General features: G+C 32.2%; 11 protein-coding genes, 3 long non-coding RNA genes and 1 pseudogene across 20 annotated transcripts; 13 read left to right on the top strand and 2 right to left on the bottom strand.

Annotated features, from left to right (window-relative positions):
* The first annotated feature begins 5,660 nt into the window (after positions 1-5,660).
* LOC134711883 (calmodulin-A-like) lies at positions 5,661-15,347 on the top strand. 3 transcript variants are annotated; one of them, XM_063572840.1, is made up of 6 exons: positions 5,661-5,786; positions 8,282-8,333; positions 9,004-9,028; positions 11,602-11,745; positions 13,576-13,830; positions 15,069-15,347. In XM_063572840.1, exons 2-6 carry the CDS (start codon positions 8,331-8,333, stop codon positions 15,161-15,163), a joined length of 522 nt encoding a protein of 173 aa, XP_063428910.1. In that variant the 5' UTR covers positions 5,661-5,786; positions 8,282-8,330; the 3' UTR covers positions 15,164-15,347. The 3 variants fall into 3 exon arrangements, with proteins under 3 accessions (XP_063428910.1, XP_063428909.1, XP_063428908.1); XM_063572839.1 differs by lacking the exon at positions 5,661-5,786 and adding an exon at positions 7,703-7,863; XM_063572838.1 differs by lacking the exon at positions 5,661-5,786 and adding an exon at positions 8,009-8,154.
* A 5,858-nt stretch (positions 15,348-21,205) lies between these two features.
* On the top strand, positions 21,206-28,688 carry LOC134711880 (calmodulin-beta-like). The gene is made up of 5 exons (XM_063572835.1): positions 21,206-21,333; positions 23,988-24,015; positions 24,224-24,367; positions 26,199-26,441; positions 28,484-28,688. Exons 1-5 carry the CDS (start codon positions 21,331-21,333, stop codon positions 28,516-28,518), a joined length of 453 nt encoding a protein of 150 aa, XP_063428905.1. The 5' UTR covers positions 21,206-21,330; the 3' UTR covers positions 28,519-28,688.
* A 6,360-nt stretch (positions 28,689-35,048) lies between these two features.
* On the top strand, positions 35,049-38,256 carry LOC134711879 (calmodulin-like). The gene is made up of 5 exons (XM_063572834.1): positions 35,049-35,213; positions 36,400-36,433; positions 36,679-36,822; positions 37,574-37,816; positions 38,112-38,256. Exons 1-5 carry the CDS (start codon positions 35,211-35,213, stop codon positions 38,171-38,173), a joined length of 486 nt encoding a protein of 161 aa, XP_063428904.1. The 5' UTR covers positions 35,049-35,210; the 3' UTR covers positions 38,174-38,256.
* Positions 38,257-41,310: 3,054 nt separating this feature from the next.
* On the top strand, positions 41,311-58,309 carry LOC134711882 (calmodulin-like). Its single transcript, XM_063572837.1, has 9 exons — positions 41,311-41,328; positions 41,629-41,662; positions 42,137-42,280; positions 44,520-44,576; positions 49,051-49,058; positions 55,732-55,762; positions 56,645-56,788; positions 57,302-57,544; positions 58,198-58,309. The coding sequence occupies exons 1-9, from the start codon at positions 41,326-41,328 to the stop codon at positions 58,224-58,226; spliced, it is 693 nt and encodes a 230-aa protein (XP_063428907.1). The 5' UTR covers positions 41,311-41,325; the 3' UTR covers positions 58,227-58,309.
* On the top strand, positions 44,555-45,352 carry LOC134711881 (calmodulin-like). The gene is made up of 2 exons (XM_063572836.1): positions 44,555-44,765; positions 45,251-45,352. Exons 1-2 carry the CDS (start codon positions 44,555-44,557, stop codon positions 45,277-45,279), a joined length of 240 nt encoding a protein of 79 aa, XP_063428906.1. The 3' UTR covers positions 45,280-45,352.
* An 11,020-nt stretch (positions 58,310-69,329) lies between the features above and the next one.
* LOC134709560 (uncharacterized) lies at positions 69,330-76,495 on the bottom strand. Its single transcript, XR_010105983.1, has 3 exons — positions 76,400-76,495; positions 74,201-74,399; positions 69,330-69,408 (listed from the first exon to the last, which is right to left on the bottom strand). It is a non-coding gene; the product is annotated as an uncharacterized LOC134709560 (long non-coding RNA).
* A 10,371-nt stretch (positions 76,496-86,866) lies between these two features.
* LOC134711877 (uncharacterized) lies at positions 86,867-92,047 on the top strand. Its single transcript, XR_010106245.1, has 3 exons — positions 86,867-86,945; positions 89,846-89,933; positions 91,293-92,047. It is a non-coding gene; the product is annotated as an uncharacterized LOC134711877 (long non-coding RNA).
* Positions 92,048-93,424: 1,377 nt separating this feature from the next.
* Positions 93,425-139,478, top strand: LOC134710890 (uncharacterized). The gene is made up of 11 exons (XM_063571299.1): positions 93,425-93,464; positions 94,917-95,060; positions 96,898-97,140; positions 98,925-98,949; positions 119,700-119,812; positions 123,035-123,277; positions 124,274-124,292; positions 135,586-135,638; positions 136,246-136,389; positions 137,250-137,492; positions 138,399-139,478. Exons 1-11 carry the CDS (start codon positions 93,425-93,427, stop codon positions 138,425-138,427), a joined length of 1,296 nt encoding a protein of 431 aa, XP_063427369.1. The 3' UTR covers positions 138,428-139,478.
* Positions 139,479-150,234: 10,756 nt separating this feature from the next.
* LOC134711876 (calmodulin-like) lies at positions 150,235-173,776 on the top strand. The gene is made up of 5 exons (XM_063572832.1): positions 150,235-150,299; positions 161,802-161,832; positions 164,298-164,440; positions 165,409-165,651; positions 173,439-173,776. The coding sequence occupies exons 3-5, from the start codon at positions 164,371-164,373 to the stop codon at positions 173,468-173,470; spliced, it is 345 nt and encodes a 114-aa protein (XP_063428902.1). The 5' UTR covers positions 150,235-150,299; positions 161,802-161,832; positions 164,298-164,370; the 3' UTR covers positions 173,471-173,776.
* An 11,724-nt stretch (positions 173,777-185,500) lies between these two features.
* LOC134711878 (uncharacterized) lies at positions 185,501-188,421 on the top strand. Its single transcript, XR_010106246.1, has 3 exons — positions 185,501-185,539; positions 186,188-186,288; positions 187,658-188,421. It is a non-coding gene; the product is annotated as an uncharacterized LOC134711878 (long non-coding RNA).
* Positions 188,422-190,843: 2,422 nt separating this feature from the next.
* On the bottom strand, positions 190,844-196,578 carry LOC134711872 (neo-calmodulin-like). Its single transcript, XM_063572829.1, has 5 exons — positions 196,526-196,578; positions 193,656-193,686; positions 192,683-192,826; positions 191,925-192,170; positions 190,844-191,096 (listed from the first exon to the last, which is right to left on the bottom strand). The coding sequence occupies exons 1-5, from the start codon at positions 196,526-196,528 to the stop codon at positions 191,065-191,067; spliced, it is 456 nt and encodes a 151-aa protein (XP_063428899.1). The 5' UTR covers positions 196,529-196,578; the 3' UTR covers positions 190,844-191,064.
* On the top strand, positions 196,474-206,661 carry LOC134711870 (calmodulin-like). 4 transcript variants are annotated; one of them, XM_063572824.1, is made up of 6 exons: positions 196,474-196,608; positions 197,160-197,256; positions 202,796-202,826; positions 203,080-203,232; positions 204,655-204,897; positions 206,460-206,661. In XM_063572824.1, exons 2-6 carry the CDS (start codon positions 197,182-197,184, stop codon positions 206,486-206,488), a joined length of 531 nt encoding a protein of 176 aa, XP_063428894.1. In that variant the 5' UTR covers positions 196,474-196,608; positions 197,160-197,181; the 3' UTR covers positions 206,489-206,661. The 4 variants fall into 4 exon arrangements, with proteins under 4 accessions (XP_063428894.1, XP_063428895.1, XP_063428893.1 ...); XM_063572823.1 differs by having other exon boundaries at positions 196,517-196,619; XM_063572825.1 differs by lacking the exon at positions 197,160-197,256 and having other exon boundaries at positions 196,479-196,608.
* Positions 206,662-214,862: 8,201 nt separating this feature from the next.
* On the top strand, positions 214,863-250,556 carry LOC134710889 (uncharacterized; annotated as a pseudogene).
* Positions 236,320-241,982, top strand: LOC134711871 (calmodulin-like). 2 transcript variants are annotated; one of them, XM_063572828.1, is made up of 5 exons: positions 236,320-236,430; positions 238,973-239,000; positions 239,853-239,996; positions 240,877-241,119; positions 241,781-241,982. In XM_063572828.1, exons 1-5 carry the CDS (start codon positions 236,428-236,430, stop codon positions 241,807-241,809), a joined length of 447 nt encoding a protein of 148 aa, XP_063428898.1. In that variant the 5' UTR covers positions 236,320-236,427; the 3' UTR covers positions 241,810-241,982. The 2 variants fall into 2 exon arrangements, with proteins under 2 accessions (XP_063428898.1, XP_063428897.1); XM_063572827.1 differs by lacking the exon at positions 236,320-236,430 and adding an exon at positions 237,719-237,800.
* A 2,925-nt stretch (positions 250,557-253,481) lies between the features above and the next one.
* Positions 253,482-262,522, top strand: LOC134711874 (neo-calmodulin-like). The gene is made up of 5 exons (XM_063572830.1): positions 253,482-253,702; positions 257,832-257,868; positions 259,797-259,940; positions 260,702-260,944; positions 261,904-262,522. The coding sequence occupies exons 1-5, from the start codon at positions 253,700-253,702 to the stop codon at positions 261,927-261,929; spliced, it is 453 nt and encodes a 150-aa protein (XP_063428900.1). The 5' UTR covers positions 253,482-253,699; the 3' UTR covers positions 261,930-262,522.
* The last annotated feature ends 3,186 nt before the right edge of the window (positions 262,523-265,708 follow it).

The raw sequence follows: 265,708 nt of genomic DNA, 5'->3' as shown, positions 1-265,708 counted from the left end.
ATATTTAAAAACAACCAAAAATAATCTACACTTGTACATATATTTATATTTATAAGTTATATTCTTATAAATTGGATCTTTTAAATGTAAAAACACATGAAAAATCTGCATACTTGCATCAAATTTTGCTAATTTGATAGAAAATATGGACCTTAGATTCTCTGTTTTTTACAATCCAAGATGGCGAAAGACACCCATACCACCTTAAGTGTTTAAAAAGTGTCCAAAACTTTTCGGCAGATGAACCTGAAATTTGAGGCCAAAATCGGCCGTTACCAAACCTACTCCTTTATTTTTAAAAAGTTTACGATGCTATGAAGAATTTAACTTCTATATGTATTTGGAAGAGCTGTTTCTCAAAGACTCATAAGAGTTACACGCAATACAGATTGTTAATACAAACAGGTTTAAGCCAAAGAATTAACATCACAAACGATGCATATGACAAACACTATATGATGTCTTCATATGATGAGGACACAATCTTTCAATCAAATTAATCTTGTTGATTTATGTTTAATTGTTATTTTGCTTAGTTTCTTTTGTAACCTATTCTGACATCGGACTCGAACTTCTCTAAAACTGAGAGTTGCTGTGTGTTTATTTATTCTTCATTGGCATAAGGTATAGGAGAAGACTTAGTGTCCACAAAACATCGTTTACCTCGCCGCATTTATGCGCCTGTCAAAAGTCAGGAGCCTTTGGCCTTTTTTTGTCTTGAGTGGTTGTTTTTTTTAAATTTAAAATTAGTTCATTTTATTTATATATTTTGGAGTTTGGTGTAACATCCGATTTCATTGAATTAATACACATTTTGTTGAGGGGCCAGTATTAAGCCCGCCTGCAGGTGTGGGATTTTAAAGCTGTGTCGAAGACCCATTGTTGGCCTTTGGTTGTTTTGTACTCTTAGGTCGGATTGTTGTCTCTTTTGACACATTCCCAATTGACATTCTCAATTCACTAGAAAAAAATCAATACACTATGCACTTTTTAATGATTAAAATGTTTCTATCGTTGAATTCATGAGAAATTAATAAAATACAACAGAATATACATTAGACTGGACTTGAAGACTGCAAGACAACTCGTTGGTTACGCGTCGGCAGGTAAGAAAAAAATCACTATCAATACTATTCTAAATAAACTGAAGATTCAATTCAAAATCGCAAGAAAGCAAAAGTTTAAAAGTTGACTTCTGTATTAAATGTTCAATGCTTGAGATTGTATTTAAATTACAGCTTTACCATTATCAAGAATGTTGGTATGTATCAGGATATAGCTTTAGTATTAAGTCCATGCAGTGGTGCAATAGTTTTGAAAAAGAAAAACCAATGACATGTTTATAATATATTAAATGAATATTTGAAAAAACAAGTACAACATATAATGTTATATTCATTGATTTGCATTCTTTGAAGTAAAAGAATAATAGCCACTCCGTTTTAAAATGATTTTATTTTGGAATTAATATGATAGATGTAAAAACGATTTCAAGGGTACATGGGCGTCGATTGTTCTTTTGGTGTATATTCTTTTATATCTATATGGCCATACGATAATTTATAAGAATGGTCACATTAACCCGTTTTCACTTAATGATATTGTAACTTATTAACACAATGTGCTTTTGGACTGCTGTACTCCCAAAAGCTTACCATATCAAACGAATGGATAACAGCTGTCATATTCCTGACATTGTACAGGCATTTTTATGTAGAAAACGGTGGATTGGACCTGGTTTTATAGCTAGCTAAACCTCTTTTTGTATGACAGGCGCATCGAATTCAATTTAGTTTAAACATATTTTATTTACTCAAAGTAAAATGGATTGGACACAAGTAAGCCATACTTATGAAGTCCGCTCCGAATGACAATAATTTACAATACAATATTAATATGAGCATGCAATATCAAAATAAACAATATTTTACGAGTCTATCAATTGAGAAAAAAAATTGAAACAGAAGTAGATGTAAACATTGAAAACGTTGATGATGATGATGATGATGATGACGTGAATTTACCGTAAATACATTTTCTACATAACAAGAAGTCTTGATAAATTCGAATGCGTGTTTGAATATATTCACATTTTGTTCATACGAGAGATTCGGATTACCAGATGTAAGTAACTTAACATTTAATATAAGGTCATCAGGAAGCCATCTTAGATTATTCATCAGAATTTCTCTCTGGTGTATATATAAAGAGCAGTCGAAAAGGAAATGGTGTACAGTCTCAATGTTACATCCACAAAAGCAAGATGGATCAGCAATTATATTGACTCTAAACAAGTCATAGTTCAAGAAAGATGAGTAGCATCTGAATTGTGTTAAAATAATATTTAGTTTCCTCGGTCCATATAGAAAGTGCTTTGGTATATCTTTATTTGTGGTATTTAACCTTTTTAATTGGATTTTAAACTTTGCTATAGAGTCTGATTTTCGAAGGGACAAATCGGTATGATTCCATAGGTTAATAGTTGATGGTATAAAAGATTCTTTAGTAAGAGATAATCTACAAAAAGGAACAATGATGTCATTGCCATTTCTCAAGGGATATGTAGTTGTGCTCTGTACACTAGGTGGAACAAGTTTGCATAGATAATCCGGAGCTTGGTTATGTTGAATGTTATTAAACATTTGTAATTTTCGTCTTTTCCTCCTGTCAGCTAAAGTTTCCCATCCAATTTCCTCATACAAAATTTCAGATTTTGTAAATATAGGCAAACCAGTAACTATTCTAGCAGCTTCTAGCTGCAAACTTTCAAGTTTATTAACATATCCTATCCCGCAATTATCCCAAACTTCAGTTGCATATTCAAAAATTGGTCTTATAAATACTAAATAGAGTTTTTCTAAGTTTTTCTTACATAGCTGATACTTGAGTTTTCTCAGGATATTTAGATGTTTCGTAACACTGATAATCAGATTGTCTATATGACTGTTCCACCGAGCATCAGAGCAAAACGTTACCCCAAGGTGTTTGTGACATTTTGTTATAGGGATTTCTTTATCATTTAAGCAGAATTTTAAAACGGGTGCATCTTTATTTGAAAAAATCATTATTTCTGTTTTGTCTGGATTAAAAGACATGAGCCACCTCCGTGACCACTCGTTTAGCTCTTCGAGGTCACGATCAATAACAGTTTTTATTTGCTCTTGGTCGTTCCCCGAGTAATTAAACGCAGTGTCATCCGCATAGAGTCTAGTTAGAGATGTGAGTTTCTCTGCAATGTCATTTATATATATTATGAATAATAAGGGACCAAGTACTGAGCCTTGAGGTACTCCAGCTGAAAGACTGCAAAATGATGATGATGATGTATTAATCACAACTTTTTGTTGCCTATCACAAAGATAACTCTCAAACCAGTTAAGTAGATTACCATGTATTCCGTAAAAATTCGAATTCAATTATATTGACAAATATGCGTGTACAAAACAAACAGACATAATAGATTAAAATGTCAAAAATAGTGAGGTGACCTTCTGCCGTTGGTTTTTCTATGGTCGGGTTGCTGTCTCTTTGATACATTCCCCATTTCCATTCTCAATTTTATTTCTCAGAAATTCTCCATGTTACAAGGCTGAAATAAAGATTTGTTTTGTCATGTGCTATGTACTCACCAAGCCGATGCAGAACGTGCAATCCAGCATGAAGTGGTAAGTGTGTTTTGAAAGATATTTGATCGCTTGTAATTTCTTAAATTAATTTTTTTTAACAATCAATATAACTTACTAGGGAACATATGTTCTCCAAGATACGTGTTACCCTTTAGGAAACGAGAATTATCGTAGCACAACGGACTTGAGTGCTCTAATATATCATTTAAGCACGTTAATCGTTATATTCAGTTACTTATTATGTTGCTTTTGCACGTTACAAAACCGTGTATAACAGGAGCCTGATATAGTCTTGTCATTTATGTAAACACTCCATTGTCAACACTCCATTGTCATCAAGAATTCTTCAATTTTCGGCACTTGAGTTTACATGGCCATCAATAAGTCTATACAGTATGTTTATATCCAAAAAGGCAAACATGGGGAAGTTTAGTTATAACTGAAATTGCATTTTTCAAAGTCTTGATTTATTTCGATCGACCCACTTTTCAGAGCGTTGCTATACTATTAATTTTTATCCTGTAATTGGGTGTCTAGATATCACTATGCTGTATAAAGCTCCGCCCACTTCCGGGACTTCGTTTGTGTATTGCTTTTGACGAGTGTGGTATAAACCAGCGTGACTTCAGAATGTGCAGTCGCATACCAATGACGTATTGTTTGACCTTATGCTCATTCACGACTTTTTTTATACGTTCTGTTTGTTTTCAACTTTTCTTTAGAGCAATAAGAACTATACCAATTTTCTGACAACAGGCAAACATGAATTGCAGTATTTTCTACGACGACAATCATCGATTGTTTACATGTTTAACAAAATCAACCATGTCAATTTTAGCATGCATGTTAAGTTAATGTTAAGTTCAGTTCAATATTCTGAAGCGTAGGACAACTCGTACACTTCTGTTTTAAATTGGGCAATGTTTTGTTATTTGTTTTGACTGTTGAAATTATTTGTTATGTTGAAAAAAAATTATTCACCATGAGCGATGTATTATTGTTGACTATTCGAGAGTCCTTTTTTTTGCGAACCCGTCTTCAGCTGAATGTGTGAATTTAATATTACTTCGCGGGCCTCAAAGGATTTTAAATCGAAAATGAATGCAATAAAGACACTTAACAGTTATTGTCTATGTAATTATTTTTCATCTTGGATATGTATGATATATTTTCTATTTAACATGGAGCAAACAACGATCAATCATTTAAAAGTTTTCGGGGTTGTATTCGGCATTTTACTACGAAAAATATAATAATTCATTAACCCTTTATTTATTTGCTACATAACCTTGTATCTCCTCTTTAGTCAAAAGTCTACTTTTTCACAATTTTTGTTTCTGTGCTTCTTTTTATGGAAGACCTTAAGTGGTTTCACTTACTTAAACATTATTTTATATTCGTATCTCAACTTGGCACATAGTTACAACTACTGCAAATCTATCAGTGTAAGGGTTGTTCTTATTGTCAAAATGTTCGGTCTGGTGCCAGCAGTAAAACATCAATAACGTGTAGATAAGTTCTCTTACGTTTTATCCGGTCGAGAATTGAGCCTATAAAGATTATTTCTTCACGTGAAGTCAGTGTAAAACATTACAACAAAAGAAAGTTAAATCAATATGGAATGAAGCATAAAATCAGTTATAAACGGACGTTGCTTTTGTGTCTAAAATGATATTTTGAGTTTAAAGTCTGCATTATTATCAATACACTATTGATCATGTGCTTGCATATAATATATATCATGTCCTGCTCACATTTTCCAATACATATGTATATAATATATAGACATATCAGTTTATTGTATAATTTGAATTGTACTTCAATTATTCAGTACTAAGTCAATCCTGGGTGTAATAACAACCCGTAGAATATAAGATTCCATTCAAAATAAGGACAATTGCTTCAGCTGGAAAAGATAGATTATGTCTCCCGTTTCCATAGTCATGAAAATACAATACCCAATCTACATTCGGTTAATTGCTTTACCTGAGAAAATATAACATAGAAACTAAAGTAACTATTTATTGTATGTAGGAAATCGTACTCGCTTTCTTTGATATTTTATTCAGTTTCGTTGTAGATCGAGAAGTTAAAGAATAACAGTATATAACCGAATCGATATTTTTCTATCTGCACGCAAGAAACTCACAAGCTAAACAGGTATGTTTTAATAGACGTGATGCATATACTTCATTTAATTTAGGAAGGTCGGTAGGGGGCTGGAAAAATTAAAAATGACGAAAAGAGGAGATAGATTTGTTTATTTTATAACGTATTTAAAAAGCTCATTTTGAATTTGTTTATAGTACACTCAGAATGTGTCCGCCAGCTCTCAGAATCATCGGGAAAACTCATCCGAATTGAATTTTAATTTTATCTCATCTTGCGTAGAACCCGCCGTTCAAGACAGATCCAACGAATACAACTTGTACAATAAGGGTTCTTAATCGAGTGTCTAGCACTTTCCATGAACCTAGAGACTGATGAGTTACACACATGACGATTTCAGACAGTCCTATCAAATTAGCCCTTTTGTAAATTGTAAACAAAACAAAGCACAATTACACAGATCGGAGGAGGCATGTTAAGTACAGTTCTGAGAGTTATCAAGTTATTTAAAGTTAGTTCAAAGTCAATAGCATGGCAATATTAGTATTTATAAACTCTAGACTATGCTTGTGGTTTTGTCGTAAATAAACTTTATTGCTGGCCTTTGGTCTATGGTCGGGTTGTTGTCGCTTTGACACATTCCCCATTTCCTTTCTCAATTTTATTTAGTTGGTTTGTGTTGTTTAATTTTTAGTTGTCTTGTTCTATGTTGTGTCTTGTGTACTATTATTTGTCTGTTTGTCTTTTTCTTTTTAGCCATGGCATTGTTAGTTTATTTTCGATCTATGAATTTGATTGTCCCTCTGGTATCTTTATGTTTTATTTTTTGTTTTAATTACAGCATATGTCAGTATCAAAAATATTTATGTAATAAGCCATTCCAGGGCAAAATAACTTGTATTTATAGGTGCAGAGGCGGATCAAGCCATTTTTAAAAGGGGGTTTCACAACCATAGATAAAATGGGGGTCAACTATATACATGTCCTCATTCAAATTCATTGATCGTCAAAATAGATAGAGTTCCAACCCCCGGAACCCCCTCTCCCTGAGGTATATCTTTGCGAAATGCCTCTTCCACATGTTTATTAGTTTATAAATACTACGTGATATTTTGAATATGAAATATTTGCAGATATACTGCATTGGTCGAATAACTTCAGGGAGGAGCGTGAATTCCTATGCAAGACCTTCATAAATAATCTTTGAACTTGGCTGACAATTATTGATGTTTGTATGTTGTCCTCTTTCATTGGCCTTCTTTCGATGAAAAAACACAAAAAGTGCTCAAATGGCGAATATGTTTGTCCATGTGGAATATATTTATTTATGATATCGACTAGCAAGTCCAGTCCAATTGGGGACATTAAATACATTGAAGAAAGAGTGTCAATCAATATGTACGTCAAGGAACCCATTCACCATAATGCATGTTGCAAAGCAACTGTATTGCCACTATCTAAACATAATGGTGTGATCAGTGATAGTCAGACTTTCCCCGCACAATTTTAAACAAGTCACCCCACTTTGCAGAAACCTACATACATGATAGTACGTATACAGTATTCTAAATGTTAATAGATCTCGTCCTAAATATAAGCATGAAATATTTGTTGCTAGTCGTTAAAGAAGCAATACTCAAATAATTATCTTTCGATAGATTTAGATTTTAACAAAAAAATCAACTCCTACAAATGTACCTATCAATAAAAGTAAAGACATTTTTTTAATCTATTATGTATCCCTCTTATGCACTTTTTCCTTTTCCTTCCACGGTAGTTTTTTTTGTTGTTGTCGCATTTGAGAATTGCACAAGTGAAACTGTAGGCTGCCGTTCCTAACTAGTTTTGAAAAGATAACTACGGGACTTAGAAAAGAAGTGGTATCAAAAGGGGACAATCAAAAACCACAGATTAAGAAACAAAAACAACACCATGGTAACAAGAAAAAGTTGTTCATACAAAAAATAAACCATCAAACACCACACAGAATACTAGAGATGAATTCAGCATAAACTGGGGATTAATACCGGGGCACATGTGAGTAACGGTGAACGCTGATGATATTCAGAGAAGGTCGACGAATCGTGTGTAAATTATAAGACATAATTTATCATCGACCGTTCTAAAGGTAAATGTTTTATGATGGGCCCATTTAAAAAAAGTACACTAAAGTATAATTAAGTCTACAATTATATATTACACGAATATTTGTATATTTAAAAATCACAAATATTGTCACAAGTAGAAAGTCAGAATTATTATGATAAATAGCAACAGTTGTTAAGATGATTGTTAGAATATTCAAATTCTTTTTTTTTTAATTATCATTTTAAATGCCGAACTAGAGAAAGTTTTGACATGAGTTTATACTTAAGTGATTAAAGTTTAGCAATCGATGACACGGGTATCATAATATAAGGTAGGATTTATAACACTAAATAATTTGTTTTTCTTAGAAAACATAATTCGATCCAATAATAATTACAATGATGCTGATATAATCTATTGTGAATGTTAAAACCAGTACATATAATTGTATTTTACAGACTAAGAGCATAATTTGGGACGTTAAAACTGCAAACACAATCATCGAAAATGGTAAGTGTTGTTTTTAGATTGTATTGAAGTTGTATGCGACTTGTAAGTATTGATTGAGATAATTTCAAAATAATGTTAGCAAGACATATGAATTAAATGACTTTCCTAGGCTTCTGGTTTGGTGTTTTTGTTGCTGATATTTTTGTGAAAAGATTTTTGTTTAGATATTCCATTGCATCGTCTGACTTTATCTAACCAAATCATCTTAATCGAAATTTAGTTTTAGCACAAGCAATGTAAAACATACAAATGTATTTGGTGTAAATCAAAGAGATATAAAAAGCTGTGGTATGAGTTACAATGAGACAACTCTCCATCCAAGTCGCAATTTGTAAAAAAAAACACCACACAATTAAAGGTCAAAGAACGGCCTTCAACACAGAGTATTGGCTCACACAGCAAGCTATACAAGTTCCGAAAAAATTACTAGTATAAAACCATTAAAAACTTGCAAATGAACGCTGATTATAAACCGTTTATGCAATGATCACATGCATGTATGTTGGTTTAAATTATATACAAGTTTTCTTTATTTCTTAAACAATTTGTCAAAACTCATACGAGTCCTAGTATTGTGTTATTCTTTTGGTGTTATTGACGTTTATCAAAATTAATGTTTCTTTTTATATTCATTATAAATATAATTTAAATCAACCTTCGTATATTGTAGGCAATGACTGAGGATCAGTTAAAGGGTAAGATACGTGTATTACGTTTAGAATCAAGGATAAGTGAAAAAGCGACTGGATAAGTATATATTTTGACCTTTTATGATATAAAAAAAGCCCACTTATCCCTTGAGTTAACAATGTAATGTAAGTACAAATATTTCTCTTTCAGATACATTATTAAATCAAAAATGGGTTTAATTTTTCAACCCAATCATATTTTACTATTCATTATTCATGAATGCTAGTTTGGGTTTCGACATCACAAAGCCATAGAATAAAATTGAGAATAGAAATGGGGAATGTGTCAAAGAGACAACAAACCGACCATAGAAAAACAACAGCAGAAGGTCACCAATAAGTCTTCAATGTAGCGACAAATTCCCTCACCCAGAGGCGTCCTTTAACTGGCCCCTAAACAAATATATTTTAAGTTCTGTAACTTTACAAATTAAACTGATTGTATTTCAAGTTCTGTAATTTTTAACGAAATCAATGAAAAAAGAACGATAAATTAGTCATGGTTTGTGACATTTACATACATGTATGCTTCTTAAGAAGTTATTATTTTCAATTGGCAACTTTTAAGATCGCTTGCCACAATAATTGTCAAAAAGAGGAAGTAACATCTCATTTTGCGTAAAGCAACAAACAATTATATAGAAGCATAATATCGAAGAACCCACTCTCTTTAATCTTATGTTATATTCACAAAAGACAATTATTGTTCCACTTTTTTCGAAATCATTAAGAAAAATATTTAATAAATGTAAGTTAAAACGTAGTCGATTCTGTGAGAACAATGCTATATTATTTGTCTCTTTCTGTTGCAATACATTTTCAAGTTTGTTAGCCATATGCATTTAAACATGCCGTCTTACCGTTGACTATGACAAACAGATTCAATGATTGATAGATGGATGAAAATGCTTATATTTCGTCAAATCAACATGCATATATATGTTAATTGGACTTTGATACTATATATGCCCTTGAATTTTTACTAGATAACATTTTTGTTCGCTTTGGGGATTCCGTATATCGTCAGATTATCGGAATTCCAATGGGGACTAACTGTGCACCACTTATTGCGGACCTCTTTTTGTATTGTTATGAGTTACAATTTATGACAAAAATAAGCAAAGACCCATCAAAACAACATCTGATAAACAAATTTAATAATACTTTTAGATATTTGGATGATATTTTGGCTCTCAATAATGACGACTTCAGTTTGTATATTAATGAAATTTATCCTGCTGAACTTACTTTAAATAAAGCTAATACTAACAATGACCACTGCCCTTTCCTCGATCTTGATATCTATATCACTAACGGAAAGCTGAATACTAAAATTTATGATAAAAGGGATGATTTTTCATTTCCTATTGTTAATTATCCGTTTTTAGATGGTGACGTTCCCTTGTCACCATCTTACGGTGTTTATATATCTCAACTTGTACGATTCGGTCGTCACGGAATGTAACAATGTTTTAGATTTTAACGAGAGAAATTTATGTATTACTGATAAATTATTACACCAGGGTTTTCGATATCACAAACTAGTCAAAACATTTACTAAATTTTATCATCGGTATAAATACATCATTCGTAAATAGAGTTCAACATGCAGACTTTTTATACGTTCAGGTATTTCATATCCAATTTTTTATGGAAATATTCTGTATAAAGCACAAAGGTGTCAGTATTCACCTCAGAAACTTACAAAACCTTTGAATAGACTTATTAAGAAGGGATATAATTACGATACTGTTGTCAAGTCATTAAAGATTGCATATTTTGGCGTTAATATTGAGTCACTGATAAGGTCTTTGCGTCGGAACTAAACACATTTATTCTAAAAACAGTTGTTGGCATGACACGGGTTATGTTCTTCTCATATATGTTATGATGGTATGATACTAAACCCCTAACGGGAAGGATTGTGCCTGATGTTCATATGATGAAATCATAATCTTGAGATCTCACAAACATGTTTAACCCCGCCGCATTTTTGCGCCTGTCCCAAGTCAGGAGCCTCTGGCCTTTGTTAGTCTTGTATTATTTTAATTTTAGTTTCTTGTGTACAATTTGGAAATTAGTATGGCGTTCATTTTCACTGAACTAGTATATATTTGTTTAGGGCCAGCTGAAGGACCCCTCCGGGTGCGGGAATTTCTCGCTACATTGAAGACCTGTTGGTGACCTTCTGCTCTTGTTTTTTATTTGGTCGGGTTGTTGTCTCTTTGACACATTCCCCATTTCCATTCTCAATTTTATATGCATTCAATTGTGTTTCTGAAATAACAAATGAGTGTAAGATATAGTATACACTTAAACTTCTGTACACTGTATCAGATGTTTTATCCAAATCTCAATGAATTTAAGTGATCGGAGCAAACTATAAAACATTCCCGTGAAAGTATTTAAAATAGAGAAGACACAGAGGACAATCAAAAACTATAAGTTTAATAAGACGGATAAAAAATGACCAAGATAAACATGTTTAACAAAATAAGTAATGTATACCTTTACATATTCACTGATACATTGATTCTATATGTGTCCTTTCTTTTATGGTAAAATATTTTTTGAAACAGAATTAGAAGAGACTTTCTTAATTTTTGACAAAACTGGTGACCAGAAACTTGATGTTGAAGAAGCAGGAAGAATGTGGAGATCAACAGGATTAAATCCGACCAAATCGGAAATACAAGAGATGTTCGACGAAATTGACCAGGATGGTAAGTTGAAAATTATAAAACAATCTTCTGAGTCGTATTTGACCTTTGCTTTGTAGACCAATGTAACTTTTTTGGATGTGCATGTATTTCTGTTAAAAGACAGGAAACAAAATTTTGTTAAACTAAAACCGTACATGGTTCAGACTAAATAGCACATTCACATAATTCTTACAAAATCAAGAGGTCAACACACTGTCTTCACCAAAAGACAAGCGGATATACAAAATGTCCAGTTCAATTTCACATGAATTCATATAATTCGTAAAAAAAATAATAAACATAAAGAGGGTTAGCGCTATAAAACCAGGTTTAATCCACCATTTTCTACATTTGAAAATGCCTGCACCAAGTCAGGAATGTGACAGTTCTTGTCCATTCGTTTTTGATGCGTTTTGTTATTTGATTTTGCCATGTGAATATGCACTTTCCGAATTGATTTTCCTCTGAGTTCAGTATTTTTGTGATTTAATTCTTATCAAAGATCTGTCATATAAAACTGATTCCATGAAAGACAAAATAATAATTGTGGTATGTTAATATATAAAGTAAACTCTCAAAAATACTGAAATCAGAGGAAAATTCAAAACGGAAATACCCTGATCAAATGTCAGAATCAAATGTTCAAACACATCAAACAAATGGATAACAACTGTCAAATTCAAAATTTGGTACAGACATGTGCATTTTCTTATGCAGAAAATGGTGGCTTGAACCTGGTTTTATAGCTAGCCGAACCTCTCGCTTGTATTTTTTATATAAAAATAATTAATTCCGGAAAACAACTGGAGTGGTATTTAAGTATCTAAATCTACGTTTTTTTGCCTGTCAAGTCAAGTTTACACAGAATCACTGAACAACATAGTTTTATAAAAAATGTAATTGTGTGAACGTGAAAATAAGTTTGCTGATAGTAGTTGACTGGTAAAGTCTGATTATAAACGGCCTGCGTACACAGTTAATACGTTAAACGTTTACAACCAGTTAGTCGTCCGCAATAAGTATTTGAAAGGGAAAATTGATGATCAATGGATTTGAAAACAAATAACACGGCTTGAAGCTTTCTTATATGATGCTTGGTACAAATTTTAGGAACTTCTTATTCGTAAATTATTTGAAAATTGCCTCAAAAAGTATACTTGCATTGCCAGTATGTGTAAGTTTATATAAATGTAAACAAGAAATTAATGAACAATGGATGTAAATGCACCAGGCGATAAAGCACACGAAAACAAAAGCTGAGTATCAAATTGTAGAGACCTGTAATGTGTAGCAACAGCGAAAAATGCGACAAAAAAGTCATGCGGATGACACATTGAAAAACAGATAGAGGTGTTGTTGTATACCATCCTCCCTTGATGTTACTGTATAACAACACAGAAGTTGTATAAATTCCCATCTGAACGAGAACGCGAAAAACAACAACAAAAGCATTTTCTATGCAAGTATCACCCGATATAACATCAAAAAGTTTTATCCGATTGTAAAGTGACACTGTTGATTCATTAATTTTCGTGGGTAAAAACTGTCGTGTATAAAGGAAACTTGGTATTTCCGTGGATATTTGATTTCGTGGTTTTACTCTTGTTTGCATACAGGCCAATACAAAACTTGTACTTTGTTGGACATTTTTAAGTTTGTGGTTCACCTGTAACCATGAAATCAACGAAAATGTGCAGCCAACTAAATATAATGAATCCTCATTATATAAAATCAATAAAGAAATTATAAAAACATAAGCCAATGTTGATATACGCATCTACCATTGTTTGTTAACACTAAAATCATGCCTTTGCTTCTAACAAAGTTTTTATAACTGTATTATATGTATAGGTCGTGGAACGATAGACTGCGAAGAATTTATAAAATGGATGGAAAAAAATGGAAACAGGAATTTTGTTGATAACTTGGAGGAAGAAATGAGAGAAGCATTCAGAGTATTTGATAAAAATGGTGACGGTTTTCTAGATAAGAAAGAATTCAAACGTATCATGACTGAACTTGGAGACGAACCCTTGACCTCTGAAGAATTAGAAAATCTGATGGGAAAATACGACGAAGATGGGGACGAAAAAATAAGCTATGAAGGTAAACGATATAAATAATATGTTATTACAAGTTTCCTGGTCAAAACACAAATATATCAAATATAGACTCTTTGTGTAAAGCAATACATTTGAATGTTTAACACCTATGTTAACATCAGATCAGTGTGGTTATTCGGTCTGACAATGCTTTCGCATTATACTTAGTGATGCACACATTTTCATACCATCTCAAAGCCATGAACTTTTCTAAATATATGCAAAACCTTTATTCTAATAATTTAAAGAAGCTAATTTATGTGTTAATATGGTCGACTTACTCAGACACATACTGAATCAGGTCTTGAAGATCCTTTTTGTAAATGTTGTGTGTTTAAGGCAAACTTAAGATATAAATCAATTATATGCACGTGAAAATACCATTACCATTATTACTTATTTATTCCAATGAAAGGAAATAAAACTTGCATCCATATAGAATATTCCAACTAATCTTACAGAGCTAATTCGCCTGTGTAGGAAGTCTTACTCTGACGTTAGTGGTATCCATGGCACTATCTAATTAGTTATCAAAAGTACCAGGATTATAATTTTATACGCCAGACGCGCGTTTTGTCTACATAAGACTCATCAGTGACGCTCAGATCAAAATAGTTAAAAAGCCAAATAAAAACAAAGTTGAAGAGCATTGAGGACCCGAAATTCCAAAAAGTTGTGTCAAATATGGCTAAGGTAATCTACTCCTGGGGTAAGAAAATCCGTAGTTTTTCGAAAAATTTAAAGTTTTGTAAACAGAAAATTTATAAAAATGACCATATAATTTATATTCATGTCAACACCGAAGTGCTGACTACTGGGCTGGTGATACCCTCGGGGGTATTTTAAGCTTATAAATGGAAGTACATGTAGGGTCTATATCAATAATAAGTGTATGCATCATACAACCGCATTTCCTTCAATGCATGAAGTTCTTTAAAGATAAGCAAAAGCATACATCTATGAGGACTGAATTTAGTTAAAGGCCAAATTTAGTAGTGATATTGACCATCGTGCACTTATATTTTTATAATATAAGAAAAATGATATGTGGTATGATTGACAATAACACAACTATCCACCAAAGTCCAAATGATGGTTATGATTTATGCTATATTTCATTTAAGTGTAATAAGTGCAATTTATACTATATGTACTCAAAGTTAATTTTGTTGAAGTATTGTTTTTACTTACACAAACATATAAAATTCCAGGTTCTACATTTACCACCTCTTCTTTTTGCAGAATTCATACCAGGTTTTGTGAAAATGGCGCGAAACAGAGATGCATTTGAAGAACAAGAAGATGACGAACAAACAAACAATGAAAATGAATATTAAACAACACAATGACGAACAAACAAACAATGGAAATTAATACTAAACAGCATAATTCATTACGAACAAACACAATGAAAATGAATACTAAACGGCACTATTCATTATAGACTGACTTGTTAACATTTGTACATTTTATCCTTTTTTGTGCAATATATTCTCATAAAGCTTTTCTATTATCAATTTACACAGTTTGTATGCTCTTACCTCACTTTTTTTTTAGCATAAACATTGTAAGCTGCTGTATAATGGTAATAGTTGAATGTTTATACAATTACGGTTTTTGGTTGGGTTAATGTGTGGTTTTATATATGTGAGTGAACTGTAAGTGTTGATCTCCAACAATTGCAGTTCGTTCAATATTCCGGTAAATGGCAATATGTTGTTTTTTTCGAAGCAAACTGTTTAACTGGTCACGATTTTTTTTACCAGCTGCTGTAGAAAACCACAGTCAATTCATTTAAGTGAAAGGGGAGAAATTAGAAGCAATTTGCAAATCGGTCATAATTTTTAATAAACTGAAATATTTGGAGAGCAAAATTTAAAGTTCAGTCACAGTATTTTGAGAAAAAAAACATGATATTCACTGAGCCCAATCATTCGAGTTAGTATCAGGTTTTTGAAAGTCAACTAAAAAGGGGAAAGATTAACACAAACACTTGTTGCATGTTTCTGGATCTTATTTGGGAATGTGAGTATATATTGTAATTTGTATTAAGGAGGGACGAAAGATACCAGAGGGGCAGTCAAACTCATAAATAGAAAATAAACAGAAAATGCCATAATAATTCATAGTATAAAACTGTTTGCACTAAAAGTCAATTAAACCACTCACATGTTTGCCGAAACAAAAGACAATGATTGCTTTATTCAATATTCGAGAGAAAAAGTATGGTAACATACTGGTAAAGTAATTGTTTATTATTAAATACGTTTTTCTTCGAATAAGGAATAAAACAGTTATTGGCTATATATATTAGTAAATATGTGGTTTAATTGAGTTTCATAAAAAAAATATATTGGTCTTCAATATAACTATACAGCGTAAATATAACACGGAAGTTCTAAAAGCAGCCATTTCAATTCTTTCACTGTAACAATCACACCAGTATGCTCAAAAAGAATCATAGCATTGCCTCACATCTGATAAAGTTTTGTTGTAACTAATTACAGGTTCATTGATGTATTGGTTAACTGAATTGCACAAAACACCCCCTAATACATGTATCGTTTTATCGCGGCCTATAATCAGTGCTCTACAAGTACAATCTGTGTTTTAACTACAGGTCACCAACTGTTATCAAATAAATTATAATTATCTTTTGTAATAAAGCAGAAAAAAATGGTCGAATATCAAAATGTCTAAAATGTTTTGGAAAAAAATACGTGCTCTGATGGTCATATTGATTGGTTGGCGGTTTTTACGTTTCGATTCTTTATAGCAGTACACTTCCACACACTTTTATCAAACAAAAGTATTTTCTATTTTATTAGAAGGGCATAAGCTGTCAAATTCATGTTCAGCGATATGACACAAATGCTAATATTTGATTAATAAAACACTTTAATGTATATTCAAATTATAAAAAATATGAAATTAACAATTTACAATGCATGGGCTCGAAAATATATATCAGACCTTCATGTGTAATTAAATCCAGACGCCACCTTACTAACACTCGATGAGACGTCTGCAGACTGAGTTTTTTTTTTGTGGATCAAATCAGGCAATCAAACGGGTAATCTATGTTTCATACTATTCCTTTTAAAAACTGGACAAACTTATTTCCTGTTTTATCACCAACCCAGTAGTCAATTCTTCGGAGTTGACATGAATATCAATAATGTGGTCATTTTTATAAATGTCCTGTTTACAAAAGTTAGAATTTTTCGAAAACTTAGGGTTTTCTTATCCCAGGCATAGAATACCTTAGCCGTATTTGGCACAACTTTTAGAAATTTTGGGTCCTCAATATGCTTTTCTTCAATTTTGTACTTGTTTGGCTTTATAAATATTTTGATATGAGCGTCACTGATGAGTCTTATGTAGACGAAACGCGCGTCTGGCGTACTTAATTATAATCCTGGTACTTTTGATAACTATTTACACCACTGGGTCGAGGCCACCGCTGGTGGATGTTTCGTTCCCGAGGGTATCACCAGCCCAGTAGTCAACACTTCGGTGTTGACATGAATATCAATAATGTGGTAAATTTTATAAATTACAAAAGTTTTCAAAAACTAATGGAATTTTTGGTCCTCAATGCTCTTCTTCAATTTTGTGCTTGTTTGGCTTTAAAAATATTTTGATATGAGCGTCACTGATGAGTCTTATGCAGACGATACGCGCGTCTGGCGTACTAAATTATAATCCTGGTACCTCATCTCTAGCTTAGAGGTTAAATTGAAGGTCACATGAAAACGGATCAAATGAGGTCGAATTATTCACTTGCATGTAAACAATTTTAATCAGTGATGTTTCTTATTCTATTTTGACAGAATTGAACCAGACTGGCTTCTAAAGCCGAACTATTATTGCACTATTTTACTTTCAATAATGATTGAACCAAACATATGTATTTTATATCTCGTAGCTAATGCCCTTAGCTGATCGTATGAACAATCTCAGTGCAAATATATTTGCTACAACTTGTATAGCTTCTATATTGAAAAGGGTAAATATGCTAGTAATACCTACTGGAAGTGTGATGAAATATGGCTGTATGTTTTCTCCCAGTGTCAAGATCTATGTACGTTATGTCAGTACAGATTATTGACAGGTTGCAGGTATTTATATGGCCACTGATTGCACCCCTTTGATATCAAACTTGTTCATATACTGTAACATCAATAGTTATATGCCCATATCAGTAAAGTCCCTTGATTCCGTTAAATTACTTATATAATAATGCAATTAAACAAGTTCATAAAAAATAAGAGAGTAACAATCAAAAATTGAAAATCTAGGGGAAGAATCACAAACTGTCCATCAGATACTATAGATTAGGCAAAATGGTCCAAACAAAAAACCGGAGTGAAAGGTTCGCCAGTGACTCGTGTTAAGTTGCTTTTTTTCAAAATTCGTATCAGGTTATATCTCAAAAAGAGGCAAATGATACCAAACGGCAATCAAAGCATATAATAGGTACATGTATCAAGCTTTAAAGTACCAGGCTTATAATTTGATACGTCGGATGCGTGTTTCGACCACATAAAACTCATCAGTGACGCTCAGATCAAAAAAGTTAGAAAGTCAAACAAGTACAAAGTTAAAGAGCGTTGATGACCTAAAGTTCAAAAATGTTGTGCTAAATACTGCTCTGTTATATATGGCTTAGATAAGAAAATCCATAGTATTTCGAATACTAGCTATATAGTAATTCATACTTTTGCAAACAATAAATCTATAGAAATGACAATATAATTGGTACTCGTGTCAACATCGAAGTGCTGACTACTGGGCAGGTGATAGTAGTACCCTCTGGACGAAACGTTCATCAGCTGTGGCACTAACCCATAGGTGTGAATAGTTATAAGGCTTATTTTTTAATACTTCACACACGCATTTCGTCTACATAAGTCTCATCAGTGACGCTCAGATCAAAATTGTTCGAAAGCCAAATTAGTACCAAGTTGAAGAGCATTGATGACCCAAAATTCCAAAATACTATTCCAAAAACAGCTTAGGTTATATATGACTGGGATAAGAAATTCCTTAGTAATTTGAATAATTCATACTTTTGCGAACAGTAAATCAAGCGACCTACATTTGCGCGGATTTAAAATGACACGCGTTACATTTGCGTGGCGAAATGGTATTACGTTTGTGCGAATTTACCTGTAGTTTACCTGAGGTTTTTTATCTGTAATTTGGCTTTCGATTATTGTTTTGAACATAAATTGCCGATCATACCACATCTTGTTACTTCATATATTGATACATTATATAAGACAAGTCTTCAGTTATCCATATTAACATAAAAAAGCACTACATTTATGTAAAAGAAAAGGTTTGAATAAAATACAGCGACTATCATGAAAAAAGAACATTCAAAGTATATAGGCATGAATAAAATGCAGTATACGTGCGGATGGTATCTATACGGGAATTAATTATCTATCGATCAGTCCTCGTCTGGTACTTGTATTCTAGCGATTTGAGATAGCATTGATGGGAAATTTCACCAGTTTGAAATTTCAAAAATTGTTGAACGGTAAAAAATCAAAGTCGATGTGCAGACAACTGGGCTGGTGATACCCTCTGGGACGAAACGTCCACCAGCAGTGGCATCAACCCAGAGGTGTGAATATTTATCAAAGGTACAAGGCTTATAATTTAATACACCAGACGTTGTACGATATTGACAACGTCATGGTAAAAATTAGCGACTACGAAAAGACGAACATTTTGAAAAAAAAACTAGAGTTAAACTGAGCATCGCGACCCCACAAAAAAGTTTGGGAAATCTCTGGTGGTCCTGTTAGGTAGTAAAATCCTGTCCAAAATAAAGGCACTCGTCACGTTACTTATGGTCAGTACAATCCATTAAAATAAATGTACGATCGAGGAAAATGGGGCAGACATGTGACAATGACAAGACACAGCGCAAACCCTATAACACCACCAACTTGGATATATATGAGGCTTTTCTACCTCAGGAATAGATTACCTTACCTGTATTTGGCAAAACGTTTAGGAATTTTTGGTATTCAATGCTCTTCAACTTCGTGCTTTATTTGGCCCTTAAAATGTTTTTCATTCGAGCGTCACTGCTGAGTCTTTTAGTAGACAAAACGCGCGTCTGGCGTATATATGAAATTTTAATCCTGCTATCTAAGATGAGTTTACGCATCAATGTAATTTTTAATATAACGGAATTTGTCGAGAATGTCATCAAAGTGAGAGGGTTAGCGCTATAAAACCAGGTTTAATCCACCATTTTCTACATTTGAAAATGCCTGTACCAAGTCAGGAATATGACAGTTCTTGTCCATTCGTTTTTGATGCGTTTTGTTATTTGATTTTCCCATGTGATTATGGACTTTCCGAATTGATTTTCCTCTAAGTTCAGTATTTTTTGTGATTTTACTTTTTATATTGGCAAAGACAAGGAGAGAACAGATACCATGGAAGAGATCGAAAATCATCGAACGTCGAAAAAAAAACACCTTGACAACATCAATTAAAAAGTGAAAGATGAAGAAAGAAAAATATTAATAACAGGAACCAAACCAAAAACCAGTGGAAAAACACAGAAATTGAAACTGAAACACTTCAATATAAAATTAAATTTCATTATAAAATTCGCCACTCATTACAGCACAGGTTTCTTACGACGACGTCACACTAATGCATATGAAAACAAACAAATAAAATTTGGCAATCATAGCTCAAAATTACACGGTTGTAAAATAGGAACATGTAATTATGATAATCGAATGCCTTTTTGTAATTTTATAATGTTGTAAAAGTGTTGATCGTGCGCATTTTTTGAAATTATACAAATTGTATTTCGGTCAACTCTTTTACACCACAATAAAATTATAAAAAGAAGCATTCAATTCTTAAATGCATATATGTTATATCTATTGAATCAGGTAAGAATTTGACATGCATTAAACCTGAGAGTTTAATAATGATATATCACTCAAAACTGATAAAAACTAGTTATCTATTAAGTTTTAGGGTGTATATATGTGTGTTCGAATTGAGATATTCTATTAATTCATTATTGTTAAATCGATTTGTCGTTCTTTAGAGGGTTTTAAATTTTCAACGTTATTGCAGTTAAATGTAAACAGCGGCGTAAGAATGGTTATTGAAATTCGATCACCACTAATTGTCTAGCAATCATAGCTAGATAATTTTATCAAACATTTAAATAACTGGACCGAATAAAGGTACACAAATTGGGGAAAACACTTATATTATTATTTTAGATTTTTTTACTAGAATTTCTGCTAAATATATTGTACTAAAATAAAATAATATTAATTGTCTGAAATTATTTAAACAATTTTTTGCTGAGAAAAAAAGAAATAATATTTCATAAATGGTTGTACATTGAATATGCAAACGTACAGTGCCTCGTCCAATGGTATTTGAATGTTTAAACGTTGTTTTTGACTACAAAACGGAAGTAGAATTTTTTGGAGTTTAGGTTATCAACATGGTAAGTGTCAATTTACTAAAAATATGTCGATATGCAACGAAAATGGGTAATAACAAGTAAGACAGTTACTGAACATGAAATCGTTAAATGATTTTTTTTTCACTAAAATAGGACACTTAAATTTATTTTGTGTGCAACTTCGTGAAATCTCTACATGTTGAATCTCATTCATTTCAGATTTGTACTGCAAACATTCCGAGAGGTTCGATTTCTTTCCATGAGATTGTATTTCCTCATTCCAATAGAATTTATTTCTTTGAAACATCAAGTGTTAAAGCCTTACGAGTCTAAAGACGAAAGCCAGATTTTATGTAGATTAAAGTTAGATTCCTTTGACCTTGCTGTATCAAAACAATTTTCATCCCATATAGCAAATCTCTCTTTCTCTTATACCCCTAAACAGGGGACATTTCTATCTCGTACTAAATCATAGTTATTTTACAAAACCTCTGTTTATATTTCAATTATTTCATTGTATTACAGAATATCATCTAAAAAAGTAAAAACAAAGGCATCACAAAATATGAAACAGAGTTATGAATAACCATAAATAAAAAATTACAAACATTCAGTTTACAATGGATATAAAAATTATGTTTTAAATATTGAACACTCAACAGAAAGTTCTTTGACACTGTATAAACAGTTTATCTGAATTTTTGCGCTCATTCTCCACTCATGGCTGATATTTTATTATATCTACAAGTAGTAAGCTGATATGTATGAAATGTAGTCTGGAGGAACGGGACATAATTGTAATGCATTGAATTACAAACATTTATTACATAAATAATCAATTTCAAGAGTCATATAGGAGTTATATACGTATAAATGTATACTCTTCTATATAGTATGAAATAAACAGATAAAGATAAACACCGCCTCTATTCCAACCTTTGTAACACCAAGTGGGGACATATGCAGTAATTTAATTGTCATTGTTTTGTTTTTACTGATGTTTGTATATATATGAATTCTGGGATAATTTGAGAGTTGTTTCGTCACTACGAATCTATTCTACATCGTACCACTTGCCGAAATAGACAGACCTATGCCCCCTTTAATTTGTATCGGCTAGAATTCTAATAATTAATATCAATGAAAATGCTTTAACATATTTAACGATTTTTTTTGTAAGGGGCTTACATTTAAAATGCTTTCTGCCATTGAAATTGATTTCTATTATTTTACGATGTATGTATTGTTTATTATATATAAAAGATATCTGTGATTTTAAATATCAATTTTCTCTGTAACTATGACATGTTATTTTATGACTATAAATTTAATTCAAAATAGATAATTTACAAAACGTTTGCTTAATTCTTAACGTCTTTTAGTTATATGTGACAGTCAGTGTCGTTGTTTTGCTTTCTCATTAGCGTTTAACCAACATAAATCTTTATTCATTTAAAATAGTCATATTTTGTAGAACTCAAAGACATAAATGAAAAAAGAGAGTCAAATTAGTGTTCATATGTTTTAAATATCCGATATTGTATATGGTTGTTATAACAAATGGACTTAAAAAGGTTGCCTTCCATTATCATATTTGGCGATTATTGCTTTTCTTTGGCAGTCTCTGTTTAAAAGTTTTCAAACCATTTTGGTCACACTTACAATAATTGAAATTAAATATTTGTTGTTTTCTGACAAGAGCGATGCATTCGATAGAGTTTGACACTAAGGTCTTATTCATGAATTGTAATTTTATAAAAAGCAGGTATATCTAGTTTAGTATTGAAATGGTTTCAAATTGTTTATTTGAATGTGCGTACTATATGCATACCCAGTGTTTTATTGTGGGTTCTCAAATATTTTGTTTTTTTATAAATTACATTATGATGGTACTTCTTGGTACTTAGCTGTATAATGCCTTAGTTAAGATATGTAATTATAATCAATGATATGCTTGTTAATTTTAATGTCTACGAAGTAGGAAACTATGCTTTATCGCACACCACCTTTACATAGATGGATGACTAGACACAAGTTCGAACGACATGAAGATGACAGTCACTGCATCTGTGTTGTCATTTAACTGGCAATGGATTTTGTCAAAGCCTTTTTGAAAACATTTTTATTGCAACAATGATACAATTGAACAAATTACTTTAAGGATGTTAGCTATTCTGTTTTAAAATAACAAGCTTTAAAAAAAAATTATAGTATATAAATGAAGGAACTAAAAATCAGAAAAAAAACCTTAGGATTCGTGAGCTTGTTTTCAAGGTATAAGCTATTAAAAATTTGGCGGGAAATGATTCACTCTAGATTTTTCATATATTTAACACTGGCAATTATTTTTGTTTAAAACACCAATGAAAAAAATATTAAACAATGATTTTATAAGATTTTCAAACATGGCTTTTTAAATTATATGTAATAAAATTATGAAAATTAGGGTCTAGTGGGAAAAACATCTTAATGGCACTACACGAATAGAAGAAAAATTCAAAACCAAGAGGATCTTACATTATATATTACATATTGCGACTGTCTTTAAACATTTAACAAACACATGTATAACATAAACAAGGTACAGTACTGTTCTCTTGCAAGATCTTCCTCAAATTTGCACATTCTTAATTTCTATGATAATAACAATGACTAAAATTTCATTTGCATTTATATCCGAATTTGCTATATTTCAGGCCAACCTTTCGGAGGAAACTATTGCAGGTAAAATCAATTATTGATAAGCATTTAATTAACAATACTATCTTATATAACTTTGATTTAATATTTGTTCAGTACTTATAGAAATGAAATCATATTGAAATGAAAAGAATGAATGAATGAACTAATAAAAAAATACAGTATCATAAATCTTTAACACATATAATATCATACAAATATTGTTTTTTATTGGTAAAAACTTATTTTGTAGAATTTAAAGAAGCTTTTGGTTTGTTTGACAAAGACAAAAATGGCCAGATTACGAGTGCGGAGCTAGGAACAGTAATGAGATCTTTAGGGCAAAATCCAACAAATGCTGATATTACAGAAATGATACAAGAAGTAGATAGTGACGGTAAAATTCGCAACAAATATAATAATACTGTTCAATATTATATGGTTCCATACAAGTACACTGTGCAATGTGCTATAGTCCAATACAAGTACACTGTGCAATGTGCTATTATAGTCCAATACATGTACACTGTGTAATGTTCTATAGCCCCGAACAAATATACTGTGCAATGTGCTATAGTCCAATACAAGTACACGGGGCAATGTACTATATATATATTTAGTCCCATACAAGTACATAGTGTAAGGTGTTTAAGTCCAATACAAGTACACGGTGTAATGTGCTATATAGTCCCATACAACAACACGGTGAATGTGCTAAAGTCCAATACAAGTACACTGTGTAATGTGCTATATAGTCTCATACAAGTACACTGTGTAATGTTCTATAGTCCCGAACAAATATCCTGTGTAATGTTCTATAGTCCCGAACAAATATCCTGTGTAATGTTCTATAGTCACGAACAAATATCCTGTGTAATGTTCTATAGTCCCGAACAAATAGCCTGTGTAATGTTCTATAGTCCCGAACAAATATACTGTGTAATGTTCTATAGTCCCAAACAATAAAACTGTTCAATAGCCATTACAAGCTTTCTGTGTAATAATGCATAGTCCCAAACAAGTAGACTGTGTAATGGTTTATAAAAGTCCCAAACACGTATTATACTGTTTTCTATAAGGAACTATGCTTCATTTGTTTTATGTGTTACGACACAAGTCTATTTGTGGTTATATATTTTATATGTCTAAATTATAACTGCAACCGAATCTTTTGGCTACTCTAGTTTTTTTCCAGACGACGGCATCTTATTATTTACACTTGCAGTTAGCGCTACAAATTAAAACAGGGTCCTCTTACGTTGTGCAATTTCCCAAACAGTTCTTTTTAATCTTAGACTGTCATCAAAGTGAGAGGTTTAGCGCTATAAAACCAGGTTTAATCCATCATTTTCTACATTTAAAATGCCTGTTCCAAGTCAGGAATATGACAGTTCTTGTCCATTCGTTTTTTATGTGTTTTGTTATTTGATTTTGCCATGTGATTATGGATTTTCCATTTAGATTTTCCTCTAAGTTCATTTTTTTGTAAATTTACTTTTTATAATTAAGATATAAAATAACAAATTATACTAGTATGGAATGTTGACAGGTATTAAACAAATTCATAACCACTAATATATAAGTATACCGTAATACTAGTACGATATTACAAGAAACAACTTCATAAAAACTCTAATAACAAAATACCATGGTGCTATGCAAATTATACTGCTACAGAAAACACCAAATTGGAATAACGACAAATTGACACAGTCAGTGTTATCACAATAACTCCAATAATGATAAATCGATACATTGTTTTACAGATAACACCAATAGTGATAAATCGATAAAGTGTTATCACGATAACACCAATAGTGATAAATTGATAAAGTGTTATCACGGTAACACCAATAGTGATAAATCGATACAGTGTTATCGGATAACACCAATAGTGATAATTCGATAGTGTTTTCAAGATAACACCAATAGTGATCAATCGATACAGTGTTATCAAGATAACACCAATATTGATCAATCGATACAATGTTATCAAAATAATACAAATAATAATAAATCGATACAGTGTACACCAATACTGATAAATCTATACCGGGTTATTATAATACGGATACCACTTATAATGATAAATATATATTGTGTTTATATATATAATATAAAGATACCACCACAATAACATTATTTGTTTTTACAAGACTGCATTTGAACAAGTGTTAAAATAATCAGATCTATGATAAACTGAATAAAATCGATAATGTTTCATGCAGGTAGTGGAACAATTAATTTTGACGAGTTTAAAAAAATGATGGGAAAAAAGATGGAGAATAGTGATCCAGTAGAAGATCTCAGAGAAGCTTTTAAAATTTTTGACAAAAACAATGATGGCAAAATAGATCCTAATGAGCTTAAAAAGGTGATGGTCAATATTGGTGAAAAATTGACAGATGAAGAAGCTAATGAGATGATTAAAGAGGCAGATGTGGACGGAGATGGAAAGGTCAATTATGAAGGTTGGTATAACAATTGGTACTTAGGGTGCAATCAACAGTTTTTTTCTATGACGTCACATTTTTAGGGACCATGCATAAGTGACCCTTAGTGGTGGACTGATTAATAAAGATACTTGTATAAAACTTGATATCACTGGAATCAGAATGTTCTCTAGTTTATAATGAAATAAAAATAATGTGTACTTTTAATATATTAAAAACATTCCATCCAATGAACATGGGGGAAAAAAGCTCTAATTTTGACAGAAAAAAATTGAAACCAGGTCATGTGCACAGACATGAAGACATGATCCATGCACATTTTTCATAATCAAAACTGTATGAAATTTGTAGGTTTTTACCTGGCCTTTCAAAAAAATCTTGTTTCAGGGTACGGTTTCCTGCTCCGAAAAGAGCTACAGTGGCTGCAAATAAGTTTTCAATTTTCACTGCCAAAAAAACAGGATGTTTACAAAGTTGTCTCCCCTCAAAACATGTAAAGTTAATTTAATTTTTAAAAATATTTCAATCATTCAACCTGTTTCAATTGAAAGCTAATTAACTATTTTTTACAATCAAACACAAAAAACATGATACTTTTGCACCAATTGAGTTAATAAACAGGGGTTTCCCTCCATGGTTATTTTTAGTCAGGGAATAACCCCTAGTTTTTTATACGAAACTGTTTATAGCACCCTTATACAGATTTGATGCTTTATAGATATAAGAAGATGTGGTGTGAGGTGCCAATGAGACAACTCTCCATCCAAATAACAATTTATAAAAGTAAACCATTATAGGTCAATGTACGGCCTTCAACAGGGAGCCTTTGGTCACACCGAACAACAAGCTATAAAGGGCCCCAAAATTACTAGGGTATTGCCTTAAACAAAAAATGTCTATCTGAATTTTTGATTCTATTAATTGAAAAAAAACCATCAACGCCGACTGTCGATGAATGTGCCATATTATCAGTGCACATAACACTTACCTAAAAACTTATCGATACAAATAAAGGTGAATAAATGTACTGTATACAATCTTACATGGTTTCCTGTACATGTATCTAGTTAACAATAACATTGATATCGCTAGATGTCTGCCACAGTATAGTAGATTCTAGCTCTCAGTCATGTTCAAACAATATATTATTTAACATGTATAACTTTAGAGAGCATATGGCACAATTGCCATGTAGACAACTGTCTAATTTAGACCAAATGGTGTAGATGTTAGCAACTATCGGTCACCATAAGGCCTTCGACAATGAGATAAATAAGATACCGTATAGTCCGTATATTTAGCTCTGACATGAAAATTGTGAAAATGTGCAAACAAACTGACAAATAGCGGCATTAGTTAAGACGCAAATGAGGCAACAATCAACGTCGGAAAATTGTCTTATTGACAATCACACCAAATTTTCGTATTTATATATAATATAAAATTGATTCATCAGATCGATACGAATCATTACCTTAAAAGATGCTTCGTAAGATGAAACTGAGAATGTGGGTTGTGATTTTTTTTTTAAGATATTGTACTCCGTTGCATAATGCTCATTAAAAAACTGTTGCTTACCAAATATACCTTCGTGACTACATTACCGACAGGATTAATAGAAGACATTGTGTAATATTAAATGAGACAGCAACCCAACGACAAATATAATCAACGGACATCTAGGATATCACGGTTGGTTATCTCAACTATATTCAAACAAAGATCAGAATAAAGAAAATATTTTACCACATAATTTAAGAGTAATGTGTTGTGAAGGCAAATTGTTATCAAACTATTGACAGGTAATGCCTAAATGGCCTGGATTATGTCTAATTATGATACAAATTCTCAGAAAAAAATCATTATAGAACTATTATAGACAAAATGAGAACAAAATCAACTAATCTAAAAACATTTGCTTAAAAGTCAAAGTGAGACTTTTGTAAACGAAACGCGTGTCTGGCGTAAATACGAATTTTAATCCTGGTATCTTTCCTACTCAAAATTTGCTTTCATATATATTTCAATATAAATTAAATGATGTTTTTTTTAATTTTCAGAGTTTGTTACGATGATGACAAAAAAGGATAAATAGTTGTGTGTACAGACAATGATAGTGACATAGTACATTCACGTTTTGCTGCTACAAGTAAAACGTTTCCTGTAGTTGTATTTACTAAATGCTGATAGATTCTAAATGGAAAACCAAGAAAACTGTTAATTAGATAGCATTAAATAAAATTGATTTTATTACTCAAAAAGACATTACACTCCCTCCCTATCTTTGATTTGCAAAAAAAAAATACAATGTTCTTGTAGGAGCATGAATATTCCAATTTTCAGTCGTAAATATTCGCTTTTAATGTATCAGTATGAGAAAGAACAGCCAAACACTAATAGAGACAACCGAAACAAAATCAACAAACCATGAGAGAAACAACCAGTCAAAGATAACATTATACTGGATACAAAGAGATTTGCCTCGCCTGAAAAGTAGAAAATCAAAAATTTAACATGCATTTACATTTTTCTTAGTTTCTTTTGTTACCTTCATGTACATCAGACTCGGTCTTCTATCAAACTGAGTTTTACTCTGCGTATTGGTTTGTGGTAGTTAATTCTACATTGAGGAAAGGTCGAGATCTCACAAAACATGTTTAACCTATCAACATTTTGGCACCTGTTCAAAGTCAGAAGCCTATGATCTTTGTTAGGATTTTTTTTTAATTTTAGTTTATATATTTTGGAGTTTATAATGACGTACATTTTCACTGAACTACATGTAGTACATATTTTTGTTTATCCAAACTCCGGTTGCGGGATTTTTTCGCTGTGTTAAACATTTGTGGCCTCCGGCTGTTTGGTCGGGCTGTTTCCTCTGTGACACATTTCCTATTTCCATTCTCACTGATCTCATTATGCAGAATTATGAAAGTCAATGAATTCTGCATGAAGGTGAAGGTTAAATGATTTCCATAGGAATAGGATATGCTAATGTTAATGCAAGTGAATACCAAATATGACTTCTCAAATTTACATAACCACAAACAGAAACAAATTGTTAACGCTGCTGCCGTGGTCAAAAATCGTATAAGCATTTAGGCTCCATCAAGACGGGATAAAACATATTTAAACAAAGTAAAATTAAAAAAAAATGAAATGCAGCAAAAAGCAGAAACAAATAAAAAAAAAACACAAAAAAAAATAAGATGAAAAACACGCATTGTATCACAATGTGACAGCCTGCTATAATAATAATAGATACATGTATATTGGAGAGGCCAGCAAGTTAGTAATATACAGAAATATTATGAATCATAAAGTTGGTGTTTTGTCTGTAAATCTGCACCACATTTGGTGGAAGTGAATACTCAATAATAAATAATTTATAAGTGTCAAGCAGTGTGTCAACAAAATATACATAAATTGGACCTTATATAAACGACAAATTTTGTCTGTAAATTTCCAGCTATATTTTTTGGGGTTGTTTTTTGTCTATATCGATTTATTTGGAGGCTTTCGGAAACTCTCGGCCTAAGGCATTATATGGTGCAGATTATTTTTGTTTCGAGCGATATGATGCGATGAGATCAATTTACTGCTATTTCGTGCGTATAAAAGTTTTATTAGTTACTGCTCGTCTTATTCTACACACTCTTGTACATGTTTAGAGCACAAATGATGCACAGTGTCCTTATATCTCAATTACAATTCAGTGTTTCACATTCTTGGGGTTTCTTTAAAAGCATCATAACTAAAAAGTTCGTGTTTTGTAAAAATTGTTCGGTTTTAAAACAAAAATGAGAATAAGAAGACATTCTTGGGGCGTAAAAATTGAATGTTTCTAGTTTTAACTGTAATACAGAAGGAACTTAGCATATGTTCCTAATAAGTCGTAATGTATACTGAGTGCCAATGAAAACGCAACAGTTGGTTTTTCAAAAATAAAATTTATATTAGAAATGATAATCTTTCAAAATAAATTGTTCTTGAAAATTAACAATTCTAACAATAGATCGATATCAAACAAAAATGTCTCATTGTCATCTTTCAGACGCTATAGGTAAACGAAACATCCAATGTCGAATCATCAATTCACAGTCCTAACAAAACATGTTACAACCCCGTTGTGCAGCGCAATCTCGACAGCGCCGTGGAACATAATCATCCCGGACGTTTAATGTGATCTCGAGGAATGTTGTTCCACTTGTCCCGCATATCAAACTCAATCTGACCTTTATGATATTGGTGGTGGTTTTCATTGTCTAAATCATGTCCAATCTGATGCAAAGTTTGCTCGATCGGACCAAAATCGGGCGAAACACGTGACTTTTGGCCAAGATGGATGCCAAATGTCTATGTAACCACCACTGACGGTTTTTTGTACACAATGAATGATTTTTGGTCTACATAATTCGATATTTACGCCTTACGGCCGTTTAGATGTCACTAAAAAATACTTTGGTGCTCTTTAACAACTTCTGCGCAAATGGTGCTTTACTGAAATTGCACCAAAGGATCTACTTTGACCACCATTGAACTCCCATCAGTGTCAATATCGAATATGTTTAAGACCAAATGTATCGGTCTGGCTAAGCGTTTCTTGCTTTCTGTTCCCCGGGATGTCGCTTATCATTAAATGATCCATTTTGGTTGAATTTGTGGATGATTTGGGTTATTGTAGAGGCTACCACTTCAGCATTCTCGTAAATGTATGCAGTGAAAGGCTAGATTTGATCATGCCCAAAACTGCATGTTGCTGGTTGTCAGAAAGTCCTGGCATTTACTCAAATGTTTATTGCAGTTTCCTTACAATAAGGGCGGGAAAATTCATGACATTAGCCAAGCTTTAAATGACAAAATCGTGAAAATGGTGCGTATGTTGAAAAGCGGTGAACTCGGTTAATGTCCGTTTAAAATAACCCTTACTTCGCATTTGTTCCAAAAATCACTCAACCGTAAAGTTGTCGTCAGTTGTCTTAAAAGTCATTTTAAACCAACTATACAAAGTTCTTACATAAATAAAATAAAAATTAAAAGATTTTTTTTAAAAACAAAAGTGTTGCGTTTTCATTGGCACTCAGTATATTTGTATGAAAAGTAGCTTTAGTCTAAATTTTGAATTAAATGCATTGTAAAGCTATTTTGAACATTTTTAACACAAAATAATGAAGGATTGATAAAACATTTATATAACAAAACCTTACAAACCTTCTATGATTGCGTATATATAAGTTCAATCACCCGTATTTCACGTCTTATAAGATATGAAACCTATTTGTTATTATTTTTGGTCATATTGAATTCACCCGAGAAAAATATACATGGTCACGCAAGAAAGATCAAATCACTCGGGAAAAAAACTAGATCCCTGACGGACACGCTAATACCTACTGTGTGTATTTAAACATTTCGCTCTCCAGGAACTTTTTAGGAACGATATTCATTGAAATAATTTTGTTAAATGACCCCCCTAAATTAGTATGATTAAGGACATATTTTTAGTTCATCTTTGTTTAAAAAAAATGTCATTGAGTCACTCTTTTGGTTACACGCTATTCTTCCGACAGCTCATTAGTCCGACAGCCCATTTGTCCGACAACCCATTAGTCCGACAACCCGATAGTCCGACAACCCATTGCTCCGACAGCCCAATACTCCGACAACCCATAAGTCCGACACTTATCAAGTCAAGTATCAGGTAAAATAAATGTGTGTCTATAGATATAGGAAGATGCGGTGCGATTGCCAATGAGACAACTCTCCATCCAAATAACAATTTAAAAAAGTAAACCATTATAGGTCAATGTACGGCCTTCAACACGGAGCCTTGGCTCACATCGAACACCGAACTGTCTGTATTATTACGTTTATGTAATAACATATTTTTAGAAAAAAAACTCCGTATATATTACATAAGACTACGGTAGTTCGAATACTTTCTAAATGTTCAACTCAACTCAAAATCTGTATATAGAATAGAACAGAAAAGAATATTTCATTTTCCAAAAAACAGGGTCTATAAAGAGCATATAAATCAAGACCAACCAGTAATGGTGCGAGCTACTGATGATACCCACGCCGTTAAATAGAAAGTTGTTGAGTCTGAAATTGCATCACACGATAAAGCCGACTTCAATAAACTCTGAAACCAAATTTCAGAAATCCTTATAATGTTGTTTATGAAAAAGATGCAACGAAAATATTCACGGGACGGACGGACGAACTAACGGACGGATGGACGGTCAGACAGAGGTATCATGCTTGGGTCAACATTAAGACATTACACTACTTATATATATATTAGTTATCTTTATTTCACCATAAGCCTCAGTCACAATCGGAGCCAAAACAAAATAGGAAAAAATAGAACTAACACATTGATATCAAACAACAGTCAGTATCAAGACATGTACGACATGCATAATTCAAATGAACCAACAATAAAATCATCATTTTCCCATAGTAGTAAAGTTTTCTTGTGTTAACATCGAAGATTAATGAGTCATGTTTATCTAACTTTATCTTACTTTTTAAAGTTCTGACAAGTGCTAGAAATTAATATGCTGAAAGAGTTCATCAATTTTTATGAAGGGAGCATTCGATTGAAAAATGACGCCCATCCTCAACTTTATCAGCTGATTAATACGCGTTTTTTTTAGTATCTGGCATTTTCAATTCCTAATGTAATGGGGTCTTAATTAACATTTGAACTACCTCTCTGAAAATCAATTATATCTAAATATTGTTCTTCTTGAAACAACCTTTAAATGAAAAATAAGTGTCAAATATGCCACAAAACACATAATGTATTATGTTTTTACATTTAGATAATTTAACAAAGACACAAGCGTGACAAAAATGTCACACATTGTCTGAGAATTTTTGCTAGTTGTTATTGGCTTCTATACTGCACTCGTTCTACTTAAGCATTCACATTGCGTTGACTGTATGTTTCTTTGTCAAATACAGTCACTGACCCAATATCACTTTTCCTCATAGATATTTAAATAGAAGTTGCCGAAATGTTCATGTCCGTCATATTTGTTTTTCGTAATAAGTTTTGTTATAAATCATAAGTCCTGCACCTCCCCCAACCATTATAAATAAGGCATATTTTTCTAGATTTTAAAATAAGCTCGGGATATAAAATTAGTATCCCTACACATATATTGAGTGTCTGATCTATCGCTATTGGAAGTGACTTGTAGTTGTCTCCGTATTCCGTGGATTTACTTTCCCGAACATGATACCATATTCATAATTGGAATTGCTAATCTTTTCTGAGCACAAATTTCGTCCTATTTGTCATCTTATTTTTAGGATCTGGGTATGTATTTGATTCTGTTTTTTTTTCTCATTTTGCTTGGTGCCACATTAGTCCCTTATTTCGACGAAAAAATCAATTTAAATAAAACTCAGATGAGTGACACAAGGGGTAGCAAGTCTTGCGTCCAAAGAGGGCAACTACGACATATTTATTAATGTGGTGAAACTTCACTCACCTGATACGTGAAAGGGAGAAACCGAAGATATAGTGAAAGGTAGATCAAGACACAAAAAAAACCCCAAGAGAACTAGAAGAGCACAGCCTTACAGTTGACACACAAACGACGAAATATGAACAAATAAAATATTATACCCAGACACGTAAAACGAAAGAGGGTATAAGTTTAGGACTGAGCAGTTGCAATTAGCATGTGTACCAACTCCAATATAATGAGACAAATATCCCGCATGGAAAGAACAATAGAAATCAAAACAGACAACCCCAAATATTAAAGAGAACAAAGTTGGTCTTTTTAAAGAAAATTAACCAATACATACAAGACAGATGCATTGTCGTAATGATGGGCTGTCGAAGTAATGGGTTGTCGGAATAGTGGGCTGTCGGAGTAATGGGCTGTCGGAATAATAGGCTGTCGGAGTAATGGGCTGTCGGAATAATGGTTGTCGGACTAATGGGATTTCACCACTCTTTTATATCCATTTCAAAATATACATAAAGAAAGAAAATGATGACGTATTCAAACGTCAAATGCAGCAAGTATTTCTAAATATCACAAGCGTGTCATATATTTACAACTTTAATCTGTACTTTAAACGCTTTCAAAGGCAAACTGATTTAAATTTATTGCATTTACTCTACATTTTTATAAAACAAACAACTACTCAGTGAAACAGGTGAGGCTCCATAGTAATGTAACCTCCTTTATCAGTCATAGGTATATTATATGCATAATTTTCGTTAATCCATTAATTGATGGAAATACGGAATTTCGATTGGTCAGTAGTCAAAAGAGTGCATCCTTTTTTCACATTGTGTGTATGAGATATATAAAGGTAAAACATGGACCGTGTCATAACTACATGTAAAAAAAATGAAAGGCGCTAAAGTATACAATTGAAGGTTCTTCTCAAAGATTTTCTAGTTTTAAACAAAGTACATGATCAAGCCATACATTCGTTTTAAATACTAACAGAAAACAACCCAGTTTTCACCCTCTTAGATACAATAAATTTCGATATCGGTTGATAAGACTGAATCCCACATTCCCACACATGTATTTATGATTTCGTCACTTCGTAAACAAATTCGGTTAATAGCAACGACCAAATCAACAATGATCTATACATGTTTAAATGCACACCAGTGACTTCTCCCAAACTAATCTGTCCCTGTATATTGTTTCGTGTGTGTGGAATTGTACTTATTTGAGTAATAAGGTTACTTGTTCATTTTAAATTTTAAGTACATTAGTATTGAAATTGATACAACTTTAAAACATGGTAAGTGGTTTAATTATTAAAATTCATAATATATTCAACATAAAACTACATACGAGATAAACATTAAATCTATAAAACGTTGATATTTTGTTGTAAATTATTCAAACTTCTGACCAGAGACATCTTTTGCTATTATATGTTCTTACATTTAATTTTCTTAAACTAATCGTTTTTCTTACGTATCTTTCTTCTTTTCTCATGTTTTATGTAACCTGAAATATCAGTGTTCTGGCATCTTACAACAACAACTAAATATGTCTTAATTTTTAGTTTGATTCAAACTTTCCTTTACATGCAACACCAGCTGTATATGTATGTAAGTTGGATTAAAAAAGTAGAAAGACCAAAATCTGTTAGGTCCTCATTCTTCACAAGTATAAAAAATAACTTATTATAAGAGAAACTCTTTTCAAATCTTATTTCATCATATCAGTATGATCAAACTTAGTTTGTACTCTCAGCAGGCGACATAGGTTTACCAATGTTCATGTATCGTAACTCAATTGAACAGAGAAAAAATATAAATTGCAACCATAAAAAAAACGAGGGAATCGTATGATCCTAACTTTGTTGGAGCATTTTTTTTAAGGACATTTTTATAATGTGAAAATTTACGACCGAAAAGTTATTAATACAGAAATGTAAACGCTATCCGATGAAACAGAAGGTGAGTAACTGCTGACAAATGGGAAGTTGACAATTGGGAAATTAAAATCAGCACGTTTGTCATATAATCTAGTTTGAAGACACTCCATGTCATATATCAGTGTCAGGGTCGAGGAAAAGATCAATTTACGAAGCAGTCCGTTTACTTTCTGAAGATTTTTATCTGAAACTCACTGGAATAGATGGCATGTAACCACTCATTGGAATGTGGAATATTAAGTGACAACAATAATACTAAAAGATATAACACGCTGGCTATCTGTTTAGAAAAGCGTCTAAGCGACCGTAAACAGAATATATGATTGAAACCATACAGATGTCCAACTATTCATTACAAATGCGCTGTGATACATATGGCAAATAAAGCAAAATATATCTTCTTTCTTTATATAAAAACGAAGAAACTCCTACCTCAAAGAACTTCCCGTCGGACATTGAAAATTCATCATACATGTATACGTATTTCAGATAAACCATACATGTAAATAATATTCAGCCGATGTACCTTTCTTTTTTGTAGGCGGAACATGGCTTGACGGAAGACCAATGTGAACGTAAGTTATCTCTTCATGTTCTTTTCTCGATAATTTTAAACACGTAATGATAATGGCATATGTAGTCCAATAAAGGAGTAGGGGCATTAAGGCCTAGTTTTGGGCCCATGAAAATAAAATGTTTGATAACCATTTCAAATTGGCACATAATGTTTAGAAATGCATTACATTTGTCTGCATTAATGTGTAGAATAATAACATAGTGAAATAGTATTCTTGGATTGAATTGGAATATACTTTTGTAGATATTACCGGTGTGTTCAATTGGTTTGATAAAAATGGCGATGGAAAGATCGACGCAAAAGAATTGGGATTGGCTCTTCGATTAGAAGGATTAAATCCAACAGATAAAGAGATAGCAGAAATGATTCAAAAAGTAGATGTTGATGGTAAGACTGAGACCAAAAAAATATAACTTGAATAAAAAACTGTTACTAAAACCTATAGGTTGCACTTTGTAAATACAGCTGTTTCTCAAAACACGCCTCTTTTTGGGCGATCTTGAATATTCATAGAAAATTAAGTTTGTTTACATACTGGTTCCCAGTTATGCTCTCTGTGTTCCATCTCACAGAGACATAGCAAGGGCATTTTGATCATTGTTCATGATTCCTAAATTCTTCACAAAGACATGAGTACCCAAATGTGGTTTCTTTCATGTCGACCGACCAACTAGTATGGCCGGCATATTGAGAATGAAATTTAAATAGTATATTCTCGAAATGTGTACACAGGAAAATCAAATTATTTCAATGGTTTCAATAAATTGCCCATTGATATAAATTTTGTAAATTCTCCATTTCACAGCACCACGATGCACCGATTAGTTTCTGTTTGCTTCAAACGTCCAGTTGAAGATATTTCTTTCACATTCAATTCGAATTATTGATGATGGCATCTATTAGTTCAATTACAAATTTCAATTTGCCGCAACCAGAACCAGGCAGACAAAAATACAAAGCATTATATATATGTGTCATACTAAATGTTGAGATCCTGATGCAGTTTGGTATAATACAGGTATACAAAAAATATAAAAAAAAACATATATATATACGTAGCAAAAGTAAAAAAGGAATTAGCAAATATTTTTCTTTTATAATTGCACATTGTGTGAGACGAGACCAATTTCTATTGTAGATGACGGAAAGATAAACCACAAAGAATTCATGAAAATGATGAAAGAAGAGGTTTTAAATACAGACGAGAAATCAGAGCTTCAAGAGGCATTCCGAGTATTTGATAAAAATGGTGATGGTCGAATATGTGCATCAGAACTAACCGAAGCCCTTACTTCCATAGGTGAAAAGTTATCACGTGAGGATATCAGTGAATTGCTGAAGAGAGCTGACATAGATAAAAACGGAACTATTTGTTATAATGGTATGTTCACCTATGAAAGGCATCAATTTATAACTTGACAATCGGTATAGTAATTTGTTGCAGCCATTTTGCATTGCCCTAGTTGTGTTTTATTTTGCGGAATATGTTATCGATTCCAGACTTCGAATTTAACGAAACTGAAATTTCTTCACGTTTGCATTTTAATAATTCAGTTTTCTTAAGTGTCATTAAGTTTTTACATTGCATTTGCATTTGAATAATCTTGCACTGATCTATAGGACTTTATGATATTATTATTCTTAATATGTAATTTAAACATTTTTATGTTTTTCAGAGTTTGTTGTTTTAATGACGGATATGAATCCAGGAGTCAAATCATCAACCAAAGCAAGCTAATACGTTGCTGTTTCAACAATTTAGTGACTTTTGAATAATTAATTCATTATATATATATAATATGAAATAAAGATTATACTATTTTTTATATATTTTACTTGAAAGTTGTGTGCAACAATTGTGTAAGCAATAAATACACATAATTCAAATATCTGGTGGTCGTTTAAATGTGTTACTTGTTTACTTTCTGTTAATGTGACTTGGATGGAGAGTTGTCTTATCGACACTCATACCATATCTTCTTATATCTATGTATAATCAGAAAAGATGCCAAGGTACCAAACGTAGAAACAAAACTCATAAGTCAAACGCCAAATAAGGCAAAATCATGGTAAAGAACGAAAAATTAACAGGTCTGCTACACACAAGCTAAAAATATATAGAGCAACACGAGTCTCACCAAGAAAGGATGATTTCATTCATTTGTTTGAATAGCATGCTCGCTCGTCTTGATTGTTCTTATTCTTAAAATTTGAGGAACGCTATGAAAAATAGATCCATTATTTCAGATATCTTTATAACAGCATGCATGTCTTCTCGAGTACATGAGAAAGTACATACAGAATGCTATCCATTTCATATTTAAACTAAATCTTCCAACTTAGCATCTTGAGAGCTATCCAACCATACTGGATGTTTTACATATTGGAGTTATGAAAAAATTCTTTCAAATAAAAAAAATATATATCTTATCAAAATTTTCGAGAATCTATTAAAATAGATTCAGAAATTACAGAAACATTGAAAATTAGAAATAGAAAAAATATCTCCTGTCCGAAAACTTGATTATTAATTCCATATTGATGCCACACATGCACTTGTCTGAAAAATATTCTCTTAATGTTTACTTATATTAGGCATAGAGGAAAAGTTTATGTTTTTTAAAGCATTAGGCATGCTTGAATCGTTACCAAAAAGGCAAAACGTTCTTTACAAATTATGCATTTTAGGTAGATCGATAAGTATATATTTTTTCAGATAGAATTTTCTTATATACTTTGCCAAAATGAAGATTTTACTATGGGGTTTTATTCAAAATATAATAAAAAGTATTGGCCACCTTACAATTTTTCAAGCTATGAGTCGTTGAAAATTGCCTTAATTTGGTTGGATTGTCCATGGAAAAACATAATTTTGTGCATACAATTTTTTCTATGAGATAGAATTTTGAAATAAATTGTGAGAATATTGGTCTTTTAAATATGTTTTAAGAAAACCAAAAGAAAAAATGGTGTTACAACTTGCTTTCTTGCTACAAGTAAAGAAAAAAAAAAATCCCTATCAGTCCAGTATATTTTTTTTAACCAAAACAGTTATCCCCCTTTCTATGGCTTATTTGAAAAAAAAAAAAAAATTGATATTTAAAATTTGTTTAAATATTTTTTAATATACAATAAATAAGTTTTCTTTAACTAAAGAAACAGAGTAACCATAAAATTGCAAATCTGTCTCCAAATTTGCAGATTAAACAAAACTTGTTCGAGGGACTGTATTTAACTGTCATTCAAACAATTTTTATTACATCATGTCGGGACCAATTCAAGCTATCTATGCAGTATGGCTTTTGCTCACAGTCGAAGGTCATACAGTGAGTGACCCATGATTGATTATAACTTCCTTCAAGGTCGTTAAAAAATTCCATTTGTTGTCCTCAAATATAAACGAGTAAAAGACAGTTTACAAATACATTTTCAAATTAGAAATATTTCAGTTGTAAACTGCAATTGAAAATAGGGAAACCTTATATGATCAAATGAATAATAAGAACAAGTATGTATTTATTTGTAAGCAGCTGCTGCTCTTTTATCAATATCTTGACATTAAAGTAATCATGACAGTAATGGCACAGATGAATGTTTTATAAATGATTGAAACATCCGAAGGAAAGATTACTGCAATGGACACAAGACAGAAGTTAGCAACCATGTGTCACTGTATGGCCTTCAATTGTGAGCAAAAACCATACTGCATAGAAAGCTTGAAATGCAAGTTGAGGCACATTTGTGTATAAGTTCTTTTATTGTTTCAGCATAATTTCAAATAAGTTACGTATGATGACGATTGTTGTTTAGAACGTTTTTTCAATTATGCTCCGCGAAAAGATATAAGGTGCATTTAGTCATAATTATTCTTTAGTCCATCCGTTTTTGTGTCCCAAACAAAGAGAAGAATCCAATTTCAAACGATGAGGTAAACTTTTAAGGTCACGTTGCTTAAAAAAGACTAAAATTGAAGAAAAAAAAAATGTATGAAGTCTACCAAGACGAAGCCATGGCTTCTTTTGATAGCTGCAACTAGTATAACATTCTTTAAATTTTGGCTTTCAGACGAGATCACGAAATATGACCTATGGTTTTCTTGAGAATTTTGCTTCAGCATAATGATGAAAAAAACTATCAATGAAATTACATTTTGTATGTTTCTCTTCGAATAAACTGATAATTCGAACACTTGGACACCTTTAAGACAAATTTTGAATTAATGTGATTCCTTTTGTATTTCCAGATCAGTAAAATAATGCTTTTGGAAGATATTTTATCTTGAGTATGCGGAATTTTCAAACAAAAGTCACTGAGAAAAAGTGCGCGTATGTGTGTGAAATGGATTGATTGGTCGATTGCTGGTTGCTTAAGTCCAGTATGTGAAATGGAAAATGGACATTAATATATCAGAGACTGACTTGATCAATCATGTAGTTCTGGCCTGTGTGACATTATTTTAATGTTTTGGAACATGTGAAAAGTTAGCATCGTACAGACATTTTAACTGATTGTTATCATTCAGTTCTATGCATCTTGTACTTAAATCGTGAGAATATTTTCATCAATTAGATATAAACATTTATTATCCGAAGATTAAGTGTGATCCTATTAGTTTATAATGAAAATTGAAATAGATGTGTGTACTGCCAACACGCCATGGAGATATGTCGCAATGCAGGTAACATTTTAATGCCGCATTGAAGGTTATCCAAACCGTACATTCCAATGTTAAAAAAAGGGTATCCACGAGGGAACGATCGGCATAAACAATATTTTCAATTGCGGATTGTGCTAGTAATATTTTTCACACCTTTACATGTCCCCTCGGTATTAAGTTAATTTATATGTCGGACTACTGTCATAAGGACATAATCAAAGGTTGACTCCGAAATGGTAAGTCTTCGATTTTTTTGTTCTTTCATTCGATTCTGAATCAGATATATTACGTTTTTTTTTTATATAAACAAATATGGTTTCAGATATTAATTACTATGATTATGATCAATTATAAACATTATATAATTATGATTATTATTACAATTTGCAATTGAATTTAAAATGTAATGTTTTTCTATGGTCTTTATTTCTTAAAATAAAATCATAATTTCGTTTTTTTAATATTTTTTAACTTGATTTTTTTATATAAAATTTTTGAAGATAAAACGTGTATGCATTCACCCAATTCTATTATAGGCAGACTGTAACTTAACAGAAGAACAGATTGCAGGTAAAACATTTTGAAAATATTGATCCCTATGTATTAATTTTGTTTAATATTGATAGAATAAAATTCAAAATATGGACCCTCGTGGCATGTGGATAGAGGATAGGTCATGAAAGAAACAATAAACCTGAAATCATAATCATGAATTTAGGAGAAACTTGGAAAAAACTCGTACAATGTACTATGTCTAAACGATTGATTGATTGAATGTTGGTTGCTGAACGTCCAGTGGCTAATAGTTCATGCATTTTAGGACGATCATGTCTGAACGATAGATAGTAATTAATTTGTCTATATAGGTGCAAAAGAGCACATATTTCAGGAAGGACACAAAATAAATACATATCTATACATTCATAGAAATACTTTGATATTGAAACGACAATGTGTCTGAAATGTCTGAATTATTCATGTAAGTCTTAAAATGTTTTTTGAGACTTTTAAGTATCCTTTTTGGTATACAAACTTTTTTAACAGAATTTCAGGAAGCGTTTACGCTTTTTGACAAGGATGGAGATGGAACTATAACAACCAAAGAATTGGGAACAGTTATGAGATCTCTCGGACAAAATCCCACGGAGGCAGAGCTTCATGACATGATTAACGAGGTGGATGCCGACGGTAAGTACATATGCATACGGAACCATTTTTGCATTTTGAACCTACAATTTTTAACTTACAATTAATTCTTACAATACAATTAACATACAACAAGAACGGTTTGTCTAGAAAACATATGATATATTAACCACTTTTACGTGACTAGCAAATAAAAAAAGAAGATATGGTATGTTTGCCAATGAGACAACTATCCACAAAAATATAAAATGACACAGACATTAACAACTATCCACAAAAATATAAAATGACACAGACATTAACAACTATAGGTCACTGTACGACCTTCATCAATGACCAAAGCCCATACCACATAGTCAGCTATAAAAACTAAAAGACTGCTTATTTAATGGCAGATTATTAATTGTTTCTGTTAGATTTATCAGTCACAAGTTTAAGAGAACTCTAGCTTTAGAGTTTAACATATGGTAGCGAAATTAATCGATCGTTAGATTGCCTTCTAAGTGTTTTATTGCCATTTTTATCGTTGTGTTGTTGTCTCATTTCAGTTAAACCCATATCTCCTTTAGTTGATTCAAAAGTTCTAAAAATGAATAGAAAAGAATGGAGTCACCATCTTATTTTCTAGCTTCAAAATTAAATAGTTAAATGGTCGTTCTTTAAAGAAAAGTTTTTGTTGTGAATTTTATTTGGTGAATTTTAAAATCTCTATTTATTTGAAAAAGTAAACTAAGGTCAGATTCAGTTGGGTTGTTCTCTCTTATGCTATCATGTGGAATTTTATTGCCCATAATAAGAACAGATAACGGGACTTGAAAAAAATCTTGTGTATCAACTCATTGATCAAATTCGCAACAAGAAGACGCAGGAACAAAGGAACAGCGCTGTATCTGCTGTTCTACATCCCAAAGTCTATATATGATGCCAATGCTCATCGACATGCAACCAAAACTATCACATCACTGTAAGTTCAAGACCTAGCATCTGCTTACCCTGAGCACCTAAGATCACCCCTAGTTTTTGGTGGGGTTCGTTTTGCTTATTCCTTAGTTTTCTATGTTGTGTCATGTGTACTATTGTTTGTCGGTTTGGATTATTTTTCATTTTTAGCCATGGCGTTGTCAGTTTATTTTCGATTTATGAGTTTGACTGTCCCTCTGGTATCTTTCGTTCGTCTCTTTTCAAGACATACCACACTTTTGATTTAGCTTATTTCCTACTTTTCGCTAATTTTGGTTCACGCTACATCTCCTCCACTAGAACATGAATCTGATTTCAATTCCGCAAAAACAGCAAAACTACACATTACTGAATGTATCCAAACTTATTTATTTTAAACTGACTTCTTGAAGAAACTTCTAAGGACGAATGTTAAGAAGTTATAATTATCCTTTAACTTCACGTTATAAATAATTGATTCAGTTTAAGAATTATGAACTTGTTATATTATAAGCTCGTGTGTGTTCCTCCAACTTGGATGTTGAAGAAGCAGATAACTTTGGTCTAGATATTTGATAAATTGTGAAAATTTTGAGAGTTGTATATTATTCATGTAAAAGACTTCTGATATAAACATAGAAACTTTTGTGTTCTATTATGAATCCAGATGTAATTCCACAAAAACACTCAGATAAAGTAATTGTATAATAAAAAGTGTTACTATTATGAATTTACCTGTTTTGATATGTAAGAAAGCAAGTTCGGTGACCCCATTTTTTCTTTTTCTTATCTGAAAGCATGTTATAAGAGCAATCTTCTCACATTTTATCATAAAGTTCTTATAGTACGTTTTCTTTTTATCACAGAATATTGGATTGTCCATGCATAATCTATAGAAAATTTGACAAATTTGCACAACCTGTAGTGTGAAAAAAGTCCGGTGACCCATGATACTTTAGTATATTTTTGAAAAAAGCATGATAAAAACTTCATTTTGACAAGTTATTAAAAAATTCTATCAATTTTAATTTAAATACTCCGAAGCCACCTTAACGTCTACATGTATATAGACACCCGTCTATTGTTTTTCTACTTGAGGTTGCTGTCTCATTTGTGTCTTTTGTCTTTTCAAGTACTTCTTTCATCAAAAGTCTCGTACAGTCAAGTTAAAAGTTCCTGATTGAAGTAAAAATTAAAAGGAAGAGTTATGACTCTTTCAATACATTTAAATAAAAGGTAACATACTTGAAGTTATTTTTCACACAGAAAGAATCACTTGATGATATCTTCACTCAAAAAACATGCGGAATCTATTAACCGATTTTCGTTCTTAATTTTTTAGGAAATGGAACCATAGATTTCCCAGAATTCTTAACAATGATGGCGAAAAAGATGCAAGGTAGTGGAGATGACCAAGAGGAATTACGGGAAGCATTCCGAGTGTTTGATAAAGATGGAAATGGTTTTATTAGTGCAGCTGAACTAAGACATGTTATGACAAATCTAGGAGAAAAACTTACGGACGGAGAAGTTGACGAAATGATACGGGAAGCTGATACAGATGGCGACGGTCAAGTCAATTATTCAGGTAAATATTTGTATGCCATCTTAAATTTGTTGCACAAAATTTTAATCTCAAATATTGAAGAAGAAAAAAGGAATATTAATGTTAAAATGTATATCAGCGAAAAGCAAAATATTCAATTGCGCAGGAATTTTAACAAAAAATTCCACATATCTATTTTGGCTGTTTTATGTCAACTATTTTGTATTCTATAATTTTTATAGATATAAAAAGATGTGATATGCGTGTCAATGAGACAATTCTCCATCTAAGTCACGATTTGTTAAAGTCATCAATTATTGGTCAAAGTATATATATGTACACGGCTTAAAGTTTCAGCCCGTTATAATTGTTGGATATAAACCAATAAAAATGTACATCTTATTCAGCTATATGTATAAGATGAATGTTAGGGTTTTCAATTCCCTTTTAGTCTACTCAAACATGCTTATCTGTGTTTTTTTGTGCTGTTTTATTTTGTTATGCATAACGTTTTTTTTCTTTTGTAGAGTTTGTGAAGATGATGACCCACAAGTAAATTATTATGTATACCATTACCTCATTTAATTGCAATAAAATAATAATTTTAAATAAAAATATATAACGCCAACATAAAAACTTTTGTGGTGTTCATTAGTTGTTTTTGGTACCGATACCTTTTTAAAATGAGTACATCCGAGAGTGTAAGCAGTGCTGAATAGTGAATAGGGACGTACATGTATGACTGGATGTTCAGAAAATAAAACTCTTCAGTTGTCAAAATTGGAACCTTGAATCCGAAACCTCGTACAAGAAGAGTGCCCTGTTTTCTGACCGTTATACATTCCGTGTAGGTCCGTAGATGATCTTTTGAAAGATTTCGTTTTCCAGTGGCTTTTAGATTCTTTTTCTTACTCAAGGTCGGCAAGTTAGGAGATCCTATACCTATTGTTTATCGTGAATTTGTTCTCGTCCCTATAGCTAGACATGCATCGTCCCTTTAGTTTCGAGAGAATTAGCATAATTGGAAAGAGGCAAAACATACAGGCTACGGTTTCACAGTTGATATCGGAGATTTTCGTTATGTCTACAATCCCCTTTCCTTTCATGAATATATTTTTTATGTGACCTACCGGGTTTGTTATAACATGAGCAACGACAGGTGCCACATGTGGAGCAGAATCTGCTTACTCTTCCGGAGCACCGGAAATCAACCCCAGTTTTTGTCGGGGTTCGTGTAGCTTATTCTGTAGTTTCCTATGTTGTGTCATGTGCACTATTGTTTGTCTGTTTGTCTGTTTGTCTTTTTCGTTTTAATCCATGGCGTTGTCAGTTTAGATCTATTTTCGATTTATGAGTTTGGCTGTCCCTCTGTTGCTGTTAATATCTTTGTCCATGTGATATACCATAATCTTATACAAACTGCTGTATTATTTTGCCTTACAATGAAAGCGTTGCATTTTTATAGAATTTTCATTATTCTTATTATGTAAAGTGCAAAATGTTGCTCTATGGATAGTTGATTCTTCTTGATTCTTCAAACGCTATTTTGAAAAAGTACTAAAACTAGAAGTACACTAGCCTATGAGGTATTTACATGTTTTAAGATTGAATTGTTTTATGACTGAAAATGTAAAAATGTCTCTTAAGAAGTGGCGTAAGTATACATTAAGAGATATATGAAATGATTACAAAAAATATTTTATGACTTTATCATTTTTACTGAAAAATATGTCGAATAAACAAAGCGAATTTTATCAAAACTGTAAACATAATTATGTATATAGTAGATTTAATAGATTTAATATATATATATGAATTTTGCGTTGATAAACTAAATATTATATCTTTTGATTGAATGTATATAAAGAAGTACTTATGAATATTATTAAACACGAACTATTCGGGTGATTTAATTTTGCCGCAATGCGACATATTACTAAGGAAAATATCACCCACTAAGATTTCTTACACATATCCGAATACATATTGCGGATGGACATGTTCAAACAAACTTTCCTTCATCGAATTTATTTTGTAAAAACAGTAGTACTGTTACACCACTGGTCCATGTTAGTGGCAGGTTTGGGCGCCTGCTAACATGACTAACCCTGCAACATAATGTATGTGCCTGTCTCAAGACAGGAGTCTATATCAGTGAGTGTAGTTTGTTGCTGTGTTACATGTTTGTTTTTCGTTCATTATTCTGTACTTTTGTACTTCAATGAGGCTCTTAGTTTTCGTGTTTGAATAGCATTACATTTGTCATTTCGGGGTCTTCTATTGCCGACTGGTTTTGGCTTAGCTCATTGTTGAAGGCACATAGTTGTTAATTTCTGTCTCATTCGGTCTCTTTTGAAGAATTGTCTCATTTGCTATCATACCCAACTTCTTTTCCTATTCAAAGAATTAAACACGTTTGGAGAATATCTGTGGAATGAATTGTTTACAGAGAACACCACTTAAACACAAGTCCATGCTTTGCATTCCCCAAACATATGCTTTCAAAAGAAAAGGAACAGTACGGATATACAACACAAAACACTACCAGCAGAATGATGATGGTAAAATTGACAGCGAATTCAATCTAATAAATAATCGGGTTTAGAAGTGAACAGGATGGCTTATTCGAACTATAATAATAACTGGAAAACAAGTCATGATAGTAAAATTGACAGTAAATTCAATCTGAAAAACAGTCAGGTTAAGTAGTGAACAGGGTGGCTTATTCGAACTAGGATGAATACTGGAAAACATGATAGTAAAATTGACAGTGAATTCAATCTAAGAAACAATCAGGTTTAGTAGTGAATAGGGTGGCTTATTCGAACTGTAATAATTACTGGAAAACATAACTACGCTCCATAACCATTTCGTTCTAAGATGTAGGACTGTTTTATAATATGTCTTCTCACATCTACCTTTGTGATATCATACAATGTAAAACATTTAATCTATAAGATTAGGTTATATTATTATTTCTAGATGTTTATATAAAATCTATGTAAATAATCAAAGTCTAAATCCAATCAATATATCCTGTAGCTTTTTCTTTTAAATTTACATGTTATTGTATGTCAAGAAGAATATTACTTGACCTTGTTATAAGAGAATTTACTACAATTACTATGTTATAGTAAGAAGTAAGGGAAATTCAATTAACATTCTTCCCTATAAGATGGGACATTTTTTTCTGAACAATATAGATTTTGGAGGATGCAAAGGTCTACAGTAACACTGTAGACACACGACATATATCTGAAAGTTGAAGCATTACAAGCGCTTAAATCGTTTGTTTCAATTTTCATTTCGGAGGTACATGCTTCAAATTTCTATTCAACTTGAAGTTTAAAAAAAAATATCAGTTTAAGAGATCTTATTCTGTTTTTGCTTAAACTGTTAATTTGATAATGTATGCCAACAGTACTATATGTATCATTTATATATCAAGTACAATTACCAAAGCACGTCTAGTTATTGACCAGACCGTGTTCTTTGTCCATTACAAACAAAACCCAGTGATAGACAAAGTGCATTGTACATCGATATCACAGAGAACTATTTTCTTTTACTGTGAAAAAAATAGCTGTTACAAATAAAAGTCTCCGATTCGAATTAAGGACCGTTTTGGGTAGTTTGGTGATTTTTTTGGTAATTTGCTAGTTTGTTGATATTGTTTTTATTTAACGTATTTTCTTTTGTTATGAGTTCTTGCTTGCTATATAAGTTTTACATTTTAATGGAAAATATACAATACACATAATTACACTCACATTCATATTTTTATTATACATATTAAGAATTTCTTTTAGAGCCAGTTTGTATTTAGGGTTCGTTGGATACGAACTATTTACCTTGTAAGTGAATATGCATAAACAAAAATAAATACTTTTAAAAATAAATTTAAACAACCTTACAAAGATTGTCCGGGTGATTTAATTTTGTCGCAATGCGACATATCTCTAAGGATGATATGTGTGTTGATAAGGTTCTTCAGGGGTATATTTATAAAACTGAAATATTAGCATGTATATCTCTTATGGAAAAGAAGAGGGTTCAAAATATGTTTCGCTAAATTTAAAAAAAGTATTTCGTCGAAATATTGTTGATTAAAATAAATCTGGTTCATGTATATATTGAAAAAAAAAGTTTTTTTTTATTTTAATGATTAAAAAATTGTGCAAAGGAAACAAAAAACTAAAAAGAAGAATCGGTCGGTGACTGAACAAAATCTCAATGTTTCTTTGAAGACAAGGGGTTTCTGGAAGAAAGTTCGAAGTCCATTTAGCTAAACAAGTAACCTTTATTGTTTAGAGGGGAGTCCATTTAGATAAACAAGTAACCATTATTGTTTAGAGGAAAGTCCATTAAAGCTAAACAAGTAAACTTTATTGTTTAGGGATCAGCTTAAGCCTGTACCCGGATGCGGGATTATTTAAGTTGTTTGAAGACGGTGGTATTGGACTGTTTCGGCTTTTTGGTCAGGTTGTTCTCTCTGCGGCATATTTTCCGTTTCCATGCTCTATTCTAATTTCAGAGACCAAGATATAAATCCGATCATTTACAAACAAACATGTCAGACTACATGATACGACGAAATGTCTTATTTGTTTAATCATTATAACGATACTTCTTTCACAGTAGTTATGGTTCATCAAATCTAGCGCAGAACTCCATCTTCAAACAAATGAAACCGGAAGAGAAAATCCAATTTTCATTTAGCTGCTTTTCAATGTTGCCGATCGAAGTGCTTAAAATTATCTGCACCACGATCTTCTTTTTCTGCCAGTTATGGTGTCCTTTATCTAAAGAATGCATGAATTAATAATTTTCAAGCTTCAAACTTTTTCTCTGACTGCTGATGACGTCTTTTCACTAAATCTATTTGGTGTTAGATGTGTTCTGATTGATATTTTAGTCTAAGATGCAAGATTTTTTTATTAGTTGCTATTGGCTTTGAACAAGTTTTTTTAATATCTGCGCGCACTCACAGATCTGTACTTAGTGTCTTTTGTTGTGAGGATGTTTAAATACCCTGCCTTATCCTATCTATGTTTTTCTTCTTATTAGCATCGATCTGATGTGTTAGCCCTTTTTTACTGATTTTTATAGTTTTTTTTCTAGTGTTGTACTGTTACATCATTTAAGGAATAACAGTACTGTAGTTGAAGAGTTGCCACCGTCAATTGTAGATTTGACGGTCGCAAATGCAGTTTTACTGGCGACGCGGAGCGGAGACAGTAAAACAGAGATTTGCGACCGTCAAATCAAAATTGACGGTGGCAACTCTTCAACTACAGTACTGTTATTCCGATTCTAATGCATTACAAAAAGAAAAAATACGATAAAACTTGAAAAAATGTCTAAATTTGTCAAATAAAAAAAGATCCGCGAAACTTCATGAATAATTTTGGCACAAAGACGTCATGGCTAAACGTGACGTCATACAACGAAAACTTACAAACTGGAGGTTATTTCGTTACCTGTACGCTTCAAATTTGGATAAAATTACATTAAAACGGCAAATTCGAGGTAGGTGTTGTTTTATTTTTGATTATATAGTAGTGATCGAACATTTGTTGATTCATCAATTCAAAATGGCGGGTCTCTCCTTAGTTACGCCTGGTCAACTGTGGATTTGACGGCAACTGTTAGCCTATGAAAAAAATTGTTACATCCGAATTGCATTAGAATGACCCTTATTATGTTAATGGTTTGGTACCAACAAACAAGTTGAACCTTGCGACTTGTGCCTGTCCGACACTCTGTATGTGCCTGTCCCAAGAGAGGCGAAAGCTGCCAGAAGGACATCCAAACTCATAAGTCGAAAATAAACTGACAACGCCATGAGTAAAAAAGAGAATTTTTACAACAGACACACAATAGTACACAAAACACAACATACTAAAAAACTAAAGACTGAGCAACACGAACCCAACATAAAACCGAGAGTGATCTGAGATGCTCCAGAAGGGTAAGTAAATCCTGCTCAACATGTGGCACATGTCGTCTTGCTCATGTTAGTACACTTCCAGTAATGAATCTAATTCAGCAGGTCACATTTGTGAAAAAGGGAAAGGAATTGTAGTTACGACATTAGGAACAAACCCGCTATCATCTGTGAAACGGATATTCCAGAACGGTTAACCAACTCTTGATGGCGGCCGTAACAAAAATAAAATAGTTGCCAAGGAAAAGGGCATGTAATACATTGGTTTGTCGTTCGGTGGCGGAGACAATGTCAGAAATACCGAGAACAAATTGGCAATAAATATAATATGCAAGTTCTACAAAGAGAATATATTGAGTGGTATGACGACAGTTTCGAATGCCATTGGAAAACGAAGGCACGATAGATAGTGAAGAAATCTATATTTTCATCTGACAAACTACGGACCCCTCAAGAAGTTATAGTATGGGTCCTCTAATGTAAAATGATTTAGGCGCTATCGATACACGAGATAAACGACATGATGCCTCTATTCTGACCGGAAGTGGCTGCGTATTTTACATCGTACATAGTCAAACAGCAACTGAATGTGATATCCAATGACAAAAATACCCATCTACAGATACCTGACGCACGAACAAGACTGAATAGCATAGCTAAAAAGTTATAAAGCCAAACAACATTAAGGTAAAATATGTTCCTGTTACATCAATTATGAATGATTCATTGCTAGTAAATCGATGTTCGTTATCCATCTTGCTATGGACTAGTCTAAACGGATTATACTAGTAGATGTTTTTTAAATAACACTTTAATAGTGTGAGTAAATTTTCATGAAGCCACACACTACCGGGTACTTCACTATCTATATGAACAGAGCTCAAACATCAGTACTGCAATCAAACTTAACTGGTTTGAACAAGTAAATAAATTTGTATCCCCCCTTTTCAATAGTTGTGTTTGTGATTAGTTTCGATCTGAAAGCTCAAGCCCTTTTGCGCCGTTTTTTTTCACGGTTTGGTTCTTATGTTGTGCTGTTAAACCAATGCCATCTGTATCATATTGGGGATACACTATGAAGTCTGCATGGTGATTTGTAGTGTATTTCATCTGTATCAAATTGACTTTTGGGGGATACACTATAAAAACTGCATGGTGATTTGTAGTGTATTTCATCTGCATCATATTGCCTTTTGGGGGATACACTAAGAAGTCTGCATGGTGATTTGTAGTGTATTTCATCTGTATCATTTTGACTATTGGGGGATACTTATGAAGTCTGCATGGTGATTTGTAGTGTATTTCATCTGTATCATATTGCCTATTTGGGGATACACTATGTAGTCTGCATGGTGATTTGAAGTAGTTTTCATCTGTATCATTTTGCCTATTGGGGATGCAATATGAATTCTGCATGGTGATTTTAATGGCATTTCATCTGTATCAATTTGTATATTGGTGATGCAATATGAAGTCTGCAAGGTGATTTGTAGTGTATTTCATCTGTATCATACTGCCTATTGGGGGATATACGATGAATTCTGCATGGGGATTTGTAGTGTATTTCATCTGTATCATTTTGCCTATTGGGGGAAACACTTTGAAGTCTTCAATGTGATTAGTAGTGTATTTCATCTGTATCATACTGCCTATTGGGGGATATACGATGAATTCTGCATGGGGATTTGTAGTGTATTTCATCTGTATCATTTTGCCTATTGGGGGAAACACTTTGAAGTCTTCAATGTGATTAGTAGTGTATTTCATCTGTATCATACTGCCTATTGAGGGATACACTATGAAGTCTGCATAGTGATTTGTAGTGTATTTCATCTGTATCATTTTGCCGATTAGGGGATTCAATATGAAGTCTGCATGGTGATTTGTAGTGTATTTAATCTGTATCAAATTGCCTATTAAGGGATACAATATGAAGTCTGCATGGTGATTTGTAGTGTATTTAATCTGTATCATATTGCCTATTGGGAGGATACAATATGAAGTCTGCATGGTGATTAGTAGTGTATTTCATCAGTATCATTGTGTCTATTGGGGGATAGGTGTTCCATTGCAAGTACATTTGCATCTGCTTATTTATATTGAAACAAAAATTAGAATAAAAAAAAGATAGTCATTTCAGATAATAAACGGGTCTATTATAAAGCTTGATATACACATGATATACTTCTATTATCGATTGGATGTATTTATTTATTTATGTTATAATTTAAATCTGTCAAAATGTAGGCGTATCTGATGAAAGTAACCACCAGAATACGAGTCGTGAGCACTTAAGTATGAACAAAAGAATCATACTTTATATTTGTAATGCGTTTCTTTTTTCTTTTTAGTTTCTCTAAACCCATATTCTTTAAATATTTCCAAAAAACACCATATCATAAAGGTTTAATTTATGATCATTTTTTTATTCAGTTCTGGTTCACAATTCACCTATGTTTAAATTGTATAACGTTACCTTACCCTTTTCAATAACTGAACGAGATAAATTATGCTTTGAGTGTTTAAATTTCCATAAACACACCTCCTACAATTTACACAGTTAAACACTTAAAAGAGAGATTGATAAAGGTTCAAACATTGGAGCACGTCACCGAAGTAAGGACACAGATTTTACACTCACACAAAATGGTATGATTACTTTAGATTTTTATCTTGTTACAACAGTTTTATTTTATTTCTGCTTCACTTTAATGTTAAAATAGTACATTTCATATATAAATTTACATCTAATGTTATTTTGGTCTCTTGTTGAGAGATGTCCCATAAGCAATCGTACCAAATCTTCATATTGTATATTTACTTTAAATAGTGGTGACTGTGTTAAAAATAGAATTAATGATATCTGTTTACATGCGTTTAAAAGCAGCTAATTCATTGCAAACAGGGATGTTATGAGTTTTTAAGGATCTTTTAACAAAATTTATTAAGGTTAATTATCATTTATATTTTGAGATATGCCCTACATTCCTTTTACTTATATCTATGGTCTTACGATTGGTTAAATAACTAAATAAGGATATATATCCCCTTAATTTACCGGTGAAGTTTCTTTATTTTTAAAACGTTTTTAACAGTTTGCCAAAGTCATTTTTCTCGGTATTACGGAGGGATTGTTTTCCAATTCAATCTTCTGGAAACATAACTCAATACAAAACTACCGCATGAAAACAATTTCTTTATTAGAACGTAACTGATCGTTTGACTATAGTTACACTTCCTCTTTCATACTATTTACTATATACCAAAGGGCATGTGCAACGGTTATTGTTTTAGTGTACGGGGGTATGTGGTAATTATTTGTCGGGGTGAAATGGTGTATATACAAGAATGCAATCAAAACTATAAGTCGAAAAGAGACAGAAAAAACAATAACATGAGATAAACAGTCCAGAAGCTGAGGTCTCTGGTCGTTTATATAAAGGAACCCCTGTTACCATGCACCATAAACCAAAATATTAAGAATGGGCAACTGTTTTTCTCCATTAGTGACACTTGTCGTCTTACTACTGTTTAAATCTATTGATAAAATGTATCATCACGCTGAAGTGGACTAATACTGTCTCTTAGTAACCCCTATGCATTGTATACATTGAAATATATATCGTCGCAATATAGGCTTAAACATATGATTTCCTTACTCATAACTAGATTTGTCCTCTCTTCATTAGAATTCATGCAGTGGAAAGTATAGGGAATGAATAGAAAAGTATTGAGTTTTTGGTCAATTGTCAATGTCTAAGGTCGCTGGTACTACAATTAATTTAAATGATTTCTAGTGATACATGTAATTTGAGTTCACTTGGTTGGTTTGAAAGGAAACTTATACATGTGAACTAAAAAAGGAAAGGAAATACTCTTATTGGTCAATAGGTATATGGCCAAGGCCAGTAGGTTAAAGGCCAATGAGACAGTAGATCAAAATAGATGTACTTGGTTTATGGTATGAGATTCTTTAAGAACATTGTTTCAACTATGGCATATAGTTGTCAAATGCATGTTTATTGAGCATGTGCTTCAGACATGTTCTATCTAGAATGACGGATAGCCAAAAAATACTAAGAGCCTAGGAAGTTTCTGTATAAATCTCTTAAGATACTACGTTTTTTTTTTAAATTGTCAGCAATATATAATAGTCTACGAACAATAAGGCATGACACTTAATATAGCTCCTCCCTATTAATATTCGATGTGGGTAGCATCTGTTGACAGTGTTTACTTCTTTAGTTATCTTTGCATGGTTTAAAGGCAATTCGTCAGATTTAAAACAAAATGTTTTGAATTTCAAAATATCATAATTATATTATATTTATTTTAAAGAACGACGATGCCTTGTATATGTCACAAATCTTTTGAATCAATACAATGAATGCATTCTTGAAAGACATAAATAGCTATATTTTCAAATGCAAAAAAATAAACTATTAAAGTATATATATAGAATAGAATATACTTTAATAGTTTATTTTTTTGCATTTGAAAATATAGCTATTTATGTCTTTCAAGAATGCATTTATTGTATATATATAGTAAGAGATTGACAGTGATTTAATAAAAAGTTTTATATTTTGCTCCGTTGATCTGATAAATTTGACATTTAGTCGATATTGAAATTGATGTGAGATAGGTTTATCTTTTCAAATTCAAGTATTAAAATACTTTTTTTTACATGTTTGTTCATGTCATATCTTGAAATATTTTTTTTTTGTGTTTATAAAAAATCATTTATAATTATGTGCATCACATGACCAATATAAAGAAGAGAGTGAAATATGAAAGGACTAAAAGTAAATAACTTACGTGGCAATTTTGTGATATTAAAAACAAATTATTTCGCTATAATGTATAATTACCATTCACTTTATGAAAATAAGAAGATGTGGTATAAATGGCAAAGACACAACTTTCTACCAGGGGACCAAATGGCATAGTTTGCAACTATGGTTCACTTTTAACAATAATTTATAGTAATAAATAATTACAGTTTAGTGATAATTAATAACCATTCTCACAAACAATAAATTATGTAATATGTATTTGTAGGCTGACCAACTAACAGAAGAACAAATTGCAGGTATGAAAATTCATTTCTTTATGATATTTGAAATTTAACATCTACAGTCTATGCTTTAAAGTTTCATCTTCATAAAAAAATACTGCTAATAATTATACATGTACAATCGACTATTCAAGTGATACTAACTGTACGCCTCTTTGATCTAATTGTTCTTCAACTCATTTGAAGCACTAGGTTTCTTAAGTCTCTTATATATAAGTCGAGAAAAGAAAACATGTAGAAACATTATTTTATATCACTTGTCACTCAGCTTTAGACAAATGCGCATGTACAACTCAAAACTAAGATACAATGAAAACGCGATACATGTAATTTGATTTTTCAGTCGGCAGCTTCCTAATTTTTAGAAGTAACATCCCAAAAATGGTTAACGTATATCAAGTGAAACATTATAATATACATGATTTCATTTTGACAAGTTTACCAACAGAGGTATACACTTAACTCAAAAACTTCTTCAGCAGGATAAGCAATTAAACAAATGACTTAAATTGTCATTTTACAAGTTTTCCAGGAGCTAAGTAAATTGTGTGACATAAACTCTTCATTATATATGAATAATAGCATGAATGTAAACATACAATTTGGAAAAGTATCCCAAAAGAATTGTATATAATCCTACCTGTCAACGGTGCTTATATTCATAATATGTAAATGGTCTATCTGTTATTTTGTTTAGTTTTTTTAGTGGTTTGCATGTGTTGTTGTATGCACATTGATAATTTTTTTAACCTTTAACAAACATTATATAAGTACGTTGTGTGATTTATGAAAAATGTATCATATTTTCCGTTTTAATCTAAATTGTGTATAACCTCTTTAATATGTTTCTCTCATTATTGATATTATTACTGTATGCATGCACCTTTTATTTAACAGAATTCAAAGAGGCTTTCAGTCTGTTCGACAAAGATGGTGACGGTACCATTACCACAAAAGAACTTGGAACTGTCATGAGATCTTTGGGGCAAAATCCTACTGAAGCTGAACTACAGGACATGATCAACGAAGTTGACGCTGATGGTAAGTTTACCTGCATATGAAAAGACGATACATGTTTCTCTCCCCTAAACATTAAGTTCCATTACAATTGACCATGGTTGTGTTGTTTGTCGTTCTTTGACATATGTTTTAGATCGTCACATTTTGTTATCTTCTTACTCTTAGTCACAGTGACAAATGTCAACATTTGCAATAACAACACATTTCTTATATATAAATGAGTTTAGAGACGCATAGAATTAATTTAGTTATATGATATAATTCGCTTTGCAAACTACCTTGCTATTACTCGGATTTCTTTGTACAATGGACAATGGTAGGTTACTAGTATTTTCAGATTTTATCCAAGTTACATACATGTACATGTTTGTGCAGCTTTGAGAAGGTTTCGAACACATTCAAGACAATTGATGCATATTTATGTTGGTCTTTCGCAAGGTACTTGTGTGTTCAGAGTACTTTTCACATTGTGTTACAACCAACAACACACAAACCAACACTTTCTCATTCCTTTTTTTTCATTTTGTTTTCAAGGTAATGGCACGATAGATTTCCCAGAATTCCTTACTATGATGGCCCGAAAAATGAAAGACTCAGATTCCGAGGAAGAAATCAGAGAAGCCTTCAGAGTATTTGATAAGGACGGCAATGGTTTTATAAGTGCAGCTGAACTTCGCCATGTGATGACAAATCTCGGAGAAAAATTAACAGACGAAGAAGTAGACGAGATGATACGAGAGGCTGACATAGACGGCGATGGACAAGTTAATTATGACGGTACGTTTTATTTTTCAATGTAGGTGTCTGTTTTCGATTTAGATCATATCAGGCAGTTTTCAGACAAACCAACTTAAATGATTTTCTTAGTTTTAAAAACTGATTAGTCCACAAAAAGAATATATTCACAGGATTAAAGTTGATGCACTTATTCATTACTTTCCCTGTGCGATTATCTACATCACGTATATCGCCATGAACACAAAATAAATTAAACTTAAATGATGTTATAGCAACATTTTTAAGTAATCGGTGGCTTTTCTATAAATATTGTTTGTGAAAGAGTTTCCAAAGATGAAGCGTAATGCATGTACATATATACACTTCTGAAAAAAAAGACTCCACACAATTATTGTTATCATTTTTAGGTACATATAAACAAAGTTGAATATATAACAGTGAAAGTGTGCAGTGCACTGTAACGTAAAATAGTCATTCAATATTTATGCATAAGACATTTGAATATGTCCATTTACTAAATGTCTTTTTTATTTAACATTGCGCCCTATCAAGGATAAAACAACATGTATAGCTTTATGTTTCAAAACAATAACCGACATTAAAAAGAAATTGTTGAACCAAAATGAATGTCAATATTTCATATGATGTATATTCATACGTATACTATAACTATTCTTTTTCCTTTTTTGTAGAATTTGTGAAAATGATGACGTCGAAATGAAGGAAATTAGCCATGAAGAGACATACAAACAATAAACAAATTTTAAATAATATATTTATCGAAAAAAACAGCATGTGTTCAAATTTTGTAACTTGAGAAATATGGATATTCCTTTTAATTCTAATTTTCAGTAGTCATTAAGAAATGATTATTTAAAATTTGAATTTGATACAATGATCACCACAACAAGAAACCATACAGAAATACTATCAATAAGATAATATGCCAGCAAAATTAATATTTCTTTTTTTCAGTTTCATGTAATTGCATACACGACTACTGTCGTTTGTAATATATAAAATGTTTATATGAGTGTTTAGGCACTCATATGTATATCGTAGCCGTCATTTTCACTAGTAAAGGAAGCCGGGGTGGTCGAAGAAACTACTGACTTTGAGAAGTATAACTGGCAATCCAAGTTAATTTTAAAAGATAGGAGTCGAACGCACCAGTCATGTAAGACAGTTGAGCACAACTGGTGTCTATTGTATACAGTTTATGTGAAGTTTTGGCAGTTCTGTTTATACCCTTTTGGTTATGTTTACTTTGTACGTTGTACATGCTTGGTTTCTATACATTTTTTTTCTCTTCTGTTCCTGAGTATCTTCCTAAATTCCTAACAATACAAAGGAATAAGCAATCATGTGGCATCATCAGGGAGTCGCCTTACTTCCCCCTTTACCATACAGTTTGATATGTTATAAGGTTGAAGAGCGTGAGCTTGGCAGTTGTGATGGATAATATCGTTAACCTGCACATATAATGAGAATGAAAATGGGTATTGTGTCATAGATACAAAAACCCGACCAAATAGCAGAAAACAGCCGAAGACCACCAATGGGTCTTCAGCAAAGCGGGAAAATCCTACAGCCGAAGGCGGACTTCAGCTGACCCTTTAACAAATATGTGTACTATAGTCCACCGACCGTGCAAAACTGTATAGCCAGTCAAGGTCGTTAAAAACTCCCAATCAACACTAAAAGTGACATCATACTAGACACCAGAAAATATAAATGAACTAAATTTTAAAAAACATACGAGCCTACCAAGGCCAGAAGTTCCTGACTTGAAAGTATGCCTTATTAGTTTGAAAACGTCGACTACATGATGTGGGATAAATTGTGTGTTATACAATAGAAATTACAAAAAGTGTCTTCTTTTCGGAATGATACCGTTATCGTGGGGCGTCGTTATCACGTGGTCTCAAATCCAAGTGTAAATGTAAAATAGACAAATGTCGTAGATGTTGGAAACCAAAGGTCACAAAACGGCCTTCAAAATTGGGCTTATGAAAAGGAAAAAGGTCCTTGCAAAGGTTAATCAATTTAAAGGATATGTTCAACGGCATGATTTGCGTACGAAAACAAAAAAATGGTTATGGTATCTAGCAACAAACAACCATTAAACTTGAAGCTCCTGACATAGATAATGCACATACACACTTCGGTGGGTTAAAATTAGGGATGGCAACGAGTACTCGAGTACTCGGGTACTCGCTCGGAAGGCCGAGTACTCGAGTACAGTTTTGGTACTCGGATACTCGTTTGCCTGTTATACATTTTGAGATATTTTAACTTAAAATGATTGCATACACAAAACTAGCACCTACCCTTGGATAGTACTTTCAAATAAGCAACATAAGAACGAATCAAAACCTGTTGAAGAGTACTCACAGTTACTAAACATCAGTTACAAGGCAATAACAACTAAATTAACAAATCATGTATTGAAGACAAAGTATCAGTCAGTACGCATCCAATGGGTTTAGTGTGAAGACTTCATAAGCAGTCGAGGAAAACGACCTTGCACAATGCGAAAAAAAATCTTCGACCGGATGACGAACCGTATGTTTTAATATTATCTGAACAACAAAACATGTATTTAAGTTAATCTGTATTCTTGTTACAGTAACACGCCATAAATATAAGGCCGTGCATTTTCTCGTTTGACTTATTTTACATTGTCTTATCGGGGCCTTTTATAGCTGACTATGCGGTATGGACTTTGCTCATTGTTGAAGGCCGTACGGTGACCTGTAGTTGTTAATGTCTGTGTCATTTTGGTTTCATGTGGACAGTTGTCTCAGTGGCAATCATACCACATCTTCTTTTGTATTACAATGTGAGCATCAATAAAACAATTATTATTATAATTTCATCCATTAAATTTATATTTTTTTAGAATATAAAATTATCATGTAATCGGTTAATCTTACATGGATCGTATCTAAACCTATGGGTCAAACACCAAATCACCATAAAAAAAAATATGATATCCCTTTAGTAATAAAAATTTTCTACATATACAACTTAATTTAAGATCTAAATCGTCGTATCTTTGAAAAACAAATGTACTGTAACAGGTTTTGAGGGAGTGGTCACGTTTCTCCAACATTTAGTAATTAGACTAAAATAACATTAGGGATTATAGGGTCCTCTTAAGGACTGGATCTTGATATCTACCTGTAATTCACCTGTTCTTAACCAAAATATTGTTAAAAAGGTATATATTTGTTAAAGACATATATATTTTTTAATAGTCTCCCAAAATTGTAAAAGTCGATATAATCTTACGCAGTGATAAAAAAAATTTATTTTATAAAAAAAAAGATGTGCACGGTACGATAGACAATCAGACAACTCTCTACAAGAGACCAAATGACATTGAAGTTACAATTATACATAAAAAAGAAGATGTGGTATGATTGCCAATGAGAAAACTATTCACAAGAGACCAACTGACACAGATATTAACAAAGAAAGGTCACCGTACGGCCTTCAACGCTGAGCAAAGTTATATCGCATAGTCAGCTATAAAAGGACCCGAGAAGCTTGAGACAAATGTTTAACAACTCAAACGAGAAAACTAACGGCCTAATTTATGTACAATATAATGAACCGAAAAACGAATATATTACACAGGCTCCAACACTCCCCCTTATCTTGAGACATTGGTGCCACTGAACAATAAAAGAACTGTACAAAAACATAAATAAGCAACAAATAATTTAAGACTAAATTATCAATCACTACACATCCAGTATAATACCGTACGGCCGAAAGCATTTTTTTTGCTTTTTTTATATATAATTTTGTCTATTTTTCATAGTAATGTATTATAGATTACAATGTTTCGATCTGAATAAAAATTAACATTTTGTATTTTGAGAGCTATTACGAATTTATATATCTCGAGTCATTAAGCCAGTTCCCACAGTTAAACACTATATAGATCACGACGCGACGTGATGTACCCGATTTGTACCAGCTCTGTTTTCGTGGAAAAAGTGGACAGATATTCGACTGACTCTTTCATCTTTTAAGACAGCATACCATGAAAACTGGCTTCGACTCTTGTGATATACAGAGAGAACGACTAAGTAGATATGGTTCTTCGCACTAGAAGACAATAGCTTTCGATGACTTTTTACATAAATAAAACTTGGCTGTTTTGCATTGATTTAGATTTTAACATTTACATTTTACACAAATACAAAAATATATAAAGTAATAAAATAAATTACTAAAATGAGGTACAGTCAATGAACATTTCGATTTTTCATGTTACTTTTAATAAAAAAAAATCTTTTAAAAATAATAATTTCCATATTATTTCTTAATATTTTTTTATGAAATTTTCAGTTTGATAAAGAATTCACTTGTCTATATAATGATTTTTTTGTTGAATAACCTTTTTAATTTTGTAAATCAAATACGGGTGAAAATAATTAAGTAACAGTTTTGTACGGAAGCCGATAAGGGCCATTCAAAAAAAAAAATTTATGTCGTAATTACGACATAGCATGTCGTAATTTCGACATAACATGTCGTTATTACGACATCGCTATGTTGTAATTTCGACATAACATGTCGTTATAACGACATCGCTATGTCGTAATTTCGACATATCATGTCGTAATAACGACATCACTATGTCGTTATAACGACATCGCTATGTCGTAATAACGACATCGCTATATATAAAAGAATATGTATTATGATTGCCAAGAGACTAAAGGACACAGATATTAACAACTATACGTCATCATAATGCCCCCAATAATTAGAAAAAGCCCCCGCATAGTCAGCTATAAAAGAGGGAGGAAAGATACCAGAGGGAGAGTCCCCGAAATGTTATGTTGCAGACAGTGTTATTATTCAATTATTAGCTCCCTTGGTAAAACTCCAAATTTCATATTTAATGCAATTTATTGTTAAATAATTTACATGAAGCTTAATAAGTATATATTTGTTAATTGCATATCTTTTGCTATTTGAATTCATTGGTTAAAGATATTTATTTATATTGTAAAGTTAAATATTTGCATCGTCGCAAAATCTTTGGATACCTTCTTTGAATACCTTCAGTGAGAAACTTATATATTTTTATAAAAAACAGTTATAGTTAATAAATTAACGATAATCAAATGGATGTACAGATATAATAGATAGATAATATTATGTGAATGTACGAGCCTAATTTGCCAGCTAAGCATCCCATTTCCCTCAAAATAAGCGTAAACTACATGACTTCTAATAAGGGTGAAATAAATTATCAATTGCTCTAATGCTGCTTTCAAACGTTCGGCACGAAATTCCTACAACACGTTACGCTTAAAGAGGGTCTTTGACTTCGATTAATTTTTGCAAGTTTTATTCGGTTTTTTATATTGTTGGTTGATTCTGGTTCTGTTCGTTTTGTGATGCCATTTTATCAAAAAACTACCTCGAGTTGTGAATATAATAATGTTTACCCTTTAAGTTATTTCAACTTAAAATACAGTACTGTCGCAAGTAATGTAGGAAGGAAAGATGGGACGGAAGTAAATGTATACGGTTTTCATTTTTTTTTATCATAGGATGTTTAACTTTCAAGTTAAATATCATCTGTCATTGTAAAATTTCTATATCTTAATTCATCCCCAATACAAATATATCTGACACTCTGCAAGTAAATCGAACATTTTTACCCTTGGTTAAATTTGAATAGAATTTTATTTTCCCTGACACATAAGTTGTCGAAATACACCCCTTCAATTACTTGAACCTTGGCTTGAGAATTATTTCCCAAGTCATCTTCAGATATATACATTTTAAATATAATCCCTTTTCTTTTTAATTCGATGAAACGGTTTTCGTTGCTGTTTGGGATTCGTCTTTCAATTACCTCCATTTCATGCACGAGTTTATATTGACGAAAAGTTCCGGCTTCGCTAGTACAGGAATTACTTTCATCACGAAATAGCAGGACAAATCGTGAAGTAAAACATTCCGTGAACTGGTATTTAGTGTTTTGATATTGGTGATTGCACCTCACTGAAGTGACGACTTTAAATGATCTATTTCGGAGTACTTCCGTAACATAAATTTCATTTTTTTTTTTATAAAATGGGATTTTCCCCCCATTTCCAAATTCTTTTAAATAAAGCGTTGAAAGCTATACAATTAATAAAAATTGCAAAATTTAAACTGTGTCGAACCCCGGGCGGAGTCTTTAGCAACATGCACTATTTTTTTTTCCGGCAGCAATCATTAACATCTTTCTCCAAATTTCATAACACGATTTGTTTTAATTATCATAAACATTTAATTGAAACTTTAGTACATTTAACGTCGGAAATTAGCGTCTTTAGGATTTTAGACGTTTTCAGACGTTTGGAAAAAATGGCTACCGTTTTGTAATGTATTGAAGCATTTTATTCCTTTAAGACCCAAATAGGTTGTTAATAAGGAAAGAATCATGGCATTTTTTACTCTTCGTATATCTAATTTTTGTTTTGATCAATTATGAAAAAATACGCCTTAACTGCTTTGAAAAATGAAATATCAACTTAAACAAAATGGCTACCGTTTGAAAAACGACTGTGTAGAGACGATTTTATTGAATCAGCAATATTTGAACTCACATGAGGCAAATATTTGTACTTTTGTTAGATATTATTATTGTCTTACTATTTTTATTCATTTTCTTCTATAATATGCATTCGAGTCAAAGGAAATTTGGTAAAATAACGGCTTTAACGCCACAAAGAACCGACACATTTCGTTGTTCCTGTCAAGAATCAAGAAGATCAGAGAATAAGAAATAGGATCACTATACATAAGAGTTAAAACAGTTTTTCATAAATGTAACGTTGGATTGGGGACATCTAATTGAGACTGTACAGCCCTAGCACTATGGGCCATGTTATTCTAAATTGGTATCTATAACATATATAAGTTTCTCACTGAAGATATCCAAAGAAGGAAACCAAAGATTTTGCGACGATGCAAATATTAAACTTTACAATATAAATAAATGTCTTTAACCAATGAATTCAAATAGCAAAAGCTATGCAATAAACAAATATATACTTATTAAGCTTCATGTAAATTATTTAACAATAAATTGCATTAAATATGAAATTTGGAGTTTTACCAAGGGAGCTAATAATTGAATAATAACACTGTCTGCCACACAGCATTTCGGGGACTCTCCCTCTGGTAGCTTTCTTCCTTCTTTTATAGCTGACCCTGCGGGGGCTTTTCTAATTATCGGGGACATTATGATGACGTATAATTGTTAATTTCTTTGTCATTTAGTCTCTTGCCAATCATAATACATATTCTTTTAAATATAGCCATGTCGTTATTACGACATAGCTATGTCGTTACAACGACATACTGATGTCGTAATTATGACATGATATGTCGAAATTACGACATAGCGATGTCGTTATAACGACATGTTATGTCGAAATTACGACATAGCGATGTCGTAATAACGACATGTTATGTCGAAATTACGACATGCTATGTCGTAATAACGACATATTTTTTTTTTTGAATGGCCCTTATCGGCTTCCGTAGTTTTGGGTTATACTCGACCAAAAATATATGGTTTGTTACTTTTTTGATAGAATTTTTTTTTAACAATATCCCTTTTTACAATATTTTAGTTAAGACCTGATAAAGGTGAATTACTGTAACAGATAATTATCACGATGCCCGTCCTTATGAGGACCCCCTAATCCCTAATGTTGTTTTAGTCTAATTATCAAATGTTGGAGAAACGTGACTAAACCGTTTTGAGTAATGTGTGGTAACGACATCCCTGATGACTTTCTATAATCTTACAGTGATACAAAATTATAACGTTGAACCTTTCATTACCATAACAGATATGTGAAAAACGAACGACTGTCGAGTTGGGGTATCTTAACTCTTTACAGTAAGATGGACCCAAATGAACAAGGAAAGAAGAAAAACAATGTTTGATATAAGGTTCACATTTGAAACCAAAATTGATATCTGAATCTAGGATTGGACAATTATTTCTGTTTTACGCGATATCATAAAAGTCAACGTTGCAAATAAAATCAAGTTCTAATTAGTTCAGCGGCATCCCGTTCAATTGAACTGCGGTAATTCTTTGCAAAATGTTACCTTTTTATGACCTTTTTTTATTGCAATATAGCTCGATCTTCAACTGTTCTGGTTATTATACATCCTTTGCTTTTAAATATTTGGCTTTGAGCGTTCCTGTTGGAGGTAGACTCAAAAAGAGCTTCGGACGCATGACATTTATAACGTGTTGTTTTCATTTTCTATGATGACGGTGGGAGTTTTTAATGACCTTGACTGGCTATACAGCCCTCGCACTGTCGGAAGTTTAAACAACACCCTATGTTGTTCATCTAATTTAAAGTTTAAAGTTGGAAACTATGAAATCTAACAAACTTTTTTTTTTTCACGTGCATCATTTATCATCATCAGTTCTTTAGTATTCATCTGTGTTGAAATTTACAATCTTAACATTCGTTTATATAATCTCTCTGTTTAATATAATGTAATTGTTCTTGGCAAAAGGAGGGGGAACAAAAAAAAATGTTTTGGCCGACTGAGTTCTGTCCATCCTTTTTTTTTTACCAATATCTTTTATCAAAATTTTAAAGTTTGTCCAGACTTGAAAATTAATGTCATTTGTTCAATTTAAATTGTTGTCTGTAATAAATACGGTGATAACAGCACAATTTTATTTCAAATTATCACCGTTTATGAATGTAATTTCATGGCTGATTTAATATACTCAAATTCTTTTGTGAATAATTAAAAGAACTTGTGTCAATAAAAACTGGCTCAAGTAACTAACCCCAACAACAACTTTTGGTTTTAAAATACACATAAATTGAATTTAGGTCGTTATCATCAGACGATTTTAAAATGGTAGGTGATTTCTCGATTTATTTTTCAAGATACTGATCTAATCACGAAGATACAAACATTTTATGTTGATTTTATTCTGTTCTTTTTTATAAATTAATTCATAAATACTCATTTCAATTACTAATATTACAGTTGTTAAGTACAATAAGAGTGAATGTGTTTATTCATGTTTTAGAATGCCGACAGGGGTTTTTATATTTATAACTCATTCGCTACTTATAACATAACATAAACAGTAGCATTTATTTGTATTTTATATATATATGAGAGTTATTAGAGTTTTTATGACAGGTAGCATAAAATGTTAAATGCAGTCTGAAATATAACGTTATTAATAGCATAAGATAATGAGGAAGAAATAAGCAGAAATCACACCGGTTTTTCGTGGGGTCCGTCTTGTTATCAAACTCCGGACAGGGATCGTTTCCGTTCCGGAACTTTTTTCCCTTACTCCATATTCGGGCCCGTATGCGGATCGGAACTGGAACTGCCGGGGAGTTTGTCTTGTTATATGTCTTCACGGCGTTGTACTTTGTTGTGTTTTGTAGACGTCATTTTTCGTTTTATTCCATAACGTTTTCAACCTTTTTTTTTACTGTTCGTCCCCTTGGTATATTCGGCCTTATTTAGGTACTTTGTTTATGCTTTCAGTAGTTATGATCATCACTTGTTTGGTATATCATGTATACCTCTTGGTTCTAACTTTATTGAATAAAAAAAAGAACTTAATCTATTCACATGTTCAACTTGATGTGCTTTTTCAAATTTCAAACTTTGTCAGTGGTTTTATTTTCTATATCTTGATTTTTTTGTTGTCATTATTGATTTCTATTGTTGATGAAAGATTTTTGTTAGACTGGTAGTGATATATACAGCATATCAGATTGTATATCGGGACATCTGTGTATTGGTGAAGACTTATATTGACCTGTAGGATATAATTTATTTTATTTATTGTGTCTGTTTAATTAACGCATCAATGTAAATAAAACGGAATTTGATGAGACTGTTATTAAAGTGAGAGGGTTAGCGCTATAGAACCAGATTTAATCCACCATTTTCTACATTTGAAAATGCCTGTACCAAGTCAGGAATATGACAGTTCTTGTCCATTCGTTTTTATTATTTGATTTTGCCATGTGATTATGGACTTTCCGAACTGATTTTCCTCTAAGTTCAGTATTTTTGTGATTTTACTTTTTGCAACATTGACCTAGATGTTGACTTCCGACTGGGCATATGACATTGACACATATTGTGTTCTTTTAACTACCAGTATTTGCTAGTCGAGAGTAAAAGTAACAAGGTTGAGGTATGAAAAAGCCAGATCAATCACCACAGATTCCTGTTATTGTTCCTAGTCAATACTTTCGTCAGTAGTTGTCTTAAGCTATACCTGAATGTTTTTAGATATTTGAAGAATAGGTTTTTGATGGCATTGTTTGTAATAGATTCTGATTCATTTTCTCACATTTTTGATGACTCGGAACAGATTAGAAATGGATATATGTATATAAACACCTCTATTTTTGACTATATCACCAATTAAACCCATAGATGTCTTTGTATTATTTGTGTTGTTGGTGTATAGCGAACCTTTTAGAAAGGTATTATTGTGTATACAGTATTCCCATTTAACACAATACGCCTATGGGAACGATATACGATACAAATGGGGAAGTGGCCATGTAAAACCATTTAGATATTGTTTTAATAAGTATTTAAAAGTCTTTTCTATGTCATCGTCCATGATTACTTTCGTCCAGGTATCATAAAGACAGAATATATATATAGGTTGAAAATTAAATATTGTGTATTTTAGATTTATTCATATTTAAATGTACAAACACTGGACACTTTTAATTTGCAAAACACTCATTTGCAAATCCGCCGCCGCCTCAAACAAAAGCTACAATATCATGTATATAACCAAAATGTGCGGAATTACATGGGATTCAATAATTTCTTTGGTTTTCTACTGTTTCTTTCATATTTATTTTGCAATTTAAATTATAAAAACATGGGATTTTCAATATCCCATGGGACAAGGCAAAATCCCATGGGATTGACCATTATCCCATGGGATTTAACCAAAATCCCATGGGATTTTTTTTGGTCCCATGGGATAATTGTAGTCCCATGGGATATTTATTGTCCCATGGGACAAAAAAAATCCCATGGGATTTTTATTATCCCATGGGATTTTTAATATCCCATGGGACAAATTAAAATCCTATGGGATTCTAATTGTAAATATATAGATATAAATATACAGTAATGTGTATGTTACAATGTATTCTATTTGGTAGTAAATTATTATAATATGAGGCAGGCATAACCTGTGAATGAGGGCGAAGGCTGAATGTATATTTTTTTTACTTCAAACATGTTAATAAAGGATACGGAAATACCGTAACGTTTCCGATTTTGGTTCTGTTGTTAGGGATTTAGCTGTGACGTTCTTTAAGTTATGACGTCTATGAATCTTTTTAATTGAATATCTTTTTTTCTTGGGAAATGTTAATTTAGCATATTGTTCTATAACTGTTCAAAACTAAACTTTTAAACAACAAAGCAGATAATGTAAGTATCAATATATGTTTATTCATGAATTACAGAATACTTTCTTGAAACACAATTATTTACCATTTGAAATCAATAAAACCTCTATTGTTAGGCTTAACATACTATTTGCTATTTAAGTAAATCTATTTTTTTTCACAATATCCCTCAACACAAAACATTAATAGTTTCTTATCATCCAGCATTGTTTGGTGGTATAGTCCACTTTTTGGTCATTCAGCACAGAACTTTTGTTATTATTGTGGTTTCAATATTTTTTTGTATTTAAAAGAACTTCAAATCATTGCCTGAGTGATGAAAATAATAACTGATCCAACTTTTGTCTTTGAATTTATTCTGGTCTTGTTTCTATAGATGTTTTCTCCATTTATTCTAGGTGGTGAATTTCAATCCTTCTGAAAAAGAACCAATAAAATCTAAAGTAATGTATTATACAAAATTGTTTGCATACATGTAGCAATAATATGATTTTCAATAAAAATAGCTATGCGGTATGGATTTTACTGATTGTTAAAGGTTGTCCAGTGTCACCAGTTGCTAACGGCCTACATCCTTTGGTCTCTGATGGAGGGTTGTCAAATTAGCAATATACCACATCTTCCTATTCTAATACCATATAACAATCAATTACAGTGAGTTGCCTATAGGTGTTACTGTAAAAGTTTACCTATAGCTCAACCTGTTTTTAAAATTGTCAACACAATAGGGACATTTAAATTGACCAGTTGGTATTGTTAGATTTAAATCTACCTTGATGCTACCTGTAAAGATTTTTATTCACCTAACCCAAAGTTTCAGCATGCTTTTTTCCTGAACTTTTTCTTACCTAGGATTGTTCTATTAAAAAATTGATAGGGAAGAAAATAGTTTTTGGTTTTAATTGTTTTAAATCCCTGATATTTATGATTTATCAAATTTTTACCTAAAATTCTAAATCACTAAAAGATTAAATTAAATATGTATTACTATGTTTGAAAATTTAAACTTTATTTACACACTAAATGCTTCTTTAAAATTCTAACCCTTATACATAGTATTGTCCAGCTGCCAGTGAAACAAGAAATAGCTGTTCAGGTGTTTACAGTTTAAATTTTCAGAGGGATATGTTGTTCATTTCTTCACATGACCCTTCAATATTCTCATTTTGGATTATTATTTGCAATGTTTGAAATCTTTTGGTGTCATTGTGCATACAATATTGGATTTATTTCATTTGAATTCACTTCTTAGATTTTTTATGGCAATTTGGCTTCTTAAAATGTGATGTGTTTTTTTCAAGATGTTATTGTCATGAAGGACATCAAGGAGGAAATAATTCATTCAAACTGTTTTGTGGGGCTTACATATATTGTTGTACATGTAAAATTAGAAAATAATTTTGGAGTATACCTTGCTGTGTTTTTTCTTTGAAATCTATTATAATATCAGTGGGACTTTTGTGCATAAAATTCTGTGTTCAATCAAGGAAATTCAAATTTTCATACGATGGGATTTAGTTATGTTAAAGATTAAACAAATTCAAAACTGGAATTCAAATAAGAGATATAGTACGAGTTCATCCAACATGTTTCTGTGGCTTTAAACGTGATTTTAAAAACATTCATTATTAGTTTTGGGATCTATTACAAACTTAAGATGATTTACCATTTAAATGGGATCTTGGAAATGAAATAAAATGTTGAAAATAATGCAGAGGATATAGTCTAATCTAGTGATAAAGTGAAAAATGAAAGTAAAATATAATATTCCTAACGTGAGGAAATGTTTTAAGTGATTCATGTGAAATTGGAAATAGTAATTATAAAATTTTGGATCAAATATTGTTTGATTTGGAAATTTATCATAGGAAAAGAAATAAAATGTTTACTGTGGATATAGTAAAATCAAGTGATATATAGTAAAAATATAAATAAAATATTACAAAATATTTGTAAAGTGAGGATATCTATTTGGAATATAGTAATGGAATTGATAACAAAATAACAAGATTCTGCACCTGTTAAATTAGGTTGTATATCATGGGAAGTTAATCAGAATTTATACTATGGATTTAGAAAAAAATCTAGTGAAGTAGTGAAAAATGAATAAAATTGGGAATTATTTAAAATCTTTGGAATTCTGAATGAGATTTCAAATATATGTGTTAAAAAATAAATAAAATTGTTTATTCAAATATGATTTTGATGTTTCATAAAGTGAGTGAAATATTACGACTGGATTATTTAGGGTATAAACACTGCAAGTAGTGGCTATACAAACATTAAGATGAAATGTAGTGCATTTAAGGCCATGCAATTTTAAACAAACTGCAAGAAAATATCATATATGATATAGTCATTCTTGTTTGGCTTGATCACTCCTAATATTTTGAATGACAGTAAAATAAAAATCTCTCAATAGAATAATCCTAGGTAAGAAAAAGTTCAGGAAAAAAGCATGCTGAAGCATGCTGAAACTTTGGGTTTGGTGAATAATTTCTTTTACAGGTAGCATCAAGGTAGATTTAAATCTAACAATACCAACTGGTCAATTTAAATGTCCCTATTGTGTTGACAATTTTAAAAACAGGTTGAGCTATAGGTAAACTTTTACAGTAACACCTATAGGCAACTCACTGTAATTTGTTCTTCTTTATAACATTTGGGTATTTTCCCAAGTTATATACATAATATATATACTGTAAATTCGGAATTAATGCGAGTTTTTTTTATTGCGAAAAATGCAACAGAGTTGTAAACACAATAATTTAAACTCGCATTATGAAATATTTTATATATATTAAACAGGATTTTTCTCAAAATCATAAAATTTAAAATCGCATTTCAGTCTAAAATGACAGAATCGAAATAATAAATGCACGCAATAAATTATGAATTTACAGTATAAAGATCAATGTTAAAACTTTAAACAACTATAATAACATTCCATTATTCATAAGAATTTGCAATATATTATACAAAATACAGACAACAGAAACAATATTTCTTTCAGCTTTTGAAGTCCTGACAGATTTCAATTTGTGTTTTATTTCAATGAAAAAATACCTTGAACTCTTTGAACATATTCGAAATTATAGCATTGATACAAAAAAAATATGTATGTTTCATCCTTATTTTTTGTGTCGTTGGCTTGCTGTCTCATTTTAATATACATTTATACATACATCAATAATCTTCTTCTTTATTAAAAGTAACAAGAGGCTCTCAAGAGCCTGAATCGCTCACCTTAATTCTTTTGGTTAAATCTCTCATCAATGATTATTTTGGCTTTTCAATTTATTTAAATGTTCTTTGGATCGTCCTATTTTCTTCAAAAGCCAAAAAAAATAATCATTTTCTCCTATTTTCTATTTTAGCCATAGGAGCTATGTTTCTTGACATACAAGGAAATAAAATATAAAATTTATACTAGATACTCTGAAACTCATTTAGCCTAAGTTTGGCTGAAATTGATACAGCAGTTTCAAAGGAGAAGATTTTTTAAAGTGAGTCAACATGATGAACAAATTGTGAAAAAAGTCTTTAAAAGGCAATAACTCCTTAAGGGATCAATTGACAATTTTGGTCAAATTGACTTATTTGAAGATCTTACTTTGCTGAACATTATTGCTGTTTACAGTTTATCTCTATCTATAATAATATTCAAGATAATAAACAAAAACAGCAAAATTTCCTTAAAATAATCAATTCAGGGGCAGCAACCCAACAACAGGTTGTCTGATTCATCTGAAAATTTCAGGGCAGATAGATCTTGACCTGATAAACTATGATACCCATGTCAGATTTGCTCTAAATGCTTTGGTTTTTGAGTTATAAGCCAAAAACTGCATTTGACCCCTATGTTCTATTTTTAGCAATGGCGACCATGTTTGTTGATAGATCAAAACTTCGGATACAATTAATAAACTAGATACCCTAAGGAACATTCAGTTAAAGTTTGGAAGTATTTGGCCCAGTAGTTTCAGAGGAGAAGATTTTTGTAAAAGATTACTAAGATTTACGACAAATGGTTAAAAATTGACTATAAAGGGCAATAACTCCTAAAGGGGTCAACTGACCATTTCGGTCATGTTGATTTATTTGTAAATCTTACTTTGCTGAACATTATTGCTGTTTACAGTTTATCTCTATTTATAATAATATTCAAAATAATAACCAAAAACAGCAAAATTTCCTTTAAATTACCAATTCAGGGGCAGCAACCCAACAACGGGTTGTCTGATTCATCTGAAAATTTCAGGGCAGATAGATCTTGACCTGATAAACAATATTACTTATGTCAGATTTGCTCTAAATGCTTTGGTTTTTGAGTTATAAGCCAAAAACTGCATTTGACCCCTATGTTCTATTTTTAGCAATGGCAACCATGTTTGTTGATAGATCAAAACTTTGGATACAATTTATAAACTAGATACCCTAAGGAACATTCAATTAAAGTTTGGAAGTATTTGGCCCAGTAGTTTCAGAGGAGAAGATTCTTGAAATAGTTTACGACGACAGACGACGACGGACGACGACAGACGACGACAGACGACGGACGCCAAGTGATGGCATAAGCTCACTTGGCCCTTCGGGCCAGGTGAGCTAAAAATGGGATATTTTTGATTTTGATATCCCAAAACATTATAGTTCTATCAAATAACTTATTTCCAAAAACACCAATGTGTTTGATATTAATTTTAAGACATGTATAAATGTTCCAGACCATATCAGTATTTGGATCTTACGTTTACGGTCCAGAACTTACAGTCCCACCATATGTGTACAGTCAGACCATTTAAGTATACTTGTACTGTCTGGTACCAGCTCGACCAAACCTGTGTTTTTATTTTAACTGCAATTAAACTATTTGTATTAATCTATTAAAGATTTCAGTTATGTTGATCTGTACTGTACATTTGTTTCTAATAAACTTGACCAACTTCTTAAAATTGGGCAGACTGTATGCGTACAGTCCAAATACTTGTATGTTCTGGAACATAAACATGATTAGCAAGCATTTGGCAGGATGTCATGCTAAAATCTCATTAATATAAGTACTAAATTTTGAGTATATACATGTAAATCCACAAGTTACTTACTGAAATTCATGGCGAACACTCACCAAAATCTTAAAGAGGATACAATTTAGAGGAAAGACTGGACAGATGAATGCACTAACACTATCAAAACAGAGCATTAAACTTACCTAAAAACAAGATGTTTTACATTTATCCAGGAGCAGGATAATTGAAAAGTTGTTTTTTTCTTTCTCTGCCGTCCATCATATAACCTTTGAATTTATTCATGCAAAATATGAAAATCTGCAAAGGTAAGACCTTGAACCTCAGCTTATCCACATTTTGAATTTTGAACTGCATACTTGTCCTTTTCATCTTGCTGACAACCTAAACATAAAAAAATGATAAAAACATAATTCTAGATTGACTTTGTTTTTATTTTTGTTGGTACAAACAATTTTCTCAACTTTAAAACGAAAACATCATCACCAAAAAGGAGGTCATACTAACCTCCGAAATATTTAAACTATCCGAAATTATTACTTGATTGAAGATCTTGTCGTAAATTAATGGCATAGATACTCTTATTTTTGAAAACTTGATGTCTATTGCATACTTATATTCCTTTGTACGAGAGTATGCATATTTAGATGGACTCCATGGACTTAAATGTTAAATAAGCATGATTAATTTAACAGTTTTTCAGCTCTATTTGTACATTTTGAGAGAATCTTGCAATACTGTATATTCTGATATTCAGAACTTATTGTGAGGTTTTTATTAATACAACTGAAAGCTGTATCTCATTTTCATTTCTGATACATATTTATGAGCTGAAGACCAGTGCCGAAATTTTCTCACTGCATTGAAGACCCATAGGTGACCTTCGGCCGTTGTCTGCTCTTTGATTGGGTTGTTGTCTCTGACAAATTCCCAGTTTCCACTTCGCATTTTATAACATGTATGCTGATTTTTCTTAAATTACAATATTCAATCATGCAATTTTGTCCATTATTTAAAATACGGTAAGCAAAAATAAATGCACAAAAAATTTAAAATTGTTATACATGTATAATGATATATATGTAAAAGGCTTTTTTTTTAATTCAAAACAGTTGCCTACACTGTCAACATGACTGTTAATTTCCTTGTTTGAATTCATATTTTTAAAGCCTTTATAGCTAGCCAGATGGTATGCCGGGGCGGATCCCGCCATTTTAAAAAGCGGGGGTTCCCAACCCAAGACAAAGGGAATGGTCCTATATTCATTTGATTTATTTTATTGTCTCATAGTCATACAAGAATATATATGGTATGATGGTGGGGATCAGGGATCTAGAATTTTTTTAACCTAACCACTGGGGATCTCAACCATTTAAAAGTTTCTCAAACATGTGGGGGTGGGGGTGACCCCCATGGACTCTCCCTATATTTCATTTGATTTGTTTTATTGTTCTATACAAGAATATATATATATGGTTTAGAGGTGGGGATCTTGACCCTTTAAAAGTTTTCAAACAAGAGGGGGTGGGACTTCCCTTTTATTTTATTTCATTAATTTTATTGTCCCCGACAAGAATATATATGGTTTAGGGGTGGGGATCTGGATCGTTCACAAGATAATAGCACATTCTCAAATTGAACGGGGTGGGGGAACCCCAAAGACCTCCTTTTTATTTCATAATTTCATTTATTTTATAGTCCCATTCAAGAATATATATGGTTTAGGGATGGGGATATGGACCGTTTACAAGATAATAGCATATTCTCAAATTGAAGGGAGTGTGGATTACCTCCCATGGACTCACCCTCCCTTCTTTCTTCCGTCCAAAATACCTTTTAATAGGTCCCAATGCACAGATAGTTTACATTATTTTCCCTTGATTTACACTTTAGAATATACACTATACAGGGGTAATTTTTTTTTAAAAGATAATACAACTGAAGACCACAGTGGTGGATCCAGAATTTTTCATAAGTGGGGCCCACCGACTGCCTAAGAGGGGCCTGCTCCTGCAATGCCTCAGTGATTCCATATATATTCAACCAAATTTTTTTTCCAAAAGGGGGGCCCCGAACTCCTGACCCCCCCCCCTCTATTTTCCCTCATTTCAATCACCCTGATATAAATTTAGTTTTATCACTTACAATAGGAATGGTTTGAATTGCCCAATAATTCTTATATACCCTTAATATCAACATATTTCATTTTTGATAAATGAAAGGCAAAACTTTTCTATGGTAGAAATGGATAGCTGGAAGCTTTCAGATTCACACCATGCCGGTGGCTGTGTTCAAAGTGCTGGGTTTTTATGACCCTCGTTGTTTGCGGACTAACTATTTAGGCCAGTGGTTGATAATAGTGTGCGTGCATTAATCTTCTATACCTTCTTAATCAATATATTCAAATACTGACGGCAAGTGTTGTAATGTATCAATGTCTTGATTTGTAATTCCGTGCGTGCTATTTACACGTGGGATCGAGAGTGCAGGGGAAGGAAACTTGTCAATTATGTTTATCTCTAAGCAAAAATAAAATGAGCCGCCGTAAAATTAACCTTTGGTAATCCTCAAATTGGTGCAAGAGGCTTTACGGGCTGACTACTTATACATGTCTTAATCTCAAAATAACTCGACAGCGTCAAATAACAGTGCATGTAAGGCTCGTCTCGGAGGGGGTTTCTTTTTTCTGTCTTCTTTTTTTTAGTTATATTTTTAATAACTTACACTTTTTTCCATTATTCTCTTTCTTTCACTATTCTGTATTCCTTTTTTTCTTTGTCCTTTGTTCTCTATTCTGTTAATTCACATCCATACCCTCTTATGTGGACTTACGGTAGTTTATTTTTTAGTTCTGGCAGAGATATTAGATGCAATATATATGTCTCTGGTTCTGGTATTTTCAAGTTAATTTCTTTTCCATGCAGTGTCATGAAATATAATGGTTTTATGCATATCAGCCAAGATTGTGCGTAACATTTTAATAAACAATTCAACACTATATACACGTTATTTGAAATTTATTAAAATCGATGAAGAACATGAATTTGGCAGCTAGTGCCCCTTAAACAGGTAAAGTACAATTAAAAAATTCTGATCTACTAGCATTCAACACCAAATTACTAGTCTTACTTGCTGTATATCGATAAATTTGATTGTATATTGTCAATACCTCAACATCGAGAATACGTCATGTGAGGTGTTGGTCGCTATGTTTGATACGGGGTCACCGGTTGCGGCTTCGAGACAGAGAAAAAATCCAGGTAAAAAGATGGTTAAAAGTGTAGAATTTTGTTTTTAAACATTTGAGTTGTAAATTTTCCTAAAAAAGTACTTATTTCATCTATTATGGGTATAAACAAAAACTGAACAAGAAAAGTATTGGTAAACAGACTGGAGTCGTTGAATTAATCATTTTACAATTGTTTAAATATGTGAGAGAATTAAGGCGAATTTTCTTTAATTACAGATAAATGTATTTTAAGTTCAGGAAATGATTTATTCTTCGGGACGGGGTACGTCTAAACAACCGCTCCGGACCTCCTGAGTGCACTCAGGACATACAAAGTGCACTCAGGACCCATTACCAACATCGTATCTGCACACATGATGGATGTTTATATTCGTTATACGCTTCTTATTTTAGAGTTAAATTTTGGTAGAATTTGAAATCGTAGGGGCGGATCCAGCCATTTTAAAAAGGGGGGCTAACCCAGGACAAAGGGGGGTTCACCTACATGTCCCCATTCAAATGCATTGATCGGCCAAAAAAGGGGGGTTCCAACCCCCCCGGACAACCCCCCCTCTGGATCCCCGCCTGAATCGAACTTAGATATGTTAATTTTTATAAAATAATGAGGGCACGTGTCACTGATTACACAACTACTGAGCCATGAATTATCCAATCAACAAAATTGATTGGATTATCTTTATTGGGTTTTTTAGGAATTGTATCGTTAGTTCAGTTTTACCTTTAACATGAATTTGCATATAGAAAAAATAAAATATCTCATTCAATGTACTTTTTCAGTTTATTTTTCATGATGACGGGTAAATTAATTTGTTGTGTTTTGCAGTTCACGAATAAAGAAAATTATTTTATAGTTGCGTTTTTTTTCTGTAACAAGTTCGATTTTTGTTTCTCAGTGTAATTCTTCTCTCTCTCTCTCTAAATCAAGTTTTTAAACAAACACAATGTTGACTGAATATCAAATTTTATTGAATTTGTATATCTTTATTCTCAACAAACCATTATACAAGAGAAGACAATTATGTACAATATTCAGTTTAACCTTAGAAGACTTAGTTGTGGTTTGAACGGATTTCGTGTCAATAGACTGTCTTCGAAAAAGTCTTTCTCGCTGTAACAAAAATCATTTTTTTAAATAAAGTTAAGAATCTTACTACAATCTAACTTACATATTGTTAAGAAATAATTATACCCAAAATATCATAATTTTCAAAAAACGGAGAGAAAAAACTTAATAATGCGGATTTCTTAAAACAATCGTATAACTCAAAAATAAAATTCCTGGACAAGATCGATAAAATGAGAAATAACATCTAACTACATGTATATGAGTTTGATTGTTTGAAAAGTACGGCTTTAATTACAGTTAAGAACGGATTCCATATACAAAACTCTAATTAATATAAATTCTTTAAAAGTATGAATATTTATTTCCCTTTTCAAAATCGTACAAAGAATTAATTACTGGTCCAGGTCAGGATAATAAATTTAAGAATAAAAAATAAAAATTTATGGAACGAAATTTAAAAAAATACGAAAATCTTAAAACATCGTGATATTCATTTTAAACGTCACAATATTACTTCCCGCGTGGTCACACTGTACTAACAACACAATCTATAAACAACAATAAAGATAATCAAATCAATTTTGTTGATTGGATAATTCATGGCTCAGAAGTTATGTAATCAGTGACACGTGCTCTCATTATTTTACAAGAATTAACATATCTATATAAGCAGTGTATATAAAGTGCGAATCCAGCTAGTTCATTTTTACTGTTATATGCGGGTATGTCTATTGTAGAATAAAGGATCATGGGAAAACTGTATTTGTTTATGTTTTGAAAATATCAAGTTAAGCGATTTGAAGATAAGTTTTAACATATTTTCATTGTGATATGTCTTTATAATATACAAACATAGCATTAAAGTTCAAATAAGTGTTATAAAAGCATCATAATATAGCATATCGATTATTGAAAGCGATCCATTTTAACTATGGATGCGATGAATTATCACTGTTAGTGCAGTCATTATTAATGTAGAATTTTGAAAGATGCGAGGAATTTTTATTGTAGAATTATGTGATAAATGCACTTGCAACAAACGAAAAACTTAGTTGATGACTTTAGGATTTATGATACATGTGTTGTTTGTATTTTCAAATTGAAATACAAACTCCTCATTCATTCTTCATCAAATATATAGCTTTTCAAACTTGTAACAAAAGCAATTTTCAAAATGAAAAATTCTAGATCCGCGAATGGATACTACCGCAGAGGTAAAACCATACACATTTGGGTTATTGTACACGAAATGCATGCTACAATTCATTTTTGTTGATTTTAGACCCTTTGGAACTCTATGTGGGCTATTTCAGCAACTAGGAAAAAATCCCCAAACTAGATACACGGTTAGATTCAGCATGTAAACGAATCCCAAATATCTATATTAAAGGACTTTTGTCTATATAAAATTGAAAAAGGGACCAAAATATAAAACAAATGCATGCATCGGATACATTTGTTATTGAAGGCATGACTGTAACAATAGGATGAATATACAAAAATATCTTATTCTGAGGGTCTATTTGGGGGGTTCTGATCCCGCATCCCGCTTACTGTTTTGGCAGATTCCCGTATTCCGCTTATTGTTTTGTCAGATTCCCGTATCCCGCTTATACTATGCAGTTCTCATTTTTTGTAATTATCCGTGTCCCGCTAGACTTCATTTTTCGTTTTTCACGACACAATCATTTGTCTTTGACCTGTCACGCTTGCAAAAAATCGGCAATCCGGCGTCACGCTTATACCCAAATGCGACCCTCTATTTTACTCTATTCTGACTCATATTAAGCCCATTATAAATATATTCAAAAAGTAGCGTGGATTTTTTTATCCCTTTTTATCCCGTCTCGTTTCGTTTTTGAGCCATATATAGATGTCGTATGTGACAATGAGACAACTCTCCATCCTACTCCTAGTCACAATTTATAAAAGTAGACAATTTTACGTCAAAATACGATCTTCAACATGGAGTCTTGGCTCACACCGAACAGCAAGTTATAAAGGGCTCCAGTGTAAAACCTTTTAAACGGGAAAACAAAGGTTCAATCTATATCAAGATGTACGTAATTAGTGGTGAAGTGTCATGGACATGGATAAAAAAAATAAGGATAAAGATACCTATATATACGCTTTATAAGAAACTAAATGGAATGAATTTGAAATAAATGTTATTTCTATTGAATTTATTAGAGTGTTTTAAAACCAAACTTTCCTCCGTAAGTTAAATTTTATCAAATCTTTCTCTTACTTTATCTATTGTTTGAGCAAGTCGGCTAAATTAAGGCTTTACAGCTAATTTCCTAACGCATGTAAAGCAAAACTTTGGTTGGCTTGCTTGCTTTGTTTGTTTAATTGTTTATAAAAACTTTGTAAATAAGATTGACATTTTTAAACAATATGAATAGGCATAGTTTAACCTGTATTTTTAATATTTGAATTACATTGGGTGTTATCATAATGATTATCCAATAAAAGAATAGCAAGAAAGTCAACTGAAGTCTTGCTCTTCATGCTAAAAGAAATGAGCTGTAATAGATAAAAAAAATAAAATTATACAGTGAAAATGCACCGCATATACAGTACTAATGATTCGCTCCACAGTGAAAATGAAAGAATAGTATCATTATTCGACAGTAAACATGACTAGCATTACGAAATCATCATAGTGGAATTTAGTTAAATATGAAGAAACTGAATGACAAAACATGTTCTACGTTATACAACTTAATAAATTGTATTAAAATGAATATTTTTTACTGCAACAACATCTCACCTGTTAGTTATAAAGCCCGTGCACGATCTCTTCGTGAAATGTCATAAATATTCACCTATTTTGGTATATATTTCACAGCTGGATGGCTTTAGGCGCGATAAAACCCCGCTCGCATCTCTTACTTTGTTTTATTAGTATTATGTATTTCTGAACATATACATTTTAACTAATTTTCTTCATGTTCTTCAAATATTAAAAAAAAGTTCGTCTGTTTATTTATCATTCTACATTAGACATTTATTGCATATACAGTAAAAATGATATTTTAGGATCCGCACTTTACATACACTGTATAAGTTCGATTTCATATTCTTCCAAATTTAACTCTAAAATAGGAAGCGTATAACGAATATATGCATCCATCCTGTGTGCGATGACTATAAAGGGTCCTGAGTGCACTTCGTTTATATGTCATGAGTGCAATCAGGAGGTCCTTCAAGCGGTGTTTAGGCGTACCGTTATTTTTCTTGCGGCTTCATTTTTTTTTATTAATAACTTATACACAAGGAGACATTTTTGTTTTTTTTGACAGCACAAATTAAGAAAGAAAATCGTTTACAATTAAATTTTACAAAAGGAAAAAAAAAGGGGGGGGGGTAATAAACAAATTTGATTTACGCTCACATACTTCTAAAAAAGATTTGCATATGTAAGCTGTCTATAGATAATGCTAAATTATTTCAGGAGTTTTGAAAAAAGAATATATAGTTTAATTTCGACTAAAATAGGGATTCTTTTTATAGATTTGGTATCTCTGTTTCGACTCAACATTTCTTTTTGAATTGTTTGATGGCAAACTCTTTAGGAGAATATTGTATCTGTTCTTTATGTAATTATGGTGATATTGGCGATAAGATTCATTATATTATAACAAGGCCTTGTACAAATCCTTGATTATAGAATGTTTGGCAATACAAAAAGACGAATGTAGACAAACCCTAATTAAGCAGGGTTTCACTTCTATATGTTTTTAACCATCACCAGCGACATATTCTCTGCCATCACCAATTAGTCCTAATTATTAAAGATCAATTGACCAAATTCAAATGATGATTGGTATATCGTATTGAATATGACCGTCGGTCATCCGTGACGTATCCCAAATAATGGCGCATGCCGATAGATATATAGTTTATTAATTAGCGTCTCGCAATTTAAATTTCATCAAGGGGACTTAATTAAACCAGAGACATAGAATACAATGTATTATATGTCTCTGATTAAACCAGTTACTATACAAATCTGGAAAAAAACGATGTACATGTACTTTTTAATGAGACACATGTATTATATGTCCATGTATTATATATGTCTCAATACATGTATTATATGTCTATGATTTTATCAAAACAAAAATTACAAAATTATAAAATAAGTTATCAATCGAATGTATAACTTGAACTGTCACTATTATATATACATGCCCTAAGTTACTTAATGTCCTGTGTGCAACCAGGAGATCCTGAACGGTTTTAAGACGTACCATTATTTTATATGCATATATTTAAAGCTGTTCTTGATTATATGCATACTAGGTATCAGTGGCGGATCCAGGGGGAGGGTTTCAGGGGTTGAAACCACCCCTATTTTTTAACAATCAATGCATTTGAATGGGGACATATGGTTGGAACCACCCCTCCCCCTTTTGTCCTGGGTTGGGATCCCCCTTTTTCAAATGGCTGGATCCGCCACGGAGGTATATTTATATATATGTTTATATATATATGTGTGTATCAGACCAAATGACTTCCCAATTAGCAGAGGCGAATTTCGTCCCCCCCCCCCCTAAGTCTTGGGAAACAAATGGTAGATTATATACGGAATCACGGAAGCATGACTGTACGTGACCCCTCTAAGGCAGTCAATGAGTCCCCAGTCCCCACTTATTAAAATTTCTGGATCAACCATTGCTTAGTTCTAGTTTATCTTAGGTTCTAGTGTGAAATAAAGCCAATGGGTCTTTTTAAACACATCTTAATTCATACATGTATACGTTTTCTCACGGATTTGTTCATGCAATATTGAAATTATGTTTACTCAATGCGTAATTACTGAAGTTTATATTTGCTACTTTTCTTCTTAATTTCATATGAATTATTTTTTAATTTATTTTCGTCGAAAAATTAGTGGTAGTGAAATAGGGAATGGACAGTCACACAGATACCTATTATCACATTTAACAAAAGAAATGTTGTATAATGTCATCAATCTGTATTACACGTGCACGTAGACAGGATGTTCTCTAGAAAACTATACGTTATACACACCCGAGAATACACGCACTGTCGTAATGGAAAATTACTGTGTTATAGTTACCTGTAATCAGCCTGCAACACCATGTCATAACAGTTCAAAAAGATTTTCTTCAAATCAAAATGGAATATTCATTTTTTCTTTTAAATTTAAAACTTTAAAAAGTAGACTTTGACAAAATTATGAAAAAGAAAGAATTGAACAATTTAAAATCGTATTTTAACAAAGATTTAGATATAATTTTACAACGATCGGCTGTGTCCCTTAAGCGGTACGTCTAAACACCACCTAGGCCGCCTTGGTGCACTAAGCTCGAGGAAGTGCACTAAGCCCATGATGGGATATTCAAATAAGCACCAAGGTCATGCATTACGATACAGATTTGAATAAAGAGCATATATTTAAATTTTGGTGTAAATATATTCAGAAATAATAGAGTAATTAACGTTTTATATGGCACGCGCCGATTTTGTGTAATGTGTCCAGTTGTCACATTGTTAGTTAAATCCGATGAAGCTTGACGAATTTATAAATACTGCACTAAGGATATGAAGCAAAGGTAAAATATGCACCAAGATCATTAATTAAGATAAATCATTATATTAAAAAAAGTATGTTAAAAGTTGGTTCGATGATATAAAGCGATTTAAAAGTAATTAACATTTTTAACGTGACACGCGCTCTACTTTTGTAATGTCTGATCACCTTGTTAATTGATCCAATCAATTCTGAGGGATTATCTTTTAACAAGTAAATTATTTTCTTTGTTTTTAATTAGTAATGATAAAAGGGCTGTTGATCTTTTCTTTGATGCTTAATCAGAAAACAAATATTTGGAAACAGTGTTTGTTTGCGCTTTTGGAAATAAAAGATTTGCGGGAATTTTAGTAAAAACAATAGAAATTGGCTTTTACTCAAAGCGGAGTATATTGTTGTCTATTTCTTTCTTTTTATTCTTCCCCATATACTGTTTCAATATTTGCACGAATAGACACAAATTATAATTCAGACTTATTTCAAATATAAGAGTAAAAATGTGGCGTCCCTGGGGTTCAATGCAACCCATTTTCAACAAGTTTGACAGACCGCTTGAAATTCTGCAAGAGGTAATTATTATAAAATTTATATTTCATATAAATAGATAGTTAGTGTTTGATTGCCAATGAGACAAACATCCACCACTGTTCAGAGTTCATAGTGGAATGGCGAAGATATAAGCAAATAAAGGTCGCGCAAAACAAGAGAAAACGCATACCGTTTAGTCAACTTTATTTTTCAGATTTAGCCAAAATGTTTAAATCAAAAATAAATAGAATTTTTTTTTATATGCTGGATAAATAGTTATGTTCTTACAGAACAGAACTAATTTAGGTTAAGTCAGTTACATGGTTTTACAGAACGGAAATGTTTTAGAGACATGATAATTATATAGTAATAATTTAGTTTAATTTCTATAGTCTCTCATAATTCTTTATAGGATGGCACTTGTATTCTAATTTATAAAATTGCTGTTTTATTTCATGTTCATATTATACGTAATGATTATATTTGAAGTGGAGAGACTTTAATAATATATTGAATCTGAATCTTTTAAAGATATATTGTCAGAAAATGCTCTACGTAATTTCTGTATCTGTATGTTTTATATATCATAATTAAATAAGCATTAACTCATTTTGATGAATACATATAGATTTCAGTAGAATTTTACCTCAAATCAAATGAAATCGCTGAAAAATATTTCAGTTTTTCACTTATTTTAAAGCTTATCTGAAAGATAGACTTTTTGATCATGCCAGTGTCCCAATGAAACAGCTTAAAAACCAGAACCGCATATGGACAAATAATAATTGTGAGTCCATCAATCATGTTTTCAAAAAGTCAATAAATTGGAAGCCACAAAGTCTACAAGACCTAGTCACTAACCTTCATGACATCACATGAGTCCATTTTGCTGATTTGAAAAGAGCCTTATATGGGACCAGTAACTATGAACAGTGCCCGAGTCGTTCGAGCAGTGAACACTAATTTTGAGATCCCACTACCGCAAAGACTAGCAAAAAAACCCAATCAGAACAAACAAGACCAAGGCTGTATCGTACAAAACCAAGATATTAAATCTGTGATGTGTATATAGACAAATCATGACTTATATTTGCTTGTGACTCTTTGTTGTATTTATTTATTATTCATTTATTGATAATGTCATCCATACTTACTTACTTCAAAATGAAATATTTATAAATGAATTTATGATAATAGTCGTTAATTGTGCACTTTCAAATTACAACGAAGTATTGATTAAAACAAATAAAATATCATAAAGTCAAATTAGCATATTTAAAAATACACACAAAAAAAGAAGAAATACAAAGTTTTGTTTTAAATCCTACAGAAACATAATACACACACTAACACGACAAACAAAAAGGTGTAATCATATATAAGCCGTGTAAGTGTTGTTTCTTTCTTTGAATTTTCTTCATGGATCAGTGATTTTATTATCTGGTTAATTACTGGCACGTGCCGTCGGACAAAACCTTTGATGACAGAAAAAATCAAATTACGACTTAACAATAATTTTTAATGACTAAAAAATTCAGATACATTATCTTCATGAAAAACTACGTCCGATGGTATGTTTTTTTCATTCATAGCACCATTCCATCATGGGCTTAGTGCAGTTTTATGAGCTTAGTGCACCAAGGCGGCCTAGGTGGTGTTTAGACGCTCCTAAAAAATAACCAAACAAACGTTGAATCAAACTATATGAACCTACGCAGTTTTATATCAAAATACTGACACACACCAGTTTGCCATCTCAGTATGCAAGGCAAGGGTGCTTGGTGAGGTGCTGGAACTTGATGTACATGTATCATTAAGTTACAGTTCTGTTAGGATTTGACTGCCTTTTTACAGAGACTTTCTATTCTTACTGTTATCAGTTAGTATAGACGGTTCCTGGCTTAGAATGATTCTCTGCTTAGCAAATGGTGCGTAATTAGCATTTGAATCAAATTTCTTGTAGAAGTAAAAAACACAAATTAATGTATTTGACAACTTTATTCAGGAGCACATTCTATATTATCCGGCATAAATAAATTCGAGATTTATGTGGAAGTTTACTCTGCTGCTCGATCTATGCTAATCGATGTTCCAGTATATTTCATATTTATATTTATTTGTGAGGCCCTCGTCATCATTTATATTCACTAAAAGCACAGTCGCCTAAAGATTTAATAATTATAGCGAAAAAATTGCGAAAATTGGGGGAAATAATATATTTTTAGTAGCATTATTATTTTAAAATCGTAAGAGGTTCCCCGGCCGTTACTTGCAAATTTAACTCTAAAATGGGAATTGTATAACGATCTATAACGAATATATACATTCATCATATGTGCAGATACGACGACTACATAGGGTCTCAGTCTGTCATGAGTGCACTTTGTATGCCCTGCATGTGTGCACTCAAGAGGTCATCCTGAGCGGTGTATAGACGTACCGGGATCAATTCATCGGTTACACTCCCCTGTCACCAGTGATCCTTTTTGCTGACATTCTGAAAAAGTATTGTGTAGTCCCTGTGTAAGTGTTGACTCTCAATTTGCACATGCGATTTTGTAACATTCCCCGGACTTCTGCAAAAAACAATTATTCAGTTCACTGATTAAGATAGAAGGTAAACGAACAGAAAGTCACCGGACATTCCGACAAAAAGTCACATGACAAAAAGTCAGACACATATATTTTTGGAGTTATTTTTAGGTAAAATTATTGAAATATTCTTCCAAAGAGGTGAAATGAAGATACCTGAACTATAATTGTGTGGTCATGGTGGTACAATGATCGAAAAATTAAAGTTTCAAGTTGAAACTGCCTTTATCCACACCTGACAACAATCTACATAGACGGGCGGACAGACGGACACAAAGTGAGACGAGACAGATCACAATTTTTTGGAGTTATTTTTAGGTAAAATTATTGAAATATTCTTCAAAAGAGGTGAAATGTAGATATCTCGAACTATAATTGTGTGGTACAATGATCGAAAAATTAAAGTTTCAAGTTGAAACTGCCTTTATCCACACCTGACAACAATCTACATAGACGGACGCAAAGTGAGACGAGACAGATCACAATTGCTCACCTGACCAATATTTTTTGCAAACGAAAATTTCTACTTTTACCAGCGATTTTTAATTGTCCTTTCATAATATATCTGTTTTTTTTTTACTTTTTTAATTTTCGGAGGTTGTGCCATGCAGACTTTACTGTGTTTGCAACAAAACAACTAAAATCAGAATGACTTGCATTTACGCAGTTATCTTTATTTTCTTTGGATTCCAAGCATGTAGTTCGGTACAGAATTCGGCTAAATATTTAGGTTTGCAAGTGAGAAACAAAATATAGATACAGAGATACAAATTAATAAACTAACCTTTCATTTGAAACAGTATTTCTATCTTTCATAACGGATATTATGAAAGAATCTCACCTGCCGATTGTTTCTTGACCGTGTCATGATGAAATTGTGAAAGTTAGTATCTAAATCCGTCTTGTTGTTCATAATATAAAAAAGAAGATGTGGTATGATTGCCAATGAGACAACTACAATGTATCCACAAGAGACCAAAATGACACAGACATTAACAACTATAGGTCTTTAAGGCCTTCAACAATGAGCCAATATAAAAAAGATGTGGTATGATTGCCAATGAGACAACTGTCCACAAGAGACCAAAATGACACAGACATTAACAACTATAGGCCTTTATGGCCTTCAACAATGAACCAATATAAAAAAGATGTGGTATGATTGCCAATGAGACAACTGTCCACAAGAGACCAAAATGACACAGACATTAAAAACCATAGGTCACCATACAGCCTTCAACAATGAGCAAAGCCGAGGTAAAGCCCATACCACATAGTCAGCTGTAAAAGGCAGTCATACCATATCTTTTTTTTTATATTTACATGTCAAAAAATGTGTGCAAATGTAATCAAAAGCTGCACACATTGTACATAATGATTTTTGTGTGCAAATGTAATGGTAATGTGCGCAAACCTCATGCACTGATTTATTTGTTTTTAATAAATTTTAATTACAAAGTTGCTACATCATGTTCATGTATAAAACTTCAAGAAAAATACAAAAAGAGTGTTTTCTTGTTCAAAGAAAAATAATCTCATAACTAAATTGTGACTTTTTGTCCTGTAACAGTGTGTGACTTTTTGACTGTGACTTTCTGTCCTACATTCAGATTGAATAGGGGAGTTTGGTTGACCCCGTCTCCCTGTATCTGAGACTACTATCTCAGTGATGAGCTTTATGTTTCATGTACAAATGTATTGTGCTTGTCATGTATGTATGTCGGATGTTGTATTGTTTTTTATGTATAACTGACAATAAATAAATAGCCCCTAACAAGTAAGAATTAGGTTACTTCTTTTTGTTTTGACATCTTGCAAGGGTTTTTATACCCCCGTATTAAAATTATACCCCCACTTTAAAAAAGGGGGGTATACTGTTTTACCCCTGTCTGTCCATCCATCCTTGCGTCAGTCAGTCCGTCCAATGAATATTTTTTGACCCATTTTCCTCAGGAACTACAATAGAAGAATTTCTGAAATTTGGTTTCAGGGTTCAATAAGTCAGCTATACCGTGTGATGCATTTTCAGATTCATCACTCCACAACTTCCTGTTTTCAGAACACTTGTATGATTTTACACATGATAGCCAAGTTGAAAGTTGAAAACTAACAACCTAATTTATGTACAAAAAAAAATGAAAAACAGATATGTTTCACATAAACAAACGACAATCACTGAATTATAGGATCCTGACTTGGAACAGGCTCATCCATAACAAATTGGCAGGGTATAAGGAACTTTGAAAATGTTTAGTTTTTGTGGTTTGGTCTTTTTTCCGGATACTGTAAGCAATAAGCCCCTTTATTTAGTGAATGAAATAATTGTAAGATGCACATATCTGTCTGCCATATTTTATATGAACTTGACCTCATTTTCATGGTTCATTGGTCAATGAAACACTGCATTGTTTTGTCAGTTTATCATATGTTTAAAGTAACAGGTAGATTATATTTAGTAGATATGAAACAATTGTAAGGTGTGCATGTCTGAATGGCAGATTCATATATAAACCATGACCGCATTTTATTGTTCTTTGGTCAATGATAAGTTTTCTTGGTTTTGTCATTTTATCAGTTTTTCTAAGCATAGGTCTACTTGTTGTTGTATGGAATGACTACAAGGTAACTTATAAAAAAAATGTCTGCCTACCAAGGTTAATTATACTGTGACCTCTGATTAATAGAATAATGATAATATTCATGATATTGAACAGCAAGAATGATGAGTAAGTTGATGTTATATACAAATAAGGCAAAATTTTCAGTTGCCTACTAATTATGTAATAGTAGTTATTTTTGTCATTAAATGATGTTTACTCTTTTATGTGTAGGGCAAGAACATTAAAGATAAAGGGGAAACTACAAACAGAAGAAATTATCAACAAAATAAGATTTACAGAGGTCAACAAAGCCTAAATGGTAAGTCCACTGTTTTAAAAGTTTTTTTCTTTGAATAATGATTAAATATTTATTAAAATAAGATGTGGTATGATGAATGAGAAAACTATCCATCAGAGTTCAATTTAGTGGATGTAAGCATTGTAATTACTTATTAGAGGCCATTGATGACCTGTAACATGTGTAAGTAATAAGAAACCCATACTCTATACATGTTACAGTAATCTATAAAAGACAACACTAACCAAATTTGAAACAGAGCATCAATTCAAACGTCAAATATACCAGACTAATTTATAAAAACAAAAAATTAGGAAAAATAAAAATGACAGATATGAACCAACATCAACCACTGAACTATGTACAGGCTCCTGATATTGGACAGGTATAATATGGCTGGGTTGATATAAAAAAAAAAAAGAAACACTTAGCAGTCTGATTTCCAATGAGACATTTCTCCAATAGAGATCAAATGACATTTAAGGAGGCTCTTGGGTATAACAATTTCAGAAAAATGTTTAATATTTTTTTTTCATAACTAATTTTATTTATAACTTTATCATATGGTACACCAAATCATTCAAAACAATCAATTCAGTTTGGCCCCAGATGACTTTTAAAATGTAAATATCATTGAAAAAGCTCCAAATTATCTCCCTTTGGTGCAAAAATGCCATTTTTTGGCATTAGAAATGTAATATCTTTTTTAACTCATCAGTGGCCTTTATTTTTATGCCCCACCTACGATAGTAGAGCCGCATTATGTTTTCTGGTCTGTGCGTCCGTTCGTCTGTCTGTCTGTCAGTGTGTTCGTCCGTTTGTCCGTCTGTCCCACTTCAGGTTAAAGTTTTTGGTCAAGGTAGTTTTTGATGAAGTTGAAGTCCAATCAACTTGAAACTTAGTACACATGTTCCTTATGATATGATCTTTCTAATTTTTAAACCAAATTAAACTTTTGACCCCAATTTCATGGTCCAATGAACATAGAAAATGAAAGTGCATGTTTCAGATTAAAGTTTTTGGTCAAGGTAGTTTTTGATGAAGTTGAAGTCCAATCAACTTGAAACTTAGTACACATGTTCCTTATGATATTATCTTTCTAATTTTTATGCCTTATAATATTTTTTATCCAATTTCATGGTCCATTGAACATGGAAAATGATAGTGCGAGTAGGGCATTCGTGTACTTTGGACGAATTCTTGTTTATTATAATTTTTAAATAAGCTGTACTTTAAATAAACTATTATAAAAGTTAAGCGATTTCTGTAATTTAGTACTTGAATATTCAAATGAAAAGTTATCATAATAATCATAAACATGATAAAATAGCCATTTTATTTATCTCTTCACTGATAATTTTTGAATTTGTGTATTTGTAGGTCAGACATCTCGATTTTCATGGTCATCATTCACAGATCAATACTGAACGGAAAACTTAAAGCTGATATTATCCTCCATAGTGCGACTTTTTTATTAATTTGAAATGGAACGTGTTTTTTCCTACATTTATTTGAAAGAGGAAATTTCAACATGATGACTATAAACAAAAAGGAGTCATATCATCACGATCATTGATGCACAAGAACTTGATCATATAAATACAACAATGTAATTATCAATTGAAAGATGGAACGAATGAACAAAATATTAGAATGTTGTTGTCCAAATAAACTTGCTTTGTCTTCTCATTTGAATCTCTCCATTCAATAAAGATGTACGGAGGAAGATCTTTGAAGAACAGATTGAAAAAATGTTTTGTCTAAGAATTGCAGGAATATTCTAGTGAATGAAATTATTTATTGACTTCACTCTTATATAGTGGACTGTATAATTGTACATAGCAAGTTGTGAATAAAGAAAACAAAAACTTTAACAAAAAGTGTTTATATTATAAATTTGCAAATATAAGCATACTATTATGTACACTACAAAGGTATATATAATTCAAATTGTTTGCATATGCAAGTATTGCAATGAAACTATAACAAAGAAAATCTTAGCTCATGAAAAGAGTAAACTATTCAGTCAGAATATAAAATATTTTTCAGTTCTATTTTTCATAATAGAATAAACAAGACAAAGGTTTCGAAACAATATTTTTTCATTTATTTAGACATTTCATCATTTTGTTTCAGTGAACAGACTTTATTCTTTGACTGTAAATATTATTATACATTCCAAAATAAGAATAATCTTTATTGTCATATAAACAAATAAAAAACATGTTAGTGACAAAATTAAAATAAATATATACATTGATATGTATATATAAAAAATATAAAAAAACTTGTATACATTTAAAACATTTTACTACCAAACAGCATTCACTGTAACATACACATATAAACTTTATATTTATATATATATATTTTTAATTTTAATCCCATAGGATTTTATTTTGTCCCATGGGATATTGAAAATCCCATGGGATAATAAAAATCCCATGGGATTTTTTTTGTCCCATGGGACAACAAATATCCCATGGGACTACAAATATCCCATGGGACCAAAAAAAATCCCATGGGATTTAACCAAAATCCCATGGGATAATGGTTAATCCCATGGGATTTTGCCCTGTCCCATGGGATATTGAAAATCCCATGTTTTTATAAATCAAATAGCAAAATAAATTTGCTAGTAACAGTAGACAACCAATGAAATTATTGAATCCCATGTAATTGCGCACATTTTGGTTATATTCATGACATTGTAGCTCTTGTTTGAGGCGGCGGCGGATTTGCAAATGAGTGTTTTGCAAATTAAAAGTGTCCAGTGTTTACAGTTTAGTCGTGTTTGTCCCTTTTCGATGCCTCTTTTGTATATTCTGTTATACATGTATCATGTATGAATAAGAATGTCCTTAATGGTACAACCTTGAACAGCAAATCAATGTAAAAATGTCAATAATACATGATTGTATATACTATTGAATGTTAGATTCTCATTTTTCATTTTAAACGGTCATGCACAATTATCAGATTACATTTGAGGAACTAAACAATAAAAATTATGAATAGTGTTGAAAAGGGTTTTCCTTTGTTTTTTAAAGTTGTTGTCTCAAACTGTTGAAATAATGCATGTGAAATGAAAAGGGCAAACCCCCTTGTAATAACCGATTTCAAAAATGAAATTAGGAAGAATTACTCTTGCCTAGCAGGAACGTTAGGCTGAATCCTGTGTCAAATCATACCACAAACAAAAATAAATTTTGAAAAATAGTTTTGTTTACCCGCTTAGGAGCTTCTAAAATTCTCAAAATTCTCCCGTAATACTTCGTTATGAAGATTTTATAACCATAAAATAGTTTTTATTTTATAATGAATTGTCCATGTACATGTAACTTTTTCAGAATAAAGCAATAAATAGATAAAAGACACTGCATTATACATGGATTGTAGTTCTACTGTCACAAAACACAATATCTAATACACAATACATTGATTATACAATTATCAAATGTATCAATTAAGTTGTAATCAAATTACCAGATGTCTGATATTATTTTCCTCTAATGTTTCAGGCCGACCAGCTGACAGAAGAACAAATTGCAGGTTGTTTACCTTAAAACGAACGGCAAAATTATACGGAAACTCCTATGTTAATTGAAATCTTCATCGTATATTGTTGATATCCTTTTTTTGCAAGTATTCTTGCTACTCTGACAAAACTGTGGATATAATTAGTTCAACTACTTAATACAAAATAGTTTGTATTTGATTGAGTGGAAAAAACCCTCTTCTCATCACTTAACACTTAATAAATAACACATAGCTGTGAGGGTGATATTGCAGATTGAAACGTTTTCAATTGAGGCGAAGCCAAGGTTGACTATGTTTTTCGAGGGATAACAATCACCCTTTCAGCTATATGTTACATAATTTATTGTACTGAATGTTTATTGTTGTCTTTAATTATTTGAATAAATTATGATTTAAAGTATTTAAGGTGGTACCCAACACTTTAACTAAAATTAATTTGGCTCGTTTAATTTTCTTGAAATTTTGACAAGGTATTTTCCTTGACGCTTTGACCAAATATAAAAATTTTAAAAAAATTGAACCAACCGTTTTAGTAGAAAAACTACACTGGTTATATAGCAGTTTGACAAACACTTATTTTGATCACTGAGAAGCGTAATATTGAATTTCCCTGAACAAAATAATGTAATTAAAATGTTTAGCTGATTTTACAGAGTTATCTCCCTATAGTGTTAGGTACCACCTTAACTATGACGTCAGTTTTACAGACAGTACACAACTCAACATAAGTGAAGCAAGATATTTTTTGTTTTATTACAACAGTCGATGAAAAACGTATGAGCCAACACGTCGTAGGACTAGATAACTTTCATTAAGTATTTGATTTAATTCAATTTATTTCCTTTTACATTATCGACTTTGATTGGTCTGCACAAGCGGATGACATTCAAATAGTTGTCTCCCGATCAGCCATGGGATAGAATAAATTGTCCCCTTCGTTTTAGCCAATCAAAATCTATCATTTTAACGTGTGGTATAATAAAGTTAAATATATTACATTAAGTATTGACTTATCCTACGTCGTTCGGGAAAAAATTGGGTCCCCGAGCCGTGCAGATAAAATGATATACTAGTACACCGTCTTGTTTGGTTAATAACTCTAAAACATAATGACAACTCAAAATTATTCAAAACTTCAAGTATCTTATAGCTGGCTGGTAGAATGCTTCAAATGAGTTACTGATGATAATATTATTAATCCTGTGCAACCAAGTTGTAATTTATAAGCATTATTGCAACAATGTAAATAAAATTTAGGAAATACGACCAAATTCATAAATGTAAAATATACGAACCAATGAATTTATTGTCAGACGTAGATGTAAATCGATTCTTCCCTAATATATTCTATAGATATTATAGGCATACATACTACGAAAACCCTATTGATTTGGTAGATTTTCAGTGATAAAAACCTCTTAACAAGTTGTATATGTTGATGAATTTCATTTTTGATTTATTCAGAGTTCAAAGAGGCTTTCAGTCTGTTCGACAAAGATGGTGACGGTACCATTACCACAAAAGAACTTGGAACTGTCATGAGATCTCTCGGACAAAATCCTACTGAAGCAGAATTACAGGACATGATCAACGAAGTAGACGCTGATGGTATGTATAAATCGTGCATATGTCTGTGTAAAAACATTAACGGTACCAATGTTGTAATTACATTATACGTTACTTATGACACTGCTGCGGATGCTCATCTCTTTTTAATAATGTTTCTTAAGTGGTGCTGGAGGGCACCGTATCATATGATAGTTCCATGTCGTACTCTCTGTGTTTTGAAATATATGTGAGTCAACTAGCCGAGGATAGGTTATATATAAAACCCAATTTTATCCATATTGCTACTGCATGGTATAGACATGTTTTATGTAGTTTTAAAAGCTTACAGAAATACTGTATAAGTGTGCCCAACTACAAGATTTATTTTTGTCCATTATGGGAGACTCGGGATGATATCAGGGCCGATACGAAAAATGGCATGTTATACAATTTATAATTATACAATGGGATACTCCGTCGATTTTTTGACGTTTCGCAAGTGCAGCTTTAAAGCCTAATGTATACTTGTTGCACGCACAATTGTTCTTGTAGATGGTTACAGTTAAGTCATTGAGGAAACAGAGAATAAATTAAGAATTTATTTAGTCACTACTTACAAGTTTTGCTCTGCCTCATTCTGATATTATCAGATTATTACATGGCATTTTTCATATCGCATGTATTATCAGCCCTAGGTTCAATATCAGCCCAAGAGCCGCATGGCTCGAGGGCTGATATTGACCTAGGGCTGATAATACATGCGATATGAAAAATGACATGTTATGATCTTTTTATCATATGCTTCAACAGTAGAGAAAAATAAAGATTCATATATTGATCCTTTTACGTGGTTCCTGAAAAGATGTTGAAAGAGTAAAAGTTCACGGACGTCGGACTCAAAATTTGATACATTCAATATGAAAGCTTTTGATCATATGCCTCAATAGAGAAAAAAAACACATTTTTATATGGACGAATCGACAAAAAAATAATTCAACAAAATAAATAATGAACATTGTTTGGAAAAGTCATTTTTTTTAAAAAGTAATTCTCTAAAAGAGAGACGAAAGATACCAAAGGGACAGTCAAACTCGTAAATCTAAAACAAACTGACAACGCCATGGCTAAAAATGAAAAAGACAAACAGAAAAACAATAGTACACATGACACAACATAGAAAACTAAAGAATAAACAACACCAACCTCACTAAAAACTAGGGGTGATATCAGGTGCTCCGGAAGGGTAAGCAGATCCTGCTCTAAATTATGTTTCAGAAAAACTTTAAAAAATGCATTTATTTAATATTATTTTTTTTTAATTCAATTTAATTATTTACACAATATACTTTCCAGTATTCAAATAATTGTTTTGTACACTACTTTGTAATGTTATTCACTGAAAACGTAGCATTGAGGTGTATTTTCCGGAATTTGCCGAGTATCACCGGAATGCCATGTGATAACGTCACGAAAAGGCATGTGATAACAATCGAAGCATGTGATAAACTTTTCATATCAGCCCGCTAAGCACCAATTCGAAAAATATGGAAAATACTTTAATTTAATGCTATTATCATACGGTAAAAATCATATGTTATTTAGTCTAAGTATATGATAATAATCATTATTCGTATACGATATGAACCACATAATCACTAGAAACAATATATAACTATCCCATTGAAGTTATTTGGCATAAGTGTTTGAAAAAAGATAATCCTAAAACATCAAAGCGAGTGTATTAACAAGAAAAGTTTTAAACGGAATATTGAAAAAAGTTTATATCTGAATGAGGATTTAATATGCGATAATTACACAAGATAATATATATATATAAGGCACATACTTATCATAAAAATGTCTATCTTCTTCACACGAACAAACGTCTTCCTTGCAGGAAATGGCACAATAGATTTCCCAGAGTTCCTAACAATGATGGCAAAGAAAATGAAAGATAGCGATTCAGAGGATGAATTAAAAGAGGCATTTAAAGTTTTCGATAAAGATGGCAATGGATTTATAAGTGCAGCTGAACTCCGCCATGTTATGACAAATCTAGGAGAAAAATTAACTGATGAAGAAGTTGATGAAATGATCAGAGAGGCTGATACCGATGGCGATGGTCAAGTTAATTATGAAGGTATGGTTAGAAGACAATAACAATCAAAACCAAGGAGTAAACAAAGACTCACAAAATCAAAGGATATTTACATCAACAGTTATAAATAATAAGTAAGAAACAACAAGAACTCCCCTAAAAACCGGGAGTGAAATAAGGTGCTCCGGAAGGGTAAGCATTTCCTGAACCGTATACGCCATCCGTCGTGTTATTTCTTTGTTCAGTTCGGTAATGATGGAACAAATCTAGTTTTTTTTATATATATAAACCTATTTAATTCGTTTAAGCATTAGCCCAACAATGTAAGATCTGCTTTCGCAAATTTTTAGTTCTTTCCTCGCTGGGATTTGAACTCATGCTGTTGAGATATCGTGGCACCCAATCGCCTGCACTATACCCAACGCGCTAGACCACCTGATCACCTAGTCTTAACATTTATAAATATAAATATATATATATATAGATATACAAATATGGTAAAGAAAAAAAAGATATATATTGTAACAGCATTGCACATAAATGCTATAAATGTAATACACGATCTGCTGAAACATATTTTTGTCCACTGGTTGTTGTAATGCAAAATTAGAAACGTCCGATTTTTCGCAATAATGCATTCGAAATTGCAGAACGGATACAAATCACATTGGATTACCTCCCTTTTAACAGAGACGTATGTTTATGAAATTGGTTAAGTACCTTTCATTAAGAAATAATATTTTAGTTTCTAATTTGATCAGAAATCTCCCTTGGAGGTACTTTGAAGGTACTTCGATTAGTCGCAAATGTAAACGAGCGTCTTTCGGATATATGTTGCTTCATATCATTAACTATTCAAAGCCTAACGTTACTATTCAAATTTCCTATTTTGTGTTTCTAATGTCTGGTTATGTAATGTATTTCAGTTGTTTCCTGTAATTAGTTAATACTTCAGTTTTATCATGTACATCTTTTGTATAGTCATTTTATAAAATTTACTGTTTGCAAAAGTATAAAGTATTCTAAATAATAGGGACGTTCTGGTAGCTAACAGAAAACCCTTGCCGTTTTTGGCATAACTTTTTTGATCTTTTGATCATCGATGCTGTTCAACTTTGTACTTACTTTGGTATCTGGGCGTCACTAGTAGGTCTTGTGTGGACAAAATGCACTTCTGGCGTATTAAAATTTTGAACTTGTTGGCTTTTATTGTGTGATTCTTTGTCAATTGTGTTCTCCAATTTATGTACATTGTAGTCTTGTGGTGTTGTGTTGTCATTTTGATGTTATATTTCACATGGCCATAAAAGTGCAAGATTTGGCATGCCACAAAACCAGGTTCAACCCACCGTTTTGTACCAAGTCAGGAATATGGCCATTGTTATATTATAATAGTTCGTTTTTGTGTGTATTACATTTTAACGTTGTGTCGTTTGATTTATCTATTTTTTTACAGTATAAATTCACATTGCGATAAGACGTGTAACGGTACTTGTCTATCTCAAATTCATGTATTTGGTTTTGATGTTATATTTGTTATTCTCGTGGGGTTTTGTCTGATGCTCGGTCCGTTTCTGTGTGAGTTACATTTTAGTGTTGTGTAGTTGTTCTCCTCTTATATTTAATGCGTGTCCCTCGGTTTTAGTTTGCTACCCCGATTTTGTGTTGTCCATGGATTTATGAGTTTTGAACAGCGGTATACTACTGTTGCCTTTATCTACGACCAGTATGCAGTCAATTAATGTTTATCTTGCAGTTTTGAAACATGATAATCTACAACTATATGATATGTATTTACAATTATACATGCTTTCTTTACATTGTAGAATTCGTCCATATGATGACAGCAAAGTAGACCATCACTACAAGAATTGTTTCCTTCTTCACTGTTTCATCTTATGTACATTTCATTGAAGACAATTTTTTAAATGTACTATCATACTTAAAACAATATTTTGAAATAATAATATTGTTATAAAATAGGAACTAAAGAAAAATGTGTAATACTTGTGTTTTAAACTACGACAAAAATGTACTAAATGGTAACGCGTTCTGAACCACAAATTATATGATTTAAATATGATTGATATTTAGGAAACCTTTCCAACCAATTTAGCTGTAGAATTGAAGCATGATGTGTGGATTATGAGATTGACTGGCCCACTAGGTCATTATATTAATTATCCTTTTCTCTACTGCAATACGTCCATATTATTTGTCCGTCCATATTCTGTGTCCGTCCATATTTTATGTACGTACAAAATTCATTCATAAAAAAATGTTGTAATCATGATTGAACCAAAAAAATGCAATCAAACTAGTCTACAGCAATCCTCAAGGTATACTGTTTTTTTTGTAACTTAAAAAAGGATTTTAGGATTATAATGAAGATATGAGTCAATTAAACAATCTGAAAACCCTGTAATGTTAACATTTTAATCAAAGTTTTAGGAAGAGATCTATATATAAATCCCCTTTTTTGACATTCGTTTCTTAGAATACCCAATCGTAATAAACCTGACCACACAGGAGTTTGACGAACATTATACACATGTTTATGTAATAGTAGCATGTAAATATAAAACAAATTAGGTTTTGTTGTGTACTTGTAAATTAAGATTATAGACAAGGTTCGGTTGGAAGTTAAAGGTTGAGTCGAACTTAAAATCACAAATAATTCACCTTTTGTGGTTTCAGTTTCGCAATTTATTACTTCCTTTTCTCTGTGTTATAGATCCCACAGTGTCATCAACATAAAGAGTTACACATAGACAACAAGATATGCTTATCTTGTCTACACTCCTAGTCGCATGATGAAATGTCAACTGTGATTTGTACATTGTACCTAATATAATAAAAATGTAAATAACATTTGTATGCTATTATATTATTTGAACAATCTTTTACCTTTATGCGGTAATATAGAAACAAAACGTTTTGTTTCTTAAAATTCCTTCTTGGAGCTATTTCACTATAAATTGACTTGACTATAAATTAAATTTTGAAATCAGTAATTGTATATAATGTATGAGTTTTACTCTTTTTGTGGTACTAAGTTTGACACCAATAAACAAAAACTGTCTTTGATATTGATATTTGGAAATAGTACAAATGTGGACCATATACTTAAGTTAAGAAATTTCCAATATATAAACGATATTTTTTAGAGGTGACATGACTGCATCCATTGGATATCGGAAACCGTAATGAAAATGAAATTAGGGAACATCTGAATTCACAAACTGTTTCTGAATATATTAAGATTTTGATATAATTTCATTTAGTTTACAATATATGTAGCATTTATACTGTAACACGTACACAAGCTGAGCATATTTATTTCCATTTTGTGCACGGTACGTTAACATTTTTAATCTAGATCTGAAATATTCTATTTGTAAATTATCTGGCTAGTAAATTTTATTCACAAAATGACACCAATGAACAAAAATATATACAAGAGCTCTTTGCGTTCTATAATGATCATAATTTGTTATTCAAATGTATATACAACTTGTACACTTTTGAACTATAACCAACTGTCCTAGGTCAGGAACAAACTTGTCCTGTTGCTACACTTATGTGTCCTACAAGCTATAACACTTGTCCAATACGGAACCACTGGTAAAGCTCCTCTTCATAAGTTCATAACAGGCATAACCCTGTTCTTGATTATTCTTAAAAGTAATACAATAAGCTCTATTTTAGAGACAATAATCACGAATTGTATCGTGGACTCACGTCTACGGAGATATTTGAATCAAATGACAGTAGGCATGGAATTGCACCTGTTTATTTACCACAATCATGGTAGCCGAACAATTATTGCATTCTTTAAATGTTCCTTATACGTCTACCAATCGAATATACTTATTAGATAAGATTAAAGAATTGTGTTTATTTACAGCAAAGTGTACAAAAAGGTTCATATTAATGACAATACACATCCATCATGAAATTGCAGTAATTCCGAATACATTTATGGCCAAAGTTCCCATGTTATTATAAAGATGAGACATCGTTTGTGACCGGGAGTTGAAATCCATTCTTAGTGAAGGACTTAAATAATATATGCCGTCAATTCATAATTGGAATGAATGTCATAACATCATCCGCGACTCGATCTGTACTTACTGCTCTAAATGAATTATGCGAGAAAAAGCTGACAAGGAATCGTTAGATATTTTTTTTAATTCGGTATTAAACATAGTTAATATACGTATTCAACATTTTACTCCTGGCAGTAACCATAAAAGTCATATTTCTCGTATCAAACATCAGCTAAGAGAAATTTGTATTTGTCCCGGCTGATAAGGCTAATAAGAATATCATTATTGTTTGACGTTAATTTATTACAAAGGTTCTGAAAAAGAAATCACTAATCCACCAACATGACGACTGACTCCATTTTCTGAAAATGACGCATGTACAAAGATATACTGTGATCTGCCTTTACAAGCAGAACCAAATACAGTGAAAGTTCGAACTACACAATGGCTTCCGAAGCTGCACTAAACTCCTGATTTATTTCGTCTTCAAGCCATTGTTCCACTACTAAACTATGTCTAATGCTTACTAGAACACTTGGTACAATCGAAAACTGGTATTAAATTGTTTAAATAATGCCTATAAAAATAGGGGAATTAATTATTTTTTGAGTGTCAAAAATTTGTTGGAAGTACTTGATAACTTTTTTGGACTCGAGCGACACTGATGAGTCTTTTGTAGATGAAAAGCGCGTTCGGCGTAAATACAAAATTTAATACTGGTATCTATGATGAGTTAATTTACAACCACTGGGTCGATGCACCTGCTGTTGAAGTTTTTATTCCCAGAGGGTATCACCAGACCAGTAGTCAGCACTTCTGTGTTGACATGAGTTATCATTGATAAAGTCATATTTATAAAATAACTGTTTACAATCTTTTGAATTTTTTGAAATACTAAGGCCTTTAATTCTCAGGAATAGATTACCTTACCTGTATTTGGCAAAACTTTTAGGAATTTTGGTCCCCAATACTCTTAAACTTCGTACTTTATTTGGCCTTTTTAACTGTTTTGGACTCGAGCGTCACTGATGAGTCTTTTGTAGACGAAACGCGCGTCTGGCGTAAATACAAAATTTGATCCCAGTAGCTATGATGATTGTTTTGACATGATATATTGGAGATTTCAAACGGTTCAAAGTTTAGATTTTTATTCCCTTTATACCACTATGTCTGATTATAATCTCACATCTGATTAAATGGACATTTGAAAAGTCTTTAAGGTCATTGTTTTAGTAACATCAGATTTTACTATGTCAATTGGGCCTGCTTTTATACTATAACTGCCATTGAAGTTTTACTCAAATATCATTTGTGTTTGCTATGGAGATTCTGTACATTGTCAAGTAATTGGAATTCCCATGGGGAATATCTTTGCACAACTTATTGCGGACCTGTTTTTATATTGTTATGAGTTACAATTTATAACTAAAACCAGCATTGATCAATTAAAACAACATCGGATTAAGACAATTAATAACACAAGGGATATTTGGAAGATAGATTGGCTCTAGATAATGACGATTTCTGTAAGTATCCTGCTGCATTGATTTAATTAATTTGATTCGACTGTCTTACAAGTGAGAGACTTCGCGCTATAAAACCAGGTTCAGGAATACTGCAGGTGTTGTCCATTCATTTGATTCGTTTTATCATTTGATTTATGCCACTTGATTAGGGACTTTCCGTTTTAACTTTTCCTCGAAGTTCATTATTTTATTTTGTTCTGACTTTAAATAAATTTTATATTAACAATGAACACTGTCCTCTCCCGGATCATGATATCTATGTCTTAATTTCATGATAAAAGAGATAATTTTTCTTTTTCTATTCCTATCATTTGTAAATATAAGTAAACGTGCATACATCTTATACGTTCAGGTATTTTACATCAAATCGTTTTATGGTGATATTCTTAACAGAACACAAAAATATCGGCATTCAACTCAAAAGCTAACCAAACCTTTAAACAAACTTATTCAGAAGGGATATAGTGAATATACTGTTGTTGTGTAAAACCTTGTTTAACACGTACAAAAAGGAAAATAAAGAGAAAAAGCGAGCAAAGATCTATTTTCATCAAGTGTGAAAATTGTTTTGTGAATAAACTTTCTTTACGTTAAAATATCTATTACGTGTTGGCCCCTTTGAACAGTAGCTCAAATTAAACAATAGACAAAGAGAAAGTACAGCTAAAGGTAAACAACACGTATTGCTACATGAGGAATACACAGGATATGCGTATCATGATTTTTGCGTGCGCAAGGACTACTTATATTTCCGTGAATACCTTTACATGCATTTTTTTTGGTTTCAAAATAGATAAAGTGATGGAAGTATATTCTTATTGCAAAAAACGAAGAATGTGATGTCGTTATTAGTGATTGTGTTGATTCAAACTTTGAATTACAATCAAATGTGTATTCCGAATCTATTCCGATATATTCGATTTCAGTGTGGATTACAAAGAGGATATAGTTATAGCAGCTTTCCTTTTCTTTCCTTTTTCTTTAATAAAACGATAACAACGAACAAAGTGCGAATCGGCCACTCAATTAATTTGTTTAACAGATAACATGCGGTAATGTTTTTCTTTATTCTGCTTCCCATATTCCTCGTCGTTCTGGTGGCGAAGTGTTGAATTATATTCATATTTAAGCAATAACATCGAATTAACAACTTCTAATTAAATGCTGAATTCTAATATGACGTGCTTCTTTCGCTTTGTGAATGAACCTATGCTCTAAATTCAATAAAAGTTTTTTGCACATCCGTATATTGACTACTGCAGAAAAAATGAATTTTATCAATTTTGCATGCATTTAATATAAACACGGTATTAAATAAAACTCGAAATCACAGTTTAGAAAGCCTCCATTTCTTTTTACCGCCTATTCTAATATGACGTCCTTATTACCGCCTAATTTCATGATGTTAGTTCAATTATGTTTTAATTTGATGTAACTATCTTTTCTTCTCTTTTTAGTTGATTTTTTATTTTATATTCAACCTATTTATTATGATTTAAAGACATATTGTGCATTAAAACTTAACTTGCGAAATAAATTGCAAACACTTGATAGTATGACTAAACCTGTTCATGTTATGTAAACATGAAAACTTGGGAACTAAGCTTACTCAATGCATGCATGGCCGAAAGGCAACAAACGTTAACTTAGTCCATGCTTGCATGGACTAACTCAACAAACTTAGTCCATGCATGCATGGACGAAGGCAACTAACGTTAACTTCGTCCATGCTTTCGTGGCCAAACAACAAATTCAACTATTCAAGCAGACTTAGTCAATGCTATCTAAGAAATATTATTAAAAAATAATTGAACTAAAATCATGAAAACAAGCAGTAAGAAGTTGTGTAGGTTTTCTAAACTTGATGTTGATTTTTAGTTTTGTTTAATACCTTGTTTATATTTCATTAATTAAATCACTTCCAAACTCTCAAATGATGCACATGTTGCAACTAATTCATTTATTATGACTGTAATATGTTGCAATTCGAAATTGACATATTTGACCTGGATACGACAACCGTTTATGCTAGCTGTTTAAAACTCTCCCATTTAACGAATCACATAGCCAGTCGTTTGCTTATCTACCAATGCTTCATGGAAGAGCCTATATAAATGCTCTACACTCATAAACATCAGACATAGAAAGTACCTTAATTGTCCTAATCAGAATTGAAATAATTGATACAAGCTATACTTTATTGTAGTTTTAACATGGGTAGGCATTATATTCGTGTTAATTAAGCCCGCGCTATCGCTCGGGCAAAAATAATCACGAACATAATGCATACCCACATTAAAACTACAAGTATAGTTTGCACCAATTATTCTTAAAACTGAAAATTATAAAAACCATTATAGTTCACTAGTTCACGAAGCAAGTTCTAAATTCGCACTGTATACACATGATAAGGGTTATGTTGTTTATGGTTCTTGTATTGCGGCATGATTTGACAAACGTTAGAAGCATTACTTAGCATATTAATCTATTGTAATAAAAATTCATAATATCTAATAAAATTTATAGATTTAGCTAACAAAGTCCTTATATTTATATAAAATAACATTCGATTTTTTTTAACGTTAAATAAGCTACAATAGAAAATTGCTTGCTAGTTCCTCTCTGTGATTATTATTAGATAACTCTGGTTAGTTTCCCAATCATGCAATCTATCATGAAGGGAAGATAAATTATTCGACTTTCATTTATAGTCTTTTTCAAAAATGATGAACGGTTTTTCCAAAAAAAAAGAGTTTTCTTATCCCAGGCATAGATTACTTTAGCCGTATTTGACACCAACTTTTTTGAATTGTGAATCCTCAATGCTCTCAAACTTTGTACTTGCTTGGCTTTATAAATATTATGATATGAGCGTCTCTGATGAGTCTTATGTAGACGAAACGCGCGTCAGGCGTAATAAATTATAATCCTCGTACCTTTGATAACTTTATATCGGTATGTTATCATTTCAAACGTTTCAAATTGATGAAATTATATTCGTACATCATTTTTTTGAAACACCAATAAGAAAAACTGAAATATATTGAATTGATACATTTTGTAATTATCCAAAATTAGATTAAAATCCTACACTTAATTATAAAATAATGAACCTGTTAAAGGGAGACAATACTCGCATAACTTTTTTCCAAAATGGCATATAGTACAAATGAATGTCACTCTTGCATACAAATGGAAAATCAATATAATTGATTAACTGTGCATTCATGCTCCACCTTCAACGAAGATGATTTTAAATTATAAATAAAACCAAAAGTTGTTAATCTATAGGATAATGAAGACTAATGAAAGCTAACCTAAACTTCCTCACGAAAAAAACACAATGACAATAATACATAAATAACAACAGACTACTAGCAGTTAACTGACATGCCAGCTCTAGACTTCAATTACACTGATTGAAAGATTATGTCTTCATCATATATGAATATCAGGCACAATCCCTCCCGTTAGAGGTTTAAAATCATACCATCATGACATATATGAGAACACAACCCGTGTCATCCCAACAACTGTTTTTTAGATAAATGTGTTAAGTTCCGATGCAAAGAGCCTATAAGTGAATCAATATTAAAGCTAAAATATGCAATTAATAACGACCCGACAACAGTATCGTAACTATATCCCTTCTTAACAAGTCTATTTAAAGGGTTTGTTAGCTTCTGAGGTGAATACTGACACTGTGCTTTACAAAGAGTATTGTCATAAAAGATTGGATGTGAAATACCTGAACGGGTAAGAAGTCTGCATGTGGAGTTATATTTACGATTGATGTCCTTGTACTGATGATATCGAAAACCCTGGTGTAATAATTTTTCAGTAATACATAAATTTCTCTAGTTAAAATCTAAAACGTTGTAACATACACGAGCGAATCGAACAAATTGGGATATATAAACACCGTAGCATGGTGACAAGGGAACGTCACCATCTAAAAATGGATAATTTACGATAAGACATGACAAATCATCTCTTGTATCATAAATTTTAGTATTAAGCTTCCCGTTAATGATATAGATATCAAGATCGAGGAAAGGGCAGTGGTCATTGTTAGTATTAGCTTTATTTAAAGTAAGTTCAACAGGATAAATTTCTTCAGTATACATACTGAAGTCGTCGTTATTGAAAGCCAATATATCATCCAAATATTTAAAAGTATTATTAAATTGTTGTTTTTGATGTTGTTTCGATGGGTCTTTGCTGATCCTCTGTCATAAATTGTAACTCATAGCAATACAAAAACAGGTCCGCAATAAGTGGTGCAAAGTAAGTCCTCATTTGAATTCCGATAACCTGACGATATACGGAATCTCCAAAGCGAACAAAAGTGTTATCTAGTAAAAATACATGGACAGATATAGTATAAAAGCATGTCAAATTGACATACTAAATTAGTAGTTCTTTTGTTTATTGCAACTAAAATATGACCTAAAAGAGTTTGAACATATATATTCACATTCTGACTTTTTAAATCCCTATTTTTAATTAGGTGTGTGATATTTTTCTTAATGAGAATGTGAGGCAATGTTGTATATTGGGTCGAAAAATCAAAACTTTGAACCGATTCAAAATCACCAATATAAACATGCAATTTATCAAGTACTTCCAACAAGTTTTTGAAACTCCAAAAGTAATTAATTCCATTATTTTCAAAGGCCTAATTTGAACAATTTATTATCAGGTTTTTGATTGTACCGAGTGTACTGGTAAGAAGAATAGACAACTTAGTAGGGGAACAATGGCTTTAAAACGAAAAAAAATTCTATATTTGTAAGGTGTTTTGTGTAGCTTCGGAAGCCAATACATATTTGGGACTTTCATTGTATTTGGTTCGGCTTGTAAAGAGGTAACTAAAAGTTGATGTTTGTTACAGATGTCGTTTTCTAAAAATGAAGTCAGTTGGAATGATGAAGAATTCGTGATTTCTTTTTTCAGAACTTCAATGTAAAATTTATGTCAAACAATAATAATGTTATTAGCAGCTTTATCGGCCGGGACAAAAACAAAATCTTTAGCTAGTTCTTTTAGTTTATGTTTAATAAGTTAAATGGGTTTATTGTGGTTGTTGCGAAGAGAAAAATATTCTTTAAAATGTTGAATACGTATATCAACTATGTTCATTACTGAATTAAAAAAAAGAGTCCAAAAATGTTTTGTTAGCTTTTTCCTGTTTTTTTCATTTCAGTAAGTACGGAGTGAGTCGTGGGTGATATTACGACACTCGTTCCAATTAATAATTGCCGGGGGACGATATATAGGTCATTTACTGAGGAATGATTTTAACTCTCGGTCTTAAACGATGTTAAGATTTCCTGTTATAACATGGGAAATTGGTCCATAAATGTATTCGGAATTACTGCAGTTACATAAAGTAGGTGTATTTTCACCGATACTTACATCTTTACACAATTGGCTATAATTGAACACATATTTCCAGGTAGATTTCTTGTAAATATAACAAATAAGATGAAGTTCAGTATTACCAAAATATCCAGGAATTTATCTTGAACAGAATGGGCGTAAAAACCAGCAATATTTATAAAACCAAAACCTTTATTGACATTTTAATGAAATGTTTTTTATAATCGTCAGTGCGATCAATTTTGGGAACTAGTTTGGAATAACAATATGCCATTACATTTTGTGCGATTTCATACTTAGGTCTGCTATATGAAATTGTGTTGCAATCCCCTAATATTTTTAAAACTTATCAACCGGTAATAAACATAGCTTTGTTAACAGATAATGTCTGCCGATGTTTTTTGAAATAGAGATTAGAACCGAAATATGGTATGATTGGTCCTCAATTTTCTTTGATTGCGATTTTTTTCTACGACACCGTTTTGCTTAGTGACAAAACTATTGTATTGGAAGGTGACTTTCGAAGTAACCTAGTCCTACAGACAAATATATTGGTTATCTGTCGGACTAGTCTAACTAAGCTAGCTAACAGAATATATTACCTTTGCCTACACACTCAATGGAATCGGCTGAAATTGTCATTTGTTCTTTGGTTGTATTTTTGTTCACGTGATGAATACAATTCGGGAAATAAAGTTTTTTTTTATTTCAGTGATTGAACTATCAGTTACTTGTGAGAATCAGGTATGCTACCTTTAGCTGTCAAATATTTGGAAGAAAGAGGTGGGATATTCTTAAAAATATTGGACAGTTAAAGGGGCACTAGCTATCAAATTCATGTTCACCGATTTTAATATAATTCTCATATTTGATTTAAAACAATGTAAAAAATATATTCAAACGATTAAAAGTCTAAAATTATCAATTAAAAGGGCACGTTTTGTGTGTATTTTAGTCTAGATGCCATCTAATTAACTATCGAATTGACCTCTTGAGTCCTCCGATAACCATATAAGCGATGCAATAAAACATAAATATAGATATACATAGATTACGGAAATTCGGGCTGATGGATTTCCTAGGTCTATTAAGTTTCATATTATAGATGAAAAATAAATGTTTATCATCGTTTTTACCTGTATAAGAAAGATGTTTATAGGATCGAATCAGTCAATCACATGATTTCCTTTGTTTCACTTTCAATGTTGACATACTTTTCCTTGAAATAGCAATTTTACCTGACCATATCGGGAAATAGGAATTTAGTCGGATCTTAACATGTACTTGTGATTTGTTTAAACCGGTTTTCGATAAAAATACACGAAGAAATGTCAAAATGTTTAGGACTTAATTAAATCCGTATTTCGGTAAGATTGTGCAAGCATACGATTTTTATTGCGTCTTACACTTTGAGAAGCGAATAATCTGTAACTACTTTATTCAAATATTCTGTTAAAACCTTAATTTTGAGCTATGAAAGTCAAGTGGCTAGAGAATTTTTCTGAGGAAGTTTTAAAAAAGTGCAAAACAATATTTTTACAGTGGGTTAGCTTTCATTAGTCTTCACTATCTATAGATTAACAACTTTTGGTTATATTTATAATTCAGAATCATCATTGAAGGTGGAGCACGATTGCGCAATTAATTAATTATATGGATGTGCCATTTGTATTCCGTGGTATTATGTGCCAATTCGAAAAAGTTATACGAGAATTGTCTCCCCTTAACAGGTTCATTTTTTTATAATTATGTTTAGGTTTCTGATATAATTTTGAATAATTACCAAATGAATCAATGCAATATATTTCAGTTTTTGTTATTGATGTATCAAAACAATTGATGTACGAATATAATTTCATAAATTTTAAACGTTTAACATTTTTTCATACCATTAAAATAAAGAACTTTTTATCATTTTTGAAATAGACTATGGATAAAAATTGCATGAATTTACTACCCTTCATGATAGATTGATTGGGAAATGAGCCAGAGTTATCTTTTTGTGATCACAGAGAGGGACTAACAAGCAAATATTAATTGTAGCTAATTCATTGTTAAAACAATGTTCCACTATAAACGAATGTTATTTTATACAAATATAAGGACTTAGTTAGCTAAATCTACATTTTATTTTTGAAATTATGAATTTTTATTGCAATAGATTAATATGCTACTTGAAATAACTTTTCACATACAATGCACGTGTTATTTATCTCAAGCTGAGGGGTTATTTGAAGTTCACATGAATACGGAATCAATGAGATCGAATTATTCACTTGTAAGTGAATAATTCATAATCAATATTTTGTAGCTTACTTTGACAAAATTAAACCATACTGGCTGCTAAAAGCGAATTATTATTTCACTATTTGCATTTCATTAATGGTTAAGCCAAATCAATACTTTATGAGTTTTTTTCATATCTAGTAGCTAGTGCCCCTTTAAATGTAACATAATGGTTTCTTTACAGGGAAATTATATTTCAATCAATGCCATAAAGAACGAGCAAAACAATAGAATGACATCACACAACTTTTTTGTTTAAGATGGCATGATTCAAAACCACCGATGGGAGAGATTGTACTTGATTTTGATAAGATGAAGATATAATGTTTCTATCAGTAATAGTTGTTCTTTGTTAATGTATGTATTATTGCCATTTTGCTTAGATTCTTTCGTTACCTATTCTGACATCGGACTCAGACAAAGAAACTTCACCCTCTGAAAATAAATAATTTACAAAAGGAAGTGAAAGATAATTTCTTTTATCATACATTTTGTTATTAAGCTTCTATTCAAAGGTAAAGATATAAAGATATAGGAAAGGGCAGAGTTCATCGTTAGAATTGACTTTGTTTAAAGTCAGCTCAACATGATAAATTCCTTTAGTGTACATACTATAAAAGTTGTCATTATTTAGAGAAAATATAGCAGGTCGCAACCTCAAAGCTGACGAAATGGGTTTTCTAAACTGTATATCTTCAAAAAGAATTAATAACATTTGGAGCTTCTTTTATAATGTGTGATCTTCCTTGGTACTATTTTGAGCATTGAAGTTCTTACTTTTTTTTTTTATTAAGAACTCGTTTGAACTGTCTTCCTCCGAAGCTATGCAAAACATGTCAAATAAAAAATGAGCATTTTGAATATACAAATGTCAATTTGAAGGGAAAAAGACCGAATAGAATGTGATATATATCAAGTTGGAAGTGCGAAATGTCAGCTTTGAATCAAGAAACTGAAACAAAATTATGCCACCATTGGTCTTACTTTCGTTTAAAGCTTCTTATATGTGATGACGTAGATGTGATGACACATGCAACAAAAATGTTTGAAATGCCCTTAGTCATCGAAAAAAAAACAAATTTAAATAAAAACCATAATAAGTTTATATCTGTTTTCATCCCATTGTTAGCGATTTGATTTCCACGAATCTTATGGAAATCAGATATCATGTTTAAATACATCTACGCAGCACTGGAAAAAGTTATACTTACATTACTAGTACATAGAAACAGTTCACATATTTACTTATTTGTCTTATTACGAGGAATATTCAACAACCATGGTAAGATGATTAAAAACATTTTATTTAGTAATGCAAAACAGAACAATACAAACATCAGAACTCTTTTTAAATTGTGCTGCATTTTCAAATTATTATTATTTTTATTTTAACACGCTGCGTAGAAGTGATTATGTTGGTGTGAAAGCACCTTTTCAAGCGAAAAGTGACCAAAAAAATCCACGTTGACAAAACTCAACATAGGTACAATATCAGATCGACCACAATTGATATTGTTAGAATTATGATCCCTATTGTAGGAAAGTGTATTAAGGCGGCTCGCGGGTCTAAATCAACTTTTTTTTTGTAATATAGGATTTTGTTATTTTTTTCTATGATTAAACTTTATCTTATACCTAATAAAAATAGAAAATAAAAATATGGGGTCATCGTTCATTTAAGCTAAAGTCTGTCTCCGAAAGAAGCATACATTTTTGTAAAAAAAAAATTCTTTCTGTTGAACTAATAGGAGAAATATTGGTGATATCGAAATAAAAAAAAGAACTTAATTACAGAAATAGCTTAAATTTAATAGTTTATGTATAGCTTGTTTGAAGACAATTATTACAAAATATAGGTCACCGATGAGTTAAAAAAAAGATATTTCAATTTAAACGTCAAAAAATTTAAATGTTTGCACCAAAGGGTGATAATTTGGAGCTTTTTCATTGATATTAAAAATTTTAAAGTCATCTCTGTCCAAACCAAACCGATGTGTCTGTGTGATTTTTTTTTGTACCCGCGAGCCTCCTTAATAAAAGCAATAGTTTCAAAGCAGCAAAATTGGCAATGAAACAGGACGTGTTGTTTTATAGAATGGCAAAAGAAACATCGTTTGCAGCAATAAAATATATTGTTTAATTGCATTTTAAAGATATTCAACGAAACTTGACCAATCATAGTCAAATGTCTCAGATGTGTTTCCCTATATACCTTAATATATAACACGAGGTACTACACTCGCATTTGTGAAAAATGTCAACCGGTCAGGAAATTTTGTTATATGCCGATTTCTCGGTTGTCAACCCACCTAAATAAAATTGAGAATGGAAATAGGGAATGTGTCAACGAGACAACAACCCGACCATAGAACAGACAACAGCAGAAGGTCAAAAATAGGTCTTCAACGTAGTTAACAACAAAACTTGTTATGTCGTAAATCTAAATTGATTTTTCTACACAATGATGTATAACATGCCTACTTTTGTTGTCGGAATCATCCGTAGCAATCCTACCAAAGTATGTCAATCGTAAGTATCTCGTCTACCGACGCCAAATTTGAAACATACGACTCACAGTAAAAGGTATATACTCACTGTCTTTAAATATCTCGGTTTCCGATTGGTAAACTTTTATGGGAAGGTCTAAATATTTCTCGGAGTTATCTGATCTTGTTTCATTTTATACGTGAAGTCCAGGGAAAGTCTTAACGACATTGACGTATTGGGAAAATTCGTGTCTAAAAAAAGAAATCGTAACTTATTAGACATACCACAAATAACACTTGTTAGTTATTTTCATGGTATCTGATACAATTTTACTAACTGGGTGATAAGTTCTATTTTGACAATAACTAACATTTTTTTAAAAATAATTCTTATAATTAATCATTTACTGCGAGACGTATGTTTCCAATTTGGCGTCGGGAGACGAAATAATTACGATTGGCATACTTGAGTAAGATTCCGACAAATCAAAGTAACAATGTCATTATATTTGTGCCTTGTCTGTGTCTTTTGTCTTGTATTTTCTCTGCAATGTAAAGTTACTGTTGCGTATACGTTTACTAAAACCCAAGCAAAATTTATGCCTGCGTCATACTTATTTGTTTGTGAAATGAAATGTATCCTTACACACAATGTTTTCTTTTTAGATTTACCTAGCAGATCTGATATGTTCACTTAAACTTATAAGGGAATAGGAATTACAAAATACATACTTACACTACACATCAGCAAAATAATGTTACGTCTGCAAATTCAACTTTTATTTTTTCCTCACCGGGATGCGAACTTATCATGGCTATTAGGATCCAATTGAATAGAATATGTGTTTTTTGCCGTGTATTATCCTTACATGTGATCCAGACGATGGGTCTGTCGTAGACTTGTCATTTTTTTGTTTGACATTCTTACATATATCCCGAGCCATAAAAAGTTGTGCAACAAAAATATAAACAAAATTATAAAAGCATATAATTTTAATAATAACAAAATGGAATTATGACATATCAGAAGCAACATGCATGTTTATCACTCACATTCACTAGGAATTTATTTGTATGGAGCGCAGTAGTGTCAAAATGCGGAAACGAGTGAAGTCTTATTCAAAATCAATTTCTCTTCCATGCTCCACATGCATCAATATATGAATGGCAAGGCCTTCATGAACTGCCCTTAGTCTATGCACTACTCTTATGACCGGAAAAAAACTTGTCACGTTTTGACGTAAAGCGAAGGTAGTGCTCCTCTCTCGGTGTTAGTTTTTTGGGTCTACCAGATATCGGCCTGTCGTGTGCAGTTGCAATTTGTCGATATCTGTTTGTTAGTTTCTAAACTTGTCTCTTATGCACATTAAATCGAGCCACGATGTCGCCAATACTGATTCCGGCATCAACCATTCCAAGAGCTTTCGGAAGGTCATTTTCGGGGAGGCCTTGGTTGGAGCACCATACAATTTTGTCTAATGTTTAAGTGTTTTTCTTACCGATGGTGTGTCTCTAAACCTTAGTGTAAAACAAATTTTAAATTTCCTTTTAAATGTACAGGTAGAGAAGGTAAAACATCAAATACACATATAAAGCTTAAATGGCGCGAAACCAATCACCCGGGAAAAAGTAGGACAGTTTAAAATTACAGGTAGACCCTATTTGGATGATATCAATGATGTTAAATATTTTTGTTGGCAGTAATAACAACAAAAATAAAATTGTAAAGGAAAGTTTTGCTAAACTTCTTTGGCTCAATATAGTTGAGGAATTTTTGATAATACGAGTGTCCCATAACTTCTCTGCACAGGCAGATATTCCTTCGTCTTGTTGAATGTTTGTATATCAAAAAGACATTTCTATGGGTGCGCATATAGCATTATTTGATAAAGGAAGGCTTTCTTTTTTCTTGTAAGATTGTAGTTCTTTAACATGCGGTCTTAAGTGTTGGTCTATACATTCGAACACCTGTTCAGTTGGATGTCTATTCACGAAAACAATAGGTCGACCTGGATTGCTAGTTTTTTTTTTGTGTATTTTATGTAATATATAGATTATTCCAGTTTTTGCTTCGTTGTGGATAGGTGGAAGATAGTCAAAATGTATTGATCAATATACTTCAGTGATCAGATTAATTGAAAATTCCGTCGATATTGTTATTCATGTATGGAAGGTTTATCTTTTCAAGTTTAAGCATTAGAATACAATTTTATACTTTTTTGTATATGTCATAACTTTCACGAATGTGACCTACCGAATTAGACATTTTACCTTTATTTGTGACTTTTTTACCTATTGTGTATGTTTGTTTTGTTCAAGCATCAGTGTCAATATTATTAAATTTGGTGTGACTGTCGTAAAAGTGAGAGGTTTAGCGCTATAAAATCAGGTTCAATCCAAAAATTTCTACATTTAAAAATGCCTGTACCAAGTCAGGAATATGACAGTTGTTGTCCAGTTGATGTGTTTTTTCATTTGATTTTGCCATGTGATTGGGGATTTTTCGTTTTGAATTTTCCTCGGAGTTCAGTATTTTTGTGATCTTACTTTTTTTTAAGTTTAGTTTGTGTTTATATATATTATATTCCTGGCTTGGTCAATATAAAGAAGAGAGTTCTAATATAACAAGCCTGTTAGCATATCTATATAAAAAAACTTGAATGACAAATCAGAGATACTGATCTAAATGATAAATCATTTCGACAACGAGTTGTGTAAGCACATTTGCTCTTCTTAATCAACTGTATTTGGTAAACATTTTGGTTGTTATTGTCAATAATACCAACATGCTAGTTTATATGTTATTTTCATTTAGCATGACTGTTAACAATAATGGTGTCAAGCTGTTTTCACACTTATATGGTTATTTCTGAAGATTGGTGTCTAAATTGACTGTTATTCCGTTTAACTTTCTGGTTTTGATATTTTTTTAAATTAAAAGTTGTTGTATGTTGCAATTTTTACATTTGACGTATAATGTTTAATTATTTGTTTAGAGCTGACGGCACTAATTGGTAAGTTAAATCACAATAATACTGAACTTCGAGTGGTTTATAGGTAGATTGGTATAAATATCCTCTCTTAATTGTTGTGTGCTATATACAAATAATGCTATGTTTTAAAGTAGTCCTCCAAGACGTGTTGTAAGACAAAAACATTCTAACCACACAACAAGGTCAATGAAGTGGTAATCAACATAATTTCAGGTTATGAGATCTTTCCACTTTTCCAAGGAAAGACCTATTGATTTTGTTATGACTATAATTTTTAAACCAAAGGTATACTTTAACGTTCTAGCGTTTGACAGTTATGCAAATTTGTGTTTACACATGTCAAATCTATTGTGTATTTAACATTATGTAATTATGTTTATGATGATAAAAATGTCAGACGGAAATTGCCTTTTGTAAACCTAAAGTACCTAGAACCATATAAGTTTGGAATCAGGGTGATGTAACCTATTAGATTTTGCCAATAGTGAACTTTTTAGACCGGAAGTTTCGATTTGTCTCCCTTATGTCAACCTAAAGTACATACACGTATATAACATATATCTTTGGAATCGGTGGGCCTAAAGCTACCATATGAGACCGAAAGTAGGAAATAATCACCCTTCTTTTGATCAAAATATTTTGAAACTAAATATTTTTTTAATCAGTTTGAAGAAACCTACGAATATTTACTTTGAGAAAAATGAGGATTCCTTCTTATTAATTATTTAGAACTTTAAAAATTGCTTTTTTTCTTTTAACGGAACAGACTATAGAAAATAAATAATTACAATATCTTAGAAATAATCTAATTTAAAGTATATGTACTTGTAGGCTGATCAATTTACAGAAGAACAAATTGCAGGTATTCAATTGTTCTATAAAATATAATTGCTAATACATGTACGTGATTGAAATCGACCATTTTATTGATTCTAACTGTGTGCTCATGAAGAGCGAATGGCTCTTAAACTCATTTGAAGCATAATGTACCCAAATCCTTCTTTAAGAAGAGATAACAAAAACATCTGGAAATGTTATTTAATATCCCTCTGTTACCCTTTTTGTTGTTAATATAATGGAATTTGATGCAACTGTTATATAAGTGGGAGGTTTACCTTGCTTTCAAATCAGGTTAAATCCACCATTCTCTTCATAATTTAACAAAAATAGCAAGTCAGGAAAATGACAGATGTGTTCTATTCGTTTGATATCTTTGAGCTTTTGATTTTGACAATTGAGAAGGGACTTTCTGATTTGAAATTTCTTTGGAGTTCGTTTATTTTTTGCTATTTAACTCCCCCCCCCCCCCTATGAATCATGTAAACTTAACATTAGAAATACTACAAGAATATCTGTTTTATATCTGGATTTTGTCTTCAAACTAACACTAATGGGCCGCTGAAAACTATGAAATATTAAAAATGCAATGAATTCATCTTTTTACAATTGTCATCTTCCTTTTTGTCAAAGTAACATCCAAATTTGAATCACGTGAATCACGTGGAACAAAACTATAACTAGTACTTGGTTTCATAACTGATAACAATCGATTCTACTTCAGTAGAATAAGATGAAAACACTTAAGTTGTAATTTGTTTTTTTAACTTTGCAATTTATTTTACATATGCTTTTAATTTTATATTCATATAATACAATTGAAAATGGAAATGGGGAATGTGTCAAAGAGACAACAACCCGGCAAAAGAGCAAACAACAACCGAAGGCCACCAATTGGTCTTCAATACAGCGAGATAATCCCACACCCAAAGGCGTGGCCCAGCTGGCCCCTGAACAAAATGATTCAGTGATAATGGACGTCAAATATGAAGAAGCATGAATGTAATGCGGCGTTTCACACATTGCCGATTATTGCTCCCGTTTGAGATCAGACCGCGATAAGACAAGACAATCAAAAAAGGTCGGATTACTATCCTCAATTATCTGGAATGTCCTCTCATTGTATGAACGCAGTCGTTTTAGTTCGTAACAGATACCTACGGGTAGGGAATTGTCCGAACAGTTCGGCGAAACACCCCGACAGTTGCGTCCCGTAACATTCGGGGGAAAAGTCGGATTACAAGCGTGACTATGTCGTGACATATTCTGCTGTATCGGATCAAAATCCTAACAATGTTCTGTTTTCTTGACGGTGTCCTGTGGATGAGGAATTGTTGACTGATCTGCATAAATTTTTTCATTGCTGTTTTTCTTCTGAATGAGTCCAGATTTCATCCAGATATTATCGACTGCGAACCGTCTTTTCCGAAACCGTTCCGAAACAGTCCCGTTATCAATACGAAATTCGTCAATGATATCCACGTCAGAGTCCTGACAATCACAGAATACAATACGACTGAAACCAGACAAAACAGTTTGCAATGCGATAGAGCGGACTGTGGTAGAATTACGTTCCGACAGTACCTAATCATCCCGAATATGCCGACAGTTTATAATCGGGAATGGTCCTGTCAAGGACAGCTGTAAAAATCGTGAATGTGTGACCCCAGCTTTAAATACATTATGGAAAAGATAAACTAAAACTAAAAATATGTGTTGATTATCCTACCTACGTCTTATAGATACATATGTTAATTCGAAGTTTGTTCATTTGTTTAATTTCGTTTTTTGGTATGCATATGTGGTTGCATGCGAGGTTGCATGTTAACTGTCTTTCCATTTCCTTTAACAAATATTGTAAGGAACGTTGTGTATGATAAGACCAATAAAATTGAGAATGGAAATGGGGAATGTGTCAAAGAGACAACAACCCGACCAAATAAAAAAAAACCAGCAGAAGGTCACCAACAGGCCTTCAATGTAGCGAGAAATTCCCGCACCCGGAGACGTCCTTCAGCTTGCCCCTAAACAAATATATACTAGTTCAGTGATAATGAACGCCATACTAATTTCCAAATAGTACACAAGAAACTAAAATTAAAATAATACAAGACTAACAAAGGCCAGAGGCTCCTGACTTGGGACAGGAGCAAAAATGCGGCGGGGTTAAACATGTTTGTGAGATCTCAACCCTCCCCCTATACCTCTAACCAATGTAGAAAAGTAAACGCATAACAATACGCACATTAAAGTTCAGTTCATGAGAAGTCCGAGTCTGATGTCAGAAGATGTAACCAAAGAAAATAAACAAAATGACAAAAATACATAAATAACAACAGACTACTAGCAGTTAACTAACAAGCCAGCTCCAGACTTCAATTAAACTGACTGGAAGATTACGATTTCATCATATGAAATCAGGCACAATCCTTCCCGTTAGGGGTTTAGCATCATACCAACATAACATATATGAGAAGAACATAACCCGTGTCATGCCAACAACTGTTTTTAGAATAAATGTGTTTAGTTCCGACCTTATCAGTGACTCAATATTAACGCCAAAATATGCAATCTTTAATGACTTGACAACAGTATCGTAATTATATCCCTTCTTAATAAGTCTATTCAGAGGTTTTGTAAGTTTCTTAGGTGAATACTGACACCTTTGTGCTTTATAAAGAATATTTCCATAAAAAATTGGATGTGAAATACCTGAACGTATAAGAAGTCTGCATGTTGAGCTATATTTACGAATGATGTCCTTATACCGATGATAAAATTTAGTAAATGTTTTGACTAGTTTGTGATATCGAAACCCTGGTGTAATAATTTTTCAGTAATACATAAATTTCTCTCGTTAAAATCTTAAACATTGTTACATACACGAGCGAATCGTACAAGTTGAGATATATAAACAAACACATTTTTGCCCGTTTTAACGTAAACATTGTAACATTTCAACAATTAGTTTCTCTCTTTATTGACTTTCTTATACATGTATGCATGCACTTTTTATTTAAAAGATTTTAAAGAAGTTTTCAGTCTCTTCGACAAGGATGGTGACGGTACCATTACCACAAAAGAACTTGGATCTCTCGGACGAAATCCGCCAGAAACAGAACTACAGGACATGGTCAACGAAGTCGATGCTGATGGTATGTAGAATCTATCAAGCATAAAACTTGTAATACATATGTAGGACTCGGAGGTGCGATGGGGACCCTGAAGTACGATGGTCACGCTGAAGTGCAATGGTCCACGCCAAAGTACGATGGTCCTTTCGCTGAAGTGCGATGGTTTTGTCTATGACGTTTGAATAATAATACAACATGTATTCGTTGGCAGGAGAATAGGGTTTTGTAGATGAAGGTTTCATGCTAACAAAGAAAAGTAAGGAAATAAGAAAGAAACAAGTCCCGAACAGTTTTAAGCATTACATGTTGAGGTTAAAAAATTATTTTAAAACAATTTAGGCATCAAAACGGCTGAAAGATGAACTTGGTCACCAAATGGGCTAACCAGTATTTTGAATTATGCCGCACACTTTTTGTACGATATATACATAATAGATCATAATACTAATCTAAATATTAATCTTATTTTATCTTACGGTAAGCGTCACATGATTTTATGTGGGCAATTTAAAAATTAAAAAAAATATGATAGTATTAGCAATGTTTCAATGATTTTGCTATATCAAATTCATATAATGTTGTTTTTATTCCCGAGATATATTTGTTCGGTTTTGAAAGAACACCGTCGCTCTTGGTTTTTTTTTATGGTTTCAGTCTAAAACATGTCAGACAGAAATTAACCTGACTAAACCCTACATTTACTTCACATCTTATCATCCTCACCTTTGGTTTTCGTGAAATAATTGACAAGCTTCGCTATTAGTAAACCATAAATTTACTTGTCGGTATTTTTACTTCGAGGATACTGTTCCGACATTCAAGGTACAACATGTATACTGAGTCAAAAAAGTTTAGCAACACTTTTTTTTTATAACTTCTTTTTTGTTGTTTTTGGAAAAAAATATTCAAACATTATTGATATAATCCTTAGTTTTACCTGTAATTTAAAACAGTCTTACTTTTTTTCTGCTGATTGATTTCGCGCCATTTCAGCTTTGCACGTGTAAATGAGGTTTTACCTTCTGTACCTGTACTTTTAAAACAATATTAAAAATTTCTTTTTCACTAACGTTCAGAAACACAACATTGTTAAGAAAAACACATACTCCTGTGAAAAAATTGCATGGGGCGACACCCAGGCCTCCCCGAAAATGACAGTCAGAACGGTCTTGAAATGGTTGATGCCGGAATGAGGGTTGCTGACATCATGGCTCGATTTAATGTGCACAAGGCAACCGTTTAGAGACTAACAAACAGATATCGACGAATTACAACTGCACATGATAGGTCGATATCTCGTAGACAAAAAAAAACTATCGTCAAGGGAGGAGCGCTTCCTTCGCTTTACGTCAACACGTGACAAGTTTTTTCCGGCTAAAAATGTAGTGCATTGACTAAGGGAAGCTGCTGGTGTGCCTGCCAATCCTTCATTGGTGCACTTAGGGCATGGCTGAGACATTGATTTTTTGAGAATCACTATACTCATTTACGCATTTTGACCCTCCCGCGCTCCATACAAAGAAAATCCTAATGATTGTGAGTGATAAACATTCATGTTGCTTTAACATATCATAATTTCATTTTTTTATTATTAGAATAATATGTTGTTATGATTTTGTAATAAAATAAAATTTTACATTTTTGTTGCTAAACTTTTTTGGCTCAGTATATATATAAATTGAAGACGAATGTGAGCAATTACTAAGTTTTATCATGATAATATTTGAGTAAATGTGATGGACACTTCTTAGTACTATTATAAAGACCTACACGCTGAACTTTTTTTTCTCCTTTGAACACCTCATTCCGTACTCTTGCGTGCTAAAAGAATAATTGCAGACTTAGAAAATTAGATTAAAACAAAAATTAAAGTATTTGGTTTGATCTAAACAGAAGTTAAAACATCTTTTAAATAAGAGGCTAGCAGTCAAATATTAATGGTGTTATTTTATTACAACAGCCCATGTGCATTTTGCTTTTACTCAAAATCTTTTAAAAGTTGGCCATCGCACTACAGCGTAACCACCACCGCACTTCAGCGTAAATATCAGCAAGTTAACGTCACAATGTTACCATCGCACTTCAGCGTGACCATCGCGGTTCCGAGTCCTACACATATTTATTGCCTTGTAAAAGGAAGTTTCCATTAGTGTGGCACTTGCTATGTTTGCTTCCGTAACATATTACTGTCATGCCCCATTTATGGGCATTATGGTGTCTTGTCTGTGCGTCGGTTCGTCCGTCCGTCTGTCGCGCTTTATGTTCAAATATTTGGTCGAGGCAGGTTTTGAAACTTGAAACTTAGTACACATGTTCCCTATGACATGATCTTTCTTATCTACTGCCAAATTTGAGATTTTCCTCATTTTCACGGTACAATGAACATAGAAAATGATAGTGCGGATGGGGCATCCGTGTACTATGGACACCTTTTTGTTATTGGCTGTGATTTTAGCTGCTTATTTTGTATACATATTCGTGAAAGCGACACATTGATTTCAATAAAACGGTTCAACCTTTGAAGGAAATGGTTGTGTATCTATCAAATTGTTTCACAAGTTATTTTTTAAGACAGTATATAAATCAATTTATGAAATAGAATAAGTTCTGAAAAGTACATTTCTTTGAGTTGATTTTCTGTTGGTTTTTTTTGTTATCTTTTTTTATTTAAAACAGGTTTGTGCAGTTTTTATTATTCTTTAAATTCTTTGGTTGTTCACAAATCCACCATTTTCTACATAAGAAAATGTCTGTACCACGTCAGGAATATGACAGTTGTTATCCATTCGTTTGATTTGTTTGAACTTTTGAATTTGTCATTTGATTTGGGACTTTCTTTTTTGAATTTTCCTCGGAGTTCAGTGTTTTTGTGTATTTACTTTTCATTTACACTATTTTTTTCGTATCTATGTTATTCATTTTTTAAGTTACACAACACTTCTTCATTTTCCTCTGAGGTAATGGAACGATAGATTTTCAAGAATTCTTTAATATGATTGTCCGATAAAGAATAACGCTGAATCTGAGTAAGGTTATCATGAGGGTGTTTTCCAAGTTACAAACATGTCTGCACTTTTGAGAAGATTCCGAACACAATTTAGGACAATTTAAATCATTCATGTATATATAGGTTATGCTTGCATAAGGCACAAAGTCATGTGCATTCAGATAACTTTAACATTCTGTTTCAGCCAATAACAACAAAAACAACACATTTTCATTTTTTTTAAATGTTGTTTCAAGGTAATGGCACGATAGATTTCCCAGAATTCCTTACTATGATGGCCCGAAAAATGAAAGACTCAGATTGCGAGGAAGAAATCAGAGAAGCATTCAGAGTATTTGATAAGGACGGCAATGGTTTTATAAGTGCAGCTGAACTTCGTCACGTGATGACAAATCTCGGAGAAAAAGTGACAGACGAAGAGGTAGACGAGATGATACGAGAGGTTGACAGAGACGGAGATGGACAAGTTAATTATGACGGTACGTTTTATTTTTCAATGTAGGTGTCTGTTTTCGATTTAGATAATATCAGGCAGTTTTCAGACAAACCAACTTAAATGATCTATTTTCTTAGTTTTAAAAACTGATTAGTCCACAAAAAGAATATATTCACAGGATTAAAGTTGATGCACTTATTCATTACTTTTCCTGTGCGATTATCTACATCACGTATATCGCCATGAACACAAAATAAATTAAACTTAAATGATGTTATAGCAACATTTTTAAGTAGTCGGTGGCTTTTCTATAAATATTGTTTGTGAAAGAGTTTCCAAAGATGAAGCGTAATGCATGTACATATATACACTTCTGAAAAAAAAAGACTCCACACAATTATTGTTATCATTTTTAGGTACATATAAACAAAGTTGAATATATAACAGTGAAAGGGTGCAGTGCACTGTAACGTGAAATAGTCATTCTAATGCAACAACGTTTGTAACGTTCATTTTGATTGGATAACGTCACTTTCTTACATGGCATCAATTGACAATTGATGCTATGGGACCTACGCGCAAGCGCAGACGGCATATGACAGATTTTAAATACATGTTTTAACGTTGTTTTTCTGTCAGTTTCATTAGAATGGAGATAACAATATTGTATTTTAAGCTCCGACGGCATCAATTGGGGATTTGATGGTCGCAAATACCCGTTTACTGTCTCCGCTAACGCGTCGCCAGTAAACTTAATTTGCGACCATCAAATCCCCAATTGATGCCGTCGGAGCTTAAAATACAATACAGTTATCTCCTAATTCAATATTTATGCATAAGACATTTGAATATGTCCATTTACTAAATGTCTTTTTTATTTAACATTGCGCCTTATCAAGGATAAAACAACATGTATAGCTTTATGTTTCAAAACAATAACCGACATTAAAAAGAAATTGTTGAACCAAAATGAATGTCAATATTTCATATGATGTATATTCATACGTATACTACAACTATTCTTTTTCCTTTTTTGTAGAATTTGTGAAAATGATGACGTCGAAATGAAGGAAATTAGCCATGAAGAGACATACAAACAATAAACAAATTTTAAATTATATATTTATCGAAAAAAACAGCATGTGTTCAAATTTTGTAACTTGAGAAATATGGATATTCCTTTTAATTCTAATTTTCAGTAGTCATTAAGAAATGATTATTTAAAATTTGAATTTGATACAATGATCACCACAACAAGAAACCATACAGAAATACTATCAATAAGATAATATGCCAGCAAAATTAATATTTCTTTTTTTCAGTTTCATGTAATTGCATACACGACTACTATCGTTTGTAATATATAAAATGTTTATATGAATATTTAAGCACTCATGTGTATATCGTGGCGATCATTTCCACTAGTGAAGGAAGCCGGGTAGGTCGAAGAAACCCAAGTCAATTTTAAAAGATTGGAATCAAACGCACCAATCATGTAAGACAATTGAGCATAACTTGTGTCTATTGTAAACAGTTTATGTGAAGTTTTGGCAGTTTTGTTTATACCCTTTTGATTATGTTTATTTTTACGTTGCACATGTTTGGTTTCTTTACATTTTGTTCTCTTCTGTTCCTGAGTAACTTCCTAAATTCCTAACAATACACAAAATAAGCAATAATGTGGCATTATCAGGGAGTCGCCTTACTTCCCCTTTTACCATACAGTTTGATATGTTATTTTAAGAATTGAATGCTTCTTTTTGTAAATTTATTGGGGTGTAAAAGCGTTGACCGAAGTACATTTTGTATGAAGCGCAGTAGCGCTTCATTCTAAAAATGTACGCATGTTCAACGCTTTTACAACCCTTTAAAGTTACAAAAAGAAGCATTCAATACGTATAATTACATTTTTTTTTAGCTAGAATCATGAAAACACGATTTTTATCCAGTTTTATTTAATTCACCTGTGCACTTTATTGTGGGACCTCGTGTCATCATGCATGATAAATTTTATTGTCTGATGCAATTGTTTACGGAATAACATGTGATGTGCAGTTAGCCAATCAGAATAACGTATTATAATGAAACATACATCTAATGTAATTATAAGGTTGAAAAATCGTGAGTTTGACAGTTATAATGGATAATATCGTTTACCTGCACATATAAAATAAAATGAGAATGAAAATGGGTATTGTGTCAAAGATACAGAAACCCGACCTAATAGCAGAAAACAGCCGAAGACCACCAATGAGTCTTCAGCAAAGCGGGAAAATCCTGCAACCGGAGGCGGACTTCAGCTGACCCTTTAACAAATATGTGTACTAGTTCACCGACCGTGCGAGGGCTGTTTAGCCAATCAAGGTCGTTATAAACTCCCATCATCATCACTAAAAATGACATCATACTAGACACCAGAACATATAAATGAACTAAATTTAAAAAAACATACGAGTCTATCAACGACAGAAGCTGCTGACTTGGAAGTATACCTTATTAGTTTGAAAACGTCGACTACATGATGTGGGATACATTGTGTTTTATACAATAGAAATTACAAAAAGTGTCTTTTTCGGAATATACCGTTATCGTGGGGCGTCGTTCTCACATGGTCTCAAATCCAAGTGCACATGTAAATGTAAAATAGACAAATGTTGTAGATGTTGGAAACCAAAGGTCACCAAACGGCCTTCAAAATTGAGCTTATTAAAAGAAAAAAGTCCTTGCATAGGTTTAAAAATTTAAACGATATGTTCAACGGCATGATTTGCGTACGAAAAACAAATACATGGTTATGGTATCTAGCAACAAACAACAACCATTGAACTTAAAGCTCCATACATAGAACATGCACATAGACACTTAAAATGATTGCATACACAAAACTAGCACCTATAACCTTGGATAGTACCTTCAAATTAGCAACATAAGAACGAACTATACAAATCTGTTGGAGAGTACTCGCAGTTATAAGGCAATAACAACTAAATTAACAAATCATGTATTGAAGACAAATTATCAGTCAGTACGCATCCAATGGGTTTAGTGTTAAGAATTCATAAGCAGTCGAGGAAAACATGACCTTGCACAATGCGAAAAAAAAAATCTTCGACCGGATAACGAACCGTATGTGAATAACAAAACATGCATTTAAGTTTATCTGTATTCTTGTTACAGTAACAAGCCAATGTGAGCATCAATGACACAATTATTATTATAATTTCAAATATGAAATTGATAACTTTTTAGAATAAGTAATCATCGAAAAGGTTAAGCTTACATGGATCGTATCTAAATCTATGGGTCAAAAACAAAATCACCATAATTTTTTTTTATGATATCCCTTCAGTAATTTTTTTTTCTAAATGTACAGCTCAATTTAAGATCTAAATCGTCGTATCTTTGAAAACAAAATTTACAGGTTTTGAGTAATATGTGGTAACGACATCCTTGATGTCTTTATAACCTAACAGTGATACAAATGTAAAAAACGTTGAACAGTTTCACTACCATAACAGATACGTGAAAAACGAGAGACTAGTCGAGTTGGGGTATCTAAACTCTGTAAGGTGGAACTAAATGAAAAAAGGACAGAAGAAAAACAATGTTTGATATAACTTTTTAAGGTTCACATGTGAAACCAAAATTGATATCTGAATCTAGGAAAGGACAATTATTTCTGTTTTTACGCGATATCATATTAAAAGTCTACGTTGCAAATACAATCAAGTTCTGATTAGTTCAGCGGTATCTCGTTCAATTGAACTACGGTAATTCTTTGCAAAATGTTACCTTTTTATGATTTTTTTTTGTGGTTGCAAAAAGTAAAAACACAAAAATACCGAACTCCGAGGAAAATTCAAAAAGGAAAATCAAAAATCAAAAGGCAAAATCAAAAGTCCAAACACATCAAACGAATGGGTAACAACTGTCATATTCCTGACTTGGTACAGGCATTTTCTAATGTAGAAAATGGTGGATTGAACCTGGTTTTATAGCTAGCTAAACCTCTCACTTATATGACAGTCGCATCAAATTCCATTAAATTGTCAACGATGCATGAACAAAACAAACATACTCAAAGAGTAAAAATGTCAAAAATAGGGGTACAACAGTCAATATTGTGTTATCATCTTAATATCTCTACATAAACAACAAATGTATCAAAGAAGCACAAAAAGGCATACATTAATTTAACATTCTCATTTTGCTTTTCTTATACGGCTGAATTTATCTATGTAAAGTCTACCCATAATGATAGAAGGTTTCATTACTGGTTTAAAAATGCGCGTTTGAAATTCGCACAGGTAGACATAAAAATAATTTTGTCGTATGACGGCATACATAAATGAAGACTTACGTAAAGTTGATATAACAAAACAGACTTAACAGTAAAAGTAATAATAATAAATAAAATAATGGTGTGGTTCAAAGTATGACGGGATACATAAGAACAGTTTCACGTCAAATACGGCTGAATTTATCTATGTAAAGTCTACCCATAAGTGATAGAAGGTTTTCATTACTGGTGTAAAATAGCGCGTTTGAAATTCGCACAGGTAGACATAAAAATAATTTTGTCGTATGTCGGCATACATAAATACAGACTCACGTAAAGTAGATATACCAAAAAGCAGACTTAACAGTAAAAGTAATAATAATAAATAAAATAATGGTGTGGTTCAAAGTATGACGGGATACATAAGTACAGTTTCACGTCAAATGTATATCATGAATAACAGACTAAACAGAAAAAGTAGTGTTATTGAATAAAATAGTTTTGTCATTCATAGTATTCAAGATCCTAAAGTTAAAGTAATATCAATCAATGAAATAATTTTGCCGTTCAAAGTATGTGGTTTTACATAACCACTGAGTCACTTCAAATGATTATCTAAAAAAGACTTGTAAAATAATTCTATAATACGTAATTAAGATGATAACAAACGTCAGTACGCAAAATCTATCCTTCAAGACCATCTTGTATTATTTGTGAAGTTGATACGGAATATTTATCAACAAGTTCTTGGTATCTTCCGATGAACTTTTTTAGAAAAAGGACGAGACGTTCTTTGACATACCCCTGGTTCATCAACTTTCTGCTCAGACACTGGTGACGTTTTACAAAGTCTGAATAGGAGCTGCAAGCTCTTGAATACCTAATAAGTTGGGAAATGTATATTCCATATGCAGGTGAAGTTGGTATATTACTACTAAGGTGGGGGAAATTGATAATTTCAAAATTAAAATCGTCTCGTTTGTCATAGATTCTGGTACTGAGATGACTGTGTATGTCAAATTCGAGGTATAAGTCTAAAAATGAGGCGGAGGAAGCCGTGTCTGTGGTCTCTTTAATTTCTAGTTCTGGTGGGTATATTAATGGAATCCAATCAGAAAAGTTCGGATTGTTAATGGAAAGAACATCATCAATATATCTGAAAGTGAAATTAAATAACCTGGCTTCTTTGATCTTCTTGTTTTTTACAAGTGTCTGAAGGAACTCCGATTCATATGAAAATAAGAAGAGGTCAGCAAGGAGAGGCGCACAGTTCGTTCCCATAGGAATGCCGACAATTTGTTGAAAAAGTCTACCTCCAAATTCAACAAATATGTTGTCAATAAGAAACTCCAGCATACTGATCACTTGTTCCTCTGTGTAGTATGTTTTACCCTTTTGTTCCTTATTAACAAAATATGCCTTATGGTATCCCAAAGTGATATATTTATAGCGTATGCTACCATTTTTATGATGAAAAGCATTGTGGATTATTTCTTTTAGACGGTTTTTCAATTTCACATGGGGAATGGTTGTATACAAGGTTGAAAAATCAAAAGTTTTAATAGAATTAATTTCAGAAAAAGACCGAGATTTAAAATTATCAAGAAGTTCTTTAGAGTTTTTCAGAATCCACATATGGTTAATACCACTACGAGAGTAAACAGTTTCACAGTATATCTGAAGACCCTCTTTAACTGCGGACAGAATTTTAGTCAGTCTAATGGACAATTCTTTAGTAGAACAAGCAGATGAGCCGGCAATGTACCGTTGTTTGTACGGAATTTTGTGAAGTTTAGGTATCCAATACAAACAAGGTAAGTCCTCCGATTTGTCGTTCAATGCAATGTTCATAGAAGCCATGAAGGACTTATGATTCGCCAAAATCTCATCCTTGTCAAATGATATGTTTTTGTATGTGGGATTACCTGAGTGTTCATTTATTCCTAATTCTTTTATAAGACACTCGTAGTAGTATGATTTACATACAAAGACAATATTATTTGAAGCTTTGTCCGCAGGAACAACAACATACTTATCTTGAAGAGATGATAGACATTTCACAGCCTCTTTGTCACTGAAAATGGACTTAGGTCGATCATTCACAAAGTTTTTCAACTTATGAATGCGACGTTTTATCAGAGACCTGATTGTTTTGACCCATTCTGACAAAGTGTCCAGTTGAACTTCTTCTCGCTTAGCCCATGCTTTGGCGTAGTTCTCAATGGAATCCATAATTATTTTGAAGTTATGGTTCCAATTGATGTGTTGGGGTTCTCTAAACTTAGGACCACGAGAAATCACCTTTCGGAGATTTTCATGTTGAATTATGTTTAGATCCCCAGTAATAACATGGCCAGAGGGGCTGTAATTGTAAGGCGAGTTGGAACAATCACATGTCAGAGGTTTTTTTAGGTATTGTTCTAAATCAAGGTCATGTAATGCTTGTTTATAGTTAAATATTTTGGGTGCAATGGTTTTGGTGTAACTGTAGGATACAATAGGAACAGACTGATTTTGAAAATAAATAGGAATTTTAGATGTTACCTCCTTGTTATGTAGAACGTTGCTGATGTTGATTGCATCAATTCCTCTATTGTTAAAGTGAACAGGAAGGAATTTCCTCTTTTCCTCATGTAAAGGTTCCGATCTTACTGGTTTAAAGAGACGGAAAAGAGCTACATCACAAATTATACTGACAAGTCTGTATATTGGAGAAAATGTATTAGTACCTCCTTTGTCAAGTGCATAATCTCTCAAACATTTTAGAAAATTAACCGGCAGTGAAAAAAGAATAGTTCTAATGTAATGTAACCCTAACGGATGATGCAGATGAGAAAGAAGGTCATCAAAGCTTCCAGAGGCCGATCTAGATTTGGAAGACTTTTTTACATTAGGTCGATGGTAACGTTTTTGTCCATGACTACGTTGGTTTCGTAAGGTAGTATTAAATAAACTCATTACATTAACATCACTGCAGGCTGGACTTGACAAATTTCCTACTCCTTTGACATTATCATTGCACCCATATGGCATTGCAGTACCTAGTTCCCTTATCCAGAAATTTTCTCTATCTTTTCGGAAAGGAGTACTAAGTACTGGACTATTTGTGTGGTGATAAATTTTCTCGATGATGCGTACTTTCATAGATAACGAAGGGTCATGGTCCGGTTGATTAAAGTGGTTATAAAGAACCCTGAATTGCGGATCTTTATTATCAGACCGGTGTTGATTCATCCTTTTACGTAAAGTTTGTCGAGTTTCACCAACATAAAGTAGTCCACACAAAGTACATTCGATTCCGTACACTACATTGTCCGTGGAACAGTCCAGAGGTTCGAAAGATTTTGTATAATACGTTTTTCCTGTTAAGTTACTGGTGAAATCAGGAGTCGTGATTAACATATCACATGTCTTACACGTACTCCTTTTTCCTTTTTTGTGTTTACAAGACGAAATGATAGGTGTTGATTCACTTGTAGCAGGTGTTTTCAAACAGTCGAAAATATTAACGGAACATGGCTTTAATTTATGAAAAGTATCTGAATTTTTAAAGTAGTAATTACCTTCTGGCTGAACGTACGTCAAATCAGGGGTATAGCTCTTCAACTGGTCTGTTTCTTATGCATCGCTTGCTTTTAAATATTTGGCCTTAGGCGTTCCTGATGGAGGTAGACTCAAATAGAGCTTCGGACGCATGATATTTATAACGTTTTCATTTTCTATGATGACGATGGGAGTTTTTAATGACCTTGACTTGCTAAACAGCCCACGAACGGTCGGAAGTTTAAACAACACCCTAGTATGTTGTTCATCTAATTTAAAGTTTAAAGTTGGAAACTGTATGAAATCTAACAAACTTTTTTTTCTTTTTTTTTTCACGTGCATCATTATTCATCATCGATTCTTTAGTATTCATCTGTGTTGAAATTTAAAATCTTAACATTCGTTTATATAATCTCTCTGTTTCATATAATGTAATTGTTCTTGGCAAAAGGAGGGGGAACAAAAAAAATGTTTTGGCCGAAGTTCTGTCCATCCTTTTTTTTTTTACCAATATCTTTTATCAGAATTTTAAAGTTTGTCCAGACTTGAAAATGAATGTCATTTGTTCAATTTAAATTGTTGTCTGTTATAAATACGGTGTTAACAGCACAATTTTATTTCAAATTATCACCGTTTATGAATGTAATTTCATGGCTGATTTAATATACTCAAATTCTTTTGTGAATAATTAAAAGAACTTGTGTCAATAAAAACTGGCTCAAGTAACTAACCCCAACAACAACTTTTGGTTTTAAAATACACATAAATTGAATTTAGGTCATTATCATCAGACGATTTTAAAATCGTAGGTGATTTCTCGATTTATTTTTCAAGATATTGATCTAATCACGAAGATACAAACATTTTATGTTGATTTTATTCTGTTCTTTTTTATAAATTAATTCATAAATACTCAATTCAATTACTAATATTACAGTTGTTTAAAAGTACAATAAGAGTGAATGTGTTTATTCATGTTTTAGAATGCCGACAGGTTTTTTTTATATTTATAACTCATTGTGCTACTTATAACATAACATAAACAGTAGCATTTATTTGTATTTTATATATGTTACAGTAAATAGGTGAAATTAGGAATTACACGTAATAACTAAACATTTCAGTAAATACCTGTAATTACTAGCCAATTTAGTAATTACATGTATTTACTTGTTGTTTCAGTAATTACTGGTAATCACTGATTTGTTTTGTCATTTTTACAGCTATTTACTAACTTGATGTTTTTGTTTTAAAATTAAAAACATAATACAAGATACCAAATAAGAAAGTAAAGGGATAGTGATTTTAAGGGAGCTTACGTAAGGATGTAGGAATATAAGGCACATCAAAAGTGCATACTCTTTAATGTTTGTGAATTGAAACTGGAAAACGGGTGTTTTATAGGTTTCAAAACTCTGTAAATATATGCATGCAAGACAATGATATCTATCCAAAATTGATTTTTTTTGAAAATAACTTATAAATGGACTAGTTTTTTCCCCAGATTACATACACTCTGCAGTTAAAGTTTTTAAAACATTATGTTTTATAAACCATCCTGAATTTTTACCCAATTTTGACAGAAACTTCTTACAGTACTAGTCAAAAGATAGTATTTCATGGACAATTTTAAGATTAATAGCAAAAGTAGCCTATTTGTTCTGCAAAACCCTTACAATTTGAATAGCTCAATACATCGACAACCCATCTCCAGCTAGAGGTTGAATTGAAGGTCACATGAATACATATTCAATGAGGTCCAAATATTCACTTGCAAGTGCACAACTCGTTACCCTTGTTTCTCAGCTAATTTAGCAAAGTAGAATCAAATTGGCTGCTAACAGTGAATTATGATTTCACTATATCATTTTTATTAATGATTTAACAACAACAAAAATAAATCTTTTTTTATATTTCGAAGCTAATGCACATAACAGTTCATTCTAGTTCTTAACCTACATAACGTTATCTTTTCTTTATAAGGTACAAAAATGTAGTAAGTCTAAATATTCTTCAAATTCAAAGTTTTCTTTTTAGAAATTTAAAACATACTGCTTTGGGAGAATTTTTCATTTCTGATTTCCATGTCTGCTGAAATTGGTCAAAAATTGTTAATGCTCAACTTGAACCATTTTGGATTTAAACTAAACATGCTAAAGTTACTCTGATTTAACCAAATATTTTAAAGTCCATAATTATTTATTCAAGATATTTTTAATACAAATCAACCATTCAATACAAAGTTTAAGAGTACTAACTGATCTTCTAGTTAGTATTACCATAACTTTTGATGATCTGAACATAGTACAACATTGTTTTAGCAGTCAGTAAATAGGTGTAAAAATTCATTTTGAAATAAGTAATTACTGGTAATAACTGGACTGTTTCAGGAATTACTTGTATTTACTAAGTGCATCGGGGATTACCTGTAATTCCTAAATTTTAGTAAATACATGTAATTCCTAATTTCACCTATTTACTGTAACATATATATATGAGAGTTATTAGAGTTTTTATGACAGGTAGCATAAAATGTTAAATGCAGTCTGAAATATAACGTTATTAATAGCATAAGATAATGAGGAAGAAATAAGCAGAAATCACACCGGTTTTTCGTGGGGTCCGTCTTGTTATCAAACTCCGGACAGGGATCGTTTCCGTTCCGGAACTTTTTTCCCTTACTCCATATTCAGGCCCGTATGCGGATCGGAACTGGAACTGCCGGGGAGTTTGTCTTGTTATATGTCTTCACGGCGTTGTACTATGTTGTGTTTTGTAGACGTCATTTTTTGTTTTATTCCATAACGTTTTCAACCTTTTTTTTGACTGTTCGTCCCCTTGGTATATTCGGCCTTTTTTAGGTACTTTGTTTATGCTTTCAGTAGTTATGAGCATCACTTGTTTGGTATATCATTTAATATACCTCTTGGTTTTAAATTTATTGAATAAAATAAAGAACTTAATCTATTCACATGTTCAACGTGATGTGCTCTTTCAAATTTCAAACTTTGTCAGTGGTTTTATTTTATATGCATGTATCTTGATTTCTTTGTTGTCATTAGTGATTTTGTTGTTGATGGCAGTTTTTTGTAAGACTGGTAGTGATATAGAGCTTGTCAGATTGTATATGGGGACAACTGTGTATTGGTGAAGACTATATATTGACCTGTAGAATATAATTTGCAACATTGAATTACATGTAGACTTCCGACTGGGCATGCGACATTGACAAATAGTGTGTTATTTTAACTACCAGTATTTGCTAGTCGAGAGTAAAAGTAACAAGGTTGAGGTATGAAAAAGCCAGCTCAATCACCACAGATTCCTGTTATTGTCCCTAGTCAATACTTTCGTCAGAAGTTGTCTGAAGCCATACCTGAATGTTTTTAGATATTTGAAGAATAGGTTTCTGATGGCATTGTTTGTAATAGATTCTGATTCATTTTCTCACATTTTTGATGACTCGGAACAGATTAGAAATGGATATATATATATAGACACCTCTATTTTTGACTATATTCCCCATCAAACCCATAGATGTCTGTGTCATTTGTGTTGGTGTATATCGAACATTTTAGAAAGGTAATATTGTGTATACAGTATTCCCATTTAACTCAATACGCCTATGGGAACGATATACGATACAAATGGGGAAGTGGCCATGTAAAACCATTTAGATATTGTTTTAATAAGTATTTAAAAGTCTTTTCTATGTCATCGTCCATAATTACTTTCGTCCAGGTATCATAAAGACAGAATATATATATAGGTTGAAAATTAAATATTGTGTATTTTAGATTTATTCATATTTAAATGTACAGTTTAGTCGTGTTTGTCCCTTTTCGATGCCTCTTTTATATATTCTGTTATACATGTATCATGTATGAATAACAATGTCCTTAATGGTACAACCTTGAACAGCAAATCAATGTCAATAATACTATTGAATGTTAGATTCTCATTTTTCATTTTAAACGGTCATGCACAATTATCAGATTACATTTGAGGAACTAAACAATAAACATTCTGAATAATGTTGAAAAGGTTTTTCCTTTGTTTTTTTTAAAGTTGTTGTCTCAAACTGTTGAAATAATGCATGTGAAATGAAAAGGGTAAACCCCCTTCTTATAACCGACTTCAAAAATGAAATTAGGAAGAATTACTCTTGCCTAGCAGGAACGTTAGGCTGAATCCTGTGTCAAATCATACCACAAACAAAAATAAATTTTGAAAAATAGTTTTGTTTACCCGCTTAGGAGCGTCTAAAATTCTCAAAATTCTCCCGTAATAATTTGTTATGAAGATTTTATAACCATAAAATAGTTTTTATTTTATAATGAATTGTCCGTGTACATGTAACTTTTTCAGAGTAAAGCAATAAATATATAAGAAGACCCTGTATTATACATGGATTGTAGTTCTACTGTCACATTGAACAAAACACAATATCTAATGCACAATAAATTGATTATACAAATTATTATCAAATGTATCAATTAAGTTGTAATCAAATTACCAGATGTCTGATATTATTTTCCTCTAATGTTTCAGGCCGACCAGCTGACAGAAGAACAAATTGCAGGTTGGTTACCTTAAAACGAAGGACAAAATTATACGGAAACTCCTATGTTAAATTGAAATCTTCATCGTACATTGTTGATATCCTTTTTTTGCAAGTATTTTGACAAAACTGTAGATATAATTAGTTCAACTACTTAATACAAAATAGTTTGTATTTGATTGAGTGGGAAAAACCCTCTCGAGGTTTAGCTAGCTATAAAACCAGGTTCAATCCACCATTTTCTACATTAGAAAATGCCTGTACCAAGTCAGGAATATGACAGTTGTTATCCATTCGTTTGATGTGTTTGGACTTTTGATTTTGCCTTTTGATTTTTGATTTTCCTTTTTGAATTTTCCTCGGAGTTCAGTATTTTTGTGTCTTTACTTTTTTCTCATCACTTAACTCTTAATAAATAACACATAGCTGCGAGGATGATAAATGTAAAATATACGAACCAATGAATTGATTGTCAGACATAGATGTAAATCGATTCTTCCCTAATACATTCTGTAGATATTATAGGCATACATACTACGAAAACCCTATTGATTTGGTAGATTTTTCAGTGATAAAAACCTCCTAACAAGTTGTATATGTTGATGAATTTCATTTTTGATTTATTCAGAGTTCAAAGAGGCTTTCAGTCTGTTCGACAAAGATGGTGACGGTACCATTACCACAAAAGAACTTGGAACTGTCATGAGATCTCTCGGACAAAATCCTACTGAAGCAGAATTACAGGACATGATCAACGAAGTAGACGCTGATGGTATGTATAAATCGTGCATATGTCTGTGTAAAAACATTAACGGTACCAATGTTGTTATTACATTATACGTTACTTATGACACTGCTGCAGATGCTCATTTCTTTTTAATAATGTTTCTTAAGTGGTGCTGGAGGGCACCGTATCATATGATAGTTCCATGTCGTACTCTCTGTGTGTTAAATTATATGTGAGTCAACAAGCCGAGGATAGGTTATATATAAAAACCAATTTCATCCATATTGCTACTGCATGGTATAGACATGGTTTATGTAGTTTTAAAAGCTTACAGAAATACTGTATAAGTGTGCCCAACTACAAGATTTATTTTTGTCCATTATGGGAGTCTCGGGATGATATCAGGGCAGATACGGAAAATGGCATTTTTCAATCTATAATTATACAACGGGATGAAGTCTCCGTCGATATTTTGACGTTTCGCAAGTGCAGCTGTAAAGCTTAATGTATACTTGTTGCACGCAAAATTGTTCTTGTAGATGGTTACAGTTAAGTTATTGAGGAAACAGAAAATATATTAAGAATTTATTTAGTCACTACTTACAAGTTTTGCTCTGCCTCATTCTGATATTAATCATTATTCGTTTACGATATGAACCACATAATCACTAGAAACAATACAAAACTATCCCATTGAAGTTATTTGGCATAAGTGTTTGAAAAAAGTTAATCCTAAAACATCAAAGGGAGTGTATTAACAAGAAAAGTTTTAAACGGAATATTGAAAAAAATGTATATATCTGAATGAGGAATAAAATGAGATAATTACACAAGATAAAATAGAAGGCACATACTTATCATAAAAAAATCTTACTTTTTCACACGAACAAACGTCTTCCTTGCAGGAAATGGCACAATAGATTTCCCAGAGTTCCTAACAATGATGGCAAAGAAAATGAAAGATAGCGATTCAGAGGATGAATTAAAAGAGGCATTTAAAGTTTTCGATAAAGATGGCAATGGATTTATAAGTGCAGCTGAACTCCGCCATGTTATGACAAATCTAGGAGAAAAATTAACTGATGAAGAAGTTGATGAAATGATCAGAGAGGCTGATACAGATGGTGATGGTCAAGTTAATTATGAAGGTATGTTTAGAAGACAATAACAATCAAAACCAAGGAGTAAACAAAGACTCACAAAATCAAAGAACATTTAAATCAACAGTTATAAAATAATAATTTAGAAACAACACGAACTCCACTAAAAACCGGGAGTGAAATAAGGTGCTCCGGAAGGGTAATCATTTCCTGAACCGTATACGCCACCCGTCGTGTTATTTCTTTGTTCAGTTCGGTAATGATGGCACACATCTAGTTTTGTATGTGGTATACACGTGTGTTAATTCGTCTAAACATTAGCCCAACAATGTTAGATCTGCTTTCGCAAAATTGTAGTTCTTCCCTCGCTGAGATTCGAACTCATGCTGAGATATCGTGGCACCAAATCGCCTGCACATTACCCGACGCGCTAGACCACTTGACCACCTAGTCTTCACATATATAAATATAATATATATATAGATATACAGATATGGTAACGATAAAAAATATATAATTTAACAGCATTGCACACATATGCTACAAATGTAATACACGATCTGCTGAAACATTTTTTTTCATTGTTTTTTGTTTTGCAAGATTAGAAACGTCCGATTTTTCGCAATAATGCATTCGAAATTGCAGAACGGATACATATCACTTGGATTACCTCCCTTTTAACAGAGACGTATGTTTAAGAGATTGGTTAAGTACCTTTCATTAAGAAATAATATTTTAGTTTCTAACCTGATCAGAAATGTCCCTTGGAGGTTCTTCGAATGGTTGCAAATGTAAACGAGCGTCTTTCAGATATATGTTGCTTCATATCATTAACTTTTCAAAGCCTACGACCAGTATGCAGTCAGTTTATATTTATCTTACAGAATTGAAACATGATAATCTACAACTATATAATATGTATTTACAATTATACATGCTTTCTTTACATTGTAGAATTCGTCCATATGATGACAGCAAAGTAGACCATCACTACAAGAATTGTTTCCTCCTTCACTGTCTCGTCATAAGTACATTTCATTAAAGACAATTTTTCAAATGTACTATCATACTAAAAACAATTATTTTGACTAAAAAAAAAGTGTAATACTTGTGGTTAAAACTACGACAACAATGTACTACGTGGTAACGCGGTCTTAACCACAAGTTATATGATTTAAATATGATTGATATTAAGGAACCTTTCCAGCCATTTTTGCTGTAGAATTGAAACCGTGATTTTATTCTATTTAACATGAAATGAAAGTTCATGTTTATATACTCGTTTTGCATGATGCGTGGATTATGAGATTGACTGGCCCACTAGGTCATTACATTAATTATCCTTTTCTCTACTGCAATGCGTCCATATTTTTTGTCCGTCCATATTCTGTGTCCGTCCATATTATTTGTACGTACAATATTCATTAATATAAAAAAAATGTTACAATCATTATTAAAAAAAAAATGCAATCAAACTACAACAATCCTCAAAGTATACTGTTTTTTGTAACTTTAAATGATTTCAGGATTATAATAAAGATATCAGTCAATTAAACAATCTGAAAACCCTGTAATGTTAACATTTTAATCAAAGTTTTAGGAAGAGATCCATATATATATATATATATATATGTCCCTTTTTTGACATTCGTTTCTTAGAATACCCAATCGTAATAAAACCTGACCACAAATAAGTTTGACAAAAATTATACCCATGTTTATGTAATAGTAGCATGTAAATATAAAACAAATTAGGTTTTGTTGTGTACTCGTAAATTAAATTGATAGACAAGTTTGGGTTGGGAGTTAAAGGTTGACTCGAACTTAAAATCACAAATAATTCACCTTTTGTGGTTTCAGTTTCGCAATTTATTACTTCCTTTTCTCTGTGTAATAGATCCCACAGTGTCATCAACATAAAGAGTTACACATAGAAAACAAGATATGCTTATCTTGTCTACACTCCTAGTCGCATGATGAAATGTCAACTGTGATTTGTACAATGTACCTAATATAATTAAAATGTAAATAACATTTGTTTGCTATTATATTATTTGAACAATTTTTTACTTTTATGCGGCCATATAGAGACAAAATGTTTTGTTTCTTACATTTATTCCTTCTTGGAGCTATTTCACTATAAATTGACTTGACTACAAATTAAATTTTGAAATCAGTTATTGTATATAATGTATGAGTTTTACTTTTTTTGGTACCAATAAACAAAAACTGTCTTTGATATTGATATTTGGAAATAGTACAAATGTGGACCATATACTTAAGTTAAGAAATTTTCAATATATAAACGATATTTTTTAGAGGTGACATGACTGCATCCATTTGATATCGGGAACCGTAATGAAAATGAAATTAGGGAACATCTGAATTAACAAACTGCTTCTGAATATATTAAGATTTTGATATAATTTCATTTAGTTTACAATATATGTAGCATTTATACTGTAACACGTACACAAGCTGAGCATATTTATTTCCATTTTGTGCAAGGTACGTTAACATTTTTAATCTAGATCTGAAATATTCTATTTGCAAATTATCTGGCTAGTAAATTTTATTCACAAAATGACATCAATGAACAAAAATATATACAAGAGCTCTTTGCGTTCTATAATGATCATAATTTGTTATTCAAATGTATATACAACTTGTACACTTTTGAACTATAACCAACTGTCCTAGGTCAGGAACAAACTTGTCCTAATACTACACTTATGTGTCCTACAAGCTATTATAACACTTGTCCAATACAGAACCACTGGTAAAGCTCCTCTTCATAAGTTCATAACAGGCATAACCCTGTTCTTGATTATTCTTAAAAGTAATACTATTAGCTTTATATTAGAGACTATAATCACGAATATCCACGAATTGTATCTTGGACTCACGTCTACGGAGATTTTTGAAAAATCAAATGACAGTAGGCATGGAATTGCACCTGTTTATTTACCACAATCATGGTAGCCGAACAATTATTGCATTCTTTTATATGTTCCTTATACGTCTACCAATCGAATATACTTATTAGATAAGATTAAAGAATTGTGTTTAATTACAGCAAAGTGTACAAAAAGGTTCATATTAATGACAATACACATACGTCATGAAATTGCAGTAATTCCGAATACATTTATGGCCAAAGTTCCCATGTTATTATAAAGATGAGACATTAATATAACATCGTTTGTGACCGGGAGTTGAAATCCATTCTTAGTGAAGGACTTAAATAATATATGCCGTCAATTCATAATTTGAATGAATGTCATAACATCATCCGAAACTCGATCTGTACTTACTGCTCTAAATGAATTATGCGAGAAAAAGATGACAAGGAATCGTTAGATATTTTTTTTAATTCGGTATTGAACATAGTTGATATACGTATTTAACATTTTACTCCTGACAGTAACCATAAAAGTCATATTTCTCGTATCAAACATCAGCTAAGAGAAATTTGTGTTTGTCCCGGCTGATAAGGCTAATAAGAATATCATTATTGTTTGACGTTAATTTATTACAAAGGTTCTGAAAAAGAAATCACTAATCCACCAACATAACGACTGACTCCATTTTCTGAAAATGACGCATGTACAAAGATATACTGTGATCTGCCTTTACAAGCAGAACCAAATACAGTGAAAGTTCGAACTACACAATGGCTTCCGAAGCTGCACTAAACTCCTGATTTATTTCGTCTTCAAGCCATTGTTCCACTACTAAACTATGTCTAATGCTTACTAGAACACTTGGTACAATCGAAAACTGGTATTAAATTGTTTAAATAATGCCTATGAAAATAGTGGAATTAATTATTTTTTGAGTGTCAAAAATTTGTTGGAAGTACTTGATAACTTTTTTGAACTCAAGCGACACTGATGAGTCTTTTGTAGATGAAAAGCGCGTTCGGCGTAAATACAAAATTTAATACTGGTATCTATGATGAGTTAATTTACAACCATTGGGTCGATGCACCTGCTGTTGAAGTTTTTATTCCCAGAGGGTATCACCAGACCAGTAGTTAGCACTTCTGTGTTGACATGAGTTATCATTGATAAAGTCATATTTATAAAATAACTGTTTACAATATTTTGAATTTTTTGAAATACTAAGGCCTTTCATTCTCAGGAATAGATTACCTTACCTGTATTTGGCAAAACTTTTAGGAATTTTGATCCTCAATACTCTTAAACTTCGTACTTTATTTGGCCTTTTTAACCGTTTTGGACTCGAGCGTCACTGATGAGTCTTTTGTAGACGAAACGCGCGTCTGGCGTAAACACAAAATTTGATCCCAGTATCTATGATGATTGTTTTGACATGATTTATTGGAGATTTCAAACGGTTCAAAGTTTAGATTTTTCTTTCCTTTATACCACTATGTCTGATTATGATCTCAAATCTGATTAAATGGACATTTGAAAAGTCTTTAAGGTCATTGTTTTAGTTACACTAGATTTTACTATGTCAATTGGGCCTGCTTTTATACTATAACTGCCATTGAAGTTTTACTGAAATATCATTTGTGTTTGCTATGGAGATTCTGTACATTGTCAAGTAATTGGAATTCCCATGGGGAATATCTTTGCACAACTTATTGCGGACCTGTTTTTATATTGTTATGAGTTACAATTTATTACTAAAACCAGCATTGATCAATTAAAACAACATCTGATTAAAACAATTAATAACACAAGGGATATTTGGAAGATAGATTGGCTCTAGATAATGACGATTTCTGTAAGTACACCCAGGAGATTTATCCTGCTGCATTGATTTAATTAATTTGATTCGACTGTCTTACAAGTGAGAGGCTTCGCGCTATAAAACCAGGTTCAGGAATACTGCAGGTGTTGTCCATTCGTTTGATTCGTTTTATCATTTGATTTATGCCACTTGATCAGGGACTTTCCGTTTTAACTTTTCCTCGGAGTTCATTATTTTATTTTGTTCTGACTTTAAATAAAGTTAATATTAACAAAGAACACTGTCCTCTCCCGGATCATGATATCTATGTCTTAATTTCATGATAAAAGAGATAATTTTTCTTTTTCTATTCCTGATTATCCATTTTAGAAGGTGTCCCCTTGTCGCAATTTTATCGTGTTTATTTATCTCAAAATGTTCGATTCGCTAGTGTAAAGAATAACGTATATGATTTTAAACGAAAGAAATCTCATTCTTACTGAAAAATTATTACACCAGGGTTTTTGATATCACTAACTTGTCAAACCTTTTACTAAATATTATAATCGTTACAAGGATATCATTTGTAAATATAAGTAAACGTGCATACATCTTATACGTTCAGGTATTTTACATCAAATCTTTTATGGTGATATTCTTAACAGAACACAAAAATATCGGCATTCAACTCAAAAGCTAACCAAACCTTTAAACAAACTTATTCAGAAGGGATATAGTGAATATACTGTTGTTGTGTACAATAAAGAGAAAACGCGAGCAAAGATCTATTTTCATCAAGTGTAAAAATTGTTTGAACAGTAGCTCAAATTAAACAATAGACAAAGAGAAAGTACAGCTAAAGGTAAACAACACGTATTGCTACATGAGGAATACACAGGGTATGCGTATCATGATTTTTGAGTGCGCAAGGACTACTCATATTTCCGTTCATGCGGTTTTTTTGTTGTTTCAAAATGGATAAAGTGATGAAAGTATATTCTTAATGCAAACAACGAAGAATGTGATGTCGTTATTAGTGATTGTGTTTGTTTCAAACTTTGGATGACAATCAAATGTGTATTCCGAATCTATTCAGATATATTCGATTTCAGTGTGGATTACAAAGAGAATATAGTTATAGCAGCTTTCCTTTTGAAAGAAAATCTTTCTTTTTTTCTTTTATAAAACGATAACTACGAACAAAGTGCGAATCGACCACTCAATTAATTTGTTTGACAGATAACATGCGGTAATGTTTTTCTTAATTCTGCTTCCCATATTCCTCGTTGTTCATAAGAGGAATGTTGCATTATATTCATATTTAAGCAATACTATCGAATTAACAACTTGTAAATTAATGCGAATTCTAATATGACGTGCTTCTTTCGCTTTGAGAATAAACCTATGCTCTAAATTCAATAAAAGGTTTTTGCAAAAAAGTATATTGACTACTACAGAAAAATGAATTTTGCTAATTTTGCATGCATTTAATATAAACACGGTATTAAATAAAACTCGAAATCATATCAAGTTTAGAAATTTCTTTTTTCCGCCTAATTTCATGATGTTAGTTCAATTATTTTCTAATTTGATGTAACTATCTTTTTTTTCTTTTTAGTTAATTTTTTATATTCAACCTATTTATTATGATTTAAAAAAGACATATTGTGCATTATAACTTACCTTGCGAAATAAATTGCAAACACTTGATAGTATGACTAAACCTGTTTATAATTAAAAAAAAATAATTGAACTAACATCATAAAACTAAGCAGTAAGAAGTTGTGTAGGTTTTCTAAACTTGATGTTGATTTCCAGTTTTATTTAATACCTTGTTTATATTTCATTAACTTAAAAAACTTCCAAACTCTTAAATGATGTACATGTTGCTACTAATTCATTTATTATGACTGTAATGTGTTGCAGTTCGAAATTGACATATTTGACCTGGATACGACAACCGTTCATGCTAGCTGTTTAAAACTCTCCCGTAAAGGAATCACAAAACCAGTCGTTTGCTTATTTACCAACAAAAAAAGGGAGATTCATAGAAGAACCTACATTAACGCTCTACACGTATAAACATTGGACATAGAAAGAACCTTAATTATCCTAATCAGAATCGAAATAATTGATGCAAGCTATACTTTATTGTAGTTTTAACATGGGTAGGCATTATCTTCGTGTTGATTAAGCCCCCACTATCGTTCGGGCAAAACTAACCACAAATATAATGCCTACCCATATTAAAACTACAAGTATAGTTTGCATCAATTATTTCTTAAAACTGAAAATTATAAAAAAAAAACATCGAAGTTTACTAATTCATGAAGCATGTTCTAAATTCGCACTGTGTACACAGGATAAGGTTTATGTTGTTTATGTTCCTTGTATTGCGGCATGATTTATCAAACGTTAGAAGCATTACTTAGCATATTAATCTATTGTAATAAAAATTCATAATATCTAATAAAATTTATAGATTTAGCTAACAAAGTCCTTATATTTATATGAAATAACATTCGTTTATCGTGGATTTTGTTTAACGTTAAATAAGCTACAATAGAAAATTGCTTGCTTATCCCTCTGTGATTATTATTAGATAACTCTGGTTAATTTCCCAATCAATCTATCATGAAGGGAAGATAAATAATTCGACTTTCATTTATAGTCTTTTTAAAAATGATGAACGGTTTTTCCAAAAAAAAAAAATATTTTCTTATCCCAGGCATATATTACCTTAGCCGTATTTGGCACAACTTTTTTGAATTTTGGATCATCAATGCTCTTCAATTTTGTACTTGTTTGACTTTATAAATATTTTGATATGAGCGTCACTGATGAGTTTTATGTAGACGAAACGCGCGTCAGGCGTACTAAATTATAATCCTGGTACCTTTGATAACTTTGTAGTGGTATATAATCATTTCAAACGTTTCAAATTTTGAAATTATATTCGTACATCATTTGTTTGATACACCAATAAGAAAAACTGAAATATATTGAATTGATACATTTTGTAATTTTCCAAAATTATATCAAAATCCTATATTTAATTATAAGTATTGTTTATTCTTTAGTTTTTGTATGTTGTGTCATGTGTACTATTGTTTTTTCCGTTTGTCTTTTTTCATTTTTAGCCATAGCGTTGTCAGTTTGTTTTAGATTTATGAGTTTGACTGTCCCTTTGGTATCTTTCGTCCCTCTTTTATAATAGAATGAACCTGTTAAAGGGAGACAATACTCGAATAACTTTTTCCAAAATGGCCAATAATACAAAGGAATGTCGCTCTTGCATACAAATGGAACATCAATATAATTAATTAACTATGCAGTCGTGCTCCACTTTCAACGAAGATGATTCTAAATTATAAATAAAACCAAAGGTTGTTAATTTATAGGATAATGAAGACTAATGAAAGCTAACCCACTGTAAAAAATATTTCTTTGATTTTTTTTTAAAACTTCCTCACAAAAAATGCTCAAGCCACTTGACTTTCATAGCTCATAATTAAAGTTTTTACACAATATTCTAATAAAGTAGTTAAAGCTTATTTACTTCTCAAAGTGTAAGACGCAATAAAAATCGTATGCTTGCATCATCTTACCAAAATACAGATTTAATTAAGTTCTGAACATTTCGACATTTGTTTGTTTATTTTTAGCAATACCGGTTTGTAAACAAATCACAAGTACATGTTAACATCCGACTAAATACCTAAGCCCGATATCGTCAGGTAAATATGCTACTTTACTTTTTTTTCATTTTAATTGTAGTTGAAAATGATGTTCGGAAGAATAAGAGCAACACAAGAGGTCAATTTTGATAACCAAATGTGGACAAGGACGAATATTTTGAGAAAAGAAATTCCTTAAAGCAACAAAAACAAGGCTTAAAATTAGCCTACTCATCAAACTGAATTAGGGCTGAAAGAAGCAACCCAAAAACATGAGAAAATTTGCTCTGATATAAGTATTGGTGGAGTTAAAATCAATTTGAAAGTGATTTTTTTCAGGATAAAATTGAGAATGGAAATGAGGAGTGTGTCAAAGAGATAACAACCCGACCATAAAACAAACAACAGCAGAAGGTCACCAATAGGACTTCAATACAGCGAGAAATTCCCGCCCCGAGACGTCCTTCAGCTGTCCCCTAAATAAATATATATACTAGTTCAGTGATAATGAACGCCATACTAAACTCAAAATTATACGCAAACAACTAAAGATGAAAATGATACAAGACTAACAAAGGCCAGAGGCTCCTGGCTTGGACAAGCGCAAAAATGTGGCGGGGTTAAACATGTTTATGAGATCTCAACCCTCCACCTATACCTCTAGCCAATATAGAAAAGTAAACGCATAACAAAACACACATTCAAATTCAGTTCAAGAGAAGTCCGAGTCTGAAGTCAGAAGATGTTACAAAAGAAACTAAACACAATGACAATAATGCATAAATAAAAACTGACTACTAGCATTTAACTGACATGCCAGCTCCAGACTTCAATTAGCCTGATTGATAGATCATGTCTTCATCATATATGAATATCAGGTACAATTCCTCCAGACGCGCATTTCGTCTACAAAAGACTCATTAGTGACGCTGGAATCCAAAAAAGTTGAAAAGGCCAAATAAAGTACGAAGATGAAGAGCATTGAGAAACAAACTTCCTAAAAGTTTTGCAAAATACAGCTAAGGTAATCTATGCCTGAGGTAGAAAAGCCTTAGTATTTTGATCAATGAAACTTTGAACAGATTCATAATCACCAATATAAACATGCAATTTATCACGTACTTCCAACGAGTTTTTGACACTCCAAAAGTAATTAATTCCACTATTTTCAAAGCCCTTATTTGAACAATTTATTATCCGGTTTTTGATTGTACCAAGTGTACTGGTAAGAAGAATAGACAATAAAGTAGTTGAACAATGGCTTTATGACAAAATTAATCTATATTTGTAATGTGATTTGTGTAGTTTCGGAAGCCAAAACATATTTGGGACTTTCATTGTTTTTGGTTGTGCTTGTAAAGAGGTAGCTAAAAGTTAATGTTTGTTACAGATGTCGTTTTCTGAAAATGAAGTCAGTTGGAATATTGGTAAATTGGTGATTTCTTTTTTCAGAACCTCAATGTAAAATTTACGTCAAACAATAATAATATTATTAGCAGCTTTATCGGCCGGGACAAACACAAAATCCTTGGCTAGTTCTTTTAGTTTATGTTTGATAAGTTAAATGGGTTTATTGTGGTGTTGTTAAGAATAAAATGTTCTTTAAAATGTTGAATACGTATATCAACTATGTTCATTACTGAATTAAAAAAAGAGTCCAATTTTGTAGGCTCTTTCCTGTTTTATCCATTTCAAACAGTAAGTACGGAGTGAGTCGTGGGTGATATTACGACACTTATTCCAATTAATAATTGTCGGAGGACGATATTTAGGTCCTTTACTGAGGAATGATTTTAACTTTCGGTCTTAAACGATGTTAAGATTTCCTGTTATAACATGGGAAATTGGTCCATACATGTATTCGGAATTACTGCAGTTACATAAAGTAGGTGTATTTTCACCAATACTTACATCTTTACACAATTGGCTATAATTGAACACATATTTCTGGGTAGATTTCTTGTAAATATAACAAATTAGATGGAGTTCAGTATTATCAAAATATCCAGGAATTTGTCCATTAACAGAATGGTCGTTAAAAATACCAGCAATATTTACAAAATCAAAACCTTCATTGACATATTTAATTTAAAAAAAATGTTTTTTATGATCTTCAGTGCGATAAATTTTGGGAACTATGTTAGAATAACATTATGCCATTATAATTTGAGCGATTTCATACTAAGGACTACTATATGAAATTGTGTTGAAATCCCCTAATATTTTTTTAACTTATCAACCGGTAAGAAACAAAGCTTTGTTAACAGATAATGTCTGCCGTTGTTTTTTGAACTAGAGATTAGGTCCGAAAGATTGGTATGATTGGTCCGAAATTTTCTTTGATAACGATTTTGTTTCTACGACACCGTTTTGCTTAGTGACAAAACTATTGTATTGGAAGGTGACTTTCGAAGTAACCTAGAGTTCTACAGACAAATATATTGGTTATCTGTCGCACTAGTCTACTTTTAAAGGAGTGCAGTTTGCCAGGCCTAATAATGACTTCACGGTTCAGCTAGCAAGCAAGCTAACAAAATATATTACGTTTGCCTACACACTCAATGGAATCGGCTGAAATTGTCATTAGTTCTTTGGTTGTATTTTGTTCACGTGATGAATACAATTCGGGAAATAAATAGTGTTTTTTTATTTCAGTGATTGAACTATCAGTTACTTGTAAGAATCAGGTATGATACCGTTAGCTGTCAAATATTTGGAAGAAAGCGTTGGGATATTCTTAAAAATATCGGACAGTTAAAGGGGCACTAGCTGTCAAATTCATGTTCACCGATCTTAATAAAATTCTCATATTTGATTTATAACAATGTAAAACATTTATTCAAACTATTAAAAGTCTAAAATAATCAATTAACAGGGCACGTTTCGTGTGTATTTTAGCCTAGATGCCATCTAATTAACTATCGAGTTGACCTCTTGAGTCATCCCATGACCATATAAGCGATTTAATAAAACATAAATATAGATATAAATAGATTTCGGAAACTCGTGCTGTTGGATTTTTCTAGGTCTATTAAGTTTCATATTATAGATGAAAAATAAATGTTTATCATCGTTTTTAACTGTATAAGAAAGATGTTTTGAGGATCGAATCAGTCAAACAAATGATTTTCCTTTGTTTCACTTTCAATGTTGACAATATTTTCCTTGAAATAACTTTTGACATACAATTCATGTGTGAATAATTCATAATCAATATTTTGTAGCTTACTTTGACAAAATTAAACCATACTAGCTGCTAAAAGCGAATTATTATTTCACAATTTGAATTTCATTAATGATTGAGCCAAAACAATACTTTATTAGTTTTTTCATATATCTAGTAGCTAGTGCCCCTTTAAAGGTAACATAATGGTGTCTTAACAGGTAAATTATATTTCAATCACTGACATAAAGAACGGGCAAAACAATAGAATGACATCAGAACAATTTTGTTTAAGATGGCATGATTCAAAAGCACCCATGGGAGAGATTGTGTTTGATTTTGATAAGATGAAGATATAATGTTTCTATCAGTAATAGTTGTTCTTTGTAAATTCATGTATTATTGCCATTTTGTTTAGTTTCTTTCGTTACCTATTCTGACATCGGACTCGGACAAAGAAACTTCACCATCTAAAAATAAATAATTTACAAAAGGAAATGAAAAATAATTTCTTTTATCATACATTTTGTTATTAAGCTTCTATTTAAAGGTATAAACATAAAGATATAGGATACGGCAAAGTTCATTGTTAGAATTGACTTTGTTTAAAGTCAGCTTAACATTAAATTCCTTTAGTCTGCATACTGAAGTTGTCATTATTTAGAGCAAATATAGCAGGTCGCAACCTCAAAGCTGACGAAATGGTTTTCTTAACTGTATATCTTCAAAAAGAATTAATAACATTTGGAGCTTCTTTTATAATGTTTGAGCTTCTTTGGCACTATTTTGTGCATTGAAGCTCTTACTTTTTATTTATTAAGAACTCGTTTGAACTGTCTTCCTTCGAAGCTATGCAAAACATGTCAAATAAAAACTGAACATTTTGAATATAAAAATGTCAACTTGAAGGGAGAAAGACCGAATAGAATGTGATATATATCAAGTTGGAAGTGCAAAATGTCAGCTTTGAATTTAGAAACTGAAACAAAATTATGCCACCATCGGTCTTACTTTCGTTTATAGCTACTTATATGTGATGACGTAGATGTGATGACACATGCAACCAAAATGTTTGAAATGCCCTTAGTCATCGAATAAAAAACTAAATATAAATAAAAAACATAATAAGTTTATATCTGTTTTCATCCCATTGTTCGCAATTTGATTTCCACGAATCTTATGGATATCAGGTATCATGTTTAAATACATCTACGCAGCACTGGAAAAAGTTATAATTACATTACTAGTACATAGAAACAGTTCACATAATATTTCGTTATTTGTCTTATATCGAGGAATAATTCAACAACCATGGTAGGATGATTAAAAATATTTTATTTAGTAATGCAAAACAGAACAAAACAAACATCAGAACTCTTTTAAAAGTGTGCTGAATTTTCAAGTGATTTTTTATTTTAACACGCTATGTAGAAGTGAAAAAAAAACAAAAAACAGCCAAGTAGACAAAACTCAACAGAGCCGTCATTGGGACATGTACGAGGCCTACCTTATTAGAAACATAGATACAATAGCACATCGACCACAATTGATATTGTTAGAATTATGATCCCTTTTGTAGGAAAGTGTATTAAAGCGGCTCGCGGGTCAACATCAACTTTTTTTTCTAATATAGGTTTTTGATATTTTTTTCTATGATTACACTTTATCTTGTACCTAATAAAAATAGAAAATAAAACGATGGGGTCGACGTTCATTTAAGATCAAATCTGCCTCCGAAAGAAGGATATTTTTTTGTAAATGTCTTTTTTTCTGTTGAACTAATAGCAGAAATATTGGTAATATCGAGAGAAAAAAAAGAAATTTAAGTACAGAAATTTTCAGCTTAAATTCTACAATTATTTAGTTTATGTATAGCTTGTTTGAAGACAATAATAAAAAATATAGGTCACCGATGAGTTTAAAAAAGATTTTTCAATTTAAACGTCTATGGCAAGCCGTTGTGGAATTTATTCCCTATTTATTAATATCAAAAAATCATTTATTAATATTAAATATTATTTTTTAATATTAATAAATCGAATATTTAATATTAATAAATATTTTTTAATATTAAGAAATAGTCATTTTTTAATATTAATAAATAGGTTTTATTTTCTAATATTAAAAAATCATCAAACAAAACAATTCAATGTTTGCATCAACGGGAGATAATTTGGAGCTTTTTCAATGATATAAACATTTTTAAAGTCATCTGTGTGATTTTTATACCTTGTTAAAAAGTAATAACTAATAGTGTAATAAATAAAAATTTAAATGAAAAATACAAACGTTTAATTTTTGCTGATTATTTTTGTACCCGCGAGCCTCCATAATAAATGCAATAGTTTCAAAACAGCAAAATTGACAATGAAACGGGACGTGTCGTATTATAGAATGGCAAAAAGAAACATCGTTCGAAGCAATAAAATATATTGTTTAATTGCATTTTAAAGATATTCAACGAAACTTGACAAATCATAGTCATATATCTCAGATGTGTTTCCCTATATACCTTAATCTATAACACGAGGTACTTAACACGCATTTGTGAAAACTGTCAGCCGGTCACGAAATTCCGTTATATGCCGATCTTTCGGTTGTCAATTCCACTAAATAAAATTGAGAATGGAAACAGGGAAAGTGTCAAAGAGACAACAACCTGACCATAGAACAGACAACAGCAGAAGGTCAACAATAGGTCTTAAACTTTGTTAACAACAAAACTTGTTATGTCGTAAATCTAAATTAATTGTTCTACAAAATGGTGTATAACATGTCTACTTTTGTTGTCGGAATCATCTGTAGCAATCCTACCCAAGTATGGCAATCGTAATTATTTCGTCTACCGACGCCGAAACATACGACTCACAGTAAAAGGTTTCATAATTCCCACTCTCTTTATATATATATATCGATTTCCGATTGGTAAACTTTTATGGGAAGGGCTAAATGTTTCTCAAAATTATCTGATCTTATTTCATTTCATACGTGAAGTCCACGGTATCTGATACAATTTTACTAACTGGGTGATAAGTTCTATTCAGACAAAAACTAACATTTTTTGAAATAGGTTTTATAATTAATTATTTACTGCGAGACATATGTTTCCAATATGGCGTCGGTAGACGAAATACTAACGATTGACATACTTCAGTAAGATTCCTACAAATCAAAGTAACAATGTCATAATATTTGTGCCTTGTCTGTGTCTTTCATTTTGTATTTTCTCTGCAATGTACAGTTACTGTTGCGTATACGTTTACTCAAACCCAAGCAAAAGTTATGCCTGTGTCATACTAATTTGTTTGTGAAATGATATGTATCCTTACACACGATGTTTTCTTTAGATTTACCTAGCAGATATGATATGTTCACTAAAACTTTCAAGGAATAAGGGAATAGGAATTACAAATGATGATTTGTAATGTATATACATACTTACACTACATATCAGCAAAATAATGTTACGTCTGCAAATTCAACTTTTATTTTTTCCTCGCCGGGATGCGAACTCATGCTCCTAGGATCCAATTGAATAGAATTTGTGTGTTATGCCGTGTATTATCCTCACTGGTGATCCAATCGATGGATCTGTCGCAGACTTGTCACTTTTTTAGACATTCTTACATATATCCCGAGTCAAAAAAGGTTTTGCTACAAAAATATAAACAAAATCATAATAACATATAATTTTAATAATTACAAAATGGAATTATGACATGTTAGATGCAACATGCATGTTTATCACTCGCATTCACTAGGAATGTCTTTGTATTGAGCGCAGTAGTGTCAAAATGCGTAAATGAGTGCAGTGCTTTTCAAAATCAATTTCTCTTCCATGCTCCACATTCATCAATAAAGGAATGGCATGCCCTTCATGAACTGCCCTTAGTCTATGCACTACTCTTATGGCCAGAATAAACTTGTCACGTTTTGACGTTTATCGAAGGTAGTGCTCTTCTCTCGATGTTTGTTTTTAGGGTCTTTCAGATATTGGCCTGTCCTGTGCAGTTGCAATTTGTCAATATCTGTTTCTTAGATTCTAAACTTGTCACTTATGCACATTAAATCGAGCCGCGACGTCGCCAATACTGATTCCGGCATCAACTATTCCAAGAGCTTTCTGACGGCCATTTTCGGGGATGCCTTGGTTGAAGCACCATACAATTTTGTCTTATGTTTAAGTGTTTTTCTAACCGATGGTGTGTCTCTAAACGTAAGTGAAAAACAAATTTCAAATTTCCTTTTAAATGTACAGGTACAGAAGGTAAAACATAAATTACACATTAAAAGCTTAAATGGTGCGTAATCAATCACCCGGAAAAAGTTCAACAGTTTAAAATTACAGGTAGACCCTATTTTGATTATATCAATAATGTTGAAATATTTTTGTTGGCAGTAGTAACAACAAAAATTAAATTGGAAAGGAAAGTTTTTCTAACTGCTTTGGCTCAGTATAGTTGCAAACGAATTTTTGACAATACGAGCGTCCCATAACTCCTCTGCACAGGCAGATATTCCTTCGTCTTGTTGAATGTTTGTATATCAAAAAGTCATTTCTATGGGTGCACATATAGCATTATTTGATTTAGGAAGGCTTTCTTTTTTCTTTTAATAATTAGTTGTATCCTGAGATTGTAAGATTGTAGTTCTTTAACATGCGGTCATAAGTATTGGTCTATATATTCGTACACCTGGTCAATTGGATGACTATTCACGAAAACAGTAGGTAGACCTGGATTGCTATTTTATTTGTATTTTATGTATAATTTAGATTATTCCAGCTTTTGCTCCGTTGAGGAGAGGTGGAAGATAGTCAAAGTTGTATTTATCAATATACTTCATTGATCTGATTAATTATCAAATTTGATGTGACTGTCAAACAAGTGAGAGGTTTAGCGCTATACAATCAGGTTATATCCACAATTTTCTACATTTGAAAATGCCTATTCCAAGTCAGGAATATGACTGTTATTGTACATTCGTTTGATGTGTTTTGTCATTTGATTTTGCCATGTGATTAGGGATTTTCCGTTTGAAATTTTCCTCGGAGTTCAGTATTTTTGTGATTTTACTTTTTTTTTAAGTTTAGTTTGTGTTTTTATATATTGTATTCCTGGCTTGGTCAATATAAGGAAGAGAGTTCTTATATAACAAGCCTGCTAGCATATCTATATAAAAAAAACTTGAGTGACAACTCAGAGATACTGATCTAAACGATAAATCATTTCGACAACGAGTTGTTTAAGCGCATTTGCTCTTCTTAATCAACTGTATTTGGTAAACATTTTTGTTGTTATTGTCAATAATACCTACATGCTAGTTTATATGTTATTTTTATTTAGCATGACTGTTAAAAACTGTATTGTACCGTAATGGTGTCAAGCGGTTTTCACACTTATATGGTTATTTCTGAAGATTTGTGTCTAAATTGATTGTTTTTCGTTTAACTTTCTGGTTTTGATATTTTTTTAAATTAAAAGTTGTTGTTTATTGCATTTTTTACATTTGACGTATAATATTTAATGATTTGTTTAGAGCTGACGGCACTAAGTGGAAAGTAAAATCACAATAATACTGAACTTCGAGTGGTATATATGAAGATTGGTATAAATATCCACTCTTAATTGTGTTGTGCTATTATATACAAATAATGCTATGTGTTTAAAGTAGTCCTCCAAGACGTGTTATAAGACAAAAACCTTCTAACCACACAGCAAGTTCAATGCAGTGGATTCAGCATAATTTTAGGTTATGAGATCTTTCCACTTTTCCATGGAAAGACCTATTGATTTTGTTATGAATATATTTTTTAAACCAAAGGTATAATTTTACGTTCTAGAGTTTGACAGTTATACAAATTTGTGATTACACATGTTAAATCTGTTGTGTATTTAGCATTATGTAATTATGATCATGACAATGACAGACGGAAATGGCCTTTTGTAAACCTAAAGTACCTAGAACCATATAGGTTTGGAATTAGGGTGATGTAACCTATTAGATTTTGCCAAAAGTGAACTTTTTAGACCGGAAGTTTCGATTTGTCTCCCTTATGTCAACCCAAAGTACATACACGTATATAACACATATCTTTGGAATCGGTGGGCCTAACGCTCCCATATGAGATAGTCTCGATAACCCAGACGCATATTTAAATATAGCGTCTGGGGTGATTAACCGGACTGGTCAGATATTTATAGGGGGCGTAACAAATAATTAAATATAGAACATATCTATAAATAGCACTTCCGGTATCCCCATTCTATTTAAAAACAATTAAAACAAACAGTAAACAGTGTAACGTTACATGTATAAAAGTTATGTTATTATTAAAGCTGACATTTTGTAGTTGACCCTATTTTGCCCAACTTGCAGATGGGCAAATTTAAAAGAACGATAAAAAAAATTGATTAATAGCGGTGGTCTTTTTTCTTGAATTTTGTGACACATGTAAAAAAAAAATTAAGAATTAAGACAGAATTTTTTTTCGTGGGAAAAATTTGGTTGATTATATAAAGAAACAATGTAGCATGACTGTAGAGTGCCCTCATTATAACAAGGTCTGGATCAGCCACTGTTTGTGTATAGAGGGTATCACACTCCGCTATGCGCTAAGAGAGCCCAGGGATCCGTAAAGGTGGACCGTTGTACATAAAGCCATACAATATACCCTAATTTTCTGGTGAGTTATATTGTCTCCGACATGTATCCCGAACTATAATCCTAGAACCTCATCTTTACATTTATTGTCATTTTTTCAGTCTTGAACATTTAAGACCAATATTTACCACAAGACGATAACCAAGCAACCCAAAATCAATCTTTTTGTATATTATAACACACCACGTTTAATATTCTCTTATCTCCATACTATAAAATGCTCGATAAAATGTCATTTTTCTCTATTTTTGTATTATAGCATACACTCTCTATTCTATGAAATATTTTCTACTTGACGCTATAAGCAACCAACAGTCGGTATATTAATCTATATTGTATCCACATTAGTCTGTATTCTTTATTTTCCCCCTTTTTTCTTAGTTTTGTCTCGTTATTCTTATTTCTGTAAATCCTTGTTATAATTTATGCTTTCCTTTTTATGTAATCTTTCAGATATCTGATGCACTTACCTAACTCGAAAAGCACACATCAAGTTACGTTTTTGGAAAGAAAAACAACTCCTACAAATACTAAGATTTCAATGTAGAAAATCCTCCATAACAACTTATTACTGGCAGATCAGTGAGCCAACTTTTTATTTACAAAATTAACTGATCTTAAAATTGCAAACGACAGAATAGTCTGAATGTTTCACAATAATCTATATCGCCTAATCCTTTTGGGAAGAAAACATTTAGGGACCAATCTTCAAACAATTCCACTTTGTCAGTCTCCGTGTCCATGAAGAAATACATAAGTTAACCAGTCATTCATGAAACCCAATTTATTACTCTTTGAATACATGTTTGATTCAATCACATGGAAAAGATGGAATGGGATGTGTCCCATACTGCATAACTTGTAAAAATCAAAGTACTGAAGTACTGAACATCGGATGACCGCAGGTTCTTGTGGATGGTCAAAAGCACATGTCACAGAAACAGATCACATCTCTATACCTGAAACTTGGGTTAATTTACAGAGATATTTTTTTTCTGATACAAGTTCGTGCTTGGATGATGAATAAATGACAGGAAATTCAACCTCACCGTAATAACTATTATATTGTAGTGCAAGAAATCAGTATACCTTGGACTATTATACTTGTATAATAATAGTCGTAGAGAATACACTGGTTTGTTGTTATATATATTATTAATATTACGATTACATGTATGTACCAATTATCAGGTTGTCTGCATGTTGATATCAGCTGCGAGACATAATATTAAGCTTTTTGTCGAGTAAGCGCAGCGAACGAGATCAAAAAGCCTTCATATTATTTCGAGCAGCTGATATTTTACAATATTAATATGCCGATAACCTGATAATCGATTTATCGGGCTGCATTTGCGTCTTTTGGAAGTATTGTCTTAGTTTCATCAGCAACCAGAAGTTGACTTGATAAGTTCGGGGCAAACTTATCAAGTCGGTTCAAACATTATGACGTCGCTGATATGTCCGGGTCAAAGTTATTAAGGCCAGGTCAACGTATTTGACGTCACAAAGCCGTGATATGGAGTTTTATTAAGAGCTGAGCAGATTGATATAGACAGTTGGACGACCGATAAATGTCATTTTCATCTATTTGTATATATGATAATTCTATTCTACTATTATTATAGTGCAGTGCAAGTGCATGGTGGACACTCTTCTGTAAAAAAATCAAAGTCCAATAGGCTGTAAAAGCAATTGCTGCCATGTTAATGTTTTGGGACACTTTTATTTTTCGTCTACATATATAAGAATTAAACCTGACAGGACATGGTTGTCTAGTGAAAAGCAAGAAGGTTTTGACTTTATATCAATTAAAGACTTAAGCAGGAAATCATTTTTAATATGTTTTATATTTCACAAGGAGACAACAAGTTTACCAGGCTAAAGTTGGGGGTAATTATGGATTATCCCCTGGTAGTGTTTGTAACTGGGCAATAATTACTTTTATTTATTTAATTTTTAACAATTTTCATAATTAATTTAAATTAACCATTCAGTTAAAACATTTCACCTTTCGAGACGCTAATGTTGAAAAATGGGACAGAAATAAAATAACTTACAAGACATAAACATGTAAAAAATAAATATATATTTCAGCTTACTAAAAATATTTTCATAGTGTTACTTTGACATCATTTCCTAAAACTAAGTCCCACACATAATTGTTCATTTGATATGGGTCATCCCCATGCGGTACGAGAAGTTTTCATGTCGCTAAATAGTCTTTTTGTCGCTTAATTTATTCTTCTTGTCCGTTCTTGACGCTTCTTGTCGCTAAAAGTTCTTCTTGAAGTTATTAGTGAGACCGCTATTTTTAGATTACAGGTGGTCATTTACACTACACGTATAACCTGTGTAGTGATTTTTATTTTACGATAAATTTATGAATGAACGATAATTTTATGAATGAACAAGAGCACCTGACCTCTTTCTGAAACACCAATTAAACATATAAAATCGTATTTATTAAGATATAATTCAGTCAAATTTTCACCACTAAATCAACAACTGAAATGATTCCATATTTTGTTGAAACATCGTACAACCGGAGAACAGAAATCGCAGGTATGAAAATGCACTTTTGTCACTGGTGTTGAAAACCCAAAACTAATTTGACTAGAATTTATGAATGACGGAAATTTAAGCGATAACAATACATCGGAGTGACCTCAAGGTCATCCTCTGTAAAAATTAACTGAAAAGTGTATTCTCCTACTACAAACTATTATGCTGAGTTCACACGTAATACGAATTTGATTCCAATATCCATCATGTATTAAAGGGCAGCTTCACAAAAATTCTCCTGTACATGTGAACCTTTATATAGATCTAAAAGTAGATTGGTATGATTGCTGATGAGGCAACAACCTAGCAAAGTTCAAATGACATTGATGTTCGCAAATATAATCACTGCTGGGCCTTCAATATTAAGAAAACTCCATACCATATAAATAACTGAGAAGGGCCAGACATGTAAATGAGATACAATTCAAACGTGAAAACTGTTAAATTTCTCATATGATTTTTGATCTGTTTAATTTCTCTGACATATCTGACAACAATGTGATTCTTGATTTTTGTCGAGCCTTCGACTTTAGTCGAAAAAGCGAGACTAAGCGATCCTACATTCCGTCGTCGTCGGCGTCGTCGGCGGCGTCAACAAATATTCACTCTGTGGTTAAAGTTTTTGAAATTTTAATAACTTTCTTAAACTATACTGGATTTCTACCAAACTTTGACAGAAGCTGGTTTATGATCATAAGATAGTATCCAGAAGTAAATTTTGTAAAAATAAAATTCCATTTTTTCCGTATTCTACTATAAATGGACTTAATTTTTTTGCGGGGAAACAAAACATTCACTCTGTGGTTAAAGTTTTTAGAATTTTAATAACTTTCTCCAACTATCCTGGGTTTGTACCAAACTTGGACAGAAGCTTATTTATGATCATAAGATAGTATCCAGAAGTAAATTTTGTAAAAACAAAATTCCATTTTTTCCGTATTTTACTATAAATGGACTTAGTGTTTTTCTGCGGGGAAACAAAACATTCACTCTGTGGTTAAAGTTTTTAGAATTTTAATAACTTTCTTAAACTATCCTGGGTTTGTACCAAACTTGGACAGAAGCTTGTTTATGATCATAAGATAATATCCAGAAGTAAATTTTGTAAAAATAAAATTCTATTTTTCCGTATTTTACTTATAAATGGACTTAGTTTTTTTCTGCGGGGAAACATTACATTCACTCTGTGGTTAAAGTTTTTAGAATTTTAATTACTTTCTTAAACTATCCTGGGTTTGTACCTAACTTCGACAGAAGCTTATTTATGATCATAAGATTGTATCCAGAAGTAAAGTTTGTAAAAAGATTACTCTGTTTTTTCTGTAATTTAATTTTAAATGGACTTAGATTTTCTTACAATCATTAAATAGTAACAAGAGGAATATTTTTATTGATTTTTTTCCTCATTGTTGTTGAGCCTGCGATTTACAGCAAAAATAGGCGAGACACTGGGTTCCGCGGAACCCTTACAAATTTTTGTTTTATTTATTTAATGAATGTCTGTGTACCTTTTTTCGCTTTATGGTGCTGTCAGAATAATGTTTATTCTGTGATTATAATGATTGCTGGCAGCTTCAGTAATTCAAAACAAATCTTTGAATCTTTTTTTCTTATAAAATTGGAGCTGTTTATGATACAATGAAAATTCAAGTATTATTGATTTTTTTTTAATTCTTCACATTTTACACATAATAGGCTGTGTCCAGAAATCTTCATTGGTTTGTCTACAAAAGAAAGTAAATGTTAAAATCATATTAATTTTTGGTCACCAGCATAGCATATATGAAAAACAAAATGTTTGGAAAAAACATCATACATAAATATACATTTTAAAAAGTCTTGGTGCAAGCTGAATCCCGCTACGGCATGCAAGATTATCTCGCTGTGTTGATGACACAACCCATTGGTGGCATTGGGTTGTTTCCTGTTCTTTTGTTGGGTTGATGTCTCTTTGACACATTCCCTGTTTGTATTCTCTATCAAAATCATGCATGAACTTTTATCATTATTGAAGGCCATATCGTTGCCTATAAGTGCTCACATCCACCTTGTTTGAACTTGGGGTGGATAACTGTTTCATTGGTATTCATACCACATCTTCTTATTTGTATAATGTTGACCTTTTAGTACTTTTATTCTCAGTTTTTGTTTAAGTCAACAGTATGTCCTCTTAATTATGTTGATGTCTACTTTTGGTAATGTATATCACTGGGATCAGTCACCGGTTGTTGCCTCATTGAGACCTCCTTTTATTGATGCTGGATCTATTGTTTTGCATAAAATCGAATTTTCAGTGTTTTCCTCATGCCATGGTTTTATTTTAAGGTTTAGAAAGCTAATTGGTATATATTCACCGACAACATTGCATGTATTCTTTTATGATTTTTTTTGAGTGTGGAAAAAATGCCTTTTAAAAGTGCAAAAAAAGTATTGTCCAGTTGACCAGTCCAGACTTTGTTTACTAATAGTATATTTAAATTACTTTTTATAACAACGTGTCCCACTTCTTCTATGTTTGTATAAGCTAAATGCATTTGTTTAAAAAAAATCGAGCACAAATCATTTACACCGTTTGGTGTATGTTCAAATTGGCACCTTCTCGATATACTTTGTTTGGTTTTCTTCTGCTAATGGTTTTGGATTGCGTTCCCTCTTTTAAATGTGTACAACATTGCGTATCATTCCTCCCCCCCCCCTTTTTTACACATATCAAAATGCGAACTCCATTATACAATGCAGACAGATACAACAACTTATCCTGGATGAAGTTCATATTTCATAGCACTTTCAATAAAGTATTTATAAAGTTAAAGATAATACAAATCAACCACAAAATGTATTTATAGCGTACACACGACTGTTCGAGTGGTCCCAGTCAATACAAAAATTGCCATTTATTATATATATTATTATATCTTGCTTGCGTAGCACGGACATGCATGAAAGAATATAACTACTCGGTGTTTCAGGTTGTATTAAAACTTATGTAACAGTTTGTGTTGTTATATCATGTTTATATCTTACCAAAATTTGATGTGCTGTTATTTTCCTTTGGGGTGATGGAAGCCATGCTGTCTGGTATTTTCCACGATTTGTATGTCGTCACAGAAAAATATAAATAGCTTTAAACAACAATCGGTACACTCGGGCTTTTCAATAGTATTATCGTAATTTAATTTCTTCCGAAGTCAATAACCAACTTCTTGGTTATTCGTCTTGGACATTATCTTTAAATACAAGCTAAAAAATCCGAAACTATTCCGAATGTCATAAATTACCATTTTTATATCACTTGTCATCCAGACGCTCTACTTTGAAAAATAAAGCGGCTGGATGATCGAGACTACCATATGAGACTGAAAGTAGGAAGTGATCTCCCTTATTTTGATCAAAAATTTTGAAACTAAATATTTTTTAATTTAGTTTGAAGAAACCTACGAATATTTACTTTAAGAAAAATGAAGGTTCCTTCTTATTAATTATTTAGAACTTTAAAGTGATTGCTTTTTTTCGTTTAGCGGAACAGACTATAGAAAATAAATAATTACAATATCTTAGAAATAATCTAATTTAAAGTATATGTACTTATAGGCTGATCAATTGACAGAAGAACAAATTGCAGGTATGAGCATTCACTTCTATATTAAGATATCTACAGTATAATCATAAAAGCCTTTAAGTTCAATTGTTCTATAAAATATAACTGCTAATGATTATGCATGTATGCTGATTGATAAAGAAATGCAACAGTAGTGTACCGCTGTTCAAAACTCATAAATCCATGGACAAAAACAAAATCGGGGTAAAAAACTAAAACCGAGGGAAACGCATTAAATATAATAGGAGAACAAGGACACAACACTGAAATCTAACACACACAGAAACTGACCAAGCATCAGACAAAAGCCCACGACAATAACAAATATAACATCAACACCAATTACATGAATTTGGGATATACAAGTACCGTGACACGTCTAATCGCAATGTGAATTTACACTAAAAAATAAGGGAAAACAAACGACGCAGCGTCAAAATGTAACACACACAGAAACGAACAATAATATAACAATGGCCATCGGTACAGGACATTTTTAAAGGGAAAAAATGGTGGATTGAACATGGTTTTGTGGCGTGCTAAACAGGACTACAATACAAATAAATAGGAGAACATATTAGACAAAGAAACACATGATAAATAGATAACAAAAAGCATCGTATTAAAAATTCAATACGCCAAATGCTGATTGAAATCGACCATTTTATTGATTCTCACTGTGTGTTCATGGAGAGCGAATGGCTCTTCAACTCATTTGAAGCATAATGTACCCAAATCCTTCTTTAAGAAGAGTAAAGAAAAACATCTGGAAATATTATTTAAAATCACTCTGCTACCTTTTTGTTGTCAACATAAGGGAATTTGATGCAACTTTTATATAAGTGGGAGGTTTACCGTGCTCTTAAATCAGGTTAAATCCACCATTCTATTCATAATGAAACGAGAATAGCAAGTAAGGAAAATGACGGCTGTTTTCTATTCGTTTGATATCTTTGAGCTCTTGATTTTGCCAATTGAGAAGGGACTTTCCGATTTAAAATTTCCTTGCAGTTCGTTTTTTTTGCTATTTTACTCCCCTCCCCATGCATCGTTTAAAATTAAAGTTAGAAAATTAGGAATACTACAAGAACATCTGCTTCTTATCTGGATTTTGTCTTCCAACAAACGCTAATGGGTCTCAGAAAAATATGAAATTAAAAACGCAATGAATTCATTTTTTACAATGGTCATTTTCCTTTTTTTCAAAGAAACATCCCAAATTTGGTTCAGGTGAAACAAAACTATAACTAGTACGTGGTTTAATTTTGATAATTTTACCAAACAGAGGTATACACTTAACTTAAATTCTACTTCCGTAGAATAAGATGAAAAAAAAAGTGTTTTTAACTTGACAATTTCTTTTCCATATACTATTCATCTTATATTCATATAATATAAATGGAAATGGGGAATGTGTCAAAGAGACAACAACCCGGCCAACGAGCAAACAACAACAACAGAAGGCCACAAATTGGTCTTCAATACAGCGAGATAAACCCACACCCGAAGGCATGCTCAAGCTGGCTCCTGAACAAAAAAAGTATACTACATGTAGTTCAGTTATATTCATGGACGTCATGAATGTAAAATATGAAGAAGCATGAATGTAATGCGGCGTTTCACACATTGCTGAGCATTGCTCCCGTTTGAGATCAGATAGCGATAAAACAATCAAAAAAGTCGGATTACTATCCTCAATTATCTGGAATGTTCTATCATTGTATGAATGCAGTCTTTTTAGTTCGTAACAGATTCCTAAAGGTTGGGGGAATGAAACGAATAGTTCAGCGAAGCACCCCGAAAGTTGCGTGCGTCCCGTAACAATCGGGGGAAAAGTCGGATTACAAGCGAGACTAAGTCGTGACAGATTCTGCCGAATCGGATCCAAATTCTAACGATATTCCGTATTCTGCACGATGTCCTTTGGATCAGGAATTGTTGACTGATCTGTACAAAGCTTTTCATTGCTGTTTTCTTACCGATTGAATCCATATCTTATCCAGATATTGTTGACTGCGAACCGTCGTTCCCGAAACCGTTCCGGAACAGTCCTGTTATCAATACGAAATTCGTCAATGATACCCACGTCAGAGTTCCGACAATCACAGAATACAATACGACTGAAACCAGACCACACAGTTTACTATGCGATAGAGCGGACTGTGATATAAAATCGTGAATGTGTGACCCCAGCATTAAATACATTATGGTAAAAATAAAACAAAAAAAATATTTATTATCCTTCCTACGTCTAATATAGATACAGATGTTAATTCTAAATTTGTTCATTGGTTAAATTTCGTTTGTTGGTATGCATATGTGGTTGCATGTAAATTGTCCTTCCATTTCCCTTAACAAATATTGTAAAGAACGTTGTGTATGGTATGATCAAACACATTTTTGTCCGTTTTAAGGTAAACATTGTGAAACTTCACCTATTTTTTTCCCTTTTTATTGACATTCTTATGCATGCACCTTTTATTTTACAGAGTTTAAAGAAGCTTTCAGTCTCTTCGACAACGATGGTGACGGGACCATTACCACAAAAGAACTTGGATTGCTATGAGATCTCTCGGGAAAAATCCTACAGAAGCAGAACTACAGGACATGGTCAACGAAGTCGACGCTGATGGTATGTAGAATCTATCAAGCATACAACTTGTAATACACATTTCTTGCCTTGTAAAAGTAAGTTTCCATTAAGGTGGCACTTGTTATGTTTGTTTCCTAAACATTTTATTGTTATGTCCCATTTATGGGCATTATGTTTTCAGGTCTGTACGTCGGTTCGTCCGTCCGTCTGTCCCGCTTTAGGTTAAAATATTTGGTCGAGGCAGGTTTTGAAACTTAGATCACATGTTCCCTATTACACTCATGATCTTTCTTATCTACTGCCAAATTTGAGATATTTTCCCATTTTCACGGTCCACTAAACATAGAAAATGATAGTGTGGATGGGGCATCCTTGTACTATGGACACTTTCTCGTTATAAGCTGTGATTTTAGCTTATTTTCATGTATACATATTCGTAGAAGCGACACTCTGATTTTCAATGAAGCGGTTCAATCTTTGAAGGTATATGGTTGTGTAACTATCACATGTTTTTTTAAGACAGTTAGTTTATAAATCAAATTATAAAATAGAATCAGTTCTGAAAACTACTTTTCTTTGAGCTGATTTTCTGTTGTTTTTTTTTTTTGTTTTTTTAAACAGGTTTGTGCAGTTTTTATTCGTTCTATTCATTAACACTAGTTTTTCATATCTATGTTATTCTTTAAGTTACTTAACACTTCTTCATTTTCCTCTTGGGTAATAGAACGATACATTTCAAGAATTCCTAAATATAATGGCCCGCAAAAGGATAACGCGAAATCTGAGTAAGGTTATCCTGAGTTTTTTTCCAAGTTACAAACATGTCTGCACTTTTGAGAAGATTTCAAACACAATTTTTAAAGATACTTTATATCATTGATGTATTTATAGGTTATGTTTGCATAAGGTACAAAGTCATGTGCATTCAGAGAACTTTTTATATTCTGTTTCAACCAATTACAACAAAAAACAACACGTTTTCATGTGTTTTTCAATTTTGTTTCGAGGTAATGGCACGATCGATTTCCCAGACTTCCTGACTATGATGGCTCAAAAAATTACGGATACTGATTCTGAGGAAGAATTTCGAGAAGCATTCAGAGTATTTGATAAGGAGGACAATGGTTCTATAAGTGCAGCTGAACTTCGTCACGTTATGACAAATCTTAGTGGAAAATTATCAGACGCAGAAATTGATGACATAATCAGTGATGCTGACGTAGACGGCAGTGGACAAGTTAAATATGAGGGTATGTTTTATTGTTCAGTGTAGATGTGTGTTCAGGATATATAATTTTCAACTAGATTCAGACAAAGCAACTTAAATATCTATACTCATGGTGTTAAAAGCTGTTTTCTCTAATAACCAAGCAAGTGATGCTCAAGTTTTGGTATGTGATGTATGTGATGTACTAATTACTTAGTTATCTACATGTTTTGTATGACGACAAAATCTACACGAATGATTTTATGATCAACTTAAAAAAAGATATCAAAAATTCACAATAAAAGCAAAGTCCCTTATCACATGGCAAAATGAAAAGCGCAAACAAATCAAACGAATGGACAACAACTCATATATTCAAATGCTGAAGTGTTTAAATGTTTAATTACATATGATTCATGAATTGTGCCATTGTTCTTGGCAAATGTTCAATTACTAACACTAATTTAGCTCTGATTCGCCTTAAGTCATGATCTGAAAATTTCCCAGATAATCCAGGTTATCTTAGCTTAATGCAAAATAGTAAGATAATCCTCGTTTATTTGCGAAAATCCGATTTTGTGACCAAATTGCAATATATACATAGATATAGGAAGATGTGGTGTGAGTGCCAATGAGACAACTCTCCGTCCAGAAAAAAAACAATTATAAAAGGAAACCATTATGTACAGCCTTCAACACGAGCATCGGCTTACACCGAACAACAAGCTATAAAGGGCCTTAAAATTACTAGAATAGCACCGTCCAAAAGGGAAAACTATCGGCCTAATCTTTATAAAAAACGAGAAATACGTATAAATTGCATAAACATAACGACACAACTGTACATCAGATTCCTGACTAAGGACAGGTGCAAACATTTGTATCGGGATTAAACGTTTTAAAGGCATACGATACAGTTTTGATCATGTATTTACAAGTTCATGAAAATTTGCACATAGGCTATTTTTTACCTGAGTAAATCAAATATGTCATAAAAAATATAGCTTCATGTGCTACTTTTTGAGTAAAATGAGGTCAAAATTTTGTATATTTGCTCAAAATTCACATTTGTGTCCGTAATTTCTTTTTCGAAAGAAAGACATAACTTTTTTGTTATAAGAGATAAACACAAATTGTTTTTTGTTAAATAATATGCATTTTTTTATTCAGAAATAACTCATATTTATCAAATGTTCATGAATTCAGGAAAAAACGTCATTTTTTACTGCATGATTTTCAAATTAAAATAAATCCTCTATTTACAGTTTTATAAAATTTAGATCACATAATCTCCCTGCAAAATGAAACAAATTGCCGTTTTGAAAAATAGGGGTCCATGAACTGGTTTTCAAATTAAATCAGTTTGAATGATAAACATTAGTCGAAAAATGCATCTTTTCCGGATATGCCACAGTTTGACGTCGCGAAAATAACATATTACGTTAGCAACTGTAACTGTATCGGATGCCCTTAATTGTACCAAACCTTCTCCCTTTTTCTGAAACAATAGCATAACATCACAACATAAAAAACACAATATAAAATATCAATTGGACGGCTTAACTCAATCAAAAAACGTAAATTAACACAATGAACGAAAAAATTTGTTCTGCGATACCAGAATGCAAATTCAGAGTTAGTAAAATATAAGGCACAAACATTTAAGGCCAAACAGCAAACAAATGAGTCCAAACAAAGTCATGGCAAGACACCACCGCCAAATATTTAACCCTTTGAAAATAATCACTTTTAAACAAAAAACGGTTTTCTTCATATTATATAGTAACAGGTAAATGAAAAATAACTGTGTGTATGTTTACGAAAAGCATCCAGTTTATACGCTCATTTAAGTATTAAAATATTGCCAAATGAGACAACTCTATGTAGTAAATGCTAGATTTAACCTGTTTTTTTAGCCAGCTTAACATCCCACGTGTATGCCGGTCGCAAAAAAAAAAAAAAAATTATTGACAACATTGTGTGAACAAAACGAACATACATTTCAGGAAAAAAATGTCAATATTAAGGGTACAGCAGTCAGCATTGTGTTATAATTTCAATCACTAAAAACAAACAAATATGTCAAAAAGATAAACAAATAGGTTTATAGACAAAGAAAATAATCAAGTACAAAAAGTTATCGTAGCACAATAACACAATGACAAGATGTATATGTAACGAGCCACGTCAAATGGATATTGCCCCAAATAGACCGAACAGTTAAAGAAAGTAGTTATAATAACACATATGAGAATTCTAACACGTCATAAAGATGACAAACAACGTGAGTACCTATAATCTATACTTCAAGACCATTGTTTATTTTTTGTTAAGTTAATCAGGAACTTTTGTCATCGATGTCTTGTTATCTCCCAAAGAATTGTTTTAGAAAAAGGACGATACTTTCTTTGAAATACCCCTGGTTCATCAATGTTTTGCTCAGACTCTCGTCACGTTTAACAAAGAAGTAACTTCAAGCTCTTGCATACCGAATTAGTTGGAACATTTATGTTTTATATGCAGTTGAAGTTGGTTTATAAATCGTCTAGTTTGTCATAGGTTCTGTACTGAAATGACAATCAATCAATACGAAGCCTTAAAAGATTCTATTCTGAGTACCATCTTGTTTTTTTTGCCGGTAAAATGTAAACAAATAATTACGCTTAATCTCCAAATTACGCCACTAATCATTTTAATTGTAAACATGGAAACCATTGTGGTTAAGACATGCTTACAAAGCTCTTGAAAACCGATCAATTTATCCACATAGCGATACATTGACCCAACAAGGTATTGCAAATGTAAAAGGTATAAACAGATGTTTAAAAACACTATTTCATAGTAAAAGAATATGGTATACAATGACAATAACAATTCACTATGTTAACTACTTTCAATATGCAATTTTGATTCATGTTATTCCCTGCAAAATATCCTTTACTAAATATCTTTGTTATAGAACCTTGAACAATAACACCTTATATCAGTACCGTTGTGCAAATCTTTAGACTAATATATATATATATCTAAACATCAACCCAACAATGTTAGATCTGTAAATTTGCTTTCGCAATATTTTTGTTCTTCCCTCGACGGGAATCGAACCCATGCTACTGTGATATCGTGACACCAAATCGCCTGCACTGCAGTCGTACGCGTTCCGCTAGACCACACGACCACCTGGGCTTCACAAAAGTAAAGCTTCCGGTGGGCATGTGTTACTATTCCACGTCAGTTTCAATCTAGCGGCGTACTACAGTACATGATATATAAGGCATGGAGATGTTATTGTTACAGATCACCTAAATTATCATATATGAATATAAAGATAAAGATAAATATATATAATGTCTAAAAATAGCAACAATCACCATTCAATCTATTTAAGCGTGGATCAGTTTGTGAAAATAAACTGATACAGTTACTGAATTAAAATTATATAAATGTCTAAGAATATAACTAAAACACACTTATTGATACATTAAAAAGTTCTAATAGTTGTTAAATAGAAATACGCAATATTTCGCTAAACAAATTAGCTTCATCAGGGGCATGCAATATGTTTTAGCTACAGCTACATGAAGTTGGAATAAAAGTTTCACACATTTATAGATGTTCGATTAATTGTATGAATTTTTATAAATATATGTATATTTATATATAAGTACGTCTGAGTCAGTGACAACTCTACAACAGATGTATCCATCAATGATGGTAATACATGGCTTTGTACATAATGTATATACAACTCGTCTAAACATCAACCCAACGATGTTAGATCTGTAAATATGCTTTCGCAAATTTTTGGTTCTTCCATCGCCGGGATTCGAACCCATGCTACTGTGAAATCGTGACACCAAATCGCCTGCATTGCAGCCGTCCCAATGGACCACACGACCACCTGGGCTCTACAATAATAGACCTTTCGCTGGCCGTGTGTTACATTTCAACGTTAGTTTTAATCTAGCGCCGTACTGCAGTACATGATATATAAGGCATGAAGATGTTATTGTTACAGATCAGCTAAATTATCTATAGTAAAGGATCATACAAATTAATTTAAGATACAGTCACAGAAAATGATTATATTTATAAGTTTGTCTGAGTCAGTGACAACTCTACAACAGATGTATTCATTGGATCGCTAGCAATGATGGTGATACATGGCTGTGTAAATAATGTATATACAACTCGTCTAAACATCAACCCAACAATGTTAGATCTGTAAAGGAGTAGGTCCAGTAAGACCCTTTTTTGGCCCCAAAATATAGCAGTTTTACAAAATTGTTAAAATGTTAACATTTAGTTATTTATTGGACAGTAGAATGCTTCTGCTACATAAATATTGGCTGTTTTTGTCTATACAATGCACATATATCGAGTACTAGCACCATAAAGTCATGCTAAATTACTGAAATCTTCACAACTCTAGCATTTCAGTTAAATTTTAGACGGTTTTCGTGTAAAACGAAAGTGGCCGCATTCGTGTTCATCCTTAATATTGAAATGTAAGTTGTATTTTATGATAATACATAATATATATAAATGTTCAGGATGAACACGGATGCGGCCACTTTCATTTTTGACAAAAACCATCTGAAAATTAACACTTTTCGGCATATTTGGTAGATTTTTATCATATTTGAGCTTGAATCGGATCGTTTTTAATGACTTAATCAGTTAAAATCTGTCACATAAATTAATTGAAATCGACACTTTACTGTTTAAAAAGTGGTCAAAATCTTTCGTCAGATAAACCTGAAATTTGAGGCCGAAATCCGTCCTTATCGGACCTACTCCTTTGCTTTCGCAAATGTTTGGTTCTTCCCTCGCCGGGATTCGAACCCATGCAACTGTGGTATCATGACACCAAATCGCCTGCACTGCAGCCGTCCCGCTAGACCACACGACCACCTGGGCTCTACAATAATAGAGCTTCCGCTGGCCATGTGTTACCTTTCCACTTCAGTTTTAATCTAGCGGAGTTCTGCAGTACATGATATATATATATAGATTGCCTAAAAATGTAGTTTTAACACACTATTTAGTAAGTAAATATTAGAATGTTTACAATATTTACAAGATGATGAAAATAAACGCAATATTTCGCTAGACCAACTAGCTTTATCAAGCGTGCATCTATCCAGGTGAAATCGGATGTAGTTGATAAGAAACTTTTGCAGCTCAATGATATGTTGCACTTTGCTGCCTTAAAAATAAGAAAATTTTGCAGCTCAGTGAATATGTTGATCTTTGATTTAGCTGCCTTGAAAATACATAATTGGTGGTTGAAGTTAGCAACCTCTATTGGCCAATATTATAGGATAAAAAGGACTATGCTTAGTTATATATATATATTTTTAGACCCTTCTACAACGAAATTTGTTTTACATGGACACGTATAAAATTTGCAGTTTTTATCCAACGCAATCATAGGTTTGAACGTAGTTTTCAATTTAGACTCGTTTATATTTTTTTGTTTGGGCTTGTATCATATTTTCCTCCGGTTTATATGATCCGTTCATCCTATATTTACTCTTGAAATTCAAGAGTTTATCTAAAAATGAGATTCTTTTTATATGGCCTTCCAAATACCATTTCGATCCCTAACATCACTGAAGAGACATTTATTGTCGAAATCCGGATCTGGTGTACTAAAAAAATATTGACACCGTATGTTTGTGGCATAACACCGTGGCCACAAGTTACAATTTTGTTTTTCTGTTTAGTATTAAATTTAAATTAAGATCCATTTTGTTACATCTTGTGATCAATTTTATTTGGCAATCGCTAATAGCAGTCAGCAGGGTTAAATAACATCAGTTGTTCGACCTGTTAGTCAAATGCGTTTTGTTTAAATATACTTTTTCACTTTTTTGGTCTTTTGGAAAATGTTGTTTGTGCTGTTTTTAGACCCTTCTACAACGAAATTTGTTTTACATGCACACGTATAAAAATTGCGGTTTTTATCCAACGCTATCATAGGTTTGAACGTAGTTTTCAATTTAGACTCGTTTATATTATTTTGTTTGGGCTTGTATCATATTTTTCCTCCGGTTTATATGATCCGTTCATCCTATATTTACTCTTAAAATTCAAGACTTTATCTAAAAATAAGATTCGTTTTATATGGCTTTCCATATACCGTTTCGATCCCTAACATCACCGAAGAGACATTTATTTTCGAAATCCGGATCTGGTGTACTACAAAATATTGAGACCGTATGTTTATGGCATAGCACCGTGGCCACAAGTTACAATTTTTTTCTTCTATTTAGTATTAAATTTAAATTAAGATCCATTTTGTTACATTTTTTTGGCATGGCAGTCAACAGGGTTAAAGAACATCAGTTGTTAGACCTGTTAGTCAAATGCGTTTTGTTTAAATATACTTTTTCACTTTTTTGGTCTTTTGGAAAATGTTGTTTGTGCTGTTTTTAGACCCTTCTACAACGAAATTTGTTTTACATGCACACGTATCAAATTGCGGTTTTTATCCAACGCAATCATAGGTTTGAACGTAGTTTTCAATTAAGACTCGTTTTTATATATACTGTAGTACGGCGCTAGATTAAAACTGACGTGGAAAGGTAACACATTGCCAGCGAAAGCTCTATTTTTGTAGAGCCCAGGTGGTCGTGTGGTATAGCGGGACAGCTGCAGTGCAGGCGATTTGGTGTCACGATATCACAGTTGCATGGGTTCGAATCCCGGCAAGGGAAGAACCAAAAATTTGCAAAAGCAAATTTACAGATCTAACATTGTTGGGTTGATGTTTAGAAGAGTTGTATATACATTATGTACACAGCCATGTATCACCATTATTGATGACGATCCGATGGAAACATCTGTTGTAGAGTTATCACTGACTCAGACGTACTTATGAAAATAATTATTTTCTGTGACTGTATATTACATTAATTTGTAGGATCCTTTACTATAGATAATTTAGCTGATCTGTAATAATAACATCTTCATGCCTTACATATCATGTACTGTAGTACGCCGCTAGATTAAAACTGATGTGGAAAGGTAACACATTGCCAGCGAAAGCTCTATTTTTGTAGAGCCCAGGTGGTCGTGTGGTATAGCGGGACAGCTGCAGTGCAGGCGATTTGGTGTCACGATATCACAGTAGCATGGGTTCGAATCCCGGCAAGGGAAGAAACCAAAAATTTGCGAAAGCAAATTTACAGATCTAACATTGTTGGGTTGATGTTTAGACGAGTTGTATATACATTATGTTCACAGCCATGCATCACCATCATTGATGGCGATCCGATGGATACATTTGTTGTAGAGTTGTCACTGACTCAGACGTACTTATGAATATAATTATTTTCTGTGACTGTATCTTACATTAATTTGTAGGATCCTTTACTATAGATAGTTTAGCTGATCTGTAATAATAACATCGTCATGCCTTATATATTATGTACTGTAGTACGCTGCTAGATTAAAACTGACGTGGAAAGGTAACACATTGCCAGCGCAAGTTCTATTTTTGTAGAGCCCAGGTGGTCGTGTGGTCTAGCGGGACGGTTGCAATGCAAGCGGTTTGGTGTCACGATATCACAGAAGCATGGGTTCGAATCCCGGCAAGGGAAGAATAAAAAATTTGCGAAAGCAAATTTACAGATCTAACATTGTTGGGTTAATGTTGAGACGAGTTGTATATATATATATATATATACATGGTTGGGTTGATGTTTAGACGAGTTGTATATATATATATATACATGGTTGGGTTGATGTTTAGACGAGTTGTAAATATATATATTGATATATATATTTATTGTGAAATACTATATTCTATTTTCTTTTTTGCAGAATTTGTAAAAATGATGAAGAATTCAAATTGAGGAAAAAAAGCCACGATGAGACATTAAAACAATAAAGAAATTGATAAACAGCATGTGTTTGTCTTCAGCGATTGTGATTATCCTTTCAACTCTCATTCTCCTTCAGGTGGTAACTGGGTTTAATTTAAACAAAAGAAATGGAACTCTTTGAATGTGCCAAATTTAGGCGTTTACGCATCTTACGTGTGTGTTTGTAGTTAAATGATTCAATTGAGCTGCGAAATATTTGTAAGTTTTGAATTAAAGACAAAATATAAATTCCAAAGACAGTAACATATTTATCTTCTTAAAACATCGATTTACATCTCTGCCGCCGGTAACAGTTTCTTCGGCAATCATTTGATCGAAAAGAAAAGGTTTAGTACACTTTTAAGGTTCTGACGTGCTTGAGTTGAATTGGCTGCATGTCTTGAAAACGTATAAAAGTAAAATATTTTATAGATCATCCCGATCATTAATAAGAAATATGTTGGTCAAGTAGAATACCTATCTAATGAGTCATAACAACAGACAATGCGTTATCGCATAGCATTTTTGTTTACCAAAGATACTTGACCATAATTTTTTCTGATGGATCTTCAAAATGCATAACTTTCACGATGTATTTAATTAGATTTGTATTTAAATCTTATGGAACTATCAAATCAGATCAGATCATAGTTATAAGTTAACTTATTCATAAAATGACATTAAATGATGCTCAATAGCTAGTAGATACATTTGTCTTCTAAAAAACGACTAGAAATAAGGATAGTAATTACGCTATGTGGATAAATTGATCGGTTTTAAAGAGCTATGTTAGCATGTCTTTAATACAATTGTTTCCATGTTTACAATAAAAATAATTAGTGGCGTAATTTGGAGATAAACTTAAAACTTTAAAGAAATAATTACTTTTATTATATACTTGTATAAGATATTACTAAAATTTTACAGTTCAATAACATTTGAAAATATTAAAAGGCTATGAAAGGATTACTAGGTTTATTAACCAGATTCCTTGGAATTTCAATAGCGGGCTGATAAAGGTACCTTTAATGACTTCTTCCGGTATGTTATCACATGCCTTTCCGTTAATTTCTGTGAAGTTTATCACATGCAACTTCGTGCATTTCCGGAAATTTGTTTGAAAACGACAACAGAACGCGAAAAACGGCAAGTGATAAGACTTTTTATAAAATGGTTAAGGAGCAAAAATTTAATTAAGTTAAACTTGTTTTGAAAGACATAAATGAGTTGTCAATATTCATGAAGAACATGATAATTGTTGTGAAAAGATAAATCAATGCTTGTTATAGCATGCAATAAAAACAATTAAAGTTAAGATTTTTATTTGGTTGTCTATAAATATTATCGAAAATGCAAAGACAAACAAAATTAGATTTTAATAGTTCTTGTCTGTATTTCTTCTGCTGAAGTATATGATAAAAAGATAATTACATGTAATTTTTCATATCAGACCCTTTATCGGCCCTCGTTCATGATATTAGCCCTCGAGCCTGCGGCTCTTGGGCTCATATCATAACCTTGGGCCGATAAAGGGTCTGATATGAAAAATGCCATGTACAAATCTATTCATACAAATTGAATGTAAATAAGTCAAAATACCACAACAAGAAACAATACAGCCTTACCATCAGTAAGATAAATATTAGCAAATATTAAATTTTTATTTTCATTTAAAGAATTATATACATTCTCCTAGCGTTTGGAAAATATACCGTTTAGATGATTGATAATTGTTGGTACTTACCACAATCTTAGCACTCTTGGATATATATTTTCTGCCATGCATATTTTATTAGTAGTGTAAGTTGAAATGTCCGAAGAGTATCACCGACATTCAGCAGTATATCTGGCAATCCATGTATTATAATAGACTATTTACCACTAGTATCTTTTGTATACATATAGTTAATGTACAGTGTTAGCAGTTCTGTTTAGACCATTTTAGTTATGTGCGTTATTACTCTGTGTATGTTATTTTTTTGTTAGTGTGATCAGCAAGTTAAATATAATATTATGCACCGATTTTGACTAATTATACATCATCTACATAGTTTCAAATGCATTCAAAAGAATATCTTTTGAGGTTATCACTAAACTGAATACTCATTTCGTCGACCTACTTCTTTTTATATCTTATAATATCTTATAATTTGATATGATATATCACACTATGAACGTGTATTTCTCTATCTTTGATGTTTTTGCATTTATTTGTATTGTGTTCCCGTCATGTCATAATAGCGGTATATTTAACATTGCCATAAAACTCTGAGGTTTGGCAAGCCACAAACCAGTTTCAACCCACCATTTTCCCTCATAATGTCCTGTACCAAGTGAGGAATATTGACGTTGTTTTCTAATACTAGTAGTTCGTTTCTATGAATGTTACATTGTTTTTGTTGCACTTCTGTAATATGTCATTTCGTTAATTTCCTCTTATAGTTGATGTGTTTCCCTCGGTTTTAAAACCTGGATTTTTTTCTCTAATTCGATTTATGACTTTTGAACAGCAGTATTCTACTGTTGCCTTATTTGGCTGCAGATATTGTTTCCTGTTAATATATACCTATTTATTTTGAAAACATCGACACCCAGTAACACGAAGTGAGAAAAAGTAAGGTGTCATTCAATAGGTATGAGAAAAAAAGCAAACAAAATGTCTACTTTTTGAGATGGTACCGTTTGTGGTCAACAAGCTTATTTTTCATTATGATCGATATCACATGTAAACAATCAAAGTGTAAATATCAAACAAGTGACGCAAGGAACCAAACAATCTTTAAAATTGTACAAAACATACTGCAGAGCAATCTATAATAGGCTCTGGTTAAAAACATAAATAATTTAGACGAAAAGTCCAACACCATCATTTACGTACACAAAAACAAAACTGAACATCACTCTGGAACAGACACAAATGATAAATGGCAAGGTTGATAAAGACAAACGCAGTATACCGGTGTACAAAAGTCATAAATCGAGTGGGAATAAAATCAAATCTGGGTTCATAAACTAAACCGAGAGAACACATTCACTATGAGAGGGAAAGGAAAAAAGGAATAACAGGAACACCGAAGTGCAATTTTAACACTAGCATACACAGAAACTGAAAACTTCTCTAATGATTACAGGCACACAGTCCTCACCTGAAGTTGGGTAGTGCTTTTACATTACAACATATGAACTTGAAAATCAGTTTAAAAGGTTTTTAATCATCATATCGATTGGATACAACTATTCATTGCAGGCAATGATACAATAGATTTCCCTTAATTCGATAGCATGGAAATTAAAACAACGATTCTAATAATGATTTAAAAGGAACACGTTCAGATATCGATAAAGAATGGAAACGGTGTTGTAATTTCTAAAGATAGAGTATTTTATAAATTGTCTATGCATGTTCTGTATAAGTTCGGCTTTAACACTTAACATCTGAATTATGCGATGATTTTACAATGGTAATAATATTATTATGAATAATTCTCGCTACATTGAAGACCTGTTGGAGATCTTCTGCTGTTGTTTTTTCTATGGTCAGATTGCTGTCTCTTTGACACATTCCTCATTTCCATTCTCAATTTTACCAAAGACAAATATTAAAATGTTATCATATTCAAACAAAATCTGATATACGATAGTTAACTAGGAACTACACAACAATATGTTTTACTTTTGTTTCAAAACTACGTCTGGTACGATTTGACAACATGTTCGTAAGAATAGTTTATATTTTTTTTAAATATGATTGAAATGGCACTGTTATTTTTTTAAATAGTTAAAAGTAAAATAAAAAAATACTGAACTCCGAGGAAAATTCACAACAGAAAGTTCCTAATTAAATGGCAAAATCAAATGATAATACACAACGAACGGACAATAACTGTCATATTCCTGATTTGGTACAGACATTTTCAAATAAAGAAAATGGTGGATTGAACCAGGTTTTATAGCGCTAAATCTCTCACTTGCAAGAAAGTCGCATCAACTTCTATTCAATTAACAACGATGAGTGGACAAAACAGACATCACTGTGTTACAATCACAGGGATTCGCTATATAATTGAATTCTTATTGTTTTCGATTTTATAAATGAAGCAAGAAGTGGACACATTTGCATGAAGCGTGAACGTGATTCTTGTTAGATATGAGTTTTAGAGGCATATCCGTTCATAACAACAAATGTCAGTTATTAGTTTCTTGACTGCTCTTATCCAATTTTTGACATTTTCACCTATTTTGTCTGTTTATTTGGTTCACATGTTGTTGTCAAAATAATGCAGTTGTGAGTGATTTCATACAAATGAGATGTTTAGCTAGCTACAAAACGAGGTTAAATCCACCATTGTCTACATACCAAAAGGAATGTAGCAAGTTAGGAATATGACGGCTGTTATCCATTTGTTTGATGTGTTTGAGCGTTTGATTTTGCCATTTGATTATCAAATATTCGTTTTGATTTTTTTCAACAAAGTTTGGTTGTTTTGTTCTTTTACTTTTTGATAGGATTCGTGTAGCTCAGTCCTTCGTTTTCTATGACGTTTGTTTGGTACGCACAATCGTAGTAAAAACATTATCTACGTGACTACAGATGAAAAGTTTGAAGATATTATTGTAGTCATTTGAGGTATTTGACAAATATTAAGTTATATCTTGAATTTTGTCTTACATCGAGAAATTGCCAATGATAGTTGGTTGTAATTAAGAACAATACTTTACGAAATAGGAGATAATTTCAGCTTTCCAATTGTGAACCTACCCATTTCTATGTAACAACATCCCAGAACCTACCCATTTCTGCTGGAATCTACAGTAGTTGACACTTGGTCAGCATGTCATAAGGAACATTCATGCTATGTTCTCTAAAAGGAGTCATTTGTATGCATTTCCCATTGGGTCCAATATTAAACCAAGTCCCCCGCTGGCGGCCATCTTGGATGATCGATCAGCTACAAAGTAATAACAGTTGGGCAGCAACTTTTAAGGAACATTCATGCAATGCTTGGTTTCATTCCATTCAGTGGTTTTCTAAAAGAAGTCATTTGTATGCGTTTCCTATAGGGTCATATGTTACTCTTAGTCCCCCGCTTGCAGTCATCTTGGGTGATGGATCAGCTACAAAATAACAACAGTTGGTCAGCACCTCAAAAGAAACACTCATGCCATGTTTGGTTTCATTCCATTCCGTGGTTTTCTAATCGGGCCAGGTGAGCACAAAAATCAACCAAAAGCAACACATAAAATTTAAAGCCGATCATTAACTTCGTTGTAGTTAATATCTTAGAGGTCCAATATCACACTTATTACGTGTAGAGGGAAAATTGGTATGAATGTATCGAAATAGACTGTCTACATAAACAATTAGTACTATATATTTGTGTTTAAATGGTTCTTGTGCATCTGAATATCGGAATAAAATTAGAATGGTTTGTATAATCCCACATATTTATAAATTCAGTATGCAAATCCCACATAATCATACACCTATACATTTATGTTTATTTGTACGAAAAACAAATTCGAGTTTATAAATTACATTGTTTCATTTAGATTGGTTTAGTATAATAAGTACTAATGAATTCCAAGCGCACATTGTTTTTGCATGGACGATTTCCCACAAATATTACAAAACTGTCACAGAACTTCATTTTCCGTATTTAAGTCCATTTACTTGTTGTAGCTTTCATCTGTACATAAATTCACCTCTTTAGTGCCATTATAGCAACAAATTCTGAAATAAACAAAGAACAAAGAACAAATTTAGTTTTTTTATTTATTCTGTTACTTGTTGTAAGCGCTTCGAACCTAAATATTTTGTAAAGAACTTTCTAAAATGATTACAGTCTATACTTATGCTGTGCGATTGCATCACTGTCAAATTTTTTAAGAGTCTGACTCAAGTAGTTTTTTCTCGTTATTGAAGACCGTACCTTGATCTATGATTCACATAGCTGCTTATGTAAACATCATTCGGACTGGGTAGTTATCATGTGACAACCATTCAACATCTCCTTGTCATGTTTCTATAAAGAAATGAGCCAATTCAAATAAATGCCAATGTTCATAAAGAAATTGTACACAAATGACTCGGTAACAGTAGATCAGTAGTATTTTGGTGAATGATGCTAAATACAATATCAGTACTACTTGGTATGCTTTCTAAACGGCTTATAAACATACAAATATAGCAACAGTCATATTAATTGAAACTCGGCGAAGTTTATAACAAATGTATACACATGAATATAAATATATTACAGTAGAGGACAAATCTGTTGAAACTCTCTCATCTTTTATGGAAACGATACAGAAAACAGAACATAAGAAATGGAATATATTGTTATAAATATACAATAGATATAGGAAGATGTGGTGTAAGTGCCAATGAGACAACTGTTTCGTTTGATATGCTATTCTTTCATACCGCCAGGTATACATTTATCATATGATTTCGCACACTCCAGTGTTGACATGAATATCAATAATGTGGTCATTTTTATAAATTTCCTGTTTACAAAACTTTGAATTTTTCGAAAAACTAAGGATTTTCGTATCCCAGGCATAGATAACCTTAGCCGTATTTGGCACAACTTTTTGGAATTGTGGATCCTCAATGCTCTTCAACTTTGTACTTGTTCGGCTTTATAATATTTTGATATGAGAGTCACTGGTGAGTCTTATTTAGACAAAACGCGTGTCTGGCGTACTAAATTATAATCCTGGTACCTTTGATAACTATTAACACCACTGGGTCGATGCCACTGCTGGTGGACGTTTCGTCACCGAGGGTATCACCAGCCCAGTAGTCAACACTTCGGTGTTGACATGAATATTAATAATGTGGTCATTTTTTTTATAGATTTCCTGTTTACAAAACTTTGAATTTTTTGAAAAACTAAGAAATTTCTTATCCCAGGCATAGATAACATAGCCGTATTTGGCACAACTTTTTGGAATTTTGGATCCTCAATGCTCTTCAACTTTGTACTTGTTCGGCTTAATAATATTTTGATATGAGCGTCACTGATGAGTCTTATGTAGACGAAACGCGCGTCTTGCGTACTAAATTATAATCCTGGTACTTTTGATAACTATTCGACAATTTGTTTCATGATCAACTATACCCTGTACGAAACAATCCATAAGGAATGTAAACGGAATATAGTAGGATAAATTAATTGCTTTGAATTCCTACCAGAAAAGAGTGTTATTCTAGTCAGACAGTAGTAGGAATCCACACGAAAAATTGCAGAAAAATTTAAATAAGCAGGAATTTCCTAGTAGGAAGATTGTATGCAAATTAGCAGGAATAATTTGGTATAAAAATCACCCAGAAAAAAATATTTTCTGGTAGGAATCTACAAATATACAAAATGTAAGTATACATTCACAAATACACAACTGGGTCAATTAAAAGTTTGAATCTCAACAACAAAGAACAAAGGAAATTCATGGAATAAATTCCTTTTAAAAAAAATGAGTTTTTGAAATTTATAAGGAAACTGCAATATATGCAAGATACAAAAAGTGTTATACATAAACATCTAATGAAGTTTAATGAACAAATAATGAGTAAGAATATGCACTATAGTTGTATTCCAACACAACTTTTCATTCTTCACCCTCCAACTTTTAAATGTGTGAACTAGATCTTGCTTGCATCTATCATTGCAGAATATGTGTCATTAGCAAACAGGAATCCATTTCAAGATAACTTTCCAGGTAAAAGATTTTCTGGTAGGAATTTATAAAATATTTCTGGTAGGAATCTTAAACATGTAGTAGGAAAATAAATAATCAAATCAGATTGTTTTCAAAACAGAAAAAAAATCCATTCAGACTTTTAAAATTCCACCTAGGTTGTAGGATTTTGGAAGTAGGAATATTAAAAATCCAGTCAGAATTTTGTTCATTTTCCATGTCCGCCGACTTTCTATATGGAATCTTTGAATCTAGGTGGATTCCTACTACATTCCTACAAATGTCTAGGTGGAATTCTACTACTTATACCGTACGGGACCAGTCAAATAACAAGGTCAAATATTTAAATTGTATACACGGATAATGGTATACTTTAAATTATTTTTTTTATCTCGTCAGGTCAAGAATTGTATTTCCAAGAACTTTATGGAAATTGTATATAATGTTGAAGTACATTTAAAATACTTAGAATGTCATTAATACACTTCTAATACACAGTTACAGTTCACTCTTTCATTTTTTTGTTCTTAAAGGGGAAACATTTGACAAATATTGTAAGGTTTTTATAAAAAAGTGAGAGGGTTAGCGCTATAGAACCAGGTTTAATCCATCATTTTCTACATTTAAAAAATCCTGTACCAAGTCGGGAATATGACAGTTCTTGTCCATTCGTTTTTGATGCGTTTTATTATTTGATTTTGCCATGCGATTATGGACTTCCGAATTGATTTTCCTCTAATTTCTGTATTGTTATGATTTTACTTTTAACGCATTAATTTAAATTTAACGGAACTTGATGAAACTGTCATCAAAGTGAGAGGATTAGCGCTATAAAACCAGGTGGAATCCACCATTTTCCACATTTGAAAATGCCTGTACCAAGTGAGGAATATGACAGTTCTTGTCCAATTGTTTTTATGAGTTTTATAAAAAATTTTGCCATGTGATTATGGACTTTCCGAATGGACTTTCCTCTGGGTTCAGAATTTTTGTGATTTTACTTTTCACAATAATGAAGATATGCATTAACATACCCTGAAGGATCATACATTGCATTTAAAAAAAAGAGAGGAATAAACACATTGACAAATAGATAGTAAAAATTACAAATATATGATGGGTATACCTTAATCTTACTCAAAACAAATATCTTATTTATAATCCGTCTATTATTAAGTTATTATATGTAGCAATTTTAGAAAGGAAGTCCATCTTATGCCTTGAAAACGCCCAATACCACTATGTATGTAATATTTCAGGCTGAACAGCTGACAGAAGAACAAATTAAAGGTTGGTAACCTTGGAATATTGATTTTGTTGGTAAGAAGATGTGATTATAAGGAAAGTCTAATATTCAGTTGTGTATTTTTTTCAAACCTTTGTGTTTGTTATATAAATCATTCTTAGGTTTATCAATATTTTTTAGCGAAATGAAACTGTGTATATGGGATTGAATTCTTCCTTAAGATTGTATCTATCATAGGAATACATAAAACGAAAAGCTTTTATTTAGTAGAACATTTGTGTAATACAATTCTTTTGAGAATTTGAAGATATTGGTTAATTTATGCTGAAATGCAGTCATGCAAAATGTAGTCCTGTTTCGATGGTAGAATGACACCCTTGTCCTATTTTGTAAATAAATTATCACAGTTGACCGAAAATAAAATGTATTATATTACTACAATTATAAAAGGGTATAAATTTAATTTGAAATGTAATACTTGCATAATATGATATATTCTTCAGCGTTTTATACAACTAAAACGTATGGAATAAAAAAATATATGTTGTCAAATGCATGTACCCCATTTAACTTCCTTTTATACTAGAGGGAGATAATCATCTAAGGTTAAAGTCTTGACATGTCAGTAAAATTAAAAAAATATATAAACGATATTTATTTTGATGACAGGTTGCACAAAGCTTTCTTGTTTTCATTCGTCAATAAACATTCACTTATGTAGATGAGCTAAGCGTTTGGTCATTGAAAAAAAATTCGACGTATTACAATCACACAAACTACAAAGTCCTATATTATTTATAGAAAAAATACAAACAGAACAACAGTTATATTATTGTGTTAGTGAATGGATACACTTAAGAACACTTCACGTGCAAGGTAATGTACGATTATTTGTGTTTCGCTTAATCCATTTATGACTATTGAACAGTGGTATACTACTGTTGCCTTTATCTACAATGCAAATAAGATGAATTGAATGCCAGGTGATTGTGTAAAAGAACGGTCATAATCTTAAAAACCTATTGGTAGAATATAAAATTGAAGTATCGTGTTGTAGAACATTTTATTGTTTTTTCTCTCTCGTTCAAATTGATACTTAAAAATTAAAAACTTACAAACATGCTACCATTTTTATTCGAAACGGAGATTATTAATGCTTATGACTGTAAGTAGCTTGTAAAACAGAATTGCATTACTAGGAGTGACAATGTAATCAGAATCAAGTGAGTAACATTTACACATTAGCGGATTCAGTGAGAGGAAACTGGACGTCTCCCGTCTTTCTCGAGATGTATTATAACCAAGTAAACAGAATCACGAAAAATCTTCCTTACATCTCTCTAAAACACACGTAGAATCCCCAAAACCCTAAATTTTCCTGCTTTTCTCAAATACTGGATTAAGGAATGTTGTGAATTTATGTCATGTTCCTTGGGGTTCATATCTTTTTATCGTAACGGTTAAGTATTAGTGATATGTGCATATTTCTACCCAATTAACTTAATGCAATGAATTAGGATTATTTTCTGAAATACAAACAAAATAACAAAATCGTAATGTGTTATCACCATTCAAGGAGAGGGTGAAAATACACTTAAACATAATATCTGCTGTTTTTAAAATTGAAAGTTTCAAGGGGTACGGTAAAAGAGGATCGAGGAGGAGATTGTTGAAATTTGAAAAATTAACCAGCTTACAAATTGTTAAATTGGCAATATCTGTATCAATTTGTCTTTTTGTCATTATATACGAACCCATTTACGGATACCCAACTAGCCCAAGTTCTTTTTATGTATTTCTCAATGTAAACCTCGTATTGTAACTTATAAAGGCAACAGAAGTATACTGTTGTTCAAAATTCACAAATCGATAGAGAAAAAAACAAATCCAGGTAACAAACTAAAACTGAGGGAAACGTATCAAATAGAGAACTACGACACAACATCGAAACGTAACACACACAGAAACGAACTATAATGTAGCAATGGCCATTTTTCTGACTTGATACAGGGCATTTTATGAAAAAATGGTGGGTTAAACCTTGTTTTGTGGCATGCCAAATTTCGCTTTAATGGCAGTGTAAATTATAAAATTTAAATGACAAAATTACACGACAGGGTTACAATAAATAAACAGATAAATTGGAGAAAAATATAGGACAGAGAAACAAACGAATAATAGCCACCAAAAGGTAACAGATTAAAAAATATTTTAATACGCCAGACGCACGCTACGTCCACACATTACTATGCGCAGATGTAAAATCAGTCAGAAAATGTGTACGAATAATATCTAGAACTATTTGATAGGAGAAAGTAGTGTCATAGGAGTTTAGACAACTGTCAATATTATACCTCAATGGTATGATTATATACTTCACTTTGGTAAAAAAATCAAGAATAATTGTTTTAAAAATTCAAAATTTGAAGACGAAACACTAGGTACATAGTATTCTAAGAAAAATGTACACACACATACATATCAATTGCAATATCATTAACAAGTAAACAACCCTATTCATAATCACTCAATTTATGCAGATCATCTTTCACGGTTTATATGAGATGGAGGGTTAAAATCGACAAATGACAACCATCTTTCCTTTGCGAATTGATCTTAGTACACCCCCGCTTTCGAAATATGGGAATATACTGTTTCATTGTCCGTCCGTCAGTCCGTCAGGTCGTCAGTCCGAAAATTTTCATCACATTTTTTTCAGGAACGGAAATTCAAGGATTTATTAAATTTGGTTTCAGGCTTTATATCAATTAATTATACCGTGTGATGCGTTTTCAGGATTTATCAATCAACAACTTCTTGTTTACCGAAAACTTACATATTTTTACAATATTAAAATTGTTCACTTCCGGCGGGGTTATCATCAGTGAGCAGTAGCTCACAGTTTCTCTTGCTAAGATTGTTTTGCTGATTATATCGCTACACTTGACCGCAGTTAACACTAGTGTACTTTTAATTTATTCAGACTTTTAACAGAGATTCAGTTTTTATGACAGATATGGCAACGGAACAATTCCAACAAAAGAACTGAAAAATGCAATGAGATCTCTTGGACAAACTCCAAAATAATGTGATAAATGGAGAAGACGCTGGTGGTATACATATTTATATTTAAAAAATACGGTTTTTGGAAATGAAGAAGTCACATTAAACGATACAAATACTACTGCGCATTTCGACAATTAACAAATAATCTAGAACTTAAAATTCATGCTTCAAGTCGGAAGAGCATAAATCAAGGAACAAAATTAGCTCACCACATTGAAAGGTTATGGAGTCTTTTTTTCTTTTTCTAAATGGTGGAAAAGGCTGACTCAGACTTTTAGCATACATTTGCATTGGTACTAACAGGGTCTCGACAATTATTTTTCCCTGTATCGAAGGAAAGACTAAGGAATCCGAACATCTGACATAAATTATAATTAAGAATGAGTACATCGAAAATGATATAGGTAAAATTGTAATCGAAGCTTCATTTCGTGCCCCTTACTGTGTGTGTTATTTGAGATATATATATTACATAAATGTTGACCACTATTGCTTCCGATAACATTGATTTATATAGGTATAAGTATGATTTCAGAATTATAGCGATTACAAAATGTATAAATACAACTCACCAAAGATAATTGTATACGCCAGAAGTTTAAATCGAATAAGGGACGAATACCAAAAATAAAATAATAAATACCTAGTACATATAACGATGTTTTCTCTTTCAAATTGACACTTCTTCCTTTCAGGCAATGTTACTATTAATTTCCCCGAATTCCTTTCAATGATGGCATGGAAAATGAGCGAAACAATTCCAAGAATGATTTAAAAGAAACACGTTCAAAGAATGGTAATGGTGTTGTAATTTCTTAGGATAGAATATTCTATAAATTGTCTATGCAGGTTCTATTTAAGTTCTGTTTTAATACTTAATATTTGCTTTATGCGATGATATTTCAATGGAAATAGATTAATCGGGAATCGTTTTCGTATATAAAAAGTAAAATCTGAAAAATACTGAACTCCGAGGAATATTTAAAAAAGAAAGTCCATAATCAAATGGGAAAATTGTCCATAATCAAATGGGGAAATCGTAATCTCAAACACATCAAACGAATTAATAACATTCGTCATATAATTATAAGCCAACAATCTATAACCATTGAAAATTAACCCTTGTCAGATGACATTGAACTCACATGAGCAAGGTTCATATTACAATACCCGTTCTCTTTTCACGAATGTGATCTACCGAATTAGTCTATTTACCGGATTTTTAATAAAATAAGCAACACAACGGGAGCCACATGTGGGGCAGGATCTGCTTACCCTTCCGGAGCACCGGAGATCACCCGCAAATGTTTGTGGGGTTCGTGTTGCTTAGTCTATGGTTTTCTATGTTGTGTCTTCTGTACTTTTATTTGTCAGTTTATTTTTCTATTTACGAGTTTGACTCTCCCTCTGGTATCTTTCGTCCCCCTTTTATGATATGGAACATCTAATACGAATCAGAAACCACAACCTTTGAACGTTTGTATCTCATCCTCACAGGTTTCAAAAGATTGTAAGTGTCATTTGATTGAATCCACTTCCTTATTTTGTAAACACTCGGTACGATCCCTCCTGATGAATTCTTTCATTATTCCTGATTTACTCATATACATACTTACTTAGTGATTAAACAAAGACGTGTTAGCTTACTTATCTCTATATCGACGCCCTTTCAACTGTGTGCAACACATGATTTGTTTCTTGTCAATAGTTTATCTGATTAAATATGTGCATTGGTTGGTTGCTTATTAGTCATCTAGTCGTAGTTGTTCTACGTGTATTTGTACCTCAATTTGAGTACATCACCACTGCAGTTTGGAGTACATAATTTTTTTAATCTTTACCAACAATGTCCAATCGACTCGACATATAAGTATATGACTAGATAGAACATAACAATGCGATAGCTGTCCTCCGTTAGAAATGCACAAATCATACAAAGAAATAAAAATCTTAAATCGTACGACTGTAAACACAGTGCTCTATATGCTTGTAAAAACGCTTTTTCAAATCCGAATGAGCGTCTTTGATATCAATCGTGTGTCCGACCGTTTACTCAGTCAAATACTGCCTGAATCCAATCAAATTTATGACAAATTTATGATAATATCATTATTAGATATTTACTAGTTCGCATGCTTGTTAATTGACATTTTCTTACATTGTAGGTTTGTATTATGATGTCTTAGTAGAACATTGCTACAAGAATCGTTAACTTCTTCCCTGAAATGTTTCACCCTACATACATGTACATGTTACCAAAGACATATATTAAAATGTTATCATATGCAAATACATCTTCTGAAGTGTAATATACGGTAAATATTTGGGATCTACACAACAAGAAGTTTTACTTTTGTTTCAAAACTACTTATAGTACGATTTGACAACATGATCGTAAGACTAGTTTATATTCTTTAAATATGATTAAAATTGCACTGGTTTTTTTTAAAATAGTCAAAAGTAAAATCACAAAAATACTGAACTCCGAGGAAAATTCACAACAGAAAGTTCCTAATTAAATGGCAAAATCAAATGATAATATACAACGAACGGCCAACAACTGTCATATTCCTGATTTGGTACAGGCATTTTCAAATGTAGAAAATGGTGGATTGAACAAGGTTTTATAGCGCTAAACCCCTCACTTGTATGACAGTCGCATCAAATACAATATTAAATTAACAACGATGAGTGTACAAAACAGACATAATAGGTAAATAGTCAAAAAAGGGTACAACAGGCATCACTGTGTCACAATCACAGGACTTTCGCTATATAATTGAATCGTAATTTGTTTTTGATTTTATAAAAGTGGACACATTTGCATGAAGCGAGAACGTGATTCTTGTTAAATATGAGTTTTAAAGGCATAACCGTTAATAACAATAAATGTCACTTTTCTTGACTGCTGTTACCCTTTTTTTGACATTTTCACCTATCATGTCTGTTTATTTTGTTCACATGTTGTTGTCAATATAATGAAGTTGTGAGTGTTTTCATACACATGTGATGTTTAGCTAGCTACAAAACCAGGTTAAATCCACTATTGTCTATATAACAAAATGCCTGTAGCAAGTCAGGAATATGACGGCTGTTATCCATCAAATATTCGTTTTGAATTTTTCACCAGAGTTTGGTTGTTTTGTTATTGTACTTTTTGATAGGATTCGTGTAGCTCAGTCCTACATTTTCTATGTCGTTTTTTTTTGTACACACAATCGTAATAAAACCTTATCTACGTGACTACAGATGAAAAATTTGAAGATATCATTGTAGTCATTTGAGGTATTTAACAAATATTAAGTTGTATCTTGAAATTTAACTTGCATCTAGAAATTGACAATGAGTGTCGGTTGTAAACCAAAACAATACTTTACGACACAGGAGATGATTTTAGCTTCCCAATTGTGAACCTACCCATTTCTATGTAGCAACATTCCAACACCTTCATATGGAGTATATATCTCCCAGTTTATACAAAATTCTAGAGCTTGCATTTCAAATTTTGATTTGCTTGATAGAGGGTTAATGCTTACAAGGAAGCTATTGAACCAAGAGTTGTAAGGGGTGAGGTAGAAACCCTCCCTTCTGACGCCATCACGAATCGGTTGACCGCTATAGAATATCTGGTACACATATGACGACAAATATGTTCCAATTGTTTTAACCACAATATTTTCCTCCTTTATTCGAGTGCAAGATACTGAGTTAGACTTATAGCAGATTAAGACTTACATGAGCAACACGACGGGTGCCACACATGGATTACGATATGTTTATCCTTCTTGAGCATCTGTGGTCAGTTCCGTTTATTTTGTTAGGTTTGGGTTGCTAAGTATATATATTTCTTGTGTTTTGTGTACTGTTGTTTGTATTTTCGTTGTTTTTCGTTTTTACCACGGCATTATCAGTTTGGAGAAAATGGGAAACAACTCATACAAGGAAAACTAAGGGAGGTTTTGTGGTTTCAAACTTGTCACATTCTCTTAAGTGCATATCTCAGATAAGAGTTGTTATTAGTTGTTGTTGATGTTTTTAGCAAAACTAAAGCAGTTGGTTTTTTCTTATGAATTGTTTCAGATTTGGTCATGTCAGAACCATGTATAGCTTTCTATATGTTGTACTTTGTAATTTCTACTTTCATAAGCAACACAACGTTTGTTCCATATGTGGAGCCGACTTTGCTTGCCTTTCCTAAGCAGCTGACATCAGCTCCATTGTATTTGGGAGGTTTGTGTTGCCCAGTCTTTTGTTTTCTATATTTTGTTTTGTAGAGGGTTGTTTGTCATGTTGGTGATTAACCTTGTTTTTTCTATGGCATTGTCAGTTTGTATTCCTTGTACGAGTTTAAATCTACCTTTGGAATTTTCCGACTTATTCGCAAGATGATCAATAGTCAGTAAAGTCGTTTAACATGAATACGGTCATGTGTAGTGAAGCACTGTGTATTGTCGTCAATTTATTGTCACATTTGACCCAAAATATCGGCTGAACATATATTTATTGCTAAACATTACAATACAGCAAACAGACTCCACAGATATTGGAGGCGTCTGACTCCACTACTGGAACAAGAAGTTAGCTACCCTAATTAAGATCACCAGAGTAATTTTAGTGTTCAGTTAGCTTCATCGTTAGATCCCTGGCTGTGTAGAAGATTTATAGACACTTTTTATGCGTTTGTCATTTTTATCCATGTTCATGGTATCTGTAACAGATGGTGGCAGAGCTTTTTCCATCTGTTTCTAATACAAGAGTATGGAAGCCTCTCCTCTGTTGAAATCTTTTAAGTTCTCGTTAAATGTTAGTCTTGGGTATCGTACATGTATATGATTACTGCAAAACTACTTAAGATATTATCTTGGGAAATATATCATGCCGGACCTTGATAATTACAATTGCAATAGGATAAACATTTAATTAATGTTAAACTCTTGAATATTTGTGCAACAACCCTTCTTTACCAATTCAAAATTTGTCATATAAAACTGTCCAATTACCGCACGATTTTATAGAATGACGTCTAGCTGATTTTACAGAGTTATCTCTCTGTAGCGTTAGGTACCACCTTAAAAAAAATCAACCGAAGACAACAAATAAAATTCAAAGCCAATCATTAACTACATTGTAGTTGATATTTTAAAGGTCCAACATCACACTTATTACATGTAGAGGGAAAATGGGTATGAATGTGTCGAAATAGACTGTCTTCATACCTAAACACTAAGTATTATATAGATTTGTGTTATGCTGAAAATGGTTCTTGTGCATTTGTATATCGGGATAAAATTAGAATTGTTTGTTTAATCCATCATATTTATAAAATTCAGTATGCAAATCCCACATAATCATACACCTATACAATTATGTTTTTTTTGTACAAAAAAACAAATTCGAGTTTATAAATTACATTTTCATTTAGATTGTTTTAGTATAATAAGTACTAATGAATTCCAAGCGCACATTGTTTTTGCATGGTAGATTTCCCACAAATGTTACAAAACTGTCATAGAACTTTATTTTCCGTATTTAAGTCCATATACTTATTGTAGCTGTACCTCTGTACATGAATTTACCTCTTTTGTGCCATTATACCAACAAATTCTGAAATAAACATAAAACAAAGAACAAATTTAGTGTTTTATGTATTCTATTACTTGTTGTTAGCGCTTCGAACCAATATATTGTGATAAGAACTTTCTAAAATTATTACAGTCTGATATACTTATGTTGTGCGGTTGCATCGCTGTCGAAGTTTTAAAGCGTCTGTCTCAGGAAGTTTTTTTCCTCGTTGTTGAAGAACGCGCCTTTTGGTATATTATTCACGTAGCTGCTTATATGTAAACGTCATTCGGACTTAGCTGGGTAGTTATCTAGTTATCATGTGGCAAACAATCCACATTTCCTTATCATTTTTCTATAAAGAACTGAGTCAATTGAAAGTATTTCTAATGTTCATAAAGAAATTGTACATAAATGACTCGGTAACGGTAGATCAGTAGTCTTTTGTAACTGATGCTAAAAACAATATCAGTACTACTTGTTATGCTTTCTAAACGGCTTATAAACATACAAATATAGCGACTGTCATATTAATCGAAACTCGGCGAAGTTTATAACAAATGTATATATGAATATGAATATATTACAATAGAGGACAAATCTGTTGATAATCTCTCATCTTGTATGTAAACGATACAGAAAACAGAACATAAGAAATGCAATATATTGTTATAAATAAACAAGCATGTTTCGTTTAATATGCTATCATTAGTCAATAGACGATACGAAAACTACTTGTATTTTGTTTCAAACTTGTTTACGTTTGTGAAAAACATTTTCATTTTATTTTCTTTATGTTAGGTTTATTTCATACCGCCAGGTATACATTTATCATATGTATTCGACAATTTGTTTCATGATCAATCATACCTTCATAGTTAACCTGACCATCTCCATCAAGGTCTGCCTCTACAACCATTTCTTCAATCTCGCTTTCTGTTAAATTCTCACCAAGACTAAGCATTACTTGTCTTAATTCGGACTGACTAATTTGTCCATTTCCATCTTTATCAAATACTTTAAACGCTTCCCGCAAATCTTCTTCTGGGTCGCCGCCATCTTGTTGCTTCTTTGCCATCATGGCTACAAATTCCGGGAATTCTATTGTTCCATTACCTATTTGTAAAACGTAGAGACAAATGAAACGTTTTTCTATGCTTAGGATGTCTTTCCTTCCAGTACATAGCCTCTACACTAACAAGACTTCTACAGTGACCTCTAGATGTGGTTTAATTTGTCAATGTGTTTATATGTTCTTGAGTTGACGTAACATAGACATTTTACTCTTCGCTTTAGTTTATTAATGTTGTGTAAGTAGTAATAATGGACTTGTTCTCTTTCCGTAATGGCCTTCTTTTATACAAATTATCATGTTTTTATTTGTTCAACTACATTTTAATTGAATATCGTGCTGTTTTATACTAGTTATACAATATGTTACAAAACGACAAACGACGATATACATATTTGTATTTGAAGTGTCCAGCATACTTGTTTTTATCATATAACCAGCGAGAGTGTAAATGTAGAATGTTGTAATGTTGTAGAACTGAACGTTTGAGAGCGTCTTGTGTATTAACTGAAAAGAAACAAATTAGACAATAACACAATGTAACTAAATAACAAACCATCCACATCAATTTCATTTATCATATCCTTTAGTTCCATCTCTGTCGGGTGTTGTCCCAGAGATTTCATGACAGTTCCTAGCTCATTTGTTGTTATCCGACCATCACCATTTTTGTCAAATAAATTAAAGGCATCCTTCAACTCTACAAGACAGAATGCTTATTGATGTATTTATGAAAAATAAATGATTGCATAATTATAAGTTTTTAATGATACGTACAATCAGATTATTTTTAATTTGCAATTGCATTTATTATCAAACGTATTTAACTAGTATGAACAATTAACATTTACTTTTGAATAAAGGGATATTTTGCAGTTTGAGTCAAAGAAACAGCAGCCTAATATGGTTAAACATTTATTAGTAAAAAGTAAAATCACAAAAATACTGAACTTAGAGGAAAATCAATTCGGAAAGTCCATAAGTTACTTCACACACTTACGAAAAATTGACATTCATCCTAAAACTGAAAGATGGCTAATCAACATAAGATATGAGTTGTTATATAAAGTCTGTTTTCAGTAGATCCAACCATAATGGGAGTAGTTAGCTTAGCATCCCCTGCACACTGGTTGGTCATTTTTTCTATTTGTAAGGATATGCCAGGTTTGTAAATATCGAAAGCAAACAGACGTTCAAATTAAGATCAGTACACCTTTCCTATATTGCCTAAGATCAGAAAAGAGCTTTTGTTGATTTTGTTGCTTTGAATATATTTTACTTTTCTTTTGTCTCATTTGAATGTCTTTTGAATCAACGTATTTATAATTACCTATTTTGTACAAACTTTGAACGGGTTTTTGGAAGCATATTGCCATCAGTCTCTTAAATGTATTTTTACGGGTTCTTGGAAGCTTATTGTCTGTAGTTTTTTTTTGTTTTTTTTTAAATGCGATGTTTTTGTTTAATTTTGAACGTGTTCTTGGAAGCATTAAGGACACAGTACTCAATACACTAGAATTACAATTTACCTTCAATGTGGTCGTCTGATAACGTGTTACTCTACAAATATAAGAACATTGAAATCGTATCAAAAGTATACAGGTAATCCTATTTGTAAATAATAAACAGATAATTTAGCAGGTGTTTATTTAGTGACTCTTTATATGTAGGCGTTTAACCGTCACACGCCTTTATTTCATAAAAGTGCATATTTGTTCATTTAAAGTCAAACTGCGACGCCATACGAACGAGAAGATAATAAATATTACTTTACACTTACAATTGTAGTTAAATATGTTATTAAACACGGTACACCTTCATGTGCTTGACTGATTATTATAGTTCATTATCCAGTAGGCCAATTTAGTTCATCAGTAAAATCAAATATTTATTTATAAAATAAAATTGAGGTTTTAACAGTTTGAATCACACCAATTCAATAAAGTGTGATACATGGTGAGTTAATAAGGTAGGAATTTGCCTTGATTATTGCATCATCCATCATGTAATAAGATTAAAAGGGACATTTTAAATAGGTTACGTATAAACATATTTCATTAATGAATTAGTCATGCATAATTACAGTCGAATGTAAATAATTACGAAGTAAACAAGTTGATATTTTATAGTATGTATTTCTATGTTGTGGTGTTTCACTATTGTTTCAGATAAGGGTGAAGGTTGGTACCTATTAAAATTTAAACCCGCTACATTTGTGTGTAACTGTCCTAAGTCTGGAATCAGATGTTCAAATGTGTCGTTTGATGATATGGTTCATGAGTGTGTCTTGTTGCTATTTTTTTTATAAAGATTAGACCTTTGGTTTTCCTGTTTGAATGGCTTTACACTATTCATTTTCGAGGTCCTTTATAGCTTGCTGCTCGATTTGAGCTTAGGCTCCGTGTTGCAGACCCTACATTGACCTATAAAGGTTTACTTTTACAAATTCTGACTTTCATGGAGAGTTGTCTCATGGCGCTCATACCACATCTTCTTATATCTTAGTAATTCAAAAGTATAATTAGGAAACAAAAGTAGGGCTCTCATATAAATCCATTTCCCTAAGTTCAAAACTAATGTTATAACACTATATTTGAATGGTGATACACAGACAAATATACATTAAAAACATATACAGTGAAGACAAAACTTCAGACAATTTGTCCATTTGTAAAAGAACATACCCCATCATTTTTTAATATACTCAGCTATTTCACATCAACTACATATACGTAAACGGTTACGTGTACTAAAGAATGGAAGATAACAATACGAAAACTAGACGCATTGGGTTTTTTATAAAGAAATACTATTAATCTTCAAATGCGTCCGTATATAGACATACACTCTATTAAAAACCCTCAAGTCCAAGTTCATTTTGGTGCACACAAAACTTACTCATTGAAATAATGACCATACAATACTTATACATTGTTAGAAAATGAACAGATCTGTATAGAAACATGCAGGAAGAAAATCTGGGCTCGTTGAGCTTTTTTTCTTGTTTGTTTTCCAGTAAAATGTACGTTTATTGGTTTCATACTGAGTTCAGGATAAATATAAATAAATAAATAAGTTGATTGTTTTCAAAGGCATACGACAGGCAATGACTATGCGGTATGGGTTTTGCTCATTGTTGAAGGCCGTACAGTGACCTATAGTTGTTTATTTCTGTGTCATTTCGGTCTTTTGTGGATAGTTGTCTCATTGGCAATCATACCACACCTTCTTTTTTTTTATATTATAATAACAACAAAAACGTTCAAGTAGAACATTGGTTGACAAATATATCTTAATGTCCTTAATGTGAAGATGGAAGATTCTGATAGATGCTAACTGTGTTTTTCTTATTTTATGAAAACAGTCTAATCCCGCTAACATGTTTAACCCCGCCACATTTTTTATGTATGTGCGTGTCCCAAGTCAGGAGCCTGTAATTCAGTGGTTTTCGTTTGTTTATGTCTTACATATTTTTTTTCGTTCATTTTTTTACATAAATAAGGCCGTTAGTTTTCTCGCTTGAATTGTTTTACGTTGTCTTATCGGGGCCTTTTATAGCTGACTATATGCGGTATGGGCTTTGCTCATTGTCGAAGGCCGTACGGTGATCTATAATTGTTAATGTGTGTGTCATTTTGGTCTTTTGTGGATAGTTGTCTCATTGGCAATCATACCACATCTTCTTTTTTTTTATATAATAAGTTCTGCTACTTATATGTACGAGTACACACATAAAAAATAAACTAATCATATACTCTTTAGACCCTACTTTTTACGAATAACATTTTGACACTGCCCTTTTTACTGCCTTTGATATTGGAATTGTATATTTTTTCGAGATAGGATAGTATAATAGTATCTTGAGTTTGATAAAACAGAAATTGAGTATGTTTGTAATAGTACATTTTCATTGTTTGACGACCTTGCATGTAACATCATTCAAATAGTTCGAGTCGAACGTATTAAAACGATCTGGGTATTGTTTTTAATTTTCGGCAAACTTCGTTTTTTCATTAATTCATGTTTTCTTGTAATAAAACATTGCAAAACAAAACCTATAAAGTACTTCTTCCGTCTATTTTTCAAGACTGGATTTGTAAACATGGTCATTTATCATTTAAAACCGGACGGATACAAATTTATAGATCATTTGCTTGGCCTAGAAATAGTTAGTACGCTATATTTTACACAATTGGACATCTTTCTATAGTTTACTACACATAGTTTTATAGACATGTATAAATGGAAAAGGCGTGTCTTGTTTTATTTTCCTTAATAAGTCTTAAATATAATAATACATGAAAAATATAGTGTATATATATTACAACAACAAATATGTTTATGTGTGTAAGTTTAGAATGTCGTCGTTTTGCGTGTGAAAGAAATACAAGTTGCTTACCATTTTAGTTGATGTTGATATTGTAGGACTTCACAGTAAAACTGATATTTGACCTGAAAATGGTGGTAAAATATTTAGCTGGGGTATGTACGGGGTAATTTCACATTTTATGTGTCTATTTATTTGACATGGTTAATGACTTTTATTAGTTGTGATTTATGATTATATAAGTTTCTCGTATCAATATATGGGATTAGCAAAGTAAAAGATTTTAGATTGCTACTCTTAAACAACTAATTGGTAGTAGTTTCAAACTACATATACCGTGTGTCAAATTGTGACAATAACATTACTGTATCTACATTTAGAAATAATTCTACAGCCCATTCATTTAAATAGAAATCCGCGCATTTAAAGATAAAAACGATAAATTCTAAAGTAGTGGGCTTAGTCTAATCAAAGTTGTTCCCTTAAATATTTATTGGTTAACGGTGAATAAGTGAACAGCATTAATTTAGTTCTTAAACATAATATAAAACGGCATTTTATGTCGATTTGATAAAATGTCGTAAAGATGAAAGACCACGTGCAACTGTTTATTACGACAATGAAATGTAAAGTTGAATATACATGATTTCATCAAAAGATAAGAAAGAACTAAGTAGTTTTGGAATATATTTCTTTTATTTTACAGAATACTAAATTTTCCTAAATCCATGAAAACCAGGCAAGTAAACCAGACGATAAAAGAGACCTGTTTGAAAGTCTATGTCTTCCTTTCGGTAAACGAGGTACTCGGGAACAATTCAGTACTTTTAAGAACTTTCTAGTAACAATCAGGCCTTCGATTGCATCCAATGTACCTGAGGTTAGTTGTGTCGGATATTTATTAAACCTTTTGAAGCATCTGCCATGGCCATTAAACTATTTTATTGGTTATTTTTTGCTCAAATATTTTATCATGATTTCTTTTTCTGCATAAAACAAAGATACACCATCCTTTCTTCTAATGATACTATACTGTTGTATAATATACAAGAGTTCCAAATGGTGAAGTTGAAACCATCTCTTCGTAAATTTTACGGTTACCACCGTTATGGAATATCTGTTTCACAGATGATTTCGGATATGTACCTTAATTATGTCGTAAATACAATCCCGTTTCCTCTTCACAAATGTACCTACCGATTTAAACTATTTACCGGGTTTGTAATAACATGAGCAACACGACTGGCACCACATGTGGAGCAGGATCTGCTTACCCTTCCGGAGCACCTGTGATCGCCTCCAGTTTTTGGTGGGGTTCATATTGCTTAGTCTTGTAAATTAGTTTTCTATATTATGTCGTGTGTACTTTTATTTGTTTTTTTTAGCCATGGCATTGTCAGTATATTTTCGATCTATGAGTGTGACTGTCCATCTGGTATTTTTCGCCCCTCAGATACATAAATCATGGACAATATTACTTTTTTTTTTAAATGAGTTTGCCTAAGCAAAATGCATTAAATAATGTTATTTGTCTTTCTACACACTGTGTGGACTTCTTGAACGGGAATGGGATCCCTAAAAAACCCAGAGACGGATTGAGCGGGGAGAAGGACTCCCCTCCTCCACCACCCCGCCCTACTGAGTGACTCAACTCACTGCCGACATGTTTTAAATGTGTATTAAGATCGTCGACATCATTTGATAGATCTGTCAGATATGTATTGTTCTTTCATTGCATCCAATAGACAATGGTTTTATGTAACCGACTTTTGACTACGGAACATATGATATGTCCGACAGGTTACCTTCTCTGTGGTTGGACATCTTGGTACTCGGTCAAGCAAGAGAAACGTAAATAAGTAAATTCAACCGAGACTATTTTGAGGGAAAGTTTACTGTTTAATGGTTTTTATACACGACTAAATCATCAGAAAGCATTAATCTTTCCCCCGAAATTGCACCGTTTACATATATTATTTTACTTCTGTTGGTTGCTCGTAATTGACCCGAGTACCAGGATGTCTTACCACAGAGTAGGTAACCTGTCAATAAAATATAGAACCGTGGGTAAAAGTCGGTTATAAGTAACAACAAAATTGAGAATGGAAATTAGGAATGTGTCAAAGAGACAACAACCAGATCAGAGAACAGACAACAGCAGAAGGTCACCAACAGGTCTTCAATGCAGCGAGAAATTCCCGCACCCGGAGGTGTCTTTCAGCTGGCCCCTTAACAAATATATATGTTAGTTCAGTGATAATGAACGCCATACTTAACTCCGAATTGTACACAAGAAACTAAAATTAAAAATAATACAAGACTAACAAAGGCCATAGTTTCCTGACGTGGGACAGGCGCAAAAATGCCGCGGGGTTAAACATGTTTGTGAGATCGCAACCCTCCCCTCAAACACTATTGCAGATTGTGGTATTTTGACTGATTGTGAATTCGCATGTAGAGTTTTGCATGTATAACTGGAGACTAACGCTTATCCTGTCGACGCACCTGGTTTCGCTCCTTTTCGAGGTAATGCGATGTCCTTAGATTCTGTTGTTGAATTTGATTGGTCTCTTTCTCGACGATTTACAAGATTTGAACATCGGTAAACTACTGTTGTTTTAGCCCATTTAGATCGCGAGGTAGAAATGTACATATGTGGTTGTTCCAATTCTTACATCTGTTCGATCAGCATAACATTTTAATTCAAATTAGTTATTTATGCTGCTTATTATAGGTGTAGTTTCTGGAAGAAAAATATCTATATACGTCAGGTAGACAGCAATCCTAGTGCTTCACATGATTATCGAAAAAATATATAATGGTTAATACAGTACAGAAAACAGAACTCAACAATACACAGACTATGCTTTTTTACTTACTTTTTTTCATTTCGCATCCAACCAAGTTTTCTGAAGAAACGATTATTGCCTGCTTCGTTATTATTGAGCTTGAAGTCAACTTATCGCTACCTTATCAGTTTAAAGCAAAATATGCAGATGAATAAGATAAACAAGTCAATGGTTTTACACTAGTAATTTTGGGGCCCTTTATAGCTTGTTGTTCGGTGTGAGCCAAGGCTCCGTGTTGAAGGCCGTACTTTAACCTATAATGGTTTAATTTTTAAATTGTTATTTGGATGGAGAGTTGTCTCATTGGCACTCACACCACATCTTCCTATATCTATGTTGTAATCACAGGCGCGTGAGTATATGATACAGATTTGTTTTTGTTTTTAATTTCGAGTGAGTCAAACGACTTTATTAGAGAAAATACCCAATTTTACCATCCATACTAAGAAACACATTTTAGTATGGATGGTAAAATTGGGTATTTTCTCTAAGACGTTTAACTCACTCGAAACTAGGTGAGACATATCCCGCCACATTATTTATATTTTTATTATGTATGTGCCTGTCCCAAGTCAGGAGCCTGTAATTCAGTGGTTGTCGCTTGTTTATGTGCTACATATTTGTGTTTTGTTCATTCTTTTTATACAAATAAGGTCATTAGTTTTCTCATTTGAATTGTTTTACATTGTCTTATCGGGGCCTTTTATAGTGACTATGTGGTATGGGCTTTGCTCATTGATGAAGGCCGTACGGTGACCTATAGTTGTTAATGTCTGTGTTATTTTGATCTCTTGTGCACATTTGTCTCATTGGCAATCATACTGATGTGAAAATCCATGGATGGTACCAGCGGGGTTCGAACCCACAATCTCAGGATCTAAAGGCAGCGCTCTAACCAATTGAGCCAAAGAAGATCTTCCCTAACTCAACTAGTTAGACTACCTTTATATCCTCAGGTCTACAACACTCTTCCCCTTTTTCTTTTTCTCGGGCTGCGTACCATCCATCCGAGCAACTCACAGGTCCACTACCTGTACAACCCCGAGCTATCTACTCGGAAATCCTCTGGCCAGTTCCACCTTGATATGTCATGGTTATCCTATGACCGCTGGTCAACCACCATGACCCCATATCAAACTGCCAGGCACCTATATACACTTGTTTGTACAAGTAGTAATTGCTCGCAGCGCCAATGCTGTGAAAATCCATGGATGGTACCAGCGGGGTTCTAACCCCCAATCTCAGGATCTAAAGGCAGCGCTCTAACCATCTCAGGATCTAAAGGCAGCGCTCTAACCAATTGAGCCTAAGAAGATCTTCACTAACTCAACTAGTTAGACTACCTCTATATCCCCAGGTCTACAACACTACCACATCTTCTTTTTTTATATATAGAAGTGATAGATACGTATTATAAATATAGAATATTGAATGTTTTAATCAACACCAAAAACAAATCTGTATCATATACCCAAGCGCCTTACAATTGACTTTCATATTTATCACTTACCTTGACGTTTTCTTGTTCTACTCTAGGGGGCCTCAGTGGTTTAAGTAGTTACTACTGTAATCACTAGCAAGTCAACACCGAGGTTGTGAGTTCGAACCCCGCTCGTGCGGGTGCATTCGACTCAAATCTTAATTGACTAGGACTGTCAGTTTTCCTATCGTAGGTAGGTCGATTTTTTTTAAGTGAATATTAAAGCGTTAAAATTTTCCTTCATATAACTACTGCCAAGCGAGACAACTCTGATACATTATTTAAAAAATAAATCAACACATATACCAGGATTTAAACTTTGTATTTGGGCTAGACGCGCGGTTCTTCTACAGAAGGATCGTCGGACGGTGACGCTCGAATCAAAACAGTTTTAAAAAGCTAAATAAAGCACGAAGTTGTGGAGCTCTGAGGACTGGAAATTCTGAAAGATTTTTCCAAATACGGTAAGGGGGAAGAAATCATTTGAATTTCGAAAAAAATCTCTGAAAAGTTAATCTATAAATATGACAATTCATGTAAACAGATATTATAATCATCATAGATCTGAATGCAATCTGTGTTGTTTGAAAATTTGAAGATGGCATTATTTTGTTTAATCTATGTCAGAATGAACAGTCTGGTCTTTAGCTCTTTTTTTTTAAACTGCATTCGCCCATGTTATATTGATAATCATATACAATTTCTGAAGGGTTATTACTAATCTGTATATTCCAACACTGATACACATACGAAAAATAGTAGAAGTTCTCAAACGATTCGGATAAAAACCTATTACATAGACATGTACGTTCAAAATGGATGGTGGTTTATTTTATATGAACTTAAATATCACGTAGGAAGGTTTATACAGTTCGCCCCCATTGCTTTATCCTCAAACTATGTGTTTAAATCTACACCTTTCATTGCTAAGCTTGAATCTGACAACAACAGATAAAAAGATATATGATTTTAGTCAACCACCTCAAGAAAACCAATGTTGATTGCCATTTAAAAAAACATCACTCGATATCCCAATGTTATTAAATTTTCTGTTGTGTACATTCAATGTTCAAACATTTCTTATAGAATTTCGACTAAACAATCTCGGACTTTTCGTTTGATTGTTCAATGCTATATATATTTGTCATTTATATGTAAATATGTTATAAAATCTTTTAACAACTGTGCATTTGAGAAAATAAAATTTCAATAAGTGCTCAGTAGAGTGTGATCTCTGTGTATATGGGTTTTAGCACAAATATAAGCAAAATCTTTACAAGTGAAATAGGACGAGTTTACCGATAAGATTAGAATGGTCTTTTAAGTAGATGTATACTCTTGTCAATGAATATGAATGGGGGAACAATGTTAAATTAAATCGGTAGACAGTTTGATCTTATATACTACTTTTACAAATGATATAGAAGATGGTAAGTCACAATTTATATACTTATTTGGTTAACATATATGTGGGTGTTTTAAGGGTCTTTTTGGATCAATATCTGGCATTGTCAATCGCGATTTTTAACAGAGACAATACAAAAGGAAAACAAAAGACGTGTTGTTTATTTGGACATCACAAAAAATGAAAAAAAGTTTTGCCTTTTGAAACGGTTTCAAATAAGAAGGGCGAGTGATATTATTATCACAGTGAATTTCAAGCCGAAGACCACCAATGGGTCTTCGATGCAGCGAGAAGCTCCCGCACCCGGAGGCGTCCTTAAGCTGGCCCCTAAACAAAAGTGAATATACTAGTTTAGTGATAATGGACGTCATACTAAACTTCAAAATACATATAGTATGAGCTGAGTCTGTTTGGTGATCTCAAGCTGATAACTTGCACGTGAACTTTAATGGACAGTTCTTTCGTTCACAACCGTAAATCATCTTCTTTTTTGTTTGTTTGTTTGTTTGTTTGTTTGTTTTAAAAATAGTTGAGTCTGTATAAAAGCATCGTTTTTTTTCCATTTTCCATTAAAGCGGCGTGTTTTCATTTACAAATTTATATTGTAGGCTGACCAACTTACAGAAGAACAAATAGCAGGTATGATCCTTTGCATTGTTTTTTCTTTGTTTTACAAATGATTGAGAAGTACATTTTTAACTCCTCGATGAATATAGTAAGATTACAAGCCAACACTTGATATTAACACCTTTTATATCTCTTTATGTTTAAATGTGTTTTAATATCTGAAATATAGTATTTTCATTTAAACTGAGAGAAAGGAAAGAAAACCGTATACAGAAATGCTTTTATTTTAAAAAACCAATACAAGTCAGAATTGTTTATTTCACAGAATATTATGAAGCTTTCCGTGCCTTTGACACTGACGGGGATGGATCAATCAGTATTCAAGATCTCGGAACAGTTATGATGGCTTTAGGACAGAATCCTACAAACCAGGAATTGAAAGAAATGACACATGCTTATGCTGATCCTGAAAGCAATGGTATACTGCTCTCGTTATATGTTTATGTTTGATGTGAGCTTGCTAGTAGTTGAAGGTGCAAAAAGAAAAACAACGTAAAAGGGGGAAAAATCAGTTTAAAATCTGGATTGTTCATTGGACATTTTAATGTCTTAACGTATTTTATTACAAACCAAACCATTACTGAAACACATGTACTGATGTGAAATTTGATAGAAAATTTATACAAAAAATACAATTAACCCTTTCCATGCTAATATGAAAAGAAGATGTGGTATGATTGCCAATGAGACAACTGTCCACAAGAGACCAAACTGACACAGAAATTATCAATTATAGGTCATCGTACGACCCTCTACAATGATCAAAGCCAATACCGCATAGTCAGCTATAAAAAGTCCCGAAATGACAATGTAAAACAATTCAAACGAGAAAACTAACGGCCTTATTTATATAAAAAAAAATGAACGAAAAACAAATATGTAACTCATAAACAAACGACAACCATTACATTACAGGCTCCTGACTTGGGACAGGCACATACATATAAGTCTACTATGAGCTGATGTGATCTTTGGACAAACATAAATGTGTGTTGTGCGTGTCTTTCTGGTTGACTGGTATATCTTGAAAATAATTTGACATATTAAAACAAATTAAAAAAGAAGATAGTCGAATAAGTAATGACAACTTCAGACGAATTTTCTCACGTAATATATAGTTGACGGAGTAACATACGATTTATGTTTAGATCAATCCACCGCTTTTATTCTCGATCAGTGTTGAGACTACCATTACCATAGAGAAAAACTCTCAAGTAAGAGCATTACAAACATAAACAAAACATTTCGAATACATTTCCGGAAAGTGAGCTCAAAGAACTGCTTAAGTTAATATATGAAGTATTACCGTCCGTCACTCAAAAGTAAGAAGATATTACCTTCAAAGAGACTCGATACAGCAGTGTTATCATCAGTATACGGAAACAAAACAAACAGTATATCTAAACTGAATCTTAATTATAGATAAAACAAAACAAAACCAATCTAATTAAAAGAAAAACGAGCACTCATCGCTCCCATTTTCTGATATGTCGCGTGGAGCTCAGAAAACGGAAGGGATGACAGATCGGTATTTAATTAGATTGAAACAAAACAAAAGCACTAAGTCTTGCTTTAAAAAAAAAGTCACAATGTGTTAACAACGTATACGGCAAGAATACATAGGATTTTTTTTCTTTCGCAACTTAATGTCCACTATAAGAAATAAACACACTGAGAAACAAGTTAGGGAGAGAACGTCAACGTATTCATTAACTTAAACCATCTATACAGGTATTCTGCTGGAAATCTACAGTAATGTTCTTACTTTTGAGTTTTCATTGTGTATCAAAATGTGTATTTTGTCCATATCGATCATCTTCACTTTCTTTTGTTTAAACAGGGGAAGAACTTATAGACTTTCCTGATTTCTTATCTCTTGTGGCAAGGACAGTGAAGGAAACAGATTCGCATGAAGAACTTCGGGAAGCTTTCAAAGCATTCGACAAAAATGGAGATGACATTATAGATGCAGATGAACTCCGGAAAGCAATGTCAAATTTGGGAGAAGAATTAAGTGAAACTGAAATTGATGAAATGATCAGAGCTGCTGATAAGGACGGTGATGGACAAGTTCACTATGAAGGTATAAATAGAGGTTATTCAATATGTATTGCATTCAAGATCTTAATAAGTAAGTACCATAAATTCTCAAATCGCCACATGTTTGACCAACTTTTGTTCTGGTATTTTTTCTCTTGTCATTCATGCTGAACGTTTATCAACCGAAGAATATAACATGAAAGTTTATGTGGTTAAGTCTTTAGTTTTCTATGGTGTGTGTTGTGTTCTATTGTTTGTCTATAATTTGTCTTTTTCTTCCTCTTTTTTCGCCATGACGTTTTGTGTTCATTTTTGACATACGAGTATGAATGTCCCTCTGGTATCTTTCGCCCCTTTTTTAAAATAGTGCAGCACTAACATTTACACCTTATTTTTCAACAGTTTCGGGGAAATTGTCAGTTAAGATAAGAGGATATCGCCGGAAAAATAAAGAAAAAAGTATCACACGAACCATGATAACACTGTACAAATAGTCCGTTGCAAGATATGGTACATAAGCCTTTTCGGGAATTACAAAAAAAGATACGTCATTTTTTAAATGTGTAAATATACTGCTATAAAACAACTCATATTAGATATGCGGTTTACATTAATTAACCATGTAGTCAACAATCTCTTTGCATGAATGGTGTTATGAATGTGTAGACTTGGTACCTTTTATCTTCTTTATGTCAAAGCAACTTTGAAGTAACATCAATTAAAATAAGATCTGATTTTCTAGTTTGAGTTCAAATGAATTTTGTTTTATTTGTCAACAACAGCATGATCTTTTTTTAAGAATTGCATGTTTCTTTTTGTAACTTCATTGGGGTGTAAAAGCGTTGACCGAAGTACATTTTGTTTGAAGCGCGGAACCGCTTCATTCTAAAAATGTGACCACGGTCAACGCTTTTACAACCCTAAATGATAATGAAAACACGAATTTTATAAAAAAAAAAATATTTAATTCACCTGTGCATTTTATTGTGGGGCCACGCGTTATCGTGGATGGTAAGTTTTATTGAGTGATGCATTGCTTGAGGAATAACACGTGATGTGCAGTTAGCCAATCGGAATAAACTATTATAATGAAACATACATAAAATGTAATTATAAGACAAATGCAATATATCGTTCACTGTAATACAAACATCGTATGTTATCTGCAATCATTCAAAGACCAGATTAAAAATTGTGCACACAAGATTTCAAGTGGTGCGCTCATGATTTAAAGTTGTGCGCACAAAATTTAAATTCGCACGTACAAATATATTAACTTTCATTTTTGGCACTTAAGGGGCTCTGTAATAGAAGGATAAGTTAATATAAAAAAAGGTAAAAAGTTTCGCTGCAATATTTCTTATAATCAATATAATGGAAATTTGATGTGACGTGTTCCCGACTCCAATTCCAGCATAAAAAAACAACGAAATTGAAATTTTCGATCAACTCAACGACATTTAAACAATTTTGTTTTGTACAAAAATCATTTATTAAAAAATATTATAGTTAATTTCACACACTTAATGTTACACTGCTTTTTAATGAATAATCTGTCTTATGAAGATTTTACTCCAGTTACCTTTCTTTTTCTTTTCTTTTCAGAATTCGTTCATATGATGGCCTCAAAATGAAGAAAAGTCATACGGAAAACAGTAGTCTTGTGCAATACAATTTAAACTTTTTGAACTATGCATTCAGATGAGTGTTTCTATTATCAGTAGAATTCACTCTCTCTTTTTGTTAAAATGCAAGTTATAATATGTTACAGGCATTAAAGGGACACCAATTGTCATAGTTTATCTTTGGTGGGTGTCATTGGTCAAAATGAGAAGAATTGTATGATTGTTGATTGCAAGGTTAACACCTATTTCTCAATATGTTATCCATACATAAATAGTATGTGCTGTAAGATTTTAATAAAAGCATCACTATAGCGCTCTAAGAATACCCTTTTAAGCCCCCAAATTAAAAATAAATAAATTATGGAACGTACTGCTGAAACAAATTAGAGATGATGATGTGGCCAGTCAGATCAATTATTGTATCTAGCAGCTTTTTTATTCGTCCGACCAAGTCAGTCAGTTGTATAAGAATGTCTGTCCATACAGGATTAACCCAGTATCATGTACATGTAGATGCTGACAAAAAGACGATTATCGGATTTTTCAAAGAGCTACAACGGAAATTATGTGTCACTTATACCCCCATTTTCGCCAGACGAGAAACTTAAATGTGAATCGTTTGTATGGGGTTTTGAAATCGCCATTAATTGCTATTGGCCCATTGATTTTCAAAAGAATTAGTTTTTGCCGAGCCTGCGTTTTTTGACGCAGAAAGCTCGACTTAGGAATAGTGATCCAGCGGCGGCGGCGTAAGCTAACTTTTTAAAAGCTTTGTATTGTAGAAGATCGAGGACCTAGATGCTTCATACTGTATACATAGATGCACCATGTAATACGAAGTTTCTGTCTGTCACATGTCCATTCGACCTCAGTTTCATAGTTCAGTGGCTACTTTTTATCATATTACTCTTGTTATGAGTAATATGATAACTATATTTTGTATGTGTGTACCTTGTCCGTCAGATAGTTTTCAATCGGTGGTTAAAGTTAAGTTTTTGTGTTTTGGTCTGTTTTTCGTATATTTATGCAATAGGTATATGATAATTGGTGTATGGAATTATTGTAAGGTCTACATGTCTTGCTGGCATGTGTTATCTAAGTAAACCTCGACCTCATTTTCATGGTTCAGTGGTCAAAATTAAGTTTTTGAGTTTTGGTCTTTTTGTAATACTATATGCAATAGGTCAGATGTATTTGGTGTAAGGAAATATTTTATGATGTACATTTCAGTCTCGCAGGTTTTATTTGACTTTGACATCATTTTCAAGGTTCATTGCTCAGTGTTAAGGTTTTGTTTTTTGGTCTGTTTTTCTTAAACTATGAGCAATGGGTCAACTGTATTCGTTGTATGGAAGAATTGTTAGCTTTACATGTCTGCCTGGTATGGTTCATCTTACCATGTTCTCATTTTCATGTTTCATTGGTCAATGTTAAGTCTGTTTCGTAGAAACTTTAAGCAATTATAGGTCAACTATATTTAGTTTATTGAATAATTGTAAGGTGTGCATGTATTTCTTGTTTGGTTTATATGACCTAGACCTCATTTTCTTGGATAAAGGCATGTTAAGTTTATGTGATAATTGTAGTAAAGCTTTATATGTAGGACTATCAACATAATAGCAATGATAAGTAAAGAAGGCGAAACCATTACATCGTGTGAACTATTGTTTTTATAAATGCTATATATTCTGCTTCATATAAGTACAGGTCACCAAAATAAGGACTTACAATAGTATCCTTTGACAACCTTATATATAATAAAATAATTTACGAACAAAACATATTGAAGACATAAACAAACGGCATCCACTGGACTACATGCTCCAGACTTGAGATAGGGTCAAAATGAGGCGGTATTAAACATGTTTGAATGCGCCCACTTTCCCATCCCTTATTTTGTCGACTGCATACATTTTTACAAACTTTTAGCTTTTTGAAGAATCCACATCTTTTTGACATCACCGGTAGGATTCAACGAAGTGAACCTTTCTTTTATAGTTTCTAAATCTGAGTGTATGTTATAAATTATTTAAGAAGCGAAGCAACCAATCTGGTGGGTTAATAATACCCTCAATGACAAGGTAAACAACAGCGGCATCGACACATTGCTGACAATCGTGATTCTTTTTTCGTATTTTACCTACTATCAAGTTCATTGCTAGAGAATTTACTTTGGCCAATTGTCTTGTTTCAAAAAACAAGTGATGTCTTGTGTAAGACAAGAAATGCTTTCCAATCTGCTATAGTTTTACAGGATGTATACACTATATACAGTGGAGATCAGTTCTAACCTCTCATTAGAACTGTCAGAATAATCTGTCCTAGAACTGTTCTAACCTGTCCTAGAACAGTTCTAGCTAGAACAGTTCTACCCTAGAACTGTTCTAGGTAGAACTGTCAGGATCAGTTCTAGGTAGAACTGACTAAATCAGTTCTAGGTAGAACTGTCAGGATCAGTTCTAGGGTAGAACTGTCTAAAACTGTTCTAGGTAGAACTGACCAAATCAGTTCTAACTGTAGAACTGTCAGCAGAACTGACCAAATCAGTCAGGACTGAAGAACAGTTCTAAATGACGTCACTGCAGAAAGGGCACTTTAGAATTTAGAAGAAAAAATCAGTTCCAATTACTTTACTTTATATAATAGCGGATTTTTCTATATTTTTACTGATAAAAATTTACATGTACAAATATCGAAGTGGATAGGAGGTTATCCAACTCATCGGAGAAATATTTTTATAAGATTGCAAATGAAACATCATTGTTTACGTTTCTTCGTTCCCCGTCTTTAACAGTCTCTTCATAAATATAACTCTGCATTTAATTCATGGAAATTTAATCTTAATTTACCTTCTTTGCCTTGGATTTACATTCATGATTTAGGATTCTGTTTTGACAAATGTTCAAACGAAAATTGTACAGTGGATGGATTATGGGATTATTGAAATCAGTGTTGTTAAACGTAAAAAAACTATGTACATTTGCATTAGCTCGTTGCCAAACTTATCCATAACGATTATGAATAATATTTGGGAGTCCTGAAATTCTGAAAAATATACTCGATCTGAACATAAATGAAACATTTGCCACTGGACGTAAGGCTACAAACAAAACCAATCATTGTCCTTCTTCAAATTATATATTAACCTGTTAACAGTATAGTCAGTATACTATTCCAAGAAGAGAACTTCTCATACATGTACATGTACTTTTCATTTTAAAATAAAGTATATGTTTCAGTCATGTGAGTTGGATTATGCCGTTAAATAGTTTTGTTTAAAAAAACATCATGAACTACTGACTTAAAAAGTCACTTTTGTGACGGTTCAATATTTAATAATTTAAGTTTGGATGTAACGGGTCTTCTGACGTTATTTTGTTATCAACACCCATAGACATAAGTTAGTCATGTGAACGTAACATCATCAACGTTTTTTTATGGTTTGCCAAGGTTTAAACATTTTGTTAAAATGAAATTTAGAATTAAATTATAAGAATTGACTGTAATATTTTTTCTGTCTATTCGAAATAACGTAAAAATGTGGTGCACACTGTTAAAAAAAAACCTACGCGCATTTATCAGTGTGCACCAAATTTTTTATGTTATTTCTTCATAGACAGAAAAAATATTACAGTCATTCCTTAAATAGTAATATTATCGATACAGAGAGGAAATAATGGCGCTCTAAAATGATGTGGATAAAATTTGGTGTCCTTTTTATCATACAATATCTGTCCTGACTTAGAAATATTATTGGTTTACAATGAAGCCATATATATTGACATGATAAAGAATATATAGATATAGGAAGATCATGAAGATGTGGTGTGAGTGCCAATGAGACAACTCTCCATCCAAATAACAATTTAAAAATAAGTAAACCATTATAGGTCAATGTACGCCCTTCAACACTGAGCCTTGGCTCACACCGAAAACAACAAGCTACAAAAGGTCCCATATGTTCAGTTTTGGTTGATGCGGTCAAATAATTTTGTTATTAAAATGACTCAGTCTGATACATATGTATATCGAAACTTCTGAAATTTGTTAACAATTCAATATTTTGAAGAAAAAGAGGACACGCTGTCATTTGAATTATACAATCCATCGTGATCGGTTGTTGTCTGCTCTATGGTTGGGTTGTTGTTGCCCAGACACATACTTTTGTTCCATGAGTCAGTCTGAGGTATGAAAACTAGCTGATGTTTGTTTCTGATGCGATATTTTGAATAAAAGTAGGAAATGATGGCACTCTCAATCAATGCGATTTTTTTTTTGTGGTTGTTGTTTTCCAATATTGCAGTTATTTATAAACTACAGTCCCTCTTGACCTAAAATTATAACTGATATACTGTCCAACTATATAGACTTGCATAAAAAAAAAAAAAAAATATGGTCATTTTTGGTTGATGCGGTCAAACGATTTTATTACACGACTCAGTCTTAAGTATGAAAACTACTGATATTTGTTTACGATTCAATACTTTGAATAAAAAGAGGATATGCTGGCACTATAAATTCATGCGAACAAAATTTTGAAGTCATTGTTTTCCAATATTGCTGTAACTTGTATATTATAGTCCCTCATGACCTAAAATTATAACTGAATTACTGTGCAGCTATATACTAAGCAGATTTGTAGAAAGAAAGAGCAAATAAGGTCAGTTTAGATTGGTGCGGTCAAAATATTTTATTACATGACTCAGTCTGAAGTATGAAAACTACATTGTACTGATATTTGTTTACGATTCAATACTTTGAATAAAAAGAGATCATGCTAGCACTTTAAATTCATGTGAACAACATTTTGAGGTCATTGTTTTCCAATATTGCTGTAACTTGTATATTACAGTCCCTCTTGACCTAAATTTATAACTGATTTACTGTGCAGCTATATAGATTTGCAGGAAGAAAGAGCAAATAAGGTCAGTTTAGATTGATGCGGTCAAAAGATTTTTGTATAACAGGTCCGTCCGAGGTATGAAAACTACTTGTAAAAAGATATCACATTTGTTTACAATTCAATATTTTGAATAAAAAGAGGACATGCTATTACTATAAATTGAGTGCAAATAAAATTTTGAAATCATTAATGTTTTCCAATATAATTGGTATCCTTGCCTAAAGATAAACTGGATTCCTGCAGTTTGCAGCTAAATGTATATAGATTTATATGATGAAATCAAATATGATCAGTTTAAGTTAATAGTGGCTCAATGGCAGATCCAGGTCGGTGGGGGACCCACTTTTTTTGACGATCAATGCATTTGAATGAGGACATTTAGTTGGACCCCCCCCCCCTTTTTTAAACTGCTGGATCCGTCCCTAGTGGTTTGGGCCAGAATAACATATTACACAAAGATTAAGGTCAGATAATTTTTTTTATGTAAAATGAGCCATCCTGACTCCCCAAATGACAAATGTAAAACAATTGAAATAAAAATGCCCCCCCCCCCTTTTTCCCAATATTAACGGCTTAATCTATGTTCAAAAATTAAAGAAAAACAAATAATTTATGTAACACATCAACAAAAGAAAATCACTGAATAACAGGCTCCAGAATTGGAACAGTCATTATACATTCAGAATATGACGGGGTTAAACATGTTCTTTGCCGACGAAAAATTTGTAATAAAACCGGCAAATAGCAAAACTCTTTATAATATTAATCGCTATTTTGCCGAAGCTTTTATATTTAGACAAAGAGTTCTTAAAACTTATAAATCAATTCTAGACGTAGAATTTATAAATCAATTTTAGCCGTCGGATTTAAAAATCAATTCGAGCCGTAGAATTTATAAATCAATTCTAGCCGTAGAATTTATAAATCAATTCTAGCCGTAGAATTTGTAATCAGAACTGTTCTAGAAGTAGAACTGACTAAAACTGTTCTAGAGTAGAACTGTCAGGATCAGTTCTAGGTAGAACTGTCCAAATCAGTTCTAGGGTAGAACTGTCAGGATCAGTTCTAGGTAGAACTGTCCAAATCAGTTCTAGGTAGAACTGACCAAATCAGTTCTAGCTAGAACAGTTCTAACCTAGAACTGACTAAAAGGTGTCAGGCTGACAGTTCTACGTACTGTCCTAGAACAGTTCTCCTGACAGATTCTGACAGATTTAATGAGAGGTTAGAAGTGATCTCCACTGTAACTTGATATAGATGATAACCGTATCAAATTAGGAGTATAAAACCTATAGTGGAGCAGGAGATGCGTAGCCTTCAGAGTAAATGCTGTATTTTTTTACATAGCGCGCGTCTGGTGTATAAAAATATGTTTTAACCTGTTACCTTTGGTTGGCTATTATTCGTTTGTTTCTCTGTTCTATATTTTTCTCACATTTATCTGTTTATGTATTGTAACTCTGTCGTGTAATGTTGTAATTTTAATGTTATAATTAACACTGCCATTAAAGCGGGAGGTTTGACATGCCACAAAACCACCATTTTTTCACCAAGTCAGGAAAATGGCCATTGTTACCTTATAGTTCGTTTCTCTGTGTGTTATACGTTTCGGTGTTGTGTCGTTGTTCTCTTATATTTGATACGTTTCCCTCAGTTTTAGTTTGTAACCCGGATTTGTTTTTTTCTCTATCGATTTATGAATTTTGAACAGCGGTATACTACTGTTGCCTTTATTCATGCTTTTTATGAGGTTTATGCTGGTCATTGTTTTTGTTGTTCTGTGTGGTGTGTGTCTTGTGCATTCTTTTGTATTTCAATTCTACTTGTTGGTCTTGTTGGTCATGGTGTCGTCTGTTTCAAAACTCCTTGTTGTTTTTGATTGTCCAGTAGGTAGAAATCTTCTCCAATTTATTTCAAGCATAAATCATATTGGAAAAATTAAAAAAACTTTATTTATGCAGCATACTTGATGAAAATTCGTCCATACAGATTAAACTGACATTGGTATGACATATATCGTAATATAGTAACAATTAAGGAACTATCAACTATTTGAAGTTTTGTTCACTTATAAATTAAGCAGAGATAGACATTGATTCCACATTGGGCCAGTTTAAAAACAGTTTGTATACGTGCGGCACGGCACGTCTGAAGAAAAAAGTAGCATTTCAATTTTCCTGGTTTCAGCCTTTTATTTAAACAGGTAAAGGAAGTCAACTTTGAAGTGCTGTGATTGGATGCCATGGTTCATAATTCATAATATTCAGGTTTTTTTAAATTTGATTACAAATAATTGCAGTGAGTAAAACTTTAAAATACAGGAAAACATTTTTCTTGAGAATTATTAGATAGGGCTTCAAAATATTCATAAACTTCATGTAAAATGACGGTGGCCATGAATATGCTATAAACAAGCGCCGTTTGAAAATGGCCATAGTCTTTGACTTCAATAAAACAGAATAAGAAAGCAATATCTTACATACTATTTTGTCAAGGCTATCATTATAAAAATGTGGTAATTTTGAGACATTTTTAGTATCGTCGTACATGTATATGGAGGGAAAACTACTACCATTTTCCCTATAAAATACTACTCCATATTTAAAATCGTTGTGATAATAGAAATGCAATGTACCACGTTAAATGAAGAAATATAAAGATGAAAGAATAACACAATTAATGTATTCAAAACATCTGAATCAAACTCAAGACTACGTTATGTTAAACGGATAATCATGATTTAAATTGATATGCTTTTCAAATCTGAACATAATATTCTCTTTTTAGATCGAAATGAAATCCTGCATGAGAAAACAACAGACAAAAAGTCCTGTGATAAAGAAATAACACCAATACAAAATTAAAAAAAAATATGCTGTTTTATATTTTAAACCATTAAAATTTGATATCGAGGATGTCATTCAATATCTTTTAAATAATTATCGATTTTGTGCAAAATAATGTAAATTTCCGTCAAAAGCATTTGATATTTAAAAACAAAAACGAAGAAATCAGTTTGTACATGATATATACATCTTGATAAGTCAACAAAGAAATATTAGCCCATAGTAAACAAAGTCGTAACACCATAGAGATTTGTCGCATTGCGGGATGACATCATTTTATAAGAACTGTATGTGATATTTAGAAAAAAAAAGAGGCCAATGGGGGAAATGAAAACTCCAGTTTTAGTATTCTTTTCTAGAATTTATTTTCGTATAAAAAGTTTTTTCAATGTCTTAAAGGAATTTTATTCATATTTTAATATCAATGCTTTTTTTTTTTTTTTATTTATACAAATCAACACAGAATTTTCCTGTTGAGTTTCAATGATAACTACATATAGATATATAAAGGTATATATATATAGGTCTTTCTGTTGGAGCAGTTCTATTAATTTCACTGTACACGAATGAAATTTTTGAATCCCCTTTTATTTTTATTGACAAATCTAATTGGTCAATTATCACAAAGTAAAGATAACAACAATAAAACTAAGTGTAGAAATGTTTAAAAGCATTGACCAAACAAATAAATATCAATATTATCGTTTACCGTATTTATATTATATAAGATAATATTTATCTTTCTTCGATTGAAATACCCTGTGAGGCCACAACTTTCGCACAAGGAAGCCGTAAACCATCCCCAATTATCGGACTTAAAGACAGCCAGGTAAACAACATCATGGTAAGTTTATTGGAAATATATTCTTATAATTTTAAAATCTGCAACATTTAGTGAAGAATTGAATACCACTAGATAATGTCTTAAACACTAACAACATTTCAATTGACAAAATAATGCATATACTTTTCTTTTTTCTTTTTAATTCTTTTTTTAGGGAGGGATGATTTTCGATATGGACTCTTTTGTTTCGGCGAGTTTTTGACTGTATACTTATTTTAGCATGAACACTCAAGACATTCTTATTTGGCAAGATAATGAATATACCTTTTCTTATCATTTTTGGGGGGATATTGATTCGTCCGTTTGATGGGAGGACATTTTAACTGTATATTGAAAGTAAAACCGTAATATTAAGAGAATTTAAACTCTCAAGAAAATCTTATTACAAAATAACAAACATATTTTCTTCTTATTTTTTTTTTTGGGGGGGGGGGGTATTGACTATTGACTATTTTGTTTGATTGAATGAGTCTTTAAAATGTATTTCGTTTGATACTTTTTCTCTTTCGGAAATTTATATGAGGAGTCAATAAAAAGGCATACGGACTGTTTTTTTTTATATTAGTTAAATCAAATTTTATTTGATAAACGAAAGACATCAGGGCTTTGAACAGGCTTACGATCGAAGGATTTACATTTGCATAATTTATGTCATTCAAATAAATTGGATACACTGCATTTATCGTGCGTTTCAATAACATATGAATAAAGTGCTGAAAGACCCCCTCCGGAACTATTGAAAGCTATCATTCTGTATTGAGAAATAAATATATGTGTTTATTTACATACATCCTTTCGGTCTCAATTTTTATCTAATACATTTTTAATTTAGTGTTAAGATATATTTTCAACATTTCCAAAACCTATCGATTTTCATACGGGGGATGTATGATAAAAAAATTATATTTGCCCTGGAAACGTTTAAATTTAATTCAATACTTAAAAAGAGATATACGCGATCTAAGTTAAATAAGCCAACAACTTAGTGACGTTCATAAAAGTAGATAAACTCATATTAATCTCCTTAGGAATTGCATTTTCAAATAAAGCTTCAGAAATATTAAACTTCTTTATTTCCCCCATGTTAAAATTATAAATTTTTAGATCTCACACTGCTGAGCTATTAAAGTTCTAAACATTTAAAAATAAGATAGGATATGATTGTCAGTATGACATTTTTCCAACTGAGAAAAAATGACATGGAAGCTAGCAATTATAGATCCTCGTTCGACCTTCAACAATGGGCAATCTCCATACCGCTTAGCAAGCTATAAACAAGCTACGACATGACAGATGTAAAAAATTTAAAGGAGAAAACTAAGGATATAAATTATTTTAAAAATCAATAAACGAAAAACAAATACGATATACAGCAACAATTGACAACCACTGAATTACTGATTTTGCCTTCACGAAAGCACATATGTATAGTGTGGTTCTAAGACTTTGATACTTTTGTGATTATAAATACCATATAGGTATTGTTACAAGACTATAGTTATCGACATTGAATGTTACGTTTTACTTTTCAGGCAGATCAACTCACAGAGGAACAAATTGCAGGTTAGTTGATTGTGTGTATACATCTGAGAGAGATATTGGGAGTAAGAATTTTTAGCATGTCTTCACAAATCCGTAAAAAAAGACACAAGTATGAAAAGAAGTCCATACCATTAAGACATGAAAAAAAGATATTTCTTCCAAAAATCTGAGAGATATGATAAAACCAACTATGTAGAAAGTTGGGATTAAATTTGAAAACTAGTTACCAATGCAAGCATGTGAGAGAAAAAAACGCAAATCAGACAAACATGCAGTGCTTTTGGGAACTGAGAAGTTGTTTGCACAAAGAATAAAAAAATTGTAAGTTTGAAAATTAAATAAAATAGAAAAAGAAATCAACTCGGTACTTCCGGCATATTTATCGCCATCATGACTTGTTCGGACACTGGGAGATTCCTATGAATCTTAAGCCACTCATTATGTGTCCTATCCAGATTAGCAACCAATTCAACCAATTATATGTCTCTTCTGCATGGGTCTCACTGTCGCACACAATCCTACTGAAGAGAACTGAATGTTTAAAATTATCTTGAATATTTGTTTTTATTTCACCGATATCATACATTGTATATTCTTGTCATTGTTCCATTCCCCCCCCCCCCCCCCCCCCTGAATGACCTGTATTGGAACACATCAAATTGTAATGTATATAGATATTAACATCACACCTTTCACCCACTTCCTTGAACCATGGATACCTATGGTTGGAGATCCTTGGAAATCAAAAGTTTAAGGGAAGATAACAACAAAATATCAGAAACAGTAAGCACAGCCGTATACAGGGACAACCCGTCAATTCTCTGTGTGCGGAGAAGGGATTCATTTGATTTGATTTTTTTTGCATTTGATAAATGAAAAAGAATGGTTACCGTTCTGGTTTTAAAAAAAATGCTAGATGTACAAGTTCTTGTCTTTCTCAAGGCAATCAAAGGGTTGCATTAACCAATATAAATGTTTAATGTTAATGAAATGAAACATACTTTTAATACATTAACCTCCTTAATCAGAGGGAAAACTGCAATGTATTGGAATTCATGATAAAAAAAAAGGAAAAGGGAAAAATTGATAGGAAGGGATAAATCAGTTTAATAAGAAGGTTTTTATTTGCTTAAATTCAGAGTTCAAAGAGGCTTTCAGTCTGTTCGACAAAGATGGTGACGGTACTATTACCACAAAAGAACTTGGAACTGTCATGCGATCTCTCGGACAAAATCCTACTGAAGCAGAACTACAGGACATGATCAATGAAGTAGACGCTGATGGTATGCATATAGTTATATGATTACAGACATTTGGATAGCTATCAATTGGGCACGATCCTTAATATAGACTTATTTTGAAGAAAACTGCATATTAGATTTTTTAGGGCATCATTATCAAAATGTTTAAATGAAACAAAAATATAATTTGAACATGATAAAGTTATATATAGAATATAAAATTGCTAGTATGAATATCGTATGTCTATATATATTGTGTTTGAATACAACGAAAGGCCAAAGGCTCAAATTTAAAAAAAAAGATTTTGAATTTGAATTTCCAATACAATATGTTAAGACAAGGACCATTTTAAAAATAACGATCGTTTATTACTTATTCAGTACCTTTTATGTGGATGTGTGAAAACGCCATATCCTTTTTTTTTTATAAGCGCAGCCTTTTTTTATTTATATTTGTTTGTTATTTAATTTTCCTCATTTTGTTGGGTTTTATTTTGCAAATGTTGTGCCAAAAAGCGAAATTATTTGCCATTTGTTTTTCTTAAATCCTATATGCCCACCGTAAATACATTTCCTTCAAGTAAGACTGTTTACATAATTTTGTTTTAATTATGTTGCCGCTTTTTCCCCCCGCAAAAACAAAAAAACACAAGTTCAGTGACAACGAATGGCATATATCTCATTCTGTCATCTCGGAGATAGATATCTATAGCCAAGACGCACGCGTTATGATCGAAGACCTAAAACTGTTTCTTGATTTTTAAAAATCCGACTAGCACGAATAAGCTGTTGTTCGAAGTACATTTGTGACTGTTTTTTCTCACAAAGCACAAAGAAACAGTATTATATATAAATGTATCTGGTTTATTCTAGGGAATGGCACAATAGATTTCCCAGAATTCCTTACTATGATGGCCAAAAAGATGAAAGACACAGATTCAGAAGAAGAGTTACGAGAAGCATTCCGAGTGTTTGATAAAGACGGCAATGGTTTTATAAGTGCAGCTGAACTCAGACATGTGATGACAAATCTTGGAGAGAAACTTACCGATGAAGAAGTGGATGAGATGATCAGAGAGGCTGATGTCGATGGGGATGGTCAAGTAAATTATCAAGGTACGTATGAATTGACAACTTTCGAGTTCGATGCATTTCCGTCAAAAACTCTGGTTTTAGTGAACGTCATGTGTGCGTTTAGGGGCGTCGTCACTTCCATTCCAAAGTTGAGCGAGTGGTTGGGAAACTAAAATTCAATATTATACGAATTATTCGGCAAATTGAATTCTCAAAATTGTCAATCAGCATTGATGTCATTAGGGATTGTCATTAAGTACCTACAGAACAAGCATTATTTCTAGTTTATCCTGCACAATGACGATCACTAAGACGCTTGATGAACTCTCTCCCTTCGAAAATATAGTTTCACATGTGACTATCCCCGAACGAATTAAATTTGTTAAAATATACGAATTAATAATATTATAAAATATGTATAAAAAATATCACAACTTGTTGAGATATCTATTGCAAATAAACACTTATAATATATTGTCTTTTAGCTGCTTTAAGGCACGACAGAAAACAATTAAAATACGTTCGATAAAATTAACAGTATGTTGTAATATGTTAACACATTGTAAGATAGATGTTATCACTTTGGTGAATTCTATGGAAAGGCGTTAACTTGTGACATATCAAAGTTCATAGGAAAATATTACTTGTATATCATTATTTGTCCTGCAATAGAAAATACATATACAGAAAACAGAAAAGACAGATTACTGACCTAAATAGTAATTTGATACTTTGATTTTAGGTATTGCGCCATATAATTTTACAAAATCAATCAAAGTGGCACGCAAACATCCAAGCTAAAAAGGACAGAACAAACCAAACATCAACTGCTGACTCATTTTGTTAATATCTGCTGTATAGAAATCCTTTTTCATTTGCAGCTTTTTATATAAATACTAGTATTAAGCTGTTTAAAATTAATATTGTTTTGCATACATGCTAGTCCGAGATTACTCTGACGTCCGACGGCTGTTTATAAACAGACAAGCTGGGGCCGTGGGACGTCAAAAAGTGGGTATTTGCCCACCCAAAATAGATGCGCTGCTTCCTCGCTTCTGGAGCCGACTGAGGGCTTTGGAATTATATAAATCGGACATCAATCTCTTCAGTTTTCATTTATCTCTTTATTTATGTAAGTTTCACCTACCTGCCAAACCTTTATTTTTCTATATTTTAATATTTTTCACAGACACCCATGATTTCTTCAATTTGCCTTTCATTTTCAAAGATTATCACGTGACCACGAGAAGTAACACCTCGTTCATTAACGCTGCAAGTTACCTAAATGTCCGAGAGCTGCTGATTGTTATCGTGGTCGGAACTAAATGCTAGTTACCGATCTCCTGTAAAGGAGGTGAAAAAACGTGGTTGCTTCTAAATGTTAAACATCGATCTCCTATGAAGGAGATAACAAAATATAAATATTTGCATATTTGAGTCTCGAGGCCACGAAATCTCTCGTAACTTGACGTCCATTTGAAAGTGAAAGCCAAAAATGCAGAAATCATGGGTCTCTGTGAAAAATGTTAAATTATAGAAAAATAAAGGTTTGACAGGTAGGTGAAACTTACAGCTTTGGATTGCAAATATTTTGGCCACGAGCATCACTGAAGAGACATGTATTGTCGAAATGCGCATCTGGTGCAAGAAAATTGGTACCGTTAATTTTATTACATAAATGAAGAGATAAATGAAAACTGAGAGATTGATGTCCGATTTATATAATTCCAAGGCCCTCAGTCGGCTCCAGAAGCGAGGAAGCAGCGCATCTATTTTGGGTGGGCAGATACCCACTTTTTGACATGGAACGAGCTCTGACGTCCCACGGCCCAAGCTTGTCTGGCTAAACAGCCGTCGGACGTCAGAGTACTAGTAATCTCGGACTACATACATGCATGCACAAGATTTTTTTTTTCTTGTACATGTACATGTATGCACATTATTTTCTTTGTTTGCACATATTTGCATATTATTTTTGTTCACTTGTAATGTATGTATATATTTTTTTCAGAATTTGTCCACATGATGTCAGCTAAGTGACCCGTCCATTGCTCAATTTATATGTTTGATCAATACTTTAGCGACTTTTTCTACATTATAAATACACATTATCATTGCTAAAAGGACTATGAATGAAGAAAGACCAATACTGTGTACTACTTGTCGCTTTATCTGTTGAATGTTATTTTTACATGTAATAAATTATGTATTAAAATTTATGTTTTATTATGTCTTTGTTCATTTGGCAGATACATTACATTGTGAGGACAAAAGAAAAAAAGAATGGACAAATATATGCGTATGAATTACAGAATGGGGAATAATTGAGTGCAAAAAAAAAATTGAACTACAGAAATGAAAACCCCTCAATCAAGATTCTCTGTTATTTCCCACAAATTGTGAACAAGCGAATCAGAGATATCACAAATAGGTGTCTCCTTTATCAATTGAAAGTATTGCATATTTCAAATTATCCGTCAATGTATACATACTTATAAGTAATGATGATGTTTTGATTAAGTTTCTACCAAAACAGGAAATTTATATACTAAACATGTTAACAAACCAACGTGTCTTACTGTGTAAAACGTTAGCCTTACAACTATTTTGAACAACCGGGCCCCGATCATAACGTTGCTGTGTGATAATTAGCAGATTTATCTAGTACTATATGAGAACACTCAGGCTTTGATGCCGTTTCGTTGTTTAACATGTCGTTTGTTCTACCGCTGTCTTTTAAAAATCTTATTAAAGTATTGCAAGTTGGTAAAAAAGGAAAAACTGCCATATCTTAATCAAGTGCTTTCTTTGTGATTTTATTACGTTTTTTTAAGTCCCACTTAGGGGCATCATGTCTTTTGGTTTGTGCGTCCGTAAGTCTGTCCAGCTTCAGGTTAAAGTTTTTAGTCGAGGTAGTTTTTGATGAAGTTGAAGTCCAATCAACTTAGACTCTTAGTTCACATATTCCCTATAATAATAATACTTTAGTCTGAAAACGTCACGCACGATGTTCCTACAACCCCTATGATTTAAAACAGAATCTTTGAAATTTCCTCCGCAAAACAAAATAAAATGTTAATTAACGCTAACCACTATAAAAACTAATTCAGTATATGTTTTCCTTTATGTTCTTATAGCTCTTGGTCATATGCTTAGTAATATCTAGTATATTTGAGGAGTAAAACAACAAAGCTATATGAAAAAAACGGATGTCCAACGTTACATTTTTGAACAACTGTTTTATCTCTTATGTATAGTGATCCTATTTCTTATTCTCTGATCTTCCCAAAACTTGGCAGAAGCAACGAAGTGTGTCAGTTCTTGGTTAAATTGAAGCCGTTCTTTTGTCGAATTTTGTTTGACTCGGTGGCTCCATATTAAGCTGGGATAAGAAAAGTGTCCAATGACGTTTTTCGTTGACTTAACGGCTAAAAGGTAGTTTTATAAGTAGACATCGCTAAAAATGTCTAACAAATGTGAGATAATTATAACATCTGCCGAAAGAACAAACATTTGCCTCATTGTTCGTGAGTTTAAAAATAGTAGATTCTATAAAACCATCTCTACACAGTCGTTTTTCAAGCGGTAGCCATTTTGTCCAAGTTGATATTTCATTTGTCCAAGCAATTAATGCGGGTTTGTTACCTGATATTTCAATAAGTATTTTATAATTTACCAAAGCAAAATTTAGATACACAAAAAGAACATAAAGTCTAGATTCTTTTTTTAATAACTGCATGTTTGGGTCTTACAAGAATAAAATGCTACGAAACATAACAAAACGGTAGCCATTTTGTCCCAACGTCGAAAAACCTCGAAAAAACAAACAAACGCTTTTTTTTCGACGTTACATGTGCAAAATTTGTTCCATTGTATATTCCCGATACTTAAAACGAATCGTTTGGTGAAATTTAAAAAAATAATTGCTGGTTGTCGAAAAAACCCACGGTGCATGTTGTGCATGAAACGGTGGTATCTGAAAGACTTATCGGAAACAGCGACAAAACAGTTTCATTGAATTGATGCAACCCCGTTTACTACGGACGATTCAGGAGAAGATTAGTACATTTTGAAAGAAAGCAACTTCAAATGACTGGAAAAATATTTTCAAGATCGGATTATGATAATTTATTTAATGGTTGTATTGCGACAAGTTATGTGTCAAGCATTTTTTTTAATACAGATCAATTCAAATTAATCAAGGGTAAATATGTTTTTATTTACGTGCAGAGTGTTGGATATATAAATATATATTTGTATAAGGGTTGAATCAAGATATGAAAAATGTACATGACATATGATATTCACCATGCAATCTTAGCAGTCTGCGAGTGAAGTTTTGTTATAATTCATTTATTGAAAACCGTATACTTCTGTCCCATTTTCCCTTCCTTCAAGTTCATTACTTACGACAATACAACATTTTAAGGTTAATTATGGGTAAAAATTATTAAATCGATTTCCACAACTTGATATAAATGAATTCATGGTAAATAGACATCACAAGTTTAATAGAGACAGATTTAGAATCAACCAACTACACGAAAAAAGCAAATGAAACTTGCAAATTGAATAAACGTGCGTCAAAAGTTTCAGAAAACTCTCTTTGACGTCGTGGTGGAGTAACGTCTTGTTGTAGGAACATCGTGCACAACGTTGAAGCTATATGATGTGATCTTTCTAATTTCAATGCGAAATTAGAGTCTTCATCCCAATTTTACGTCCATTGAACATAGAAAATGAGAGTGCGGGTGGGGCATCCGTGTACTATGTGCACATTCTGGTTTAGTGCTGTTTAATATTATTGTTCATGGTCTGCCTTTTGTTACACACAATATATCTGTTTGGCTTATAAGGAATGTAAGTGTGACATGCTATAATAATAGTTATACTACTCATTACCAAAAACTATATGTGTTGCATTAGGCCTTAATTGCTGCTCTTTTCCAAACGGGCAATGAGACTGAAGTGTGAAAAAGGGGTTACATTACAGCTTTTTTTACATCCTTATTTTAAGAAGAAGGGATTTTCCATCTTGATACTGCTATTTCTTTTGGCCACCTTATACAGTTTATCAAAACATATACTCAATGTAAGAAGGACAACTCTACCAATTTAAAAAGTATTAGACTATTAAGTAGTAAAAAATATCGTCTGAATATCAAAACTTGTTTTGTTTATTGTACATCATGAGTATAGTATATGGAGCGTATACAAGGGGGAGGGCGCCCTTAATGCATGATAAATACCCATTCAAAAGTTTATTTTGAAAAAAGATGCGCATGACACCACCACAAAAGTCGTAAATATCCGTACCTTATCACCATTTTTCGTTTAATTCATTTCATTTGATATCATCCTTTTCGTGTTTTCGATGCATAAATGTATTCAATTTGACCTTTCGTATACTAGTAAGGGTAAATGAGTATACAAATAAGAATAAGAAATTGTAATGGCAGGATGAAAAAACAAGATATTTTCCAACCATCGGACTATAAACAATATTTAAAGTCAAAAGTGGACTCTTCAGTTCAAAAATAAAGGTATTAAGTAGTTATTTTCCATCAAGTAATTCTGTAAGAAGTCTCCATGGTCCAGCACCTGTTGTGTATTTCAAATAAGGCTCATTGGAAGGAATTGACAAATATTGCCGTGTTAACAGGCACTTGTGCTTTTGCTGGGTAATTACTATGGCCGGATGTATTTTTTTTAATGTTTAAGACTGTTCTGCAAAAAAACTGTATATAATTGTATTTGAATGCTGCCAGGTTTTATGTCCGTTCCAGTTTACTACAGACAAAGTTTCACAATGGTTACACTCATTATATAAGTTTTCTTTGACAAATACAATGTAATTATGGTATACAATTAGATATCGTTCTTAGCCAAAGTTGGTGCATTTCATTGCCATGAAAAAAACCTGTAAAAGATATAACATGACTGCCACTGAATGAGATGACCAGTATCTACCAGTGGTCGGATGGCGCGAGGATGAAAACTGTATAGGTCATCGTACGTCCTTGAAAGTTGAGGGTCTATAAATCTGAAGGAACAAAGGAGTAGGTCCTGTAAGGACCGATTTTGGCCTCAAATTTCAGGTTCATCTGCCGAAAGATTTTGACCACTTTTTAAACACTTAAGTGTCTATTTCATTTGATTCAATTAGTTGATGTGAAAGATTTTAACTGATTTAGTCCTTAAAAACGATCCGATTCAAGCTGAAATATGAAAAATCTACCAAATATGCCGAAAAATGTCACTTTACAGATGGTTTTTGTCAAAAATGAAAGTGGCCGCAACCGTGTTCATCCACAACCTTTATATATGTTATGTATTATCATAAACTACAACTTACATTTCAATATTAAGGACGAACACGAATGCGGCCACTTTCGTTTTACACGGAAACCTTCTAAAATTTAACTAAAATGCTATAATTTTGAAGATTTCAGTAATTTAGCATGATTTAATGGTGCTACAACCCGATATATGTGCATTGTATTGTCAAAAATAGCCAATATTCATGTACCAGAAGCATTCTTCAGTCCAATAAATAACTAAAAAATTATATTTTCACAATTTTGTAAAACTGTAATATTTTGGGGCCAAAAAGGGGTCTTACCGGACCTACTCCTTTGCCGGATTGTAGAAAAACACGATTTTTAACATTACTATCCTACAGACGGAACTGTTTGCGTTTAATTATACTATGATGCATTAATAGATATTTTGTACAGCCATATTACCTATAATAGTTCATTTCTGTCAACATAATTGGTAAGAACCAGTTTAAAATGTCAGTATTAAGGAAGAAGTATAATAACTCTGTTAGTGAATGTTATGCACAAAACTAGTACGGTCAGTGGTGAACGGGAAGTAACTCTTGGTGTCCATTTCATAACCTCTAGAAGGGGAAAAAAGAAAAAAATCCAGAACCTTTTATCCTAGTATGAATAATCTAGATACCATGTATGCACAAAATTGGAGAGTTTTAAAACTCGGACAATAGCTCATATGTTTATTCGATCTGTTTGGATTGTTATTATTTGTAAGGGCTTGGCGCTATATTTGCTCATTAACATTAACTTTACATGTTATATGTGACTGTCAGTGATAAAGTCGAGAGTTTATCCTGTGCTGTGACATATATTTGTTTGTCTTGTGTATAAATGGTGCCGTAATAAAATTGAGTAGCTTTGCTTTATTTTGTGAGAAGCCTGGTAATTCAGTTACAATTCGTGTCATGACTTATATTGTAAATCCAAAGTCAAATACTGTGAAATACCAACCATAATTGTTCAGAAAACATGGCAAACCGGAAGTATATAAAAATAAGGATATGAGAGGTGTGATTGCCTATGAGACAACTATCCACCAGAGTTCATATAAAGTGAATGCAAACAAATATTAGCAAATTCACGGCCTTCGACAATGAGAAAACTGTAAAGCTTATTATCCATGATCGGTATGAGACACAAAAAGAACTAAAATAAAAACAAAAGACATCAAGCTGTCATACGGGTACTCACATTTACTGAAAGCTAGCTCAATGCCAAAAACAAATAATGTTGAATGGGGTGTTAAAACATTCAAATAGAAAAGAATGGCAAAAAAAACGAATTCTAAAAAAAAATATTCAGTACTGAAAATTGGAAAACAGAAATGAAAGTAAACAGAAATGTAAACCTTCCTTTCATTCTTTGTCTAAAAGTAAGCCATAAAAGGTTCTGTATTCATCATCTAAAACTGGAAAAGTATGCATCATCTAAAACTGGAAAAGTATGCATCATCTAAAACTGGAAAAGTATGCATCATCTAAAACTGGAAAAGTAAGCATCATCTAAAACTGGAAAAGTATGCATCATCTAAAACTGGAAAAGTATTCGTCATCTAAAATAGATTCTCGTGTTTTGAGGAGCAATTCCCCATTAGGATTGTGTGCCAAACTTATTCATTTCCTGCTGTTTCCTTAACTGTATCGTTTACTTATTTATATGTATATGTTTAACAGTCAAAGTATACAAATCCGGTTAATTCTTGTTCAACTATTATCGTACTGTTCAAAACAGGTGACAAATAATCCTGGTTAATTTATAATTCAAATGTAAATCTCTTTTTTTATGGTGTCCCTTGGGTGCCTTTTTTTCATATGTCAATCAAATCATATAAAAATAACACGGTAGATTGAACAGAAAGTAAAAACTTCCAAATATATATTTATACCATAGTGATTTGTCGCATTGCGGATATATGGGATTATTGTTTGTCGCATTGCGGCAAAATTAAATCACCCGTCTTAAAATTTTAAAGTGAACAAACTGTTTACTTTTTCTTTAAATAAATGACTATTGCCATCCAATCCTATGATATGTTTAAAAACAAGTTTACAAAAGGTAAAACTGACTCGACACATGTAGGTGGCCCGCAGTCAATGAACTGATACACACTATTAAACAAATATTTCCATATATACTACAGGTAAAAATGCTTGATGAAATTATGCAAAAGGGTCTGATTGTAAAGAACAATAGCGCAAATTATGGTTAGTTTAAGAGATAATGTTTACCTTTAGGTGTAAACGGAAAACAATTGTTAATTTTGTATTAGCTGCTTCCGGGCATATTGTCATTATTATCCCCTTGGCGCCTCTTGTAAAATAGTCGAAATAGATAAACCGGCGGAAAAGTATACAAGTTGATCATCCTCTTACTTGTCGCACCACATTTTCAAACGTTACAACATGGTAAGTCATTTAAACTCGTTAATTCTATTGTACAAGGACTTTAAATGTATTACAAATGAAATGATATAAATATTTGGTAGTCAAACAACAAAGAACTTGACAATTTAAAAGCATTAAGATTTTAATATCCACATTAAAATTACATCTGTAAAATAATCGACAGTGTGTCAAATCATATTGTTGTTTCGCGGGCTTTAAATCTCGACCATGTGTTCAATGAAATGTGAATGAGAGATATATTGCTATTATGGTTATGTACGAGATTTGTCATATTGTAGCATGTGTAGTGTAACAATATTTATATGAAGTTTATATTTTGTCCAAACATTCAACGGCTTGACAAAATTACAACACCTTCGGTTACAGATAAAAACGAAACAAACATAAACAAACAAATAACAACGTAACAAACACAAATATAGATACACACAATGTCTGTTCTATCCTTGACATCCGTATACTTATCAAAAATGTACATTGCTCGCTTAATTTCTCATTTCCTCACCATATGTATACATGCCAAAAAAAAATTGACATGATTTTTTTAACAAACTTACAGTTGTATGTTTTTTAACAATTTATCATGCAGTTTACTGAGAGTTGTTCAACGTACGAAATATCAGATCTAAGCTTGGTTTTAAAAATCGAAGATCCTCTTATCATCAGTAGAATGACTGCGTATGAAATATTTGTGTGAGACATGCGGGTAGTTTGACCCTTATGGAATGATCGAAGTCCTGTAATTATTTAGCTTTTACATTCATCGAAATAAGCACATAGCAAATACAAACATACACTTCTACAAATAGGCATACTGTTCTCAAGTCGCACGTGCAAGAGATCCTACGAGGATCGACCACAAGTGGCACGTGAAAGTTGTCATGAGCACCATTCACTCCCGATTGCGAAATATGAATATTATCTTGTTTAACTTCTGAGACTGTGAGTGAGTTCTCTATTAAGCAAACAAAACAATCTCGATAGGCGAAGTTCAGATGTGCTGTAATATGTTTCATTCCTATAAAATTACAATTATGTATTTCATATTTCTTTTTTCTTGTGTTGCAATGTCAAATATTCCATTTTCTCTCACAGGCTGATCAGCTGACAGAAGAACAAGTTGCTGGTAAATATAAGAATATGTATAGCAGGAAAACTGTGTCGATTTTATATTTTTAAAATGGTTAATGAACCGATCGAAACTATATAAAAATATTGGGATTTTCATAAAGACTTTCTCGTTCCTTATGTGATGATGTTTGTAATATATGTATTTTAACGGTTTAACTGGTTTTGTTGTTGGTTTTTGTCCCCGATGAATATATAAATAAGAATAGAATACTAAAACAATAGTCATGATAGTATGGTCCAGAAAAGAATATTAGGTGACATCAAATTTCCTTTCATTAATTACTTGTATACACGTACCAATTTTGTAATAAATATTCTGACAGTTTTTGTAACTTCAATTAAATGAATGAACAACTATTTCATTTGCAAAAGCATAAATAATATATGGCATAATAGAGATAGACAAATACATGCAATGTAACAAAACGACAGACAGGAGAGAACAACTATACATAATATAACTTAAAGGTATACAGTTAATTCTCAATGCATGGTCAGGCTAATTTTGTTGATTAGGGAATTATAGCATAGTTTTGTTTGTTTGATACCGCGTTTGTTAGTGGTTCTGAAATTCAAGACATTGACAAAACGTATAAATTTCCTGAAATTTCCTGAAATTTCACTCTTACCATAATATTATGCTAGTACAGGTTATTTTCGGACTGACAGACGGAGAAATGTAGAGTTTAGGTACACAAATGTTTGGTTTATTTTATTTAATAATGGAACGTTGAGTTAAATGATGTTTTTAGATTGTAATAAGTCGTTGTCAAATGTTTCTAATGTTTCAAAGAGTTAGACGCGGACCGCGAAGAGGACACCCAAAATGAACTGGTTTACAAAAGAAATTTCCCCATTACCCCGTGCTCAACATGGAAGCGGGTTAACAGGAGACTTCATTAGTAAATGTACAAATGAAGCAAAACAAATATTTGTATACCTGTTATTTGTACAATAGATGACTGATTGCAGGATTAAAATTGTATTTTATATTCTTCACTTCCTAAGATTTGTTTATATCTACTCAAATCCTCGTCTTTCCACGTATTTTATATAGTCGTAAAAATCAACGGAAACATACAATGATTTTACACTTAAAGTTTTTATTTTAATTTATGAGTTTAGAATTTCAGTTGACAAGTGCACTTCGGTTTAGATAAGTGTGTATTTCATTGAAGGTGAAAGTTAAGAATTCTCATTTCAGCAGTTATCCTTTGAATTTGTCAAAAATCTGTGCATCTGAAAGTGTTATAATGATTTTAAATAAAGAAATGCAGAACACAAATTCAATGATAGCAACCCAATAATATAAAGTTAATCGTATACTAATAAGGTGTCCACGTATTTACCCTTCTGTGGCCATTTAGCCATTTATGGGTTCCATGTTTTACGAGCACTCCCGACGACTCGTTAACATACATGTTTTAATGATGTATAAAACTAGGCTTGTAAACTGCAAAGTTTGAAAAATAAAATTTTTAAAAAACGAGATGATAATTTATAAATGACCACATTTGTTTATTGCACTAGAAGACACGAAACAAGAATTGTTACTTTGTGTATTGCTTGATAACTAAGTAACTTTGATCAGTGCTTTATAATTAAAATTGTCCTACCCTTTTTAACAGAGTTTAAAGAAGCTTTCAGTCTGTTCGACAAAGATGGTGACGGTACCATTACCACAAAAGAACTGGGAACTGTTATGAGATCTCTCGGACAAAATCCTACTGAAGCTGAACTACAGGACATGATTAACGAAGTAGACGCTGATGGTAAGAGTCAGAGAGATGCAATTTCATTAAATGAAAGAGATTATAAGACGTACTAAATTAAATCAATGTCCAACATCAAGATGTATTTTTTTCTTAACCTTGCAAATTGTACTTTTCATGTTCTGTGTGCTAAAATAGCTTCAAAAACATATGAATCTCATAGATAAGATAAGATAAGATAAGATTTATTTTATTAAAGTGTCACCATCCATTACAATATCAATATATATATATATATACACATAAAGTCATAAGAACCCAACATTTATGTAAAAGGATGCCAGCCGAAAACGACTTATGAGACACTATCATTAAAACAAACATCTAATACATACATAAAATATAGAATGGAATACAGTTATAGTTAAAGAAAGTTGCATTTCCTAAAATTAGCCATACTGCAATTAAACTGTTGTGAGACTTAAATATTAATTGAGGGGTCCATATAATTCATATGTTCTTAATGACATAAAATTAAACGGAGAAAAATATCACCATTTTTTAACTGCAATTAATGTATTTGAGAAACAGCCTTTTATTGAAGCTGTAATAGTTGCCCAAGATATAACCATCTGCAATAATAGACCCTCTTGCATTTCTGTCCGAAGATAACACATTGATATAATATTGTTTCCCACAATCGAAGGAACTAACTAACTAACTGTCATTTACATGGTATTAACCATCTTCAGAGAATGCTGCTGCCCTTTTTTAAAGTGTTTTAAATGTTGAGGTTTTAAATTAGTTTAATATTTTAATAGAATGAAAGCTGTTTGCACCAACGTTTCTTAATCAAAACCTATGTCATGTTGATAAGTGTTAAGATATTGCGAAATATTTATAAATCAGTTTAAAACCCGATTACTTTTCCTGATTGCCAGATCAACCGTGGTTTCTGGCGGGGTTGTGTCCTGTTGTCCGGTGTCTATCACTGATAGATACTTACAAAATCAATCTTCATTTGAAAAACAACGTTCTCAATAAAAAATACAATGCTGGATTCATTGATTGTACTATAAAAAAAGATTTTAAAGGAAATTGTTTGTTTGCAACTTTGATTATCTATTTTGATTATCTTAAAATAGGAAATGGAACAATAGATTTCCCAGAATTCTTGACAATGATGGCCAGGAAAATGAAAGATTGTGACAATGAGGATGAACTACGAGAAGCATTCAAAGTTTTTGACAAAGACGGTAATGGATTCATAAGTGCAGCTGAACTTAGACACGTGATGACAAATCTCGGAGAAAAATTAACAGACGAAGAGGTAGATGAGATGATCAGAGAAGCAGATATTGACGGTGACGGACAAGTTAACTATGATGGTGAGTTTTTGGAATAGTATTAAGATAAAATTCTTTACATTGCGTAATAGTAACAAACTTCTGGTAGTAAAATGCAGTGCTCAAAAATCCGAAACAATGCCTTAGGGAGCTACCATTTGATTTTTATGGGGGGGCTAGGATGAAAAATGTTGTCCTGCCTTTTTTGTTAGCTGTAATCTCTGTCCTGCCTTTTTATTTTTCACTCTGTTCGGTCCTGCCTTTTTTTTTTTAGTTTATCCTGATTTTTTTTACCTAAATTGTCGTCCTGACTTTTTTTTTTTGCAAGTGTCTCATCCTGCCTTTTTTTTTACTCATAACTCCTGTCCTGCCTATTTTTTTCAAATTTCATCCTAGCCCCCCCATAAAAATCAAATGGTAGCTCCCTTACAACATGTTACAAGGACAATATCCATGAAAACTTCAAAATAATCAAATTTTGTATAAACTGTACTAAATTGGATTGTGGCATCAAGTCCATTTGAAAGAGCAATTCCTACATAGCTTATAAGTCACCAATTCATCATTCTAATCTAACAGAGGGACTTTATTATCGATCAACTAAATTATAAACGGATGAAAAGGCGTGTAGCATTGGGTTTTTTATTGAGTCTTATAAAAAAGAAGATGTGTGGTATGATTGCCAATGAGACAACTATAGGTTACCGTACGGCCTTCTGCCATATCTTGTCCAGTAGGTTTTGATTATTTTTATTCGTGTCGAAAGAAAATTTAATTGATATCTAAAGAGCACATGTACTTCATCAAAAATACTTTTGATTTAATAAATATAATTGTTTTCCTAATGATATTTACTGTCTTTTTCAGAATTCTGCAAGATGATGACAAATAAATGAAAACAACGATTACATACCTGAATGTAGAAATCGTTTCAGTCATTCAGAAAATAATATATTTTGCAATTCTCTCCAAGGTGTTGACGAATTAAGTGCCTTGGTTATATTTACAGCAATATTAAACAATACAAACAGTATCATACTGCCGTTGCTGGTCAACATTTTGTGATGCTTTATATTAGGACATGTATGCAATTAAAACAAATAAAGTTTGTATATTTCTAAAATTTATTTTATTGTGTGAACACAAAAATACAGTGACTGGTAGCGACTAACATAGTATCATGGCCCAGTGGATTAGGACCAACGCATCTTCATTCGCCATTTGAACAATATTTCTTTCATAACTTTTAACATGAATAAATATGGCACGAAATGTCCTCCATAAGTTTAAAGACAAATATTAAGGTTAACAACCTGACGACTACATTCTCCAATCACTATTTAAAAGTAAATATCCTTATTGTTGACTTCGTGATATTTATAATTTTATTACATTTACTTAAGATAAATGTTAACATAGTTTATATAATTTGCAATTCATGAAAGTATAGGGTTGTGTTTGGAAAGAATTTAAAGAGTAAAGAGGATATACCTTAATCATATTACGTCTATCAGACAACAACCCAACAACATAAACAATCAATAAGGAATTTGCCATTTTTTACAAGGATATATAATGCATGATTGATGTTTGATGTGGAAATTATTATTGAAATATAGTATGGAACAGCTGCTCTCCTTTGAGGAACAGATGTACAATGATAGTTATGATTTCTCTACTCATTGTACATTTATTTACTATCACCCACATAATCCTTGTTCAATTAATAGGTCGATAAATTTGGGTATACCAGTATCTATCATGGTACAAATAAAGTAAGGTACTGATATTCCGATCATACCAGACTCATTGCCGATTTATTCCCTCGCTATCATGAAATACCTTTTTGCTTTGGACTAAATAGAGTCCAGCCAACAACATATACTATTTTCATTGTGTTAGCAATACGTATACCATGCTATCTAAACAACCTATATTTAACTGTCCGTTTTTACTAACTTCTTACTTAGTCAAACTACAGGTTTATTCTTCTTTTCGAGTATGAAACTATAATTTCTAACATGAGAATATGGTAACAGTAGGTGGCGTTTCTTTTCTTTCCTGTTCTAGTTTTGTACTGTCCAACAAAAGTATTCTAGTGACAGTCTAAACTCTTCAACAATCTTATTCTTTCTATGGTAGAACTGTCCTATTCCTGGGTATAGTCTAAATTCATCAAACTGTTTAACTCTGTTCTATGGTATATCAGTACTGTCCTTACTAGTTAAGAGTATAATCTGTATAAGAATTCCGTTTTAAAAATTTGGAATGCAGAAGATTCCTTTTGCTGTGTTGCTATTATAGTATATAAAAAAGTAAGGTATCATAAAAACATATTAGGATATTAAACTTCAGTAAATCATTTAGTGTCTAAAAGGATTTGTATAACGTTTAGAAGCTTTACTTTTATCCTTTGTAATACCGATCTAAAAGGAACTGAGTGTCTTTCCTAACTGACTAATTTTAATTGTGCCTCGTACATGCATTATTTCAATAGGAAAGATGAAGAAAAGAGATTTGATTACAAAACATAGCAATCATGAAAATTATATTTTCAAATACTATACACAAATACTGTCTACATTGATTCCATTACAATTATTATGTTTAGATACAAAGTTAGAACTTAAACTTTTTTTTATTTCACAACTGTTTAGAACATGCGAGTAATGAGCCAGAACATGATTGAAAGTATAAATATGTTAAATCCGATATATTTTCCCAACCCTCCTTTATAATTTGACAAGCAGCAGTAATCGTTATTCAGCATAACTTAATAGTATCATTATTTTGAAGTAAGATTTAACAAGAGAGAACGTTACATATGAATAAAGCAATAATCTGTTCTCAATACAATAGAAAGTATAGAAAGTCCCTGGGTAGGTACACAATGTAGGTAGGCAATATCATTTTATTTGAAAAAAAAATCAGCTGGTTACAACTATGGAAAAGTCTGAATATAACAGTGCTTGTTCCAAAATGTTATCAAAAGTGTTGGGGAGGAACAAAAAAGAAGGGTAGATAGGGTTAGTGGAAACGTATATTACTTTTTCGGCCTTATTTGCCAGGAAGGTTGACTTCAAACACTAAATAGTCATTTTTGAAATATCACTATTTAAATTCAAAAGCCATGCATCAAAGAACTCAAGTATGTCAACTGAAACACATCACAAAAACTTGTATGTAATTGCTATTTTTACAGTGAAATGTCTTACTGTGATATGTTTCACATTTAGCCCTGAAAAAAAGATTCCAACATAAAAGTACAGGAAACATATTGTTTTTTGAAATTTTGTATTTACAATAATGACAGTTATAAGATCAAGAGCAGGTCAATTAATCGATACAGAATGTTAAATTTTATGATTTTCGTGCAACCAGAGTGCTCTTCTGTATTTACCTTCACAAAAACACTCAAATCAAACTAGAGAATTAATTAACGTTGGTGTTTGTCTCCTTGTATAGATAGCTTTCCGGTGTACACTAGCAAAGCATCCTGCGATTAAGATAGGCTGTCACTAATTAGTTTAAATTCCATATATATTTACTTTTATTGGATCTCAGTGTATTTATTTCATACACAAATAACACCTACCAAATCACTTTGATTCCCAACACACATCTCTAAGCCTATTTGACTAATACAATATGCCATGATGTTATCGGTAACAAGATAGAACAAAGGGGTACCGGGATAGAACTTGTTTATATGAATATAATATGGTGCCATGTCGTTAACATATTACGTTCTTGTTACAAAAAAAAAGTTAACCAAATTGCGAATGAATTACTTGATGTTGGGTTTATTAGAAATAGAGAAAAATGATAAACGTTCTTAACAATTTTAATTGCTCTACGCGACTAGAGTTGCTAGTAGTACAGTTTTGTCACGTTTGAAAACCAATATTTAGTGTTTTTACAGTACAACATAAAACATAGACACATAATATTTCATTACACAGAATGCAAATACATAGGATGTTTTACTCTTAAGACCATCTTATTGACCATGAAAAACAAGGCTTCAAATTTTATCATAATCTTTTCTAGATAACACAAACTATCTTTTGAGCATTGTAACAGGAGAGACAGAATTTGCGCCACCTACCAAAAATGTTTCCGTATATATATATTCTTGAATGACATTGTAAAGATTGCATCTGTGTACTAAAACTTGGTCTTACAATGTAAGTTTCCTTCGTTACGGATTGGGTTATTGTACAACACAAACCTATAGATTTCAATTTTTGAAATATGCTTTGTCCCACTGTATTACATTTTAAACATGTTGAAAGTTAAAAAAAAATCCGATAGTCGACTGCTTTTGGCACGCTACACATACTTAAATATAGTAATTTTGATGTGCATTGATAAACACACTTCTCGAGCTGGATTTAAATGGATCTTTTCTTATAGGTCTATATTTAAAATCAATTTTAGTCAATAAAATATAATACACACGTCAACACACTATAGAAATATTCGTATAGTCAAATATAATCTATTAATACAAATCCAATACGCTATATCAAAACATCTCATTTGAACTCAGGTGGCCATATCAAAATGGTAAGAATTTAGTTTTGTACATTAACAACTAATATCTATTTCTTAACTAAATTGATTGATCACGATTTATGAGATATAGCGCAACAATTTTATACATTATAGTTGTACTTTGAAACTTTTATTTGCATTAATCTGAAGTACATCAACTGGCGAGAAATTCAAATTAAAAGGTCGTTTAAAGTGCAATGTTTGTAGAAATAAAACGCAATCGATGACCGAGTCATGCGTTGCACAGCAAGTATACGAATTTCAAGACGTCATAGAGTAAAGATCACTTCAAACCTCTCATCAAATCTGTCGGAATCTATCAGGAGGACAATATGTAGAACTGTCATCCTGCCACCTTTGAGACAGTTCTAGATAGAACAGTTTTAACCTAGAACTGATTTGGTCAGATCTACAACTGATTAGGACAGTGTGACATACAACAATGTAGAACTGACAGTTCTACCCTAGAACAGTTTTTGACAGTTCTACCTAGATATTTGGTGAGTTCTACAACTTTTAACAGTTCTACGCCCAGAACAGCTCTTACGGGCAGAACAGTTCTACGGGCAGAACAGTTCTACGACTAGAACTGTTCTACTATTAGAACTGTTAACTTACGGCTAGAATTGATTTAGTCAGTTATATCCATAGAACCCCTTTGTTTTTTTATATCAACAAATCGAACATTCTCATCCCAGCACTGTTTTTACTGCAGTGACGTCAATTAGAACTGTTCTACAACCCTGACAGGTTTTGTCAGTTCTACGGCTAGAACAGTTTTAGTGTCATGTGTACTATTGTTTGTCTGTTTGTTTTTTCCGGCATTTTTAGCCATGGCGTTGTCAGTTTATTTTCGATTTATGAGTTTGACTGTCCCTTTGGTATCTTTCGTAACTCCTTTAGACATTTCTGCTGACAGTTGTACGGTAATAGAACTGATTTATTCAGTTCTGTTGACAGTTCTATGGATATCTTCATAACTGATTTGGTCAGTTCTGTTGACAGTCCCACGACTATAACTGATTTTGACAGATCTTCTTAGAACAGTTTTAGACAGTTCTACCCTAGAATTGATCCTGACAAATCTACCTAGAGCTAATTTGGTCAGTTCTTCCTACAACTGATTCCGAAAGTGCTATTTAGAACAGTTCTAGGTAGAACTTTTCTAGAACAGTTATGATGAATACAAAAAATTAGAACAGTTCTATGACAGATCATTCTGGCAGTTCTAATAAGAGGTTAGAAGTGATCTCCAATGTGAATGACATACACGATACACTGACGTAATGAAATGACATAAACACTGACGTAATGAGATGACTTACATGACGTCATAAGTGTACAACATGACGTCTGCTGATAATTTACCGTTGCAATATGTGGTAAGATTTAAAACATTTCAAATTCTATAGTCATGTTCATCATATATGTAACCATTTCATCCGCTTTTATATGCTTACCCTTCCGGAGCACCTGAGTTCTCCACCAGTTTAGTTTTGTAGACTATCATTGTTGTCAGTTTTGTTTTAAGCCATGTTATTTTCAGTTCGTTTTCGACTTTAATTATATGAGTTTGACTATCCCTATTGGTATATGTTGACTCTTTTTATTGTTTTTCTGAAATGAAAGGTACTTAAGGGATATTCAATTTTCATACATTGAAGTCGATGAGAAACTAACAACGCCATGCCAAATGTCCGAGTTTTTCATACACAAATTTATTTCACAACAAAACTAGCAATCATTATCACCTCATATATAGTTATAGTAATATCACCGTGATATTACCAAAGAAATAATGGAATCAATATTCAATTTTTTTAGGAATTTAAAAAAAAAAAAGTTGCGACTGACGAGGCAACTGTTTTAAAGTAAATTATATAAATGATGTATTTCTGGGTATTTTTTCAATATGTTTCTTGCAAGTAGTAATAGTAACAACTTAAAACAATATCAAAGTAGGACATTTGATTTGTGTGATAGTTGTGTTTAAAATTAGAATGGAAAATATACTGTACTATGAACAAGAAAGGAGATGATAATTACTATTGCTAATATAAAAAAAGAAGATGTGGTATTATTGCTAATGAGACAACTGTCCACAAGAGACCAAAATGACACAGACATTAACAACTATAGGTCACCGTACGGTCTTCAACAATGAGCAAAGTCCATACCGCATAGTCAGCTTTAAAAGGCCCCGATATGACAATGTTAAACAATTCAAACGAAAAAACTAACGGCCTTATTCATATAAAAAAAATGGAACGAAAAAATATGTTACACATGAACAAACGACAACCACTGAATTACAGGCCCCTGGGACAGCTTATTTCATTTAGTTTTAGTATGATTTAACTCCCTAAAATCCACAGTGGAACACGCAATGATATTTAAAATGAAACATCAAAAGTGCTATGGCCTTCAAGTGTGCTAAATATTTGCTATTCGAATGAAAAACAAGAGTGGTTATCAGTTTGTTATAATAGATTTGATCTTATGAAAGGCGGTGCATACTTTTCAGAACAGTGTATTTTTTATATCTTTTTTCCAGACAGACCCAAAAGAACAACTGAACTTAGGTATGTTCCATTTCAAGCTTGATGTTAGATTTATCTAATATTAAACTATATAAAACATATATTGAACAGATATATCATGTTATGGAGGGGTATTTGCGAAAAATACAGGTCGAGGGACTTAAATTTCCCGAGCCGCTAGGCAAGGGAAATTTTGTTCCAAGACTTGTATTTTTTGCAAATACCCCTCCATAACATGATATATCTGTTTAATTACACCGAATACATTAAATTTAAACTCTCTGTACTAGGAAAAGGAAATATTTATTTGAGGACAAGTACTATCATAAAATATACCGCGGGAACTATTATACATGTACTTATACGCGTTTGCGCTGTCTAAATATGTAACGTGATTGAAATGAGGAAAAAATGTTAGAATATGCGAAAAATACACTGGCTATCAGCCAATCAAAAGCTGGCATTCTTATATAACTTAGGTGTAATTAGGAAATAAATACACCAGACAATAGTTCTAATATAAGACATACTTAAAAGTTTTAATCTTTTGGACGGTAATTGCACTTTCAATACTCATAAGTACTTCATTTGTACAGAGTTTTTATCGTTTTCATTTGTGTATTAACTGCATCAAAGTAGACATGTTTAACAGGAATTTCATTTTACAGAACAATTTAAATTTCTTTATAGGGTGTCCGTTACCATGGCAACCACTCGTATTTTTTCACTCACATTTATTTTTTAGCAGAATTCAGGTTCTTCTAGGCCATTTATAGATAAAATCTGAAACCCTCATAAATTACATGTATATGGCACTCTGCAGGGTTCTTATAAAGACATGTACTTAACACTTAAGTTTGACTACTAGTATTAAATTTTGAATACACTTTACAGAGTTTAAAGAAGCATTTTTAATGGTTGATAAAACTGATACGGGAATTATACCAAAAACAGAACTAGGAAAATGTGTCCGAGCCTTAGGACTGAATCCTCCAGAAATAGAAATCTCAGCAATTCAAGCAACAGTTGATCCCGAAGGTAAACATTCATGTGCAGAAAAAATATTGTTGAAAAATACCGATTCCAAAGCAGGATAAAAATATGCCTTGATTACTGGTATAAAAAATAAAAAAAAAGGTGGTATGATTGCCATGCAATGAGACAACCATACATCGAAGTTCAAATGAACACTTTCCACCGTTTTTAATTACAATGTTTATTGTAAATAATCTAATGTGTTTCTGAAAGAATTGAGAATGGAAACGTGGCATGTGTCAAAGAGACAGCAATCCGACATAACAACAGAAACAGCATAGGGCCACATATTACACTTCAACGCTACGAGGAAATTCCTAATAATGTTATCTAATATCAGTTCAGCGAAATCGACGTCACACATATATCCGAAACATGTAACAGAGCTAAAATTAAAAAAACCCAAAAGACTTACAAAGGCCAGAGGTTTAACTTACAAAAATGTAACTTAACAGTATCTACTGTCTTTTACAAATGAGTTGGATACATATGCATTATTTGTTTTGCTATCTTTTAGTTGCTTTTCAATTGTACGGATTTTGCATAACCCTACAATCACAACCTGACTATGGGTTTGGGGTAAACATTGAAAAATATGTGTAAGAATTATCATTTTTTTTTAAATTCATATCCATAATACAAGAATATAGTTATTGAAGAAAGAACTAGCTACTCGCACTCACACTTTCTCTCACTACTATTACAGATGTATCTCTAGTGAAAAAAAAATGTAAGTAAAGTTTACATGTAATGTTTTTTGTTGAAACATTTTTGAATTCATCCTGAACATGTATGACATTTACCACAGGACGTTTCAACAATGTCTGGTGTTTTCGGACTTGTTTTTAAAATTAGGATACTAAAAATGCATCAATCTTTACAGGTAATGAAACAATAGACTACGAGACGTTTCTATCATATGTTGAGACAAAGTCTAAAGAAGTTCACCCAGACGATGAACTACGAGAAGCTTTACGTGTTTTTGATAGAGATGACAATGGATACATAAGTGCAGAGGAGTTAAAACGAATGATGATAACATCCGGTGAAAGTTTAACGGAAGAGGAAGCAGATGAGATGATGAAATTGGCAGACAAGGAAGGAAATGGACGAGTAAACTATGATGGTAACTGTAATATATATACTCAAAGCCATTATTCATTATATTGCATATGATATCATATCGATCAATGTCTTCCAGCAAAAAATAAAACAGGGCTCAATATTTTAGTACGAAACCTGGATCAATATCCGCTTTAATGTGTTTGCCTGAACATATAATGCAAAGGTAAAGTAAGTAAATAATTGAAGACATTTTTAAAATAAAAAAATAAACCGATTCAAGTAATTTTAGCCTTGAAAAAACAAGCGAAAAACTCAAGATGGCGGTCTATATGTGCTTAATTAATTCCACTGCTCTAAAATGCACTATCGCGAGTGTTTTTACTTTTTTTTTTATAGTCGTATACAGCGCGTTTCCTTTTTAAAGTACAGTACTACCGTATGTATGAACATGAAAACACATACACTTCAACGAAATTAAAAGTTAAAATTAAAAATATGTCTGTGTGGTTCTTTTCAGCTCCAACCAGCTTGACACTTCATCCTTGACATGTTTTAAAATACTTGTATTTGCTCCGCTGACGTTCATTTAAAAGCAAACACCTCCATATATGTGCATACCCTTCGACTCGTGAGATTTGAATCACCCACATCTTTTAATGAAGCATTTCCACAACATATCTTGTATTTTTCTTTGTTGTCAATCAAGGTTTTTTTTATTTCAGACTTCGTAAATATGATGCTATCCGTTTGATGACTACAGCACAGTGTTATTCTATTTACAAACATTTATGCTGCCAAGTGTCCAGAACTGCATGAACAGTAAATGATTATAGCATTTAAAATCAACATGAACTTTATGTCAGACATCATTTATATTTACCGAATGTTATATTCAAGGTTGAACAGACCAATAAAACTTCTACAAAAAAACACCTTTTCTTCTTTGAAATGAATCGTGATTTATTCATTATCCCCGTTCGCTCGTCTGTTTGTCCGACACAAGTATGGTTTCTGGGTGATGATTCAAAAATTGCTAGACCAATCTTTTGAAAATAATGCCCTCGACCATCACATATATACAGAACATGTATCAACTTGATTTTCGTGAGTTAGGCATTTACCAATTTAAATATTTGTCCATTACTTACTTTTAACATTGAGTTTCTTCGTCTTTCAGATACCGATGATTATAAAAAATATTGCTGGACCAATAGTTCGTAATTATAAACACAATGCCGCTACACCAAAATATAGGTCTATATATGTAAAAAAAAAAAAGAAGATGTGATATGTTTGCCAATGAGCCAACTATCCACAAGAGACCAAAATGACACAGAAATTATATCATTTTTGATGGTTTAAAAGTTGATAATATTGAATTTTGATAGTTTGACCTTTATCGAGATATTTCACTTTCTTTTAACGTTTGATGTTTTGAGTTGTCAGAGTACTTCTTGAACATATCTTTTCCCTTTTGAACACATCTTTGTTGATTACTACATCACCAAATTATAGTTCATCATATTAATAACGTTTTTTTTTTGTTTTCATTTTATATATACATGCATGCATTGGTTCAATGATTTTCATAACAGTATAATTACCTCATATGATTTTTAAGAAACGGATTATACTGATTTTTTATAAGTCTGGTCTAGAACAAGTATGGGGATTCAAATAATATCAGTACCAAGTCTGCTTAAGTCTGATTGGTGGCTTGATGAATATCTGTAATCTGTCTACAGTTTGTTACTGGGTTTCATTTTGATTGTTTGGTTGCCTTCTATTAGCATAAATGTAATCAGTTCTCGAAGTATATTGGCAAGATTATGACTAACAGTTTCCGACACACATAACCGAACACACTTATTATAAAAATAAGTACAAATGTAGCCTTCTTTTAAATTACAGACTATCAATTTTGTGTAGTAAACAGTAAGCAAATAAAGCGCAGTTTTTGTTGTATCACTACTCGATTACTCTGTTCAAATAGTAGCCTGGAACTCTGATTCAATTCTTCTACTCCTCAGTCTCCCCTCAGTTTATCTGGATATCCAAATACTCGCGGCGAGACTCAGTACTCAAATGTTCGAAGTAATGTAGATTAAAGAAGTTTGTAATTGGAAAAGGAGTAGGTCCGGTAAGGACCGATTTTGGCCTCAAATTTCAAGTTCTCCTGACCAGAGACATATAATACAATTATATGTCTCTGTTCTGACGAAAGATTTTGACCACTTTTTAACCACTTAAGTGTCTATTTCATTTGAATCAATTAATTTATGTGAAAGATTTTAACTCATTTAGTCATTAAAAACTACCCGATTCAAGCTCAAATATGAAAAATCTACCAAATATGCCGGAAAATGACACTTTTTAGATGTTTTTTTGTCAAAAATGAAAGTGGCCGCATCCGTGTTCATCCTCAACCTTTATATATGTGATGTATTATCAAATACAACTTATATTTTAATATTAAGGATGAACACGAATGCGGCCAATTTCGTTTTACACGAAAACCGTCTAAAATTTAACTAAAATGCTAGGATTGTGAAGATTTCAGTAATTTAGCATGACTTAATGGTGCTAGTACCCGAGATATGTGCATTGCATTGTCAAAAATAGACCATGTTTACGTAGCAGAAGCATTCTACTGTCCAATGAATAACTAAAAGTTTGCAATTTAACAATTTTTTACTGGACCTACTCCTTTCTGTTTTCTCTTTTGTTGTCCTCATAAGTTATGAAATGTGATGAATTACAATCTTTTTTAAATACATATCATAGGTTAACGACCCGTGTACAACCAATTGGTGTACTGCTATCACTTTCGCACGATTATGAATGTTAAGAGGTTATTCAAGGCCGATTATCTTGCTAACAAACGTTATTAAACGGAATACTTTTTGTGTTACGACAATAGAAAAATATTTAATATTGCATAGGGGAGTACATATCAAAAACAATTTATTCGTATGAAAGTTTTAGAATGCATTCGTTGTCAACCCTAATGACTGGTAAAATATGAAAACCGTAATTTGCAAATAACTCTACTTGTAAGAAATAATAAAAAGTATAATTTGATTTCCATCTTTTCGTGTGTAATCAATCTTAAAGCAAATAATTATAAGACATGACTGTCCTTCAATTATTTTGTTTGTTGTTAAGGCTTTTTGTAGAAAAGACATGATTGGACAACATTTTATTCAAGTCACATATTATTTTTGTACTGTGAACCGAAATTATTTGTCTTTAATTTTGGGGAATTGTGATCAATTCACATATTTGCAAGCCGTTTGAAATACAGCTCAAATTAAGATTTTTTTTTTGTGATGTTGAAAATCTATACGCTGATGTATTGTCGCCGATATCATACTGATAGAAGACACGATTCGTTTCCGTATCAGCCTAACTAAAAAATATTTTCACAAAAATACTGAACTTCGAGGAAAATTCAAAACGAAAAGTCCCAAATCAAAAGCTCAAACACATCAAACGAATGGATAACTGTCATATTCCTGACTTGGTACAGACATTTTCTATGTAGAAAAGGGTGGATTTAACCTGGTTTTAAAGCTAGATAAACCTCTCACTTGTACGACAGTCGCATCAAATTCCATGCAATGTATAATACTTTAAATAATTGCGAGCTTTCTTCCAAACGATCTTATATATGCTTTGATACGATAAATATTCTTTACTATATAACATTTTTGTTCGCAAAGGAGATTGCGTATAGGAAGCTCAAGTAATATAAAAAAAAATCAACAAAAGAGAGGATTTTTAATCTCAAGTTGTTAGCTATAATACATTTTTCGATGGTGACGTTCCTTGTCAAATTATCTGAAAACCAAATCAATTTTCCGCATTTTCATCCCAGCACCAAAACTATATCATGTTACATCTTATTCGGGGCGATAACAAGCTAGGCATAATGTTTATACGCTTGTCTATTGCTGAAGAATTAGCTAACGTATTTATTTAGATACCTTTTTTGTTTTTTTAGAAAAAAAGTTGAGAATTACCGAAAGGGGCAATACAAACTTTAGACCGAAAATAAACACACAACAGTGTGGCCAAAAGAATAAAAAAGATTAACAAATAACATCAGTCAAAAAAAAAACCCCGCTTTTAACTGAAAAATTACACTTCCGGAGCACCTGAGATCACCCCCAGTTTTTGGTGAGGCTGGTGTTGCTTAGTCTTTAGTTTTCTATGTTGTGTCTTCTGTATCATTATTTGTCTGTTTGTCTTTTTATGTTTAGCCATGGCGTTGTCAGTTTATTTTCGATCTATGAGTTTAACTAGTCCCTTTGGTATCTTTTGTCCCTCTTTTATATGTATTTTGTAATATTCTTATCTGTTTTACATATAGACTAGTATGCTTTATTAAATGGAAAAAAAATTAGGTTCAGAATTTCTTATTATACTTCTTTACGACAACAAATTTCAGTAACATGTATATCCATCATATTAACCCTTACTATTTTTGGAAAATATATATTATTTAAGCCTGTCATATATTTTTAATCATTTGTATTGCTTATTAGTTTATCACATATCAGAGTAGATATTATTGTCAAGTGCGATTATATTGATAAAAAATCAATATTAATATAATATGGTTATATAATAGTTTCGATACTTTCACCAGCATGTTGAAACAGGTAAGACAATGAATAACATATTTGATCTTTACCTATACGGATTTGGTGGTTTTAATTTGTCTAATCCACGTTTAATCATCTGTGTGCCTATTTTATAAATGTATTGTATTATATTACAATAAAATTACCATTTTTATATTTAGATTGTATAATGTGTTTGTAGTTTAGTATTTTAAATTTTGTAATCCTCTTTTCCTAACGTTGTCATGAAAATGTTACCCCTTAAGGTACCTCTATTAATTTGGAATCCGTTTGATGGTAATACTGGATTTATTTAATCTACAGGTGAAAACCAGAGATTTATGTCCACTTCGCTGTTAGCCACCAATCTATCAGAACGTCACCAAAATGGTAGGTGTAAACTTTCAATTAGTTTTTTGAAGAAAAAAAAATAATAATTTTTGTTTCAATGAATTGTATAAATATTTAATTTTCAATATAACATTAATACTCAGTGCGTTTTCTAAACATATGTCATTTTTGTTGGTTAAGAACAAACAGTGCAAAACATGTGTCTAAAAAATAAAACTTAACTAATATAAAAGCGTATAAGTTTTAGTTCTGAGAGTTTTGAAGATTATCAAAATAATGTAAATAGGAGTCATGAAGCTAACTACTTTTCGTGTTTATGTGTTGAAGAAATTGTATATTTAAACAAAAACACTTGCTTGATGTGTTTATAAGCACATTTTCATTTTTTGACTCTCCGTTGACACCATTTGTGAGTATGGTCTTGAGAAACGATGATAACTTGGCTGACTCGTGTTGTTAAGAGAGAGCCACATCTCTTGCACGTTAAAAAAACACCTCGTAGATATCGAAAAAGAGGAGGCTGATGCCGCTACAAGGCAGCAATCGCACCCTCAAAGTGGAAAGGGGTTATTATAAGTTGCAATAACTTGTTTCCCAATCCACTATTATAAATAAATATGTTTAAACAAAATTTCCAAATCATCCAGACTGTTGAAATAGTCCATTTCTCTCTTTAATCTATGATCAAACCAATACAGAATACACTCGATGATTTATTGGATTGACAAGCTTTTCATTGATACGTTAATCACAAGATTATACGTATCTATTTCTTTTAATCAAAATGTCAAAATAAATTATAGCCAACACATCTTCATACCTGCCAACTTTACAAAATCTCCATGGGGGATTTTAAGCGCAAGAGAAACTTATGTTCTTCTTATGTTGTCATAAGTGTTTTAATCCACTACTATATTGTTTGAATGAGTATGTATGTGCTTAAATACCATGTTAACTCATTTGAAGGCTTGGCTTGAAAAGTCCATTTTAAATAAATAAGGAATTTCAAAAGTCAAGTCAACACCTCTCATGTGGGATATTCTCCTAAATGGGGTTGCATCTTTCAAAATTATTACTCTGACCGTTATAAAATCAATACTAAAAAGTTATGCGAAGGCAATTTATAGGAAAGTGTAATTAACAATTATTTTATTCTTAGACTAACTGGTGAACGTTTTATATATTTATTTGAATACATGTTTATACATACAATAAAGTGTAAAAATCAAAAATTTCTTCCAATTTTAGTATTCTTTAAACCGTGGAAGTAAATGAAATATAATACTTCCATGTTTAAACCCTTGAACCACACCAAACTACCTACCATTATTATTATATTAACTTTAAAACTTAAAGACTTGAATAAACATTTGTTTTTCTCGTAATTAACATGATAATGAAAACCCATAATAACAAAAACAGAAGCTTTATATGAACAATATATTCAAATTTTCTCTAGGTGTTGATAAGTAAGACTTGACAACGGAGGCCTATAATAAATGCCATGGTTACCAAATCAGAAAACTAGTACCAAATAAATATTTATTATTCATGCATAATTCTTTCTTGGTGAGGAATAGGATTTGATAATAAAAGTTGTCATGAGAAATAATAAAATATCTGTAATATTATGTAACGTTATCAAAGTCGACATTAAACAAATAAATATTAATCAAAAATATATAAAATGTAATATAACATGTATACAAAGTCTTTATCTGTTAAAAGCTCATTTATTTCGTTCGATATATTTACAATGATCAAAAACAGAATATGAGGGTTGATCGAGGGCTATATTTTAATTTAAATAAAGGAATCTCTAGTTTTATTTAACATTTTTGTCCTCTTCATATAAACAATTAGAAATCAATAAGACAGCAACAAAATTTACTAAAATCAACCCAATATATATATATATAAGCTCAGTTAAACACCAGAATCATGAACAGACAACCGGACAACGAGTGATGATTCTACTTTCTTGGTACGGCAACTAAAAACGTGTGGCTGGGTTAAGTCAGTTTTCCAATAATATGGGTTTAAAGAACAAAAACACAGCATTCATGTTATACAACACCACATCTACGAATGCCCCCAGTTGTTCAAGTAATGGCAAATGCTAAGTGATTATGCAGCCTTGCCTTCTATACTTTTTTTTTGACAAAATTAATACAAAACTCTTTCCTTATGCTTTTTGGAATGATAAAGTGAATTAGAAATTAATGTATGCTCTATTTAATATATCATATTCTTTTTCTTTAGGCAGATCAACTTACAGAAGAACAAATTGCTGGTATGTATTAGAACATGAAAACCGTTAGATTACAAATAGTATACACGAAAGGCTAAATTGTATGCATGAAGCATTTGTTTTTGTCAAACATAATTCATAAAAAATGGAGAGAAAAAAAGCATATTGAATACAAAAAAAAGGTAAAGGAAATATACACTTTATTCAAATATTTGAATAAAAAATAATGATTTCTGAGTATGACAGGTCATGAAAGTATTAAATAATAACCATGAACACATTTATTAGTTCAACAGAAAAATATCACCAAATCAGACCTCAAAATAGGTTTTTGACAAATTGAATGTTTAAAAAACTGTCTTTTTATTAAAAAAATATATTAAAAGATATATAGCCTCATTTCCGAGTCAATTGAAACGCCAAGATTTATATTGAGGAGCCCAGACATTTATAATTTTATAGGTGAATAAAGTTCATTATTATTTTAGCTGTGTCTGAAGTCTTCAATGCCAATACTATTTACAGTTTATAAAATGTTAAGTTCATTAGCATGTTGTAAATCAGAAATGTACATAACTGTTAGAAGAATTCAAGAGGCAAACAATAAAATTGGACATATTTATAAGTACATTTTATATCAGCTATATATAAGGACTTATGAGATTGAAATCAAAATTCTTGTTGAAGTGCTTTTAGTCTATTGAGATAAACTAGTTCTAAAGAGAAATATACTTCTGCAAAAAGATCAAAGAATACTTCCCAAAGGTTAAGATATCTTTTTAAGCAATATATCTAGTGTTTTTATTTTAATTTTATAGAGTTCAAAGAGGCTTTCAGTCTCTTCGATAAAGATGGCGACGGTACCATTACCACCAAAGAACTTGGAACTGTTATGAGATCTCTCGGACAAAATCCAACAGAGGCAGAGTTATCGGACATGATCAACGAAGTCGATGCAGATGGTAGGATATATTTGTATATAAAATTAACTCGATTAATCTTGTCGTATATTCATATTCTTCGACCGGGAGATGATTTCTGGTGTGTGTGTGTGAATTAATTTTAGTGGTTTGTATCAATCAATTTGTATCGTTTGTTCTTATGTTGTGCTGAAACACCGATGTCTCAGGTTAGAGGAGCTAGGGATGAGCACCAACAAACATGTTTCACTGCGCAACATTTTGTTTGGTCCTGTCACGAGTCAAAATCCTTTAATTCAGTGGTTGTTGTTTGTCTCTGGATGACTTTTTTGTTTTTCAATTCTGGAAATAATTTTTGCCAATTGTCAAAAACCAATAGTTGTTAATTGTTTGCGTCATTTGAGCTCTGGTGGGGAGTTGTTTCATTGGCAAACATACCCCATTTTCTAATTTCTATATACTATTAGTATGTTCAAAATAAAAATAAAATGATTCTGACTTAGGTTTAATATTACGAAAAACGTTTCGAGTGCTCACAAACCTTATTCTTATTTTTCTACTTATTAAGGAAATGGCACAATAGATTTCCCAGAGTTCCTCACCATGATGGCAAAGAAAATGAAAGATTCCGACTCTGAGGAAGAACTTAGAGAAGCCTTCAAAGTGTTTGACAAGGACGGCAATGGTTTTATCAGTGCCGCTGAACTTAGACATGTCATGACTAACCTAGGGGAAAAACTCACCGATGAAGAAGTCGATGAAATGATCCGGGAGGCCGATCTGGACGGAGATGGTCAAGTCAACTACGAAGGTAGGTTTTTATTGATATACATTTGCTTTCAATGTTAACTAGACTTTGTTGTTATACATTATAAAATATTGAAGTTAACATATATATGTTTAATACTGTATAAGTATATTAATTTACCTAAATTGCAATTGTCAAAAAGGTCTAACATATACTTAAGATTTTTCACGCAGTTCACTTGTAAATGAATTACCGCATTTTTGTTGAATAATTTGTGTTTAGAAGTTTATGCAAATGCATGATGTATTGGATGCGCACTATTTATAGCAATTTGATCTTTTTTTCAGAATTCGTTAGAATGATGACATCTAAGTAAAAGAAATGCCAAAAAACACTACAGTCTTCCGGTAGACAAACTGAAAGCTTTCGTACAGATTTTATTTTTAGACGATTTTCTACTATGAATAAAAGATATCAACTTTCACCATGAACAACGACTGAAAATTTGCCATCCATCTTTGTACATTGTATTTATTTATTGTTAAATATTGTGTAATTATGATTTTGTTCTGTTATATTAAATGTTTTTGTTAAGATCGTGAATCGGACATTATTCTGAATTATTGCCCCATTAATTGCATGGGTAAACATCACGTGTAGAATTACGAGATTTAATATAAAAAAGAAGATGTGGTATGATTGCCAATGAGGCAACTTTTCACAAGAGACCAAATGACACAGAAATCAACAACTACAGGACGATGTACCCGTAACGGCATTCAACAATGAGCAAAGTCCATACTGCATAGTCATAGTATGACATGGTAGAAGCCATACTATATTGTTGCTGATTGCTGTCGTTTTTATCATATTTGTTGGTCTGTTTTAAAAGAATTGTATCGAACTTTGTCACCACTGGGTCTTTTATAGCTTTTTATACAGTATGTTCTTTACTGAAAGTGTAATTTTTCACATCTTTCTTTTTTTCGTGCAAGTTTTTAATGTATAGAAAATATTGTCTCATTGAAAAGAATACTAAACATCTCCTTAATTTGTTTATATGGTAGTTCCAGTCTTAAGATCCCATCTTGATATCAGTTCCAAGTTGTGATAGTTCAATCAATTCCTCAGTGAACTATATAGTACAGTGTAAACTGCCAAATCCGACACCTGAGTATTCCGACACCCTGCTTAATCCGACATGGTTTTTTTCTGGTCCCGCGATGTGTCGGATAACACAGGTTACACTATACATAAATTACTATATAAATTGCACGTTTGAGAATTGTCTTTCTATATCATATAATATGGTGGCATACAGCTGCCGTCGAAATGACCAGTTGCACAGCATATAAATTAATTGGATCATCAAAATCTATCACTCAGTTTGAGTCACATATATATGACTCATTCCTGTAATAATGGGATGATCAGAAGACAGCAGGTACTGGAAAAACTCTTTCCGTTCAAAACATACTAGAGACAAACATATGCACATGTGAAAGTAATACACTCCTATGTTACTCTATATAAATCTGTCTGCGTTGTCTAAAGCAAATACATAAAATAACATAATGATAGAACATACGAAACCTTCTATAAAAAGACATACGGGTTGTTTTTTCTCATTATTGAAGGCCGAGCGACGATCAAATATAGTTTTGTAAATTCACATTTTTTGGTCTTTGTTGAAGAGTTGTCTCGTTTGGTAATCATACCATATCTTCTTATGTGTACATATTTTTTATGATACTTCATTAGCCGATATGCATATTGATCAGAGCTGTATGGCATAATCCACCAGACCTAACTGACATAGAAGTTAACAACTATAGGTCAACGTACAGCCTTCAACAATTAACAGATACCATACTTCATAGTCAGATATAAAAGGCGCCGAAATGACAGATTAAAACGAGAAAAACTAACGTCTTGATTTATGTACAAAAAACAATGAACGAAAAACAAATATGATATACATCAACAAACGACACCGCTGAGTAAAAAGCACCTGACTTTGGACAGACACATATATAATGTGGTGGGGTTAAACATGATTGGTAGCAACCAAATCGTTCTTAACCTGTCACAGTTGTAACAGCACAACATATAAACAAACTATAACAATCAGTTGAAAAGGGATTGTCAGAAATCGATCATGACAAAGCAGAACACGTAGACTTTTTGTATGTCATAGATTTGTCTGATATATTTACATGAATGTATCTTTGTAAGACTATTGATTGTGATACAATAGGACCCAGAGAGCCTGTATCGTTATCAGTTAAATTGTTTCATCGGAACCTAAGAACGACTCCAAAAGCCATAATTTTCGTCCGTTAAAGGTTGACTATAAAAATTTCATAGTGAAGTCAGGAACCTCATCTATAATTGTCTCTGTTTGGTATATCTTTAATGCTGCTTATTTTGTATGAATTTGAAAAATTGGCGATGATAGCAAATCTTTGATAGTCTTTTTTAACAACACTTCCATTTATGCATATGCTTAGTAATGCTTACAATCTAATTACCATAAGTATAGACGGTGATTGACATTTTGTTTTGTAATATGTTTTTACAGAAAAGAGAGGTCGAAAATACCAAAGGACATTAAAAACTAAACAAGAATATGTCCCTAGTACACGGATGCCCCATCCACACTATCATTTTCTATGTTCAGTGGACCGTGACAATTAGATAAGAACTCTAATTTGGCATTAAAATTATAAAGACCATATCACAAGGAACATGTTGAATAAGTTTCAAGTTGATTGGACTTCAACCTCTTCAAAAACTACCTCAACCAAAAACGTTAACCTAAAGCGGAACAGGCGGACGGATGAAAAGACGAACGGACAACCAGACAAACGAACGTACGGACAGACGCACAGATCAGAAAACATAAGGCCCATAGATAAGAAATAAAATATCAAAAGGCAACTGTGGAAGTTGCGTTGATGATCATGGTGGATAGTACAAATACGGTGACAAGTCTCAATTAGTGATTTCAAAATAGAGACGAGACTTTGGTGACGACCATTGGAACGGAACATACGATCCGTGTTCTATGTGGCATCGATATTCCACAACAGTCAGCAAAATTGTGATGCCGTCCGTTAAACATTGTATATAGACAAACTTTTGCAATTATTTAAATTTAGCTCTCATAATTTTGTGTTTGATTGAACTTTATTTGTATATCCAAACAACGTAATATTAGAGCATTCAAACATTTGTCGTACAGTTTTTTTTATTATGTTTAATTTAGTTGGCTATAAACAAGCCGCCCCTTTATTGAGAAAACTTAATTATTAATTTAACAAAAGCACAAAAATATCGAACAGTGGAATTAATTATACATTGAAATTCCCGTTATATGCCATTTAAAGACATATAACCTTGATGTTTTAAAACATTAATATTAAAACAAATGTAATACTTCATTGGGCTAGCTCGATCTAGAATAATACAATCCGTACTTAGCTTTAAAAGCTTAGTATCACAGCTGAACAATAAAGATCCGAATTTACATGTACTTATCAGAACATGAAATCGGATCTATAAAGTATTGTTCCTGTTTTTATCTTTTAATGATACCCCAAAACAACTAAATGTCAACACCTCTTACGTATAGCTACACACACCGCGTTCAAGTTCTGCTTTGAATTATATATTTTTTCGACTGCAGATGGCGCTCCGGTTAGAACATCCGGGTTTAGAACGAAAGTAAACGTAACATCCTGAAAATGGTAAGCGCACTTTTCTAATTTACTAAAATTATGTTTTTCACATTAAAGAACAATTCTCCCTATTATGCATGTTTTGACTTTGATAAATAGTTTTGTTTTCAATTTACACATACACTCAACTCCATAAATATATTTATTAAGTGTGTATAGTTTCAAGTGGTAGATTGATCTTTATTGTATTGTTATAAAAAGCCTTTTTGAAATTCAATAAAACTCAATTGATCACACATATTCCGTTATTGTTAAATGTACGAAGTTTATTTACAATGTTATACAAAGTAAAATTAGGTTTATATATAATTGCGAATTGTTGTTGAGGATTACCATTCTAATTTAATTCTATTCAATAAAATATTCAATGCATTTAATGTTTTGGCACTTCATTTTGTTTGCTATGTGACATTGATTTGCCTTACTAATAAATACGTAGTCTTATTAAATGTCATGAGCATTATTGTATTAATAACTATGTTTAGTATATACTGTTCGAATGAAAGCATTAATCTGCCATGTATAGATTCTAACACACATCTTGTTTATTTAGTAACCTACTGGCACAGATGGATTATGAATACTAGTATATATATATAATAAAAAAAAATTAAATCTAAGTTATTGATACAATATTCAATATCCAATGCCATGTAAGTAGCCATCGAGATGACCTCCGACAACTTCTGATAGTCAAGTGATCCACTATGTTATGCCCCCGTCACACTAGACCAAGTTCCTATCACGTTCCCAGTGCGTTCTGAAAAAGGAGGCGAACGTAGTGGGAACTTCTAAGTCGTGGTACGAACGCAGTGCAAACTTATATGGTCGTACTGCGAACTTGCATGGACGTGGTAAGGTCTTCGTGGACGTGAAGGACGTGAAATAATTTTGAACATGTTCAAAACAAACGTAGTGAGAACTTCCTAAGAATAAAACGCAGTAAAGACCTAATAAGAACGTACTGAGAACGGCTTGGTCGTAGTAAGGACGTAGAGGACACTAGTTATGAACCGTATGGACGTAGTACGGACGTGATAAATTTGAAAGCCGTCTTCACTGCGTTTTTACTACGTTCTTGGAGATTGCACCAGGACCTTCCTACGACTGCTCTACGTCTTTACTACGATCTTTTAGAACTTGGTGATTTAGGGAAGTTTTCAACACGACCTCGCGAAGACTATTCTACGTTCTTATTACGTTCCTAAAGACCTTAGTACGTTCTTTGTACGACCTATCGGTATGCAGTACGTCTTTACCACGTCTGTGGTGCGTTTGCAGCAGGTTTGCATCGGATCTCTGTTACCCGTGTTGAATATGGTATATATAGGTGTTTTGTTTTAAGACGGAATCATTTGTAATTGTACTGTTGAACGATGGAACAAGATTTACTTCTACTTCATACATCATTACAAGGACAACAAGCTCTTCTTGATGCTCAAGTTGCGCTTTTCTGCTTCAGGATAAAAAGAAAACAAAGGAGACCCAGAACATGGTGGGTGCGTCCCTGGCTTACTCAGGAAAGAAGGCTTATGTTTGGCCACTATGATAGACTGATGCAGGAGTTGAGAATGGAGGATCAACAGTCGTTTTTCAACTTTCTGAGAATGCCGCCCGAGATGTTCGACGAAATATTGAATAGAGTAGGTCCCAGAATTCAAAGGAGAGATACCCGGCTTAGAAAAGCATTGGAACCAGGCCTGAAGCTCGCTGTCACTATACGACACTTATCTTCTGGGGATAAATATCCAACTCTACAATACGACTTTAGAGTTGCCCGAAATACAATTTCTATGTTTGTTCCCGAAGTCTGCCAAGCCATTGTAGACGAATATAAAGTCGAAGCAATTTCTTGTCCCACCACACAGCGCGAATGGCGTGATATTGCTGAAGAGTTCCAGCGAAAATGGAATGTTCCACATGCCTGTGGTGCTCTCGATGGCAAACATAAAGCCATTAGATGTCCTTCAAATACAGGATCACTCTTTCATAATTACAAGGGATTTTTCTCAGTGGTTCTCCTTGCATTAGTTGACGCGGATTACAAGTTTTTGTGGATTGACATTGGTGGTTGTGGATCAATGTCTGATGCTCAGATCTACAACAATTCTGAACTTAAAGAGTGCTTGGAAGAAGAAACGATTGGCTTTCCAGACCCGGATCCAATGCCGAACGATGACAAAAATGTGCCATATTTCATTCTTGGAGATGACGCTTTTGGTTTGAGAACATATCTGATGAAGCCTTATTCTCAACGAAAGTTAACAGATGAACAATTGATAACTAATTACAGAATATCGAGAGGAAGACGTGTGGTTGAAAACGCATTTGGTATACTGGCCCAACGATGGCAATTATTACTTACCACCATGATGTAGCAGCCAAATGTAGTACGAAAAATTGTCGAGTGTTGCGTTTGTCTGCACAATGTGATGAGACTACGATATCCAACACAACATAACGCGCAACTTGACATGGAAAATGACCAGCATGACTTGATTCCGGGCTTATGGCGAGCGACCGCAAATATGTATGAAGTAAACATGGTAATTGGACCAAACAGAGACACCGTAGCTGCAAAGAAGCAAAGGGAATACCTTCGACTATATTTCAATAGTCAAGCTGGCTCAGTTCCTTGGCAAAACCGCATGATAAGTGCATAGTTGGTAACTGATGGAACAGTTTTGATTTATAAAGAATGTACACATGTATTACAATGATATTTGAATTTTTGAATATATTATTATATTTATATATTTGGGTTTGTGTTACTTGTCCTCTAGCTGGCATGTTGCTGAATGAAATAAAAAATGCCCGTGATTTTTTCTGTTTTGTATGGAGTAGTTAAGACGTAACTAGAACCTACAGAGGTCGTTCTGCAAACTTTGTGAAAACCTTATGGTAGTAGTAAGAACGTAGTGAACACCTGATGGTCGTAGTAAGAACGTAGTGAACACCTGATGGAAGTTATATAGACTTGACACGAACCTAATAAACACTTGTTGAACGTGGTGCGGTCTTTGTAAGGACGTAGAAGGGTCGTGTTAGAGACCGAATAACGGTATTATCAATCGAATTTGATCAAGTTTCTACTACGTTTAAAAAAAAAATTAAGACGTAGTGGACACTTCATGGACTTTGTCTCAGTGTGACGGGGGTTTAAGGCGCAATAATATATTGACGAGTGTTCTATAGGTCTGGTCTGCTCGATTTCTGTCAAAAAAGCGTTTCGGACGCAACTAATTTATTCAATGTTAGTTTTATTCACAGATTACATTTTTCATCTATTTATATATTTTGTCTGAATTGTATTTTCTATGAACGTTCAAGCAGAAAAAGACAAAGTATCCAGGATGATTTTCACACAAGCCACAGGTTTGGTCCAACCAACTGGTGTAAAATAATTCATGTTTTCTATATCATTGCTTAAACCGGGTCTGGAATCCCTATCATTATGTTATATATTCTGTCAGTCTGGTGACCTCTTCTGATTTGACTTTAGATCTATATTCTATCGTTACCAATCACATCTTTGACAACCTTTGCTGCAATCATTGTATATGTTTTGTATAATATGTTTTCTTTGCTGCAATCATTGCATTTGTTTTGTATAATATGTTTTGTGTTATGTATTGGTAACTGGTGTACACTTATTGACGAGGCTGTCTTATTTATACACTGTATGTTTTAAAATTTCTATTCTCAAGAAAACTCCGTGATAATTATACTCAGTATTGGGTCGGATTTCAACACGTGCGTCTTTTAATGGATAGACGTATATTAATGTTGACATGACCAGAACGTTTTTCATTGATTTCTATTTGTACTGAAAGTTTTAACCATTCTCCTTCTTTTAATATCATACTAGTCAACCTCCTCGAATTTCTAGATAAATGCTGTTGATAGTTAAAGATAATTTGTTTCATGCATACCACAGTTTGCTGTGTTCTAACGTTCCTGATTGATAATGACTTTAAAGATATTTGTATTTACAACTTTGCGCTGAATTCATTCAACATTGATGCTTTCTTATTAATTACTAATAATAAATGTGTAACAGTTGTTAAATTTCTGCTTATGGCTTACGAATCTCGTGACATGTATTCCATATGCATATCTTGTATTTTGTCTTTTATAGTCATCGACGTATGGTCTTACTCCTGTACAAGTAGAAGGTAAGTCTATAATGTTTCTATTACGCATTGGCTATAAGACTTCTATGTATTGAAACAACGTGTTGACTTTAGAATTACTGCATTTCATTAATTCTATGCAAATGTTGACAATTATACAAGAAAGTAAACAATGCAAGCGTGGGAACGTATTTACACACTGACAATTTTTTATGAACGCCCAATCTATTCAAAGGGGTTGGTTGTTTTTTGTCAAAAGCGCATACGTTATATATGTATCGTTGTTCTCCTCTCATATTTAATGCGTTTCCCTCGATTTTGGTTTGTTACCCCGATTTGTTTTTTTGTCCAAGGATTTATGAGTTTTGAACAGCGGTATACTACTAGTAGTTGCCTTTATTTATATATAAGCGTTTTGTTTGCTCCCGTATTCGGATGGGCTATTATTAAATTGAAAATTATTGATCAATGCCATTAATGTATCTTTGTATGACTATAAATATAAACTTTTCAGTGGTGGATACTGTTTTCTTAAATAGAAAGAACAAGGGCAGCCGATTTCACCAACAGTGTTAAAGCTTTGTGTTTTACAATACATAGGTTGTAAGTTCATGAACTTAAGGTATATATGCAAGTTGTCAGGTTTTTTTGGGCATTCTTTGAATTGCGGTAATATAAGGCATACGCGGTAAATTAGGGTTTATCCGTCGAACTTTTCTCCAAGTATTAAAGCTAGAAGTTTTATATTGAATTAGCTGTAAGAACATGATTATATTAACTGTGCGAATTTTGTCAGGATTTGATTTTCTTAAAATTTAAAGTTTAAACACATTATTATGCACATCTGCATCTTTTTGGGCTCAAACATGTCAAATTGAACATCCCTGTTTTCATAATCCTATTTTTTGTGACACATTATTGATGCATGCAAATTGTCTTCGGTTTATAATGACATGTGTAGTATATCAACTTGAACATAAAGGAAATTAGAATACTGAAATCAGGCGCATGTTGCTTTCTTATATGATTGTATACCAAAGAATCGAGTTTGCTATTATATTTGGCAAAACTTTTAGGAATTTTTGTCTTAATGCTCTTCAACTTGGTACTTTATTTGGCCTTTTTAGCTTTTTTGGATTCGAGCGTCACTAATGCGTCTTTTGTAGACGAAACGCGCGTCTGGCGTGCATACAACATTTTAATCCAGGTATCTATGATGAGTTTATTTACAACCACTTGGTCGATGCAACTGCTGGTGGAGTTTTAATTCCCGGAGGGTATCACCACCTCATGCCAGTAGTCAGCACTTTCATTTTGTGCTGATATGAATTATCATTGATATGGTCATATATATAAATTTACTGTTTAAAAAAAATTGAATTTTTGAAATACTAAGGCTTTCTACCTCATGAATAGATTACTTAAGCTGTATTTGGCAAAACGTTTAGGAATTTTGGTCTGAATGATATTCAATTTCGTACTTTGTAAATTTTTTGGATTCGAGCGTCACTGATGAGTCTTTTGTAGAGCAAACGCGCATCTGGCGTAAATACAAAATTAAATCCTGATATCTATGATGAGTTTATTTATAATATAGAAGGATATATATTATCCAAACTAAGAACTAGAGAGTCTTAATATATAACAGACGATATTTGCACCTGCAGATCATTGTAACTCTTACATATAAATATTTTTACAGCAGCAATTAACACATTAAAATTAAGATTATTATTTAAAAATCTGAATTGAAAAATACAGCACAACTTTCAATTATCAAAGTATTTTAGCACGCGATAATATGATTGAACTAATCTTCAACAACTCATATGCGTCGACGGACTTTCAATGAACATAATTTGTTTCCAAAATCTGTGCACTTTTCTAAGATTTTAACCTCTCCACAGATGATAAATTTCTCAAATAATCATTTATTTGCTTTTAAATTTTTGAATAACTGACTTTTACAGAGTTTCGACAGGCTTTTAAGTTATTCGATAAAGATGGCGACGGTACAGTGTCAACCAATGAACTAGGAGTAGTGATGAGGTCGTTAGGTCAAAAACCAACCGACGAGGAGTTACATGCAATGATCAATGAAGTTGATGAGGATGGTTTGTATATTATGTCTGATATAAGAATCAGCTGTGTAAATAAAACATGGGAGTTTTGGTATGATTGCCAAGAGAGGCAAAGGACAAATATGGTCTCACCAACTAAAGGGCAATGCACAGCCTCAAAACACATTCCTAATATTAACCTATTATAGACATAGACTTGACAACATGATAAACAATTCCATAAATTCAACTGTATCCCGAGGATTATTTGTTTCATAAGTCCTGGAACTTCGTATTAAACGAGAAACAACATTCCAGCGTTATATGCAGATACTTGAAGTAGTGTTTACTTTACTAAACAATTGAAAAGAAATCACAAACCTTAATAAAGAAGAAAAGTTTTTCTGATATTTCGTGTGCATTCAAGGGAAAACACTTTTCATTTACCGTCATTTTTTTCAATATTTATTTTGTAAAACTGATTCTGTAACTTTAATCCTTAGAATGTAATAATTATATACTCTTGAAATTTGAATTTAAAATTTTCAAAAAGCTCTATAGACATTTTTTAGTTAAGTAAACACGCTCTTTTTATAACTAAGTAGTCTATGTGTAACTAACTAAGTGAGAATCGAACATACGCAATGTTAGGTTGATCTTAAATTCCTTTATAAACTTTTTTTTTATTTTTCCAAAACTTGTTTAAGAGAAATGAAATATATTCAAATCAACAAAAAATAATAATATGCATTTCAGAGCTTTCAAATGAATAATGTCTATAATTTTGGTTCATCTTAATGCATGTGTCTTTACAGGAAATGGGGAAATAGACTTTGACGAATTTTTGTCAATGATTGCTAAAAAGATGGGGGATATAGATTCAGAAGAAGATTTAATTCAAGCTTTTCGGATTTTTGACACAAATCGAACCGGGTACATTACAGCACAGGAGTTCAGAGAGGTCATGATGAACCTTGGAGAACGGCTGTCGTATGATGAGGTCACAGAAATGATAGCAGCAGCAGATAAAAATTCTTCCGGAAAAATCAATTATGCAGGTACACAAACAGTTGGAAAACATTATCACTTTTCAAATAAGTTTTGATAATTAAAGAAAGCATATGTTTGGCAACAGTTTAAGTAACCTTGCATTTAAAGGTAATGAGCTTTATATTATTACTACCACTGGGTCGATGCCTCTGCTGGTGGACTATAAGTCCCCGAGGGTATCATCAGTCCAGTAGCCAGTACTTCGGTACTGGCATGACAATACGGATTTTTTGTGTTATTAAAATTTGCTGTTACAAAATATTATAAATTATTATAAATTAAGGAATGTATCTCCCTCATGCAAAGCTCTGATTTCTTTTACGGATTTGGCTATACTTTTTGGACCGTTTGGATTATAGCTCTTCATCTTTTATATAAGCTTTGGATTTCAAATATTTTGGCCACGGGCATCACTGAAGAGACATGTATTGTCGAAATGCACATCTGGTGCAAGAAAATTGGTACCGTTAATTTTATTACTACCACTGGGTCGATGCCTCTGCTGGTGGACTATTAGTCCCCGAGGGTATCACCAGCCCAGTAGCCAGTACTTCGGTACTGGTATGAAAATACGGATTTTTTGTGTTATTAAAATTTGCTGTTACAAAATATTATAAATTATTATAAATTAAGGAATGTATCTCCCTCATGCAAAGCTCTGATTCCTTTCACGGAATCGGCTATACTTTTTGCACCTTTTGGATGATAGCTCTTCATCTTTTATATAAGGTTTGGATTTCAAATATTTTGGCCACGAGCATCACTGAAGAGACATGTATTGTCGAAAAGAAAATTGGTACCGTTAATTTTATTATATAGATATTGGATAAGTAGTGAAGAGTCAAAAGAATATTAAAACGCTGCAATTAAAATATATCTGAAACGAAATTTATATTAATATTAAAAAAAAGAAGAATCATCAATGCGTACGCTACTAATAAATGTTTCTTTTGTTTCGTCTTTTCAGAGTTTTGCGCATTGTTAACAAAGTAAATGAGATACTCTATCCTCAATGAAGCATCTTATGAAACTGATGTGTTACTAGAGAAATACGGATTATGCTTACAAAGAGCCAAGTTGGTAGAATGAAAATGTAATGATGGTCGACAGTAGCTGTAAATACTCTCTCAAAAATAACACGAGTAGGAATCTTTATGTAGATGAAATGTTAATTTGTGTTTTACAAGATTTAAATGTACATATTATTTCAACATTACACATACAATTCAGCATATTTTTTTTCTAAATACATAGTACGCTTTCATTTTAAGCATTCCATACCAGCTGTCATACTATTCATTTGCAAAATTTGATAATGCCTGACAAATTGTCATTTTGCCTTTTTGTAATCTATCGAAGGAAACAGATGATTTTTAATTACAGAGATACAATGCTAAATGATATTACAGAGAGAGATTGTTACATTAAAAAAATATGTATAGATTTGTTGCCAACAATGAATGAACAAATGTGTTCTGATTAGACAACCAAGTTATACAACAATTATATGTAATGCCTCAATAAATGCAAAATTATCCATGTGCAATACAGTACCATATATTTCAATACAAAAATTTAAACAACAATATTACTTTTTCATTTTTATTAAAAGCCTTGTTGGCAACAACGACATGAGCTTCATTTCTGTCATGTTTTCTGTCGTTTGTTTTGGAGTGCAATAGTGATGTGTAGTTCTTTAGAGAAATCTAGACAAAACGGAATAGTTAGCGTTGAAAATATATTCCGGCATGCAACGTGTACCACGATATGAACATTCAATCTATAACGTTTGCATCGAAAAATGACCAATGATGCAGTACTGCGTGTTATATTTTGATTTTGCAAACAAAACACATGGGAAATATTTGACAATAAATTTTTAAAATATCATTCTATGTTATTTGTACCACGTGATTTGTACTAACATCTTTTATCTATGAATCTTTTCACTTGAACTTTGCAATTATATATACAAAATATCAATTCTATTGTCTATGATGAGTTTATTTAACCACATACGGAGATATTTTTCAAAACGTTGAGTATCTCTTGTAAGATTTGTTTATTTTTAATTTCAATACACATCGAAATATAATAAAAAAAATCAATGATGGTATAGCGGGTTATTTTCGCGGGTGCAAAGTTTTGAAAAATATCTCCGTATGTGGTTAAATAAATAGTAATAGTGGTGCGATTCATCAAGCTCTTATTTATGCTGTGTACTTGTCTTTAAATTCTCCACGTCGATGATACTCCCTATATTTATCAACATTTAAAACAGTTTTCGGATACTATGTATTTGATCTTCTGCTTTGATATTTTAAAAAAGATCTAACAAGTTTTTTTTTAAACTTTTTCTAAAGATTTAATGCGCGCTAAAAGACAATAACCGTTAAGATTATCAACGTTTAGCAGATTTATAGAAAATAAAAACGCTTCTGGCGCTTTAACTGTCAACAGAGATACACGTGTATACAAGTCATGTATACTCAAACTCAAACGTGCAATGCTCGTTTAGTTAAATCAAGTACTTTTAAATCTGTCGACCAATTTTGCTTTTTCGAAATAACGTAACACAAATATTTTGTTCATTACGTAGGATAATCTGGACAGGTTTTAAACAAACGTACGCATGACATCAATATCTAAAATGATAATCTAACAATTATTCAGAAAAAGAATATATTGTATTAAAGAAGTAGGTCCGGTAAGGGTCGACTTTTGACTCAAATTTCAGGTTCATCTGATGAAAGATTTTGGACACTTTTTAAACATTTTTAACCAGTGGTAGTCGATTCAATAAGTTTGTGTGAAATATTTTAACTGATTTAGTCATTAAAGACCCGCAAATTCAAGTTTGAATATGAATGTCAAACATGCCATAATATATCACTTTTTATATGGCTTTGTCAAAAATAAAAGTGGCCGCATCCGTGTTTGTAACGAGTTCAGTAATTTAGCATGACTTAATGTAGTCCAAATAATTATGACGTTTGGCAAGGCTATTTTTAATTTTTTTCTGGGACGCCTTCCTACAACGTCATAACGCCGAAGCCATTTTTTACGTCTGGAGTTTGAGAGCAAATTTTGGGGGGAACTTTGAAACCTAATTTTGACAAGAAATTTTTATTGCCGGTTAGAAATTTTTACGTTGTTACAAAGTCCTACCTTTTTTGTGCTTATTGATAAAAAATATTTCCAGATATATCCAAAAGAAAGGATAAAACAAGATAAGATTCCATTTGAAGTGGGGGAATATTTATTTTGTTTGGCAAAGATTTCCCACAATTACCAACGGCACGTGATTTCCGGTGAATATAAAATTTTAAATCCGTTAATATTTGACAGACCCGAGTTTCCGGATAATGTAAATCGAACGATCCGGAAATTCGAAGCCATTAAAATCGACCGGATTTCAAATTTTATATTCACCGGAAGTCACGTGCCGTTGGTAATTGTGGGAAATCTTTGCCAAACAAAATAAATATTCCCCCACTTCAAATGGAATCTTATCTCGTTTTATCCTTTCTTTTGGATATTTCTGGAAATATTGTTAATCAATAAGCACAAAAAAGGTAGGACTTTGTAACAACGTAAAAATTTCTAACCGGCAATAAAAATTTCTTGTCAAAATTAGGTTTCAAAGTTCCCCCCAAAATTTGCTCTCAAACTCCAGACGTAAAAAATGGCTTCGGCGTTATGACGTCGTAGGAAGGCGTCCCAGAAAAAAAATAAAATAGCCTTGCCAGACGTCATAATTATTTGGACTAGACTTAATGAAGATGCAAGTACCCAATAAATGAGCATTGTATTGTCAAAAACAGACCATATGTATGTGCCAGAAGTATTCTACTTTCCAATACATACCTAAAAGTTTACATTTAATAATTTCGTAAAACTGCTGCTTTATTTTGGGACCAAACTTTGGGTCTTACTGGACCTACTCCTTTCATCGTTCGTCGGAAGTTGTTTTAAGTGTAAAAACAATCAAAAAAATAACCCTTACCAAAAAGTAAAAACACAAAAATACCGAACTCCGAGGAAAATTCAAAAGGAAAATCCAAAATCAAAAGGCAAAATCAAAAGTCCAAACTGATTTTAAAATTCTTGTTGGTTGTTTAACTAAGATAAAACTCATGGGCTCATAATCAGAAACATATGACTGGTACATTTTTGTAGACCAGGGATGGTATTTAAGCTAACCGGTGACACACTATGCTAATAAAAATATCAGGTTAACTTATGTTTTGGTGAATCAGTCTATTGCAATCCAGGAACGCTGCAATTAATTTATGACTTACTGTTCTCCTTCTGAATATAGAAGTAGGACTAACCACGAGATATAAAACAAGATTGTATAGGCATCTATCCCAGTCATAGAATAATTTTTATGCATTTATAATAATTAGGCTTAACCTTACATATAACGCCTTTTAGCAAGAAGAGATTACATATAACGCCTTTTAGCAAGTAGTGAATCTTGAACAACAGCGAGAAGTATTCTACTTTCCAATACATACCTAAAAGTTTACATTTAATAATTTCGTAAAACTGCTGCTTTATTTTGGGACCAAACTTTGGGTCTTACTGGACCTACTCCTTTCATCGTTCGTCGGAAGTTGTTTTAAGTGTAAAAACAATCAAAAAAATAACCCTTACCAACTGATTTTAAAATTCTTGTTGGTTGTTTAACTAAGATAAAACTCATGGGCTCATAATCAGAAACATATGACTGGTACATTTTTGTAGACCAGGGATGGTATTTAAGCTAA

The sequence above is a fragment of the Mytilus trossulus genome, chromosome 3, assembly GCF_036588685.1.
Source record: "Mytilus trossulus isolate FHL-02 chromosome 3, PNRI_Mtr1.1.1.hap1, whole genome shotgun sequence".
Taxonomy (NCBI): Eukaryota; Metazoa; Mollusca; class Bivalvia; order Mytilida; family Mytilidae; genus Mytilus; species Mytilus trossulus.
Note: the sequence above shows the minus strand (reverse complement) of the source record. Positions and strands in the feature narration are given on the sequence as shown.

What these genes read in the sequence shown, in the direction of transcription:
- LOC134711876 (XM_063572832.1), top strand. Translation starts at nt 164,371, where the DNA reads ATGAGATCTCTCGGGAAAAATCCTACAGAAGCAGAACTACAGGACATG. An exon ending in CAACGAAGTCGACGCTGATG is followed by an intron (nt 164,441 to 165,408) that starts GTATGTAGAATC and finishes TTTTGTTTCGAG; the next exon opens with GTAATGGCACGATCGATTTC. An exon ending in TGGACAAGTTAAATATGAGG is followed by an intron (nt 165,652 to 173,438) that starts GTATGTTTTATT and finishes TCTTTTTTGCAG; the next exon opens with AATTTGTAAAAATGATGAAG.
- LOC134711880 (XM_063572835.1), top strand. An exon ending in TTCGGAGGAAACTATTGCAG is followed by an intron (nt 24,016 to 24,223) that starts GTAAAATCAATT and finishes CTTATTTTGTAG; the next exon opens with AATTTAAAGAAGCTTTTGGT. An exon ending in ACAAGAAGTAGATAGTGACG is followed by an intron (nt 24,368 to 26,198) that starts GTAAAATTCGCA and finishes TGTTTCATGCAG; the next exon opens with GTAGTGGAACAATTAATTTT.
- LOC134711871 (XM_063572827.1), top strand. Translation starts at nt 237,765, where the DNA reads ATGACGTCTGCTGATAATTTACCGTTGCAATATGTG. An exon ending in ATTTACCGTTGCAATATGTG is followed by an intron (nt 237,801 to 238,972) that starts GTAAGATTTAAA and finishes TCTTTTTTCCAG; the next exon opens with ACAGACCCAAAAGAACAACT. An exon ending in TGGACGAGTAAACTATGATG is followed by an intron (nt 241,120 to 241,780) that starts GTAACTGTAATA and finishes TTTTTATTTCAG; the next exon opens with ACTTCGTAAATATGATGCTA.
- LOC134711879 (XM_063572834.1), top strand. An exon ending in GACGGAAGACCAATGTGAAC is followed by an intron (nt 36,434 to 36,678) that starts GTAAGTTATCTC and finishes ATACTTTTGTAG; the next exon opens with ATATTACCGGTGTGTTCAAT. An exon ending in TCAAAAAGTAGATGTTGATG is followed by an intron (nt 36,823 to 37,573) that starts GTAAGACTGAGA and finishes TTTCTATTGTAG; the next exon opens with ATGACGGAAAGATAAACCAC.
- LOC134711881 (XM_063572836.1), top strand. Translation starts at nt 44,555, where the DNA reads ATGATGGCGAAAAAGATGCAAGGTAGTGGAGATGACCAAGAGGAATTA. An exon ending in CGGTCAAGTCAATTATTCAG is followed by an intron (nt 44,766 to 45,250) that starts GTAAATATTTGT and finishes TTTCTTTTGTAG; the next exon opens with AGTTTGTGAAGATGATGACC.
- LOC134711872 (XM_063572829.1), bottom strand. An exon ending in AAATGAAATTGATGTGGATG is followed by an intron (nt 192,171 to 192,682) that starts GTTTGTTATTTA and finishes TTTTACAAATAG; the next exon opens with GTAATGGAACAATAGAATTC. An exon ending in TGGTCAGGTTAACTATGAAG is followed by an intron (nt 191,097 to 191,924) that starts GTATGATTGATC and finishes TGTTTATTTCAG; the next exon opens with AATTTGTTGGTATAATGGCA.
- LOC134711870 (XM_063572823.1), top strand. Translation starts at nt 196,585, where the DNA reads ATGGTGGTAAAATATTTAGCTGGGGTATGTACGGG. An exon ending in TACAGAAGAACAAATAGCAG is followed by an intron (nt 202,827 to 203,079) that starts GTATGATCCTTT and finishes TTTATTTCACAG; the next exon opens with AATATTATGAAGCTTTCCGT. An exon ending in TGCTGATCCTGAAAGCAATG is followed by an intron (nt 203,233 to 204,654) that starts GTATACTGCTCT and finishes TTGTTTAAACAG; the next exon opens with GGGAAGAACTTATAGACTTT.
- LOC134711874 (XM_063572830.1), top strand. An exon ending in TACTCCTGTACAAGTAGAAG is followed by an intron (nt 257,869 to 259,796) that starts GTAAGTCTATAA and finishes TGACTTTTACAG; the next exon opens with AGTTTCGACAGGCTTTTAAG. An exon ending in CAATGAAGTTGATGAGGATG is followed by an intron (nt 259,941 to 260,701) that starts GTTTGTATATTA and finishes GTGTCTTTACAG; the next exon opens with GAAATGGGGAAATAGACTTT.
- LOC134711882 (XM_063572837.1), top strand. An exon ending in AACAGAAGAACAAATTGCAG is followed by an intron (nt 55,763 to 56,644) that starts GTATGAAAATTC and finishes TTTATTTAACAG; the next exon opens with AATTCAAAGAGGCTTTCAGT. An exon ending in CAACGAAGTTGACGCTGATG is followed by an intron (nt 56,789 to 57,301) that starts GTAAGTTTACCT and finishes TTTGTTTTCAAG; the next exon opens with GTAATGGCACGATAGATTTC.
- LOC134711883 (XM_063572840.1), top strand. An exon ending in GACTGAGGATCAGTTAAAGG is followed by an intron (nt 9,029 to 11,601) that starts GTAAGATACGTG and finishes TTTTTGAAACAG; the next exon opens with AATTAGAAGAGACTTTCTTA. An exon ending in CGACGAAATTGACCAGGATG is followed by an intron (nt 11,746 to 13,575) that starts GTAAGTTGAAAA and finishes TTATATGTATAG; the next exon opens with GTCGTGGAACGATAGACTGC.
- LOC134710890 (XM_063571299.1), top strand. Translation starts at nt 93,425, where the DNA reads ATGTTTCAGGCCGACCAGCTGACAGAAGAACAAATTGCAG. An exon ending in CAACGAAGTAGACGCTGATG is followed by an intron (nt 95,061 to 96,897) that starts GTATGTATAAAT and finishes TCTTCCTTGCAG; the next exon opens with GAAATGGCACAATAGATTTC. An exon ending in TGGTCAAGTTAATTATGAAG is followed by an intron (nt 137,493 to 138,398) that starts GTATGTTTAGAA and finishes TTTACATTGTAG; the next exon opens with AATTCGTCCATATGATGACA.